This window comes from Phocoena sinus, chromosome 16, assembly GCF_008692025.1.
Source record: "Phocoena sinus isolate mPhoSin1 chromosome 16, mPhoSin1.pri, whole genome shotgun sequence".
Lineage (NCBI taxonomy): Eukaryota > Metazoa > Chordata > Mammalia > Artiodactyla > Phocoenidae > Phocoena > Phocoena sinus.
Window position 1 is genome coordinate 51,508,047 of NC_045778.1, and position 288,358 is coordinate 51,796,404.

At 44.3% G+C, this 288,358-nt stretch overlaps 5 protein-coding genes and 1 non-coding gene across 13 annotated transcripts; 4 read left to right on the forward strand and 2 right to left on the reverse strand.

Annotated features, from left to right (window-relative positions):
- Positions 1-31,275: 31,275 nt before the first annotated feature.
- On the reverse strand, positions 31,276-189,131 carry MYOF (myoferlin). Its single transcript, XM_032609332.1, is given in 56 exon segments — positions 31,276-31,838; positions 32,778-32,925; positions 33,299-33,408; positions 35,349-35,539; positions 38,932-39,031; positions 41,372-41,513; positions 46,408-46,503; positions 46,570-46,682; positions 48,742-48,881; positions 51,405-51,501; positions 51,503-51,529; positions 51,531-51,555; positions 52,282-52,452; positions 56,217-56,308; positions 56,742-56,897; positions 58,610-58,735; positions 60,154-60,252; positions 61,765-61,776; positions 65,321-65,397; positions 68,569-68,734; positions 70,899-71,060; positions 71,993-72,091; positions 72,217-72,375; positions 72,469-72,650; positions 75,007-75,084; positions 76,166-76,274; positions 77,336-77,509; positions 79,452-79,597; positions 81,125-81,230; positions 82,729-82,843; positions 85,164-85,327; positions 88,162-88,293; positions 91,611-91,766; positions 93,162-93,354; positions 95,992-96,098; positions 98,777-98,901; positions 100,104-100,281; positions 113,652-113,768; positions 114,853-114,977; positions 117,032-117,070; positions 119,174-119,256; positions 121,772-121,815; positions 121,913-121,981; positions 123,815-123,918; positions 125,784-125,910; positions 126,563-126,678; positions 127,152-127,182; positions 128,912-128,962; positions 129,048-129,110; positions 132,014-132,142; positions 132,786-132,952; positions 146,237-146,324; positions 151,048-151,156; positions 167,106-167,197; positions 169,765-169,820; positions 188,867-189,131. Coding segments are annotated over 56 exon segments (6,210 nt in total). The 5' UTR covers positions 188,955-189,131; the 3' UTR covers positions 31,276-31,799.
- Positions 159,613-159,989, forward strand: LOC116742044 (60S ribosomal protein L36a-like). Its single transcript, XM_032609331.1, has one exon. It carries the CDS (start codon positions 159,638-159,640, stop codon positions 159,956-159,958), a length of 321 nt encoding a protein of 106 aa, XP_032465222.1. The 5' UTR covers positions 159,613-159,637; the 3' UTR covers positions 159,959-159,989.
- Positions 189,132-203,793: 14,662 nt separating the features above from the next.
- On the forward strand, positions 203,794-235,446 carry CEP55 (centrosomal protein 55). 4 transcript variants are annotated; one of them, XM_032607263.1, is made up of 9 exons: positions 203,794-203,831; positions 205,599-205,793; positions 209,146-209,421; positions 211,587-211,655; positions 228,242-228,392; positions 229,789-230,102; positions 231,949-232,020; positions 232,692-232,817; positions 234,212-235,446. In XM_032607263.1, exons 2-9 carry the CDS (start codon positions 205,611-205,613, stop codon positions 234,410-234,412), a joined length of 1,392 nt encoding a protein of 463 aa, XP_032463154.1. In that variant the 5' UTR covers positions 203,794-203,831; positions 205,599-205,610; the 3' UTR covers positions 234,413-235,446. The 4 variants fall into 4 exon arrangements, with proteins under 4 accessions (XP_032463154.1, XP_032463155.1, XP_032463152.1 ...); XM_032607261.1 differs by having other exon boundaries at positions 203,830-203,915; XM_032607265.1 differs by lacking the exon at positions 203,794-203,831 and adding an exon at positions 203,834-204,241.
- Positions 215,517-215,623, forward strand: LOC116742092. The gene has a single exon (XR_004346363.1). It is a non-coding gene; the product is annotated as a U6 spliceosomal RNA (small nuclear RNA).
- A 22,119-nt stretch (positions 235,447-257,565) lies between the features above and the next one.
- FFAR4 (free fatty acid receptor 4) lies at positions 257,566-278,108 on the forward strand. 4 transcript variants are annotated; one of them, XM_032609242.1, is made up of 3 exons: positions 257,566-258,188; positions 265,902-266,030; positions 275,755-278,108. In XM_032609242.1, exons 1-3 carry the CDS (start codon positions 257,622-257,624, stop codon positions 276,142-276,144), a joined length of 1,086 nt encoding a protein of 361 aa, XP_032465133.1. In that variant the 5' UTR covers positions 257,566-257,621; the 3' UTR covers positions 276,145-278,108. The 4 variants fall into 4 exon arrangements, with proteins under 4 accessions (XP_032465133.1, XP_032465136.1, XP_032465134.1 ...); XM_032609245.1 differs by having other exon boundaries at positions 257,615-258,032; XM_032609241.1 differs by having other exon boundaries at positions 257,622-258,188; positions 265,902-266,047; positions 275,730-278,108.
- Positions 278,109-279,213: 1,105 nt separating this feature from the next.
- RBP4 (retinol binding protein 4) lies at positions 279,214-285,555 on the reverse strand. Of its 2 annotated transcripts, none has more exons than XM_032609246.1 (6): positions 284,983-285,555; positions 284,648-284,776; positions 284,419-284,552; positions 284,164-284,270; positions 281,004-281,216; positions 279,214-279,540 (listed from the first exon to the last, which is right to left on the reverse strand). In XM_032609246.1, exons 2-6 carry the CDS (start codon positions 284,756-284,758, stop codon positions 279,515-279,517), a joined length of 591 nt encoding a protein of 196 aa, XP_032465137.1. In that variant the 5' UTR covers positions 284,759-284,776; positions 284,983-285,555; the 3' UTR covers positions 279,214-279,514. The 2 variants fall into 2 exon arrangements, with proteins under 2 accessions (XP_032465137.1, XP_032465138.1); XM_032609247.1 differs by having other exon boundaries at positions 284,164-284,267; positions 284,983-285,073.
- Between the last annotated feature and the right edge of the window lie 2,803 nt (positions 285,556-288,358).

The following is a 288,358-nucleotide window of genomic DNA, read 5'->3' on the forward strand; positions in this document are numbered from 1 at the left end:
ACAATATACTCTATACCTTTAATAAAGTATTTATTTAAACTACTGATATTAACCATAGGTATCAAATATACTGATATGGAAAAAAAATCCACAGTATATTACTGAGTGAAGAAAAAGAGCAAGGAGGCAGCCACAGGACAAAACATCTAAAGTGATCTCATTATTGTAAAAAAAAAAAAAACCTACCTATGTATTTGATTACAAATGCATATAATACACACACACACACACACACACACACACACACACTTCTGGAAGAACCTATACTAAATTCCAGTGACAGGGGCGGGGAGTTTTACTTTCACATTCTTCTGTGATGTTTGAGTGTTTGCAGTAAGCATGCGTTAACTCCTGCCATTTTAAAGCCCTAAAATACATAGCTGTGAGGTATCATTTATTGTGTTTATCGCTCTGGGTACTGTGCTGGCATATTCCTTCTCACTTCTGGTGGCTTCTACTCAGTTGTCCTATTCTATGGGTACCAGGGAAGAGGATCTTTCAACTCGCTCAAGTCTGTGCCCACCCCACTCAGCATCTTGGGCTCCTTGGATCTGCCCTCCAGGGACGTGGGTCTACACCTTCTGCAGGTGTGGTTGGGCTTTGTGGAGCAGGAAAATGATGGGAGTGATTTTTCTGCCTCCTCTGTGGACCCCTTGGCCTGAAGAGATGGGGGATGGTGGCAGGGGAGTGGGGTGGGTGTCCTGCCCCGTGAGGAGGGAAGGGAGAAAGAAGGAGGATTAGGAAGGTGTCCCCCACCTCCCCCCTTGGCACCCACCTGGGGCTGACAGCCTCTGGGACCCCCAGCCTCTTTCTTCCTCTCACCCTGCTCAGCCCAGGAAGGAGGCTGAAATAATTAACACCTAAGTGGAAACTCTTTTAGGAGGGATTGTGAACTCCTCCATGACCTGCATTTTAAACCTTCTGTCGCTAATTGTGGAATGCAAGCTTTGTCTCCTCTGAAAGGAAGGCAGGCCAACGGAGATCAGGTGAAGAGGGCAGGGGGCCCCCCAAACATTCTACCTCCAAGCCTGGTGCGGATGCAAAACCCGAGCTGGGGGCGTGTCACCAGAGCGGTTGGTCCCCACCTCCACCCTCAAAGGTGTCTGGAAGTGAGCTCTGTAGCCCCGTCCGGGGTCTGTCGCCTGTCTGGGACCTGGGGCCCAGCCATCTCCTCCCTCAAGCAGGCGAGGCCCTGCCCTGGCATCCCAGCCCTCAGGACAAATGGCCTGTGTGTGCTGGCAGCTGAGGGCGCAGAAATAGGTCTGAACGTGCTTAAAGGGGTAGGGGACTCCAGAAAGGAGTGATGGCATGAGCTGGGAGAACTTTTCAAGGATTGATTAATTTTGTGCACGGGCAAAACATTTAAAAGGTTCAGAGGAGTAAAAGCAGGTGTCCCTCTTACCGCTAGCTCTCAAGCTGTGCTCGCTCTCTCTCTCTCTCTCTCTCTCTCCCTCTCTGAGTATATATCTGTATGTATGTGTGTGTTTACATTAATGACTCGCTACAGAATACACTCTCCTTCATCTTTTTTTTCACAGAACAATGCTTTCCAGGCCTTCTACTTGCCGTGAGACCTGTTAATGTCATTAATTCCCTTGTGCTCAGTCTCCTCCTCTGTAAAATGAGTGATAATAAGATTACTGACCTCGTGGGGCTGTGGTGAGAAATAAATGCGTGAATTCATGCAAAGTCATTAGACCAGTGCCAGCACACAGAGCGCACTGTCACGTGTTAGCTGTTACTATTATCATGGGCATTGAAAGCAAAATTTTAGCTTATGATCACCCCAAGAACGTGAATCTTTGTCTTTTAAGGTATGTAAGGGGTGTGTGTGTGTGTGTGTGTGTGTGAGAGAGAGAGAGAGAGAGGGAGAGAGAGAGAGGGAGAATAATGATTTAATATATTACAGGAAAAAAATAGTGGTTGATTCTGATTCTGGAAACTGAGAAATTAACGTGGAGAAAGTGCAACAACAATAACAACGAAAGCTTCTATTCATTACCTGTCTACCACGTGCCGGATGCTATCCAGGCCCTTGACATACCTTATTTAAGGCCTGCAACAGGCTTGGGGGCGGGTATTATCATTTCCAATGTACAGATGGGGACACTGAGACTTCGGTTAATTTGTAACAGGAAAACAAAGTCATGTAAAGCTGGTCCTTTGAGTTTCCTGTTTATGCCGACCACATAATACAATAGTTGTCACGCGTTCATGTTGCAGATCAGCGCTGGAAGTTTTATTTGATTCCACACTGTTCTCTTCGTGGCTCCTGTGACGTGGTCTTTGCTTAAACCCAATAAATTAGTAGGTAGATTCCTGACCTTGAGCCTCTTCAGTACCTCGTTTACTGATACTCTGTGGTACGTGACTTAAGGCAGTCATTGAAGCTGATCTTTTCCAGGGTAAAACATCTTCTTATTTTTCTCCTTAAACATGCCTGGAAACTGCATTTGGCCTTTCTTTCCATTTGTCCCTGAGGCATCACCTCGGTGTTGTCCTCCGCTTCCTGTGCCTTTGACCAGCCTTTTTCTGCCATCAGTCGGTTTTCTGTGGCAGAGCCCTGGTCTGGTCTTTAACATGCTGCCCTCTGAGAAAGCAGCAGACGACCAGTCTTGATGGGGTTGTGCAGAAAGCCAGGACTGACAAGGACCAAGGGAGAGTCAGTCCTATGGGGTAAAGAGTGGTAACTTTATCAGAGATTTTATGCCAACCTTCTGGGTTCTCTGCATTCTATCAATAGTTGGTTAGGGGCTTCCCTGGTGGCGCAGTGGTTGAGAGTCCGCCTGCCGATGCAGGGGATGCGGGTTCGTGCCCCGGTACGGGAAGATCCCACATGCCGCGGAGCGGCTGGGCCCGTGAGCCATGGCCACTCAGCCTGCGCGTCTGGAGCCTGTGCTCAGCAACGGGAGAGGCCACAACAGTGAGAGGCCCGCGTACCGCAAAAAAAAAAAAAAAAAAAAAGTTGGTTGGAGTTACAGAAGCCTAAACCCATGATGAGTGATAACAGTCGATACCACGTTTCTGGCTCTGATGGGAGCCAAGAACAGTGAGGGAGGAATTTAGCAGAAAGCAGCACCAGTGAATGTTTGGTGACATTTAAATGGTGTGGGTTTTGTCCCTTTCCTCAAGTTCAGTGGTCACCTCCTTCCCCACCCCGGCATGGAGCCCTGGTACCTGCGGGAGGGTTGGCAGGGGTCTCGGGGACTGGCAGGGGCAGGGAGGTGGCCCACTGTGTTGTCCTGGCTTCGCAGGCTGTGCTGGGACTCCTCCCCTTGAACAGCTGGCTCAGGAAGAACATAAATAACAGTGATAATCCTAAGCAGATACACAGCTGAAAATGCCACTGATGGAGTTTCTGGTGAAAATAAGTCACGGGAAAGATTGTTCAATGAGCTGAAGTGGTGCCATTGTAAGTTCTGCCCAGTAACCTTGGGTCTTTTGTTCTCTGAACTGCCTGTTCACCTCCTGTGACTGTTCTTTTATTGAGCTGCACTTACAGATCTTGCTGATTGGAGTGAACTCTTTGTAAAACAGAAAACTAACGTTTTATCAGTGGTCACAGGTTGCAAACAAATTTTCCCAGTGTTATCTGTCTTATTTTGTTTATGGCATTTATTTTTGCCATACAGTAATGGTACCTTTTTATGTAGTCAGATGCATCAGTCATTTCTTTTAGATTCAGGATTTCATGGTCTGCTTGGAAAGTTCCTCTCTACTCTTAGATTATACATTGCGTACTTTTTTTCCTGACATTTTATGGTTTCATTTTTAAAATTTAAATCTTTGCTCCATCTAGAACTTTGTTGGTTTTAAGGACTGAGGTAGGGGTCTAACGTCATGATTTTTCCCAACTGATTATCAGTGGTCCCCCCAAATCATTTACTGAATCATCTCTCTTTCCTCACTAAATTGAAATGCCACTTTTATCACAAACTAAATGTCCACGTGTATTTCAGTCTATTTATGGTCCCCTCCTATTCTGTTGCACTATTTTTTTTTCTCCACTATAAACTGTTTTAATTACTGTTAATTCATGATGCATTTTAAAATCTAGTAGGAGCTGTGCTAAGTCATCATTTTTCTTTGGATTTTTCCCCATCTGTTTTCACATGTTTACTTTTCCAGATAGATTTTAATATCATTTTACAGCCCTCTTCCATCCTCCTGATATTTTATTTGGAAATGCATGGAGTATATACATTACTTTAGGGAGAATGACATCCAAAAGAAGGACGTCTTCCCATTTACTTCAGTTTTCTTTTGTGAAACCTATTAGAACTTGACAATTTTTTTCTTATGGATCCTACAGAATCTTGGTTAAATTTATCCTTATGAATGTTATCTTTTCAGTCATTATAGCAAATGAAATATGTGCTTCTTATATTTTCTAACTGCTGTGACTTTAGGCAAATCACTCACCCTCTCTAAGCCCCAATTCCTTTGTCCATAGAGAAAGGAGTATGAGATCCCTGCATCTCAAGCTAGCCAAGGAGTTTGTTAAGTAGTCAAAGACTATGTGCAGGATGCTGGTATTTTCAGGGGCAGCTTTGCCCTCATTGCATTTTCATGAGAAAGACCCAGGGTCAGCTCAGTTTCTCTGGTCCCAGCTGTGCAAACAAATACCTGGGTCAACCCTAACTGAAGCCTCTGTGAGTCTCCTGCCCCCTCCAGTGATTCACCAAGACTCAACTGCACCTGACTCCACCTGCAGGCCGGACACCCCGCAGGATGGGCAGTGGCTTTATTCCACACCAGCCACTCTTTGGCATCTACCATGTGCCAGGCACAGTGCTAGCCTCTGGATGGGGCCCCTGGCTGTTTATCTGATCAGGGTGGGCAACCGCTTTGAAGAGTTCACACCTCCAAACACAACTTGCGTTTCAGGGTAGATTCTGAGTTTGTTCTGGCTTCCTGGCACCCTGAGCCAATGGACTAGTCAAGGGCCTTTTCTCCAGGGTGTGAAGAAGACCCAGCGGGCAGGCGTGGCACTGGAGGGAGAGGATGCTCAGAGAGAGAGCATTTCCTAGAGAGGCTGAGGAAGTTGGGCTGGCCGCCTGGAGAAGGCCAGCACAGCCTCCCATCCTGCGGAATCTCTTCCACACCTTCCAGCTGCCGTGCACCCCACTGTGCTGATGACTGGGTGACAGGCTCACACTCCCCGCTAATTCCAGGAGGGACCCGCGGATGCATTTACCATTTAACCTAATTGTTTCTTTAATTGAAAGTCAGCAGATAAGCACAGGTTTCTTTCCCATGCAAAAGAGGTTTGAACTAGAAGAAACAAGCCAAGGGCATAAAAAAACAAATGCCGGCTTTAGCCTGGCTCCGGGGAAGGAGGGCTTTGTGCCTCTGGTTCTTGCATCATAATATACACGAGTTAATTTGACTGGTGGGGGAGCTTAGTTAGCCAAACACTTTAATAGGATTGAAGCGGGGTTGAGGTGGGCTACTTTCAGGCCCTGCCTGGGTAAGAATGGATGGGCTTAAGCCCTCTTTTCTTTAAGGAAACAGCCCCCGTGCTTGTGCAGGCCAAAATAATTAAGTAATTAGCAAAGGCATTTGTCAAAATGCCCAGTGGGGCTGACGAAAATGACAGCTTTGAGAAGGATGAAGAGCTTGCAAATAGCATTTTCTCCAAGCTTGGGGCTGGGGTCAGGCCTGGAGCCTGCAAGGAAAACGCCTGCCTGGGACTCCAGGGTCCCAGCTCAACCTTTGGGGTTCAAGTTCACTTCCCTGTGGCAAAAGCCAAGCTCCTATTTCTAAGGAGGCTTTCTTGAAAGGCCTTTGGAACATCAAAGGGCTCTTAACACACAGCAAGTAAGTGAAAAATAAGGGAGTCATTTTCCTTTTCAAAGGATTGAGACCATTAAACAGCCAAGTCCATGGTGGAAAAAGCATTTGTGGTTTATTGAAATTAAAAGACTGGGGAAATAGCTGGAGATTATCAACCAGTCATCACTGTCAACAGTGAACTGATTCTGTACCTACTGCGTGCAGGGCAAATTCCTGGGTTTTCTTAGGGCCATAAGGATGTCTATCCTTAAGAGGTGTTCAGTGTTTGCTGTTGTAGGGACACTAATCGTAACAACTAATTAGGGGCCCCTTCAATATATCAGGCACATGGAACCTCATTCAACACCAGCGACAACCCTATGATATTGGCATTCGTTTTCCTCCTTCCTCCAAGGGCAGAAACATCCTTCCCTCGATGGGGAAACCTAGGCTCACAGAAGTTGGGTGACTTAGATCTCAGAGGCAATAGAAAGCAAGGGTTAGGAGCAATGGAGCCATAATGATCTGGTTTTGATCTTGGGTGGCCTCGGCCTGCAGCCGCTTGAAGCAGGGTTTCAGTTCCCAGCCAGAGATTGAGGTCAGGCTGCGTCAGTGAGAGCGCTGAATCCTAGCCACCAGACCAGTGGCCAGTGACAAGCCCCTTGGCCCTTCAGCTTTGCAGAAATGAATTCCCACAAAGACGGGAAGTATTGAAACAAAGTGTTTATTAGGAGGAAAAAGAGTACGTGTGAATAGGCACACACGGGCGGACTCAGAGAGAGAGAGCCGTGTGCTTGTGGTAGTTTAAATCACTTATATGGGGCATTTCCTCTGGATTTCCTTTGCCCAGTCATCTTGTTTTGCCTGGTTTCTGAGTCTGTATGTGGTATATCTCAGGATCCTCCCATGTGTGCACGCGCATCTCTTAGCCAAGATGGCTTCCAGCAAAGAGGCCTATGGGTAAGTTGGCATAACTCCCCTTTTGACCTCCGAGGAGCCCTTCTGCGCATGTATAGTCAGGAAGGTCTCCTTGACTTGGAGAAAGAGAAATATGTGGTCTCTATCTTTTATCTGGGCAGAGCTCAGCCTCTCCTGTTATTCCCCTGCTATCTTCATCTTGGAGTACCTGTCCACAGAGGACAAACTCCAGCTGCTCAGCCTGGGGCCCATCTATCTCCTGCCTCAGTTTGACAGCAGATTCTACTTTTATAGGTCAAAAGAAATAAGAGCTGAGAAACGATCATTAGATTTAGAAGCTAAGAGTTGGCGGTGGCAGGAGAGAGGCGTTTCACTGGAGTGAAAAGGGAGGTCAGATGTGGTGAGAGGAGGGTGTGAAGAGTGAGTCTTCCAAAACAGCCAAGGGCAGAAACACCACTATTGGTCCAGCTAGGGAGGTTTCCCAAGCCACGGGGAGATGCTCCAAGAGAGGGGGAGTTTGAAGATGCCAGAAGGGGAGGGAATATTTGAGAGAGATTGGTTCTTCTGGAGGACATGGCCCAGAGACTGACATGCAGCTTAGAGAGGAGGTAACTTGTGGTGGTGGGGATGGAGTGATGGGGAGAGGAGGGTTGACTCTTCCTGAGAAAGGGGAGAACATGAAAGAGAGATTGTGTAAAGTTCTTGTGGTATTTAAGGTTAGAAAGAAGACAGTTGATTCAGAGGTGCTTTGGGGGGCAGGGGAGGAGAGTAGAGAGGACTTAGGTGGAGAGGAAGTGGCTGACGTGGGTACTGTCTATGGAGGAAGTCAAGTTAGGCCAAGAACCAGTGAGGCTGGTGAGAGTGGTGGTGGGTGGAGGTTGTGGCTGGAGACAGGAGCTTGGGGCTCAAGATCTTGGATACAGAGCATTTCCACAGGTCTACGTGGTGGGGGATTGGAGGTGTCTAGAGTGGGGGCAAGACTGAAAGGATCTTAGAAGGCCAAAGGTCAGGGGGGTCATGGGTCTCTCCATGAATATTGAATGAGTGATGACAGGCAAGGGTGTGTCAGGTACCAAAATCCTCCAGGAACAATGCCAAGGAAGGTAGAAGAGGATGGTGACAAAGATGAGGTGAAAACTGTGTAGGTGGTTGTGAGGGCTTCTGGTAGGAAGAGTTGGGGCAGTGGTGGTGGCTTAATAACCTGGTTGACAAAGAGTAAACCTTTGCCTCTTCCTTTTAGAGGTGGTGAGAAATATTGAGGCTTTGGGGCTCAAGACCAACCTGGCTTCTAATCCTGGCTTCCAACTTACTAGTTGTGTGACCTTGGAGACATCACCCAGGATATTTCTGAGTATTAAAACTCATCTACGGAATGGAGGTGCCACACCCACTTGGGGGGGTGTGTGTAAGGATTAAGCAAGGTCTTGACCATAACCTGGAACAGCACCCGGCACACAGCCGGTGCTCAGTAAATGGCAGCTGTCGGAAATGTCTGAGCTGGAAGACATCCAGTTATTTGGGCTACCACGTGAGGAAAAGGAGGCCCAGAAAGGCCACAGATTAGGGAAGATGATGGCGTTCCCGTGAGGTCACGGAGTGCAGGACTCTGGTGGAAACCACATGAGGGAGGGGGTGCAGGACCGGAGAGGTTCTGGAATCTGCAAAATCCCCAGCCAGGTGCTGGCTTTGGGTACAGGCCAGGTTGTGTGTGTGTTGGGGGTTGGGGGACAGGTCGCAGCTCTTTCCAGGGTGAGGAGTGCGCACCGGGACGTAAAGCTTGCCTTCTAAGTGTTTGTGACAGTGTCTTCTAATCACCCAAGTAAGCATGTTGTCTACAAGGGAAGGGGCCTTGTCCATTTGCTCTTAATCTAAACTCTGGGCATTGACCTCCCTCTTCGGTTGAAGGGATATTCCAGATTTGTTTACACCTCTGGTCCCTGAGCTTGGACCTGTCGCAGCAGCAAGTTCTTTGCGTGAAGGTTACCTTAGCTTGCATTTGACAGCACTCGTCTTTGTATGCCCAGTGTCTGATGGGAGTGAATCAGGGAATGCATAACTTCTTCTTTGTCTTTGGTGATGACACAGCCCTCTATCCATCTCTGCAGTCGGTTGGCTGTGTGGAGGTGAAGGATCCAGGTTCAGGAGTTTGACAAATGAGAGTTTAAATCCGTCTTCATCATTTAATACTGGCGATTTTCTCTAAACCACTTAAATGACTTCACAGATCCTCAACTTCCTCATCTTTAAAGTGAAAGCAATAATACCTCTTTTATTTCTTTCGACGATTGATTGGGTGACACGTAGCTGTGACCTCAGCATCGTGTCTGCCTGGCACGCTCAATAACGGTGGCTGTTTTTTTATTGTCATCATAGCGCTAGGTGTGGCAGACACACAAATTACCTTCTCTTCATTTTGTAAAGCTGATTGCCTCTCCTGTCCCACATTCTAGAAAGTGCTATGAGGGACTGAAGACATATCCCTGTTTCCCATCTCCAGGCCCCACTTTATGCCCAGTGGGTTTGGTGCTTCAGTGAAAGAAGAACCAAGCAAACGATCCTCTGGATCCCCTGATTACAACCCCGAGGCACCTTCAACCTCAGGTGTGTTTGCCCTGATGGGGCGGCCAGGTAAAGGCTTGCCGCTAATAGCCCTGGCCTTTTTTTGGGGTGCTCACCGCCAGCAGGAGAAACCCTCTGCGTGGAAATTACTTTAATTTGCAGTTGACAAAAGGCAAATTGCTGGCATTTTTTTGCTTGGAGCCTGGAATGTAACCTTGCACGGCTGCCCTAGACATTCCAGGTGATGGCTTCCATTAGCCCGGCCCAGATTTCTAGCTTAAAGGAGGGGGTGGGGGGGGGTGGGGGAAGAACGTAAGTAATTTTACAGGGGGCAAAACCCCCAATCATGATCGCATTCTACTAACTTCTGTCCCTTCGAATTCCCTCCCGCTGCTGGCAACATACAAAGCGGAGTCAATGTGACTTCCGATCATGTGTGTGTTTTTCTTTGCTTAACCTTCAATTGTGTATTTCCAGAGTCCACAGGTTCGTAACTATAAGTTGGGTGGGAGACTCCTTCCTGTGATCTACCTGTGTTGGATTTGTGTGTAAGGTCATGAGAGAAGGGCCTTCTCTGCTTTGTTCCATTGCGTGATGCCTGGGATGCAGTAAGGTCTCCGTACGTATTTGATGAAGGAATGAATGAGTGAATGAATGAATGGGTGGTTTCCAATTTTTCCCAAGGCCAGAACATCTTTGTCTGTCTAGCCATAGACTTTTTTTTTTACATCTTTATTGGAGTATAATTACTTTACAATGGTGTGTTAGTTTCTGCTTTATAACAAAGTGAATCAGTTATACATATACATATGTTCCCATATCTCTTCCCTCTTGTGTCTCCCTCCCTCCCACCCTCCCTATCCCACCCCTCTAGGTGGTCACAGAGCACCGAGCTGATCTCCCTGTGCTATGCGGCTGCTTCCCACTAGCTATCTATTTTACGTTTGGTAGTGTATACATGTCCATGCCTCTCTCTCTCTCTCTCTCTCGCTTTGTCACAGCTTACCCTTCCCCCTCCCCACTAGCCATAGACTTCTATAGCATTCCAGAGGAAGGGCATCTTTTAGACGCGGTGCTGGTTGCCTTTCACTTAAAATATGTCCCAGAGATGCCTGTCTTGGGCGGGGTTCCTGGAATGCAGGCTGAACGGAATGCCTTGTAGACACAGGAGGAACCTGAGGCTGCTGCTGCCATCTTGTGGACAGAATTTAAAACATAGGCAAAGTGACAGCAGTAGCCCTTATACCCTTTCCGTTTCTCCAAAAGAAGTCTTGGCTGATTCTTTGATGGAAAAGTCTCCTTTGCAATACATTAGGCCATATTTCCAGATCCATGCTTAACCTACTTATATTCCTCTGTTGAAATCATCATCATTATAACAACAATAATAACTCACATTTATTGAGTTCTAGGCACTGTGCTAAGTGCTTTATATTAAAAAACAACAACAAAAAACCTTTAATGCCTATGCTATTATTACCATCTCTACTGTAGAGAAAGGAAATTGAAGCTGCACAGCTTGTACCTGGCTAGTAAGTGAGAAGGGAGAACGAGGATTTGACCTCAGCCTGACAGGCTCTGAGCCCAACTCTTGGCCATTATACCAAACTCTTTCCTACCTTTCCAACCCTCTATTTTGACAGTCCATCATACCTGCCATCATATCAGGTCTTAATAATTTATGTGTTTGATTCCGCAACAAGACAATGAGCTCTGTGGGAGTTGGTCAGCGCTGTTGAGAAAGGGTTTTATGTATCTCTGAGCACCAGCTATGCACCAGGACTGTGCTAGATTAAGAGAATATAAAGATCTGTTAAACTGGGGCAAAGGCCTTCCTCGTGTATGCCTACCAGGGTATTGCTAAGCCGTGGGAAAGATGTGAAGTATGTTCCCGGGATATAATTTGTAATGGAGATGACAAAGGTGGTGAACAGGGAGATTAGTCATTTAACTAGTTCTTTACAACCTTATTTTTATATGAACTGCCCACCCCCCACCCCCAGCACTGCTCAGGTGAATCTTAACTGTTCTGAAATCCATCCATACACGCGTTTCTTTGTTCCTTATGCTGTAGCACTTGGCAGAGTTGCCCTGGTGAGAAGCAGTTCTCTGCAGCTGGCGGGAGGGGAGGGAGAGTGACAACCTCTCTCTTTGAGGTTTTGTGGGATGGAAGGGGACCCAAAGGGAAGATCACGTATTCCATAGAGCCTGTATTTTGAGTTGGAGTACTCCAAACATGTTCTCTGTGTTTAGTGAAAATTTGTAGGCATTTTTCATTTGCTGCAGTACTAGACAGAATCAAAATCTGATTAAAATAAAAATTGTGAAATGAAAAGCAAAAATTAGAATAGATTTATAAATGAAAGCAAGACTTTGAACCTGCAGGTAAACCCTACAGGCTTGAAGTCCATTTCTCTGTGTATAAGGGTGTTTGGGGGTAAAAGTTCACAAAGTGCCCATGTGGTAATCCTTTATAGGGAGGCGGTATCACATGGAGTGACTAAACTCAGGACAGCTGTCTTTTCTGCTTTATTCAAGGTCCGAGGCAGGATAACCCATCGATGGCCAGGCACAAGGCCACTTGCTTCAGGGTCACGGAGATAGTAAGGCAGGGTCTCTGCTCCTGTTGGGAGCTGGCAGATTTCTCAGCCCTAAGTACCAATGTCCTGTGAGGTAACACCTGTACGGGCTAAAGACATACTTGGAGAGACAGCGGAGAGGAAAGGACAGCGTAAGAAAGAACTAGAAAAGGGAGAGGGGAGAAGCAAAGAGAAGACACAGACTCTAGAGGAGGTGATGGGGATGACCCCCAGAGCCTCGGAGGCCCCCTGAAATGTCCACCCCAGGGGCCTGGACTCAGCTCGAACAAGCAAGTGCTCTCTTTGGGCCCTTCCAAAATGTCTGGCGGCAACCCTCTTCCTGTGGCTACTGCAGAAACATCTTACAAGCTTCCTGGGTGTCCCCAGCACTGGTATTTTTGTTCTGAGGTCAAGGGTCTTGTGAAGGAAGTGTATCACCATTATTAGTACTTTTATACCATCCTGCTCTCTGAACGTGCCAGCCTTCTTGGGTAGCAGGAGCTGGTGTGCAGCCAGGTCTGGAGTGATAAGCTCACGGTGGCAGCTCCAAGTCAGAGAAAGCCTCCAAAACAAGGCAGTGGGAGCCTGGCAGAGCATGTGGCCAGGGCACTGGCTTAGACCCACTTCTGCAGAGGCGCTGTGGCTTCCATCCAGCTGAGCCTCCTGAATGTCACCCCATCTGCATGCGGGACACACAGGGACGTCACATCCCCAGGCAGCAGCAACGGGGCCTCCCCAGAGAGCACAGCTTTGATCTTTTTTCCATGTTCATAATCTAGTTTGGTATCAAAAGTTGGTGGAAAGGAAAAGTACTTGGGCAAGAATTGAAAAGCTGTACTCTTCATAATAGTTATATATGTCAGCCATAAGAAGGGTCCTTCAAAGGACTGTGCTTTCCTATCACACTCTGACTTGTATCAAAAGTCATTACAAGAGGCATTTCTGCACTTGACAAAGAGTAACAACGTCAGCTACCATACATTATGGACATAGCAAATGTTACAAATTGTACTAAGATCCTAGGGGGGCTTTTAAAAAATATTTTATTTTTTATTGACGTATAGTTGATTCACAATGATTCAGGTGTACAGCAAAGTGATTCAGTTATATATAGACATATATATCTCTTTGCTGATATATGTGTGTGTGTGTGTGTGTGTGTGTGTATTCTTTTTGAGATTCTTTTCCATTATAGGCTATTACAAGATATTGAATATAGTTCCCTGTGCTATACATTAGGTCCTTGTTTTCTCTCTACTTTATATAGTAGTGTGTATCTCTTAATCCCCAATTGCTAATTTATCCCTTTCCCCTACTTCCTCACTGGTAACTATAAGTATGTCTTCTGTGTCTGTGAGTCTGTTTCTGTTTTGTAAATAAGTTCATTTGTATCATTTTTTTAAGATTCCACATATAAGTGATATCATATGATATTTGTTTTTGTCTGACTTACTTCACTTAGTATGATAATCTCTAGGTCCATCCATGCTGCTGCAAATGGCATTATTGCATTCTTTTTTTATGGCTGAGTAGTATTCCATTGTACATATGTACCACATCTTCTTTATCCATTCATCTGTTGATGGACATTTAGGTTGCTTCCAGGTCTTGGCTATTGTAAATAGTGCTGCAATGAACATTGGAGTGCATGTATCTTTTCAAATTATGGTTTTCTCTGGATATATGCCCGGGAGGGGGATTGCTGGATCATATGATAACACTATTTTTCATTTTTTAAGGAACCTCCATAGGGGCTGCATCAATTTACATCCTGGGGAGATGTTTTTTTTTTTTTTTTTTTTTTTTTTTTTTTTTTTTTTTTTTGGGGAGATGTTTTTATCACCTTTTGGTATAAGAGATGCTTGTTTTCTTCTTTGGACCTGGTATGTTTTTATGAAATAGGTAAAAACAGCCATGTGATATTCTTTCCTCACCTTAGCATCCTGGACATTCCAAGCCACTTTTTATTTTTTTTTTGAATTTTATTTAACTTTATTTTATTCGGCAGGTTCTTATTAGTCATCCATTTTATACACATCAGTGTATACACGTCAATCCCAATTCATCACACCACCCCCCACCTCCCCACCGCTTTCCCCCCTTGGTGTCCATACGTTTGTTCTCTACATCTGTGTCTCAATTTCTGCCCTGCAAACTGGTTCGTCTGTACCATTTTTCTAGGTTCCACATATATGCGTTAATATACGATACTTGTTTTTGTCTTTCTGACTTACTTCACTCTGTATGACAGTCTCTAGATCCATCCACGTCTCTACAAATGACCCAATTTCATTCCTTTTAATGGCTGAGTAATATTCCATTGTGTATATGTGCCACATCTTCTTTATCCATTCATCTGTCAGTGGACACGTAGGTTGCTTCCATGTCCTGGCTATTGTAAATAGAGCTGCAATGAATGTTGTGGTACATGACTCCTTTTTTTTTTTTTTTTTTTTTTGTGGTACGTGGGCCTCTCAGTGTCATGGCCTCTCCCGTTGTGGAGCACAGGCTCCGGACGCGCAGGCTCAGCGGTCATGGCACACGGGCCCAGCCGCTCCGCAGCACGTGGGATCTTCCCGGACCAGGGCACGAACCTGCGTCCCCTACATCGGCAGGCGAACTCTCAACCACTGTGCCACCAGGGAAGCCCACGTGACTCTTTTTGAATTATGATTTTCTCAGGGTATATGCCCAGTAGTGGGATTGCTGGGTCATATGGTAGTTCTATTTTTAGTTTTTTAAGGAACCTCCATACTGTTTTCCATAGCGGTTGTATCAATTTACATTCCCACCAACAGTGCAGGAGGGTTCCCTTTCTACCGCACCCTTTCCAGCATTTACTGTTTCTAGATTTTTTGATAATGGCCATTCTGACTGGTGTGAGGTGATACCTAATTGTAGTTTTGATTTGCATTTCTCTAATAATTAATGATGTTGGGCATCTTTTCATGTGCCTCTTGGCCATCTGTATACCTTCCTTGGTGAAATGTCTATTTAGGTCTTCTGCCCTTCTTTTTAAAAAATAAATTTATTTACTTTTGGTATTTTTCTTGCTTTTGTATTTAATTTATTTTTTTATACAGCAGGTTCTTATTAGTTATCCATTTTATACACATTAGTGTATACATGTCAATCCCAATCTCCCAATTCACCACCCCACCCCACCCCTGGCACTTTCCCCCCTTGGTGTCCGTACGTTTGTTCTCTACATCTGTGTCTCAATTTCTGCCCTGCAAACTGGTTCATCTGTACCATTTTTCTAGGTTCCACATATATGCATTAATATACAATATTTGTTTTTCTCTTTCTGACTTACTTCACTCTGTATGACAGTGTCTAGATCCATCCACGTCTCTACAAATGACCCAATTTCGTTCTCTTTTATGGCTGAGTGATATTCCATTGTATATACGTACCACATCTTCTTTATCCATTTGTCTGTCGATGGGCATTTAGGTAGCTTCCATGTCCTGGCTCTTGTAAATAGTGCTGCAATGAACACTGGGGTGCATGTGTCTCCTTGGATTATGGTTTTCTCTGGGTATATGCCCAGTAGTGGCATGCTGGGTCATATGGTAATTCTATTTTTAGTTTTTTAAGGAACCTCCATACTGTTCTCCATAGTGGCTTTATCAATTTACATTCCCACCAACAGTGCAAGAGGGTTCCCTTTTCTTCACACGCTCTCCAGCATTTGTTGTTTGTAGATTTTCTGATGATGCCCATTCTAACTGGTGTGAGGTGATACCTCATTGTAGTTTTGGTTTGCATTTCTCTAAAAATTAGTGATGTTGAGCAGCTTTTCATGTGCTTCTTGGCCATCTGTATGTCTTCTTTGGAGAAATGTCTATTTAGGTCTTCTGCCCATTTTTGGATTGGGTTATTTGGTTTTTAATATTGAGCTGCATGAGCTGTTTATATATTTTGGAGATTAACCCTTTGTCCATTGATTCATTTGCAAATATTTTCTCCCATTCTGAGGGTTGTCTTTTCATTTTGTTTGTAGTTTCCTTTGCTTTGCAAAAGCTTTTACGTTTCATTAGGTCCCATTTGTTTATTTTTATTTCCATTACTCTAGGAGGTGGATCAAAAAAGATCTTGCTGTGATTTATGTCATAGAGTGTTCTGCCTATGTTTTCCTCTAAGAGTTTTATAGTGTCCGGTCTTACATTTAGGTCTGTAATCCATTTTGAGTTTCTTTTTGTGTATGGTGTTAGGGAGTGTTCTAACTTCATGCTTTTATATATAGTTTTTCAGTTTTCCCAGCACCACTTATTGAAGGGGCTGCCTTTTCTCCATTGTATATTCTTGCCTCCTTTATCAAAAATAAGGTGACCATATGTGCGTGCGTTTATCTCTGGGCTTTCTATCCTGTTCCATTGATCTATATTTCTGTTTTTGTGCCAGTACCATATTGTCTTGATTATGTAGCTTTGTAGTATAGTCTGAAGTCAGGGAGCCTGATTCCTCCAGCTCCTTCTTTTTCCCTGAAGACTGCTTTGGCTATTCAGGGTCTTTTGTGTCTCCATACAAATTTTAAGATTTTTTGTTCTAGTTCTGTAAAAAAAAAATGCCATTGGTTATTTGATAGGGATTGCATTGCATCTGTAAATTGCTTTGGGTAGTATAGTCATTTTCACAGTATTGATTCTTCCAGTCCAAGAACATGGTATATCTCTCCATCTTGTTTGAGGCATCTTTAATTTCTTTCATCCATGTCTTATAGTTTTCTGCATACAGGTCTTTTGTCTCCCTAGGTAAGTTTATTCCTAGGTATTTTATTCTTTTTGTTGCAGTGGTAAATGGGAGTGTTTCCTTAATTTCTCTTTCAGATTTTTCATCATTAGTGTATAGGAATGCAGGGATTTCTGTGCAGTCATTTTGTATCCTGCAACTTTACCAAATTCATTGATTAGCTCTAGTAGTTTTCTGGTGGCATCTTTAGGACTCTCTATGTACAGTATCATGTCATCTGAAAACAGTGATACTTTTACTTCTTCTTTTCCAGTTTGTATTCCTTTTATTTCTTTTTCTTTTCTGATTGCTGTGGCTAGGACTGCCAAAACTATGTTGAATAATAGTGGTGAGAGTGGACATCCTTGTCTTGTTCCTGATCTTAGAGGAAATGCTTTCAGTTTTTCACCATTGAGAATGTTGTTTGCTGTGGGTTTGTCATATATGACCTTTATTATGTTGAGGTACATTCCCTCTAAGCCCACTTTCTGGAGAGTTTTTATCATAAATGGGTGTTAAATTTTGTCAAAAGCTTTTTCTGCATCTATTGAGATGATCATATGGCTTTTACTCTTCAGTTTGTTAATATGATGTATCACGTTGATTGATTTGCATATATTGAAGAATTCTTGCAACATAGGATAAATCCCACTTGATCATGGTATATGATCCTTCTAATGTGTTGTTGGATTCTGTTTGCTAGTATTTTGTTGAAGATTTTGGCATGTATATTCATCAGTGTTATTCATCTGTAATTTTCTTTTTTTGTAGTACCTTTGTGTGGTTTTGTGATCACGGTGATGGGGGCCTCATAGAATGAGTTTGGGAGTGTTCCTTCCTCTGCAATTTTTTGGAAGAGTTTGAGAAGGATGGGTGTTAGCTCTTCTCTAAATGTTTGATAGAATTCACCTGTGAAGCCATCTGATCCTGGACTTTTGTTTGCTGGAAGATTTTTTATCACAGTTTCAATTTCATTACTTGTGATTGGTCTGTTCATATTTTCTATTTCTTCCTGGTTCAGTCTTGGAAGGTTATACCCTTCTAAGAATTTGTCCATTTCTTCCAGGTTGTCCATTTTATTGGCATAGAGTTGCTTGTAGTAGTCTCTTAGGTTGCTTTGTATTTCTGCAGTGTCTGTTGTAACTTCTCCTTTTTCATTTCTAATTTTATTGATTTGAATCCTCTCCCTCTTGATGAGTCTGGCTAGTGTTTTATCAATTTTGTTTATCTTCTCAAAGAGCCAGCTTTTGGTTTTATTGATCTTTGCTATTGTTTCCTTTGTTTCTATTGCATTTATTTCTGCTCTGATCTTTATGATTTCTTTCCTTCTGCTAACTTTGGGCTTTCCTTGTTCTTCTTTCTCTAGTTCCTTTAGGTGTAAGGTTAGATTGTTTATTTGAGATGTTTCTTATTTCTTGAGGTAGGCTTGTATTGCTATAAACTTCCCTCTTAGAACTGCTTTTGCTGCATCCCATAGGTTTTGGATTGTCATGTTTTCATTGTCATTTGTCTCTAGGTGTTTTTTGATTTCCTCTTTGATTTCTTCAGTGATCTCTTGGCTATTTAGTAACATATTGTTTAGCCTCCGTGTGTTTGTGTTTTTTACGTTTTTTTCCCTGTAATTCATTTCTAATCTCGTAGCGTTGTGGTCAGAAAAGATGCTTGATGTGATTTCAGTTCTCTTAAATTTACTGAGGCTTGATTTGTGACCCAAGATGTGATCTATCCTGGAGAATGTTCCATGCACACTTGAGAAGAAAGTGTAATCTGGTGTTTTTGGATGAAATGTCCTATAAATATCAATTAAATCTATCTGGTCTATTGTGTCATTTAAAGCTTCTGTTTCCTTATTTATTTTCATTTTGGATGATCTGTCCATTGGTGTAAGTGAGGTGTTAAAGTCTCCCACTATTATTGTGTTACTGTCAATTTCCTGTTTTATAGCTGTTAGCAGTTGCCTTATGTATTGAGGTGCTCCTGTGTTGGGTGCATATATATTTATAATTGTTATCTCTTCTTCTTGGATTGATCCCTTGATCATTATGTACTGTCCTTCCTTGTCTCTTGTAACATTCTTTATTTTAAAGTCTATTTTATCTGAGTATTGCAATTCCAGCTTTCTTTTGATTTCCATTTGCATGGAATATCTTTTTCCATCCCCTCACTTTCAGTCTGTATGTGTCCCTAGGTCTGAAATGGGTCTCTTGTAGACAGCCTATATATGGGTCTTGTTTTTGTATCCATTCAGTGAGCCTTTTTCTTTTGGTTGGAGCATTTAATCCATTCACATTTAAGGTAATTATCAATATGTATGTTCCTATTGCCATTTTCTTAATTGTTTTGGGTTTGTTTTTGTAGGTCCTTTTCTTCTCTTGTGTTTCCCACTTAGAGAAGTTCCTTTAGCATTTATTGTAGAGCTGGTTTGGTGGTGCTGAATTCTCTTAGCTTTTGCTTGTCCGTAAAGCTTTTGATTTCTCCATCGAATCTGAATGAGATGCTTGCCAGGTAGAGTAATCTTGGTTGTAGCCTTTTCCCTTTCATCGGTTTAACTATATCGTGCCAGTCCCTTCTGGCTTGTAGAGTTTCTGCTGAGAAATCAGCTGTTAACCTTATGGGAGTTCCCTTGTATGTTGTCGTTTTTCCCTTGCTGCTTTCAATAATTTTTCTTTGTCTTTAATTTTTGCCAATTTGATTACTGTGTGTCTCGGCATGTTTCTCCTTGGTTTATCCTGCATGGGACTGTCTGCGCTTCCTGGACTTGGGTGGCTATTTCCTTTCCCATGTTAGGGAAGTTTTCGACTATAATCTCTTCAAATATTTTCTCGGGTCCTTTCTCTCTCTCTTCTCCTTCTGGGACCCCTATAATGTGAATGTTGTTACGTTTAATGTTGTCCCAGAGGTCTCTTAGGCTGTCTTCATTTCTTTTCATTCTTTTTTCTTTATTCTGTTCCACAGCAGTGAATTCCACCATTCCCTCTTCCAGATCACTTATCCGTTCTTCTGCCTCAGTTATACTGCTATTGATTCCTTCTAGTGTAGTTTTCATTTCAGTTATTGTATTTTTCATCTCTGTTTGTTTGTTCTTTAATTCTTCTAGATTTTTGTTAAACATTTCTTGCATCTTCTCAATCTTTGCCTCCATTCTTTTTCCGAGGTCCTGGATCATCTTCACTATCATTATTCTGAATTCTTTTTCTGGAAGGTTGCCTATCTCTACTTCTTTAGTTGTTTTTCTGGGGTTTTATCTTGTTCCTTCATCTGGTACATGGTCCTCTGCCTTTTCATTTTGTCTGTCTTTCTGTGAACGTGGTTTTCATTCCACAGGCTGCAGGATTGTAGCTCTTCTTGCTTCTGCTGTCTACCCTCTGGTGGATAAGGCTATCTAAGAGGCTTGTGCAAACTACCTAATGGGAGGGACTGGTGGTGAGTAGAGCTGGGTGTTGCTCTGGTGGGCAGAGCTCAGTAAAACTTTAATCCTCTTGTCTGCTGGTGGGTGGGGCTGCGTTCCCTCCCTGTTGGTTATTTGGCCTGAGGCAACACAATACTGGAGCCTACCTGGGCTCTTTGGTGGGACTAATGGCGGACTCTGGGAGGGCTCATGCCAAGGAGTACTTCCCAGAACTTCTGCTGCCAGTGTCCTTGTCCCCACAGTGAGCCGTAGCCACCCCCTGCCTCTGCAGGAGACCCTCCAGTACTGGCAGGTAGGTCTGGTTCAGTCTCCTATGGGGTCACTGCTCCTTTCCCTGGGTCCTGATGCACACACTACTTTGTGTGTGCCCTCCAAGAGTGGAGGCTTTGTTTCCCCCAGTCCTGTCAAAGTCCTGTAATCAAAACCCACTAGCCTTCGATGTCTGATTCTCTACGAATTCTTCCTCCCGTTGCCAGACCCCCAGGTTGGGAAGCCTGACCTGGGGCTCAGAACCTTCACTCTAGTGGGTGGACTTCTGTGGTGTAAGTGTTCTCCAGTTTGTGAGTCACGCACCCAGAGTTATGGGATTTGATTTTAGTGTGATTGCGCCCCTCCTACCATCTCATAGTGGCTTCTCCTTTGTCTTTGGATGTGGGGTATCTTTTTTGGTAGTTTCGGTGTCTTCCTGTCATTGATTGTTCAGCAGTTGTGATTCCGGTGCTCTCGCAAGAGGGAGTGAGAGCAAGTCCTTCTACTCTGCCATCTTGAACCAATCTCCTCCAAGCCACTTTTTTTTTTTTTTTTTTTTTGTAGTATGCAGGCCTCTCACTGTTGTGGTCTCTCCCATTGCGGAGCACAGGCTCCGGACGCGCAGGCTCAGCGGCCATGGCTCACGGGCCCAGCTGCTCCATGGCATGTGGGATCCTCCCGGACCAGGGCACGAACTCTCAACCACTGCACCACCAGGGAAGCCCCAAGCCACTTTTTAAACCTAAATAAGAGCAACTATGCTGACTCTTAGAATTGATGTATTTGTTTTTCTTCTCTTACCCTTGTTTTAACCTCCTGAAAATTTTGTTTGATTCTTCTGCTTTTCTGTTTTTTGTGAGTTAACTTAAAGCCCTTTCTTCCTCTTTCTAAAAAGAACATGAAGAAGTTTAATTTAACACTTGGTGAGGTTTAAAGATGGACTTAGATCTCAGTTTACTGGTTGGGGACTCTTGCTCAGGTTATTTTAAGCACATTGAGAGTTCTTTAGCAGAATTTACATTTTCTAAGTGAAAAATTTCCAAGTACGTGCTTTTTCTGAAGGATGTTGGAGGATTTTTCTGCCTCTCCAGACACAGAGGGGAGAGTCTGTCCTCACAGGAGGTACTCAGAGAAGACTTATGGAAGCCTTATTATTAAGCCCCGACAGCAATCCCTTCTTCTCGCACTGCTCTGGGGGGTGTCCAGCAATCAGGGCTTGGGAAAGGCACCCCATAGAGATGGAGAGTAGCTAAGGAATGTCTGTCAGGTCTGGCTTGAACCCTCTCAGACTCTGCTGGGGGTGGGGTGGGGGGGTAAATTGGTACTACATTTCAGGAAAGCAGTTGGCATTTGTCTCAAGGGTCTTAAATATGCTCCTGCCTTTTTTTTTTTTTTGCGGTACGCGGGCCTCTCACTGTTGCGGCCTCTCCCGTTGTGGAGCACAGGCTCCGGACGCGCAGGCTCAGCAGCCATGGCTCACGGGCTCAGCCACTCCGCGGCATGTGGGATCTTCCCGGATTGGGGCACGAACCCGTGTCCCCTGCATCGGCAGGCAGACTCTCAACCGCTGCGCCACCAGGGAAGCCGTTCCTGCCTTTTTACTCAAGGATTTCCTCTCTAGAGATTTAACTTAAAAAAACTAATGAAAATGCATTCATTCATTCATTCATTCAACAATGGCTGCTCTGTGTCATATACTAGGTTGGCCGAATAAAAAACACTGTCCTGCCTTTATAATGTTAACAGCTTAGTAGATCTAGAGGCTGTGAAATGCAGGCAAACATCTTTGTCCACGGTTGTTTAAAGCGCCATTACTTAAAACAGCAAAGAATTAGAAACAGTATATGTCCAATGATAGGGGATTAGTTCAAGTATAGGAGGTACATATGATGGAATTTTAAATGGCTATTATAAATCAGTTTTTTCCATGATGTGGAAAAAGTTTTATGAAATACAATTTTAAGAGAGAGAAGAAAACAAGCTATAAAACTGGGGTTGCCGTGAAGGCAAGGCCAGGGTAGTTCTGGGGATGGGATCCCAATTATATATCTTTAAAAAAGAAAAGAATGGGCTTCCCTTGTGGCGCAGTGCTTGAGAATCTGCCTGCCAATGCAGGGGACACGGGTTCGAGCCCTGGTCTGGGAAGATCCCACATGCCGTGGAGCAACTAGCCCAGTGAGCCACAACTACTGAGCTTGCACATCCGGAGCCTGTGCTCCACAACAAGAGAGGCCACGACAGTGAGAGGCCCGCGCACCGCGATGAAGAGTGGCCCCTGCTCGCCGCAACTAGAGAAAGCCCTCACACAGAAACGAAGACCCAACACAGCCAAAAATAATAAATAAATAAATTTATTTATTTAAAAAAAAAGACTAGAAGGAAGTATTGCAAAATGTTAACAGTAGTTATCTCATGATTGTGAGATTTCAGATATTTTTATGCTTCTTCTGCATTTTCCAAAGTTTCTACAATGAATATAAATTAACTTAGAAATCTTAAAAGCAATAAAGAGAAAAAGAAAATTACTAGGAGATGTGTTCAGGCCTTCTATGCTGTAGGTGTAAGGAGAGAATTATCTCCCAGATTCTTCTATCTGCAACATTCATGCCAGGATCTCCCTCCAGGGCTGACATGAGCTCTTATCAGAAATCTTCACTACACTCACTGCATGAGCCGGTGGGAGCCTGGAGTGGAAACTCTCCAAGGACATATGTGGAACTGGTGTGACTGGGAAGGCCAATTGCTTTTACTCTGGAAGTCCCCCTCTCATTCACTGGGACAAATGTGGTGTAAGATTGATATAGGTAATGGAATGAAAATTACAGTAAAAATATAGCCCTTTGGGGAGAAAGAGACAGTCACTAAATAATTTAATTTAATCCTTAAGGTTTTGGTCCCCTAGTTTGATTTTGTTACTATTTCATCTGACCTGAATCATTAGTAGGATCTCAAGGAGTGGAAACAGCAGAGAGAATGGCTCTGGAGTCAGATTGTCCAGGTCTAAATCCTGGCTGCACCACTAACTTGCCAGTTACTTAACCTCTCTGAGCCTTCCTCATATGTAGAAGAGGAAAAACACATAAGCTACCCAACTGAGTTGGTGCAAAGATTAAATAAGACAGCCTGGACCCAGGAGCGGGTGCTGCAGCTTGTCTGCGTTGGGCTCGGGTCCCTTCTCCACCCTTCCCTGTGCTCTTCTGTACTGCAAGGGGTCACCTGTGCAAGCTCTGTTCCTTGGGCCAGGAGACTGGAGGCAGGAGGACGGAAAAGACAGGGCACCCTCCCTCTCTTGCTCTGCTTTGGGCAATGTTGCTGGCTGGCCTGCGATTTCATGGGAGGTCCCTGTTCCCACAGGGCAAGCTGCCTCCTCTCTGCTTCAGGGAGGGACCCTTTGTAATTATAGTTCCCTCTACTGAAATCCCTGATGTGGACTCAGTTTCCTGATTAGACCCTGACACTCTTCCAACCTTTGCTGAACCTGAGGTTTTGAATGGCCATGATAAACAACTTTTATACAACTTTGTTCACTGATCACCTTTGCAATGAGTTTGATTACATCAAAAAGAAGATCTCTGTGTTTAACCCCAGCACACTGTCCAAAGACCCAGTCATTTTGGGAGAGGAAACAAATGTTTTAAACAAATTATATATTGGATATAAAAGAATATCTCTATAGGATATATGCAATGTAAAGAATAATGATACAATGAACAGACACTCCTGTATCCAGCACCCAGTTTAAGAAAAACATCACCATTGTCTTTGGACCCTTCTGGGGATGTTTTCCTGATTCCGTCACCCCCTACTCATCCCTAAGATCTCCACCCTCTTGAGTCTGTCATCCCTTTGCTGTTTGTGGATTTCCCATGTCTCTACTCCCTAAACAATATATTTAGTTTAACATGTTTTTAAGTTGTATATGAGAAACAATGCTGCAGCTAATCTCTCTCGACTTGTTCTTCCACTCAGCACTGTTCCTAGGGTTTATTCGTGTTGTCCCGTGTGGCTGCGGTTCAAAATGCTTTATGGCTATTTATTCTAGAACCGCACGCACCTCAATGTGCTGTCCAATTAGTGTTCATGGCCACATGGATTCCTCCAGTGTTTTGGTATTTCAAACAATCTTAAATCCGTATCTAGGCACACGTGTGTGGAGGTTTCTCTAGGATCCAAACTGAGGAGCAGAGTGCCGGGTCACAGAGCAGGACAGTCACCCTTAGCAGATGCCACATTGTTTTCCACAGTGGTTTTACCAGTTGTACTCCCACCAGCTGTGTAAAAAATATACGCTGTTCACATCCCTCAAGGGTCCTTGATGTCAGACTTTTAAATCTTTTTGCCAATCTGGAGGTGGGAGAGGATATCTCCTTGTGGCTTTAATTTTTATTTTCCTCCCTATTAATGGGATGAGTTTCTTTGCATATTGGTCATTCAGATTTTCTTTCTGAGAGAAGCCTGTTTGAGGACAGCTGATCGTATTTCCCTGAACCTTGGGGTCGTGGCTGACTTGGGGCAGCTGGGGAGAGTAAGGAGGGCCTAGGAGGGAGGGAGTCCTGAAGTCCAGGGTGGAGCAGGGCAGGGGCTTGGCTGCAGTGGTGGAGACAGGCTGACAGATCTACCTACCCAGCCTGGGGCCTTGCAGTTTATTCCATGCCTTGCTTAAGGACCCCCTCCTCTAGCTACTTTGACAACAAAATGTATCTGAGTCCCACACTCGGCATTTCCGAGCAGGGCAGGAAATGTCCGAGAAGCGAGGGGGGCTTGGTAAGGGGGTCTATGGTGAACCCGCAGGCATGTGACTCCAGCCAGTTTTTGCACTGTGAAGTATTGAGAGACCTTACAGTCGGTTGAGAAAAGCTCAGAATATGACTTTTTCATGTGAATTTTTCCAATTTTTAAACACTGGCTGCTCATTATAAAAAGCCAGTTTGGGCCAAACTGTCTGTCGGCGCTGGATTTAGTTGTCAAAAGGCCCCTTTGTGACCTGTGTTTTGGTCACAAGACAGGATTCATGTCTTGGTCAGTCAGCAGTATTACCTGTTGCCTGGGACCGGGATCCACAGGGAACAGGCAAAAACTGACTTCCTGGAGGGGGCTGTCTGAAGGGGCCTTTCGTTCTCTCAGACTTTTTCTATGTGTTTGTGGTAAAAAATACGTAACATAGAACTGACCGTTTTTAGGTGTATGGCTCAGTGGCATTAAGTACTTTCACATTATTGTGTTATCCTAACCCTTCCCACAGAACTCCCTTCATCTTATAAAACTGAAACTCCGTACCCGTTAAAAACAACCTGCCCTCCCCCATCCCCTGGTCCCTGCAACCACCATTCTGTACCTCTGCCTCTATGATTCTGGCTACTCCGGGAACCTCATATAAGTGGAACCATATAGTATTGGTTCTTTTGTGTCTGGCTTATTTCACTTGGCAGGATGTCTTCAAGGTTCATCCATGTTGTAGTATGTGTCGGAATGTCCTTCCTTTTTAAGGCTGACTAATATTCCATTGTATGTATAGACCACATTTTGTTTATCCGTTCATCTGTTGATGGACACTTGAGTTGCTTATACCTTTTGGCTACTATAAATAATGCTGCTGCAAACCGGGGTGTACTAATATCTGTTTGGGTCCCTGCTTTTAATTCTTTGGGGTATATACCCAAAAGTGGAATTGCTAGATTATATGGTAATTCTATGTTCATTTTTCTGAGGAACTACCTTAGCATTTTTATCTGCTTTCTCTCATTAGGAATATGCAGTTAGAACTTGAAGGGGAAAATCAGTATCATTTTGGACAGTGGTGATTCACATCCTTTCAAAGGTGACATTTCAAAAGCAGAACACGTCTGTCACCTTCTGGCCCATATGTGTGTGGCTTTTCCTGTCCTACGATGATGATGATGATAACTAGAATATATTGAGTGCTTATTTTGTGCCAAGTTCTGTTCTAAACACTTTTGCATCTTCTAAATCATTTTATCTTTGCAAGCATTCTATGGAGATCATTGTCTCAACTTTATAGATGAGGAAACTGAGCCACGGATAAGCAGAACCATAATACAATGCAGGGATAGACAAGGTCATTTAATTCAGCGCTTACTTTCACAAATGAGGGAAAGGAGACTGGAGAGGAGATACCCAGAGTCACAGTGTTACATCGTGACCGAGCTAGGTGAGCTCACAGGCTTCCAGACGTCTGGAAGCCCCTGGCCCCATGCTCTTGCCGCCTCTAAGACAGGATTCCATCTATTCATTTTGTTTATCCCGTTGACCCAGGTGAAACCTCATCTGAGCGGCTGCCGTGCTGCACTGAAATCCAGCTGGATATTCCTGGTCCTCCTCTTGATAATTGCTGGGGCAGGACTTCACTGAAATATGTCGGGGGGAGGATTACGGGTTTGGCTCTAGGATTTTGTGAAAACACATGGAAGTAGCACATTAATATTAGTCAGGGACTGAATGGGCCTTTTTAAGAAGTTGAGATAAATTTTGGCAAAATCAGGTTGCCCTGAGAAGCATTCAATTTACTGTGAGGGAGTCACTCAAAAAAATTACAATTTTTCTTTCTTGTTAAGTTTATTTAAATAGTAAAAATCTAGAGTCTGCATCTCCTGCAAAGTTGCACCCCTGAGGTTCCGAGCTTGACCATGCGTATGGCGGGCCTGTGTTTTTCATTATGTTTCCTTACTTGTTAGGCTTTGCAGTTAGTCCGAGTTACACGTTTCTCTGGTGTTTTTCTTGAACTTCATGAACTCTGGCATTTCATTTTGGGGATGTATATCTAAGGGAAAAGCAGCCTTCCTTTGATCTTCCTTGGGACCCCATTATGTTTAACCTGAGAAAGATTAGGGAGTTGCCATTCAACGCTGAACACACACAAAACTCAGCTGCCAAGATGGTGGGTGCTTAATCTATTTACAACGTCGACTCCATCATGAACTAATTTCACATCAAGCTGACTTTGAAAGGCATTCTTTGGAATGGAATTCTCATCTGCCTTGGGAGGCTACATGCATATGGTCCAGAGTACTGAAGGCATTGACCTCACAAAGAAATCTGTTTAGCATGAAATATTTAAACTGTAGAGGGTTTTTAAACCTTGAAATCATTGTCAACGTTGGTTCCCCATCTGGTAGTCAAGTTGTACTTTCTCTGAACTGAACAGCCATTTCTGGAAAGCACCCTCACTTTCTAGCTGTGTTTGTAATAACATCTGCTCAACGGTGGTGAGACAAGTCAGTTCCAGTCTTTGGACAAACAATCCTCTGAGCCTGGGTGAACTCCGAGGGGCAAGGAGCTGCCACTCGGCCAGCAGCTGGAAAACCAGACCACTCCACTCCCCTCAGCTTCCTTTCCAAAATGGGTTTCAGAACTCTGCCCATAAATAGCTCTTTAAAGTAACATGCAGGGCTAATTGTGACTTTTCCCCCCCTCCCCGGCCTGAACATGAGAAAGGAAGAACAAAACAAAATCAAGCGTTAGCCTGTCAAGATTTTCAGTGCCCTGTCACTCTCAAGACATTGATGGAGATTTATTTTCCTAATGAAGGCTCCAGCGTTAATGGTGGCACTTGCTAGAATCAGTTAGGACTAAGTGTTATTTAATTCACAATGAAGCGACAATCTGACTGGGCTGTGATTAGTTCCAGCTTTTAGCTATCATTTATAGGTCACCAGGCGGCTAACAACCTCAAATGAGGGACCATTATCTTTTGACAAGATGAAGTGTTTTCTGGGGGGGATGGGAGGAGGGGGAGGGGTGCCACCCAGAAAACCCAGTTCAATATTCTCTCTGGGAATTACTCATTCCTAATAGGGCTTCGCCACCACTTACTCAAAGGAGCTACACTAGTGAATACCAGTTAGGTGTGCTGAAGGCAAAAGAGAAGACTTTCCTCAAAGCCATTCATGTATCTGCTCAGCAGCTACTTGAGTGAGGCACTGTGGGAGAACGTGTTGCGGGGGGTACCTGGAAGGAAGGCTGATATTCAGCCTGCACATTTTGGTATATGGCTGTTCTAGTTTTTTACAGCTGTTCTCCATTTTGATGGGGTGAAGCATCTGTTTGGATTGGTCGGTGCCAGTGCCATAATGATGGTTAAATATCCCGAATAACAATCTTGTCTGGAACCCTTTTTCACTTTGTTGATGGTTTGCCTCGCTGTGCACTTCTTAGCTTCTTTTAACCACAGTGCTGTACCACTAGTGGGAGGGCTGTCAAGAGGAGCATGGAGCTGAGATGGTCAGGTAACGAGTGACAGTAGCAACCCAGTGTGGCTCTATGCTGATACCAAGGACAGTGTGTATCTTCTAGAACATGTGAGAACATTGTCCTGTTAATATATGAGACCATGGTGAGATCAGCCAACAGTTCTATTCTAAGCAACACAGAATCGAGGGGAGCAAGAAATGGTTCGATAATGGCAATGCTTTTGGGCATTTAGACAATGTTATACTGCAGTGGGACTGTCTTGCCATTATTGCTGAGTTGTGCACTGTTGGTGAGACTGTAAATTGCTGTAGACGCTATGGAAAAAAGTATGGAGCTTCTTCAAAAAATTAAAAATAGAGCTAACCTATGAACCAACAATTCCACTTCTGGGTATTTTTCTGAAAACAAAAGCATTAATCGAAGAAGATATACACACTCCATGTTCACAGCAGCATTTTTCACAATAGCCAAGATATTGAAAGAATCTAAATGTCCATTGATGAATGAAGAAAATGTGGTATATATACACAATAGAATATTATTCAGCCATAAAAGAGTGGAATCTTGCCGTTTGTAACAACATGGAGGGACCTTGAGGGTATTATGCCAAGTGAAGTCAGGGAAAGACAAATACTGTAAGATCTCACTTATATGTGGAATCTGAAGGAAAAACAAAACAAAACACAAGCCCATAAGTACAGAGAATAGGTTAGTAGCTGCCAGAAGGGGGTGGAGGGGTGGGAGTGGGTAAAATGGGTGAAGGGAATCAAACAGTATGAACTTCCAGTTATAAAATAAATGCCATGGTAATACGTACAGCATGGTGAATATAGTTAATAATACAGCATTGCGTATTTGAAAGTTGCTAAGAGAATAGATCTTTAAAGGTCTCATCACAAGAAAAATAATTGTGTAACTATGGATGGTGTCATGTTAACTAGACTATGGTAATCATTTTGCAATATATACAAATTTGAATCATTGTGTTCTATACCTGAAACTAATGTCAGTTATTTCCCAATTTTAAAAAAAGCAAATAAATACAAATATTGAGGTGAAATTTCCAGACCCCCCAAAAAAAGTTAAGAGGAAAAGAACCCCTACTGCCTGGGTTCAAATTCCAGCTATACCATTTATTAGCTGTGTGACCTTGGACAAGTTACTTAACGTCTTTATACCTCAATTTCTTAAAAACAATTTTTTTTTCTTATTTTTTTAATTGAAGTATAGTTGATTTACAACATTGTGTTAATTACTGCTGTACAGCAAAGTGATTCAGTTATGTATATATTGTGTATATATAATATTTATATATTCTTTTTTAAAATATTCTTTTCCATTATGGTTTATCATAGGATACTGAATATAGTTCTCTGTGCTATACAGTAGGACCTTGTTTACCCATTCTACATACAAAAGCTTACATCTGCTAACCCCAATCTCCCACTTCATCCCTCCCCCAACCTCCTTCCCCTTGGCAACCACCAGTCTGTTCTCTATGTCCATGATTCTGTTTCTGTCTCATAGATAGGTTCATTTGTGCCATATTTTAGATTCCACATATAAGTGATATCATATGGTATTTGTCTTTCTCTTTCTGACTTACTTCACTTAGTATGATAACCTCTGGTTGCATCCATGTTGCATTATTCCATTCTTTTTTATGGCTGAGTAGTATTCCGTTGTAAATATGTACCACATCTCCTTTATCCGTTCATCTGTCGATGGACACTTAGGTTGTTTCCATGTCTTGGCTATTGTGAATAGTGCTGCTGTGAACATAGGGGTGCGTGTATCTTTTTCAATTAGAGTTTTGTCTGAATATATGCCCAGGAGTGGGATTGCTGGATTGTATGGTAATTCTATTTTTAGTTTTCTGTTTTCATACTGTTTTCCACAGTGGCTGCACCAACTTACATTCCCACCAACAGTGCAGGAGGGTTCCCTTTTCCCCACACCCTCTCCAGCATTTGTTATTTGTAGACTTTATAATGATGGTCATTCTGACTGGTGGGAGTTGGTGCCTCATTGTCGTTTTGATTTGCATTTCTCAAATAATTAGCGAAGTTGACCATCTTTTCATGTGCCTATTGGCCATTTGTATTTCTTCTTTGGAGAAATGTCTATTTAGGTCTTCTGCCCATTTTTGGATTGGGTTGGATTTTTTGTTGCTGTTGTTGAGTTGTATGAGCTGTTTGTATATTTTGGAAATTAAGCCCTTGTCAATCGCATCATTTGCGAATATTTTCTCCCATTGTGTGGCCTGTCTTTTCGTTTTGTTTATGGTTTCCTTTGCTGTGCAAAAGCTTTTAAATTTGATTAGGTCCCATTTGCTTATTTTTGTTTTTATTTCTATTGCCTTGGGAGACTGACCTAAGAAAACATTGGTACGATTTAAGTCAGAGAATGTTTTGCCTGTGTTCTCTTCTAGAAGTTTTACAGTGTCCTGTCTTATGTTTAAGTCTTTAAGCCATTTTGAGTATGTTTGTTTTTGTGTATGGTGAGAGGGTGTGTTCTAACTTCATTGATTTACATGCAGTATGCCTCAATTTCTTCAAGGGCAAAATGGGATTAATGTTACCTACTACCTTTATAGGATTACCTTGAGGACTACATTAGTTAATATGTATAAAGCATTTAAAACAATGGTGTGCATGGAGTAAGTACTTTAAATAAGTGTCCGTTTCTTATATTAGCCTCAGTTTGGCCCACTGGCCAAGCTTTGGCAGCACACTGATAAGGGGTTTATAGCCAAGTGGTATGCCCTGGCATGCCACCCACTGAGACCCAGACTAGAAATTGCCTCCTTCCCAGCTTGGCCCACAGCTACAACAAACAGGTATGTGTCAGAGGCAGAATGTTTTTATTAGGGTTCATCACAGAGGAGGAATAGTCTCATGACATTTATCCATACAAAATATAACCACGGTTGCAGGCATAAATAAAAATTCCTCCACCTATTCTAACTACTTGATAATGCAGAGTCCTTTTCTGTTGACTACAGATAAAGAAGTATATGCAGTCGAGATGTAGAAATTTTCAAATTTGATTTCAGCAATTTCCAAAAATTGAATTACAGAACTAGGACACAGACAAAAAAGATGATTTTTAAATGGAACCAGCCACCTTGCAAAATATTCTGAAAAAACATGGTTAAAACTTTTAATACTTCAAAAGATAAAAATGTTGCTTGTTGGCCTGACGTGGACTTAAAGCCTCTGGGAAGTGGTGGGCCTCGGTGAAGTAGTGTAACGTGCCCCTGGAATCTAGTCTCAGACACAAACAAAATCCCTCTCGGTTTTGATCTGTAAACAGAGACAGGATTCCCTCATTGCTGGATGACTCTGGAAAAGAAGCCCTTGCTCCCATTATGCATTTGGCCTCACAATCTTCATTGACAGATAGTTCTGAAAAGGAAACAGAAAGAGGGCCATGTATGTATATAAATTAGGGATTCTCAGTCTCGGTACTATTGACATTTAGGACCAGATGATTCTTGTTGGAGACTGTCCTGTGCATTGCAGGATGTTTAGCAGCATCCTTGGCCTCTACCCGCTAGATTCCAGTAGCCCTGCCAGTCATAAATGGGAGTCAAACGGGAGGTTCGTCAGTGTGCCTGGAAGTGCCTTCATTCCTCCGTTCGAGGAATTTGTTGAGATAAGAAGTATATGAAGTCGAGATGCAGAAATTTTCAAATTCGATTTCAGCAATGAAGGCACTTCTAGGCACACTGACAAACCTCCCCTTTGGACTCCCATTTATGACTGTGGAGATTAAGGGAGATTTGAGGGGGAGGTTATGTAATGTGGCCCTTAAAGAATGAGGGAGGTTTTAATAGACAAAACATGGGCAAAGGAACAGCCCTGGCAAAGGCATCTTGGCAGGTAAGGGCAATACTTGTCTGGGGAGGCCAGCTCTCTAGTCTGGGTGGAGTTCAAGGTTTGTGTAGGCCCATAATGGGCCCAGGATCTGTGAAAATGGCAGGAGTTAGGATGCAGGATGGTTTGGAACAAGAGAGTCTGGAGGCAGGAAGATCCGTCAGAAATGCTGGCTGTGGTTTAGACACACGTTCATAAAGGCCTAAGGGATTGCTCCTAGAATTCCTGAGAACAAAGTTTTTTTTTTTTTTTCAAACCGTGAGGTTCTGCCTGTAATTCATGAAACTGTGAGAATGTAATCCTTATCACAGGACACAGTACTCTAAATTTTCCAAAGGTTGATGGGTTGTAACACCACAACTGCTACATAGGTCATTTTACCCGATGGCAAAGAAGGCAAGTACCAAGTGAGATGACCAGCCATAATTCACACCCAAAGAGCCAAGACAAGAGGCCAGGGGCTCATACCGGTAAGGAGTAGAGGAGCACGGCCACGAAAAGCAGCACGATCAGCAGGACCAGCAGGCCGACGATGACCCACTTAAACCGCCGCCACACGATGAACCTCATGGTCTTGCATGGGTTGCTGAACCAGAGGAAGGAAGTTTCCGGCCGGCTGCATTGCAAAGAAATGGTTTTACCTACCCAACTCAGGAGGGACAGATATTTTATACCTCCGAGCATAATAGTTTAAAGAATGATTAACAACATTTTATAAAGTCAAGAAAAGATATTATTCCCCTTAGTTGGCTGAGAGAGCCTTTAACCTTTTATGGCTTTCTAAGATGCCGAAGACACACTGGACTCTGGTTTCATGGGAAGGAGAATGGTTAAAATGAAGCCAGATCACCAGCCTCTCCCTCCCCCATCTCCCTTGTTCAGTACAAAATTCAGACAACAGCTAATCCATTGCATTAAGGCAACTGGAAGGGGGGGGGGGGCTTTCAGACTGCAGGTGTTTGGGGATCAGAACAAAGAGGGTCTCTCACTTTGGTGGGTCCAGCTTGGGGTTCATGTTGGGTTCATCCCGTCCCTTCCCGGCTGGCCTCTCGTCAGCCTCCTTCTCATTGAGGACTTCCAACGTCATCTCCACTTTCCCCTTCAGTAAAGCAGAACAGGTTAAACACATGACATCACGTTTCACAAATATTTTCACTTCGACCCAAGGAGTATTCCCCGAGCAATGATTTTTATTCTTGTAAAACAATCCTTAGATTGCCTTAAATGTTCCTCAAGAGATTTCATCACATTTCCTCTTCCATGTGTTTCTGAACCGACTCCTTGTGGGAAACTGAGAGGACAAATTGCTTTCCCTCCTCCCTGCTTTTCAGTCTCTGGATCCCCATCATTCTTTTTTTTTTTTTTTTTTTTTTTTTTTTCCCATCATTCTAACTTTCCCACATCTGTCTCCTTGCCTGCTCACATACCTCCCTTTGTAACTTTACTTGGACCCGGAATAACCTGAAGATGGCTGATAACAATAGCTAACTTTTTTTTTTTAATTTATTTATTTTTGGCTGCATTGGGTCTTCATTGTTGGTTCTTCGTTGCTGCGCGTAGGCTTTCTCTAGTTGAGGCGAGCGGGGGCTACTCTTCGTTGTGGTTCGTGGGCATCTCATTGCGGTGGCTTCTCTTGTTGCAGGGCTCGGACTCTAGGCGCACGGGCTTCAGTAGTTGTGGTACGTGGGCTCAGTTGTTGTGGCTCACGGGCTTAGCTGCTCTGCAGCCTGTGGGATCTTCCTGGGCCAGGGCTCGAACCCGCGTCCCCTGTATTTGCAGGCGGATTCTCAACCACTGCGCCCCCAGGCAAGTCCCACAATAGCTAACATTGACTGAGCATTAAGTGTGGGCTCCAAGAGAGCCATCATGCTCCCTTTGGTACCCCCACTGCGTGGAGCAGTGTTGGCACTTAGTGGGCACTCGATGTACACTAGCTGAAGAAATGCATGAGTGAGTGAATGAATGAATGCTGCCTCCCTGTTCACAGGTTCCTGGCTGGTGCACTGGGCACCGCGTAAACCTTACAATTTGAGAGCTTCCGACCCTGACGCTCATTTAGGCGATGGAGCAGAGATGCCTCCTCTGTCGGTGAGTCAAAGGTGGGTGTCTGACTATGGCAAGGTGGTCCTTCTTTCTAAGCCTGTTCTTCGAATCTATAAAATGTAGGTAATGGCTGCTTTGTGGGTTTATCCGCAGAACTAAATGAGGTTATGTACAAACTACCCTCTAGCGGCAGGACGCTTATAAGTGTTTTCCTGTGCCAGGGGTAGAGGAAGTGATGGACTGCAAAGGGCACAACAGAACTTTTGGGGTAATGGGAATGTTCTGGATCTTGATTATGGTGGTGGTTTCATGAGCATATACATCTGTCAAAATTCATCAAATTGTGCACCTTAATTGTACTTTAAGTGGGTGCAGTTTATATAAATTATACCTCAAAGTTGTTTTAAAAAACAAGATTATGAACATAAGGCATTTAGTATATTGTCCGGTTTATAATAAGTGGTGTAAAATATGATTATTAATAATACATAATGAATTTGTGACAGGGCATGGTAACCCGCACTTTTGCTTCTACATCAAAATTATCTTCAGTTTTCCAAATGTGCTTGTAACTTATGGCCTTCATGTTCATTGGATGTCAACACTCCCTGTTTCCTCCATCTTTAAAAAAAAAAAATTTTTTTTAAAGATGAGGACAGCTCAAATTTGAAGTTTCTTTTTCTGTACTGAATTGGACTGGAAGCTCAGCATAAATTAGCATTCCTGGTGGAGGAGAGTCCTAAAGAAATACAGTGCAACCATTTGCGTTCCCGGTTTTTTGACAATTCCAATCCCTCTATCTTCCACTCAACCCCAAACATATGCTAACAGCGTCTGCCACCTTCTCCTATAATCCCAGGTACAAACCTTTCCCCAAACTTAAACTACCACCAATTTAACCTCCCTTATCTTATCCAGAGCAAATCTACTCATAAAGGGCAAAACTAAAGGAGAAAAGGAATAAAGGAGCCTCAACCAGGAAATACTCATACATACAGCCATCACACGGGAGCCATCTTTATCTGCATAGCACGGCCACCATCCTTTCATGGACTTCTGTTCAAAGAGAGAGGCGGTTTTCACTTTAAGGGGGTTCACGGCTTTGAGGTCAGGAATCATGTCCAAACTGCATTTCTCTGGTGATTTTGCTGGAATGATGCTGCGATGCAAATCGAGTTCCAGGAAACCTAGCCAAGGAAACATTAAACCCAAATAAATTTCAAGTGGATCAGACGTTGTTCACAAGTGAACAGAATGTACCTGTCAGAAGAGAGGTAGACCATGACTCTGAACAGGTGACAGGTGAGTTAGAGAAACGGACCCTGGTAGGCAGTTAAAATTCTTTCCAGATAGAATGAAAAGTGGCAGAAGTAGTATCTGTCCACTGCTCTGCATCTCACAGAGAACAACCCATTTAATTTCTCAGAGATAGGAGCATAAACAGAGTTCTTCTGCAAACACAAAAGAATTAAACATCTCCAGCCAAAATTTCCACTGAACTTGGAATTTGCTCTTATTGGTTCCAAACTTCCCCTAACATAGTCATTTGGCTTTGGGTAAAGAAAACTGGTACTTGGAACATGGGAAGCTCCATCGAACAGTCAAGTTCAAGTTTCTCCTAGCGTAACCTCAAAAACAAGAGCTTGGGAAGGAACATTGAATTCTCAACAGAAAGCTCTCCCCAGGAACTAGGAAGCCCAGCTCAGGGTGCCTGGAGAAGCACAAGTTTTCTTCCATGATGTGAGGCATTAACTCTTTTGTCGTTAATAACTGTCTTTAACTGACTGTCTTTGGGGCTTGGGAACTCGCAGGAAACCTCTCCTTCAGAAAAAGGTATGTGTGTGTTGGGCCATGTCTGTGGACTCCAGGGACCAGAGGTGGTCTTCAACAGTGGCCGCCGGGAGTAACAGGGAGGTTGTGGCAGATTCTCTATAAACTTTTAGGCTCAGACACTGCCCTTCCTCTTACAATGCATCCACGGCCCACAAGCCTTTCTGGAACTTACACCTGCTTTTATTTTGTCTCTCCTTTTGGTGATAACTGCAACCACTTGCCCACTAGCCATTTAGAAATAAAGTCATTCTCTTTATTTGTTATCAGACTATTTCATTTAAACTCCAAGGGAAGACCCTCTACTATTCTTTATGCTAAGTTAGCACACTACTGTGGACAGGGAATGTTGCCTGCCATGCCAGTAAACAAAGAATGTTGCCCATCATCCCAGTTCTACAAGGATCAAGACTGAGGCTGTGGGGTTCCCTGGCGGTGCAGTGGTTAAGAACCCACCTGCCAATGCAGGCGACATGGGTTAGAGCCCTGGTCCAGGAAGATCCCACATGCCACGGAGCAGCTCAGCCCGTGCGCCCCAACTACTGAGCCTGCGCTCTAGAGCCCGCGAGCCACAACTACTGAGCCCGTGTGCCACAACTACTGAACCCGCATGCCTAGAGCCCGTGCTCTGCAACAAGAGAAGCCACCGCAATGAGAAGGCCGCGCACCATAGCAAAGAGTAGCCCCTGCTCACCGCAACTAGAGACAGCCCACGTGTAGCAGCAAAGAAAGACCCAACACAGCCAAAAATAAATAAATAAATGGAAAAAAAAAAAAAAAAAAAGACTGAGGCTGTGCCCTGAGGGGAGTTCAGGATGGAGCAAGACAGGAAGCATTCTGACCTTTGGATCTGCCTCTAGATGGTTAAGATGCATACCTAAGGAATAATTTCCATGGGCCCAGGATCTTGTATCTCCACAAACACAGAAATGCACTAAAATCATTAACTTGAGATGTCTGCTCTTTGTGATTAGCAGTAATCTTTTGATGTTTGACTAACTTTTTTGTTTTTCCAGCAAAAACCTCTTGTGTCCTGGCTCCCCCCTTACCTCTTGGGAGACGTTCCTCAGAGCTGAGAGGCTGTCTCCTGCGCCGTAGTCCTCAGTAAGGTCCCCAAACTCACAACTTTTAGGCTGTACGTTTTTCTTCAGCCAACACTTTCACACTCATTTGTTTGTTCAACTCTTATTAAGAACCAGCTAAGTCAAAGGCACCGCACTCAGTGTCGTAAAGGGTAGAGGGATGAACAAGACACAGCCATTGGCCGCTGTGGGCTTTTCCTCTGCCAGGAAAGATGCTCTGGAAGCAGGGAGGTGAGCTAGGGGCTTCTGTAACAGCTGGCTACGAGAAAGTGAGGCCTGAACTGGCAAGTGGCAGAGATCATAAAAATAAGAAAATAAACGTGCATGATAAAGCAGGTTACATGGTTTAGGAAAGTGGTAGGAAAGGAGAGGAGGACCCACAGAGGACTCTGGGTGCTTCTGCCTAGGTGGCTGGGAGAGGCTGTGAACAGCAAAAGCGGTTCATGAGGTGAGCAGGTATGAGGTCAGGGAAGAAAGGCTGAGTTTGGTCCTAGTCACGATAAATTTGAGGTGCCAGCCGAACACAAAGGTAAAAGTTTCTGGTGGGAAATGGGGAATAATCATCGTGAGAGTTGCTTTTTTTCAAACTGAGATATAATTGACATAGAGCACTGTGTACGTTTAAGGTGTACAATGTGTTGATTTGATACATTGCATGTTGCAGTATGAGTCATCATATTTCTTGTTACTATGTGGCAGGCACGGTGGGCAGTCAGGCTACACCTCTAGGTCTAGGAGTTTTACCTCGTTGAAAGTGAGAGTTGAAGCTTTACCTTCAACAGAGGTGAGGGCTGGTAAGTCACTGAGGGAGCCTGGGGAAGAGCCGCAAAACCCCAGGGAGGGCAAAGGCCTGTATTTAAAGAGGAAGAGGAGGGCTTCCCTGGTGGTGCAGTGGTTTAGAATCCGCCTGCCAATGCAGGGAACTTGGGTTCGAGCCCTGGTCCGGGAAGATCCCACATATAGCGGAGCAACTAAGCGTGCGCCACAGCTACGGAGCCTGCGCTCTAGAGCTCACACATCACAACGAAGAGTAGCCCCCACTCACCGCAACTAGAGAAAGCCCGCGTGCAGCAACAAAGACCCAACGCAGCCAAAAATAAATATAATTTTTTTTAAAAAAAAGAGGAAGAAGAAGAAACAGAGCAGGCCAATGAGACACCCAAGGCCTGGGAGAGAGAAATAAGAAGACTGTGCTTTGGGGGGACCAGGGTGTATGCCAGGAAATGGAGGGGCTAGGCCGGGGTGTTTTAACAAGGGCCTTTTACCCCAGAGAAGGGCGGGGCATCAGGGGACTGCAGTGACCGCTGAGAGCATCGTGGAGGAGGAGGGAGCCAATTCTGAGGTGCTGAGAGCAGGGGGAGAGGTTTGGAAGTGGAGGTAAGGCTGTGGCATCCCTGAAAACAAAATCTGTGTCTTCCTAGCAAGATAGGAGCTGGTGCAAAGGCCCTGGGAGTGGCTGGGGCCCGCAGCGCCCAGTCACTGTGCCCACTTCTCAGAGGACCTGGGGCAGCGGATGGGCAGGCCACCCCGCTCCGAGGACATCCAGGCAGGGGGTGGGACCCCACCCCACAGTATTGGAGAGTTAAATAATTGATCCCAAGTTTTAATTGCTTTTACTAATATCAAGCACAATTTCTTAGAAAAAAGTATCCAAAGGTAGGCCTTACCCAAGTAGTCATCCAGAGAAAACTTGTCATTATCCCATATCTGAATGATCAGTTTGGGTGGGACCCGAAATTCAGTTTGGTCCTTACTCCAGAAATGCTCCTAAAATGCCAACAGGAACAGACAAACAAAATGACACTGATTACTGGATTCTTAACACCATCCCCTTGGGCCTCTTGAAAACTCAGCATCAAGGCATGGGGCCTCTTCTCTCCTTTGCATCCCCACCCGAAACCCCGCCCTTTGGCCTACCCCTCTACCCCAGGTGGACATAAGGCAATTGGGCTCCCCAGGAAATCTCAGGACTACCAGCTGGGTGACAAAAAGGTTGTCCCAGGCGATCCCCAAACAGAAGGCTTCCTGCCATGTTCCTATCAGTGTGACTTCCTGCTGCCACTCCTGCGGTTTGGAGAGTGATGACGTCTCGTGCCCTAAAGACTGCAGCCTGCCTACTTGATCCTCCCAAAGCCAAGCCATCCCAGGCCAGACCGAAATATCCCCTGCGGAGGAGTTACTTCCGCTCAGCGACCTCCCCGACCCCCCAAGGACGTCCGAGCACACTCATTTCACACGGAGGTGAGGAGATGGGGGCCCACATTTCACTCTTTTGTTCGTGCAGATTTAAAATGTCCTGGCGTTTCTGGCTTTTGAAAAATATTGCTGGGTTTTATATACCGTGGTCATCTAAGACCCTCAGATCCAGATCCCTCAGCCTAGACTCAGGTGGGGAGAGGATGGGATAAGTGTCCTCTAGGTTCTCACCTGGTGTCGCTGCTTCTGCCCAGACGGTATTAGCCCAGGATAATAATGACATCCCCACAGCCTGATTACACCTAAGTTCCTCTGGCCCCAAAAGAAAGGGAAATCCCCCAGTGCTTCATGAATTTGAAGGAAGGCTGTTGGATTGCTTTTCAGATGACATTCCAGGAATGGTCCCTTTCGCAGGACTCAGAGGGCCTGGCTTGGAGGGGCTGAGAAGCCCACTCTGCTGCTGTCTGGCCCTACTCGGCTGTCCTGTGTGGGGTCATGCTCCAAGGACTACTCAGGATGCTAAGAGGTCCAGCTCTAGATGTGAGTAAATAGGAAAGGTAACTTTATTACCTGAAGGTCAACCTGACCCCAAATCCCTCGCTTTCCCCCCGGTCTGTCTCATTATCTGAAAGTGTGCATGGTTCAACAGCAGGATGAGCCTGGATGTCTCTAGAAAGTGCCCTTTGAAGGCCTTCATCTCACCTGGACAGGGAAAGTGCTCACTAGAGCATCAGCACTGAGTAGGGCCAGCAGGAGGTGGGGCCTGGCCAGATGGGACGTGAGGCAGGTATATTCTGATCAGGTGTAGGATGAGGAGGTGACCAGGCAGAGCTAGGAAGAGTTTATAGAATATGGCAGGAGGGGGTGGGGAAGGGAGAAATGGGACAAGGGCCTGTAATAGACATCTGTTGTTATTACCTACCCAGGTTTTAGGCCCCCCTTTTTGGATGAAAGCACCAGATTTTCCTTAGAGATTCCCTTCCCCCAGTCCACGCAATCTGGGGAGAAGTGACTTTACCCCTAACTCCACAATCTTGCCAATCTGAGCGCTGCATCCCTGGGCGACCCTGGTTCAGAGATGGACACATGGCCTCAAACAGGCAGACACTGGGGCCCAATTCCAGAACTCTGGTTGGTGCCTTTGGGGATTCGTTCCCTTCTCTCTGCTGAGGTGGCCGAGAGGGCAAGATACAAGCTGGGGCTGCTGGCGGCCACCTTGTGCTCACCAGGGAGTGAGGCCCATGGAAGAAGGCAGGGCAGAGGGGTGGAGAAGGTGAGAGCAGTTTCGAAAGACATCAGTTCAACCCAGGCTCCAGGCGTTCCTTAAGCCAGCCAACCCTGGACTTTTTAGTAATGTGAACCAGTAAATCACTTTTCTTGGTTTCAGCCAGTTTGAGTCGGGTTCTGTAACTGAGAGTCTTATTAATTACCACCAGGAGGGCCCTGAACCCTCACGGAAGTGCTCCCGAAGGAGGGCAGGCAGATGCTTAAGTTTAATAAGGAAGGTAAGGGGGATATTTCGCCTACATTAATATTTTGCCTCTGGTTAATTAGTGCAACAGTTCTGCTTATCAGGGGAAGAAATCAGTCTCCCTGTGACATAAACATGTACTTAGGTTGTTGAATGTATTGACAGAAGATCCCCACTTACCAGATCCTTCCCCCTGCTGCCAACATGTTAGTGGAAGCAAAGTTGTGCTCCTTATACTTCCGTTATAACTACACAAATAACCACCACAGCTGTGTGACCCTGGGCAAGTGTCTACCCCACTGGGGTCTCAAAGTCCCCATCTGTAAAGAGGAGCCGGACCCATGACCTCCCGGACTCTGAACAGCCCCAACCTTTTCTGAGCATCTGCATTAAGGAAGACCCACGACATCCACTCCCCACTGGCCTATTTCAGAACTCACTTTTTTAGCAACGAGACAGAGCTGTTCAGCTGGAAGGTAGTCAAAAGGGAAGACAAATCTCCAGTTAAAATTCCCTTCACCATCCAAGGACCTGTAGTGGACATCTGTTTTCTGTTTGTTTTCTTCACTGCCAGGAATCCAACTGAAAAGCAGAAGCAAACAGACTTAGCTACATGTGACTGACAAGTAATCTAGCCGCAAAATTGTGCAGTGATTAGAGAGTGAAGGGCAGGAGAATTAATGCACTTCTCTTGGGCAGGTTCCAGTTATCTATGGAGCTGGGGGGGGTGATTTATGAAGGGGAGGCACTCTGTTGCATCCAACACACGTGGTAGCCAAATAAAATATAATTCCTCTCAAACCAAAGCAGGAAACCCTTTAGACTTCAGTTAACAGGGATAAGGTGAAATTTTCTGGAAAATATCAACAATTTAGCTTCTATTTTGAGACTGGTGAAGCTTGCTGGCTATGTTTTTAGTCTCCCTATAACTCATCAGTGTCTGTCATCACTGCTGATAGGCTCAATGAATATGGGTCAGTTGAAAATTTCAGCATCTTCTTTTCCATATTTTACTTAAGCAAACAAAACAGGCACGACTCAAGTAATCTTACCACTTCATTTGTAAATTATTCTTAAATTTACTATGATCACATTAATGAGACTAGCAAGGGAGATGTAGGCTGCTATATCCATACTCCTATCTATGAAAATTCATTTCCATCAACAATTGGACATCTTAACTTTTGACATTTGGAAAGTTCCCTTTGGCCTGTGCCTGGCACACCAGCAGACCAGTTGGAGGGAGGAATGAATGAACATGTCTGGGAGGAAGTGTTATCACATCTGCCAGCTATGGGGAAGACTCCTGGTTTGGAACCAGAGGAACATGAGATTTTAGACTGAAAAAGTAGTGGAATGCATGGATCTCAACACCCACTACCCACTGGAATCAACTGGGGAGCTTTTAAAAATATTGATGCCAGGGCTTCCGTGGCGGTGCTAATGGTTAAGAATCCGCCTGCCAATGCAGGGGACACGGGTTCGAGCTCTGGTCCGGGAAGATGCCACATGCCGCAGAGCAACTAAGCCCGTGTGCCACAACTACCGAAGCCCGTGTGCCTAGAGCCTGTGCTCCGCGACGAGAGAAGCCACCACAATGAGAAGGCCGCACGCAGCAATGAAGACCCAATGCAGCCTCCTCCAAATAAAGACTGTCAGTAGGAGACAGGCCTGGCTGTGAACTTGCTCTGTCATTAACCCTCTGAGCTTCATCTCCCATCTGTAAAATGAGGTTAATGATATGTGCTCCCTTCACATGGTCAACCTGAGGACAGAGTGAGAAGAGCCAGAGTGGGAAGGGGAAATCCTTAACTCATGTTAAGGATCAACTACTATGAACCAGGTATGTAGAATGCCTTATTTTATTCTTTCCAACTGTATAACTAGCTCCATCTCACAGATGAGGAAGCTGAGGTTCAGAGGGGATGTACATCTCATACATCCAGTAATGGACAGAATTAAGTATAACTCCCAGGCCTGTCTGACTCCAAAGTCCAGGACTATTACCTGCTTCAAAGGACCATGGAGACTAGAAATTCACAAGCTAATGTTAGGTCCTATTATTAGTAGTGGTATTTTTTTTTTTTTTTTTGGGTACGCAGGCCTCTCCCGTCGTGGAGCACAGGCCTCCAGACGCGCAGGCTCAGCGGCCATGGCTCACGGGCCCAGCCGCTCCACGGCATGTGGGATCTTCCCGGACTGGGGCACGAACCCGTGTCCCCTGCATCGGCAGGCGGACTCTCAACCACTGCGCCACCAGGGAAGCCTCTAATAGTGGTATTGATAGCAATCAACTATACTAGTTTTACTTTTTCTAGTCAATTGACTCACCAGGTAAGCTGAGTTGAAAGATTCCTTTTGACAGTTAACTTTTAAGCTTTTGAACTAATTCACTGAAGAGAGTCCACACTCTTTGGCTGTGACCTTGGTAGCTTCAGCTTCTAACCCATCCCTAAACAGCACCATCATCCTCCCCTAGACTGCTCACCCACTGTAGCTTTTCCCTCTTTTTCACGAATCTTTTCACATTTTAATTTGAAAACAAGTTAAACAACTGCTCTAAGTGTATGCATTTGTGTACTTGTCCGTATAACTCTGTATGTAACACCCATATGCTTGAGGTGCTAAGGGTGTTATTTGTACATTATCCATCTTTTCACATACAGTAATTAGATTTCCATTCCAAATATGACATGGTACTTTAGATCTTGCTTTATTCTTGGATTACTGGAGTTATCTCTCAGTCCAGTATTGAGTTTGTTTCCCTGATTGGAAAAAAAAATGCTTATGATAGTCAAATAAATTTGCATATATATAATTAGCTGGAATTATTTTCCTTGGGGAATGGTAATAAGATCCTGAAATAAGAATAATGAAGAACTTGATGAAACCTTCCCTGTTTCTAGTGAACCTAAATGACAGCAATTACGTCTTTAACAAAGGTTTGATTGAAGGCCACTTGGGATCATAAGTGAAACTTTGTTCTCACTTTATGAATATATTAAATTTCAACAAGTCTTATCTTTTACATATCAAGGAACCAAACTCAATCCCTGTGGACTAGTAATAATAATAGTATGATGGTTAATTTTATGTGTCAACGTGACTGGCCGTGGGGTGCCCAGATTAAACATTATTTCTGGGTGTGTCTATGAGAATGTTTCTGGATGAGACTAGAATTTGAATTGATGGACTCAGTAGATGGACCTCCCCAACGTGGGTGGCATTAGCTAGTCTATTGAAGGCCTGGAACAGAACAAAAGGCAGAAGAAGGAGGAATTCACCCCCTTTTTCTGCCTCATTGATTGAACCAGGACATCTCATGTCATCTCCTCCTGACCTCAGACTGGCATTTACACCACTTCGAACTCAGGCTGAATGATACCCCCAGCTCTCCTGGGTCTCCAGCCTGCAGATGGCCAATCGTGGGACTTCTTAGCCTCCGTTATCATGTGAGCCAATTCCTCATAATCTCTCTCTTTCTACACATATGCACATCCTACTTGTTCTGTTTCCTGGAGAACCCTGACTAATGCACATAGTGTTTACTATCTGCCAGGTGCTATCTTAAGTGCTTTGAGTAACTCAGTCTTCTGAATATTCCAGAGTGGTGGATACTATCATTATCTCCAATTTACAGATGAGGATCAGTAAGCTTACTAACTTGTCCAGCTAGTAGGGAAAGTACCGGATTTCAACCCAGGTAGTTTGATTCCAGAGTCTGACTTTTTTTTTTTTTTTTTTTTTTTTATGCGTTACGCGGGCCTCTCACTGTTGTGGCCTCTCCCGTTGCGGAGGACAGGCTCCGGACGCGCAGGCTCAGCGGCCATGGCTCACGGGCCCAGCCGCTCCGCGGCATGTGGGATCCTCCCAGACGGGGGCACGAACCCGTGTCCCCTGCATCGGCAGGCGGACTCTCAACCACTGCGCCACCAGGGAAGCCCCAGAGTCTGACTTCTTAATCACTGGGTTCTGTACTCACTATCAACGTATAACACAACGTGTGCCGCAACTAAGGAGCCTGGCTGCCACAACTAAGATCCGGCGCAACAAAATATATATGTATAAAACACAAAACTGACATCAACATGAATTATTTGGAATTGAACTATGCAAGTAACAGAGTAATGAACACCTATGACGCTTTGCACATTGGATGCAGGCACTCAGTAAATGTTGGTGGAATGAATGATTTCTTAAAATTATGCTAATGGGAGTGGTGGTGGTGGGATGAATTGGGAGATTGGGATTGACATATTAGTTATCTATTTTATACATATTAGTGTACATAAGAGCCTGCTGTATTAAAAAACGTAATCATAATTAAATCAAGGACAAGCAAGGAAACAGATTGGGAGAAGATCTATAAAATCTTCTATATGAATCCAACAGTTTAATGGGGAGAAATCTAACAATTGTAGCAGCTAATTACTAAAGGTTATCTTGACTAATGGTAACCTTTAATAAAAAAACTGGAAGAGCAACCAACCAGGTGTGTATGAATTTAATTAAAACTGTGGAATAAAAAGGAGGAGGAAAAGAAAGCGTCAGAGGGCTTCCCTGGTGGCGCAGTGGTTGAGAGTCCGCCTGCCGATGCAGGGGACGCGGGTTCGTGCCCCGGTCCGGGAAGATCCCACATGCCGTGGAGCGGCTGGGCCCGTGAGCCATGGCGGCTGAGCCTGTGCCCCGCAACGGGAGAGGCCACAACAGTGAGAGGCCCGCGTACCGCGCAAAAAAAAAAAAAAAAGAAAGCTTCAGAGATAGAGAAGCACAGCTAATTTACTGGCTCAATTTTTGGAAAGTGCATTCTCTTTTTAGAAAAAAAAGCAGTAAATGACAAGTGTAATTTTATCTGCAGACTGATCAAGATAGGAAACAAATACTTTTTCAGGATTTTATAATAATTTAACGTTTTGGTGCCAAAGGCATATCTTTACCAAGTTCTGTTTCAAGATTATGCTCTTGGTTTTGATCAAGGGTTAATACAAGAAACAAAGCATAATAAGGTTTTGTGGTTAAAAAAAATTATGCTAATGTTTCCTCTTTTCCATGGACATTAACTTCTGGTAATAAAATATATTTAAAAAGAAACTTTGGAAGCTCTACTTCTGTTTCTAAGGCTAGTTACTCAAGGTATTAAAAATGAGTAAAAATGAACTGCATGACTAAGTCTCATAACAAATCTGCTTAATAAACTGAACAAAACCCACTTTCTTAGAAAAGAAACACGTATCAGTTCTTACAGGCATCAGATGCCTCTGTTCATAAACAACATGCACACAGGTTTCTCTTCTCTTTCTGTTCTCTCTCCCTTTGTCTCCCTAGAGCTTCCTGAGCAGACTGCATTAATGAAATAGAATAGCTTCAAATAATCAAGGATCCTCTAGTGGACACTTTCAATACTGAACACTCATGAAGGAGAGAGTCTGCTTTGTTCACCGAGTTTGGCATGCTCTTCCATGCCAGTCTTTCTTACCCTTTAACGTAGATGTCGCTCATTTCCTCTCCTGTGATGCTTTTCTCATCCAGGATAACGTCCTTGGTGTTCCAGATGATCACACGCAGGTAGTATCTGAAAGGAGCACATTTTGAAAGTGCTTTTTTTTCCTGGTCCTGAACCAAGACCCCAGTAAGATACAGCAGGGTCTCAAGATTACTTACTTCTTGGCTTTTCCGGGGTGTGATATTGAAAGGAGGGCCTGGTGGCCCCAAACTCCTGGGGAAAACATCCACCCACATCTGAAGTTTTCCCTAAGCCATTCAAAAATGAAAAGAGAAATGAAGTTATACTATGGGTGGTAGAGACTACAATTTTCTTTCACACGTCTTAGGTGAAACTAGTTCTTCAGGCCTCCTAATTTATTAGTCCATATAGAAGGCAAACAAAAATGGAGTAAAAGAAGAAGAAACCAAGATGAATCTTATACCTTCAGTGTCACTTAGGCCATCCACCCCCCATTCTCTCCCAGGAGTCTCTGATGGCTGCATGTACCTACCTGTAGCAGTCTGAGTCTTCCCTGGTTAATAAAATGAGGGGCTTCCCAATGCTAACACAACCCCCAACACACACACGCCCTCTTACAATGCCTAAACGTTGGGCCCTTCACACTCAGAACAGATTTCCCACTGTCACTCTACATTGCCTACTTGAAATCAGTCCCAGTTTTTGTGGACACCCAAGGGTTTCTCCACTTACCTTAAGAGAGAAAATAAACATAATTTAAAACTATTTAATTTTGTAAAAGAAAAACTTACAGCATGGCACTTTCGAAGGAGAGACTCAAACAATGACAAGAACATGACTGCTCCCCCCAAATTGAGGACTCCCTGCATTGGCTTGCTAGTGTCTACCGCCTGAGAGGGAGCTTGCAGGAAGGGGGAGAGTGAGAGCCTGGACCGACACCTGTGGCCGCCATCTTGGTGAGGCCCCACTCAAGTCTTTGACGGCTACAGAACCAGGTCCGTATATCCTGACTGGAGTATTCTTCCAGACAGGCTAGGAATGCCACTAACCACACTGTATCAACGATACAAACCAATTTAAATTCCCCAAACTGTTTTTGGATGTTCTGTAGACTCTGCATTCATGACAAAAACAGACTGGTCTTTAAGAAGGTTGCCAAGGAAACCACTAGGCTGGTTTCCTAATGCACGGTGGTCAAAATGAATTAGCTGAAGCTCTTGAAAAGGGATATGTTTTACTGTGATCCTGACTCTCTTCCCACTAATCTCCAGGGCTCAAGGGTCTATTATACATCAAGCACACTGCAGAAATTAGGCGTCCAGGCGTCTCCTAAGACCTAGCCGGAGTCTGTCCAATGCAGTAGGCAGAGGTGATGGAAGTATTGGTAGCCCAGGGAGCAATCTTCCTCGCTTTGTAATGTCTTAAGACTTTATTCAGTTGAGGAGCAGGAGGGGAGAGAGAAGGAGAAATGGGCTGTTTGTGGGGAAAGAAGAATAATTAGAGAAGGAAGAAATCAAAATATGGAACAAAATAAGAGTGCGTGACAAAATCAGCTAGTAAGCCCAGGCTCCTTGTGGTCACTTTTTAAGAGACCACGGTTCGGCTATCAGTGTCAACGACATTTGCATCCATTAGATAAATACTTCTTAAAGCACGACTTCCTAACCATCTGCATCAGAACCTCTCCAGATACTTGTTACAAATTCAGATTCCCTGCCCCACCCCAGACTTATTAAATCTGAATCTCTGCAGGCATGGCCTGGAAATCTTCATTCTAACAAGCTTCTACATGGACTATTTTGTCATTTTCCATGTCTCTCCTTGCTTCTATGGGAACTGCTCCCCAGCTTCTGGGAATTGACCTTCCCCCATCACTATCAACATGGTCCCTGTGATGAGCCATCCTGTGTACCGTATCCCTGTCCTCCTGGCTAGAGCTGAGTGGTCCAGTGATGGACAAATGGGCCAAGTTGGGGCAACCAATCCTTTCCACATGTGGAAGTAGATGGGGCTACATTATATCAGAAACCATCCACAATGTTCTGACACATGGGAAGGTGATCACAGGAAGGAAAAGTGCAGGGTAAAGTAGACTCAGAAACAGACAAGAGACAGGGAGAGATCCTGGTCCAAGGTTGTTCTGAGTCACTGTCACTCTCCTGTCTGGATTTAGTGAGTTACCTGAAAATTCTTACAATAAATTCCCCTTGGGGATGAAGCTAACCTGAGTTTCATTTCTATTTCGTGTGTATCTAAAAGTATCCAAAAAAGATAAAAGAGGCGAGTCTGTGTCAGCTATCACCAGTGCCTTTGGAGTGTGGACGAGGGGTTCAGAGAGCCCTTTACCTGGGAGATGTTAGGCTGAAAGGTGCTATGCAAAGTCCTTGTTTCCACGTGTTCAGGGACCAGCCCCTGAGTCCTAAGGATGTGAAGGGCAAGGCGCTCCTCAGGGGCCCCGAGGTGTTGGTGCAGGGTTTTGTTGGCTTCTGCAATAAAGAAGGACAGTGAAACAGGGTGGGCATCTGGGAACAGTTCAGCCAGATCGCCTTGAGGGATTTGCAGTACTTCACCCCAGACTCTGCAAAGATGGTCAGGCAGTGCCAGTGTGCAAACCAGCTTGTGAAAGAGTTGTTGATAGAAATAGCTCCGGACTGAGCTTCCCTGGTGGCACAGTGGTTAAGAATCCGCCTGCCAATGCAGGGCACATGGGTTCAAGCCCTGGTCCGGGAAGATCCCACGTGCCATGGAGCAACTAAGCCCGTGCGCCACAACTACTGAGCCCACCTGCCACAACTACTGAGGCCTGGGCGCGTAAAGCCCATGCTCCGCAACAAGAGAAGCCACCGCGATGAGAAGCCCGCGCACCACAAGGAAGAGCAGTCCCTGCTCGCAACAACTAGAGAAAGCCTGCACACAGCATCAAAGACCCAACAGGGCCAAAACTTAATTAATTTAAAAAAAAAAAACTCCTGACCAAGAGCCCTGCCCCAACCAGGCTCATTTCTGACTTGTGGGCTGCCAATAGTGAAGAGACCAGAACGCTCCAGAATATGTAAGTGAGAGCAGCCCCTATTTACATTGGTGTCAGGGGCTCACTCCGTCTCCCAGACTCCCTTACAGTTAGGTGTGGCCATGCAAACAAGGTAGGCTAGAATATAACGTAGGTGGAAGTGACATGTGTGTCACTTCAAGACCTAGCCCATAAAACCCTCTCATGTAGGATCCTCTGTGTGTACTTTCTCTTCTGGACGCAGAAGAAAACAGTGACCTTAGACACCTGAGCTGAAGAAGGGCAGAGCTATAAGAAGGAACAGCCTAGTCCATGAAGCATTGTTTGGAAGAGGGCCACCCACCTGTAGGAGTACCTGTTGTGAATTTATGAGAAATAAACTTCTATTGTGTTAAGCCACTGAAATTTGTAAGTTTAACTATTACAGTAGCTAGGTAGCATCACTGTGGCATTTAAAAAACACAGTCCCCAAATTCTCTGTCACTCCTCCCATGGGGAGGTGGGGTCTATGTCCTCTCCCTTTGAATCTGCAGACATATTTGACCACTAAAGAAAGGATGCTGTGTGACTTCCGAGGCTAGCCATGAAAGGCCAGGCTGGTCTTCTTGGGGTGCTCGCTCTGGCGGAAGCTGCCAGCCGTGTAGGGAGTCTGGGTGCCCAGAGATCACCCTACGGGAAAGGCCTGGGTAGGTGCTCTGGTCATCAGTTCCACGTAAGCCCCCATCCAAGAGCCAGCAGCAAATACCAGCCATGTGCGTGAGCCATCCTGGACATCCAGCTCAGCCGAGCCTTCGGATGGCTGCAGCCCTGGCCAACATCCGAGAGCAATCGACTGCGTGAGCAACTCAAGTGAGAACTGCCCAGGTGAGCCCTTCCTGAACAGCTAACCCGCAAAACTATAGGCAAGACAAAATGGTTGTCATATGGGAAAAGAATCTAAAAAAGAGTAGATATATGTATAACTGATTCACTTTGCTGTACAGCAGAAACTAACACAACACTGTAAATCAACTATACTCCAATAAAAATTTAAAAAAAGTAAAACAATATGGTTGTTTTCAGCGGCTAACTTTTGGGGTGATTTGTTATGTGACAAAAGTAACTGGAACAATCCTGACCGATACAGCTTCCTGGGGGTACTGTTTAATTGTTGGGGGTAATCTTCTCCATGGGGCCATGCTGCTTGCCAATTTATTCCCAGTCCCTTTTGCAAGTTCTCCTGTTAACAGCAGCATCAACGTTTGTTAAACGTCTTATCATCCCTGATATCGACCAAGTCCTCTTAAGAGAGCCAGGCAAATATAGTTGCTTACAATGTCAAGAAAAAACAGCTGATGATCAGGAAGCACTTTCACTACCGTGTGCCCTCGGCTCAGCTTTCTCTGGCTCTCCCATGTGCCCTCAAAGCCACAGCCCACTGCCAGCCCCTCCAGGAAGCCCTCCTCCCTACGAAACACTGAATCATGCCACAGCTCTTATGCTCTAGTAAGCTTATTTCAGTCTCTGTCATGATGCAGTTAGCTGTTTATGTGTCGGGACAGATTGCATTATAAATTACCGCTGAGGAAAGAGCAAGACCCCAAGCTCGGATGTGAGCCAGATGTGAACTCAGCAGAGTCTTCAAACCAGCCCCCAGCATCCCTGAGCCTTCTCAGAGAAGGACTGGGAGAATGATGGAATAAAATTGGAGGAGAAATTCTTCCACTACCATCTGAGCGCTTTTGAGCTAATTATGCATTACATGGAAATAAGTTAATTATTAGAACTTTGTGTTCAAAGCTCAAATGGCTATGACCTAAAAAGGTCAAGTGAAACATAAGACAGACAAGAAAACGTGTCCATTTTGACACCTGACGTGACAGCAAAACTCTACCATAACGGGGCTTTTGTTAGACAGTCATGTGTACGGAATTCCCTATGGTATTAGGGTACTGCTCTGTCCACCCCCCTCCCCAACGCAAACTTGTAACCAGCTTGCCATCCATGGCAACGTGCTTACCAAATTCATCTAGGCTGTAGTCTTGTCCTCCATATCTGATTCTACTTCCGTCTTCAGAAAGGACAGGTGGTGGGAAGCCTTTGAATCTGGCTACATTTTTGAAGCAACTGTGTTGGTTTCAGTTGATTCTCGCCAGGTGTTGACTCCAGAACTGTGAATAATATCCCACACCCGGAGTTACCGCAGGGCACACAAGTTCTTCTTGGATTCATACACACACAAACTTATAGGTGCTCTCATGTTAACGGGGGAGCGGGGAATGTGCTCTACACGTTCGCTTTTGCCCAGAAATCTATTTAGGATTTAGAGACCTAAAATCCACAATCATTTTTGGCCTCAGCCAAATTGGTACTCCCCTCCGCCCCTCAGTTTCCTCCTCTGTAAAAAATGAGTTTGACTGAGATCCCTGTAATCACAATCGGGAAACTTATAAATTAGAAATCACAAGCTGTATCTCATTCAGTACTACAGAAAGGCACTGTTTAGCAGTCAGGGAAAGAGGGACATCACAGAATTGATCAGTTTGGAGGGAGGGGCAGGGAATTCCTGCCATCAGACATTGCCAGCTCTTTGTCCTGGGCATCAAGGAGGGAAGGGGCTCAAAGAATGGGAGAGTGGAGACTGGTTCCCCAGGGGCTGCTACCTGCGCCATCGGCACAGAGCACTGCACTGCTCCAGGGGCCAGCGTTGTACACAGACGCCAACGTGAATGGGCAATGCTATGGTCCTGATTCTCTCTAAGATGATTCTATTATCAACAACAGTATCTACCTGACTCAAACGAGCAGGGGCTCAGTTAAGACAGGCCCTGAGGTGGAGCGCCAGAGCTTCCCCAGGTATTAACGTTAGATGGAGCAAACTGTCAACAAACACTTACACACAGTACTGCTCAGGAATGCCGCAGTGGGACCCAAACCGGGAAAGGAATCGGTTTTCCAGGTCAATAATCGTTTCTCCTACTTTTTCATCACTGGTAAAGGTGTCGTAATCATAGACAGAAATTTTCAGGTCTTTCTCTTGAGGTAAGTAGCAGCTCAGTTCATACATTCTGAATAAACAAATGCAAGGTTAGAATCTCCATGATCCCACCCGGGCGTCTCACACAAACCAGGGGTTCTGCACAAAGACTCCCCGGGCCGGGGCCGGGGCTGCAGGAGGAGGACATCATGGCCGGGATAACCAGGTGGGGTGGCGGCGGGCAGGGGTGCTTGATTAAGTAGTGCTCCGTTAGTAATGAGAGCAACAGATTGTACACTTGCTCAGGAGAAGATCCGGGGCTTTAAATGCTAATGAGAACCCCAGCTTTGCTGCTTACCAGCTGCGGGGACCCTAGGCCAGCTACTTAACCTCTCTGTGCTCAGTTTTCTCATCTGTAAATGATGATAATATTCCCTACCATCCCATGTTGTTACAAGGGTCAAGGGAAGAAATGTTTAGAAAGCATTTGGTATGAGTGCATTACTCAAAACCCAATAGCTATAACAGTAATAATAATAAATTATTATAAGTTATATAATAATATAATTAGCATATATTGCCTATTATCTGGACACCCACTCATCTCCACCTCAGCTGGGAGATTAGTAAGGCACAAGCACCCTGATTTATAGCCCCCATATCTGTTGCCCCTACTATGTTACCTTCTCTGCCTCAACAGAGACCACCACCCCATGGAACACCCTGGACTCACCCCCACAGGAGCATGAGGGTCTGGAGGGGGAAGTAGAAGGCTGCCAAGAAGGCTCCCTCCCTCCTCCCAGGCTCTCTGGCTCTGCCACTGATTTGTGGAAGGCTTTTCTATAGTATCTGTATTAAAATGCAAACACTTCTGAGAGAACGATAAATGATCAAACAGTAATTTCTGTGGTAGGTGAGCAATATGGCGCCAGTTCTGAGATGGTGATAACTGTACAGCATAAGCTCCAGATGGGTGGGGTTCGGTTCTGTATCTGCACACAGAGGGCTGAGTCCCATAGTAGGTGCTCAATAAACTTTGTGGACAGAAAACTGTGAGAGGCCTCTTGCATCTCTCCTCTCTCACTGTGCCTCCACTTCTCCTCCTGTCACTCTGGTGTGTGGACTGGTTCTTGCCCAAAGAGCCAGGAGTATTCATCTCTTGAGCAGAAGGGTATGTGTCAGTGGGGCTCTGGAGACAAGCTTCTCGGGTGCCTCCTAGATACATCTCAGTGACTTCTCCAGACTGCTGCAGCCAGGTGGGGGCCTGCAGGAGGAAGGCGGCCCAGGATAGAAGGTGCTGGAGTCATGGCCACACCTGAAGCACCATATCCACACGAGCCCCCAAATTCCATTACTGGATTCCAAGGGACAGGTAACATGTGTCCCTTGAGAAAAAGAATTCTTTGCTCAAATAAGTTTGAGAACCACTTCTGGTGTTCCTCTGGGCAAATTGAAGGTTCTGAGAAGTCCTGCAGTTATCTTTTTAACCCAAGCATCTTGGTTTGATGACGGAATACGTCTTTCTTTAGAACACAATTAACATCTTCTGGCAGACTGACATCCTATTGAATGTTATGGGCTAACAATGCTGAACAGTGGCCGAGCACGTAGGAAAGGCTGCTCCTTCCTGAATTCCTTTCATGGAATCCCTGAGAGTCTCCGTTGAGAAGAACATCACCCTGGAGAAGACTGAGGCCAGGGACCGCAGCCGTGGGAGGGGCTGCAGAACCGCGTCTCCCTGGCTCCACCCTGCTGGGCGGGGTGATGTCTGCATGTTCACCAGATGGCGATTGGCCGTGCGGAGCCTGACGGCATCACTTCCTTCCGGGGTGGCTCCAAGCTAGACTTTTCCTGCCACTTAATTAAGCTTGTGCTTGGCTCCGAGATGAGCGATTCAGACAGGGCCGCCTTTCTCCCGTAAAAGCTGGCTTTCCCTGCTTCCCTGTGTCCCTCGCATGGAGCCCTCCTTCCTGCCCTGCGTGCCTTTTCCTGTCTAGACCTCAGGGCTGGATCAGGGGAAGAAAAGGAAAACAATCATATTGCCCTGCCAGAGGATTACTTCCACTGCCTGGCTCTAGCACGCGGCCCCGGGGTGTACAGCACAGAGGGTGTGTATGTGCGCGCGTGCACACGCATGTACACACAAGAGAGGGAAGGATTGCATAAGGGCACCCACCAACAAACGCGAGTAAAGAAGAAGCGGATGGGCAGGATAATAAAGCCAGAAATTAAAATACAGGCACACGTCAAATAAGAACAAAGTGTTCTCCTTCTCGGCAGGGTTCTGGGGAAAAATAACACTGTTTTTACAAATGTTTTGTGCAAAGAACATTTTTCTACAGGTGATGGCTTGGCCCGGAATATGAAACATTACCAATGGTGTTGGAAAAGCCTGGGGCTTGGTCAGGAATTTCTACCTAAGTCTTGGCTGCCCGGTGCGCCAGCTCTGTGGACACAGCTCTGGTGCCGTTTCTGTCACCTGTAAAGCGGGGCCGTTTCTCCCTGCCCTGTCAGCTGCCGGGTTTGACACTGAGGTGAAAACCAGATGGTGGCGGCCTTGCAGACGCTGCATTCAGGTGGCCTGGGCGTGAGTCCCGGCTCTGCCACTCAGCAGTGGGGTGAGGTGGTGCTGACTCCCTCCATGCCTCCGTTTCCTCTGTTGTCAGGTGAGGGTAGCCCTTCAGAGTTGTGAGATTTTTGAGATGTTTTCTATGAAGGGTTCGGCATAGTGTACATCCACAGTAAAAGCTCAGCAAATAGTAGCTATTATTAAATGTGGAAGTAGTTTATAGCTGAAAAAAGCCGGTCCTCTTTAGAGGTCACTTGGGTGCGCCTTACCCTTCAGAAGGTTCTGATGAGATCAGTGTAACAGTCCAGAACAGATGTAAAATGGCAATGATGAAGACGGTAATGCTATTTCAAGAACCTTTGGGGGACTTCCCCGGTGGCACAGTGGTTAAGAATCCGCCTGCCAATGCAGGGGACACGGGTTCAAGCCTTGGTCCAGGAAGATCCCACATGCCGTGGAGCAACTAAGCCCGTGCGCCACAACTACGGAGCCTGCGCCCTAGAGCCCGCGAGCCACAACTACTGAGCCTGCGCCCTACAGCCCGTGAGCCACAACTACTGAGCCCGTGTGCCACAACTACTGAAGCCCACGTGCCACAACTACTGAGCCTGCACTCTAGAGCCCATGAGCCACAATTACTGAAGCCCGCGTGCCTAGAACCCGTGCTCCGCAACGAGAAGCCACTGCAACGAGAAGCCCACCCACAACGAAGAGTAGCCCCCACTCGCCGCAGCTAGAGAAAGCCCACACGTAGCAACGAAGACCCAACACAGCCATAAATAAAATCTTCGAGAACAGAAGACAGGGAGCAGGACGTCTGACCCCATCACTTTCTGCCGCCTTCTCAGTTTTGGTAACAGAGTCAATAACACATACACTGGCTCAAAGTGGTGGAGTCAAAGCATCCCAGAAAAGAGAGCTCAGCAGGATCGGGGAGTGAGAACCACCTGTCACTACATGTAAGTCACTGCCTACCCTTCTTGTCTAGAGGCCACAAACCCTCCAGACTCCTGGGCCTCATTACCCGCCCCCCGCCCCTCCAGGTCTCACAGCAAATCTCTCAGACTTGGTTTAGTTTTCTTCATGGTACTTTTCGCGTCCACAAATTTCTTGTATTTGTGCATTTACGTATTTATTACCTGCCCCACCGATTTGGATATTTGAATAGTTCACAGACATAGTTTCACAGCTTCCGGGCCTAGAGCAGAGCCTAGCACTCATTGCATCCTTAGCACAGAGGCCAAGAAGAAAAGAACCACAGAAAAGCGTTAGGAAATGCCCGTTACCTGCCGAACACCGGGTTGAGAGTGTTGGGGATGTAGTGGTCTCGATCTTCCATTACTTTTTTGCCCAGTGTTATTTTTATGTAAGGGTCACACTGTGGGGACAAAACAGACAGCAGGTTATGTCACCACGGGGTGCCAGTTCAAGGCAGTTTCTGGGACAGACTCCACACCCGCTCCCACCCTGATGAGAAGAGGTAGCCTCAGACCAGGTCTGGGCAATGCTTCCTCTTGGCGCCATGCAGCCAGCACACCTCTGGAGGGGAGGCAGTGGCGGGGAGCAGTGACAAAGCAATTCTCCTCCGAGGTCACGTCTGTAAAATGAGAAGGGTGAACCAGAGGCTCCAAAGCCCCTTCAAGCTCTGAGATAAATCCCCACTGGGACAATCCTCCTGAACAGATTGTTTTGATAGAGTATCTTTCCCCTTGTGAGATAACAGAGCCCAGAAAGAAAGAACAGGACAATTACTGTGGCGGATGACTGTAATTACGTTGCTATAGGAGAAGGCTCCACGCCCAAACTCTTACCAGGCCATTGTTGTCCTGGGGCTGGAGCTCTAAGCCTCGAACAATGTAAATCCTAACCGTGCATTCCTGTGGGACACTGTCAGGTAGTTCCCGAAACTGCCGGGGAGGGGCCGGCACGCTGGGGTCATCCGACAGTGGGTAGATTCTGAAGGAACCCTAGGAGAGAGACACACAGATGTACTCGCAGGACCTTGGGCGATCAGGGCAGAGGGCTTGGGGCAGTGTCCTTTCCCCCAGGACACTGGGGGCAGCCACAGGGGCTGTGGGACTGGGGGATGAAGGGCTGCCTTTTGTGAAAGAAATAGTTATGGTGTGCTGTGCATGTTTCCAGTGGGGAAAGTGAGTGATGATAAAGTAATTACTTAATAGATCACAGGGGAGAAGAAAGGGCAGGGCAGAGGTAGGGAGGCCTGGCAAAAACCTAGGCAAGACATGGAGGTGGCCTGGACCAGTATGATGGCAAAGGAGGTGATAAGAAGTGAAATTCTGCACATTTTTTGAAGATAGGAATAAAAATGATTATTTTTTAAACCCAATAAAGTATACAGGGTGATTTCCCTTTTTTTCTGCATCACCCCTGTAAACCCCCTTCCATCCACTCCCAGGCAAACTCCCGTTCATCCCTCAGGTCTCAGCTGCAAAGTGTCTCTTCTTCCAGGAAACCTCCCTGATTGCCCCTGGGTTGGAGAGGTTTCCTAACACTCTCTTCTAACCCCGCACTCTCCCCTATTGCAGCACTGACCTCTGCGTCGTCACTGTCTATTTATTGTCTATATTCTTCACTAGACTGGGAGCTTCCTGAGGGAGGGAAATATTTCTTGTTTATCACTCTATCTCCAGGACCTAACACAGGGCTGGGCATGAAACAGGGACACAATAAGCAGTTTCTGAATGAGTGAGCCATCAGGCCAGCTTGAGAGGCCTTATATTTTATCTTGAAACCAGCTTACGTACAAGAGAAAGCACTGAAGTTGGATTCGGAACACGTGGGTCTTAGTTCCAGCTACTTTCACTCAGTAAAGCAGCATGGTACCATGTGCCAGGTACTGGAGGCCAAAAGACGAACTCTAGGAATCCAGTCTGGCACAGGGGGTTAAATAGGTTTCTCTCATGCTATCTCTGATGGCTTGGTGGAAAGCTATAATGAGAAGGATTCTGAAACCACATGTAGGGTAAAATGGTCTGATGAGCAATGTCTGCTATGCGAAAGGATTAGGAAGTAACAGCACATCTGCCACGGATTTGCCAGCTTAAAAGAATGAGTAGGAGTTTGTCAGACCACAGAGAGGGAAGAAAGGGCATCCAGGGAATGAAGAAGAAGTTGTCCCAAAGCTCCAAGTTGTGAGAGGACAGGGTGTGTTTGGGGGCTTGGAGAGGATGCAGTGGCAGGAGAGACAAGAAGCTTGTGAAAGGCCAGCCCAACCCTTGGAAGGAGTTGAGACTTGACCCGGTGGAAACTCAGGCGATGTCTTTAAGCGATCAGATTTGGTTGTGTGGAAGATGGACTAGAGTGTGGATGAGAAGGGTGGCAAGGACAATGGATTGGGAAAGTGCTGCACTGGTCCTGCTGAAAGGGAGGGGGCGGGGGACGTGTGTGTGTGTGTGTGTGTGTACGTGTACTAGAGCTTAGAGAGGCTGCCTCTACAGGATTCAAGGCTGGTTGGCATCAGCAGGGAGAAAGATAACGGAGAATGGCTTTGAGTGTTCTGCCCCCAACCCCACTGTCCTCTTCCTTGTTAGCATTTTCTAGCATCCTTCAGATGTCAGAGGATATGTCCCTGACCCAGAGATTGGTTGCCCTTTATCCTAGGTCTATAAAGAAAATAAAGATGGATTTTAAACAGGACATACACACACATTTTACTCACCTTAAACTCTCCTACCACAGAAGGATCTTCATTCTCATCTGATTTGCCTCGATACAGCTTGAAAGTATCTGAGAAGTCTGTCAGGCCCTCGAATTCCATTACATCCTCCAGTTCACAGTCATATATCTGCAAACCATCAACAGATTCTTAATTTCTCATTAAAGTACAGGTGGAATCTAAAATCAAAAAGACTGACAATACCAAATGGGCACGAGATGTGGATGGAGCCCCAGAACTCTCACGCTGCTGGCTGGAGTGCAGGATGATATGACCACTTTGGAAAAGTGTCTGGCAATTTCTTATGAAGTCAAATATCCAGCTACTCTATGATGCAGAAGTTTTATCCCTAGGTATTCATCCAAGAGACATGGAAACATGTCCACATGGTATTAGAATGTCCGTAGCAGCTTCATCATCGGGAGAATGGATAAACAAGTTGTGGTATATCCATACAATGGAATATGACTCAGCAATTAAAAGGGGCAAACTACTGATGCACAAGACAATATGACGGCTCTCCAAACTACTGTGTTGGGCTAAAGAAGCCACACACACACAAATACGTAGTGTATGAGTCCACTTATCTGAAGTATAAAGAAAGGCAAAACCGATCTACGATGATGAAATCAGATCAGTTGTCTCTAAGAGGGTTGGAAGGTTGTGAGAAATTGAAGGGAAAGGGGTACAGAGGAGTTTTCTGGGGTGATGGAAATGTTCCTTGCCTTGTTTTCGTAGTGGTTTATGTAGGCGTATATACAATTATCACAACTCACCGAATGGATTACTTTATTGTATGTAAATTATACCTCGATAAAAAGCTAGAAGAGGAGAAGGAGGAAAAAAGGAAGGAAAGAGGGAGGGATGGAGGATGGACTGTGGGGCTGATCTGCCAACCTAGTTTATTTCTCTAAATAAGCGGTTCTTTACATACTGGTGTTTCCCAAGCTGCACTGAGATGTTATGACAATCACATGAAAGAAAGTAGATTTTTCCACATTCTGAAATAATGAATAAAGAACTGGAAAACCCAAACCATTAACAGGAAGATCGTCCATAGCCAGACCGGCCTAGTCCAATAGCTTGTCTTCCTCCTGGACACACAGTTGTGACTGTACACTGCATGCACGTAAAAGAATCAACTTCTCAGCTAGTGAAACTGATGCTCGTTTAGAGGACAGAATAAAGCATGTTGACATGTCATGCTTTTTTGCAAGAGCACCATGACTTTGAAGGTCTCCCTTGGTCAAACTGGACAATTGTTGGCCTAAGTAGTGCAGTGCCAACCCATTCCCAACCCTCGGCCAGATGTCCCCAAGCCCTAAAGTGGCAGTCACATAACCATAAATCAACAGCTGTCCTCAAGCCCCAGGAATCTTGGCAAAGGCAAAATCCACCACAAGGGGGCTCCCCAGGAGGCCAGAGGTGCTCCTGGCCCCTCAGCCTCAGCACCCACCATTGGACCTTTCAGTCTTTCACTCAGCTCTGCCTGTGGCCAGTTTTAACGCATGTCAATCCCCCACCCACAGTAGCGTAGGCCCAGGTACCTGGAGTTTGGGATAGCCTTTCTGAATATATTGTCCACATTTTTCATGTTCCCCTGTGGAAGCATAATATTTACTCCACCAGTCAATAATTTCTTCCTCCTAAAGAAAGACACATGAAAATGGAAAAATCTTTAGTGATGCCCTGGATTTCCAATCATTGCAAGAAAACTCATAGGTAATAGACAAGAGAAACAGGTACTTCTGAACCTAAAAGAGGCGAGATCATATGACCCTTGTTTACATGCACCAAAGTATTCACGATTCTTCTACCCAGAAGCTGGAGGTGAAATGATGATCCTTGGCCAATGAAATGTGTTTGGCTTTAATGGCCGCAGCTACACTAGATGATTTTCTTACATTCTATGGATACAATCTATTCATTTGTCTGTTTTTACTCCTTTATCCTGTTGACTTGATATTTACATATGCAGATAAATTAAAAGAAAGCCTTCAGTATGTGTTTACTATTTCATCCTCCAGTATGTGTTTTCCACTGTTTCATTTCCTTAGCCCTTTTAGCCAGCAATGCGTTGCAAAACAGAGCTCACTAAGCTAAGAGTGGGTAAAACTGGTTCTAATTCAAGTTCCATCCTTTACGTTAGAAGCCATACCCTTATGTTACAAGCCATACCACATCAGGTACGTTGTTTAACATCTCTGAGCATCATTTTCTTCATCCACTGAATGGGATAATAACACTACCTGTCCCCATCCATCTCATAGGATTGTTTCGTTTTGTTCTTTGGCCACGCTGTGTGGCATGCGGGATGATCTGAGCTCCCCAAGATCCCCGACCAGGGATTGAACCCGTGCCCCCTGCACTGGGAGCACAGAGTCTTAACCAGTGGACCACCAGGGAAGTCTCTCATAGAGTTGTCTTGGACATCAAATAACATCATTAGGAGAAGGAGCTTTGAAAATTATAAAATGTGAAGCAAGAGTAGGGAGGCATCATGGTTTGTTTAGACCAGTGGCTCCCAACCTATTCTTGGAGATTCTAATTCAATCAGCCTGGGGTGAGACCTGGCATACAGGATGCTTTCAAAAGTTCCCCAGGTAACGTGCAGCCAGAGTTCAGAATCCGGCGGTTCTTTGATTGGGCAGAAGGGACAGCATTTAGAATCCCTCGTGCAACATTCTCAAACTGTAGAAGGCTGTAGTTTATCGAAGGCTACTATAAATTCCACTCAGATTTATAACAAGAATAGATCCCATCAGACCCACCCGTGGCTTAATCTACCTAGGAAGAGTGAGCTTGCCCAAAAGAGTGTGTCACCAGCAACATAGCCTCTTCTTCCATCTTGGGGGAAGGAAGAAGGAACACTCAAGGAAAGCTATTTCTTATTTGTATATTTGTATATTTGTATATATATATGTTTATACATACACCTACGGTTATTTCTTATTTGTATATGGTATATATATGTTTATACATACACCTACGGTTATTCCTTATTTGTATATGGTATATATATGTTTATACATACACCTACAGTTATTTCCCCTTTGTGGATCAGTAACCCAACCCTGGATTTAAACATTTATTTATTTATTTATTTATGTATTTAGGTATCAGCTACAGGCAGAAAATATATAATGTATAATAGTTACCTTTTCTGTTAGCTGCCCATCACGTATATATGGGCAGGAAGAGGACAAACCACGTACAGGTCACACAGAGATGGAGACCCCATGAGCATTAGGTTCAATGAGAAAGAGAAAAGGAGATGTTACTGTTCATCCATGCCTTATATTATCGACATTTTGATGGATTATTTATTCAAGATGATCCATAACTAAACACACCTTATTGGCTTCTTCTCTGAAATGTGCAGAAGAGTTACAAACAGTATTAAAATAAAAGGCTTGGAGGTAGCCACCCATGTCCCATGTTTTAATAGAGTTGGACAATCTGTCCACCAGCATAGTGATCACAAAGAAGGTGGGGTGGAGGTGGGGATGAATAGTTACTCAACTTCCTGCCCCAAACCTTTTATTCCATTTAGCTTCTAAAGTATATCCCCAACTTGGCCTAATCCTCATTCCTTCAAAAACTCCTGTCCCAAGATGTTTATGTCCAACATGACTGCAGCACCATCATTAAGTATCTTTTCTTGATTTTTCCCCATGCCGACGATAAAGCACCAAATACATATCCATCCATAAATGGATGTCAAGTCTCTCATTGGCCAAATCCTCCCATTTGAGTTTCTGCACGGAGAATCCACCAGGGGATGAGAGAATGGACAGCTAGGATGCTGGGGCTTGACTTTTCTCTTGGTACCTGCTGGAACATAAGCCAAGCTCACCCTTAGGGGCAGTGTGAAGAATTGCTACCTCCTAACTTCAAGTTCATTTCCACTGTGAGGGGACAGCGACTCGTCACTACAGGCACTTCCTGCAGGGAGTGCTGGGCGGCCACGGGGCTTCTTCTGCAAGTGCCCCTCGGCATTTTCCACATCGACTTTTGTTCGGCACACAGAAATGCCAAGAGAGGCAGAGAGACAGACAGATATAACAATTCTTTCTATTAGATTCATGTCAAAGCGAGATTAAAAGTTAAATCAGCACAGCTGAATTGAGATTTTGGAGAGAGAGACTTTATGCCAAAAGTGTTTTCACATTCCGAATGGTTCCTGAATTCATAGTTTTAGAGTCTGTTTATTCACATCTACTCTCAGCTATTGGAAATCATTTCAAAGAAATGAATAGTTCATGATTTAAAAAGCGTTATTCAGAACAGATGGCTGACGTTAAGATCCAGGATTAATATGGGAGAATTGATTCATGTCCGCTTGCTCATTAGCTCACGTGGCAAAGTAGCTGAAGCAGCTAGAGTAACTTGCTCCATTATATCCAAATGGCACAGAAGATTCTCCCCTGAAGCTTAAAATAATCACATTTGTTTAAAGATCGTCTTTCACTCCAAAATCTAGAAAGAATCTGAAAGGAGAGTTCAAGTCTTTAGGCCAAGGTCCCCGCAGCCCCAGGCAGCACCATGCATTTTCTTATCATACATACATGCACTGTCGCTGGAGAAGCCATTTTGCTGAGTGCTGTTGACATACTGCTTAAGCACTGGAATTGGAAGGTTAATTGTTGAAATGGCCACGTAGGAACGTCTCTGTTATCTGGCTGGCACTTAGCAATTTGTCCCCAGTGCTTATTTCCTGCTTTACTTGTGGTGGTGCTGAGCCCATCTGTTAAGAGCTCCCAGGGTCACCACAGGGTAGTGGTGTGAGTTTCTGCGAGCCCGAAACTGTCACCTGAAGCCACATTCTACAGCTCCCATCAACAGCACAGTGTTGACCCATTCCCTCAATTTACCAATAGAAGGCTTGACTTGAGTTAGTGGTAATAGGTATTCATTACACACACATCGCATGTACACGTACCACATGCATATCACCTGCATGCATATCTATTACATGCATGCACGTGTATTACACGTATGTGTAATCTGGGACATCAGCAAGCTTGTCGTTGGCTCTTCCAAAGCTCAACTTTGCTCATTTGACTTTGCACAGATGAGTGCTATATTCCCCAATGAATAGGTGGTATCAGATTTCTAGAGGCGATTCCAAATAGCCTTTCTTATCAACACAGTACACCTCCAGTAGCTGTCAGGAGAGCAGCTGAGTGAAAGTTATTTATAGTACGTGAGAATGACTGATACTACCTTCCTCAGCCCTGCTAAGCTGCAACTTAAAATATGACATAAACTCAACTTTCACAGTGTGTCGCTACAGTAGCCTCATCTGTCAACTACTGTTAAGAAATGAATGAGATCGGGGCATAGACTGGCTTTATTCTTCTTCTTGAGCCTCCATACCTGGGGCTACTGAGTCTACAGAAGGCCCAAAGAAGAGCTGATTAACAATGGGAGGCAGGAAAGCTGGAGGCTGATTATAGAGCAGGATCTTAAACCGGCTTTTTCCAGAGCTGTTGTGAAAATGTACGTAAAAGACCTTAAGCATATTATACTTAGCTTCGTCTTAGGCTACTACTGTTTTATTGGGAATATTTGGGGTTGTTTGTAAAGTGAACACAGTGGTTTTGCATATTTGCTATTGTCATTTCTGACTGGAGGATTCTCAGGGAATAGAATCAAACACACTGCTACACAGTGCTGGCTGTAGAGCCCACATTTAGTATGGTCCAATTGTTAGTGAGTTTAATGCAGTGGGAAGAAAGTGGATTTCTTTAAAGGCACTGTCTATGGACATAACACATTAAAGTGCAATCATGTGTACTTTTCGGCCAGTTTGCACATTAAAACATGCTGTGAAAGTCCATCGTGAATGCCAACAGAAACGGGGAGATAGCTGATGTTTTCTTTTTTCTGGGCTGGGAACTTTTTTTTTTCCCTCTCCTTCCTGTCGAACTGGCCGGAATGGTTTTAACATAGGGTCCTGAATGAGCATTTCCACCAGTTTCTTGATTTGGAAAACCACAGTGAATATAAAAGTCGGGGATATCCCATGCACTGACAAATAGGGTCATTAAAAACCCATGACAGGGCTTCCCTGGTGGCGCAGTGGTTGAGAGTCCGCCTGCCGATGCAGGGGACACGGGTTCGTGCCCCGGTCTGGGAGGATCCCACATGCCGCGGAGCGGCTGGGCCCGTGAGCCTTGGCCGCTGAGCCTGCGCGTCCGGAGCCTGTGCTCCACAACGGGAGAGGCCACAACAGTGAGAGGCCCGCGTACCACAAAAAAAAAAAAAAAAAAACCCATGACGCTTCTGTTTCATGTAGGGGAAAAAACTGGTGTGCTACATGTATCCCTCTTCTGAACGTTGTGGTGCTGTGTATTTGCTCCTGAAATTTCTCTTTCTTGCAAATGATATCATTCAGACCGTCCACACTAAAGGTCCTCAGACCTGCCTGCACATTAGAATCACTTGGGGAGATTTTTAAATTTACTGTTGTCTAGATCCCTCTCCCTCATGGAGAGTGGAGCACGGGTCTGAGTATATTTTAAGTACCCTGGGTGACTGAGGGTAGAGGTCACGAGTCCACACAGTGTAAGATTCAGGTTTTTTACCGTGATAAGCTGGTTTGTTATTTTATTTTAGTTGCACTGAATGGTTGTTTGACTGAATTCACCTAATGCTTAGATGCCTGGAAGATAAAACTGACATCATCCAATGATCAGTTCTGAAGCCTACCTTTGATGCCAGTAATGGTTTGGTGTCTTCTATTTCAATAACGACGTCCCGGCAGGGTGGGGTAGACAAAAAGGAGGCTGCAAGACAATTTCACAATCTAAGATGCTTACAAAAATACAGTGGTGAACATTCTACTCCAAGTTCAATTTCAACAGCCACACAGTGGAAGGTAGAGTTTGCTCCTGGATGAGACTTACTAAATGGTGAAGACCACGTCTGAATGCAGAAAAATAACCCAATTCATTGCTTTTCCCAAAATATGATACAGCTTTAGACATTTTTAAGGGGATTTTATGGCCCATTTTTTTCTTTTATCTTACACAATTAGCCCAATCCTGTACACAGGAAATGCTGAAAAAAGAATTGTGTCAACACATGTCTTTAGAGGATGTAGGAGTGAGGTCGGGGCAATGGGGGCTGGGGGGGGCTACACCAAAGGAGCTTCCTTTTAATGGAATCTGTTGTAAGACACAGAGAAGCAAAGCAGGGTGAATAGTTGCACATTTCAGGGCTGAAGTGGCAGTGGCTCATTCAGCTTGGCTCTCACAGTGTACACAGAGGGAAAAGGCACACATCTTGGCTTTAAATAATTCCCAGAATATTTGTGGCTCTGGATGGTGAGGTTAGAGCAAGGGCTCAGGAGCAGCCCCTGGGCTCACCAGGTTTGGTTCAGCTGAAGGGGGTGCTGAAGCCTCAGCCTGGGGCCGGGTGGGATGAGAGGTACAGCTACCCTTTATGGAAGAAGGCATCAGGCAGCCAGACATTCAACAGGAGGGCAGAACTCAGACAGAACAAACTCTGCCAAGCCAAAAGAACTTTGTGTTTAACCCAGCATTTGATGTATAGGACATGAAGGAGGGAAAACACATTTTTCAGGCGTCTACCATGTGCCAGGCAGTGGGCTAACCTGTTTACATACATGATCTCATTTCACCCCTCAAAAATCCTGTAGAATGTGTGCATATGTGGCATTATACCCATTATAGAGGTTAAAAAACAAACAAACTGAGGCTAAGAGAAAGCAAGTCATTTGCTTCCAGTTAAACAATCACAAGTGAAAGTGAGTAATCTGGGTCTGTCTGACCCCAAAGCTTGTGTTTTAGCCATCATACCAGAGTCCAGAGCAAAGTAGGCCCTTAGTAAATGTCAGAGAAATGATCAGGGGAACACCTGGGAAGCAGAGGAGACTGACATTTATTGAGCATCTATGATATGCCAGTTGCTATGCTGTTGCTAGGTGGCACCCCCCAGATCTATCAGAAGTCTCCAGGCTTCCAAGATAGCTCCCCTCCAACTCCCAACAACTGCAGCAACACAGAACAGGACAGCCAGGTGGGAAGGCATGCTGGAACAAAACTGCATGCAAGTTCCTTCCTATATTATCATTTCTCCACTTTACAATCCTCATGTAAACAAAGCCTCGGGGACAGGAGGAAAGTTATTCTGTGTGCTTCCAACATTAGGCCAACCAAGTACATTCCTCACCTCTTACCTCAGTTTGGTTTTAAGAAACTATCAGATTGATCTAAAATAACAGATTCTGGCCTTGGGAACACTGTGCTCCCCATACACCTTAGGGATTTTCCTCTTCAGGGGCTTTCTGAAGCCTTGACCTCACTTCACACTAACTACAAAGAACCATGAACCAGGAGACCTCTGCCTAACCCTGACCCATAGACACAAGTAGGTCTACGCAAGCGATTCTGGGGCCAGAGAAAATCTGCAGCATTTGTACCTTCCTCATGATTTCACATATTTGTGTCAAAGAACTTTCTCTCATGAAAGCAATAGGAAAAACACTAGGAAAACAGTTTCTCTCCATTAAGTAACCCCAGATAAAAGAATGCCTGCAGTTACATTAATCCTTGATGTTATAAAAATGTTGCTGTTTTAGGCACCATCAACTCAGCACAAAAATGCTTTCCATGGGAAATGTATGGATAAACACATGTAGGGTTCTGCTCAAGTGTGACTGTGAATTTTTTTCTCTCTTCTCTGAATCAGGGATACAGGATGCTCAGACCCACATAGCAGATGAGCTTCAGAGGCTCTGTAAAATCAACACCAAACCGTATGGAAGATGAAATAGAACTGGTTAGCAGAACAGCTCTCAAATAGAAGACATCTGTTTCAGTTTGGAGGCTACCAATGATCAGATGAATGGGTGTCAATTCTCCACTGGGCTTAATCTTATGAGCCTAGGGGCTCTGGGATCTTGTTCACGGATGGGACCCAGTCCCCAGCCCCTAACAGTCTCTGCCACGTGGTAAATTAAAAAACGAGTAATTCTTGAATAAACAAGAGCAAAATGCTATTCATTAGTTATTATTTAGTATAGAACCCAAAAGTAAGTATTATACTCTGCTCTATCACTTATTAATTATGTGACCCAAGGCCAGCAATTTAAACTCAAGCAGGTGTCATTTTTTCTTCGATAGATAACAATGAAATCATATTTTTCAAATTGTATCACAACAACGTTGTGATGCATTAATGAGGCAGGACAATAGATGGAAAGCAATTTAAAATAAAAATCCCCCACTCCTTCAGTGCTTACGGAGGGGCCGCTGTATTTCCCCATCAAAATATTTATCACAGGACTTCCCTGGTGGCGCAGTGGTTAAGGATCAGCCTGCCAATGCAGGGGACACGAATTCGATCCCTGGTCCGGGAAGATCCCACATGCCGCAGAGCAACTAAGCCCGTGTGCACAACTACTGAGCCTGCGCTCTAGAGCCCGCAAGCCACAACTACTGAGCCTGCGTGCCACAACTACTGAAGCCCACACACGCTTAGAGCCTGTGCTCTGCAACGAGAAGCCCGCGCACCGCAAGGAAGAGTAGCCCCCGCTCGCTGCAACTACAGACAGGCTGCGCGCAGCAATGAAGACCCAACGCAGCCAAAAATAAATAAATAAATTAAAAAAAAAACTTATCACAGCAAACTGCAATCACCCATTGTCTTGCCTTCTCTGCTGGATGATACAAAAAAGCATGTTCATCCAGGAGCAGGACAATTCAGAAAGTAATAGCTTGAGCATTGGGTCCCCTCAAACAAGGCCAGGATTCAAGGGTAGCTCTGCCACTTACTAACTATATTACCTTGGGAAAGTTACATAGCATGCTGTAAATCAAGCTGTTTCCTCATCTGCCAAATCTGGACAATGAGTAGTTACTTTGAGAGTTTGCAAAGATTAAATCAACTCAACATGAAAAGTCCCAAGATGCTATTTAGAGACTTGCATTTACCTTTTAGCTGTGGCACGATGTCCTCCTTTCCTGCGTAAGGGTCGCAGCGAAAGCGGTCCAGGCAGTCAATGGTGCACTGGCCCACAACGGGCTTGCGCCCAAACTGCCGGTGGTCGATGACCTTGATCACCAGCGGAGGCATGTACAGTTCCTCCTTGGGCAAGAACTGGGGGTCACAGAGGTAGGTGTCACTTTTCTGTTTAAGACCTGACAAGGGCAGCTTTGCCAATTAACTCCCCCAAAGGGACCAACCCAGGCTCTTTCTTCCCATTTGGTGTAGCCCCTGGGACCCACAGCGAGCAGTTCAGTAATGTGCATGCCAAGCAAGCAGCCTGAAGCTGAAGGGCCTGAGCTCCGAGCCAGGATCAAACCCTGGCTCTGCCACCAACAGCTGCAGGATCTTAGGGAACTCTTCTCTGTCCCAGTGATCTCCTTAATAAGAGTAGGGGTGCTGGATTAATATATGTGAAGTGCTTGGCACTGTACCTTAGCACCTGGCTCTGCTCTGTAACAGGATGTGAAGTCAGCATTTAGCTAGAATTAGTTAAAATTTAGATCGAGATAAAACTGAACCTTCACGGGAGATAACTGTGGCTTGAGAGTCTTTCAGCCCTGGAAGTTGAATGCCAAAATGGGATGCTCATTTTTCCTCCATGCCTCCTGGTTCCTCTATATGGAATTTGGTAACCTTGGTGACATTGTCTGATTGGGGAATCACGGGCTGGTCTCGGGTCTGCCTGGTGCGTGGTTCAGATGATTTCCACCTTCGTCTTCACACAGGAATAGAAGCTGGGATCAACTGAGTGGCTTTCCTCACCTCTGCTGACTGAGGCTAGATTCCAGGCTAGAGCTTGGGAGGTGGGGAAGGGGCTGGGGACGGAACAAGGATGGGTCGAGTGGCCCAGGGGATCGCTCTGGGATTCTGGCTCAGAGCTTCCAGGTGGCGCTCATCTGTAGCATCGCGAGGGGAAAAGTACTGGCTTTGAAGTTGGAGGGACCTTAAGTCCAAACTCTGGCCACCCACTTGCTAGCTGTGTCCCCTCGTGTAAATCACTTAACATCTCAGTTTCCTCCAAAGCACACATAAGAGGGGTGAAAATGCCTACCCTGCAGGGTTGAAGACTTAATGCAGGGAGTGTGAATGCAGCCAGCACCGAGCTCTGTGTAGCTACTGCTGCAAACTCGACAGAGTCACTGCAGCACAGCACGCGGGGCCTGGCACTCACTACAGAACTTGCATAAGGTGGCTCCCCTCTCCAGGCCTCAGCTGCCTCATCTGTGATTGGAGAAGTTAAGCTCCAAGACCCTACAGTTCAAGAGTGGTGTGCTGGAGACCCCAAGGGCAGAAAAATGACTGGGGTGGGGAAAGAAATGGGAAGGTTCTGGACCTTCCATCCCATTAAACTGAAGAAATGCCTTTATTTCTTAACGCTTTGTATAGTAGAGTAAAAAATAAAGTTTTTTTTTCTTTTTAAAAAGTTAAGGATTTAACTGCTTTAAAAACGGAAAGACGGGGCTTCCTCGGTGGCGCAGTGGTTGAGAGTCCGCCTGCCGATGCAGGGGATGTGGGTTCGTGCCCCGGTCCAGGAAGATCCCACATGCCGCGGAGCGGATAGGCCCGTGAGCCACGGCCGCTGAGCCTGCGCGTCCGGAGCCTGTGCTCCGCAATGGGAGGGGCCACGGCGCGTACCGCAAAAAAAAACAAAAAGAAACCAGAAAGACAGAGTAACCTCTTCTTGCTCCAATGTATTATAGGGTCTATGATGGAGGCCTGTGAACCAGATCTGAGGCTGGTGCCTTTCTAATAACCAGAGGGTAACTTTGATGGAACAAAGTGGCACCAACCCAGGGACACGTGGAGGCAGGGCACAGTCATGGGCTCTTAGGATACGGCCCCATCACCCCGCAGCTGCCCTTCCCCAGCCAGCCAGTCGCTATCCAGAGGGTTGTGGTCCATGTACACCTGCAGGGCCTGGGGGTTAATATTCCACTCTTGGGGGATTGACCAAGAGCCTGTTACAGAGAGCTGACTAGATGGACAGTTTACTGGAGAAATGTATTAGTATCGCTCGTAGATACTTCTGTGTCACTGGGGTTGTTTGAAGCTTTAAGAAACCATCACTACAGTGTGAGAATCTAAGGGGGAAAAGTCACTGACATGCTGTCTGCAAGGCAGGGTTTTTCTATTTGTTGTCAGACTGGAAATATATAAACTGCAGACTTTGGAAATATATATATATAAAATATGTGTGTGATTTGTATATATTCATTTTCAAGTACAAATCAGCTATTCAACAGACATGAACTATTATGGAGTCTCGATACAGTACCACTTTCATGAAGAGAACAGAACTTGGGAAGTTGGGCGTCTTCTTCAGGTTTTTGATCACCACTGATTCTACCCTTTCCCCTCCGCACTCCACAATGAGACTGGGGGAGGTGACAGAAGCCATCTGGTAGTTTTTCATATTTCTTAAGCCCCAAGCTAGAATCTAAGAAAACAATGTAAAGAGAAGGGAAGGAAACCCAACATATTAAAAATAATATTCGAAAGGAAAAATCCTGTCTTAATAACTGGTAAATTCTTTAAGATTGACTTGTACAGATTTGCCTCAAATCTCTGAGAATGTCACTCTAGAAAACCTGGAGGTCATACAGAGAAAGCGGTTTTGCCCATTTACCTCTCCTACCTTTACTGCTGAAAAGCAGAGGGATAAGAGTGCAGGGATCCAATCCTGGCTGCGCCATATCACAGCTCTGAGAACTCTGGCCAGTTAGTAACCTCTCTGTCTCATCTGCAGACGGGGCTGAGAGCATTTCCTATCATGGGTTATTCTGAGGATCAAGTGTAAACTTCTTAACACAGTGACTGACATGCAGGCACTAAGTAAAAAATAAGAGCTGTTGTTTAAAGTCATCTGCCTCAGTCTTAGCAAGACCCCAAGAATAGAAATCTCCAGGTAACAGGTGCTTGACTGGACAGAGGGAGAGCCCTCAATAGTAGGCAGGACGCTGTCCATCAGGCTCCTTCCGTCTATATCTGCTCTGACAGGTCAGCATTTCTCATTCCTCCCTTCCCTCCCTATACCTCCCTCTGAGGTCCCCTTTTCTCTGCACATAAAGACACACTGCTCTGAGTCTGTCTCCTCTCTCCCAGTTCTCCAGTTGACACAGGAAACTTAGAAATCCACTGGCTCCCAGTAAATGGGAATTCTAGATTCCCTCAGAAATGTTGGGATTGACTTGTTTTTATTGCTTTGACAAGCATTCTATTTCCATGAATATTTCAATTTTCTAGACAAATTCTATAGAAAATTGGAGACAGCAAGAGAAGATGCAGCAAGATTCCATTCCTAGACGAAAGATTCCATTTCTACAGCCACATCCATTTGAGTTGATCAGTAAAACAAAGTGAGCAGCATACCTCAACAGCAGTGAGCTGAACCACAGGCCTGATGCCCTGGGGGACCATGTACAGACTTGGTGCCCTTTGCGAGGGAAGAATGGGAAGGTTGGAGCCATCCTGTGAAACAAACATGGAAGTGTCAATGCCTCCCTTTAGTTCAAGTAAATAGTGCCTGGAGTTGTTAACAAGTGTTTTGATTGGCTACTCTGAAAAAAACAGATGAGTGAGAACTCAGTAAGTACCTTGTGCCTCAGGATCAGCTCTGCAGTTACAAGGACATCCCCACAGGTTTTGTCTCCATTCATTACTGGGTACCAGAGAAGTTTGGGTGTGATGTCCATTTCTGAGTTTAGTTTCACCAGAGGAGAGCACATGCTTCGTCCTAAAAACTCATCTTTGCCCTAGAGAAACAAGCAATCCTTAAATTCCCCAACAAACATCCCTATAAATCTCCATCATTCCCCTAGCCATCGTAGAAATTCTCAATTACCTACCACTTGGTCATTGTCAAAAAGTTCAATGACAACCTTGGGTGGGTTCTGTAGGACTGTTTGGGGTTCCCCATAAATTTCAATTTCATCAAATATAATTGTTTGGTCCCAAGTAGGATTCAGGGTTGAGTGGATGATCTCGGTGGTTTTACTTCGATGAAGGAAGGAGACATGAGCATATGGATCTAAAACAGAAAAAAAGAGTAACCATGGCTGAAGTCTGACATGGTAAAACCATGGCCATGGCTGAAGTCTCACATGGTGAAACCATGGCCATAGCTGAAGTCTGAAATGGTAAAACTCCTGGAAGAAAATATAGGGGGTAGGCTCCTTGACACTGGCTTGGCTCTGGTTTTTTGAATTTGACACCAAAAGCAAAGGCAGCAAAAGCAAAAACAAACAAGTGGAACAACATCAAACTAAAAAAGGTTCTGTGCAGCAAAGTAAACCACCGAAGAAATGAAAGCCAACCTACAGATGAATAAAGAAGAAAATATAGATAGATACACACTATGAAATATGATTCAGCTTTAAAAAGGAAATGTTGCCATTTGTGACAACATGGATGAACCTAGAGGGCATTATGCTAAGTGAAATAAGCCAGACAGAGAAATACTACATGGTATCACTTATACCTGAAACAAACAAAAAAAGTCGAACTCATAGAAACAGGCAGTAGAATGGTGCCCTCAGGGTGGCTGAGGGCAGGGGAAATGGAGAGAAGTTAGTGAAAGGGTGTAAATTTCACCTACAAGATGAATAAGGTCTGAGGATCTAATGTATAAAGTGGTGACTGCAGCTAACACTGTATTGTATAATTGAAATTTGCTAAGAAAGTAGAACTTAAGTGTTCTCACACTCACAAAACAGGTAAGTATGAGAGACGATGAATGTTGTGGAAATCCTTCCACAATGTGTACATGTATCAAATCACCACGTTGTACACTTTAAATATATTACAACTATATTGTCAACTATATCTCAATAAAGCTGAAAAAAGATAAGAAAAAAAAAAAAAGAAGTAATCCATTTCTCCTCCATGCTAAATAATTTCACCAAACCTTTTTGCAATTGCTCGGGAGCTGTCCTGTCCGAGCAATACCCTGCTGTCTAACTTGAAGCTTTTGCATAAGCTAAAAGGGTGCTTGGCTTTTAGCATTGCAGCATCTTATGAATGGGATTCCTTGCTTCTGTCCTGATGATGTATCTTTTACCTCAAACTGCAAGGAATGTGCTTAGAGTTTTATGCAACTTTAGTTGAGAAATTAACTTTGACTTTCAATGATTGAGTGCCCCCTGGTGGTGAATATTCAAAAATGTCTTCAAAAACCATTTTGGAGATGTGTATTACAGAGATAACCTTGAATCTGCTTTAATTTGTGAGAAAAGGAAACCATTCACGTATGTTGGTTAATATTAGTGCTCCGAACATACCTCACAATTGATGTAAGCATGCTGGAGTGTCAGGTAACTGCTCTTAGAGCTGTTTCCATAGAAGCCCCAGGGTAGCTCTGATGGCCTTCAGGTCCTGAAGTAGAATGCTCCCCCTATAGCCCAGGGAGCCCAGCAACTATTCATGGTCCCACTAGCAACAGCACAAATCCCCCAGCAGCAGGCGCCCAGAACCTTCCTCTTAGAACCAGTCCAAAGGCAACAAAAGCAGCTGGGGTGTCAGTGTGAGGGGTGATGAAGCCTCATGGTTTGATGGTGCTGGGAATTGGGGAGCAGGCAGCAGAGGAGATCAAGATGGACTCCAAAGTAGGGGAATGGGTGATCTGGTGATCTTTTTGTCAACTTAAGAGAGCTACAAAAAAATATATATATATATTGGGCTTCCCTGGTGACGCAGTGGTTGAGAATCTGCCTGCTAATGCAGGGGACACGGGTTTGAGCCCTGGTCTGGGAGGATCCCACATGCCGCGGAGCAACTGGGCCTGTGTGCCACAACTACTGAGCCTGTGCGTCTGGAGCCTGTGCTCCGCAACAAGAGAGGTCGCCATAGTGAGAGGCCCGTGCATCGCGATGAAGAGTGGTCCCCGCTTGCCACAACTAGAGAAAGCCCTCGCACAGAAACGAAGACGCAACATAGCAAAAATTAATTAATTAATTAATAAACTCCTACCCGCAACATCTAAAAAAAATATATATATATATATATATATATATATATATATATATATATATATATATATATATATAAAGGTGAGGACTTACCAATTAACCCAAGAGCCCAGGGGTAAAAACACAGCTATAAACAGAAAGCAGAAACTGCTTTTCTTAAGGTGTTTTTTTAATCACTTAATCAATTAATGATTAGTAGTATTAAAAGACCATGAATCTTCTCCAGCATTCATCAACCATGCTCGGCGTACTCAGCGAGTATCTAATGACTGAGCAACTGACTTCACGCATATCAAACTACTCTCAATACAGAAAGGCTTTTTGTTGTGAGAAATAACTCAAAGCATCCACTTGACGAAAAGTAGAATCAAGCTAGCCTGCTGTGTAATAACATGTGAGATGGAGACATTTTCCCTTTACCTGAAAAGCTATCCTTGTCTAGAGCCATGAGGTTTCTGGCTTGATAGATATAGCAACGCAGATGGTAAACGTAGACTCCTAAAAACAACAGGATGGAGGTTACTTACAAGAAACAGAACACTGTATTTCTATTTGGAGATAATATATGTTTCAGATAAATGGGTTACCCAAATCTATCTCCCCACGGTAAAGAACACATATACAGTGGTGATGACATGTCTTCCTAAAGTAATTCTGTCTCCTGCAAAATGAAACTTATTTAAAAAGTACTACAGGAAGCTCAATGCAAGTGTGTCAATCACGAGAACATACTCCTGGTGTAAACTACCTGGATTTAGGGTACTGCTTGTCATCGCCGACCTTTAAAATGACACTTGGTCTCTAGGAGTTACAGAAATAGGGCTTTCCAGACCATTTCAGCACCAGATCTAGGAAACAGTTATCTGCTAAACGTTTCTTTGATATTTCAAAGACTTTATACTCCTTATCATTATTATATGAATGCATATACGACCCTCCCCACTAAACTGCCACCCCTCCCTGCCCCTGCAAACACACATAACTTGAGAGGCAGGGGAGCATTTTGATTCATTACACAGATTCTGGGAACCAGACTACTTGAGTTCAAATCTTGTCGTAGTGCTTACAGGCTATAAGATCTTGGTCAAGTTATTTAATCTTTCTGCACTTGGCTTCCTCCTGTAAAACTAGGGCCAGTAATAGTACTTACCTTCTAGGGTAGCTATAAGAATTAAATGAGTTAATACATGTAGAGTGCCTGGCACATGCTAAGACTTATATGAGTATTTGCTATTATTATTACAGAGTAGGTCTGCTTCCCAAATTCCTGAAGGTTATCATTGAAACCAACCTTAACTTTTTGAACATTTTTTCCAATTAGAATAATCTTTTGCTGGAGCTTAATAGGTAGCATGAGTACACGTCAGACAGATTATGTTGAAATCAATGATTTGACCACCCTCTACCCCAAATATAATTTTGAAAACTGTATTTTAAAAAATCGTCTCCATCAAGTGATGAAAATGAAAGTCACATTTGCATAAAGGGATTTTTATCGATCATATTTGGTGAATTCAAAGAGTTTCCTTGAGATGAACGTCATAGAAGTGAAAAACACAAATACATGTTTAAAACTTACTGTCAAAATTACAGGAAACAATGGGAGTGTTTGCTCCAAACACAGCAGTGGCGCTGTGTTTCTGTTTTTCTACACTCTTTTCATCTCCATCCTCGGTAGTATCTGCACCCTAAAATAAGAGTCAGGAAAACCAATTAACAATGCCTAAAAACAAACAAAGAGGTAAGAATTACAAACAAATGGAATGGTCGCTTTTAAAAGAGATTTTCTTCATCCAATCACTCCATTTTTTTTTTTTTTTTGCGGTACGTGGGCCTCTCACTGTGGTGGCCTCTCCCGTTGCGGAGCACAGGCTCCGGATGCGCAGGCTCAGCGGCCATGGCTCACGGGCCCAGCCGCTCTGCAGTATGTGGGATCTTCCCGGACCAGGGCACGAACCCGTGTCCCCTGCATCAGCAGGCGGACTCTCAACCACTGCACCACCAGGGAAGCCCCAATCACTCCATTTTTAAACGATGAATAAAGCCCAGGACAGCGACTGAGCAGGAAGTCGAAGCCAGCCTTTCTATCCACCAAGGCCAGGTTTACCAAACCCTGCCCGTGAAAGAAAAAAAAAGGAGGAGCATAAAGGATACATAAGTGGATTAAGAGGAAGGGAGGAGGAAAAAGAGCAGTGGAAGAACAGAGAAGGGTCACTGTGTAGAAATATAAAAGTAGGTTGTGTCCAAACACAAATTTCTAAAAATGGTCCCTGACTACCACATTGTTTTAAATCAACCATGACCACTTTCTTATTCATTCCTTCCACCTTGGTGCTTTTTTCTTCTCTGCCTTTTTATTATGCTTCCATATGAATTGTTCCCCAATTTTGTAAGCATCCTTCTATTTTCCTTCCCCTCACATCTGCATATTTAACTTTCTTTGTTTGTTGAACAGTTGTAGTTTCCAAAGTATGATCCAAAGGGATGTTAACAGATGTCACCTGAAGCAAAGGTTTTGGAACAGATATACTCGGGAAAGGCTAGATGAAACAATATTAAACGTGCTTCTTAGAACCTTTCATATGTAAATGGTCTATTCATTCTACAAAAATTATTGAGCACCTAGGATGTGCAGCTTTCTCCCAAATTATAGGCAGTCTTACAGTACTGGAGTCGATGGTATTATATCCAACACTCATGTATTTTCCCTCTGCGAATATGATTTGAATTTTGGCTATTTATTACTTACAAGGGCACCTTCAAGTTTAAAGATGGCAGCTGCGCCATGCGTCTCCGAAGGAGCCATTTTTCTCCTCCAGCATCTGCGGCGAAAGGTATCTGAACTACGCTGTTTCCAGTGAAATTTCCAGCCAATTAAAGAAGCGTATTCCCAGCCCTCCTGGTCTTTTAATTCTTCCATGGCCTAAAATAGAAGTAAAACATTTAATGATAATAATCATAATAACAATATTCCTTATATTGATAAAGCAGATTATGTGACCAACAAATACGTATTGAAAATCTACTCCGTGCCAAAGTACTGGGCTAGGAGCCAGGGATACAACAAAGAACAAAATAGACAGGCTCTCTGCCGTTGCAGAGCTGATGGAATGTGGGGATAGAGAGAGATAAGCAGGCAAGTAAAGTGAAATGAGATGAAATGAAATGAGTGGTGGCTGTACCATCAGGAGGGGCACCTTATTCAGACTTGGTAGCAGGGGTTGGGAGCGGCATGAGGGAATGGGTAAAGCAAATGGATTCTTTTCCAAATTGCTTTCTATTTCCTCACTTCATTAGCTCATAAGAACATTGGCATTATGATATAGTTTGGAAAATATTATTATGTCCATTTTATATAGAGAGGGAAAAAAACGATACCACCCTCCCTAGGGTCTAAGTGTCTTGTCTAAGGTAATAGCTTCTATAGCTAATAAGTAAATCAGGGTATATTACTTCTGTAATAACTACTTTCTAACAACGATAGCACTTTTAATCGTAAAAACTATATATAATTATCTCCGCTTTCAGTGTCTTTTTTCAATTCATTCAGTAACTCTAAGTGCGGTATTGGGTTAAGAGCTGAGGAAGCAGTGAAGAAAAAGACAGGGTCCTTGCCCTCCTGTAGCTGACATTTCAGTGGTGGAAATTTTATGTAAATATCTTAAAAGTATGACTAGATTTAGTAGATGTAAAATAATACTGAATAATATTTATGATCTCAGAAATAAGAGTTCCACGTAGGGGTTATTTTTTTCAACTTTAAATAAACAGAAAACCCAGGTCAAGGACAATCTTATAATTGACCTTCTGGCAGTATTACTAGTGACACCAACATATTTTATGCAGCCAGGAGTGAGGCAGGTTAGGGAGCATGATCTAAGTCTCAACAATACTCTTTGGTAGAATAGAACTGGGCCATGTTTCTGGTCTTCTGACTGGTGGCTCAGTGTTCTTTCCACTTCACCTCGGTGCTCTCATGTGGAAGGAGGGAGTCAAGTGCCTCTAGAAACTTCTCACCCTATCAGGATAAGGATGATTACAAAACAAATACTCATTCATTAGCTCATTCATTCTACTCCATTATTTATTAGGAACAAGGTCCTGAGCTTTGGAACCTTAGAAGTACCGAAAAGCTCACTATCTAATAAAAAGACACTTCATGACATCTACTATGAGTCAGGCACATTTTGGAACAGAAAGAGGTCGTATTTGGAATGACCTCAGCCTGGGTTCAAACACTCTTATCACTTACTAGACACATGGCCTAAAGCAAATCCATTTAACCTCTGTGAACATGATCTGTAAGATGAGGATAAAAATGCAGATTTTGTGGATTGGAGGTGATGTATATTCAGGACCTACCATCACAAAAAGCACACAGAACATACCACTTATGACTGTTATGAGTATTATTTTTCCACTCAATTTATTACTATTCCATTTAAGACTATAATACCCTAATTAGATGCATATTATATCCATTTTGCAGATGAGAAAGGAAATGAAGCCAGGATTTGAATCCTCAGGTGTCTTGTTCCAGGTCCTGAGCTATTGCCACTACTACATTATGCTACCAAAATAATTTGTTTCTACTACTGCCTCTCGAGTGGCTCTCATTATTCAGCCTGCTTCAGAATCACCTGGAAGACTTACTGAAACACGGAACGCTGGGCTCCACCCCCAGAGTTCCTAAATCAGCAGGTTTGGGGCGGGGATACACTTTTATAACCCTTGAGCAGGGCATGAGGCCCTTGACCGGTAAATGGTTCCTGTAGAAGTCACCGAGTCAACCGTGGTTCAGTCAACCGTGGTTCTGCGTGGTCTGGAAGGCGGAGCCCCCAGCACCCTCCCATTGCTCCTCTTACCTTTGCAGTACTTGAAGTGGTTTGTGTTAAATCTTTCTTGCGTTTTCGGACCAGCCTTCGGCGTCTACGAGTATGATACATTTTTTCTGCTGCAACCCAGGATTTGGGCTTATTATCAGGAGGAATGATAATTCCATACTCCCAGCCTGGAACAGGGTTTGTGAATGGTTATCCAAAAGAGATGCACTTGCCAGATTGCCAAATAAAGTTCCAGGAATCATTTGGTCACTGTCTGCCCCCCAACATTCTCTACTGTCATGACTGAACGCCACTGCTCCTTTCACTTTGCTGCCATCAGCCAAACTGAATACAGCCCTATTTCCCTGGATCCCTCTTCAAGAAGCTTCCTTTGTGGCCCTGGGGTTCTCCTCCATGCTTCTACTTCCAGTCATTCATGGTAATTGAGTGCATCTAAGAGTAAAGCACAATGCAAGAGGCATTTGGGGACAGTGATGAAGGGCGTGGCCTGTGTAGTCAACAGCCTGGCTTCAAATCCCTGCATCACCACATGGGGGCTGTTTGCTTTTAAAGTTTCTTGCAAGTTAGTAAACCTGCTGATGGTCCAATTTCCCCAGCAGAAAGGTAAAATATACCTTTTTCAAAAGAATTAATCAAAATAATGCATGCAAAGCACTAGGACCATGATTAGCATATAGTTTGCACTCAAAAAACATTAACTATTATTAAAAGGCCTGGTGGGTGCATCAAGATCATCAAGAAATTTATAATCTATTTGAAACCTTCCTTATCAATGCTAGTTCTTTCATGTGTACTATTCCCTCTTGTAAGAAATTTAAAAGTCAAATTTTCTCTCTTGAAAATTCTAAATGTTCTAGTTCGTTTAACTTTAGATTACTATTTGTAGAAAAGGATAAATATCGGACTTCCCTGGTAGCACAGTGGTTAAGAATCTGCCTGCCAGTGCAGGGGACATGGGTTCGAGCCCCGGTCTGGGAAGATCCCACATGCCGCAGGGCAACTAAGTCCGTGCGCCACAACTACTGACTGGGCCTGCGCTCTAGAGCCTGCGGGCCACAACTACTGAGCCCGCATGCCACAACTACTGAAGCTCGTGAGCCTGGAGCCCGTGCTCCACAACAAGAGAAGCCACGGCAATGAGAAGCCCGCACACCACAACAAAGAGTAGCCCCCGCTCACAGCAACTAGAGAAAGCCCACGCGCAGCAATGAAGACCCAACGCAGCCAAAATAAATAAAGTTTAAAAAGAAAAGGATAAATACCATTACCAGAAGCTATGTCAATAATCTGCATTACTGCTGAGTAGGGTGACTTTTAAGGTATTTTGCAGTTCTTCTTTCTGAGCTAGGGGGCCCCTGAGTGTGATGTTCCCAGGGAGGGTATGTCAAGGTTAGACTAGAGAAGCTCCGAAATCCAGTCCCCTCCCAAATTCTCATTGGATCCCCGGCATCTCAAAGTCCAGCCACCCGGCATCCCGTTACCTTGTATCTTTCATTCTTGACAGCCCCCCACCCTGCACCTGTCCAAGTACTTGCTTGTCCTTCAGATTTTGCGTCTGAATAGTCACAGGAAACACCACCTGACCTGGTCATCTTAGGCGAAGGGGCGTGAGACTCCTCCCTCCCAAGGAAACTTGACTTTAACCAAGGCATTGCTGGAGAGCCCCTGGTCAGGTAATAGGTCTGAAATGTTACCTCTCTCATCCACTGCACGATTAATGTCATAGACCCATGCATCATCTTCCCATTCCCAACCTGGAGGGCAAGTGAGCTCGCTGGGTGATGCTGCTTTATCACCGTTCTTAAAAAAAAAAAAAAAAAAAAAAAGAAGAGAAAGAAGCCATAGTGTGTTAAATAAGATGCAAAGGTGAGATAGAATTCCTCACACTTAACTACAGACTCACTCATTTCAATACCATCATACACATCAATCTTTCTCAGAAAAAGCCGTAATCTTTATTAATACACAATTGCTAAACAATAACTAGATTTTTAAAGAATACTTTCTGCTTCCACTATTAGGGAATATGTTATGCTAAACCACGGGAAATTGTTTTTGTAGGTCAAAAATGATCAAATATAAGCTATTTCATATGGTCCAACTTAATATTATGAAATGACGCAACTCTATGAGGGGTTATACTGCAGAGAACCCATCAGAGATGGATAAAGCATGAAAAACACATGTCTTCAAGAATGGGGTAATGCCACAGGAGGTTGTAGATGCTAATCATGTAAGACTGAGCAAAGTTTACTTGAAATATTGACTTAAGTTCTGCATTAAAACTGATAGAGTTATGAAAAAAGTTCATAGTAAAGGAAATAAAGGAGGTCCGTAAACATAGAAAAATAGTCAGCTTCACTTTAAGAGTGTGAAAACTGAAATAACAACAGGATACCATCTATTCATGTACTGACAAAGATGTTAAAGTGGGAGGGTGAGTGTCTAGAAAAACAGCCCCCTATGCTATTGCTAAAAACATAAATTTGTACAACCTCTTTGAAAGTAGTTTGCCAATATTTGTCAAAATTTTATATGCATTGAAACCTTGACCAAGCCAACAGATGCCTCTCCTACGGACAAACTTTCATAAGTGAATAAGAATGTATGTATAAAGATGTTCATTGTCACATTGTTTATAAAAAACAAAGACTGGGGGGAAAACTCCTAAATATCCAAAAGGAGAGGATTAGTTAAATAAATTATAGAGGGGTACATATAATAAAACACTCTGTAGGAATTTTTTAAATGGCTCATAGATCTATATGTATTGATATCAAAAGATGTCCAAGATATATTACGTGAAAAATACAAGTTGCAGAACTGTGCATACAACACAGTTCTATTCAGGTGGGGGAAAAAAGAAGTTATATATTTGTATAGGAACAGAAAACTGCTATCAGTGGTTCAATAGTTATCTCTGGGGGTGGGGGTGGGATATGGATCAGGGAGAAGAATTACTTTTAATTTCCTTTTATGCTGTTTGACTATTCTAAAGACATGAGCATTCAATTTGTTATGATTTTAAAAACTAGTTTCCATAATAAATATAGTAAAAAAAATTTCACAACCCAGACTTTACCACGTACCAACATCTAGTTAAATAGGCCCCATGTCTTTCCTATAGAAATTAATTACAGATGCGCTTTGGAGGCTCCAGTTATAAAGGGAAGGCTTTAGGACATGAGATGGAGCAGAAGAGACCGGGCAGCCCCGTCTTGTGGTTGGTGATCCAGCGATGGCTTCTCCGAGCTCACACAGAGGAGGGCTTATCCCCCGGAGCTGGAGCTGCACTCACCGCATCCGTGTAGGTGTCCTCTGCTGGCTTCCACTCGCCCCGGGGGTAGCGACTCTCGTTCTGATACAATTCATCTGTGAACTCTGTGTGACCCGCATCCGCCTCGGTCAGCAAGCTGAGGGACAGGAGGCTCACGTTACCAAAGGAGAAACATTACCAAAGGTGGTCACCGACCACCCCATCTATTTCCAATGGTGGGGAGACATCTATACCCTGGGGGTGGCCCCGGTTCCCTCCTCACCCTACCCCTTTGGGTTCTCCACTCCAAACTCTTCTTTGCCCTAATAGCTTTTGACATTCCTTTGAAGAGGGGCCGCTGAAACAATGAGCCCTAAATTACAGACAACTTCTCAAATCAGCAGAGTTGCTCCTGCCCAGTAATTAGGGTGGGGACTGGGTAAACAGCATTGTGGGCAGCTTCTTCTAGGGACCAGGCTTCTGTTTCTGTGTCAGGTCAGGGCCATTCAGCATTTTCTCAGCAAGACTCTTGGCTAACGGTTCAAAAGAATAAAGAGTCATCTTCCCTCTTTCCACCTATTCTAAAAAATGGAATGGAGACGGTCTCCTGGGGCCTAGTGTGGAAACTTTTACTCATGGCTTGCTTGGTCTACGTAACACAAACTGAAGGGAGGAGTTTACATTTTCTGGAGAGTTCCTAGGTAGGGATGACAGCCAAACCAGGTCATTTAAGACTCCAAAGTCCATTTGGGCACTTGAGAAATCCATACTGACACCCTGCCATGCCAATTTTCCTCTTGGATTTGGAACTATTTTGACAACCCAGAGAAGAAAGTACAGAGGGTCCAACTTTGACTTAAGTCTTCTGCCAGGTATCCACTCAAGTGAGGTTTCTTTTTTCCTTTTACTGTCTCTACATCTTTCCCCTGCTGTATCCTCCCCTAGAATCAAGCACTGGAAAGAAATGAGAAAACAGAAAGTTCCCACCCTTTGTATCAATTGGGCTTGTCCATCACTTCTCTGGGCCCCAGAGAAGGAGAACAGAACTGGCTGCCACTTCTGGGGTCCCATCCAGTTCCGACAGGCTCTGACCCTGGCCTTTCCCTGTCCTCACTAACCTTCCTTCCTTCTTTCCAATTCAAATCCCATTTCCCTTCCCCTCACCAGCAACCCCAACTCCAACCAAAGCAAGCTGTCATGGGTTAAAAGCAATCATGCTCAGACACTGGGTCTTAACAGACCGGACCCAGCACACTTCTTTCCCTCCTTCCCTAATCCTGTGTCATTATGGGAAACAAATGTGGACAGAGAGAGCAAACTCCAGTTTGTCTTAAAATCCAACTTCACAAGCTTGTTTCCTCCAAACACAAGTACAGTGTCCCAAGCTGGAGAAAAGAAGGCATTCTGGTTCCAGTGCTTTTGGCAACACGTAGAAACCAGGCTTTGGTTTCCTCCAGACTCCAGGGGACACATGCTTGCCCCCTGTACTGTCTCTTTCTTCCTGTTTAATAATAGCCTTTGACATATAATTCACATACCATACAATTCATCCACTTAAATTATGCCCTCTACTGTTTCCTGCAGACTGTAGCATAACACTTGAGAGCTGGTTTTGGTGCCCAGGCTAGATTTGGGTTCTAGCCCTGTCTACACCACTCACCCACAGTCTGTGTGCCTTTGGACAAGTGACTGAATCCCTCTAAGGTCTCAGTTTCATCTGGAAAGTGGAGATACTGTTTTTTGTTGGGAGATAATTCTTTGTGAGTCTAAACACAGGCTCCATGACCTTTGTTACAGACTATCTTCTCAAGGATGTTTATATGAGGAACCTCAGAAGACATAGTGTTTCTCTCCAGAGCAAAGGGCCAGCATGCTCACTACCTACCCATTATAAAGGATTCAGGAGCCCTAAGCTCAGGGTTCCTTTCCTATTATACAATCCACTTCACGTGCAAGTGTCACCTGGCCCTCTTTGTGTCGCCCTGTGGGAACTGGGGCTTGGAGAACAGGAGCAAATGTTGATACTCTGGTACTACTATTTGCTGTGGGCAATAGAGTCCTTTGTCTCTGCTTTAGGAGTCTTGAGTCTCCTGCCAACATCCACGAAACTGTGGCAGGTGACCTTGCTAGCTTGCAAGTAGGATAAAAATCTCAGACTCTTCATGATTTTTGACACTACCTATCTTGCAGGACTGCAATCCAGATTCAGTAAGATAATGCATATGTTTAGCCCACTGCTTCACACATTCCCATGTAATAAGTTCTCAATAATGTTAGTACCAGGTGCTTGTTATACTTTTTTGTTTTATTATGGGACATTGACATCTCTCAAGTTTCTGTGAGTTTCTGTGGACTTACTTCTGCTCAGTGGGTGTTATGTAAATATGATCAAGAATGATGATGGCGAAGATTCACTTAGCAATCTCTAAGGAAAGACTTCATTACCATCCTTTTTTCTCAGAAAATGAAAAACGTACCTTTTCTCAGGATCAACTATCCAGTCTCCTTCCCATTCCCAGCCTTTTGGAGGCAAAAAGAATTCCCTCTTGAGTTTTATTTTTCCTGTGACATCAGAAAATTTATGACGACCCACTAATCCAGAAGTGCCCCATTTTCCAAACATAAGAGCTTGATTTTCATACTATTAAAAAGAAATTGGAGAAACATCATCAGGGAGCAAGAAATAAAGCCAACACATAAATTTTCAAGTCCATCTAGGACCTAGGCTAAACAATGAGGAAAGTGGAAAAGCTCTATATTCAGAAGGTAGGGGCCTAAGTTGCACTGTTGTTGATTATGCAACTTCGGTAAATCATTCATCTTTCTGAGACTCAGTGTTCTAATCTGTAAACTGAGGACGATACTACCTTTCTCGTAGGGTTGTCCTGAAGTTCAAATGTACAAATGATTGTGAAAGTGCTTTGTAAACATTGATATATCATGCTAGTTGTTTCTACCATTTTTTTCAATGGCTCCAAATAGTGCTCCGAACCTAATCTTTTAGATACCTACAAAAGTCCTCAATTTATGAACACGTAGTCTTCTAAAACTTTATTTATAAGTCTGCTGCTGAGAACTTGGGCACATTTCCCCACAGAAACAATAGTATAATTAATGGTACATTTCCTGGGCAGCACAAAGGACCCATCTGAAACATGAAGGTCCTTTAGCACCCAGCTTTCATGTGGCCTAAGAATTCTGAACCTTCATCCCCTCTGGAGTATGGTGAGTAGACCAAGACCTTTCTGGAAGCAGGTTTTGTGGCAATGGCAGACCCAGGTTTACAGGGCATTCCTTTCTAAAATAGGATTTATAAAATCTACAATGGTCTGTTTTTCACTATGTCAACCATAAAGAGGGTTGAGGTTTGCCAGTGGTGAGAGTCTCTGTTTGGGTCCAAGCTGATACCTTTGTTTGTCTGCTGGTGAGCTCACTGAGAAGACGATTTGCATAAGCAGCAGGGGAGTTTTGGGCTGAAGGATGATGGGAGAAGTTTGGGCAGGGGCCTGACGAGGAAACTGGAGGTCTCTGAGGTGCTTCACGAGTGCTAATGGTCCCGCCCCACAGCTGCTAGTTAAAGGCCTCAAAGCCACATGAGGCTCCCAACTCCACTGCTGCTGCTGCCCTCTTGTCCATGCCAAGGTCCTCACCTGGATGATACTACAGCCATGCTGGCTTCCAAGTAGAAGTGGCGGGAACTGCTCCTCCACTCTGTGTCCTTGTCACTTGGAAACCAAAGAAGCCATGCATGTGCCCCCAAGTCTCACAGCCCCTTGTGCCTAAAGCTCAGAGCAATATCTAAGACAGCACTAGTGAGACCTCCAGAAATTTGTGGGGGGGGGGGATTTTTGCAGAGAACTGAGGTCTGGTATTAGCCCAGGAAGGCAAGAACCAGTGAAATTTCCATTACTGTCATTAACGTGCCCCTTCTGGTACTCAGAGGCTGTTAGAATTTGGAGAAACTAGAGTCACGCAAAACAACTAAAATGGGTGGATCATTTTTACACCTGTTGAAACTAGAGTTCACTCTATGCAAGGAAGGATCTGGAAGTGGGAAACAGAGGAAGGGTTGTTCCTTGCTCAGTGCTAGCTTCTCTGGGCCCCAGCCACAGAGCTGTAGGGCAGGTGGATGCCAAGAAATCCCACAGGAGGGCAGGAGCAAGCCCCTCCCACATGTGCTCTGATGCCCCCTCCACAGCACCCAGATGACTGACCGTCAACATCTGTGACTCAGGGCCTCCCCTGAGGCCTCCAGCCCACCCTCTATTTCTCTCCAGTCTCACTTCAAAGCTTGCATCCTAAGGACTTTGTGTGTGTTTCCCATGGGTTTCACTGCTTCTCAAAGTGGACTGCAATGCCCCGTATCCACCCACATTGCAGGTGCTAATCCCTAACTCAGCTACAGAATCAAAGTCCTCGGCGTGGGATTCTTTTTAACAAGACACCCGGTTTTATTATTGTGATAGATTCCGAGATCCTTGAGGACCGGGCTTGGCTGCTCCATCATCTTCAGCCTCTGCCTCTGTGCCCGACATAAAGCCACCACTCCCTGAAAGCTTGGATGGGTGGAGGGGTGGATGGATGAATTCTGTCACCATTTATTTATTTAACAAATATTTATAGGAGCCTACTATGTGCCAGGCACTGTTAAATTAAAAAAAGCAAAACTAAAAGATGGCCATGGGTTTCCTTGCCCAGTAAGCACATCAGAACCACAATCCTAAACCAGTGGTCAGGCATCGTGGTGGGCAGCAGGAACACAATTACAAATTAGCTACAATGAAGAGAGTCTTCTCTGCAATTATTTGAGCATGAAGGCCTATCTGTAAAAGAATGGAGCTCACCTGAAAATTGTCAGAAGAGACCCACTGAATGTATCTAATAAATTTACAACAATAAGTACTTCCAGTAAAAAAAAATCCAACTAAGCCACTTTTAGCTGTAAAAGTTTGTGAAAATTATTTTCATTGGTTTAACTCTAATGAGATTTCTAATTAGCCAAATGGATTTTTAACTCAGTGAAGGATTTACAAATTATCTCTATTGTTTTTCAAGTATCTAGGCAGCATTTTCTTCACCCTTGGGCAAACCCCTCTGAGGTTTCCCCAACTGAGGATTGAGTCTTCTGTGGTTTAAAGACTCCAGACACTTTGCTATAGAGTAGAAATTAACACAAAAAATAACTATATTTTCAATTAAAAAAAAAAACCACTCCAGACCCCAAGCAGGCTTCTCAAGGTCGGCACCCCTCAAGCGTCCTCACTCCTGGGTTGCTTGTGTGTGACTCACTCTGGGGTGTCCCAATGTAGACCTCCAGTCAATCTTTCCCTACCCCCTTCGTTAAGGGCCCTTGAATGTGGGGTTTTAGGTAGCGATTATGGTGGTGGCTGGTTTGACCTCTGAATATTTTCCCTTAGGATGAAGAGTAAAGTACTCCCACACAAAGAGGAAAAGAGTGATGTCATTAAATGTTACCATTTCAGCAAAGACGGTGAATGTTCCTTCTGCGAAGCTATTGAACTTCTTCTCAACAGCACTTAAGCCCAGCCAGATGTTCACACGCAGCTCCACAGGCACCTTTGGTCCATTGTTTTTTTCCTGTGGGTACTGTGAGACGCACAATAACATGACCCGTTATGCTGGGCACAGTACAGGCTGTGCATTAAGCTCAAAACAAAAGTAGACTGAACATCTAATCATTGTTTCCAGCAGTCTTTGTTTGTACAGTTAAAATATTTCCAAATGACCCTTCTGCAAAGATTAAAATAACAAGTAAAGCAGGAACCCCTGGGTGTCCCTGAGACCTTTTCAGGAGGCTCACAAGGTCAAAACTATTTTCCTAATCATACTAGGATGTTACTTGCTTTTTTCACTGTACTGACATTTGCACTGATGTTGCAAAAGCAATGGTGGATAAAACTCCAAGCACTGTAGCAGGAATCAAGACAGTAACACCGAACTGCACTGGTAGTAACAGTTTTCTTCATCACTCTCAGTGAAGAAAACAAAAGGCCAGTTTTACTTATTAATTACTTTGATAAAGCAGTAAAAACGGCTAATCCTAAATCGTGATCCCTGAACACGTCTTTTTAATAGTTTGTGTGATGAAATTCTGCTGTATATTAGTGTATATTCTGAGAAAAAAAACTTATGCAATTGAGCTGTGAACTGAACTAGCCTTTTTTTTTTTTGCGGTACGCGGGCCTCTCACTGTTGTGGCCTCTCCCGTTGCGGAGCACAGGCTCCGGACGCGCAGGCTCAGCGGCCATGGCTCATAGGCCCTGCTGCTCCGCGGCATGTGGGATCCTCCCGGACCGGGGCACGAACCCGTGTCCCCTGCATCGGCAGGCGGACCCTCAACCACTACGCCACCAGGGAAGCCCTTTTTTTTTTTTAATAGAATACCTTTTCTTCCTGAAACAGTGATTGGCTGACAAGTATGGTTATTCGTACTTGGGTATATGAGGCAGACATTTTCTTGAAAATAAACAAAGTGAGCCTGTCATTTCAAGGATAATAGGTGACTGTATTTTGTTGCAATGATAAAATTCAAGGTTTCAAGTTAAAATTAGAATTTTGGAAAATTTGTTTCTGTCTCAGTGGGTGAGCTTGATAACATCCCAATACATAAGGGCTTTTCTTGTAAGTGATATCAGTGAATGGGATTTTTATTTATTTATTTATTTTTGGCTGCTTTGGGTCTTCATTGATGTGCACGGGTTCTTCTCTAGTTGCAGTGAGTGGGGGCTACTCTGTTGTGGTGCGTGGGCTTCTCATTGCGGTGGCTTCTCTTGTTGCGGAGCACAGGCTCTAGGCGTGCGGGCTTCAGTAGCTGTGGCATGCAGGCTCAGTAGTTGTGGCTCAAGGGCTTAGTTGCTCTGTGGCATGTGGGATCTTCCCGGACCAGGGCTTGAACCCATGTCCCCTGCATTGGCAGGCGGATTCTTAACCACTGCGCCACCAAGGAAGTCCCAATGAATGTGATTTTTAAAAATACTGTATGATGAAATGTGTCAACATTAGGAAGATTTGCATAACTCAGTGAATCAATATTTTCCAAATGAATGCTTAATGTTACAAAATCATGCATGGCTAAAAGAGCCATTCAAAGTACAAGATAGACAATTGGATTTTAAGGTAGCAGAGAATGAAAAGTTCACTGATACACATCAGATTCCACACTGCAATTAACCTTTTAAAAGCTACCACTTGAGTTTGGTATTGTATCAAAGATGAGTACCCATAATTATCTGAAAACGTTATTAAAATACTCCTCCCTTTTCCAAATACATATCTGTGTGAGGCCAGATTCTCTTCATATACTTCAACCAAGCAACTTAGTCCATCGGACGAAATGTAGAAGCAGTTTTGAGAATCCAGTTATATTTCTGTGAAGCCAGGTTTGCCAAAATGCAAAACAGTATCACTCTGCTCTCTGATTTTTAAAAGGAAATCATTACATTTCATAAAAATATATAGTTTATGTTAACCTGTAATGGATTTATTATTTTAAAATATATTAATAAATACTTTTTAATGTCAGTTTTAATTTCTATTACAGTAAATATTGATAGATGTAACCCACATACACAAATGCTTTCTGGGGTCTCCAATGGCTTTTTTAAGAGTGAAAGGGGCCCTAAGACCAACAAAAAACCCACTGAATTAAATAACTCCCTAAGCTGGATAATGAGTATTATTAACAAAATCAATAAATACATACAACATTCTCTTAAAAGCATTTTGCTGTTTTATCCACTGAGTTCGGAAACCTAATGCAGAGAATACCCCTGCAGGCTGGACCCTCAGGGCTGCATTTAGCAAAGAAACACTGTGGTTAGGGCTCCACCCAAATTCCTGACACATCTTCTAGGACCACAGCTTGCAGGGCTAGGAGGCAGCCTGTGACTGGCCAAAGGGAAAAGAGGGAAGCAGAAGGGGAGCTTCACCTGCCAAAGGCCCTCTCTACAGAGCTCTCCCACCCCCTGTGAAGTTTTATTTATTAATCAGTTTGCTTCCACGCACTGCTGAGGTCAATTATCATTGTGGTTCTATCTTAAGTAAAATTTATTCCACCAAGAGACACTTGAAAGAAGATGATCATTCTGGTTCTATTTTCACCCTCTTGATTAAAGAGCAAAGTATCTCCCTGTTTTAAGAGAACACCCTCCCCTGACTGCTTTTTCTCCTTTTGAATTTTTTTCCTCTCCCTGAAATTCCAAGGAACTCGGCTGGAGTCTGGCAGGGAGAGGGATGAAAAACCTGCACCTGGCAACTATCTGGATCTCTTTGTTTCCATCCCCAGGCCCTCCTCTGGTTCTCCTTAGGCACATAAGAGAAGTTCTTAATCCAGGGTCCTGGGATGGATTTATGGGTTCTACAAAGCCCCTGAATCGGATGCAAAATATTGGATGCATCGGAGATGTGCATTCTTTTGGAAGAGAGGGCCAGTAGCTTTCATCAGGCTCTTAAAGGAGTCTAGGACTCCATAAAATGTTCAGAACCCCGGCCCTAAGATAGTAATTCTCAAATTTTTTCAATTTGAGGACCCATTTGGTTAGGGAATAGATTCCATAGACTATCTATATTACCTTCCCTTTTTTTCTGCTTCCCAAACGCTCACTAGAAAGGAAGAGAGGCATTGCTTCACATTAGAAGTAGAAAATCATTCCAGAAAGCAAAGCGTTCACAATGCCATATTAATATTAGTGTCACAGAGACTTCTATGGAAGTGTCCTTGTTTGAAGCCAGCAGACCTCAGGCTACTTTGGGAATTACCACCCTAGAGGAAGTGCCAGAAAAGGCTGAAATGGATCACAATTGCCCTAGCCATTCAATGACTGGCAAATAATATAAATCAGCCCTTCTTGGGAATACGGGTTTTGCACTTAAGTATTTCACATTACACAGTGACGAAGCCATACCTTCAGAAAGATGGTTTGGGTTTTCCCACAGTATTTCCCAGATGCGTTGTCACCACTGGTGGAGTATAAAACCTGATGCGCGGGAATGCGTGCGTAGGCCAATCTTTTCTCTCCCCGGATCATCCAGATGATGATGTCAGGCATGCTGTTCTGAGGCTGGTCACGTGGGTGGATGGAAAGGAAAGCAAAGCTATAGTTAGTCTAAACGCAGAGACACCACAGACCCTGCAGGCTGGACCCTCAGGGCTCCATTTAGCAAAGAAACACTGTGGTTAGGGCTCTGCCCAAATTCCTGACTCTCACACCTTCCAGGACCACAGCTTGCAGGGCTGGCAGGCAGCCTGTGGCTGGCCAAAGGGAAAAGAGGGAAGCAGAAGGGGAGCTTCACCTGCCACAGGCCCTATCTACAGAGCTCTGAGAGGAATTTTGGAAAATACCCCCTTTTATCTCTCCCATCATTTGAAGAAAGCCATAGACAGCAGTCAAGGGGTTACAGGCTTCATATATTTCATGGGACATAGAGCATCTCTACCTCACAATTTGATATTTTCCAAATATGAAATATTAACTTAGTTTTTTTAAACTTCTTTTATTCTGATTATAAAGGTGATATAAGTTTACTATAAAAAAAAACTTTGGGGCTTCCCTGGTGGCGCAGTGGTTGAGAGTCCGCCTGCCGATGCAGGGGACGCGGGTTCGTGCCCCAGTCCGGGAAGATCCCACGTGCCGCGGAGCGGCTGGGCCCGTGAGCCATGGCCGCTGAGCCTGCGCGTCCGGAGCCTGTGCTCCGCAACGGGAGAGGCCACAACAGTGAGAGGCCCACGTACCGCAAAAAAAAAAAAAAAAAACTTTGAAAATACCAAAGCAGAAAGTAAAAAATAAAAATTTCCTGTAATCACATGTGTGTTTTTCAAATGTATTGCTATCCGCAAATATATTACTACCCACCCTCCACCCCCCGCCTTTGAAGGTCAGTAGGAAGGGTCTTCTACTCCCTTGTTCTTCCAACCCACAGAGGTCAATGGCAGCCAACATTTATCCAGCACTCACTGTGAGCCCCTCGCTGTGTGCCCCACACTGTGCTAAGGCCTTTACACTCTTCACCTTCTTTAATCTTCGTAAAGCAATGCTGTGTTTTATCTCCATTTAATATACGGGGAACTGAGGCTTAGAAAGGTTGAGTACCTTGCCCAAGGTTAAACATGGTAGATCTGGGAATCAAAGCCAGGTCTTCCCAATCCCAAACAAAAGTACTACACAGATCTGCTACTATATCACTCTAACTGAAATATTCTGATTGTACCATGACACTGGTAATGATTTGTCCACTATGAAGACTTTTCTAGGACAACCAACTCAAAATTCTTCTTCTGCCCTGACCTCAATGATGCATCCATTAGCACCTCAGCCCAGTAATGCCTTGATTTCACCATGCTTTAGATCTAGCTCAATATGCAAGATAATGCGCTAGACTGTCCTACTACCATCTCTATCCCTGGTGCCCTTCTACAGAATCCCTCCTCCACGTCAAGTGTAGTTTAAAAGCCTTACCTCTTCAGTCAGTTGCATTAATTTATCGAGCCAGTCCTCGATTTCTGCCAGTGTGGGCTTCACCTCTGTGGCCTCAGACCTCATCCTCACAGCCGCCTCGTGTATCTGGGAGAGAGCTCTGGATCGCAGCTTTTGGATGTGATTATCAAGAACTGTGACATTAGGTTTTCCTTCCATGAGAGGCAACGTGTATCTAAAAAAGGAAAAAGAACCAGAGAATATGCAGAAGAGCTTGCTAGGCTTCAGGGCTGTCAAGTTCATTTACGGTTGGTTTCCATCTCACAAACCACATCAATTTCCTAATAGACTTCACAAAGTGTGACCAGGTTTAAGCTGAGGGTGAGTGTATGTAGCTTTAAGAGCAGACCTGCCAGACAGACTCTCCTAATTCTCATGGGGAATGCAGGGGGATGAAAATTCCAAAGCAATTCCCTGGGTTGGACCCAAGGCCCATGGAGTCACTGGGAAGAAGATGGAAACAGTAGCAGCAGTTGGGAGGAACTGGCCTTCCCTTCTTTTGCTTCCTATGATCACTGTACAGACCCCCAAAATGAAGGAGAAGAATGGACATTAGAGATCATTTAGCGGAAGGCTTCTTAACCTAGGGCCCATGCACCCCTAGGCAGTCTGCGGGTGGGCCTCTGGAGGTCTGTGAATCCCTCGAACTTATAAAGAAAAGTGTCTGTGTTGACATGCAGTGTGACATCATGATGAAGAACACAGGCTTTGGAGCTGACTATCTGGGTAAAAATCCTGGCTCCACCATTTACTAGTTCTGTGATCTTGACCAATTACTTAACCTCTTGTTTTCCTATCTTCAAATGTGGGAAAATAATAACTACTTTTTAGGGTTGTGGTGAGAAGTAAATGAATTAATATATGGGGAGCCTTTAGAGCAATGCCTATCGCATAGTAAAGTCTCAATGATGTTGCCATCATCATTGTCATCATCTCATCAGGTACTCAGAGGGGTCCATTACCTCCCAAAAACGTTAAGAACCACTTGTGTAGGTCAAGCTCCCACTAGAAGAGCTGAGCTGGAGCCAGGATTAGACTTGTTCTGCCAGGGCCCCCCTCTCACAAGGGCTGCTGATGGGGTCACACGGTGAGGATGTCACCTATTCCAGGAAATTCTACTCACATTGTTTCTACCTAGAATTTTCATTGGTTAGAATTTTACCTGGCTTTTTAAAAATATTTATTTATTAACTTATTTGGCCACACCAGGTCATAGTTGTGGCACTTGGGATCTTCGCTGCAGCATGCAGGATCTTTTTAGTTGCAGCATGCGGACTTCTTAGTTGCGGCATGCAGACTCTTAGTGGCGCCATGCGGATTTCTTAGTTGCGGCATACGGACTTCTTAGTTGTGGCATGTGGACTCCTAGTTGTGGCATGCGGGCTTCTTAGTTGTGGCATGGGGACTCTTAGTTGCGGTATGCGTGTGGGATCTAGTTCCCCAACCAGGGATCGAACCCGGGCCCCTTGCATTGGGAGCAAGGAGTCTTACCCACTGGTCCACCCGGGAAGAACCTTACCCAGCTTCTTAAATGAAGGAAATCCTAAATGACTTCCCTTAAACACAAATTTCCTAAAATTAAAAAGTACCCAATTGGATTCTTCAAAAACCGATTATTCAAAAACAGTATAAATAGATATCTCTTAAAATTAACAGGCATTTTCTACATGAAAAGTATTACCAAATGTTTTTGTTTGGTTGCATTGGTAATTATGGCAATGCATTGGAAGGGTTAAGTCCCTGAAATGATTCTTTGAGGCAAAAATATAGACAGAAGGTGCTAGCTCAGAGGTCACACATAAGACCTTCAACAAATAGATGCTGATGGTGGGAAACATGTAGCAGGAAAAGAAGTTATGCTAATAAACCCAACTTTGGGCCTCAGATGGGTCATTTCACCTCCTTGGGCCTCTGTTTTCTCATCTATAAAATAAGGGGACTGGAAGAGATGACCTCTTGGGACCCAGATATAAATTCTCTGAATTTAAACAAGCACCCAGGAATACTTTGATCTCAGCTGCATGACAGTTACCTAGCTAAACCACTAGAGGGCACAAGAAGACTGGGAGACTTTGGGTTAGGAGCTTGGGGTTGGGGGTAGGGGGTGCTGGACAGCCCTGGTTCCTGCTGCTGGTTAGAAGTATTGAATATGGATGGTTTTCTTTTGGAACTTCCCTGACCACTGCTCTATTGGCCAACATTTAAAATGAGTTTAGAATTATCACTTCCCCCTTTGATTTACAAATACCCTGAGATCTGAGCAGTTACCCTAAGTCACAGGAAAGGTTCTCTGGCTTGGGTCGAATTTTTTGGCTTCACCTAAGGGAGGCTTGGCCAGAGTACTCATTACGCATCCAGTAAAAGAGCGAGTAAAAACGCTGTTGCTAAAATTGTGTTTATGAATTCGCAACACTGTTCTAAATGGTAATACCAATGCCCCACCCCCAGATCCCATTTCCTGTGGGGGCCAGGAGTCACCTTTCTTGGGGCAGTGGGCACACAAGGACCGCTGGGAGGCAGATCAGCTCCCTCCCCGCTTCCCCACCCCCTGCAGGAGGCTGCACAGGGACTATTTCCTGGAGTGGGACCTCAGCCTCCCTCAGCTGCTTTAGAATTGGCACCAGATCGGAAAGTGGAGCTTTTCCTGCTGGTGATTCAGAGACTCTTCCAGTGACAGCCTTTTGAGAAGCTTGACTGATTCAAATTCATTTTTCAGGCAAACACTAGAAAATTCTAGAGACTCCTCAGGCCTTATAGTTTAAGGGAGGTGAGCACGGCTGGGAATTCTAAAGTACGAACAAGATCACTATACCTTGTGTCTTCTATTACTTCATCGATCAGCTTCAACCACATTTCTGCCAACTGGTTTGCAGGAATTTTACCTTGTATCCCTGATTTTAGAGCCTCTATTTTTGATTGCTGAAGAATTCGGAAAGGGAGGAAATAATTGGTAATTGTGCATTATACCTGGTAAAACTTTCATTTTCAAGAAAAAATACACAAGAAGAATTAACAGAAAAATGAAAAGTTTTTTTCTTTTACATTTAATAATGCTCACCAGAGCTCAACACTATTTTTCTTCAAAATGCAATCAACACTGATACATATATTTAAGTAATAAGAAAGATTTTCATATAGCTTTGACCTTTGAAACCATGGAAATTTTAAGTATTCAAAAAGCAAATAAAAGAAAAACCAACAAGGATGGGGGAAGGAACTCTAAAATGGAATGTAAACCAGAAAAAAGTGAACCTAACTGTATTTCACATGAATAACGTAACTACACTGAGGTAACCCAAGTAACTTTTGAGCACAATGTTTTCACTACATTCCCTTAGTTTGAAGGAAAGAACCATAAACATATCAAACTCTAAATAGCTTTGTTTTTTTGCGGTACTTCACCTATGGATTTTAGGATTAAATTAATGAGTAAATATATCGAGGAAAAAGGAAGCCAGGTTTCTCACTGTTGGAGAAGGGATTTGTAAATACAGAAAGAGTGAAGACTAGAATAAACCCCATGATGTTAGAATGGAACTGGGGTTATCCTTGTAAACTCATTGCATTCAGTATTTTGAGAGATATAGAAATAAACATACATATGTATATACATGGGTGTTCTCATGCAAGTTTGTCTGCTGAGAAGGCCTAGACATCTCAGTAGTGGTGAGCACTCCAATACCCAGACCTTGTTCTTCACATTCCATTCCTACTAAAAGGAACCAGGGCTCCTTGGAGAAATGGTGATTCCAGGGTTGGGGTACTGAAAGTACAAGATAAGCTCAGGACAGATTATTGCATCACTTTGAACATCTGCCAACAGAGAGGCTGAGGGAGAGCCCACCATGATCCCCAAAAGTCTGATCATGGAAATCCACTGTCCTATCCAGATTAGTATGGAATTAGGACAGCTTGGTCAATGAAGAGAGCTGATGAGAAGAACAAAGATGAAAAATGCTGAAGAATACCCAAAACATAATTAGAATAGAGGTGTGACCAATTCTCTACCAAGTCCCTTGAGATGGAGATTGGAAATTAATACCACAACCACAATGCATATCAATTGTAGCTCTGTTATGTAAACAATTATGCTTAAGTTAAATGTATAACTCTCCTTCAATATTGTCTTTAAAACAAAAAACAATATTTTCAGATTTTGCCATGGGGTCTTAGAACAAGTAGATTCCAGGACCCCCAAATGTCATGGTCCAACCCTGACAGGTTGGATCTTAGAAAAATTAATATTCATGTAATGTGGAAATCAAAACACTAATACCAGATGGATTTTATCAGTACTTGATAGAAATAACTTAGTATCTTTGACTCAATTAGAAATATCCCAACCACACCATGATCCCCAAAAGTCCGATCATGGAAATCCACTGTCCTATCCAGATTAGTATGGAATTAGGACAGCTTGGTCAATGAAGAGAGCTGATGAGAAGAACAAAGATGAAAAATGCTGAAGAATACCCAAAACATAATTAGAATAGAGGTGTGACCAATTCTCTACCAAGTCCCTTGAGATGGAGATTGGAAATTAATACCACAACCACAATGCATATCAATTGTAGCTCTGTTATGTAAACAATTATGCTTAAGTTAAATGTATAACTCTCCTTCAATATTGTCTTTAAAACATAAAACAATATTTTCAGATTTTGCCATGGGGTCTTAGAACAAGTAGATTCCAGGACCCCCAAATGTCATGGTCCAACCCTGACAGGTTGGATCTTAGAAAAATTAATATTCATGTAATGTGGAAATCAAAACACTAATACCAGATGGATTTTATGAGTACCTGATAGAAATAACTTAGTATCTTTGACTTAATTAGAAATATCCCAACCACGTTCTTCTTCTCATCAATGTCAACTAGAAGGATAATCAAAGATACCACATCTATGCAAGTTCCCACCAGAGGGAACCCCCTTAACCTCCAAACAAGGAAGTCCACTGAGCCCACAGTAGAGATTCTTACTGCTTTGATAGCAAAGCTCTAAGGGTTGCATGTTTCTACTGTAATGAACCACTCTCCACACCATACTTCACATACAAATTGTGGCAGAAACTGTGAGTTGTCCCCCTACTTCAACATCCATCCTCTCTTTTCCACAGTGAGACAACTTGCACCTGGACATATGCCTGCCCAGGCATAAGACTGTATTTCCCAACTCCCTTGTAGTAAGAGGCGGTTGTATGACTGGATTCTGGCCAGTGGAAAATGAGTAGAAATCAAGCCTGTGACTTTTGAGTGTTTCCCTTGAAGGAAAAGGCCTGTGTCATCTTCTCCCCCTCCCCTCTTTTCCCCTTCCTTCAGGCTGAAGGGTCGGGGTAGTGGTGAGCTGCCTCTCCCATGCAGACTATGACAACTCCTTAGCGATAGCAGAGCAACAAGGGGGAAAAGGCCTGGGTCCCTAACACCACTGAACTTCCATACCAGCCTTGGATTACCTACCTCAACTGTTACTAAAGAAATAGCTTTCATCTTGCTTACCATTATTGAGGTCTTGTGGTACAGTGGCCTAACCTGCATTCTAAGTAACACATAATTCACTCTGTTCGATGAAAAGGAAGTGCAGAAAAGATAAACTCACCAGCCGTTCTGCCATGACTAGTAGCATGTTCACTGCATCCAGGCGATGACTAATATCCTCCCAGTATGAGGTCAGTGTGACAACTGGCTTTGTGTGGGCCCAAGGCAAGTAGTAATAGTAGTTCCCTGGTGTAGAACATTGAGGGTCAGTGAACACTGGACACTTAAACAACACGTTTACTGAAAAGATGTGCAAACTGGACTGCTTGGGTAATCATAGGCCTGGGGGTGTGGTTTGGGGTGGCCTGGTTCTTTCATTTTATTTAATTAAGCAACTGAGGAATAAATAGAAAGTTCTTATTCATTTAGCCTGCTTTGAAAATCTCTACAAGACCTTAGTGAAGCTAGCACAATGATCTCAGGATCTTTTGGTAATTCAGGACCATGTGTCTGAGCATCACTGATAATTACATAACACAGCAGAAGAAAATAGAGCATAGGAGATTAGACTATATGTGTTGTCCCTGAAAACTGTTATTCTAAATAAATATTTTTGTTGGAAGTGGGACAAGAAAAAAGAATTTTCTAGTTTTTTTAAAGCCTTAGCTAGATACACGGAATTTGATATTACTAAGAGCCTTACAGTAATTAAGAATTATTAGCCAACATTTTCTGGCACATTTTATATTTTAACACTACTTGTACAAAAATTAGGTAAAAACTATGGTGACAACCGTTGGGGCATTTGATCAGAATTTCTCTCTCCTTTCTCTATACTCTCCAACCATTTGTCGATATCTTTATAAGGGCACTCTCATACTCTGCCTTCTATTATGATTTATTTTATACACTACAATGTAAGCTCCTTAAAAGCAGGAACTGTTTCTCATTTATCTTTGTTCAAATACAGCTATTTAATCCTCATGGCAACTCTGGAGAAGATGAAGAAACTGAGGGTTAGAATGAAGTCATATGGCTAAGGTCATAGTGCTGGGAAGTAACTGAGCCAAGACCAGAAGCTTGATTTTCCATCCACTCCAACTACTCAATCTAAGCGATTTGGGGCCTGGCAGGGCAGAAGCTGCTTGGGGGGAGGCTCAGTGTTCAGCTAGTTGCCCTCTTGTGACTTTACAAACACAGCAACTGTTAAAGTTGGGCATGGGAGGGGGGCACTGGAGTACAACCAAGGGTCTGCAGCTTCTAGGGTCTGACCATTCTTGAAGGTGCCTGAACTCCAGCCACCTCTCCTCCCCATTCAACCTTTCCCGTTCCACTAAGCATATGCTGGGGATAATGGCTGCCAGAGGGAGAATACACTGCATGCTTCTCGTCCTGTGGTGTACCCACTGTAAATGTGTACAGGAGAGAACGGCCAGTGTCAGTCTTACCATCAAACACAGCACGGCTGTACTGAGTGCTTGATGCCAAAGGCTTACAGGTCGTGTCAAACTTGTTGCCATAGTTCCCAATGCTGACTTCAAACTGAATGGCCTCGCCAACATCTTGCAACATGGTGGCCGAATGGAACACAGCAGACAGGCTGTACTTCCGCCTTCGCTGATATTTCTACAAAGTATGAGCAGACAGACATAAGGCTCAGAGAAACTCCTTTTGCTCTTGTTTACATGTGGAATTCTAGCAGTTGTAATTCTAACCGTAATAATTAGTGTTGAGTTAAATGCCAGTGGAGAATGTTCTTGGATCTAGCAGTTCCCCCTGTACTCAAACAAGTGGGCAAAGACAGAAGTACCAGGATGTTCATTGCAGAGTTGATTGAAATAGAGAAAAAAATGAAAACAATACAAATGTATAACAACAGGCCACTGGTTAAGCAAATTATGTTACATCCATATAACGGAATGAAAGTTCATAAAAAGGCTTAGGCAGATTCATATGTACAAACATGGAAAAAAGGTGTATTTTTAACTGAACCCATTAAATATATATTTTAATACTGGCATATGCACAAAGAAAGTCTGGAAGAATATAAATCAAATTGTTAACAGTAGTTATGTTGGGGAAGGTAGAGAGATTATGGCTAACTTTACTGTCTAACATACATTTCTAGCAGTTTGAATTGTTTAAAGTATTAATTTTCTAATCAGAAACAATTAAGACTTTTAGGACTTCCCTGCTGGTGCAGTGGTTAAGAACCCACCTGTTAGTGTAGGGGACACGGGTTCGAGCCCTGGTCAGAGAAGATCCCATATGCCGCGGAGCAACTAAGCCTGTGTGCCACAACTACTGAGCCTGTACTCTAGAGCCTGTGAGCCACAACTACCGAGCCCGCGCACCACAACTACTGAAGCCCATGTGCCTAGAGCCCGTGCTCCGCAACGAGAGAAGCCACCACAAAGAGAAGCCCGTGCACCACAACGAAGAGTAGCCCCTGCTTGCCACAACTAGCGAAGAGCCCACGCACAGCAATGAAGACCCAACGCAGCCAAAAATAAATAAATTTATTAAGGAAATAAATGACTTTTACTGTCAGAGTCTCTTCAGCAAGTGGTGTTGGGAAAGCTGGACAGCCACATGTAAATCAATGAAGTTAGAACACATCCTTACACCATACACAAAAATAAACTCAAAATGGCTTAAAGACTTAAATATAAGAAATGACACCATAACACTTCTAGAAAAGAACATACGCAAAACATCCTCCGACATAAATCCTAGCAACATTTTCTTAGGTCAGTCTCCCAAGGCAATAGAAATAAAAGCAAAAATAAACAAATGAGACCTAATTAAACTTACAAGCTTACAGCAAAGGAAACCATAAACAAAACAAAAAGACAACCTATAGACTGGAGAAAATATCTGCAAGTAATGCAACTGAAAAGGGCTTAATTTCCAAACTATACAAACAGTTCATACAACCCAATCCAAAAATGGGCAGAAGACCTAAATAGACATTTCTCCAAAGAAGACGTACAGATGGCCAATAGGCACACGAAAAGATGCTCAAATTTCTAATTATTAGAGAAATGCAAATCAAAACTACCATGACATATCACCTCACACTGGTCAAAATGGCTATCATTAAAAACTCTACAAATAGTAAATGCCAAAGAGGGTATAGAGCAAAGGGAACCCTCCTACACTGTTGGAGGGAATGTAAATTGGTACGCCCATTATGGAAAACAGTATGGAGATTCCTCAAAAAACTAAAAAAAAAAAGCGTTGCCATATGATCCAGCAATCCCACTCTGTCATATATCCGGAGAAAACTCTAATTCAAAAAGATACACGCACACCAATGTTCACAGCAGCACCGTTTACAATAGCCAAGACATGAGCAACCTAAGTGTCCATCAACGGATGAATGGATAAAGATGTGGTACATATATACACCATAGCCATAAAATACTACTACTCAGCCATAAAAAAGAATGAAATAACGCCATTTGCAGCAACATGGATGCAACTAGAGATTAGCATACTAAGTGAAGCAAGTCAAAAAGAGAAAGACAAATATCATATAACACTTATATGTGGCATCTAAAATATGATACAAATGAACTTATTTACAAAGCAGAAACAGACTCACAGACATAGAAAACAAACTTATGGTTACCAAAGGGGAAAGGGGAGGGGGGATAAGTTAGGAGTTTGAGATAAGCATATACAAACTACTATATACAAAATAGATAAACAACAAGGTCCTACTGTATAGCACAGGGAACTATATTCAATATCCTATAATAAACCATAATGGAAAAGAATAAGAAAAAGATATGTATAACTGAATCACTTTGCTGTTCACCAGAAACTAACACAACACTGTAAATGAACTATATTTCAATTGAAAAAAAAATAAATAAAAGACTTTTACTGTCAGATTTAAAAATAAATGAAATTAGGTACACTTATTTTTCTGAAATAGAGATCAAACATTGTTCCTTTCTTTTTAAAATTTATTTTGTATTTAAAAATTTTTTTATTGAAGTATAATTAACTTACAATATTTTATTAGTTTCCAGTGTACAACCTAGTGATTTGATATTTTTATACCTTACAAAATGATCTAATTACCATAAAGTTATTACAATATTATTGACTATATTCCCTATGCTGTACATTACATCCCTGTGACATTTATTTTATAACTAGAAATTTGTAGCTCTTAATCTCCTTCACCTTTTCACCCATCCCCCCACACCCCTCCCCTCTGGCAACCAACCAGTTTGTTCTCTGTATCTGTGAGTCTGTTTCTGTTTCGTTATGTTTGTTCACTTGTTTTGTTTTTTAGATTCTAAGCACTTCCACTTAGATTCTAAGTGGAAGTGCTCTTTTTATAGAGTACAGCCAGAAGGAAGACAAGGAGATTATTTGACTGGCTATGGCTTAAGTGGTGGCATTATTTGGGAAAGTTCACTTGGCTATTTGTGATTTGTTGTCCTTTGCTTTTTTTTTTTGCGGTACACGGGCCTCTCACTGCTGCGGCCTCTCCCGCTGCGGAGTACAGGCCCCGGACGCGCAGGCCCAGCGGCCATGGCTCACGGGCCCAGCCACTCTGCGGCATGTGGGATCCTCCCGGACCGGGGCACGAACCCGCGTCCCCCGCATCGGCAGGCGGACTCTCAACCACTGCGCCACCAGGGAAGCCCTGTCCTTTGCTTTTGATTTCTTAATCTTGAGATATTGCCAGGCCTAGGTTTTGGTTGCTTACGTAGGCTGCCAAGACTTTAGAGCCACCACCATCTAATGGCCTCCTTGTTTAATTAACAGTGTGTATATACTACATTTTTGTTCATCCATTCAAAAGATCAGTGGATTCATGGTTGCTTCCACATTTTGGCTATTGTGAATGCTGCTGCTATGATCATGACTGTACAGATATCCATTTGAGTCCCCGCTTTAAATTCTCTTGGGTATATACCCAGCAGTGAATTGCTGGATCATCTGGTAATTCTATTTTAAACTTCCTGAGGACCATTTTAAGAACATCTGACAGTGACTGCAGTTTGCTGTCTTAAAGCAGTGGTCCCCAACCTTTTTGGTACCAGGGACCGGTTTTGTGGAAGACAATTTTTCCACGGACGGGGCGGGAGGGGGACACGGATGGTTCAGGTGGTAATGTGAGCAATGGGGAGCAGCAGATGAAGCTTTGCTCACCTGCCGCTCACCTCCTGCTGTGCGGCCCGGTACTGGTCCGTGGCCCGGGGGTTGGGGACCCCTGTCTCAAAGAACCTTGGGGAGAGAGATCAAGATGGTGGAGGAGTAGGACATGAAGCTCACTGCCTCCCACAAATGCATCAGAAATACATCTACATATGGAACAATTCTAACAGAATATCTACTGAATGCTGGCAGAAGACCTTAGACCTCTGAAAGGGCAAGAAAATCTCCATGTAACCAGGTAGGACAAAAGAAAAAAGAAAGAAAGTGAGAAAGGAATTGGGATGGGACCTGCACCCTTGGCAGGGAGCTGTGAAAGAGGCAATGTTCCTGCACCCTGGGAAGTCCCCTCACCAGTGAAGAGATCAGCTGGGACAGAGGAGGAGCTTTGGAGCCTCAGAGGGGAATGCAGCAACTGGTTTGCAGCAGCTAGAATGGAGAGAGACCTGCACAGGCAGTCAGTGCCATCACTCTGCACTCCCTAGCCTAAGATCCCTAAAACAGAGATTAAAATAACAATAGAAAAAAATCAATAAAACCAAGAGCTGATTCTTTGAAAGGGTAAACAAGATTGACATACCTCTGGCCAGGCTCACCAAGAAGAAAAGAGAGAGAACTCAAATAAAATAAGAAATGGAAAAGGAGACATAACAACCAATACTGCAGAAATACAAAAAACCATAAGGGAATACTATGAACAATTATATGCCAACAAATTCAACAACCCGGAAGAAACGGACAAGTTTCTAGAAACATACAGCCCACCAAAACTGTATCAAGAAGAAATAGATAATCTGAACAGATCACTAGAGGTGAAACAGAATCTGTAATTTAAAAATAACTCCCTACAAAGTGCGAAGTCCCTGTGAAGTCCAAGAGGGCTTCACAGGTGAATTCTACCAAACATACAAAGAAGAACTTATACCAATCCTTCTCAAACTCTTCCAAAAAACTGAAGAGGAGAGGATACCCCCAAAGACATTCTATGAAGCCAACACCACCCTGACACCAAAACCAGACAAAGATACCACCAAAAAAGAAAATTACAGGCCAATATCTTTGATGCATATAGATGCAAAAATTCTCAACAATGTATTAGCAAACCAAATCCAACAACACATAAAAAAGATCAAACACCACAACCAAATGGGATTCATCCTAAGTTCACATGGATGGTTCAACATATGCAAATCAATCAATGTGATATACCACATAAACAAAAGAAAAGACAAAAACCACATGATCATCTCAATAGATGAAGAAAAAGCATTTGACAAAATTCAACATCCATTCACGATAAAAAAAACTCTTGCCAAAGTGGGTATAGAGGGAACATATCTCACCATAATAAAAGCTATTTATGACAAACCCACAGCCAATATAATACTCAACAGTGAAATGCTGAAAGCCTTCCCACTAAAATCTGGAACAAGACAAGGATGCCCACTCTCACCTCTTCTATTCAACATAGTATTTGAAGTCCTAGCCATAGCAATCAGATAAGAAAAAGAAACAAAAGGTATCCAAATTGGAAGGGAAGAGGTAAAAGTGTTATTATATGCAGATGACATTATTCTATATATAGACAACCCTAAGGACTCCACATAAAAACTACCAGAACTGACAAACAAGTTCAGCAAGGTAGCAGGATATAAGATTAACATACAGAAATCGGTTGCATTTTTTTACACTGAGAATGACATCTCAGAAAGGGAATGTAAAAAACAATACTTTTCAAAATCGCACCCCCCCCAAAATAAAATGCTTAAGAATAAACCTGACCAAGGAGATGAAAGACTTATATGCTGAGAACTATTAAACATTAATAGGGACTTCCCTGGTGGTGCAGTGGTTAAGAATCCACCTGCCAACTCAGGGGACATGGGTTCAAGCCCGGGTCCAGGAAGATCTCACATGCCACGGAACAATTAAGCCCGTGTGCTGCAACTACTGAGCCTGCACTCTAGAGCCTGTGAGCCACAGCTACTGAGCCCACATGCCACAACTACCGAAGCCCACACTCCTAGAGCCTGTGCTCCACAGCAAGCCACCTCAATGAGAAGCCCGTGCACCGCAACGAAGAGTAGCCCCTGCTTGTTGCAACTAGAGAAAGCCCGCATGCATCAACGAAGACCCAACACAGCCAAAAATAAAAAATAATTTATTAAAAAAAACCCAACATTAATAAAGGAAATTGAAGATGATTCAAAGAAATGGAAAGATATCCCATGCTGTTGGGTTGGAAGAATTAATATTGTTAAAATGTCCATACTATGCAAAGCAACCTACAGATTTAATGCAATCCCTATCAAATTACCCAGGACAATTTTCACAGAACTAGAATAATCATAAAATTTATATGGAACCATAGAAGACTCAGAATTGCCAAAGCAATCCTGAAGAAAAAGAACAAAGCAGGAGGCATAACCCTCCCAGACTTCAGACAATACTACAAAGCTACAGTAATCAAAACAGCATGGTATTGGCACAAAAACAGACATGGATCAATGGAACAGAATAGAGAGCCCAGAAATAAACTCACATACCTTTGGTCAATTAATCTTTGACACAGGAGGCAAGAATATACAATGGGAAGAAGTCTCTTCAGCAAGTGGTGTTGGGAAAGTTGGACGGCCGCATGTAAATCAATGAAGTTAGAACACACCCTCTCACCATACACAAAAATAAACTCAAAATAGTTTAAAGACTTAAATATAAGACATGACACCATAAAACTCCTAGAAGAGATCCTAGGGAACTCCCTGGAATCCCAGTGGTTAGTACTCCACGCTTCCATTGCAAGGGGCATGGGTTTGATCCCTGGTCAGGGAACTAAGATCCTGCAAGCCACACAGCATGGGCAAAAGAAAAAGAGCAGATCCTAAACATTCTCTGACATAAGTCATACCAATGTTTTCTTAGGTCAGTCTCCCAAGGCAATAGAAATAAAAATGAAAATAAACAAATGGGACCTAATCAAAGCTTTACAAGCTTTTGCACACCAAAGGAAACCATAAAAAAAAAGAAAGAAAGAAAAAAGAAAAGACAACCTACAGAATGGGAGAAAAATATCTGTAAATGATGCAATTGACAAGGGCCTAATTTACAAAATATACAAACAGCTCATACAACTCAACAAAAAAGCAAACAACCCAATCGAAAAATGGGCAGAAGACCCAAATAGACATTTCCAAAGAAGAAATACAAATGGCCAATAGGCATATGAAAAGATGCTCAAATTTGCTAATTATCAGAGAAATGCAAATCAAAACTACAATGAAGCACCACCTCACACTGGTCAGAATGGCCATCATTAAAAACTCTACAAATAATAAATGCTGGAGAGGATGTGGAGAAAAGGGAACCCTCCTACACTGTTGGTGAGAAAGTAAGTTGGTAGAGGCACTATGGAAAACAGTATAGAGGTTCCTCAGAAAACTGAAAATAGAATTGCCATATGATCCAGCAATCCCACTCCTGGGCATATATCCAGAAAAAACTCTAATCCAAAAAGATACATGCTCCCCTATGTTCATAGCAGCACTATTCACAATAGCCAAGACGTGGAAACAGCCTAAATGTCCATCAACAGATGAATGGATAAAAAAGATGTGGTACATATATACAAAGGAATACTACTCAACCATAAAAAGACCCCGAAATAATGCCATTTGCAACAACATGGATGCAACTAGAGATTATCATACTAAGTGAAGTCAGAAAAAGAAAGACAAATACGATATGATATCACTTATATGCAGAATGTAAAATATGACGCAAATGAACCTATCTACGAAACAGGAACAGACTCATGGACATAGAGAACAGACTTGTGGTTGCCAAGGGGTAGGGGGTTGGGAGATGAAGGAGTGGGAGATTGGGTTTAGCAGATATAAACTATTATATATGGAATGGATAAATGACATAAATATATGTCCTACTGTATAGCACAGAGAAGTATATTCAGTACCCTATGATAAACCATAATGGAAAAGAATATTAAAATGAATATATATACATAACTAAATCACTTTGCTGTACAGCAAAAATTAACACAACACTGTAAATCAACTATACTTCGATAAAAAAAAATACCTTGGGATATCCCACTATTACAAAATCTCCATTTTAGTTAAAGAAATTCTTGACATAGTACAATTGAAACCTCCCATAGGATTTCATTAGAAACACCTGAGTGTCAATCTTTTTTGAAAGACTTTCTAAAATACTGATTTGCAACCTTAGCTGCAAATTGGATCACCCAAAGAGCTTTTATATATATTTATATATATATATTTATATATATATATTTATATATATATATATTTATATATATATATTTATATATATATATTTATATATATATTTATATATATATTTATATATATATATTTATATTTATATATTTATATTTATATATTTATATATATATTTATATATATATTTATATATATATATTTATATATATATATTTATATATATATATTTTTATATATATATTTATATATATATATTTATATATATATATTTATATCTGGGCCCCATCTTCCGGAGATTCTGCCTGGGCATTTCAATTTGAAAAACTTCCCTACCTTAGTCTGCTGTCACTTTGGTAGAGAGGGGCTTGAGGGACTTTTGTCACTTGTCAGGAGTCCCCTTAACTACCCACAACTAAGCCCCCTGAACTATCCATGGTTCAGAAATGCTGTGGAAATTTGAGGTTTGGTTTAAATTACTGCATGAAAATTACAAAGTAGGAAGTTATTTGTATTAATCAGACCTTATATATACAGCATAACTTCTTTGTAAACCATCTAGGATGATATCAGAGAAGGGAAGGAGCAAAAATATGAAACGTAATTTGGGGCCTAAGTCAGGGCCCAGAAAATACGAAGAGTATTTAAGCCAGAGCTGCCTGTTACTGCAGAAAAGAACGAAGGCACGTCAAGAGGTGCTGCAGAAAGGCGGGGATACCGCCTCTGGCCGGGCTGGCTCTGCCCTGCACACCTCCACATGGCCAGGGTTCCATTAGATCTCCCTGGATTTCCCCACGCAGAACTCACAGTCACCCGCAGAAGCCCTGACAGGACCCTCACCCTGGAGGGTCTGAGCTCTAAGATAATAAGTGGTGTTTCTGGCCAGCACAACTCCTAACAGAGTGGGCTCACACTGTGGGCAAGCCACTCAAGATGGAGCAGCTCCCTGGACCACTTTGTAGGTCAAAATCCACGGGGCGCCCCTACCATCTGCTCACCTGCCCCAGAGCCCCATGAACCTGGAGTAATAGTGAAGCTGAGAATTCTGCCCTTCCCCAGCCCTTTCCTACTTCCCCTGTGCCCTCAAGCACAAAGAGGTGGCGAGAAGTAACTTAGCAACACTGTTTAGAGCATTCTGCAGCCTCAGCTCCCACCCCCCACCCCCAACTTAGTAGCCTTGGGGCAAAACCGCGTACAACAGGGTAAGCTGAAGAATATAAATTATAGTCTACTGAACTATAATTCAACCCATCCATTGATGGATGTTTCTTTAACTTTGCAGGGCCTTGGGGCTCTCTTTCTGATCCTCAGTGACCAGTGCAAGTTGTAGGTGTAGGTGGTATAAGGGAGAGTTTCAGAAGTATCGATAAATTTGGGGAAGGGGGTGAGTTTTGTCAAGCAGAATACTGATAAGAGGTAGCAAGTAACAGCTTATAAAAGTGGCCGTGGGCCCAGGAGGCAGGGACATTAAGGGTCAATGACAAGGAAACTGTGCCAAGGAAAACTGCCCAACTTGCCACCTTTGGTCTAAAGGAGCTGACGGATGAATCTCAATGTGTTGTTTCAAGCAATATTTATTGACACTTAACGTGGGCCAGACCAATGGGAGCTCTAAGCCTGGGGTTGCAACAGCTGATCTTCTTCTACCTGCCTGATTCCTTAGCAAAGCACCCAGGCTGAACCCTGCTGTATCTCTCACGGGGTCTCTTAACCAAGCTCATCTGGAGCACCAGGTTGACTTCTGCTCTAGGGACATGGGGGAGCTTTGGGCTCTTTGGCAACTGAGTAGGGAAAAACTCACTCTTCCTCCTGTGTGTCTCCTTAACTCTCACACTACGATCACACTGTCAATACTTCTGATGCCAGATGTGGGGAGGATATTCCCACACTGAGCAATTCTGCCACACCAGCCAGGTATCCTACAATTTAACTCAGTTTTGACACTGTCCACCTGGAGATAATATCAGATCCCACAGGTTAAGGGCTCAGTCCCACAAAACTGCCCTACCCACTTCACCTGCCCTTTTGACCCATTAGCCATAAATTGGAGGTTCCCCCAATCCCCTCTTCAGGTTAATTTGCTAGAGCAGCTCATAAAACTCAGGAAAACAGTTTACTTACTGTTTATGGGTTAATATAAAAGGATATGATAAAGGATGCAGATGAACATCCAGATGGAAGAGATGCATAGGGCAAGGTTTGTGGGAAGAGGCGCAGAGCTTCCACGCTCTCTCCGCACACACCACTCTCCCAGTACTTCCATGAGTTCACCAACCCGGAAGCTCCCTGAAACCCATAACTTGGGGATTCTATGAGGCTTTTATCATGTAGGCATGATCAACCATTAACCCAATTTCCAGCCCCTCTCTGAAGAACAATGGGGGGTTGGGCTGAAAGTTCCAGCTTCTAATCATGGCTTGGTGACCTGCCCCCATCCCGGAGTCCACCAAGTCACCTCATTAGAACAAAAGACTTTCTTATCACCCAGGAAAGCTAAGGGACTTAGGAGCTCTGTGTCAGGAACCAGGGTCAAAGACCAAATATTAGAACAAAAGATGCTCACAAGTGCTCTTATCACTTAGGAAATTACAGGGGTTTTAGGAGCTCTGTGCCAGGAACCAGAGACAGAAATATATATTCTATTATTTCACAAGGACCAAGTTGCCCTTTTGTCGAAACCTCTTCAACTTTACCAGGAAGTTTCATTACTTGCATATGACCGGGTCACGGGATCTTTTTAAGTTGGGCAAGGGTCATGATCACCTTCTAGACTGGCCACTCTCACGAAATCCTCTCAGCAGCTGCACGAATCCGCTCATCTCACTCTCTTCCTGGACTCCTGGTTGCTTGAACTGTGGGTTTACCCTCGGCATCTCAGCTCCTTTCCTGCTTTTTAATTTTGTTGGGGTTTTGGTTTATATAATTCATTTCTGTTTTTATTATTACATTTGTGACACAAACCATTCTGGGTTTAATTATTTGGAGCAAAGAAAACTAATTCAGTTTTGTATTTCAGTTTTAAAAAGCTATTCTTTCATATTGTTGACATATACCGTGGGCAGTAAATATCATTGGTTCTTTGTTTCTGTATTTTGCTTTTATTTTAATTAACTTTACGACATAAGCTTCTTTACCTGTATGTGTTTAATTATTTGGAGTAAAGAAAACTAATTTGGTTTTGCATTCTAGTAGCCAAAGAGCTTTTCCTTTACACTTTGCGGGGCTTCTTCCTTTCCCTTCCCCTTCTCCACTCTATTATTAATGTTTAGAGCAAAGAGAAGGGTCGTGGACTTAAATTGTGTTCTGGTGATGGAACAAGGAGGCAATGCGATTGCTGAGAAACCACAACATTTCTGCCTAACCGCAATTCCAACTGAATCTTCAAGAGCCATCGGTAACTACTCAAGGCCAGAACGACCCATGCGTTTCCATGGAGGCCTTTGGGTGGTTTCTAGCCCTTCTCTGGCATGATCCTGGCAGTAAATAGTACATAAGCTACTCCACCTCTCCCCCTACCTGCTCCTCTTTTCCCTTTTTCTTAACTTGTCCTTCAGATCTATTATGATTCCTGGACTTCAGAGGTGATGGTGCTGTGGAGTGGATAGACTCAGGCCAGGACCCTGCTGACTGGACAAACCTGTTGCTTTTGACTCAGTGTCTCTTTAACAAGTAAAAAACAAACCAATATTCATTTACACTGCATGATCCCACAACATGAACCCTTCTTGGAGTGCAGGGTAAGTAAGGGGAGGGCAGCAGCCTGAGGAAGCCTTTTGGGCAGGGGAGAGGGGTAGGATGGGGTGGGGGAACCTGCAAGGAGAGGCCATAGGCAGGGGGGCATCAGTTAGCTGGCAAACAATTCAGATTTCTGGAACATGTAAGGACCAACCCAGGATTCTTAGAAATAGCTGGAGAAGAGGTGGTATGTATGTGTCTATATATAAAATAAGGGAGTGTTATTCAGCCACAAGAAAGAAGGAAATCCTCTATTTGCCCGACAACACGGATGGACCTGGAGGGCATTATGTTAAGTGAGATAAGTCAGACTGAGAAAGATAAATACTGTGTTATATCACATATATGTGGAATCTAAAAAAGCTGAATTCATAGAAGCAGAAAGTAGAATGGTCATTACTAGGGGTTGGGGGAATTGAGGAGATGCTGGTCAAAGGGTACAGACTTGCAATTAGAAGATGAGTAAGTTCTGGAAATCTAATGCACATCACTGCGGTCACAGTCCATAATACTGTATTATATATCAATACTTTAAAGTTGCTAAGAGACTAGATCTTAAAAGTTCTCACCACGAAACGTGATAGTTCTGTGACAGAAGTGTTAGCTAACAGTAGGGTGGTATTCGTACTGCAACATATAAATGCACCAAATCAACACACTGTACACCTTAAATTTACACAATGTTATATGTCACATGTCAATTTTTTTAAAGTTCAAAAGTAAAATAAACTATCATGATTTATCAAAAAGAAAAAACAACGGTCATAATAATGGTATAGGATGTGCCAGAAACAATTCAGTGCACAACAGAGACAAGGTTAATTTAATATCGGGCTATCCATCACACGCAACACACATGCTAACGAATCTGTACTGCAGATGTCAATTAACTGACAAGGGAAAAAAATTAAGCATTTAACTGTTTCATGATAAGAATATTCTTTTTTTTGTATTTATTGCCTTGAATTAATTACACTGACATTTGAATTTACTAGGAAAACACTACATCTGTGGCTCTTTGCCATAAGAATCATGGATGTTATGCATAAGTTGTCTCCATAGTGGGGAAAGAGCTGATTTTAAAAAAAGAAAAAGAAACAAGGACCCACTGTATAGCACAGGGAACTATACTCAATATTTTGTAATAACCTATAAGGGAAAAGAATCTGAAAAAGAATATATACATATATGTATGTGTATGTATATATATATAACTGAATAACTGTGCTGTACACCTGAAAACTAGCATGACATTGTAAATCAACCATACTTCAATAAAAATTTAAAAAAATAAATAAAGAACAAGGAGTAGTTGGTAAGGTGAACCTGGAAGACTTCCTGTCTTCGAGGAGGAGTGGCGTCTCAGAGCTGCTGTAACGTGGGCATTAATATAAACACGTCCTCACATGCTGGGAAGCCTGAGATATGGCCATTACTTCTGAAAATGGAAGTGACTAGTGGTGGCTGCTGTATCATTTGGAACGGCTCTTGTGGCCTCCTCCCCACGACACACCCAAGCCCAGTTAGCAAACAGGCCATTCAAAATTTGGGGGTATCACCGCTCTTGCTGGTTTTCAGTAGGGTAGTAACATCTCAAAGATAAAGCAAGTCTCATCACCCCCACAGGGCTGTGGTAGATAGACCAAGAGGGTGTGGAGCAACACTTGCTATGACTCCCGTCTCTCCACCTCTGCCACAGCCGACCCTTCAGTCCCTGGATGCCCCCTTCAGGCCTGCTGGCTCAGGCAGGCCAGCACTAACCATTCCACCTCCAACCCTCTGTAACACCCCTTCCATACCACACACGGCCCACACTCCAACGTTTACCTCAACAACCAGCAGGTCATCATTTGAAATGGGCTCAAGCTTCTTATCTGGGGGTGTCTTTTCAAGTAAAGTGCTTAATTCAACCAAGATTCTGCCTCTGTAGGCCACTCCTTCCCCCTGAAAGGCAACAGCACAGCATTAGTTTTCTAGGCACGAACAACAGTGAAAAGATCTGTCCCTCTATTTGGGCTCATCCAGCTACAACTTTAAGTTTCTCCTTCCCAAAATCAATCAGTCAGCAACTCTCTCAGCTGGTCTTTGGTATCTGAAAGAAGAGCCAACGACTTCAGGAAGGATCCCAAAGAGAGCCGGGGCCGAAAGGGATCTTAGTCATGGCTGGTGTCAGGGGCTTTCGAGTCATGCTCGGATCCAGAAAGGGTTCCCAGATGCTGGGGTGGGAGTGGAAGGGGCTCGAAGTCTCCCTCACCCAACTTCAGCTCTGCATTTATCTGCACTAACTTTGCTCCTTTCCTCAGAAAAGGGAGGCTGCCATGTTGGCAACCAGGGCAAGTCTCAGAGTAGCCAGGAAACAAAAGAGGAAGATGTTCTGGGTGTGGCTGAGTGTGAGTATTAATTGTGGCTACTCCTCCCAATATACCAAGCAGTGTTGGCAACAGAACACTCTGGAGAGGAAGTGAAAGCTTCCACTCCACCCCCACCCCCATCCCCAGGGCTTTCTCTCTACCCTCGCTCTTTCGGTGGGCTTTGGGAGCTAACTAACTGACAGTACTTGGGCTTCTAATGTGGTGGAACGACCACTTCCCATCTCTGGGTCTCCAGGTCCTTGTCTATAAAATGAAGAGGTTGGATCGGATCAGGGATAGCAATGTCAAGCATGTCACCTCCAGTCTTTTGGCAAATTCCTAGAACATGGCATTGAATGGAATTCTGAGGTAGCACATTTGCTTTTTGGAAAGAGCCAACATTGATTACTGACATCTGCCTTAAGTCTAGGATGGGGGAACGGCCAAGCTATGCATTTGCAATTGCCACATTAGATGATCTCCAGGATCCTTTCCTATTCTTGCATTCTAGGACTTGAGGGGCATGAGACTTCCATCCTTCAACACTTGATCAGTCATCTGGTGGGTCTCTGGGGGTGGGGGGCTGTCCCCTAAATGAGACTTGATTAATAACCATTAGAAGAAGGAATCGCATTAATCGGTGCTCATTAATAACAAACCTTAATTGAAGAACTAACCTTTCCAGTATTTAGCTCATCATAGGGATCTGGGAATCCCGTGTACTCTCTGGGGCTTCCATAAAGGTTCAGATAACAAGGTCCAAAAGTTGGAATAAAGCCCACCTCTGTTTCTCCTGTATTTGCTGAGAGATAACATCATCATTAGTATTTTAGGCTTTTAACACTTAATCTGTTGAAATAAATATTAGTTATTAGTTAGCTGGGTAAGACTGTTTTCCTCCATTTTGTGAGTTAGTTGTATTAGTGCAAATTGTAAACACTTGTGAGAACTGCCGTATTTCCCTTATCTTATTGCTATAAAACATTAAATAAAAAACATTTTCAGGGGGCAGTTCAGGTAAACTTATGTTATTCTTACAAAAAGATGATGCTATTCAAATGAAAGAATAAGAAGTTGATCTTCACATTTTTTGCAAGTTTATAATTGGCACTGTGGTGAACATGTCATTGGCAACTGGGGTAACGATTATAATGGTTTTGGGAAGTCATTTAAATGATGTATATCAGATTAATTTTATTTGTTCTCCAAAAACATCATTTAGTCTCAAGTAGTTAGTATAAATCTGGCAGATGATTTTTAAAATACAAGACATTTAAAATTTTTACATATAACAATGAACTGTCTGCCTACGGTTATGACCGTATGATATTCATAAGCAATGTGAAGTCTCCATTCATGACATTCTATCTCTGATGAGGGTCCAATATGCTCCGTATTTCTGCTACCTGGTCTTAGCAAGAGCTACTCCCCAAGGAGGGGCACTGCAGGCAATGTAAGCAAATAGCGGAGTCAAAGGGAGACTGCAGGTGAAGATGGGGATGTATAATAGGAGCTGCCTCCAGCCATCTGAATGGCTCCCATACGGAGGAGGGATGGACTTGCTTCCAAAAGCAGGGGAAGGACCGCTGTTGGGAGCTACAAAGAAGCCAGCTTTGGTTCACTCAAAGTAAGGAAGATCTTTCTGTGAATTAGTGGTGTCAAACAATGGGACAGACTGCACTGGGGACAGAGGAAATGTTAAGGCCAAGACTTCAGCCTATCTTTCAGGATATGGTCAAAACGATTCCTTTATGGATGAGAAGTTGACCAGATGACGTCTATGGCCCTTTTCCAGCTCTGTGCTTAAAACTAAGGCAGAAAGATAAATGTGAAGTAGCAGGTGAGCAGAATGCCGATTAATAAACAGTTGAGCAAACTATACACACGTGTAGTTTGCAATCTTTTCCACCTTTTTGAGGCTCCTTTGCATTTTGAACTTCTATTAAGTTATCATTTTATATTTTAATTTTTGACCCTTAAATAGTTGCTCATCTCTGTGACTACACTATAAATTCCTTTGGTAGGTGGGGTAATATTCAAGCATGTTTTATTCTGACTCCCTAAGCACCCAGTCCTCGTTCTGTCTTGGAGTACTACAACATAAATATTTTTTGATTGGTTAAACAAATGAATGAAGGAGTGAAGTGTGACCAAATCTGCCAAGTTTGTTACAAACCTAAGGACTACTTAATATTCACATAAAGTCTGATTATAAGATAATGAGATTGATTTTTAAAAACAAACAAGAATGAGTCATCGTGCCAATAACATAAAGGCACATGATAAAACCTTAATTTTGCACAGTTTGCAAACTTTCTTACATGCAGTATCTCTTTTCCCTCTCACTACGACCTTGGGTGGTTAGCATGGCAGGGATTATCACGTTTATTTATCTCTAAATCACAAAGTCTTCATCTATTAGGGTAACAACACCTGCCCTGACAGGGTTGTAAGGTCAAGCGTGAGAGCACTGAGCAAACTTGCAAAGAATGGCGAGTGCTGTGCAAACCCAAGGACATGTTATGATCCTAAAGAGTTGGAAGATGAAGACCATAAACAACAATAACAAAAAAGTGTTATACAATTATTTACAATGAAGCCAGGATGGTATGCATCTAGGTGAAAACACAGGCATGTAGCAGAGCCTGGTTAGCACATTTGTTTAAGCTTAGCTTTGCAGGACAACCATACAATACTAATACAAAAATTGTTACTGTAGCAAAACTACTTTTAAGACAGCAAAACGTAAGAAAAAAATAAAAAAGCTAAAAGCTAAAGGCAATCAATTGATAAGTTCTTCATAAGATAATAGTAAACAGAAAGATCTAGAAGATAGCAAAATTACAAAGCATAAACCTGTATATGATGCAGCCCCAGATCCCGAAGATGAGAAATCTACGTAGTAAAAATATGGTTGGTTAAACAAGAGAAACACGGACTTTATAAAAGAGACAGTGAAAAAGTTAATCAAATCCGATGCTAGGTAAGTGGTTTAGCAACACCAGAAAAATCCCAAATCCAGACTCAAATCACATCACCCTTTTGTAATGTACACAAATGTCACTGGTTAAAAACAAAATGGCTCAAGACTTCTGTGGCACCTGGCAGCACCATCACGCATGAAATAACCCAATCTCGTCAGCCCCAAGGCAGTGAAGCATCAGAGAAGTAGCTTCCCACCATCAAAGGAGGCCTGGGGAAGTTACCAACATTTCATGATTTTAATAAAACACTTACTTGTCCTGCGTCTAATTTAGTTGGGACTAAGACCAGATAATCCAAGTTAATTTAGCCTAAGGCTGTGTGAGCAAAGGTTTATAGTTTAAGGTACATTCTCTGTTTCTTCCAGGGTGGGGAGGTTGGCGGCTGCTCATTGTTAATTTGAGACCCCTTTACGGACTGTCCGCAAGGCCTGCATGAGAGAAGGCATCAGAGACAGGGGCTGACACTGTTCGTAACTATTCATCTTCACTTGTGCTGGATGTTAACCACCATGTCACTAAGAAAAATGCTTATTCCACTATTTCTTGAATAATTATTTTTAGGTAATTATTTAATGACTTTCTGCTAAATTAAATGAATTTAAGTAATTTTTACCCTCCCTCCCATATAGTTATAGCATGATTTTAATCACTCTATTGGTTGCCTTTAACCAATAAATTTAATCTAGTCTTTAACCAATTTTTTATCTAACCTATGATTTAATCTAACCTTTATATCTGCATCCCTCACTTGATAAAAAGAGGCTAATAGCATGTCTACCCTTCCCCACCTCTCCCCTTCCTTTTTTCACTTCTAAGCTCTATCTTCTGTACTTTTACATTGTAAGAGGCGATGACATTCACCTTCTGTTTAGAGCCCTGACTACAGGTTTAACAAAAAAATTTTTTAAACAATAGCGTTCACATTATAACAACACATTATAATAAGTATTGTTCTCTGCAGAGAAAAGGAGAGTTGTAATTCCATTCCTTTGTACAGGTCCAGCAGCATGGTCCCCTATGCCACTTAGCAGAGAATGTTTAGATGGAATCTCTTTCTCACCTTCTATCATTTGCTTAAAACAATGCTACACCTGACTTTATATTTGGACTATTATCTTCTTGGTTCAGCTCTTTATTTTTCTTGGATTTTCTAATGCCTTTTTTTTTTTTTTCCTTCTTCTTGAGAGAGGAAATCTATATCTTCTTCATCAAATCTCTAAGATGTTTCAGGTTCTTGGTCATACTATCTATTGCTTGGCTTACAGTATCTTTTTAAAAACGTATAAAGTCCTCTCTTAAACAAGATAAGGATGAGAGGACCCTTAGGTTTCCTAAAACAAAACTTTGTCTCAAATTCTCTCACTTTTACTCAATGTGTTTAATTTACTGGTATTTACAAGAATTTTATTTTGGTAACAAACAATAAGCTGCTCATATTATTAATGTGTTAACACTACATTTTTTCTTACCGTCTTAATTCCCTATTACAATTTCAGACCAAGTATAGGCAATTAGTTCTCAGTATGAAAAACAACAAAGGTATATTGGTTATCAATGCTTGTTAGCATAAAATGCATAAAAACAAAATGCACATTATCCGGAGTGGACAGTACATGGTTCAGTGCCATTTGACCTTGTTCCTGCCAAGGAAGTCAGTAAAGAAGGGAACATTATTTTATATTTGGGTGGACTGGTGTCAATGCCACTCTTAAAAACAAAAGGTACCCTCCGTATTGACGCTCAAAAATTTGTAAAACAGGTACTGGGAAAGAGTTTTTGGATTGAAGCATGAAAGCAAACATTTTTTTAACTCAGATAATTGATAGTTACCTCAATTATTAATTACTAATCAATTGTTTTGCTGGCCACCATCAAAACATCACTGAAATGGTTCACTAGGCTCATCACATTTGGCTTCTCAGAAACCAAGTCCATTGCCAGGTGGCTACCCCAGTTCATTCCTTCTCCAGAAGTTCTCCGCCCTGTCTCGTTCCTGCTCTGCTGTGTGACTCACCTTCCACTTCCCCACCAGAGGCAGCAATTTTAGAGAGGTGCAGATACGTTGTCCCAATGACATCATTTTTGGTAAGACGGTCCCTGCGTATAAAAGAACAGGTTAAGACCTCCACCTATGAAGACATATCTTCGTCTCAACAATAATAAGAGAGAGCTGGAAAAGACGCTAGACCTCAGAAATCTTCCTGTCCAGTGGGCCTCAAGCTTCACTGTACTTTAAAACCACTTGGAAACCACCACCGCTCCCCACCCCTGCATCCCATACCACCTCTCATCTCCTTGTCTCAAATTCTCTCACTTTACTCAATAAAGTGAGGCTTTATTGAGTCTTACTTTTGAGACCATTCTGATTCAAATGGCCCCCCAAGTACCCTGAGAAAAACTGATCTAGTCGGACAACTCATTTCAGTTACGGAAACTGAGATTTTTACAGAGGTCAAGGGATTTGCCTATGGCCACACTCAGTACCATTGTCATAAAGTGAATAGATCAGTTGCAGGCACACAGCATGATGAGGGTAATAAAAATCTCATTACATAGAATAAGTGCATGTATCTTATTTTATCATGTTCATACTGACTACTATGATGGTTTAACAACAACAGTGGGCTATTTCTAAGGGTCCTTCATAGGGGAAAAAGTTCCCTTTCAATTCAAACATTTCTTGAACATCTACTGTGTGATAGATGCTATTTTTCTGACTTCATTTGCTTGCCTATAACCTAAATCTTATCTATATGGTTGGGATAAGTTTGCCCACTACAAGTACCTACAACTGTGTATATTTCTGTGAGTATCTTAGAGAGTCTGTGAGCCTAACATGAAATGGTCTATAGCTGGGCACATAGTACATGTAACACACAAGGTTTATATTGATAACATCCTCTGTTTAACTTCTTCTCTTCTCTATTCCATCTAGTGTCACACCCACTCTAAAGTTTAGGATCCCGTGGGGGGGAAGAAAGTTTCATTCAGTATTTTGAGGAAAGCTTATACTATAGTATATTATTATGTATATTATAGTAATATTATATGTTATATATAATATTATACATTATATAGTATAATATTAGGTTATAGAAAGTGACTAATTAAACACAGTATACAGGAGAAAAAATTATTTTTAGGTAGTAAGCCACATGCGTGGGCCTTGCATCCTGTCTGTCCGTCCAGAAGAGTCTGGACTACATTTAAAGAATCCTTAGCTTTCCCTCAGTTGTGTAAATACCCTACAGGGTATGTAACCAAAGATCTGGATCCAAGGATTCCCCCAGATAAACAGGGTCTCTCTGCACACCCTAGTCTACTATTGCTCTGGAGAGGGCAGACTAGGTCAGGGAAAAACCCCACCATTTGTTGTGACCACGGGCAACTCTGGGATGGCTCAGCTAGCAATCAGCCCACTGCAGAGTCTGTAGGCCAGAGTGGTTACCTGATCTATGTAGGGTCCAAGCCCACACTCCTGACAGTTCCTGAGGCCCCTGGAGCACCTTCAGAGTGTCGACTAGGGGTCCCAAGTAACTTAAAATGAGCTCACGCTCATCGGAAGGGGCATTTTGGCCTCAGGCCTCTTCACGACCCTCAATGAACCGTGCTGTAGTTACTGAATAAAGAAAGCCTTCTCCCCTCTTCCCAAAGTGCCTTGTTGCCATAGTGCCAAGAGGCTACGAACATGAAAGTCAAATACATTTAGCCAAAGGAAAAACCAGGGCCAGACAGGATGGGGACCCAACTGGGTCTCTAACTATCTGTGTGACTGTGGGTAAGTCACCTGACTTCTCTGAGCCTCAGTCTTTGTCTGTAAAATGAATTAATCATAGTCTCTATTCCATAGGGTTACTCTAAAGACTAAATGGAATAATGTAGGGAAGGCAAGAGGCACAGCACCTGGCACTTAGCAGTGCTCAAAACACAGCAGCTAACATCATAATAAACATTGATGATGATGATGGTGGTGGTGGTGGTGGTGGTGGTAATGATGCCAGTGCCAACGATGATGCTATTTACCATTTCCACTCTCAGGGAGCTAAGGCCTGTCGATTGAATGCCTCATCCAACTAGAACATACCCAAGAATGGCCTCATTATGGCCAGTCATTGCTGGGATGCTGGTCTAGTACAAAGTCCATCAAAAAATTTCAATGAAAAAAAAAAATTTCAATGAATTTTCTTTGCATTCAGATAGGGAGCTCTGTCTACTTTCCTTTCTAACAATAACAAAGAATAGCTCTCAGAATGTTTTGGTGATTCTTCCCAAGAAATAGTTTACTCCATTTCTGAAGCCTATTTTGGACAGCCTAATGGTATGTAAAGCCTTGACTTCTTATCTCGATTTCTTGTCTTATATTCAGATCATTTTTCCTTCCTTTTGTTTGTGAGCAGTTGAACCAAGATATCCAAAGCTTTTCTGTAACAGCCACTATTATTATTTTTAAAGAAAACACCCAATTCCAGGAGCAGTGTACCCCTTCCCTCTGAAAGAAAGAAAAAGCAAATGTCCCTAAAAATAAGAGTTAGACCATCTGAAGTAATGTTTCTCAATATCCAAATATTTAATTCTTTAATTTTGAATTAGACACAAGTCCTTTTTAACTCACCAGTCATATATTGTTAGTTTTATTTTTTCACACACTGAAGGAAACTGTTAAAGAGAAACAGAAAAAAAAAAAGTAGTTAGTTCTCAACTTACTCAGTAACAAAGTATTCTTACTTTTTTCTAAAAGAAAAGAAAGTCAAACCTTGATCTGAAGATTGACGACTTGATTCCACTCAGGGTTTGCATTTTTCTCAATTATATTTGTGCAAACCTGTAAAATTATCAAAACAAAACAGTAGGTATTCAAGTTTCTAATTTCGAAAAGTTTACAATATATGCATAGTGGATTATGACTCTAGCAGTTTACTTGTAAGTTATAGACCTGGTATCCTCGTTAAAGTTTATTTTTCTTGATACGAATTTGGTAAAATACGACACGGGTTTAACATTGATCTTTGCTTCTTCTATGCATAAAAAGCTAGTCTTCAATCGCCAGGTTACTAACATTGGATTCGTGCAATGATGCAAGAGTTAACATTTAGTGAGCACTTGTTACATGCTGTCTAATAAGCATCTCTACACTAACACGTCCGAACAGATCTTTTGATCCTGCCCACCAGCCCTTCTCCCTGCTCCCCAAACTGGCTGCTCTTTCCACTGCTGTTCACAAGGGTGTTCAGGCTTGAACCAGAGTCAGCCACAACCCCTCTCCTCCCTTCACATGCCTCATCCAATCCATTAGTAAATGCTGACACGCCTATTGTCATCCCATCTTCCCCCGGATGCCTGCGGCTGGTTCCCATCTGGATCCGCACTGCCTCTCCTGCCTCCTCACTTTCACGTCACTCCTCTGTAGCATCTTCCATCAGCTCCCCAGGTATACTTGCAGTCCTGATTCATATTCTGCCTGCCCCCCTCACCCCACCTCTTTGAGCTCATCTCAGTTTCGTCCCTTGCTCGCTCCACTCCAGTCATGTTGGCATTCTTTTGCTGCAAATGTGTATCCTCCTTGGGGCCTTTACATCTGCTCTTCCTTCTGCCTGGAAGCCCCCCCTCCCCCCCCATATGTCTGCATTATCCAGGCCTCTGCTCAAATGTCACGTCCTCCAAGGTGTCCCACTTGATAACCTAGCTGGATACGCCTCCAACACCCCACCCATCACTTCTTGTCCACTGCGTTATTTTCTGCAAAGACTGTCTCGCTCAACTGTCTCGCTCACTTCTTTATCCCCAGCTCGTGGGACAGCATCTGATACTTAGTAGGCTTACACTGTTTAATTCCCCAATTAATTAACTCAACAATCCTATGAGATTATCATCATCCTCACATATAGCTCAGGAAACTGAGACTCAGAGGTTAAGGAATTTGCCTTCACTCCCTATGGACAGGGGTCAAGGCTGAATTTAAATCTGGCCTCATTTAGCTCCAGAACTGAGAACTTTTCTGCCATCTCCCACTGACTCTCCTAGGACATAACCCAGTCTGTGTGTGTAGTTTGCCAAATCTCACTTTCACATGGCTCTAATTAGAAGATGCTACTTCCTCATGCCCAGAACTATCCATGGTACATCATTATTCTAAATACTATGGAATCCCACTCTCCAATCTTAGACCATCTCTGTAGGTAAAAATGGTAGTTACAGGTGTTCCTACACCAAGAGTCCCCCAGGTTTTTCAGAGGACTAGGATGGGGTTCCCCTGCCTGTCTAGTTTCTGCAGCTCAGTGGAACGTGGGTGGTGAGAAACACGACAGGAGTGGGCAGCTGGGTACTGGGGGCTGTCCTCTACCACATTTACCAGGGATCATTACTGTTGGCTAGGGACTTCGCCTAGTAGTAAGATAATGCTCAGACCTGGGAAATCACTTCCACTATTCTAATCTTCCAAAAGACCGAATACTTTGAGTCCTGTATACTTTCCACTCCGAAATAAACCTCTGGAGAAGTCTGGCATGTTCAGACTCAGATAATCTGTGTTTCTGCACAGTGCCCAGCTCATCAGGGGGCTAATTTAACAAAGAATAAGCAAGAAATCACTGCAAGGAAAGCACGGCGTTTTAAAAATGTGTTTCTAGAGGCATCTGTATTTAGATCACATACAAACCTTTTTTCCAGCAAAAGAAACTTCTACAAAAGGATCCACTAGGTTTTTCTTATCTGCACTGCCTCCAAATATTTCCTTTACTGTCTGTGAGAAGGCATCATCCACTGGAAAGCAACATGTCACACAGCAGAAATTAAATTTGATTCTCTTAAAAGAACAGAAATCACTCAGCAAAATTAAAAATTTTCTCCTGTACAGAAAAACAGTTGCAACAAGAATCATTCTCAAAAGTAGCAAGTACCAGTGGCACTGGATTGCAGAAATCCTTTTTGTCTTAGCTGAGAGAAAGAGAAAATCAACAGGAGCACCTTGAAAAAGAAATCAGTAAATTATTATGTTGAGAATCAATCATTTATTGAGGAAAACAGTAGAATAAAGAAAGTCCATCCAAGTGGGATAAGAGGCAATTCAAAAACTCAGGCCTAGTTTCAATTTGGAAAAGGTTCCTTAGGTCAGCATATAGGCCTCATCTGACTTTTTCTGAGAAATTCAAGGAAATTTGGCATAATCATAAATATTCTGTTTAATCAGCTACAAACAGCAGGCCTCTGTTTTAACAAACTTAAAAGTGAACAGAGTTCAGCTGAATAGGCCCAAGTAGGCCATATAATGTGAGGTTTAATTTAGTCACTTCATTTAAGATATTTCTGAGGGAAAGACGGTCTGGGGAGGCAGTACAGGGTGTTAAACAAGGTGGGGGGGGGGTGTTCCCCAGGAAAGTAGCAAAACCTGAAGTGCTCCATGGCCTGTACAGTGGGTGCTGCCTCCTGGGGACTGGGAGAGGGGTCCTACGTCCCAGGGCCCAGCAGGAAGCAGACAGGCCGGGTTAGGCAGAGAGGATGCTTGGTCCTCAGCAAGGACAAAGGAGTAATCGGGCTAGCCTCTGTGAATAGAATCACTCTAAGCAATTCTCTTAAATGCATCCAGTCTCTTAATATAACAGTGACAGACTTCTAGTTACTGGCACTTAACCACCTTTTGCTCAGCCATTTTTAATAATCAGATAGCAAACACATTTATTTGTTTATAAAATTTCAGTTTCACTCGGGATGAAAGGAGTTGGCAGTGCTGACTGCTGACCTCTGTTTGGTATTCTCTAGAATAAGGGGAAGATGGGGAACCCTGAAGAGAAAAGGGATGGAGATGAATGGGCCAGAGGCTCCATAATGGCTGTGGGTCATGACCAATAGGCTGCCCCATGAACCTGTTTGGGTAGCTTTCAGTGGGACCAAAATGAATGAAAATAACTCCATGCAGGCCTTTTAAAAGAAAGACAGGGACTTCCCTGGTGGCACAGTGGTTAAGAATCCGCCTGCTCAGGTGCTTTGTGACCACTTAGAGGGGTGGGATAGGGAGGGAGACGCAAGAGGGAGGAGATGTGGGGATATATGTATATGTATAGCTGATTCACTTTGTTATAAAGAAGGAACTAACACACCATTGTAAAGCAATTATACTCCAATAAAGATGTTAAAAAAAAAAAAAAAATCCACCTGCTAATGCAGGGCACACAGGTTCCATCCCTGGTCCGGGAAGATCCCACATGCTGCGGAGCAACTAAGCCCGTGCACCACAACTACTGAGCCCACGCACCTAGAGCCCATGCTCCGCGACAAGAGAAGCCACTGCAACAAGAAGCCCGCGCACCGCAACGAAGAGTAGCCCCCGCTCGCCACAACTAGAGAAAGCCCACGCGCAGCAATGAAGACACAACACAGCCAAAAATATATAAAAATTAAAAAAAAAAAGAACGGAGGCCTACTGTAGTCAGGAAGTTATTACCCTAAACTACTGCTAAGGAAGGCAATTAGCATATGCTTCAGTTAATGTCTCCTTCAAGAAAATCTTTAAAAAAAAAAAGAAGGAAGACATACAGCGGGAGCACCGATCACTATTCAAAGTATGATTTTAACACATCTAATCACGCAGATAACTGACAATCCTGGGGCAGGATTAAATCGATACGTACTCTGGGGGATGTCCTCTGCTCTGTAGATCTTCAGCAGGAAGGTCACCCATCGGAGGGCGATGCCAGCAGGGAGTAACAAGTTACTCTCCACGTCATCACTGTCATTACCACGATCTTGTATCTCAGGCTATTGGGGACACAAGATGACAAATTATACACAAAGGAAAGCAGAACTTGAAGAAGCCAAATTGGTGCTTATAAAATAAAACCAATCAGAACTGTTTTCATTAGGATTTCCTGTGTTTTGGGCTTAAGAGTTCAGCACCAATTCAACCTCAAAACTGCTCTACAAAATCAATGCTCATGTTTCTTTGATCAATACACTACAAGAAAATAATGTGTCCTTTTGTAATCTTCTGAGCACTAAATAGTAGAGAAAGAGAGAAAGAGCGATAGCTCCTGAAGTTCTTCTCATTTCTCTCTGGCCATTGGCTTGCTGCCCAATTTTCTAGAATAACAACTGTCCCCTTAGGTAGCGATGCCTGATTGTGCAAGGGAGCCATGCTCTGTAGATGCAGTGATGCGGGGAAGTCTTAAAAACACACGTATCTTTACTGAATGAAAAACTGACTCAGACACCAGGAAGGAGCCTAAGTGAGCTGGAATAATACTTCTGTCATGAAGAAAAGAACAACTTCTGGAAAATTGGAGGAACTGGAGGGTTGGAGTTACTCATTGAAAGCTGGGCTCCATTTCACAACTACTGGTGCCCACTGGCTTAACTCCTAGCCCTCTTTTTTAGTGGAAAAAATGTAGAGGGTAGAGAATTTGGGGCTCACGGGAGGCTCATCTCCGGTTCCCAGGACCAACATGCTGACTTTCACGTAGCCTTTAGCACCCGAGCTGGTATCTTCAGGGTCATTGAGGAGAAGCCATTTTCTCATGACAGCATGACCTAAAATAAAGAAGGTGTAAAATGACTGGGATACTCTAAAGAGAAGCTGACAGGTCTGTGATTTCTTCTGTGGTAAGATAAACAAGCATGTCCTCCAATGTGTCTTCATGATATGCCAAATTCCCCAGCTGAGACTCTATATTAATGTCCTCTGCTTTGCCCTAACTCCCCACCCACGTCCTGCCCTGGTGTGACTTAAACAAGACTCTAAGCTCTATTCACTGGTTTTATAAGTTGATTTTGAAAAGGTTAAAATACCCTCAACAAAAGAGAGAAATTATCTATTCGTTACTATTTGGATGATTACCACTAAAAAAAACCAAAAGCCATCCGTGCTAAACTGCTACTACCATAATTCCCACTAAGTATCCTTTCCTCTTCTCAATCAAGAAAAACATTTTTTTGATTCTCCTTGATCCCTCAAGTTTTCTAGATTCTCAGAGTCTTCAAGTTCATGGGAGAACATTACTTACCAGGTTCATCATAAATGAATCCGACATCAATCTGGGGAAAAAGTAATTTAAAGTAGTTCAAACAGATTTTAAAATCAGTTTTGTCACTTCTAGAAACCATCGTTATTATTACACTTAAAAATAAGGCTTTTGACTAGACAAATTTCTTTGAGATCCAACATTTCCATCTTACCCTCTCTGTATACCCAATGCCTGGCCTGACGTGTGACACATAGAAGGCTCTCAATCCATCATTTTGAATGAATGAGCTAGTCTTACAGCTGGAAGAGACATGGTGGCCAATGTGTCCTGGTTTGCTTGAGACTTTTCCAGTAGCAAAGAAAGTCTCACATTCTGTGGAACCTCTCAGTCTCAGGCAAACCTGGACTTTGGTCACCCTACGGGAAATCACCTATCCAGTATTCCTCCTCCTTTTTCTCCAAGTGATTAATGCTAATACTAATATACCCACTGATTGGGCACTTCAGTATGCCAAGTGCTGTGTTAGGTGCTTTATATATCCTATCTCACATAGTCTTCACAATGATCCCATTTTACAGATGAAGAAACTAAGGATCACAGAGGTTGACATGTGGCTAGTTGGTGGCAGACAGTGTATGAACACAGTCTGCCAGACCCAGATCATCTTCTAGGACTTCTAATGACTGGGAGCTCCTTCCTTCAAGAAGCAGCCCAGGGCTTCCCTGGTGGCGCAGTGGTTAAGAATCCGCCTGTGGGCTTCCCTGGTGGCGCAGTGGTTGAGAGTCCGCCTGCCGGTGCAGGGGACACGGGTTCGTGCCCCGGTCTGGGAAGATCCCACATGCCGCGGAGCGGCTGGGCCCGTGAGCCATGGCCGCTGAGCCTGCGCGTCCGCAGCCTGTGCTCCGCAACGGGAGAGGCCACAACAGTGAGAGGCCCGCGTACCGCAAAAAAAAAAAAAAAAAAAAAAAAAAGAATCCGCCTGCCAATGCAGGGGACACAGGTTCAAGCCCTGGGCCGGGAAGATCCTACGTGCCACGGAGCAACTAAGCTTGTGCGCCACAACTACTGAGCCCATGCGCTTAGAGCCCGTCCTCTGCAACAAGAGAAGCCACCGCAATAAGAAGACCGTGTACCGCAATGAAGAGTAGCCCCCGCTTGCCACAACTAGAGGAAGCCTGCACACAGCAACGAAGACCCAATGCAGCCAAAAATAAATAAATAAAATAAATTAAAATAAATTAAAAAAAAAAAAAAGAAGCAGCCCATTCCACGTAGAATTGCTGAGAAGGCACCAACCAAGTCTTTGTCGTTAACTGCAGTGTGAGTTACGTGGAAAAGCATCTTGATTCTCCTCCCTGGTTTGACTTGCCTTTCATACTCCAGGTTTACAGTAACTGGCTTTGTAGATAGAGCTCTGGGCCACTGGCAAGTGGAGCTGGGTAATGGGCTTCTTGCCACAGTCAAGCACCCTTCCTTTTGTAGCAGTTCACTGGCTTCCATCCACAGCAGGAACTCTGTGAAGGGCCCTGGTGTGCCAGTTTCTGGGCATCTTGCTTTAGGACACTGGTAAGTGCTGTACTTTGGAAGTTGACTAGACCCAGGTCAGGGGACACTCAACTGGCTCCTAGCGCCCAAGGCATTCATGTCCAGCCCTCAACAATCATAGCATCAATGCCTTACACATAACCTTAAGATGTCACCAAGATGGGCATCTTGAGACCTGGCTGGGAATCAGATTCCTCATTATGAAAGTGCCCATCTCTGATGTAAGTTGAATGAAACAGAGAGTTGACACCCACCTTAAATTCCCCCATCAGACAATCTGCCCGCAGAGAATGGGAGTTATAAACCTGGAAGAAAGGAGAGCAGTGGAAAGATTATCGGCTTCATCCGGCAGTTAGTGAGCGCTACCCTCCTACTCCGTGGCCCCCTTACCCGAATGCTGATGACCTCATCCATCAATTCAGAAGGAGTCAGGTGGACATTGTAGAAAAATAACTGTCGAAACGAGAGAAAAATGTTTCAATGTCAGCAGGGGTAGTCTAAGGTTTAGTGGGATCTGATGCTACAATTTGGGGGGGGGGCCTTCCTAAAAAACTACAAGACACAACCCCAAATTAGGTGTGACCACGTGAACCCACTGAAGGACCTTGGAAAAGGCCCTCAGGTTAAGTGTCATGAGCTTCACCTTAAACTCTGCATGTCAGAAAAAGGAAAAAAAGTAACAACTGTAGTGTTTTTTTAACTAAATAAAGTTGTTCATTTGGGACCAGACATCTACTAGGTAACTAAAGATCTAAGGCAGGGACTTCCTGGTGGCGCAGTGGTTAAGAATCTGCCTGCCAATGTAGGGGACACGGGTTCGAGCCCTGGTCCAGGAAGATCCCACATGTCATGGAGCAGCTAAGCCCGAGCGCCACAACTACTGAACCTGTGCTGTACAGCCCACGAGCCACAACTACTGAGCCCGCGTGCCACAACTATTGAAGCCCACGTGCCTAGAGTCCGTGCCCCGCGAGCCCGTGCCCCACAACAAGAGAAGCCACCGCAATGAAGAGTAGCCCCTGCTCGCTGCAACTAGAGAAAGCCTGAGCAGCAACAAAGACCCAACGCAGCCAAAAAATTAATTAATTAAGGGGAAAAAAGAGATCTAAGGTTATTTCATGTGCTTAAGGCTTGCATGTCTGGAAAGTTGAGGTTAATTCTCTTCCATTTTTAGCGCTATTGTTTCTATCCAGTGACTCCAATTTTGTTCTTTCTAACAAAACACCTTTAAAGCCAACTCTGCCCATTAGATAATGTTAGGGCCTCAGTAGAGTCGGTAGAGACCACATTTTAACTCATTGTTACAGTTAAGTTTAAGGTTGATTCCTGGGAAACGAAAATTGGGTATAAAAAGGTTGTACCGTAAAGCCAAAGTTTATGTGCCAATAAACTTTCGTCCTAAGAGAGAAAGACTGAGCATTTACTTAAACTGAGACTTATTTCTACTTTTCACTCAGAAATATTTCAAATTCACAGAAAAAAATGAAAATTGTAAATAAACACCATCTTTCACCTATGTTCACCAATTGTCATTGTTTTGGGACACTAGCTTTTGGCTTTGTCACTTTTTTTTATTAACTGAACTATCTGGAAGGAGGTTCTAGATAACATAACACTTCACTCCTTAAAAATACATTTGCATGCATCTCCTAAGAGCAAGGATATCTTTTCATAAAACCATAATATAATTATCACACCCAAGAAATTTAACATGTAACATAGTCAATTTTCAAATTTCTACAATTTTCCTGAAAAAAGTTCTTTTTAGCCTTTTAAAAATCTAGAATAAAATAAATAAGTAAATAAATAAATCTAGGATTCACTCAAGGGTCTTACATTGTATGTGGTTATTGTATCTTTTTAGTTTCCTTTTATCTAGAACAATACTCCTGGCTTATTTTTGTTGTTTATTTCTATCAAGACCAGTTGCTTTGCAGAATATCTCACAATCTGGATTTCTGTCAATTTTTCCTCATTGTTAGATTCAAGTTGACCATTGGACAAGAAATGACACAGATGACGCTGATTACTTACATTGTATCACATCAGGACACACATGTCCATTTGTCCCATTATTGGTGATACCAAGTTTAATCACTTGGTTAAGAATATGTGTGTAAACTAGGGATTTTTTAGTAAAATCCTTTTATTGATTTATGAATTGGTCTGAGAATCAGTTATTTGATTCTTCCCTTTTACCAAGAGATCTACTCTCAAAAGAATTCATTAAAATGGAAAATTCTGAGCTGGAGATTCCTGCAGAATGAGATTGAGTAAATATTTGTCCTGCATTATAAACACTCGGATGGGTCCTACGCTCTAGGCATCAAGTCGTCCCATATCTCATCCTCCCTGCAATCTTGTCTTGTCCTCCGACGTGACTCTCTCCCAGCCTTTCCCGAAGTCCACTTCCAGTGCCCCATCTCCATATGCACCCACCTCTGTGTTAGCTTTGACACTACCTAGCTGCCTGCTGTTGCCTGCAATTCATCGAAGAAGTTAGAGGTGAGAATAAGACGGGGCCTTTGAAAAGCTGGGGTCCAGGTTGAACAAAGGGAAAGAAACAGGAGCACCACATGGAAGAAACCGGTTCCTTTTGTGAATAGAGGTCAGAAAAAACCCAACACCAGAGCCAGGGCTGGGATTACAAGCTGTAGGGAACTAAGAGGACCTGTGGTACCAAGGGCCTGGCCTCAGAGACCAGAGCATGAGACCCAAGGAACCTCAGAAATGCATCTCCTCAGCAGAGTAAGGCTGGACTCCGAAAAATTCCCCAAACTTATCATTTCTCTTCAGAGCCCTAAACGTGGAGTTTTGTGGCATTGAAGACAACTGTCAAGGTATTCAGTATTTTTGAGGAGTGTTGCAGAAGAGGTCAACAGAACAGGCTACAACTTCAGTATGGAGGAAAAAACCCTTTTTGCTCATAATTGCTTTTTTTAACCTATATTATTTTTATAGTCAAGTAGGTTTTGACACCTTTGAAAATCGGGTTACTTAGTTACATGGAGTCACCCCTCAGAGACATCTGCTAATTAAAAAGAGCAAAGGCAGGTGTAAGTGCTTTGTGTGCTCCATCGTAAGGGTTGCAAGGACCCATTAGAAAGGTCTCCCTCCAGAAGTTGTTGCAAAACCAGCGGAAAGACACTGGCAGCTCTGAGAACCAGCGACAAAGCAGGCCACTTGATTTCAAGACCCAGTGGTTCTTAGAGCAGAACGTTTAACACCGGAACTTGGTACTGTGCGTGCACAGGTGTTCCCCTCCCACAGGGAACTGGGGAGAGGTGGGTGGAAGCCGGGAAGGTGCATATAAATAAAACAGACTCACAGAGCAGGACATGCATTCACCTGTTTACCTCATCAAAAAACGGATTGTTCCCTCTCTTGATTCTTGTTCGGTGGGTCTGGCCACAGATGTGGACTTTGACCACAGGCTTGATGTTGTTGCCACTTAACTGCCGGCCCTCGATCACCCAGACACGGATCTACAAGCACAGGAGAGGAGTCGTCACTGAGCCTTTCCCAGCACGGCATGTAAGAGAATCCTCAGGTGTGGCCTCAGCTCGTTCAACTGTCAGGACCGCTGAAACCAGGCCAGCGCAGCCTTGCAATGTCCTGTGCTTGCAGACTGGGGGCAGCCACCTGCGCTCATTCTCATGATGGGAACTGGGGTTGGGTTGCAAAAACCAGGATCAGTAGTGGGGTTGCAATAGTCCAGAGCTGGCCCAGGAAAGCACAGGACACGACGGAGGCTGCTGCTCAGACCCCAGCCTCCTACTTGGTCTTCCTGAGCCCTGAGAGGTACCAACTCAATCCATGGCTGTCTCCCAAGGAAGTCGCCAGAGCTGTGAAAAACACAATACCTGTGACTCTATTCTTTGATTAGCTCTTTCCTACCACCGAAGGGGATTTTATTTCTCTGAAGAGCCTCATGTGGATTGACTACATCTACTGCTGCTTGCAGAAGAAAGACGGGGAGCTCTTCTTATTGGGTTTGTGCCCTGACATCTCTTTTTATTAGTTGAGCCACTGCCCACAGGCAGAAGCTCTTCCGGCAACACCACAATTGCCAGAAGCTGGACAACAGTGTCGGTACAATGGGAATACGGCCCCTCGGGCTGTTCCTACCTGGAAGTCCTGTGGCTTGTTGGACAGCATCCACCGGCTGTTCTTCCCTTTTGTGAGCCTCCGGGCAAGGTGAGCTTCCGACACCATCCGTCCCGGCCCCCTGGGCCCTGGGCCCCTGACCGTACTGTCCAACCCGTCTTCATCACCGCCACCCTCCTCTTCTTCTCCTAAAACACCAAAAAGGGATCAGTCAGAGATGGCCCTCACCCTGCATGCATCGGAACACTCTGGTTTCCTGGACCCAAGAGGGTTTTCCGTGTTCCTGAGGCAGCAGGTGAAGGAGACACTTCCTGGTGACACTGACTTGGGATGAGTTGTGACTCAGATACTGCTTCTTTAGGAAAATGTGTTCACATGCATCAGAGCACTCATTCAGGCTGTCTTCAGGGTGACGGGGGAACGTCAGAGGCCATGGGGAGAGCGAGGAGATGGTGCGAATGGACCCAGCCAGGAATCACTCAGTTCTAACCTGGGAACCCTGCCTGAGGTCAGGGGCCTTCCTGCAGTAGGACGGCAAGGTGGGGAAAGGCCGGGGAAAATTGAAGCCTTGCAGGGGATACTTCAACTCCACCCTTCCCACTACAGATCTTTTCTCTAGATCTTTACTCATGAGGTTTTGTACGGTCTCCTTTCTGCCTGAGCCTCCTGATTCGCAAATGCCCTCTCCACCCTCATGGCAGATGAGAAACTCACCCCCAGGTTCTTGCCATGGAGACCAAGCTGGTCATCATGCACTCCCTTCATCCTCCTGGTCTGTCACTTCCATACACATCTGTCCCCTAGCTTCTCTTCACACTCAGGGGGAAAATGTGTTTCAAGTGAACCCCCTCCCCATGCCTGAGATCCCACTCCCTGCTGATTCTTTGGGGACCCCTTAAATGTCCCCCCTTTCAAGTACCTCCAGTGGCTCCTGCCCCATAGGGACCGCCCCTCTGCCTTCAGATATACACAGATCTTTCTCTCCTAAAATAACAAAAATCAACTCTGCCTTCTATATCTCCCCTTTTCATTATTCACAAACTCTTTAAAACTCAATGACAAACGTCAGTTATTTTTTTCTTAATAGACAAAAAGTTTGAACTCCTGGTAATCTGTACAATATAATTTAAGAGAGACTAGAAGACCAACTAACTACCTTGTCTAAAAAATACCAGCATCTGCACTCCCTACCTTTGGATCTTGAACCTCCTCCTTTACAATGCAAGATCACGTAGGAGACAATTTCAATATGGAGTCATCAGCCGGTCACTCACATCATAGTATGAATTAGTTCCATGAAATCGCCGTGTAGCATGGCTCTTAAAGCTTGGGCTTTGGAGTCATGCTGTTGGGGTTGGAATCCCAGTTTTGAGCTATGTGAGTCTGAGTAAGTCTCTTAATTTCTGTTTCAGTTTCCTCATTTGTAAAAAGGGGGAAATAATAGTATTTACCACTAGATTATTGTAAAAATAAAATTAATCTATGTGCAAGGCCTTTAATACCGTGCCTGGCACAAAGCACAACCCAGCAAATTAATCTTTTCTTCCTTTTTCTTCTTTTTTTTTTAGTTTTGTTGAGAAGTCAGTTTTGTTGGAGCACTTCCTAGCGAGCAGTTAAGGGGCGGGGGTGGGGGGCAGCGAGTGAGCAGCACAGGGGACAGGGCCTAGAGTAAGAAAGGGGCGACCACAAGGAAGTAAAAGGTCCCCCCAGTGTACTGCCTCAGAGTTTAGTCCAGGAGGAAACTTTCCCCTCACCACCCCTCCATTCATTCTCGTCCCATCTAAGCCCGGCACTTGTTCTGCAAAGGTCAACCGTGAACCTCTTGTTGCCAAGCTCAGGGCCCTTTTCTGAATCCACATGCTTCACCTTCCATGGCATTGGACACTAGGGTCGGTCCACGCATACTTCTCTGAATTGTGCAGCTCTCCTGCTGGCACTCTGACTAAATATTTTCAGGGTCTTTCGAGGCCCCCCTCTTTGTCTCCAATTCATCAAGTGTGCGTTCCCGCTCTGTTCCTCAGCCCTCTGGTTCTTTTGACCCAACATTCTCTGGAGCCACACTTCAGTCTTTCAAGGAGTCACAGACCCGCTGAATTTAGACTAGAAGGGACCTTAAAGATCCTCATCTAACCTGCCCCTCACCCCATTTTATAGGTAGAAAAACTGAGGTCCAGAAAGCTGAAGCAACTTGTTAGGTTATTAGGAGCTGAGCTAAAACCAAGACCACATCTTTGCCCTCCCTCACTGGTTTAAGACTGGATCTAGAACCAGGCTGAAGGTGAAGGTGATGCTGTGCTCCTAGTTCCTCAACATCTTTGTCACGACACCAGGAAACCCCACAGAAGCCACAAGCGGAGAATAGCTACCTCTGCGTGATAACCTGGGCCTCCTCTTCCCTATTCTTTAAGAGGCTTCAAAAGAAGGGTTTGCCTGGGGCCCGGATTCAAGCTCTCAGAATGTCCTTCCTCTTCTCTACCAGGCAGGTTCCTCACCTCCCTCAAGTTCCAGATGAAATACTGTCTTGGTCTGTCCCCACCACCCCCACCGGATAGAGTGAGTCCCCCCTCTCGTGTCTACCACACATTGTTCTATCCAGTCCTCCCCAGTCTTGTACCTGTTATTAACCTGTGCGCCTCCCCACTACCATCCACTCTTCAGAAGCTGGGGGCTTGCCCTTTCCTTCTTTGTACCTGCCCTGTGCCTGACACGCACCCTTCTAGTACATAGCAGGGGCTTGATGAATGTGGATTGGGGAAACAAACGAATGAGGACATCCTGACCCCTGCCTGAGCCTTCTAGAGTTCTCCAGCAGTTTGGCAAAGCTCCCACAAGGCTCGCGGGAGAGGGCACCCAGATGCTGGAGGGGGGAGGGCACTCTTCCCAACCCTGGCACCAGCCTCGGGGAAGCACGGACAGTCAGGCTCCCCTGTGCAAACCTGTTCCAGACTGGGCAATGGCTGGGCCACATGACTTTAAGGCTCCTCCAACAACTAACATGAACTTTCTCGGACCACCTTGGGCCCAAGTGAGATTTCCTCCCTGCTGTGGACTGTTCCACTTGGGGTTGGCGGTTGTTTATGGCAAAAGAAGGGGTAAATCGTAGCCCTTTGTGGTGCTGGACTCTGAACAAATCCTCTTTAAGCTCTTGATGGATGTTCCAGAAACAGACTGCAGGTAGCAAAGGCCAATTTCTTCTGGAAACTTCTACTGTCAGACTTTAGGCTGAAGGGATGGATCAGAGGGAAACCACACCAAGTCCTGTCTACCACCTGCATCTCTACGTAGCAGCAAAAGGCTGTCTGAGCAGGAAATCGCCCCTTTATGTGGCAGGAAGCTGCACAGAAATTAAACAATGCTAACACCCTAAGTGTTCCACAAAGAATGACCAGGGCCCTTACGGCACTGCCAAACACACCCTTCTGCACAAGCTGTGAAATTACCCAACACTAGCCACTGAACTGGCATGCCCTGCCCCATACTGAGACCCAGGCATGCCGTGGAACACAGCCAAGAGGATCTACAAAGTATGAGTGTTTCATGACCACAAAAGGCAAAAGTTAGGAACTGCTGACTGAATAGGAAGTTGCTGGTTGTATTCGCTTCCTAGGGCTGTTGTAACAAAGTAGCACAAACTGGGTGACTTAAAACAACCAAAATTTGGGCTTCCCTGGTGGTGCAGTGGTTGAGAGTCTGCCTGCTGATGCAGGGGATGCGGGTTCGAACTCCAGTCCGGGAGGATCCCACATGCCGCGGAGCGGCTGGGCCCGTGAGCCATGGCCGCTGAGCCTGCGCGTCCAGACCCTCTGCTCCGCAACGGGAGAGGCCACAGCAGTGAGAGGCCCGTGTACCACAAAAAAAAAAAAAAAAAAAAAAAAAACAACCAAAATTTCTCTGACAGTTCCAAAACCCAGAATTCCAAAATCAAGATGTTGGCAGGGCCATGCTCCCTTAGAAGTCTCTAGAGAAAAAGACTTCCTTGCCTCTTAGTAGCTGGTGGCTCCTGGCAATCCTTGGTGTTCCTTGGCTCATGGCTGCATCACTCTAACCTCTGCCTCTGTTGTCACATGGCCTTCTCCCCTGTGTGTCTGTGGGTTCTCACCTACTCTCATAAGGACACCGGTCATTGGATTTAGGGCCTGCCCTAATCCAGTATGACCTCATTTAACAGATTACATCTGCAAAGACCCTATTCTCAAAAAGATCACATCCTGAGTTTCTCTGTAGACAGGACTCCAGTGGCCATCTTTTGTATCTTTCCAGTTTGTTCTTTCTATGACTCCAGTCCACAGTGTGCAGTCACACAGGCTGCCCCAATCTATGGACCACATCACATCCCCTGCCCCCCACTTCATGTCCTTTTCTCCTAACCTGTTAGATTCTGGGATCTAACACTGCAATCACTCCTCTAAGTGCCCCTCAATCCCTCCCTTCCCCTCACTTCATCGTACTCACCTGGTTCATTTGACTCTCCACTTACTATACTCATTCATAAAGGTAACTGAACTTGAACACACACCTTACTGACTAGTGTCACTTTAATTGCATGATCTCAAACCTTCAGTGGACTCGCAGGATTGCCCAGCTATCCTACCATGTTTCCAAAGTACCTATGTCCAAGTTCTCCTAAATCCTGGTTTGATATGGCCATTGATTAGCCAACAAGGTCAAATCCCTTCACCGTTCTGAACTCCCACCTGTTTTGCACCTTGAAAGCTTCCAACATTCTCTCTATCCTTCTCACCATCAGCTAGCGACCTTCCTCCTTATTTCACAGAGAAAATAGGCAATCAGGGTGGCTAGGACTACCCTAGCCAGCAGGCTTCTTTATCCAAACACTTCCCATGCCTCTCATCTCTTCCACCTAAGCACCAATTGGGCCACGATCCCACCTAATCCTCTTCCATTCCTTGATGGAGACGCCTTTCTTTATGAATATTTTTGCTTTATTTGTTTTGTCAATATTTACTATTTCCCCACAGCAACCCTGTTTTTCCAGAGTCCTAGAATGCCAATCTCTTCCTGTGATATTAATTTTGCTTCTCATGACGAGGTCTTGTTAAATGGTCATACTGGTTAAGGCAGAATTTAATTACCTTGGGCCAAAGGTCATTGCAAAATCAGGAGAAGGCTGGTATGGTATCATCAGTGGAAGTTAAAAAGTACAAAGCAGAACACGAGAGAGTAAGTTTCTAAGCATGAAGACATTTTGGAGATAATATGCCGATTTAGCTGGAATGTTGAATAATAACTTTGCTGGGTTTCTCACATGCTAAAAGTCATATAAATAAATATCTGCATTCAACCATAAGCAATTCATTACCTTTCACTCTGATTTTTGGGTAAATGGCACTATATGGGCCCTGAGAATCTTCTGGAACAGTTCCAATACATTGACCAAAGCAAAGGTACCGTAAAAGTGCCTGTAACCAAACAGTGATGCAAACACAGGCTGGCAGGGAAATTCTGGCAGCATCTACCTTTGACTGATGGAGGCTGTGAGCCAAGCTTGGAAATGCTGCCCAAAGAGCTCTGCCTGGATCAGGACAAGATAATGTTAACCAGATAAAATGCTCAACTCCATGGCTTCTCAAAGTGAGCTCCATAATCAGCCTTCATGAGGATCTCCTGGAAGCTCGTGTTAACCATACAGATTGGGGGGTTCCCCTTCAGATCAGCTAAATTAGACCCTCTGGAGATAGGTGCTGGAAATCTGCACATTTAAAGATTTCCCCCGATGATTTTACTATGTCTCTAAAATTAAAGAGCCACTTGTTTATTATCATCACTTCAACTTTCCTAAATAACCTGCGGGGGTTGGGGGGGGAATGGCCTAATACAATCAGTTTGCTGGACAAAGCCAATTAGAGACCTAATCGTGCAAACAGTGCCTGCAATGATGTTCTAACACATTGATCACGTTCCAGGGCAGCTCTGAACAAGACAGTGCCTTGTTCAGAAAACTTCCCATGGATCCTCAAGGTCTGTTCATCAAGGACAAATGTCTCAGTCTGGCACTCCCAGCCCTCAAGAACATGCTTCCCTTTTATTACTCCTCTGAATGAATCAGTCACTTTGGCCTATACACTAGTGTTCACCAAAATGCGCCTCTTGAACAAAAATTTAAACCATATCTATTGCTCATCCATCATTCACTCATTCATTCACTCAATCAACCATGCATTCATTGGACACTGTGGTTTTCCAAGTGCTGTACTAGGCGGTAAGGATACACAGTTGAAATACACAGCTGAAAAAGCACTTTCTCTAAGAAATTGTTTCCCACATAATAATTAGCTTAGTCTTCCCTTGAGGAATTTATTAGATTCAGCTCTGACCTATAGTTATTCATGTTTATATCTTACCTTTCTACTGAAACACAAGCTCCTGGTGGCAAACAATACCTTTCTCATCTCTGTATGCTCTATAGACAGGTATCAGTAAACGTTTTCTGAACCAGATTGAATTTAACTTCAAGCAAAGTGACTCTGGTGTTCATGGAATGAAATGAATTTGAAGTGGCCAACTCTAGCTATGAATGTTTTTCTTTTCTTTTTTTTTTTTTTGCACTTCTAGCATTGAACAATGTATACTTTTAACAGATTGTTCTTCAAAAATAGATGTGAGATTTTAAAAGTAGTTTATTCTGGTCATGGGGATGTAGGCTCCAGTCAAGTTAAATGACATCTGGCAAATCAAGTTGGCAAAGTAACAGGTTTTCAGAAGGTCAAGCCAGTGGCCTGAGTCAGCCCACCCCTCTGTCATGGGGAAAGTCTCAGAGGCAGGCAATGAAAAGCAGACCTTCTGACACCACACACTTTCAGTTAAGCCACCTATGCCCCAGGCTCTTCAACCTTTGTCATTTTGAAATAAGAGCTTCAGGAAAGCATTCCTTAAAAGGGAACCCCTTAGATACAAACCAAAGACCTGATCCATGAAAGCAATCATTGATAAGCTGGCCTTCATTAAAATTAAAAACTTCTGCTCTGTGAAATACAATATCAAGAGAATTAGAAAACGAGCCAAGAAGTGGAGGAAACATTTGCAAAAGACACATGTGATAAAGGACTGTTATCCAAAATATACAAACAACTCTTAATCTTAAAACTCAACAATAGGGACTTCCCTGGTGGTGCAGTGGTTAAGAATCCACCTTCCAATGCAGGGGATACAGGTTCGAGCCCTGGTCTGGGAAGATCCCACATGCCGCAGAGCAACTAAGCCCATGTGCCACAACTACCGAGCCTGCACTCTAGAGCCCATGAGCCACAACTACTGAGCCTGCGTACCACAACTACTGAAGCCCATGAGCCTAGAGCCCATGCTCCGCAACAAGAGAAGCCACTGCAAATGAGAAGCCTGCACACCGCAAAGAGTAGCCCCCGCTTGCCACAACTAGATAAAGCCCACACGCAGCAACCAAGACCCAACGCAGCCAAAAAATAAGTTAATTAAAAAAAAAATCAACAATAAGAAAACAAACAACCTGTAAAAAATGGGCCAAAGACCTTAACAGAAACCTCACCAAAGATATGCAGTTAGCAAATAAGCATAGGAAAAGATGTTCCACATCATATGTCATCATGGAAATGCAAATTAAAACAATGAGATACCACTACACAGCTATTAGAACGGTCAACACCAAATGTTGGTGCAACAGGAACTCTCATCCATTGCTGGTGGGAATGTAAACTGGTACAGCCACTTCAGAAGGCAGTTTGGTGGTTTCTTACAAACTACACATACTCTTACCCTATCACCCAGCAACCATGCTCCTTGGCATTTATCCAAAGGAGTTGAAAACTTAGGTCCATACAAAAACCTGCACATGGAAACTTATAGCAGCTTTACTCATAATTGCCAAACTTGGAAGCAACCAAGATATCCTTCAGTAGGTGAACGGATAACTAAACTGCAGTACATCCAGACAATGGAGTATTATACAGCACTGAAAAAAGAGCTATCAAGTCATGAAAAGACATGGAGGAACCTTAAATGCACATTACTAAGTGAAAGAAGCCAATCTGAAAAGACTGCATACTGTATAATTCCAACTCTGTGATACTCTGGAAAAGGCAAAACTATGGAGATAAAAGATCAGTGGTTACCAAAGGTTGGGGGTGTGTGCAGGAAGATGACGAATATGCAGAGCACAGATGATTTTTAGGGCAGTTAAAATATTCTGTATGATATTATGATGATAGATATAGACTATTATACATTTGTCCACACCTGTAGAATGTAAAACACCAAACGTGAACTCTAAGGTAAACGATGGACTTTGGGTGATTACGATGCGTCCATGCAGGTTCATCCTTTGTTAAAAAAAAATGCACCATTCTGGTGAGAGACATTGATAATGGGGAAGGCAATGCATACGTGGGGGCAGAGGGCATTCGGGAAATCTCTGTATATTCTTCTCAATTCTGTGGTAAACCTAAAACTTCTCTTAAAAAAGAGTCTTAAAAAACCAAAAAGCAAAACCCAAGAACCTCTGAAGTATTCAATTCCCGTGGTCTACGGTCATAATTAGTTTCTTCAACTTGCAGAGGTGAATTTTCCTGAAAATCTTCACTTTTGTGTTCTATCATTAACATTTCAAATTTCTTCTTTGCAGATCCCACTATGTAGATGGTAACCTTTAAAATCAATATCAGTCGTGGTGAATAGTGGTTATCGTAGGTTGGGACTACGAGAGATTTGTATGTTCCTGTGTCTTATATTCCCTGTGATGTTTATATTTTTATAAGCAGATAAGCTTTTGAACTCAAAAAACACCCCCAATGAGTTCATGATTTAAAATTTGAAAAGATCTATTGATATTTAAATTAGAGGGAGTGGACTCGTTACTTTTATACAAAATGGTAAAGATTTTTAAAGAGTCAATTTAAGGAAAGTGAAAAAAACCAGCTTCTTGGCCAGATGTTCTGTTTATGTTAAGGTCTGTGATGGCAGGAGGTGTGGCTGCCTTGCTGTTATTTCTGTCTCATGTTTATTGCTCTTATTTCCCCCAAGACTGTAAGGTGTTGGGTTTTTTTCCTTAGTGTCTTCCTTAACATGGAGTTGTACTAAGTACTCAAAGATATCTTTGCTTAGTTGAATTTCATATTAAGACAAAAAAAGTTTTATCTTAAAACATCCAGATAGGAACTTCCCTGGTGGTCCGGTGGTTAAGAATCCACCTTGAATGCAGGGGACGCAGGTTAGATCCCTGGTCGGGGAACTAAGATCCCACTTGCTGCGGGACAACTAGAGAGCCCGCATGCCACAACTACTCAGCCCATGAGCTCTGGAGCCCACGCACTGCAACGAAAGATCTCACGTGCTGTAACTAAGACCCTATGCAGCCAAATAAAAAAAAGTTTTAAAAAAATCCAGATAATCCAGAACATTAAATGATTTTTTTAAGTTTCTTTTAGCCAGATTATGAAATCATTATTCACCACGCCACCAGCTGTGGTGAATGTTAATCTCATAGAACAAAGATGGCACTTCCAGATCAAAGAAACCTGTTCATTTTTCAAATAAATAAATTTCACTCTGTCATTTCACACTTAAACATAAAATTGCCCTGCGGACACAGCTCATTTGCAGGCCAGCATTTGCTAATGTTCTCTGAAATCCAAATAAAAGGAACCCAAGTTCTGGCTTATTTCCTATCTCCGTCCAGCAGTATCAGGTATTAAAAAGAACTTCTGAGGCAGACCTTGGCCACCTGCCATTGGAACCCGCTGGAAACCAGCTAGCTTCCTAAGAGGATGGGGGACTCGGTCCACAAGCACTGCTGGAGCTTGACGTGTGCTGCCAAGACAACCCAAGAGGTGAGGAGAGGAGCCTTGGGCAAAGGGAGCCTGGATGGCAAGGGTTTTCTCCCCAGTGGGTTTAAAATTTCAAGAGTTAGTGCTTTTCTCATTTCTAAGGAAGCAGTCTTTGCTCTGGGGAAATGGCGTGTTTTCCGAGCTTGGGCTTACAAGGGTCCATCTCAGGAGATGGGACCTCCCCCTACACTCCCAACCGCTTGATAACTGGCTTATTCTCAAAGTCTTCCTGGTCCATTAGGACACAACCCACCCCCCTTTTTTAAGATATTTAACAAAAAAACATTTAGTCATCTCAACATGACTCTGAGCCAAAGCAGATCATTCTTTTCTAATAACTCTGCTTTTTAGAGGAAACAATTTGAATGTTCATACAGACTGTGGCACTCAACTGAGCTCATAACTACAGCTACCCAGAATTGTTTTTGTGATAATAATAATAATAAAGACCACATTAAGGTAGAACTTACTCTGTGCCAGGCACTGGGCTAAGTGCTTTCTACGCATTATCTCATTTAATCCTTGCGACCACTTCATGATGTGCTACTGTTCTCCCCCACCTTACAGTAGAGTAACTGAGATTCAGACAAGTTTAGTGACTTACCCAAGGTCACACAGCTAATTAACAATAGACATAGCATCTAACCTAGGCTAGTGTGACCCCAAAGCCCTTGCTCTTATCCATAACGTTACACTTTCAGAAAAAAAAAAGTCTTGTCTCCAAACCTGGACTGCAAGTTCCTGGAGGGGAGGAGCTGTATTTTAAAGAATTACCACCCTCACTGCAGCACTGAGCAATGGGTAAGGAAACCCAGCAACCAATTTCTGTACCCCATAAATACTAAGAAGTTGTGTGATGCCAGTTCACTGTAAACTATAAGTTTACTCTTTCTACTTGAATGAACCTCAGTGCTATTTTTTTCCTAAAGGCCCGGCTCAAGGGGTACCTCAAAAGGGCCCATTTAACATTTTGGCTCTTGAAATGGAATAAACATAATGAAACTGTCTTTTATCTACCAGTATACAGGGCTGAATAGTGTCCTCTCAAAAGTCTTGCCCATCTGTAACCTCAGAATGTGATCTTATTTGGAAATAGGGTCTTTGTAGATGTAATCAAGTTAACCTGAGAGGACACTGGATTAGGGTGGGCCGAATCCAATGACTAGTGTCCATATAAGACGTGAGAAATTTGGACACTGACACACAGAGAGAGCTCCATGTGAAGACAGAGACACACAGGGAGAACATTGTGTGATGACAGACGCAGGGACTGGAGTGATGGGTCTACAAGCCAAGGGACACCGAGGATTGGCAGCAACCACCAGAAGCTAGGACACAGGCATGGAACAGAATTTCCCTTAGAGTCCTTGATTTCAGACCTCTAGAACCCAGAACTGCGAGAGGATACATTTCTATAGTTTGAGCCACCCAGTTTGTGGTACTTTATTACAGCAGCCTTAGGAAACTAATAAATAGGATCTGGCTTAGGAAAAATATCAGTGTAAGAAAAGGCACCCTGGTCCTCCCAATTCAGAGGCTACACCAGAGAGCCCACCAGTTGGTGCTGCCTTTTTGGGCCCGTAAGTTCCTACTGTCCTTCCGAGGCCGAAGCAAACGCTGGTGACAGCGGGCATCGGCGGAGGAGAAAGAAATTGGTCGGACCACTTGGTTCAGCCCCTGCTGGCGTGCTGCTCAGGACTGTGCTGTTTCCTCTGTGGTGTATCTGTCATCACTGCTCCGGCAGCAAAGGGAGCCACAGATGTGCTCAAGCCACCCACAGGGCCCTTGCGGGGCCGAGAGTGTCCAAGGACAGAGCAGCGCGCCCGTGGCGCCGGTGGGCAGAGGGTGGAGGCAGAGCACGTTGCTGATGTGCTGGTACCCTTATAAGAGGTAAGGGGCTATGTCAGGCCCAAATGTCCCCAAGGAAGAAGGGGCCAGGTGACCCATGCTGGACACACAACTACATGGTCAATTAATGGGCCCAAACCTTAATATCGGGTCATCTGTGGGCTGGGCAAGCAGGGGCAATGGCTGGGATGGGGCTGAGGCAGACAAGACGTCACACAGGAAGGGGGCAGAGACATCACAGGGCAGAAAGGGAGGTGCTGCCACAGGTGCCAAGGAGACCCCTCAGGTGACCAGAGAGCTGAGTTCAGAACCAAGAAAAACTCAGAGAAGCCAGGACCGGAAGAGCCAGGCCTGGCAGGAACCAGGGCCAGGGTGCCCACCCTGGCTGAGGGATTTCAAGGCGGGGCGAGTGGGCCCTCCCTCCCTGGGGTGCACGCCAAGGCTGGGAAGACGGGGGCGTCTGGTGAGACCCCTCCGCACAGAGGAAGCTACAGAGACACGTCTAGCATCCCGTCACCCTGGAAAGACGCTAAGAGGAGGTCGGACTCAGCTGTGTGAAAGGCCTGACTGTCTTGTAGACTGCCCTCCACCTGAGGCCCAAACCCCCCCCCCGGAGTCCCACACCCCAACCCCATCCAAAGCAGCATCTGATGACCCTGAATGACCCACAACCCACATCCGCGAACAAAGAGCACAAGGTGGGTTGTGCGGCAGGAAGCACCTGGTTAAAGGACCGAGGGGCTGTTCGGAGGCGGGAGGGGGTCAGGGCCAAGGGAGAGAGAGGCTCCAATCCAAGGGCTGCGACCACGAGACTGGTGGCTGAGAGCGCAGCCTGGTGATGGTACATTTGGGAGGTGAAGACACGTGAAGAGAGTACAGGCCACTCCTGAGACTCAGAACCAGGCAACGGTGTATGGGGTGCAAGCTACGAACCCAAAGCAAAGCCCTGCCTGGGACCTTCTGCTGGATGGGCTCACGTGAGGCTGCTCAGTCATGTAACCAAGCAGGACCCTATGAGGCCTTCCCAGAACAGACCCCGCCCGTGTCCTCCGCCTGCCTTTTGTCTGTAGAAAAACTTCAGTCACAGAACAAATTTAATCAGAGAAGTGAGAAAATGCAGAAAGAAAGAACAGTCAAGCAAGACAAAATAATACTACTTCAGCCGTTAAACAAAGTCCGGGACCTTTACTTCTTCCTCAAGGACTACAGATACTATTCTGAGCCGTGTCCTTTGAGCTGCTTTGCAGATACTGAAACCCCCCACCAGGTGGGAGAAGTTAACTGTATGCTGTCCACAAGCACGCAGACCCCAGACCCATTGGAAACAGGAGGTTGATGATGCTGACTCCCAACTACCTCACCATCAACCCATCAGAAGAATGCCCACGAGCTGATCACGCCCTGCTCCTTGAACATTGTAAGATTCCTCACTACCCCCTCCAGGGTGGGACACACAATCTTGAGCGCGTGAGCCCCCTGTGGCCCCCTTTGCCTGGCAAAGCAATAAAGCTATTTCTTTCTACTTCACCCAAAACTCTGCCTCCAAGATTTAATCTGGCACCAGTATTCTGTCACCGAATTTTGGCAACAGTAAAGGACTGCCTTGCTGTCCCCTCTCCTTTGAAGGGCATTTGGTAAACTCTTGTAATGTCCAGTTCAGGGCAGCTCCACCTGCCTCATGGGGCCCTGTCTAGGTGGGCAGGGAGCTACAGATAGTATAGTGACAAGGAGAGCTTCCTTGGAGAGTCCTTGTGTGCCATTAGTAGATCCTCCCTGGTGTAGGCTGGGCCTTCAGGAGGGTCAGCTTACCTCCCAAGCCTGGCACGCTGGTCCCACTGGGGTCATCCGGATGTGGAGCTGAAGGTGGATCATAGCCAATCACCAGGTCAATGGTGGCCTGGGTAGAAAAAATTCGTGGCAGACAGAATCAGTACAGGGCATCAGAATGCTATAGACTCAACACAAACCAATTCAGCAGGAGTAAAATTTCGAGCAGGGGTGAGCAGTGGGATGGGAAAGTGAGAAGAGAGAGAAGGACGACATACCCTCCACTGTTCATATCTTCCCACCGTGTGGGCCCAGGTGGAGTGGACGCACCTGGGAAAGCAGTTACCTGGTACAGGTTGCCAAGTGTATCATTGCTAAGGGGCAGCCTCATAACTGGAGGAAAGTTTTGCGACAAGGAAGCTTGAACTCGTAACAAACCTCCTTCCTAGGGTGGAGATGGCCTCCAATCACAGAATTACAGTCACAGAGAATCATTCTAAGTGTTTAAGTTTTTTTGTTTGCTCATTGACGTCTTTGTTAATTGCTGAAATTTATTTTCACACTTCTCTCCAAAAAGAATTTTAAGTGACTAACAAAAAGTTATAAAGCGATGTGATTCATAAAATGGGGTTCAAAAAAAAGGGAAACAAGTCTGATTAAAGAGGAAACAAAGATGCAAAACGTGAAGATGAAGGTAAGTGCCATCCCTCTTGCATTAAATATGACCCCAGGGCTTCCCTGGTGGCGCAGTGGTTGCGAGTCCGCCTGCCGATGCAGGGGACGCGGGTTCGTGCCCCGGTCGGGGAGGATCCCACATGCCGCGGAGCGGCTGGGCCCGTGAGCCATGGCCGCTGAGCCTGCGCGTCCGGAGCCTGTGCTCCGCAACGGGAGAGGCCACAACAGTGAGAGGCCCGCGTACAGCATAAAAAAAAAAAAAAAAAAAAATATGACCCCAAGTTGGCTAGAAGCCAAGGCAAGAAGGAGAACATAAAATGTTATACATAACCTTTCATTATCAGAAAGGAAGAAACATACTAACTCGTTACAGGAGATAAAATTATTCCTATTTTTAAAATCTGAGTTAAATTTCTCACGTGGGGCATTATTTTAGGGCAGAGTTTCCTATACTTTCATATTTTGTGAACCGATAAAATTTCAAAAAAGTTTGCGAGGGGACTCAACATAGGGTCGCTAATTTTTATTTTGCCAAACACATGCCCTCAACTACCATCTACTACTATAATCATTTCACAAAATAAAGGACTTTTAACAGCAAAAGTGAGGAAAGATAAACCTCAAAATAAAAGAAGTCCTTTGAAAATAAGAATGGTACACACACACACACACGTTATCAGATAAAATACAGGACATAAAATTTGGGACATATTTATAGTACAAAATTGTTCACTGTTTATCTGAAATTCAAATTTAAATGGGCATCCCACACTTCCATTTGCTACTTTTGCTACATCTGGTAAACTCTCTCTCTCACTCACACACACACACACACACACACACATTGCCCTGTTTTTTCCCATCTGTCTGCTCATTAGTAAATACTCCCTCATGGATCAGCACATTCTTTGCCAACTTAAGAACTATGACCTGGGAGACACTGAACAGGATAATAAATGATGCCTCTGACAGCAGTTTCTTGGCAAATATAGAATCATAAGAGCAGCGTCTCACGGTTACAACCAGGCCACAATAGGAACACCGAATGCAATGAGGGGCTCAATTGCCAAACTTGAAGAATCCACCTTTCAAACCCAGAAGAGTCCATGAATGGCTCGACCTCTGTATCAATGGCTTCCCAATAACTTCAGGATCCACCGAGGTGCTCCAGGCCCTCTTACAGGGGTAAGGGGATACCAGGGGGCCAGGCCTGAGGCCCTCACTCTTCCTTACTCCATTCAATGACTACAATTCTGCCATTTCAGGGTTCTACATATGCTTTCTTCTCTGCTTTAAAGAGGAAAAAAACAGCCAGAAAAATCACTGACTTGTACCATCTTCCCTTAGTATCATTTCTCTCAGCCAGTTTTGGGTAGACAGACAATAGCTGACATTCTGAATTTACATTTTATGATTAGAATGCTAATTCACAGCAAACCTATAAGTTTTGGAGACTAGACCAGCAAAACTGACATTCCTAATGGGCATTAATGCATTCTTGCCTTTAGGGATGGCCTCTTTTAAATTTTCTCCCTTTGCCCAGGCTCCTAAGCAAAATATTGACAAATTGTTTGGAAAACGAAGGGGTCAGAGGTTAACAGGGCAAGCATATTAGCTTTATGAGTGCTTGTTAGCAATCTTAAGAAATCTGAGAGCAGTGATACTAGAATCCATTTTTTTAAAGTGCACTTGAAAAAGAGTCTCTCTCTTCTGGTCTCATATCAGACAATATCAGTGTGTACTTGTTTAGAGAGGCTGTGATCAGAAAACGTTCAGCTGCCAGTGGAATCATAAAGACCATGGGGACCTCCTTGGTGGCTCAGTGGTTAAGAATCCTCCTGCCAATGCAGGGAACACGGGTTCGAGCCCTGGTCTGGGAAGATCCCACATGCTGCGGAACAGCTAAGCCCGTGCGCCACAACTACTGAGCCTGCGCTCTAGAGTCCGTGAGCCACAACTACTGAGCCCACGCGCTGCAACTACTGAAGCCCAGGAACCTAAAGCCTGTGCTCCGCAACAAGAGAAGCCACTGCAATGAGAAGCCTGTGCACCACAACGAAGAGTAGCCCCTGCTCTCCGCAACTAGAGAAGCCCCGTGCACAGCAATGAAGACCCAACGCAGCCAAAAATCAATAAATTTAATTTTTTAAAAATCATGACATTAACATCTTGGTATTCTGGTCTAATATTAATGAACTACCTTCTATAGAATGCTTCAAAGAGTATCTGATACACAGAGCTACACTCACCATACAAATGTTAACAACCAAGTGAATATGCCCAGAGCTGTACCAAGAGAGGGTCCCACTCACGCTACAGTATTCTGAAATAGAAAATCAAGTTTATCTACTTTGTAGTTCTGTCAATATGAGTACAGGATGAGGCCATATCATTTGTAAATGCACCTATTTACCTCAAAACCAGTAGGGAGAGAATGAAAAAAGGAGCTGGAGGAATCAGGCTCCCTGACTTCAGACTATATTACAAAGCAACAGTAATCAAGACAGTATGGTACTGGCATAAAAACAGAAAGATAGATCAGTGGAACAGGATAGAAAGCCCAGAGATAAACCCACGCACATATGGACACCTTATCTTTGATAAAGGAGGCAGGAATGTACAGTGGAGAAAGGACAGCCTCTTCAATAAATGGTGCTGGGAAAACTGGACAGGTACATGTAAAAGTATGAGATTAGATCACTCCCTAACACCATACACAAAAATAAGCTCAAAATGGATTAAAGACCTAAATGTAAGGCCAGAAACTATCCAACTCTTAGAAGAAAACATAGGAAGAACACTCTATGACATAAATCACAGCAAGATCCTTTCTGACCCACCTCCTAGAGTAATGGAAATAAAAACAAAAATAAACAAATGGGACCTAATGAAACTTCAAAGCTTTTGCACAGCAAAGGAAGCCATAACCAAGACCAAAAGACAACCCTCAGAATGGGAGAAAACATTTGCAAATGAAGCAACTGACAAAGGATTAATCTCCAAAATTTACAAGCAGCTCATGCAGCTCAATAACAAAAAAACAAACAACCCCATCCAAAAATGGGCAGAAGACCTAAATAGACATTTCTCCAAAGAAGATATACAGAATGCCAACAAACACATGAAAGAATGCTCAACATCATTAATCATTAGAGAAATGCAAATCAAAACTACAATGAGATATCATCTCACACCAGTCAGAATGGCCATCATCAAAAAATCTAGAAACAATAAATGCTGGAGAGGGTGTGGAGAAAAGGGGACACTCTTGCACTGCTGGTGGGAATGTGAAATGGTTCAGCCACTATGGAGAACAGTATGGAGGTTCCTTAAAAAACTACAAATAGAATTACCATATGACCCAGCAATCCCACTACTAGGCATATACCCTGAGAAAACCAAAATTCAAAAAGAGTCATGTACCAAAATGTTCATTGCAGCTCTATTTACAATAGCCCGGAGATGGAAACAACCTAAGCGCCCATCATCGGATGAATGGATAAAGAAGATGTGGCACATATACACAATGGAATATTACTCAGCCTTAAAAAGAAATGAAATTGAGCTATTTGTAATGAGATGGATAGACCTAGAGTCTGTCATACAGAGTGAAGTAAGTCAGAAAGAAAAAGACAAATACCGTATGCTAACACATATATATGGAATTTAAGGGAAAAAAATGTCATGAAGAACCTAGGGGTAAGACAGGAATAAAGATGCAGACCTACTGGAGAACGGACTTGAGGATATGGGGAGGGGGAAGGGTGAGTTTTGACAGGGCGAGAGAGAGTCATGGACATATACACACTAACAAACGTAGTAAGGTAGATAGCTGGGGGGAAGCAGCCGCAAGGCACAGGGATATTAGCTCGGTGCTTTGTGACAGCCTGGAAGGGTGGGATGGGGAGAGTGGGAGGGAGGGAGACGCAAGAGGGAAGACATATGGGAACATATGTATATGTATAGCTGATTCACTTTGTTATAAAGCAGAAACTAACACACCATTGTAAAGCAATTATACCCCAATAAAGATGTTTAAAAAAAAAAAAACCAGTAGGGAGAGTGTGTGTGTGTGTGTGTGTGTGTAGTGAGCTACTTATAATTTCACACTCTTGTCTCAATGAACCTTTGCAAAGCCATCTCCCTTCAAAGCCATTCAACAAGAGGGAAATGCTCACCCCAGTCTCTTGCCCCCTTTCGTTTAGCAGGGAGATCAGTTTGTAGGGCAGCGATCGGCTCTGGTTGCCAATCAGGTCTTTCAGGGCTACGGTGGCCGTGCCAATTAACCTGCAGGGGAAAGGAAAAAGCACACAGTTACCCACATAAGAGGCATGTTTCCATTTCCACACTGGACCTCCCAATCCTCTTCCTATTCATCTGCGAGCATCAAAATCACTCAAAATGAAGCGTGGGCCATTTTGTGCTCTCCCTAGCAGGGTATTTTGGCGGTAACCATCACACAGCAGCCACCATGTCTCCATAACAAGCAGTCATTTCAAGAGTCAAACTATGGTGCCTGGGAAATTTCAAGTCACAAATGAGATCGATGGGTGAGAGACAAAGACTGAATATAACCTCGAAGAATACAGGAAGAGAGAAAAGTAGGACAAAGTTTAGGCATTCTTCTGTAATGGACATTTAAAAGGATTCATAAAACATTGTCCACTGTAACGTGTTAATATGTTGTGATACAAAACAAAAGGGAGTTTAAGGTAGCAGAGGGAATTAAGGTTGCTAATCAGCTGACCTTAATATGATTAGACTGGGCCTACCCAGATAATCCAGGATTGAAAGCAGAAGAGGGTGACGGGGAAGAGGCAAGAGACTTGCAAGAAACACTCAACAAGCTGTCACTAGTTTGAAGGGACCACAAGCCAAGGAATGCAGGCGGACTCTAGAAGCTGGAAAAGGCAAGAAAATGGATTCTCCCCTAGAGCCTCCAGAAGGAATACAGCCCAGCTGACACCTTCATTTTGCAGGTAAGCCCACTGGACTTCAGACCAGTAGAGCTGTAAGGTGGTAAAATTGTGACGTTTTAAGCCACTAAGTTTGTAGTAATTTAAAGCAACAACAGAAAATTAATACAGGTCTCATGCAGAAGTTTTTCTCACTTTCACCTTATTTCCTAAAATTTTTTGATTTTTGTTTGTTTCTTTGTTTTGTTTCCATCATCCTTCATGTAGGTAGTAGCAGTAGTAAACTTCATCTCACGTAGGCCATGGTCTTCAGAGACTGGCTAATTGATGTAGTAATGGGCTGAGGAAACCACACAAGAACATAGAAAATCTAAGCTTCCACCTGGGCCAGATAACACATGGTTCAGAAGCTGCTTTGGTGTAACAGATATCTGACCGAATGTGAAAGTCCGAGTCCAGGTTAATGGAAGAGCGTTAGGAATTCACTGACTCAGGCCTGGGCACTGATGCTGTCTGATGTGTACAGCCTCAACGTAGAAGAAATGACTTAAAAGTGCATAATTTGTAAGTTTGCTGATTGCTTTTCATTTGAATAGTATCATATAGTAAAAGTGGTATAGGAAATAATTTTAATGGAAATAGTTTTGTGAAATAAAGGCCACCTGGGAACATTCGAGCAATAAAAAAAACCAACATTGTCCACTGTAAAAACATCCCCCCAAGTAAACCTTCTTGCAGTGTAAATAGGTTGCTAGTTTACTGATGGGGTAACTTGGTAACTCACATGCTGTGGAGCATCATTCAGAAGTTGGATGTATGCACTTCTTTCTCTTCCTGGACCCCAGGGGATTATAGTCAGCCTCTACCGCTTACCCATCCACCTCTTATTTTTTTGTTGTTATATTCTTTCATTTGTTTTATTTTTTAGATTCCACACGTAAGTGATAACATACAGAATTTTCTTTCTCTGTCTTACTTCAGTCACTAAGCATAATACCCTCCAGGTCCATCCACGTTGTTGCAAACAAGAAAATTTCATTCTTTTTTATGGCTGAGTAATATTCCATTGTGTGTATGTGCCACATCTTTTTTATCCATTCATCTGTCAATGGACACTTAGCTTGCTTCCGTATCTTGGCTATTGTAAATAATGCTGCTATGAACATTGAGGTGCAGATATGTTTTTGAAATCGTGTTTTCATTTTCTTTGAATATATACCCAAGTAGAATTGCTGGGTCCTATGGTAACTCTATTTTTAGTTTTTTGAGGAACCTCCATACTGTTTTGTTTTGTTTTGTTTTTACAGTGGCTGCACCAATTCACATTCCCACGAACAGTATAAAAGGGTTCCCTTTTCTCCACATCCTTGCCAACATTTGTTGCTTGTGGTCTTTTTGATGACAGCCATGTTGACAGGTGTGATGTGATATCTTACTGTAGTTTTGACCATCTACCTCTTAGCGCACATAACATACCGGTACAGAAGTACACCTGTGTCCCTCCTTACTATAGTGAAGCTCCTGAAAGGCAGAGGTTTTTCCTGTTCTGTTCATTCCTCTAACCCCAGTGCTTGGAACATAGTTTGCTTATTAATAGATATTTACTGAATGAAGGAAAGAAACATTTTTGTAGTTAGGGCACATGATCAAAAAATTTACAGAACACACATCCCCAGGGAGTTGGTCAATATAAAAGTGTAACCTGTGGAATATAGTCTGTAAATTGGGGTTATAACACACAACATGGTATGAGAGTGGGTGAATTGAAAGAGTTCCCTTTGTGAAATGCAATAAAAAAGCAAAGAGAGTCCAGGGGTGTGCTCTCAGTATAGATACTGAAAAAGGAAAAGAGAAATAGTAAGAATTTTTAAATGCTATTTACTTATATCTTGTCTATATTTGCAGCGACTTATACTAACAATAGCAGATATGATAGCCTGGATTATCGTTAGCATAAAGTTAGAAAGCTAAATATCAAGTCCTCAAAATGACAGGAGAGATTACTTATACCAAAAACCCCATGGTGAAGAAACCGTAGTTGAGAATAAAAATAGCTCTGGGCTTTCAGGCAAAAACAATAATCAGGAAAGATCCCCCTGTGGAGAAGTATTCATTTCATTGAAAAATGTTGTCCATTTTGTTTTAAAATCAGGAAGTGAGAGTTGATGTCAACATAGACACATTATTTTTAACCTGACATATATCTGTATTCTCATCCCCGACTCGGACCTCAGAAATAGGACCAGATTGTAGATTCAGCGTCTGTCATCCAACCACGTACGTCCAGTGACTCAGAATAAGTGACTTCACTTTCTGAGAATAGGTATATTATATCACACATGACCAAACATTGCTATGGCACCCTGTTTCACACAACTTACCCCACGATGTGAGCCACTGGCACAGGGCTTCTTGGAAGAGTGCACTGACTTGAAACGAACACACCCAAGACATTCAACAACCATGATGGATTCTGCTCTCTTTCTAATATCACAAGTAGAGTCAGAAAAGAAAAATTTTGCCTCCAGAGGATTAAGAGTACACTTTTCAGCCCTTTTAGGTCAATATAGAAATTAGGTCTCTCTGTCGATGCTGAGAATTGATGGGACCTTTACAGAGTAATTTTTCAGATGAGTATGTTCACTCTGTATGTTAGTATCTTGTTTGTTTTTGTTTTTTTAACATCCGTATGTTTTCTTCTCACTTGGGTTTTTATTCTCCTGATATATTGAGGACAAGAGACTACCCATGACTCCATGTCCACCTGATGAAACAGAGAAACCTCCCACACAAGGTAAGAACCCCTGGCAAAATCTCTTCCACGTCTCTCTCAGCCCCACAGGATGTGAGCTTCTCTCCATGGACTTTTCTCCATGTTTTAAGACAGGAGGCCACAGGGTTGGTTAATTCAGTTTTTTCAATAAGAACAAAATCTGAAAAGGTTTAAAAGTTATCTGACTGGTACTCACCTTGGAAAGACATGGAAACACAGTGGATTTTACTCTTCACAGTTCCATGATTCATAACCTAACTTTATGATTAAAATCATAACATTATACACTTGAACATGTACTGATCTGCTTTTGCTAAAGCCAAGATGACCTGAATCTCTATCAACAATAAATAATCCCCGGAACAAAACAAAAACTACAGCATGCAGGGATGATACTGAAGTGGAAAGAGGGCTGACCTGGGTTGGACCAGCATTTATCAACAGCGGCCCTACTGATACTTTGAACTGGATAATTATTTGTTTTAGGGGGCTGTCCTGTGCCTTGTCAGATGCTCAGCAGCTTCCCTGACCTCTACCCACTAGAGCATCTCTACACATTGCCAGTTGTCCCCATAGGCAAAATCAGCACAGGCTGAGAACCACTGGGTTAGACAATTCCTGTTCTACCCCTAACTCTGTGTCCCAACTTCCTTTGAGGACTTGGCTAAGTCACCCAAATCTCTGAGCCCCCTTCATTATCTGCAAATGAGTAGATTGAAAGAATTCCTCAGATCCTTTTTAGCCCTGAAAGTCTGCTACTGGCTTATATATGTGATGTTCCTATGTATGTCTATTCAGAAAACTCTCTCATGTTATACATTTCTTTTCTCTTAAAGCCTTTGTTCATTGATTTAGGGGGGGAAAAAATATCCTAGAAAATGCCCATAATGAACAATCCAGAATACTAGGCAAGTTTTCTGCCTTCAAAGGTATTGGCTCATAACATCAGGAGTCAAACAAATTTCCACAGGGTGTCAGGAGGAAAGTTTAGCCAATAACAGAAATGTGGAATACAGTGAGTATTAGGTGAGACAATAGGGAGTGGTGGGACTTGTGGCTAACTGGGGAGAACAGCTTTGCCTAAAACACAAAACCCATCTGCTGGCCCTTTATGGCCCTGAATGGGTTTTACAACCTCCATTCTGACTCATCCAGTATCTGCTGCTTTCCCCTCCCCATGAGAGGGTGTGAGAGGATGTAACAAATAACACACCAGGAATGGAGTGAAATAAAAGAAGCCAATCGTGAAGTCTGATCTCAATTCCTTCTTTCAGAAACCTTTAGTCCCATTTCTTAAGATTTGCTTTTTCATCATAAAATTCTTATGCTTGTGGGGGTGGGGTGGGGGAGGGGAGGGAGACGTCAAAGAAAACTTAAATTTCTTTTTTCTGAAGCTAGTGCTTGTTTAGATGAAAGCCTAGAAAGACTTTAATCCACAAAATATTCTTAATGGCTCAGTGAATTGAAGAAAAATATAAACAGTTACAACATCTAAGATCTTTCACTGTAAGTTGAAGAAAACATCCCCTTTGGGTGTCTGAACTCTATACAGCTTTGAAGGCAAGCCTGGCCTGGCCTATTTTCTATGATGTTGCTTGGATACAAAATACAGTGAGAGACTGGGAAATGATGACTTGGCCTCCTACACAGGGAATAAGAAGAGTCCAGTCGGACCACAAGCCAATTTCCTTTAAAGAAGGTGATACTAAACCAAGACCCTTTTTCTTTCATATTACTAATGCTATAAATATGTTAAAATATTATGGTGTGAAAGTAATGGGGAAACGTTTGCCCTGTGTTTTCATGGAAAAATAAGAGTCTCCCCATGGGCTCCACCCAACACTAAAATGGATGGACCACACCTCTAAAAGAAACTTATGGTGCAAGAATAATAAACAGCAGATGTATTCTGAAATGAAGAAAGAGCCAGTCCTTCTCCTATTCCTTTCAGTCCACGAACGCCCATATAGTTTGTTGTTGGTTCTCTCTGTGATGTCAAACTAATTCTAAGCAATGGAAGCAACTACTTGAAAATTGGACGTTAGGTTTGGGGGAACTAAAGAGTTTAACTGTCAACTAGTCAACTCGGTCATGCAAGTGTTGGTTAAGAACTTTTGTGTCTTGTTAAAACAGAGTCTAGTGTGTTTAAAAGAGAAATGGAAAATGTTTTCCCCGTTGGCCTGGACGCAAATGTTAACAGTCGCATGCCACTGTGGTGAGTAAGGGCTTTGCTGGCTGAGTTCTTAATCAGGGGAACTCACATCTAGCGAGTTGTTCTTCTGTGCAGCAGGGACACAGCCCACATGGATTACTGGGGAAGGGTTTACTGGAAATTCCCTCATGAAGGAAAGGAAAAATAAGTTGGAGGCTGGAAAGTAAATCACACGTTGCTCTGTTTCTGCTCCCAAGGACTGCAGAACTACCAACTTCCCATCCTCCGAGGGGCAATAACAATCCCCAACGGGGCTGGAGAACAAATGCTTTTCTGAGTGGCTCCCAGGTCTCCTGCAGGACCATGACTCGCCCACACTTTGAAGCACTGGGCTCTCAGCCAGCTGGGCCTTGTCGTCTGCGCCAGGCCCAGAAGGCCAGTGGGGATGCTCGGCTGGGTCCCATCCCCTCCGCAGACTTCTCCCTCCCCCAGGCCAGTATCAGTGGAGCTCCTCCCTTGGCTCTGAGCCAAAAGGAGGGAGCGCCAAGCCCTGCACCTTGCTTTCTACCAGATGGGGCGAGAGGCAGGGGCAGCCATGGCAGTGAATCCTATCACAGGGAACCCCGGAAAGCACCTCCCCGGGTCTCCCATCCACCTCCCCTGTGGGGAACCCTCCGAGTCTCCCAACCCGCCCACCCTTGCGCTCTGGATTAGCTGCTAAAACTGTTTCTCAGAATGTGGTTCCCCAGACTTCTCTGCAGCAGAATCAACAGGGCGGGTACAGATCCCCAGGACCCTGAGTCAGACTTCTTCTTTAGTTAATTCTTATACCCAGGAAGTTTGAGAAACAATGGTCTAGAACAGGTGGAGGGGTGGATGGAGGAAGGGGGGTAGGGAAGGCAGCTGGCAAAGCCAGTCCTGGGGAACAGGGAACACGTGCAGTTTTCTAAAAGTACATTCAATGTGATGATAGAGGTTCACGTTTGAGAAATGGGCGTAGCAATCAATTATTTAATAGAACAAAGGAGAAAGCAAAACTCCATCAAAGTCTACTCGGCAGGCCTAGTTACCTGCGCCCTCCCGTGGCTTCCCCTCCTTACTCCACACCAGGATTGTCAGAGGACCTTGAGGCCTTTGTCCCGTTCATCACAAGGGAGCAGGGGTTTTACAAAACCTAGAAACTCCTAGTCCGCACAGTGGTTCCCCAACCTAGCAGTGCACAAGCCCCCTGAGGTGGAGGTGTAACAAACGCCATGCCCAAATTTTGGAATCACTGAACTAGCCTGGAGGCTGTGGCAGTATCTGCAGGATTCAGGGCCAGCCTTTGCTGCAGACGGCATCACTTTAACAGGGAAAGGAGATGAATGGAAGCCCAGGTCTCTTCCCCAAAGCCCTCCTGGGCAGCGAGGCTACAAGGCCAGGGGTGGGTTAACTAGCCTAATGCCTGGCATGTAGAAGATGTCTTAAGAGTCAATTTCTTGAATAAATGACTGTAACTTGCTATTTTTCTATTTGCTCTTGACCAATTCTCCTGTTCATTCAGTCCTCAAAGTTCTGGCTCTACGCTTGCCCGTTCTGGACAGTTCAACAGAACTCCTAGGCTCCGTCTCTGTCTAATGCCCTCATCCTTTAGACTCAAGGCAGTAGCATTCACTCATTCATTCATCAAGCACTTGGACCTTATAAAGTAAGGGGGGCAGCATAACATAGTGACTAAGAACTTGGCGCTAGACAGCGCTGCCTGATTCACTTATCCTTGTACCACAGATCGTGTAACTTCTCTGAGCCTCAGTGTCCTCATCTGCAAAGTGGGGATAATGACAGCTCCTACCTAACAGTATCGTTGTAAGGATTAAAAGGATGATCTGGTAAGTGCTTAACATCACTTTTCATTATTATTTCAGACACTATTCTGGAAAAAGGGATCCTAAAAACAATATGACTCCAAGTCAGTACTTGCAGGGAAAGCTGGTCTGAACTCATGTACAGCCTAAATCACAGGAAGGGGGGTTTATCTATGCGGAGTGTGGGCAGGTGGGCATGAATGAACAGATAAGAACCCTTTGTAACTACCCACAGCCATTTCTATACAATCACTGTGCAGAGTTCTTAAAACCAATCCTTTCTCTTATGTACATCAAATAGCTCCCTCCCCACCATCAATGCTATATATACACCGTGAATCTGTTTGGAAAACAATTTTTATTTTCAGGATTAGACCAGAAGTAAACTTCAGCTGTAGCTGAATTCTCATAAAATCCAATTAGTCGAATCTGAATGCATTTTTAAAGCCATAGGTCTCATAAAACGTTTCATTATAAAAGAGACCCCAGAGCAAATCCTTATATGAAAAACCTTTCTAAACCAGCGCACGTATACATGCACGCACACACACACACACCCTTTACCCTGTCTTTTTCTCCCCTTTTCCCCTGCTTCATTCTTCATATTTATCACCATCTGATAAACTATATGTGGATTTACTTGTTTATTGTCTGTTGCCTCCACTCAGATGTGAGCCCCATGAAAGGCATGGAGTACCCCCCGCGCTTAGAGCAGTGTCTGACACACAGCAGCCATAAGCAAATATCTGTTGAAAGAATAAATTAATTGATACATCACTGAAGATAGTCCAATGACCTTGCAAATGATTTATAGGTTATGAAGCTTCCTCTCCTAAGAGATGTCCCTCCAAGTACAATCAGGAGATAATTACAGCTCTTATTATGAAATGTCTTTCTCTTTCAGTCTCTCTGGGTGTTTCTCACCAGGGCTGTGATCTCCCCAAACAGCGGGGTTCAGCCTCTCCAGCACCCAGAGCCAACCAGCCCAAACCAGCTTTGATCTTTGCATAGCTTTGCTGCTCTGTTGAAAAAGCAGAACTAAAAAGAAATCAGCTTTTCCGTGCTGATAGCGCTCTCGCAAACATGGTGAACGTTCCTAAAACCCGCCGGACTTTCTGTAAGAAGTGTGGCAAGCACCAACCCCACAAAGTGACACAGTACAAGAAGGACAAGGATTCTCTGTATGCCCAGGGAAAGCGGCGGTATGACAGGAAGCAGAGTGGCTACGGTGGGCAGACTAAGCCGATTTTCCGGAAAAAGGCTAAAACTACAAAGAAGATTGTGCTGAGGCTTGGATGTGTTGAGCCGAACTGCAGATCTAAGAGAATGCTGGCTATTAAGAGATGCAAGCATTTTGAGCTGGGAGGAGATAAGAAGAGAAATGGCCAAGTGATCCAGTTCTGAGCTTCATATTTTGTTTTGTTATGAAGATAATAAACATTTGAGATTGTTTACTTCAAAAAAAAAAAAAGAAATCAGAACTGGGAGTTTTGTTCCAAGTACCATCTGCCTCTGGCTTAGATTTTCTCACAGCCCGAGAAGCTACTCCAGGTAGAAAACCTGCCTCGACCCTTCTCACCAACCACACTGGGGAAAAGGAGAGGTCATGGGGACCGCCTCAATTAATCCCACTGCTATGTTTACACATGGCAGTGGCAGAAGCGAGTCTCACCACTAGGGGAAATAAAAGTATTAAAAGCTTGAACACAAGGTCTTTTGTACACCAGTAAACAAAAATTTCTCATAAGCAATACCACACCGTCCCATCAAATTAATTTCATTCCAAACCACAGTCTTTCTGTTTTCTCTAAGCAAAAACAAAACAAAAACAAAAAACCCTTGCCCAGGGAGTTAGTATATTCCATAACCCAGGCTTGTCCTTTTGCTTTTTCTAATTCTACAGTCCCCAGTACCATCCTGTGTGTAAGTGTGTGTTAGTTATGCTGTGCTCTCACTTTCACATCCTGGCACTCTGGCCCTCAACCCACACTCACACACACACACACACACAGGAAATAAACATTGGAAGGTCTGAGGTTAAACTCTGGATTTACGAAGTTAAATCCACGTGCTTCCAATCAAAGAGCTGGGTGACTTTAAGCAATTTGGTGAACCTCTCTGAGCCACATTTTTCTCTAAGACGTCACTAAGCCTGTCTGACTCAAAGACATTATAAAGATGAAAACCGATTGCGTGTGGAGCAGTTTTAGCACAATTCCCGGCCCATGGTAAGCCCACAATAGATATTAGCTATTATGTTGTTCATCAGGAAATTTAAGTGATTTTTTTCCTTAACTATATTAAATTTGCCCTTATGTCTATCACTTACTGAGGAAGTATTCCAGCCACCATCATGAAGATGAAGAAACCTGCCAAAAGCCACCCAACCAGTAAGTAGCAGAGCCAAGACCCAAACTAATGTCCTGATCATGCAGCTGACCGCTTGCCCACACCACCTCTTATGCAAGAACTCGGGTAAATTTCCTCCTGGGTATATTGTGAGGTCTTCGGTTATCTTCTTACATTACAGCCAAGCAGACAATTTACGTTCAGAGGATGTCTCTAACTTTGCCGTGCATTTGTGTGGGGTATATGTGATGGTTTCAAATGCACAAGTACACACACATGGAGGGGAAAAATAAGAGTACTAGGAAGGCAAACTCTTAGACAGGTACAGTCATTTTATATCAGACATTGTAACGTGCATTCCTACACGTTCAATTTGGATCTTTTTTAATACCTTCCACGTCTCTACTTCACTTGCTCAAGCTTTCCTCTACCTTCCTTAACCTGTGGGATACGATTATAACACCTGTTTCATTGTCCATACCTACTCATAATATCATCTAATAGTGCATCTGTTGAATAATGATGTATCTATTTTTTTTCTTCACAATCCTGAGGTAAAATCCTTCTGAGTACTCTACCTGATGCTCATGAATTTGAAGGTTTTCCCACTCTGGATGGGGGGAGCATTAACTATTCTCAGCCCTCAGGTAGTTTCCTCACTGACCAGTCCACACGCGAGGAGTCAAGCAGAACCCTCTGCAAATCTCTGGAGCACTCTGCATGGGTGGTGGGTGTGTGTGTGCACGCGCGCCTAGCTCTAGGCTCCCACCTGCACCTCCCCAACTCTGGGAGACAACCAAGATCTGCCTGTCCTGCAATGCAGCCTGGAAATGCTCTCTAGGCGTGAAGCTGGGCACTCAGAGGGCTCAGCTCATTTATCCCCCTCTCTTGGGGATCAGTGTCCTGTCTGCTAGTGCCCAGTATCTGAAACCACTGGGGCATGTATTTCATCTACTTTTCTGGTTGTGTCAGGTGAGAGGGTAAATCTGGTCCCTGTGACATCACCTTAGCATGAGCAGAACACATACACACACCCACAAATCTGAAAACTTGTAAAAATCTTTCATTCCTGTATTTCCAGGCTCCTGAAGATACTTCTTCTTTAGGAACTCAAGCAGAGTGACAGCAGGGCCAGGATGCCAAGAGATCAGGGTCCCAGCCTCAACCCCTCTGAGCCTCAAGTCTCATCTCCACTTCTCGAGGTCATTGTGAAGATCACATGAGATGAGATATATTCTCTGAACTCACCTTGTTCATTGCAGGGAATGAGCTTAAGTGACTTATTAATAGTATAAAATGCCTGCTTAAAACTTTTACCTAAGAAGGAGGAACCAATACTCTGACAATGAGTGGGGGGGGGGTTTGTTTGTTTTGTTTGTTTTCTGGCAAAATTAGAAAAAAAAATTTAAGCTAGGGAGCTCCCTGGTGGTCTAGTGGTTGGGATTCAGTGCTTTCACTGCAGTGGCCCGGGTCGGAGAACTGAGATCCTCCCACAAGCAGTGTGGCATGGCAAAAAAAAAAAAAAAAAAAGCTAAAAGATAATCATTCCACCTACATTTTGGTCTCTATACGTGGTCAGAGGTTTTCAGTGTAATGGAAAAGTCAAGAGCACAGGTCTGAATATAAATGCTGACTCTGATACATACCTGCTGTGTGACCCTGAGCAGGTGACTAAACCTCTCTGAGAAAAAAAACTGGGTATCTGTGAGGATTAGGTGGGATAATGCATTCAAAGGGCTCATTAAGGGACGGCCACATTGCCTGTCTGGAAAGGGAAATCTCATTCTTCAGCCACTGGGAAAATCCTTCCACTCTGACATTTCAGCTAAAAATACCATTTCATGTTCATCATGTGACCAAGAGGCTCCTCTAGCTCTTCCCTCACCCTCTTTCAGTGCACATGGCTGGTTGGATGACTGTAAAATGAGGATGAACAGAGTGTGTGCAGAACAGCCCCACCAGCTCGCAGCGCCTAGGGAGGGACGTTGCTGATGCACCAGCACTGTGCGTGCTCAGACTGCCCAGTCCAGTCCCTATGGGTGTGGGCACCATGCTCAGGCAAACCCAGGCAGCCTGGTACTGTTTGCTTACATGCCCTGGGGCTGCAGACTCTGGAGTGAGGGCCCTATTTACACAGCCAGTCTCCATGGCAACAGCAAAGTTCACAAGCAAGACATTCCTTAAGCCGGTAGAAAAAAAAATTTTTTTTTTTTTTTTTTTTGGCGGTACGCGGGCCTCTCACTGTTGTGGCGCACAGGTTCCGGACGCGCAGGCTCAGCGGCCATGGCTCACGGGCCCAGCCGCTCCGCGGCATGGGGGATCCTCCCAGACCAGGGCACGAACCCTGTCCCCTGCATCGGCAGGCGGACTCTCAACCACTGCGCCACCAGGGAAGCCCAAGGCCAAATCTTTAATAGAAAAGCCAAGAAGAAAATACGAGACCAAAGTACACAAATATTTTGGACAAACATACCTAAAATATTGCCCTGCTGTCATCCAAGGGCCCCACTGTGTTTTCAACAGTTATAAAATAAATATGTAATGCTCTCCCAGTAGTTTCCCCTGCTTCCTAACTGGTTCCTACATCCAAACTCCACACAGAAAGCCCAAGCGATACATTAAAAATGTAAATAAGATCATAATCACTACCCTTCAGCGAACTTCCATCCTACTAGGAATGAAATCCAAAGCTTGCATCGTGGCTCACAAAGCCATGCACGTTGTGGCTTTGCTGATCTCATCTCCATCCCCCACCCCAGCCCTCTGGCCTCTTCGATCTTTCTCCAATACAGATCTTTCTCCAACACCAAGGTGTACTCCTGCTTCAGGGCCTTTGCACTTGCTGTTCTCTCCGCCAAGAATATTCTTTCCCCCCAGAAAGCTGTATGGCTCATTCTTTCACTTTATTTAGGTCTCTGCTCAATTGTCACCTTATCACCACCTCAAACAACGTTCCCCCACCCTCAGTAACCATCCTCTTACTCTGCTTTAGTTTTCTTCATGGGCTATGACAGTTTCCTCCTTAGATTACAGCACTTCAGAGTACCTGATCTATTACATATTTCTTCATGTATTTGTTTGTTTTGACTCTCGAGGATGTAACATTCAAGAAAACAACAACTTTGTTTGAAACACAGATGAGAGCTCCCAGGCCAGCCTGCCAGGCTTTACTGCCATGTTCAAATAGATGAGGCACAAAGTGATGAGGCCTGAACCAGGCTGCTGGCTGTGGCCACAAGTAAGAAGCACATGGCACAAACAGTGGAAAGAAAGAGAAGTAAGATTTGGCAACAGATTGGAGAGGATGTAAAAGGGAGAAGATCCACAGAGACCTGAGGTTTTGAGCTCAGTGGTCTGGAGCTGCGCTCTCCATTGTGATGGCCACCGGCCACACGTGGTGAGGGAGCACTTGAAATATGGCTGGTCTAGACAGAGATGTGCTGTTAATGTGAAATACTACGTCTTTGAAATCCGGTGTGTAAGAAAAAAATGCATGTAAAATGTCTCAGTGATTCTTAAAATATTGATTAACATAGTATAATATTATCATTTCTATGTGTAAATAAAACATATTATTAAAATTCATTTCATCTGTTTCTTTTTGTTTTATAACATGGCTACTAGAAAAATTTTAATTACATATGCAGCCTGCACTATATTTCTTTCAGAGAGGGCTGGTCTACAATATAAACAGTGGTACCACTTGCAGAAAGAGGAGAGGAAAGAAGAGAAAAAACTATTATTAGTAACAGATAGGAGGCTACAGTGAGGCTTAATCACCCGCTTCCCCAGAACTTTGAAATCTGGTAAATAAAACTGCCCTCTGGAAGTTGGGGTGGGGGATAGAAAATCATATAATTGCTTCAAAGCTGAGATGTAGAGCATAACCTTAAAAAGCTAGAATGGTTTTTCGATGCAAGAGAGTAGGGCCAGAATCTACCAGAATGTATGTATATAGCTTAAGAAAAAAATGCATCGGTCACAAGGGGCATTGGTCAGCAATGAAACATGGAAGAAAGGATCTCATGAAAGGTGACATGGGCAGTAGCTCTCAAAGCCTGTGCAGGCTCTTAGTCTGACGCCATTAAGCAGAAGACCCCAAGGCCCAAGATGACCATCTAATTTACTGTCCAAATCAAGCCACTGTTGACAGCAAAAGCGACATCATAAATCATTGTGCTGGGACAACAAACCAGGACTACCCAAAGAAATCAGAGCATATGGCCACCATATCTCAACTAATTCATTCTAATTTACTGCTCTCATTGCAGCCTTCTGATCATACCAAATGTACCTGAGACTAAGACATACATTTTAAAATAAATTCACATTACTAAAACCTGAGATGCTTCTTACAATTGATGTGGACATTTAATATCAGGCTTCTTCCTCCCCGCCCCCCACCGCCCACCCCAAACATGTTACTAATTTAATAGTACATCTTACAGTCAATGATATCTTACAATCAAAGGTAGAGAGTAATTTGGCTTCCCATGTGAAATGACATGAAGGAAAACAGACATTTCTCCAAAGAAGACATACTGATGGCCAAAAAGCACATAAAAAGATGTTCAACATCGCTAATTATTAGACAAATGCAAGTCAAAACTACAATGAGGTATCACCTCATACCAGCCTGAATGGCCATCATCAAAGAGTCTACAAACAAATGCGGGAGAGGGTGTGAAGAAAAGGGAACCCTCCTACACTGTTGGTGGGAATGTACAATAAATTGGTGCAGCCACTGTGGAAACCAGTATGGAGGTTCCTCAGAAAACTAAAAATAGAGCTACCGTATGATCCAGCAATCCCACTCTTGGGCATATATCCAGAGAAAACCATAATTCGAAAAGGTACATACACCCCAATGTTCATTGCAGCACTATTTACAAGAGCCAGGACATGGAAGCAACCTAAATGGCCATCGACAGAGGAGTAGATAAAGGCGATGTGGTACATATACACAATGGAATATTACTCAGCCATTAAAAAGAACAAAATAATGCCATTTGCAGCAACATGGATGCACCTAGAGATTATCATACTAAATGAAGTTAAATCAGACAGAGAAAGACAAATATCATATGATATCACTTATATGTGGCATCTAAAAAAATAATACAAATGAACTTATTCACAAAACAGAAACAGACTCACACACTTAATAGAAAACTTATGGTTACCAAAGGGGAAAGGTGGGGGGGAGGGATAAATTAGGAGGTTGGGATTAACATATACACACTACTATATATAAAATAATCAACAAGGACCTACTGTATAGCACAGGGAACTCTACTCAGTACTCTGTAATAAACTATATGTGAAAAGAATCTGAAAAATAGATACATGTATATGTATAACTAAATCACTTTGCTGTACACCTGAACCTAACACAATACTGTAAATCAACTATACTCCAATATAAAATAAAATTTTTTTTAAATTCATTTTAAAAAGAATTCATTAGAGAGTAGGAATTTATTTCCAACCAGGCAATTTATTTCCATCAGAAAATAACAAGTATTATGGTTTTAAGAATTGTTCTCTTGTGAGTTTAGTTAGTTTGAATTGATAACATAAGACTGCGTTCCAAGTCTAAAGCCAAAGTCTAGATCAAGGACTGGGGTGAATTTACTGAGGTCATTCTGTCCCATGGGAACCTCAACTTTACCCAGGGGACAACTCTGTGTGCCATCATTGGGCACCACCGTGACTCTTCCCCATCTGAAACTGGCAGGGGCAGTAAGAGTAGGAATCTGGTTTGGATCTGTTGGGTCTAAAAAACCACCGAGACGTTAAAATGGAAGCAGGGCTGGAAAGAGAACTTGAATGAGACATACATGGGTTATACATAATCAGAAGAAGAAATGATTTTGTTTGTTTGGATAAATCATCAGTGCCTATACCTAGTTAACCAAGAAACTGCAGGAGCATAAAAAGGTTTCACTGTTAAGTACCAAATTGGCTAGACTAGTGGTGGCTTAGTGTTTGCAACCTCCTATGAATAGAGCAGTCATTGGGAAAGTGCACTGTGATTGATTAGCCACATCTGATATTGGCTCATAAGGGGTGGAGGAGGGCACAGAATTAAAGCACAATTATATTGGAAATATTATAATGTTATTAAAGATATGTTCCTTCAACAAAACGAACAATAGTAAGACAATATGTAACGTGAGAAAAACAATTGAAATCAACTTACTTATTTTGTCCAATTGTCTCAAAATCTTTCACAACAATCCCAAGGGACGATGAAAAGTCCAGTGGTATACCCCTCAAGTCGAACTCCAAAATCTGTCCACAGGTAGGTTATGAAAACAAAGAGACTGTTAAAAGGATCCGGGAATATCATAAGATGCACTGATACTAAATATCGGATCATCTCCACCAATGACAATCTTTTGACGTACTCAGTTCTATAGTTAGACAAAAGTGCTCAAATTCTGAACCTGGAGGCTGCTGAGGCTCCTGGGAAAGAAAACCAGACTCCTAGCTTCCCGTTTTCTAGACTCTATGGCTTTGGACAAGTCACCAAATCCGTCTCATAGGCAGAGAACTAGACTTAATGCCTACCACAGCTGTAGCACAAATAGAATAAAATATGTATGTGAAAATGCTTTCTTCAATGGTTATTTTTAAATTGTTTGCTTTTCTTAACCATATTATCGAAGAAAGTGGTAAATAATCTAAGAAAACATTTTCTGAAATGCATCAGCCCCTTATTTTAAGTCCCACCATGGTCAGTGCTGTAGTCAGCTGAGTCTTTCATCTTAAGGCAGTAAATTGCTTTCTAATGGCAAATGTTAAAAAAAAAAAAAAAAAGATTAACTTAGTACCACTGATGTCTTTGATTATGTAATAAATTAATTAAATAAAGCACTGCGTGATGATGATCTGATGCTCCTTGTAATGGGTTTGGAATGGATGGAGAAGGAGTCTCACAGCTCATATTAAAACATACCCACCAATCCACATGGGTTTGGGTTGGCATTTCGTTTAGGTTTGGTTTCAGTTATAAAGCTGCAATTGGGAAGTTTACTTGATAAATACATATGCACTATGAGAAAAAAATTCATTGGAAACAAAATGGGGTAAGATGGATGACGCCCTCGGGAAAACACGCCTACTCATGTGACCATATACCTCTCTGCCATCGGCCACATGGATTGAGCTCAAATATAAAGAAGCGTGTTGGGACTTCCCTGGTGACACAGTGGTTAAGAATGCGCCTGCCAATGCAGGGGACACGGGTTCAAGCCCTGGTCCGGGAAGATCCCACATGCCACAGAGTAACTAAGCCCGTGCGCCTCAACTACTGAGCCTGCGTTCTACAGCCCGAGAGCCACACCTACTGAGCCCACACGCCTACAGCCCGTGCTCCAGCAACAAGAGAAGCCTGCGCACCGCAAGGATGAGTAGCCCTCCACCCCCGCCACAATTGGAGAAAGCCCACGTGCAGCAACGAAGACCCAACACAGCCAAGAATAAATAAACTAATTTAAAAAATAAAGAGGCATGTTATCACTAAATGCACACATACACGTACTTTTTATTTATTTTAGTCTTGGAGCTCTGTGTGAGGTGCTAGGAACCCACAGTTTCCACAGGGACCAACCAGACAGCCTCTGGCTCTCATGGAGCTGGCAGTCCAGCTGGCTGTGCTCTGGGTTCCAGTGAAATTGCAGAGGAGTGGAATTCCCTCTCAACCTGCATGAAACCAGCAGGGCATTTCAGATAGGCATTAAGAAGCTTTTAGTCTTGGCCTCATCCAGTGAGAACGAGTAGTCTTTATTTTATAGGGATACTGAAACGCGTTGGGAGGGGAAGGGGAGAGGGGATTTGCAGTTGGTGGAAGGAAGCCGTCACAGCCTGGTGACTTAGCAAAATAACAAAGACATTTATCACTGCACTTATCCAGAAAGGTTTGACCTGGTTTTTAGAACAACAACAGGGCAGATGATCAACTTTTCAAAAATTAGTCAGCGTAGGAAAATCCTACTCAGTGGAAAGAATTAAAAATTTCACATATCTGTAAATCTATTAAACACTGAAACAATCTATAAAATAGATATAAAGTCATCAGTGGGGGGGAGGTCTATAAATTATATCGATTCAATACAATATTACATAGTCAATAAAAATATTTTTTAATGGAATTATAGGGGTATATGTTCAGGAATATAATAGTAGGAAAAAATAGGCTAGGAAACTATATTCACTGTATGATACTAACTGGCTAATTCTAAGACACCCTATTTTATTAAATGTTTTCATTCAATAAATATTTGTTGATACCTCCAAGATGTTAACGGTAGTTGCTTCTGGATAGTAGGACCAAAAGTAATTTTTTTAAGCTAATCTGAAGTTTTCAAAATTTCTACATTAAGTATATATTACTTTTACCAACATAAAAAACAATAAATGACACTCTTCCAGATACACAAAGTATCATGTCATACCATTTTGATTAGTCACATACAGATATGTTTTTTAATTACAGAGCTTTCTCTCTGGGACTCCAGAGGTGATCTAATCCCACCCCTCGCTCTACAGATGTGCCCCAATTTGCAGCATAACTGGACAAGGTCACACAGCAAGCGCATGGCTGCACCAGGCTAGAACCCCACCCTCCTTAACCCATCCAGGCTCCACTTGCCACACCACTACTGCAGAGGAGATGTCACTGTGCAGTAGTGTCCTTCAGCTGCTCTGCTGTCTCTGTGGCCACAGAGGGAGGTGGAGGGGGTAGGGGTGAAATGCAGAGATTGTCCTTCCAAATGGAAGAGTTAACCTCTGACCAAAGATGGGACAATCAGAGGTAGCTTATCCAGTGAAACAAAATTGAAAAATAACGAAGTCACCTCATTCCACACTGGGTTGAGTTCATTATCGACTTTCTTTGTTTTCTTTTTCTCATCTGCAAATTAAAAATAAGAGATATCAATTAGAAACATTTACAGAGCCTGTACTGTTCATTCAAAGAACCTTTCCCTGAGGGCAAACGGTGTGCCTACATTTTACCTTCATCTGACTAGGGTGAGGGCTGCCTGAACGAGTTTTCCAAACTGAACAGCATTTTTGGCCTAAAAACATTTTTCCCATCCCCAGACCGACAAGGAGCTGAGGGATGGGAGACTCAAAATCACAGAAATGCTGTGATCCTCTGTCTCTCCCTCAACAAATCCTGCAGACCAAAGTCACCCAGGGCCTGTGCATCTCCCCAGCTTGTTGCAGAAAGAAGCCAATGAAGGTAACCTTTGACCCACAGGTATCCCATTTTATCAGTGAGGATACTGAGACTCAGAGGAGTTGAGGAATGTGTCTGACCTCATATGCAGCAGTGGTGCCCTGATATAAACCTGGAATTTCAGCTCTGAAGCCCATGCTGCCTTTGCATGTGATAAGACCCCAACACAGTTTAAAGATTATGCTGGATTCCCTCTCACAGCCTTAATACAAGATAATTCGTAGATGAACACTTTCTAGGACCAGCAGAGCATTGGGCATTTCCTTTACTCCTGGCTCATTGTTTCTGAAGACACAAGGTCTTCTTTCTCTGCACCTGAGACTGGACAGTACACCTACCCAGATGAGTAAATGTTTATCCAGCTAGTGCTCAAAGCTTCCTTGAAGCAAAGTCCAAAGAGCAGGGGCTTCTACTGAATCCCTGAGTCCCCAGACACTTAACAAAATAAAAGCTAAGTTTCAGTACAAAAGGCTTTGTAAACCTTAGCTCACCTGTTTTCAGGGGGAAAAAAAAGTTTTTCTTCCTGTGTGTCTCTTCTACTATCACACAGAACACTCACAACACTGACACCAGATGTATTGGGCAGGGCATGTTCCCCAAACGAAGCAATTTTCTGCAACATCACCTGGGTGTTCTACAATTTAACTCAATCCTGACACTGTCTACCTTGAGTTAGCATCAGATCCCAGGGGTTAAGGGCTCGGTCCCACAAGACTGCCCCCACCCCCAGACACCAACAGCAAGTCCAGGTTGTCACCTGGGCTTCTAACCAATTGACGATAAACCTGAGGTTCCTATGACCCCATCCTTGGGTTCAATTAATTTGCTAGAGCAGCTCACAGAACTCAGGAAAACTGTTACTTACATTTACCAGTTTATTATAGGACTGATAAACGGTATAGATGAACAGCCAGCTGAACAGATACATGGGGTGAGGTCTGAGAGGGTCCCAAGCACAGGACCTTCTGTCACCATGGAGGTGGGGGTGCGTTGCCCTCCTGGTACATGGATGTGTTCACCCACCTGGAAGGTCTCTGAACCCCACACTTCTGGGATTTTTATGGAGGCTTCACATAGCCATGATTAATTATTAACTCCATTTCCAGCCCTTCTCCCCACTCTAGAGAAGTGGAGCTGGGGCTGAAAATCCCCAGCTTCTAGTCATGGCTTCATCTTTCTGGTGACTAGCCCCCATCCAGGGGCCCACCCAGAGTGGCTTCACTGAACAAAAAATACTCCTAGTACTCTTATCCCTTAGGAAGTTACAAGGGTTTTAGGAGCTCTGTGCCAGGAAAAATGAGCGAGGGCGTGGGGTTGGGGGGAAGACACAGACCAACATATATTTTTTCTATTATCTCACATCACCTAATCTCCTTCAAACCCTAGGAGGTATGTATAATCATTTTCATCCCCCTTTCACAGCTAAGGAAACTGAGAAGTCAAGTAACGAATTCAACATCACCGAGTTAGTAAGTGAGGCAGAGCTAGGTTTTGGACCCAGGCAGTCTCACGTTGGTGGCCAAGCTTTGAACCACTCCTCAGCTTCCCCTGTACTGCTGTGGAATGGAGAAGGTAGTGGGTTTCGTTCAGCTGAATGTCACGTTGCTAAGGCTCCCAGCACACGGCCAGCTGTGGGACTAGCCACCCCATTCTTCCACAACCTCAGCATAGCAAAGCTATGAGTCATCACCCTCACTCTGCTAAGCATTAACTCCTCCACTTGAGTGGGCTCCCATCGCCCAGCTGGCTTCCCTTTTTAAACTTCGGCAGGACTTGACTCAACAGCTCATGCCTGGACCTATCCTGACTCCGACTGTGGTCTTTCTATGCAGCCTCCAGAGCCCCTCACTGGATCAGATTCTGACGTCACCTAGAAGTGGTCCTGATTTCCCCTCTCACACTTCCATATTGACCCCACTCACTCTTCCCCTCGTCTGACAGAAACCTCTCAATCTTCCTCTCTGGTACAGTACCAGAAAGTGTGGGAGAAAAAGAGAAGCCCTGCAAAGGATGTTGAAATCGATGGAACTGGTCAAAATGGCTTCTATCCACAGTTGTAGCTACTCCCTCTAAATAACGATCTACAGGTGTCAGGTTGTGCATTCTACTGCGGGGACTCTAAATCCTTACAATAAACCTGCAACGTAAACATTCTCATCCTTATTTTACAGACAAGGTGGTTAACTGAGAAAAGCCGGTTAACTTGTCCAAGGTCACACAGCTAATAAAGAAACAGAGCCAGAATCTGTACCTACGTCTCCCTGGCTCCAAAACCTGAGTGTGTGTTTGCTACCACACCAATGCCTCACTAGAAGCTGTCAGAAACGCTGAATAAAGAAGATGCATAGGGACTTCCCTGGTGGTGCAGTGGTTAAGAATCCACTGCCAATGCATGGGACGGGGGTTCGAGCCCTGGTCCGGGAAGACCCCAGATGCCGCGGAGCAACTAAGCCTGTGCACCACAACTGCTGAGCCCGTGTGCCACAACTACTGAAGCCCGCACGCCTAGAGCCCGTGTTCCCCAAGAGAAGCCACCACAATGAGAAGCCCGCGCACCGCAACAAAGAGTAGCCCCTGCTCAACGCAACTAGAGAAAGTCCGCGTGCAGCAAGGAAGACCCAACGCAGCCAAAAATAAATTAATTTTTAAAAAATGTGCACACATTACATTTTATTGCCTTTTCTCACATGTCAGCCAAAAAAAAGTACATAAATTCCTGTCTTATCAGCAGCCACAATGTCACACATTTATTCAATTATTCCACATCTTTTTTTAAAAAAGGCCTCAGTTGCAGGCACTAAACATCAGATTAAACTACAGGAAACTCTTTCCCCTTCTCCACCTCCCCCAGTTCCCACCTCTGAAGTTATGAAGAGAACTGTTTCTGTCTACAGTAAGGAATTAAATAGTTTCAACCCAGAACATAACAATTGATTCAAATTCAGAATACACTCTGGACCATGATTCAAGGCATTCTTTGAGACATTTCCTGTTTTTTGATTAGCTACACTGGCTTCCCTCTCAGTTCTGTGAAGGTCACCATTGCAGTAATTAACTCGCTTGCCAACCTCCCAATAACATTTCCTAAGAACTGAACAAGCACTCCTTGCCAAGCCACCATGCCCTCGTGCACAGAACCATTTCCTTTGCTGTTCACCTACAGTGTGAACTCTTATTGAAACAGTGAGAGAAACACCATGACTCCTAAGACCGGATTGGTACATCTGTGCCGAGAGGACCAGGGTGAATGTTAATCCTATGTCAACTTGGCTAGTCTATGGTACCAGTTGTTTGGTCCAACAGTAGTCTAGATGTTGCTGCGGAGGTATTTTATACATGTGACTAACATTTGCAATCAACTGTCTTTAAGTAAAGCAGATTACTCTCTATAAGGTGGGTGGGCCTCATCCAAACAGCTGAAGGCCTTAAGAGGAATAACTGAGGTTTCCTAGAGAAGAAAGAATTCTGCCTCAAGACTGTATCAGAAGATCCTGCCCAAGTTTCCAGCCTGCTTGCCTGCCCTTTAGATTTCAGTCTCAAGACTACATCAACTCTTACCTGAATTTCCAGCCTACTTGTCTGCTGTTGGGCTGCACCCTGCAAGCCTACAAGGCCTGTGCTTGCCCAGCTTCAAAACCAAAGAGCGAGCCCGGAGTAAGCAACAGAGACATCAATGGTTTAATGGAGGGGGGGAGCTCACACCTCTGAAGCAAGGTCCTGGAGCGACACCCCACCATGTGCTGCAGACAGCAGGCAGGACGCAGCAGCAGTCTTCAGTCCCGGGAAGAAGGGGAGGTTACCACTTATAAAGGAATTGATGTCAGATGCGCTCATTAGTTACCAGGGAAACCAGCAGAGGGGCATGTCCTTCACAGCCCCTTTGATAAGAACAATCACCAGCTGGGGCCTGGGACAAGTAAGTAGGAAGGTGAGTCAGGTGAGTAAGATACAGGTAAAGCAGGCACTGGTCGGGCAGGGGATGTAGAGAGAGCAAGAGAACAGCCATCTTGAGTGGCCTGACCATATACCTGCCCTAGAAATTTCAGTCTTGCCAGCCCCTACAATTGCATGAGCCCTCTCCCCCTCTGTCTCTGTCTCTCTCTCCCTGTCTCTGTCTCTCTCCATTTATATGTACATATATACTATTGGTTCCAGAGAAACAACCAACTGGTAATACCAGGTGCCCATGGAAGTAATAACATCTACGATGGTAACACATTTTACATACTTCCAAATACATACACACCATCTCACTGATCCTAACAATCCTGCAAGGAGAAGACAGGTATTTGTCCAGCTCTTCTCACTGGACTTTCAAATCAGGGAACTCTCCATTTCCCTGAGCTGTTACCTCAGGGAGACATAAGGCTCAACCACCAAGCTCAGAGTCCCTCTTGTGTGAACTGGTGAATTTAGACTAGATGATCTCTAAGTTTTCCTCCAGGTCCAATATGAAGTGCCCCCAAGTCCTGACTGGTTAGATTGCTGCGTCTTACTGAGATGGCCCCAGGAGAAATGGGGGTGCTACTTACAAAGCTTTCTTAAGTAACTCAGCTCTTTGGTACGCAAGGTAGATCAGCCATGCATCTAAACTTGACCTCCCATTCAGAAATACTTCTGCATCTTCTCTGGGTCCTGGATTATGCCCCCTTTGTTTTGAGAAACATTCACAGACATACACAAAGGCATCCACTATCTGGCTTAAAATTTCACAGAGCCCCCTGAAGCCCTTCCACACATGGCTAACAGTTATTAAGTGCTCTGACCTAGTCACTGTTCCCAGCGCTTCCCATGACTGTCTCACTTAATCTTCACACCAACCCTAAGAGGTAAATTCTATTATGATCATCTCCAGTTACAGAGGAAGAACCCAAGACACAGAGAGGGTAAGCAACTTATCAGGAGTCACACAGCAAGTGAGTGGTAGAGCAAGGATTGAAACTCTAGAAGATACAGACACAGAGCAATTTCCCAAATTGGAGGATTAAGACCAGAGAGTGACTTCTTAAAGGCTGGGACTGCATTATTAACATTGTTATCCCCCCCAGAGTCATTTCTCCATGATTTGAATGAAATGGACTTGATAAGCTCATAAGTATTATGACTAAAGTTGCTTCAATGATTAAGAAAATGAATACAAAGTGCTCAGCATAGGGCCCAGCATGTCGTAAGCACTAAACCAGCAGGAGCTAGTACATCATTTCTTCTTACAGCACCTGAGCAGCATCCAGTGTGGACTCCAGGAGGTTTCCCAGGCTATGGAGCCCTCTCTGGAGGGCAGGGCCCCAGTGCCTAAAGGAAGTGCCCAGGGGCCTGGGCACAGCCCTGGTGGAGCAATTCTGCCACGTGGCTCCATTCCAGGCCTCTGAGGCTCGCCAGAGGCAGCTGGCATGTGGGTAGTGCCTGCTCCTCCCTGGCAGTGAGCCTGGCAGCTACCAGCATCTAGAAGAACGTCCACAAGAACCAGGAAGCAGGGAAGGCTCCAGGAAGGGCCAGCAGGACACTACTCCACCCTCAGGTGTTAGAGGGACTCATGAAGACAGGTGGCCCATCCAGGTCAATCTGGCTGAAGGAGTATCTCTATTTGCTTCCCAACCGGCTGCACTAATGCTCCAGGAGATGCTGCCAAACCGGTTCTAAGAATAAGGCATTTTGGCCAAATGGCAACTGTGACACAAAGCGAGGCTGTTTTGTAAATTTCTGAAACAGTCACTGACGTTGCTGATTAAAGGAACGCCCAGACAAAAAGGCAGGCTGGGTTACCGCTCAGCTTTCTGTTCCCAGTGCCCCAGTGGCCTCTGGAGCCACCCCTTCAGGCACACACACTCTTGAATCAAAACCAAATCCTCAGGGGAGCTGCGGTGAAGCCCAGTCAATCTGAACAACCCATACAGCATCTACTTCCTAAAAGCTGACCCTGGGGTGTGGTCACGTTCCAGCCCTGCCAACTGCCTGGGCTGCAGATGAAAGGAGCCCAGGTCGGGCAGGCACCTGGATCGGCTCTCTCGGTGGAGAACTGAATACGAGCATCCATTCTGTGCCAGACACTTTAAACACATTCACATCAAATCCTTATGCGGGAGCGTTGGGCTGCACCCCGCAGGCCTACAAGGCCTGCACTTGACCAGCTTCAAGACCAAAGAAAGAGCCGGGAGTCAGCAACAGAGACATCAATGATTTAATGGAGGAGGGAGCTTACATGTCTGAAGCAAGGTCCTGGAGCGACAACTCACCATGTGCAGCGAACGATGGGCAGGACGCCGCGGCAGTCTTCGCTCCCGGGGAGGGGGCCCCGTGTGGTGGAGGAGAGATTACCAGTTATAGGGAATTGACATCAGGTGGGCTCATTAGTTACCAGGGAAACCAGCAGAGAGGCACGTCCCTCATGCCCCTTTGATGAGAACAGTCACCAGCTGGGGCCTGGGGCAAGTACCTAGGAAGGTGAGTCAGGTGAGTAAGATACAGGAGAAGCAGGCATTGGTCAGGCAGGGGATGTACAGAGAGCAAGAGAACAGCCATCTTGAGTGGCCTGACCACACACTTGGGGGTGGCTCTGGGTTTGTGAAAACCAGGGGTGGCCTGTCTGTATTGTATCTGTGGTATCTGGTTGCAGTGCCCCTCTACGTACCTGACCCCAGGGATATCTCGGAAGAGAGGCGGACCAAGATTGTAAGGGTTATACAGGGTATGTAGGGGTGAAGTATACGGTCAGGCAACTCAAGAAGGCTGTTCTCTTGTTCTCTGTACATCCCCTGCCCGACCAGTGCCTGCTTCTCCTATATCTTACTCACCTGACTCGCCTTCCTATGTACTTGCCCCAGGCCCCAGCTGGTGATTGTTCTTATCAAAGGGGCTGTGAGGGGCGTGCCCCTCTGCTGGTTTGCCTGGTGACTAATGAACCCACCTGACGTCATTTCCCCTATAATTGGTAATCTCCACCCCCTGCCCCCCACCCCAGTGAAGACTGCCACCATGTCCTGCCCACCATCCACCACACATGGTGGGGTGTTGCTCTAGGACCTTGCTTCAGACATGTAAGCTCCCCCCTCCATTAAACCATTGATGTCTCTGTTGCTGACTCCCGGCTCTTTCTTTGGTCTTGAAGCTGGGCAAGCAGAGTCCTTTTAGGCCTGCAGGGTGCAGCCCAACAGGGAGGTACTAATATTCCCATTTTGCAGATGAGGAAACTGAGGTTCAGGGGTGTTAACTGACTTGCCCAAGATCACAAAGCTACTAATTGGCAGAGCTGAGCTTCAGCCCCATGCCTGCCTCATTTCCAAACCTGTGCTCTTCACCAGCACCTCAGGCTGAGGGTGCCAGGCAACCTGCCACATTTTCACCACTTACCAGGTGGGTGACCTTGGGCACTGGCTCCAACTCTCCATACCTAGATTTCGTCATTAATAAACATGGCAACCTAATGCCCAGGAGTAATAGGTACCAAAGTTTGGGCTCATGCCAGGCACTCTTCAAAGGGCTTTGTATGTTACCTGTTGCTATTATTATCCTTATTTAAGCCCAATAGCACAATAAAATTAAGTAGTTTGTCCAGGCTCACCTGCTAGTAAGAAACAAAGCCAGAATCTCGATGCAGGTGTTCTGGCTCCTAAGACTTAACCTCTGGTCACTCTGGCTAACACGTTCCTGAGACATAATCTGCTAGAGACTGAATGAAGACTGGTGCTCTGCAGATTCACTTTGGGCCCTGCTTGAGGAGATGACTGCCTGTTGTTTCAAGAGAGCCCCTCAAGGCCTCAGTGTTCTGGAAAAGGGGATGAAAAAGGTCACCTCGTAGGGTTGCATTGAGGATCAAAGGAGAGAGCGTGAAAGTGCCAGGACACAAGGGACACGCCTCTGTGTAGGATTCACATCAGAATCATAAACGGCCTCCATTAGACAACACGAAGAGGATCCAGTTCCTCTGCCCTCCCTGACTCCAAGAGATCGTATCAAGAGGAAATAGTCACAGAAAAGAACTTTGAAAATAAACACAAAGCACTGAGTCAAAAGCTTGATGACTCCATCCTAACCCTCCTAGGCAACAATCTTAGCTGAGTTACGACTCAGCCTCAGATCCTGATATCCCATAATTAATCATCTCTTTTCATGGGATTTTTGCCCTTGCCAGCAGTTTTGATCCACTACACTCAGCCCTCCTTCCTATGCTGAGAAGAGCTTTGGCCTTGGGGCTCTTGAGCAGAGCTGGGCTGGGTCAGTTGCTGCAGGTATGAGGGAAAACTGGAGATCAGTAGTATCTGTGGATGGCGGCTCGTTAGTGGGAGAGGATGGAGGGTAGACTTAATGCAAGGGAGATGCCAAGCACTGGGAAAGCCAGACACGCACGACGCAGTGGGAAAGTGCATGAGACAAAGAGTCTTGGTCTGGGGTTCGAGTCCTTGCCTCTTGCTGGTCACCCAGCTTTGGTCACTCTTGTCCTCTCTGAGACTCAAGGTGCTCATGTGTGAAATGAGTATAAACAACACATGTCCTGGACACCTGCTAGAGTTGTTGTGAAGAACAAACATGATCAAGCCCAGGAAAGGGCTTTCTGTACTGTAAGTGCCCTGGGAAGAAGCTCCTTCCTCAGGCCATGTCTGTCACACATGGGAGGCCACCATAATGTGTCCAGCATACTGGGACAAACTGAAGGGCATTTGGAGCCCCAGACAAGACCCCTGAAGCCAGAGGTATCTGCCTTCAAGGCACCAGAGCCCCAGGCCCTGGCACTGGTCTGATCAGATGCCTTCAGGGCTGAATTTGGCCAGGGAAACAGAGGCTGGATTGTCAGGCTTAGGGAGCTAAGCCCTGAGCCCAGGTGCACTAATTACCCCAGGGTGGGTCAAATGCAGCCTCACCACACAGGGGTGGGTGTTACAGCCTCAAGGTGGGCCTGTGTATCCCAGCTCCAACTGGAACATAGAGTGGGGTCTTGAACAAAGCAACTCACTCTCCCCAAGACGTGGTCTCTTCAGCTGTAAAATGAGGGACTTCATTTTTTTGGTGAGAAATAAATGAATGCATATATGTGAAGCTTTAGTGCAACGCTTCATAGCTAGAAAGTGCTCGTCGTCAATATAATCTGCAAAATGTATGCCTCCTTTCCAGGAGTTTAAACTCATTGAACTCTGCATTCACTGAACTCTCGCTGGATCTACAGCTAGACCACAAGCTGCATGCAGGCAGCGGCCATGTCTGGCTTGTTTCCTGTCCAGCTTGCGGCGCTGAGCCCAAGGCCTGGCAAAGTACACTCTCGACCAAGATTTGTTAAATGAGTTTATGCCTGAGAGGAGCAGTAGGAAGAAACAGCAGCAAAAAAGAGGATAGAAAGAGACAGGGACTGCCCAGGCAGTGAATTCCAACAATGAGGAGAGATAAGCAAAAAGAATGGGGTTTTTTTTTCCTGTCTTTTTTTAAATAATGAAAGAGGGATAAGGGAAGGGATTTTTTTTTAATTGATAAGTTATGCTATTGGGATGAAAAGATGATGAAAGTAATAAACCAGAAAACTAAGGTAAGGGGAAGTGGAAACTCACCCTGCCATTCAAATATTAGGATGTTAATACTTTACATGTAATAAGAGTTGTAGTCTCCACTAATAAAATGGCTCCCACTTGACTCTCCAGGAACTGATTCACTGCTAAGCTATGTCAGCTCAGAGCTTCTGAGTCACAGTGCATCCTAAAGGCTTTCATACCCTGGGGAAACTCACCCCAGGAGGGCTGGGTTTTGTTTTTTCTTCTTTTTTTAAAGTTCTTTTGTTCTTGGTACACAGTCTTCCTCTTTCAGACTGGGTCCAGATGCCCCTAGCACACGGAACAATTCAATCTGTTCAGAGCGGGGAGGAAGGGATCATAATTTGACTTGGTTGTTTTAGGCACATTTTTTTTTTTCTCTGTAACCATGGTGACCTCCAGGAAGACACACGGAGGCTCTGGAATCAAGAGTCCAGAGATGAATCCTCACCTGTCTCTGTCTCAGTTTCCTCATGCGTAAAGCCAGACTTCAAGAGGTGAGGTGGGAATAAACATCTATTTTTAGTCCAGGTACCTTAAAGACATCATCTCATTTGACTTTTACAATCTTCATGAGTAGGCCTTATACCCACTTCACAGCTAGGAAAACTGAGATTCAGAGAGGTTTCTTGTCGTTAATTAGACCAAAGCCCTAATGTCAAGGTCAGAGGTAGGCTAGGGCTCCCCTGCCTTCCAGCTTCCTTTGAGATGCAGCTTAATGGATCCCAAACAGCATGTGGAAACCCTGAAGTCCTAAATACTCAAGATCAGTTTTGTAGTTTGTGGTCACAGGGATCTGGTCTCATTTGGTCCTACATGGTCCCCCTGGCCTCTGAGATTCTAAACTGAATGACTGAAGGGAGGAGCCAGAATCATTCATTCAACATTATTTATTGGTCATCTACTATTTGCCAGGCACTGAGCTAGGTGCTGGAGAAAGAGACATGGTCCCTGCCCTCATGAAGCTTCCAGTATGATTGAAGAGGCACACAGAAATCAAATAAGCCAGCAAATACATAACTACGTGTTCCAATAGACGCCACAAAGGAGTATAGGATGTTAGGGGACAGAACTACAGGGCACCTGATCTAGGGCTACTCTGATCTCCCAGGATGTGCTGCTGGGAGAAGCAGGGTGACCTCTGGTTCCAGCCTTGGCCTGGGGAGCCCAGACCAACCGGAAGACCTGGTACTGCAGGGAACCAAGGCTATTTCCCACTTGCCTTCTGCTCTGCTATGACTCTCAGCACAACCTTGGCTGCACAGACCTCACAAGGCCAGGGCCCCACTGGTCAAGAGGCCACCAGGCTCTCAAGCCTGCTGCTGGGCCCCTGACAGGCAGGCTTCCGGTCACAGGAGGGCTGCTTCATTGCTGGCCACTGAGGCTGCAGAATCACTGCAGGGATTCTCACTTTGAGTTAATGAGGCAAATGTGAGCCGAAAATCCAAGTCAACAGAGAGTTGCTAAGAATCTACGTTTATATCCCTTAGGATGACTATTATCCCCAAACAAACAAACAAAAACCACAGAAAAAAACAAGTGGTGGTGAAGAAATTGGAACCCTTTTGCACTGTTGGTGGGAATGTAAAATAGTGCAGTCACGATGGAAAACAGTATGGTGGTATCTCAAGAAATTAAACATAGATTTACCAAATGATCCAACAATTCTACGTCTAGGTATAAACCTCAAAGAACTGAAAGCTGGGACTCAAACGATATTCGTACGCCCACGTTCACAGCATGACTCACAATAGCTAAAAGGTGGAAGCAACTCAGGTCCATCAGTGGACGAATGTATAAACAAAATGTGGTATAGACATACTACGGAATATTATTTAGCCTTAAAAAAGGAAGGGAATTCTGACACATGCCACAACATGGATAAAACTTGAAGACAGTCTGCCAAGTGAAATAAGCCTGTCACAAAAGGACCAACATTGCCTGATTCCACTTGTACCAGGTACTTAAGGGTCATCAAACAGAGAGACAGAAAGTAGAACTGTACATTTAAAAATGATTTAAAAGGTAAATTTTATGCTATGTACATTACAGCACCATTAAAAAAGAAAACCTGCTATATGCCTAGCTGAGAGGCTATCACGTGCTCTCACAGATGAATCAAACATGGGCTCTGCCTTCAAGCCGCCTGTGCGCCACAGCTGAAGGGCATCCCATTTATTCATGCAAGCCTGGGCCACCCCTCAGACGTCCCCCAGGGTTCTGTATGTACCCCCAGCAGTGGGGAAGGAGTCAGGCATAAAAGGGGGAGGAAGTGAGCATTTGCCATATAACTCCTACGCGCCAGGCACTGTGATAGTGTTTTTATCACCGTTGATCCTTAAGAGTACCCTTGTGAGGTACATGTAATTCTCCCCATTTTATAGGCAAGGAAAGAAAAGCTCAGGAACATAGTTGCCCCAAAGATTTAGCTCCTAGTGATAAAGTCAGGAGTGAAACTCTGCTCAGTCCAAACTTCATCCCCTTTCACGTAACATGTTGATTACAAAGAAAGGGGGCTCCTTAAAGGAGGGGTAGGGGTGGGGTCAGATTACAGTTGAAAGATGGGAAGAAGCAGGTCTAATCCCCAAACTGGAGGGAGATAAACTGGATGGTTCGTGTTCTCGGCCCTCAGAAGCGTTCCTTGTGTAGGATCCACCTTGTCTGTCCCGGGATCCTGTATTCCTCGTCACAGCTGATTGGACCAGGGGTGAGACCAAAACTGAACCAACTGGAGTCTTGGTCTCAAGCATCTCAGTTAAGAGACACAGATGCTGTAGCAGATGTGGAGTCAGGACCAAGTCATCTCCGTGGTAACCCAGAGCCCCATGCAAGCTGCTAACTGCAAGGGAGCAGCGGTAGGAGTCCCCACTAAAGCAGCCAATGTGCAGAGAGGAGACGGATGCAGTGCAGGGAGGGGCGGAGGCCTGAGGCACACAGTCCCCTGGGGAGCCAGAGCAAAGGCTTCCCTGCCCGACAGGTGAGGCCCATGATTGTATTCTGGGAAATTTCTCTCTGACTTTAGGGGAAAAACTTGAGCAAACCTGAGTTCCTTGCAATTCAACAACTGCTGACATGCCACTTTATCCCTCCGGTGGGACAACTGGGTTGGGAGAGAAGGACCTTGTGCGAGTGAGACCACAGCTCAGCTTGGTTGAGGAAATGCTCCCCATTTGACTTTTGGGAGAATAGCAAAATGTGTCTTTGGTATCACTTTCTATTTCTGTGCCTCTCTTCTACCTCTTCGGGGTGCCTCCCTCTCCAGTCTCAGGTAGCTAATGCCCTCAGGCTGGCCTCTGGCAGAGACACCCCACCCAGCCCTGCAGGCATGCACAGGCTAGACACTCCCTAACCCTAACCCTCATGTCCTATTTTACAGAGGAGAGTGAGGAAGGATGGCCCAACTGGCCTGCCCAGCAAGGTTTTCTTATTCATTTAATTCGATTGGGCTGCTTCCTTAGTATCTTTCACATTAGCTCCTGCCTTCTCATTCTAGCCCTGGAATGAGCTCCCTCTGCCGTGGAAAGCATTTGCCTCAACTAGTAAACCATCTAATTAGTCTACCTGACTAGAACTAATCTGTCCACAACGCAGCCTAGTGGCCCCCCAGTGATTTATGAGTAAAGCGCAATCCCAATCACACCAGATTACTCTGTCAACCTCACCCCACGGGCCCGTGGCTCCCTGGCCTTTTTTTGGTGCTGTTCCAAACCTAGAATGTCTGTCTTTCTTTTCATTACTTCTGTCAAATTTCCACTCATCCTTTAAGACCAACTCAAGGACACTTTGTCCATGGAGCTTTTCACGCTTCCATCTGCTTTTGCATTATAATTTTTGCATGTCTATTCTGGTTTGTAACTCATTCTTGTGTTCCAACCAGCTGCTTCCCTAGAAGCCCAACCCATGTTATACGTATTTTTCTAGACTTGATTTCTGATATACTGTCTGGCACATTTTAGGGCTCCATAAAAGGAAACGTTATCGAATAGGGAAGGAAGTTTAGGAATTCCCATGTGCAATTTCACATGTGTATTCATTTAATCCTCAAACACCTCTGCAAGGTAAGAGGTGTTATTAAGAACTCTGAAGCTGAAGGTTTTAATTCATTAGCTCACGAGCACTTAGGAAGTTAAGAGGTGAGAACTGGGATCCTCATTCCTAGGGCTCCCTGGCTCCAAAGCCCAGGGCTCAACAGGCTGTGTATCCTAATGCCTAAGGCCAAGTTAGCTGATATGGCTTAAGGTGTCGGATGTCTAAGCAGCTGTTTCTGAGTGAAAACTCTGCTCAGACCCACTGGAAGCACACCCCTATTCAACAGGACAGCTGTTCAATAGAAATTACAAAGTAGGTAAGGTCACCGCTGCCATATCACAGCAGATGCATTATGCCTTACAGACCACTGAACGTTTCATGTATGAATTTTCAACATAAAACTGGCAGCTTCACATTTTTCTTGTCAGGATCAAGAAAGCAAAAAGTAGCACGACACCGATTTGCCCCTGGGTAGCAGGTGTTAGGCACTCAGCGTTAGAAATGTGTGAAGTGGCCCTTTGCCAAGCCTCATCCACAAAGCATCTGAGAGAATATTAAGTGTAATTCTTCCTGAAAGAAGGGAGAATGGCGGACTTCTGATGGTCCCTTTCAGGACCAAGAATCAATGACTTTATTGCGCTAAGATGTCTCAAATCTCTTGCCAGGGCATTGTTTCTAGGGTCAACCTTTAAAAGGTATATTCAACATCAGTGACATGTTAGATGTGGCGGAGGATATAAAAACCCCATCCCTTCCTGGCTGAGCCAGAGACTCACCAGTAAACCCAACCCAGACAAAGACCAGAGCCCCTGAACACGCCTTGAGGGCATGCAGTCAAGATCTGTCCTGGAGGAGGAAAACAAGTCATACGGATTGACTTTTAAAAGGCAACTGTGGATAATAAAAAAAAAAAAAAAAAAAAAAAGGCAACTGTGGGAGTTCCCTGGTGGAGCAGTGGTTAAGAATCCGCCTGCCAATGCAGGGGACACAGGTTCGAGCCCTGGTCCGGGAAGATCCCACATGCCGCGGAGCTGCTAAGCCCATGCGCCACAACTACTGAGCCCACGTGCCACAACTACCAAAGCCTGCGCGCCTAGAGCCCGTGCCACCGCAATGAGAAGCCCATGCACCACAACGAAGAGTAGCCCCCACTCACCGCAACTAGAGAAAGCCCGCATGCAGCAACAAAGACCCAACGCAGCCCAAGATAAATAAATTAATTAATTAAAACAAAGCAAAGTCTTCACGTTGGGAGAGGCCTCAGAAGTCTGTCTAATCTAATCTCAGCTAGATTCAGTCTCACAACCTGGCTGTCTGCGTGAAACTCAAGGGAAAATGGCCACCTCTGGCTGGCAGGCACTCTAATCTTAAGGTTCAGAGCTGGCTCTCGGAACCTGGTGAACCCAAAGAACATGAAAAATCAAGTGGGTTTTGTGGTTTCCATAATCTCCTTCTGCACTGCTAAGTGTCAATGACATCCACACCACAGGGACTCCAGTAACCCCCAAATCCTCCTGGTTCATACTAGGTCCTAAGAAGTTCAGTCTCAAAAGGGGACTGTACACGAGAGACTGAGGTCAACTCTAAACCAGTTGGTTGTCAGTACAGCACATTACCAACTACAGTCTAACAGGGGGCCTCACTGTCTATACAGGTATCACCATTAACACTCCCATCACTTGGCCATTCTTCCCACCATCCTACAGCTTGAGAAGTGTTGCTTACTGCCTGACCTTGCTGTTTTATGTACTCAAGAGGCAAAATTGTACACATTTCAGTAAATTCAGGGGCTTTCTTCGGTGCTGCCTTGATCCTCTGTTAGGGCTTTTTACATCCTACTCTCCCCACTCTCCCCCACGCCACCCTGTGAAGTGCATCCAGCTTTGCTCCATTCCCACTGATGGATACATGGCGGTATCAGTATCCTCAGTTCCGTCAGAACTTAATGTTAGCGAATTCCCTGGTGGCGCAGTGGTTAAGAATCCGCCTTCCAATGCAGGGTACACGTGTTTGAGCCCTGGCCCGGGAAGATCCCACATGCCGTGGAGCAACTAAGCCCATGCACCACAACTACTGAGCCCGCGAGCCACAACTACTGAAGCCAGCACGCCTAGAGCCCATGCTCCGCAACAAAGAGAAGCCACTGCAGTGAGAAGCCCGCGCGCAATGAAGAGTAGCCCCCGCTCACCACAACTAGAGAAAAGCCCACATGCAACAACAAAGACACAACGCAGCCAAAAATAAAAAAACAGTAAAAGAAAAAAAAAAGAACAATGTTACTTAATCTTACCCAGTGCTCAAAATTGGAAGGCACTCCTGGAAAGGGTTTGCCATCACCAGTGTTTTAAACCATTGGAATAGATTGAAAGCAAGAAAAATGCTGTATTCATCACTATATCTGCTCTCATGCCTAAGGCAATGCCTTCCATACCTTGCTGAGAGCAGTTATTCAGTACATGGAACTGTAAAATTATAAAACCTTAAAGCTGGAAGAAATCTCAAGATCAGTTCCCATGATTCCACAGCTGAGAAATTTGAGACTTGGGTGATTAAATCTGGGTCATCAGCTACTTTGTCAACATTAGCCAGAGTCCAGATGTTCCTACTCTAAGTTGAGTTGTTTCTTCCATCGGGTTGCTTATCAGATGAATGAATGAATGAATGACTTTACTGCTCAACTGATACTATGAAAGGAGACTGGAAAACAGACTGAAGTTAAATAACCTAGCAAAAGTAATGGTTTAGATAGCCTATATTTGCCCACCTTAACTGAAGTTTTTCACTTTCAGTTGAGTGTTTATGTCCATAGCTAAGGCAGACATACTTTTAGTCATTTAAGTTTGACCAATGCATATACACTCCAGACAAATAACAAGTCAAATTTCAATATAGTGTTAACTTTTAATTTCATTATAATCTATATGACTTGCCCCATGACATCACCAGATTGAATCCAACATATGTTTACGTGTCTTTACATGTCAATGGTGAAGGAAACAAACTTTTCATGTTATGTCTCTATTACGTAGCTGCTTCAAGAAAAAAAAAAAATTATAAAACCACAGTGAGATATCACCTCACACCTGTCAGAATGGCTATTATCAAAAAGGCAAGAAATAACAAGTGTTGGTGAGGATGTAAAGAAAAGGGAACCCTCATACATTGTTGGTGGGGATGTGAATAAATGCAGCCACTATGAAAAACAGTATAGAGATTCCTCAAAAAATTAAGAATAGAACTACCATATGATTCAGCTATCCCACTTCTGGCATTTATCTAAAGAACACAAAAGCACTAATTTGAAAAGATATGTGCACCCCTATGTTCACTGCAGCATTATTTACAATAGCCAAGATATGGAAATAACCTAAGTGCCCATCAATGGATGAATGGATAAAAAAATATGGTATATATATGCAATGGAAATACTACTCCGAAATAAAAAAAGGTGAAATCTTGCCATTGCAACAACATGGATAGACCTTGAGGGTATTATGCTAAATGAAATAAGTCAGATAGAGAAAGACAAATGCCATATGATTTCTCTCATATGTGGAATATAAAGAACAAACAAACAAAAAACAAATGAACAAACCAAAACGAAACAAAAACAAACCTGCAGATACAGAGAACAGAGTAGTGGTAACCAGATGGGAAAGAATGGGGAGGAAGGCAAAATGTGTAAAGGGGATGGACTGTGTGGTGAAGAATGGAAACTAAGTCTTTGGTGATGAGCACGTTGTAGTGTATACACAAGTCGAAATATAATGTTGTACACGTGCAACTTATAAAATGTTATAAGCCAATGTTACTGCAATAAAAACATTAATTTTAAAATAAAATTAAAAAGAGAAAAGTATTTTTAAAAGAATACATGCAAATGAACTCTGACATAACATGACTACATGATATTCACTAACCAGATTCTCAAACTACATTGTCCTTTAAGAATCCAACTTCTGTCCCCCAGATCTTTTTTTTTTTTTAACTAAACAATCATTTGGCAGCTTTGGGTTTCACTTCTGGCATTTTCCTGCTCATCTCAGAGGGAGACGTTTAAGGAAAGAAACAGATAAAATGGACAAAAGAAAAGAGAAAGGCACAGATTACTCAGAAACCGTAAGGGAGAAGTAGTCAGGTTCCTGGAGGAAGAGAGAATGCGCTGAGCTGTGGTCAGGAACCACATACCCATCAAGGCTCCCACTTTTTCTGCCCTCCCCTCTCACTCCCTCTCATCCCTCCTGCCAAGGAGTGAGCTGGCGATCTTACCAATGACCTTGGACAAACAGAAAATGATAAAGCTCCTAAAGTCAGCTTTAGCCACACCACTCCAGCCAAAACTAGAAACACCTACAATGGCTGGGAGCGTGCCATCACTCCAACCGCTCCTGTCCCCCTCCACTGCAATCGAATGTCAGGAAAAATAACCTGTTGGAATTACAATAAGCCTTGTAAAGATGGTCTAGTCTAAACCCCCCTCACCTGTTTTGCACAAAAGAAAACTGACATCCAGAGAAATGAGGTCACATGCCCAAGGTCATTGAGCAAGTCCAAACTAGATGCCCAAAACTTCAGACTTGCATTGTTCTGAGTTCATTTAAAGCAATTTAAAAGCTACCAAACATGCAATGAACAAACAAAAAAACAAAACAGTCCAACTTTGGAGAGATGAAGAACAATTACAAAAAGGCACAAATTAACATGAAAACAAACCAAAATAATAACTTTACTCCACCTCCCAGAAACCCAGTGACGATAAAAGCAGCAGGGGTCTGTTTTACGGAGTAATGATACCTGGAACAACTTAATTGTGCTTTTTCCTCCTTTACCCATTTCTCACAGGCAGAGGAAATAAAAAGTGCATACAAGACTGCTGAAACTCTTAACCTGAACCAACATAGACCTTTTTGATACTTGAAATTTGGTACATCCTTCCCTCCAGGGGCTTATAGAAATCACATTATTAGAGTTAAAACATCAGGTCATTCAATGGGTCTCAAAGCCCTGGGGAAAATGCCTTCCACAGAAATCCATCCTCTCCCCTGACCTGCACAGGCAACAAACTCCAGCTAAAGCCGCAGAGGATTTGATCATTCGCAGACTTTCAAAGAATGGGACCCAGGAAACTAACATTCCAAAACAGGACTGGAGAAAAAGAAGAAAACTTGTCCTTACCCTTAAAAATAACAGAAACAATAGGATCCGGTTTCCCAAATTTCGTTTTAGGGATATTGCTGGCAGATTCTACAATCACCCGAAGCATGGCTCTCAATGGGCAGAAAGCAAATTTCAGCAACGAAGTTAAGAAGACACGGGCTCTGGAGCTTGCGGCCGCGCCGCCCGGTAGAGAAGGCGGGGAAGACTTCTCCAGAGAAGAGGGAAGGAGGAGAGGCGATGGGTGGGTCCCTGACGGATTACTGTATTTACTGAAGGTTACGTGTAAACTGATACCCAAATGCCCGAGTCTCCGCAGCGCCGCAGGCACCCACTTAAGAATTCGGGAAATGTGGGAGTGAAAAGGACAAAACCTCAGCTAAAAATAATTATGGGCAACAAATGAAACTGAAAAGGATTTGTAGCTAATAAATGTGGACAGGTTAAGAGACCACTAAGACGCTGCCGCTAAGAGCAACAAATTTGTGAAGCCCAATTAATTGGATTTCTGTTACCCCTTCCATTCTTTGTAGAGCTTCGTGGAGTTTTAAAACTTTACTGCGTCATTTAAAATTTTCTTTTTACTTTTGCCATTTCTTCTCTCCTGCTGTTGAACTCACCCACGCAGCAACAAGTTAGAGAACAATTTGTTTTTAATCAGTTAAAGGGTGCCCCCTATTGTATGGTAGAGAAATAAATGAGTTTATTTCAAGCAAGCCCAATCCGGAGGTGGTGATCGCGGTTTACAAAATCAGTGTCCTGGGGGCTGATCCTTTTCAGTCACAAAAGGATTCGCCATAGGACTTCTTTAAAAATCCTTAGGAGGTGACAGCTGGTGACCGAAGTTTTCCTGGTCCATCAAAAAGCTGCTAGCCGTCTTTAGTGAAAATGGAGTTCTCCACTCTTTCAGGATCTAGACCCCAGCAGTGTCTTCCTTTCCTTTGTTAAAGAAAAAGGTATTCGATGACACTTGTTAAAGTGGGTAAGGAAGACTTTATTCAAGGGGAAGGAATCTTTCAGTGTAGGAGGGAATTTGGACTCAACTCTGAATAGGGCATGGACAAGGGAGAATTTATAGCCAGGGAGCAGGTTGGGGGTCAGTGAATGGAAATCACCAGAAGAAAGTATCAGGGGGGAAAAGGGGATTCTGGCTCAACCGACCTAACAGGATTCTTACTGAACATAGGTCAGGGTGACGAGACATTACCTGGGTGATGGTGGAGAACGAGGCACCCCGCAAGATACAGAGTGATCAGATATGGAGGGAGGGGAGTTCTGGTTAAACTGACTCAGCAAGGTTCTCGCTAAAACTAAATTTTACAAGGAAATACACAGATGGGCCTAGGAGAAAGTTCAGAAGCTTAACTAAAATTTGGCCAAGGAAAAGGTCTTTATGGCCTAGAGGGTGTGTTAGGTGGTGTAACCTGGTGATCAAGATCACTAGAAGAGGCCTGGGGATAGTAGTCAGCCAGACCTGCGTGTGGGTCCCTGATTCATCACTCTTGAGCTATGTCACCTTACAAGTTGGTAAATCCCTCTCTTCTGCAGTTATCTCATCTGTAAAATGAAGGTGAAGATTGTCATAAGATCAAGGTCTAAGTGCGGGGAGCCTGGCAAAAAGCACATAGTAAATTCCACACATCTAGAACCAGAAGTTCATCCTTATTCACAGCATTTCATAGCATTTCCGTTAATGCAAATTGGGTTTACATTAGGATCTCATTGTGTTTCAGAAGAAAAGGCTGAAACTAAGAATGAAAAAATGTAGGACTTCCTTTTGCTTCTGAACACACAACCAACCGAGAAGACCCATCTGTAAGCAAACACTTGAAGTGCACTGAAAAAGTACGGTTTACCTGCAAGAATTCTTCTGTCTCAGTGAATTTCTCAATGGCTTATATAAAGAACCAATAAACCCAATGTCATATACATTATTGTATTTAGTGGACATGTAGACTAAATACAGTATATATTTTAATGGAATATAGACAGCATTATGTTTGTTTGTATTTTGGAGCTGGTTTTTATTTCTCCCTTTCATTGTTAAGTATATTTACAGAAAAATGCATACAACATAAATGTGACAGTTTATTGAGCAAACATCAAGGTCAAGGCAGAGACCATTGCCAGCACTCCAGAAGTCCCTCACATGTCCCATCACAGCCACCTCCTTCCCCCCATAGGTAACCATTTTCCTGATTTTTATAGTAATAATTTCTGTGCTTTTTTTCATAGTTTTTAATCCCCCAAATAGTTTGATTTGCTTGATTATGATCATATGAATTATTTTATACATTATGAACATTATCTACATATATTTGTACCTATGTGTATACACATATTCACATAGTATGAATTCTTTGACATATTATGACCTTTATAGACATGGAATATAAGTGTGAATTCTTTTGTGTTTGGCTTCTTTTTTTTTCAACATTATATTGTGAGATTCATCCATATAACTCTACTTTGTTTACTCTCATTTCTCTATGGCATTCTGTTGTATGAGTGTACCACATTTTACTAATTACTCCACTGTTGATACACATTTGGATTATTCAGAGTTTGGGGCTATTACAAAAAGGGCTACTCTGAACATGCTTGTACATGTTCCCTGGTACAAATGTGCGTGAGCGCATTTTGGGTCTAACCTGTGACTGCAATTGCTGGATCAAAGGGTATATGCATATTTTCAAAATTACTAGGTAATTCAAAATTGTTTTCCACGGTGATTGTACCGTTTACACTCCCACCAACAGTGTATGAGACTTCCCGTTCATACATTTGGCAACCCGTATGGTGAGTATGTAATATTTCATTGGAGTTTTAATTTGCATTTTTCAGATTACGAATGAGGTTTCATACCTTTTTATATTTACATTTCCTAATTTATGACATGCCTATTCAAATATTTTGTGGATTTTTCTATTGGGTACTCCGTGTTTTCCTTACTCATTTGCAGGAGCTGTTTATGTGCTCTGAATACTGGTGCTTTGTGGCTTGTAATTTTAATATTATTGAATTTATCAATATTTCCTTTATTGGACTTCCTGGTGGCGCAGTGGTTAAGAATCCTCCTGCCAACGCAGGGGACATGGGTTCAAGCTCTGGTCCGGGAAGATTCCACGTGCCGCGGAGCAAATAACCCCATGCGCCACAACTACTGAGCCTGTGCTCTAGAGCCCGCAAGCCACAACTACTGAGCCCACGAGCCACAACCACTGAAGCCCACATGCCTAGAGCCTGTGCTCCGCAACAAGAGAAGCCACTGCAATGAGAAGCCCGCACATCACAACGAAGAGTAGCCCCTGCTCACCGCAACTAGAGAAAGCCCGCGAGCAGCAACAAAGACCCAATGCAGCCAAAAATAAATTAATTAATTAATTAAAAACAATATTTACTTTATGGTTAGTATATTTTTCTTTCTTTCTTTCTTTTTTGGCTGCACCACAAGGCTTGCAGGATCTTAGTTCCCCAACTAGGGATTGAACCAACCTTGGGCCATGGCAGTGAAAGCACTGAGTCCTAATCACTGGACAACCACGGAACTCCCAGTACATTTTTCACATTAAGAAATGCTTTCTACTCTGAGATTGTGAAGATACTCTTGAGTATTATCTTCCAGAAGCATTTTGTTTCATCTTGCACGCTAAGATTTATACTCCACCTGTAATTGATTATGTGTCATGTATGGTTAGAGGCCACATTTCATTTTTTCCCACATGGATATTCAATTGACCCAGTACCATTTATTGAAAAGTTTGTCCTTTTCCCAAACCTAGGTCATGTATCAGGTTTGTAGATGTGTGTGCGTCTGTTTCTGTGCTCTCTCTTCTCTTTCATTGTCCTATTTGCCAGTCTCTGCACCAACACCACTGTGTCTTAATATAGCCTTATAAAAATTTCATAATAAGATTTTATCCTCCCATCTTGTTCTTTTCCTTCAAATATCTTGGCTCTTCTTGCATTTTTTTTGTTGTTTTTGTTGCAGTATGCGGGCCTCTCACTGTTGTGGCCTCTCCCGTTGCGGAGCAACAGGCTCCGGACGCGCAGGGTCAGCGGCCATGGCTCACGGGCCCAGCAGCTCCGCGGCATGTGAGATCTTCCCGGACCGGGGCATGAACCCATGTCCCCTGCATCGGCAGGCGGACTCTCAACCACTGCGCCACCAGGGAAGCCCTCTTCTTGCATTTTAATAGACATATTAGGATCAGCTTATCAAGTTTCAAATACTTTAAAAAATCTGTTGGAATTCTGTCTTAAATTGCATTAAATTTGTAGATCAATTTTGGGGGGAACTGATGTCATTGTAAGTATTTCAATTCAATAATAGACTATATCACTTAATCTACTTAGACTTTCTAAACATCTCTCAGTAAAATTTTATAATTTATAAAGGCCTTGAACATTTTTCTTTTAGATATGTTGGAACTTATTTCTTTCAGCTTTCAAATATATAAAAAATGAAAAATATAGTACAATTTACACCTCTATGTCCATTATCTAGATTTGACAACTATTAACATTTTGCCATGATCATGTTATCTATCTATCTAGATTTTTAAATTATTTTAAAGTAATTATAGACATCATGAAATTTCACCCTTAAATGCTAAAGACTGCACCTTGTAAGAGTGACATTCGCCTACAATATTACAATCACATGACCACATCTGTGTGTATTCAGATCATCTAATTATGTTAATAACAAATTATACTAAATATCATTTTTTGTACATTTTTAAATTAGGACCCAATCAAGATTCATGCATTGCCTCTGTGCATTTAGCTGGAGAAATCTGACCAATAAGGTAACTGACTTACAGTTCCCAGGTTCTACAGGTTTTCAGAGGCCTGATAAAATATATGAAGCCAAAAATACAATAAATTGATACAAAATATAATGAAATTAATGCATTGAGAAGTGATACCATATCATTTCTATGGTATTCTTCCCAAACATCCATAACCCCAGTCTAAAAATGCAAAAACAGGGAATTCCCTGGTGGTCCAGTGGTTAGGACTTGGCGCTTTCAGTTCGGGGGCTTGGGTTCGATCCCTGGTTGAGGAACTAAGATCTCACAAGCCGTGCAGTGTGGCTGAAAAAAAAAAAAATGAGAAAGTAGACAAAACCAGGTTGAGAGACATTCTACAAAATACCTGATAAGTACTCTTCAAAAGTGTCAAGGTCATAAAAATAAGGAAAGATTGAGAAACTGTCACAGATTGAAAGAGACAAAGGAGTCATGGGAACTAAATGCAAGATTGTATCCTGGATCAACTGCTGGAACAGAGAAAGGACGTTCGTTAGTGGAAAAATACCAAAATCTGCACTTTAGTTAATAGTATTGTGCCTATATTAATTTCTTAGTTTTGATAGATGTACCATGAGTATGTAAGATGTTAATATGAGGGGAACCTGAATGAAGGGCACAAGGGAACTCTGTATGCTTTGCAACTTTTCTGTAAATCTAAAATTATTTCAAAATAAAATGTTAAGAAATAAAATCAAATAAATTTGTAAATACTGGCTTAGAAGTGTAAAAAAGAAGCCTTCAAAATTGAAACAATAAATATTTCATTAAAAGTGTATGGACAGGGCTTCCCTGGTGGCGCAGTGGTTGAGAATCTGCCTGCTAATGCAGGGGACACGGGTTCGAGCCCTGGTCTGGGAAGATCCCACATGCCGCGGAGCAACTAGGCCTGTGAGCCACAACTACTGAGCCTGCACGTCTGGAGCCTGTGCTCCTTAATAAGAGAGGCCGCGACAGTGAGAGGCCCGCGCAGCGCGATGAAGAGTGGCCCCCGCTTGCCGCAACTGGAGAAAGCCCTCGCACAGAAACGAAGACCCAGCACAGCCAAAAATAAATTAATTAATTAAAATACAACAACAAAAAGTGTATGGACAGGACTTCTCTGCTGGTGCAGTGGTTAAGAATCTGCCTGCCAATTCAGGGGACACGGGTTTGAGCCCTGGTCCAGGACAATCCCACATGCTGCAGAGCAACTAAGCCCATGTGCCACAACTACTGAGCCTGCGCTCTAGAGCCTGTGAGCCACAACTACTGAGCTCGCATGCTACAACTACTGAAGCCCGCGCACTGAGAGCCTGTGCTCCGCAACAAGAGAAGCCACCACAGTGAGAAGCCCGCGCACCGCAACAGAGAGTAGCCCCCACTCGCCGCAACTAGAGAAAGCCTGAGCACGGCAACAAAGACCCAACGCGGCCAGAAATAAATAAAAAATAAATAAATAATTTTTAAAAAAGTGTATGGGCAAAACAAAATGCCTGTTTCATTAATTGGTAAGTTTTTAGTATTCATAAAATTTTCATCTCTGTTGAAAAGAACTTGTAGTTAGATTTTCACACTATAAAAGAATTTCTGAGGATGCAAAATAACCACCAAGAAATCACAACCTATCATAAGTTCATTAATCATAACCCCAAATTTTCAACAATGTAATTATTAAAAATTCTTTCAAGGTTTTTACAGCAATATATATATATATTTTTTAATGCAGCATAAGGTATCTTTGAGTATGTTTGATGTAATATATCCAAAAGCAGGATTCTGTTAAATTGTTAAGTAAGCCCTGAAACAGATTAACTTTCCAATTCCTAGCATTTCTTGGAGTCTTCTATTTGGCACTGATTTATATAACTTTGAATAAACACAGGCAGGAGAGAATGAGCTAACCAGTAAAAGTAGAACCTAGTAAGAGGACCAGTCCTCCTCCTAACAAGCTTGCAATGGCTTTGCAGTGGAAGGAAACACTATTTTATTTATTTATTTATTTATTTATTTATTTGGTTGCGCCGAGTCTTAGTTGCGGCATGCAGGACCTTTTAGTCGCAGCATGTGGAATCTTTAGTTGTGGCATGCAGCGTCTTTTCTTAGTTGCGGCACACGGGATCTTTAGTTGCGGCATGCGAACTCTTAGTTGGGGCATGTGGGATCTAGTTCCCTGACTGAACCTGGGCCCCCTGCATTGGGAGCGTGGAGCCTTAGCCTCTGGACCACCAGGGAAGCCCTGGAAGGAAACAGTATTATCCTCATCTTCAGAAATAAATATTTGAGGAGAAGGAGGTTAGGATACTTGGAAAGTAGTAACTTAAAGTTAAGGGGTAGAAAAGTTGGTGGCCAAGGGGCGTGGCCTAGCCTCAGAGCTTCTCTCCTGACACCAGGAAATGCTGCGGAGCAAGGTCATGAGCATTGAGGCTCAGATTCCAGGGAGAGCCAGGAGCTGTGTTTCCCTGGATAGTAAGAGGGAAGGAGGAGCTTTAAGACCTGAGCCCAGTGGGAGACAGTGGCAGAAGTAAGGTGGCTGGTGTTTGGAGAAGGGAGGAGGTGCTCAGAGGCTGCCAGTCAGACTGACTTTACACCAACCTGTCTGTAGAGCGTATGTGCGTGCACGTGTGTGTGTGTGTGTGTGTGTGTGTGTGTGTGTGTGTGTGTGTTGGGAGTTGGGTGGAGAAGATTCAGTGGTGGGAACATGAACTTGTTCTTCAGAGACTGCAGAGCTGCACACAAACATAATGCATGTATGCTCACACACCATCACAACCAGCCCCTGCACCATCCAGCCTTACACTCCTCCTGCCACCTCTGGTGCAACAGAGCCCTGGAGCCCAGTTCAGCAGGCTGCTCCTGTCTCAAGGGCTTTATTTTTATCAACTGCATTGGTCCTAACAACAACCCTATGATGTAGGCCCTATAATAACCTCCACTTTATGAGCGTAGGAAACTGAGACACAAAAAGATTAGGTAAATTGTTCAGGTTATAGCTAATAAATGGAAGAGCTGGGATCCAAACCAGGTAGTTTGGTTGTGAATTTTCCTGCTACACTCTATTGGAATGTATCCCTTACAACATGCTTTGCAGCCTCCACACACCCTGGAGACAAATACACCAGCCTGGGTGTGTCATAACCAGAGCCCTGGTTACCATCTGTCTCAAGGACTTTGAGCTCTCCAGCTTCCTGTGCCAAGAATGTAACAGTGTCAGTCTCTGGTGGCTACTGGAGTTATCTCTATACCCTGTGAGCCTGGGAAGGGGCAAACCCCTCAGTTTCTCCATCCCAGTGCCCTCTGTTTCTTTTTCTTTTTTTTTTTTGGCTGCACCGGCGCAGCATGCAGGGTCTTAGTTCCCCGACGAGGGATCAAACCCATGCCCCCTGCAGTGGAAGAGTGGGGTCTTAACCACTGGACCTCCAGGGAAGTCCCTGGTGGCCTCTCTTTGGACAGTCCTTATTTTTTTCCTGGATACACACTCACTAGTGTTATAGTTGAAGACAGGGAAGGAGAAGAAAAGGATGGGAGATCTCCCTTCAGCTTTGTTCAAATATAAAAAGCTAACAGGGCCTGTTTTCCTCATACAATCAGTTTTTAGATATAAATGTGTAAGATTCCAATCAACACTGTAAGAAAAACACTTAAGGAAAAATATTTCCTCCTGGAAAAATCAAGGAAGAGTAAGAGAGTTAAGAGTAAATTCACACAGAATGATCAAACATTTATTCATTAATAATATGTCCATTTGTTCAACAAATATTTGAGAGTCTACAAGTATCATGTGTCAGCTGCTGGGGCTTCAGCCAAGAATAAGCCAAAGTTCAGACCTGATGGAGCTCCCAGCTAGTGGAGACCACATGCCGGGTCTCACATGTCTATCATCCACTGCTTTCCACTGCTTTCCACTGCTTTCCTGGGAGCTAGGACTCCTGGGCTCATTTTACAGCTGATGAAATTGAGGCTCAGAAGAGTTAAAAACTTGAGCCAAGATTCAAACCCAATGTCTTCTGAGCCCTACTCCTTTTCCAACTGGCCCTCAGATGAGAGCACACATTCTGCTCTTTCATTATCCTCACCTTTTTCATCAAGTAAACTCATGCATTGATCTAGGTGAGTGGCCTTGCACCTACACTGAGGCAAAAGGGATAGAGACAGAGGAATATTTAAGGAAGAGGAGAGACTTAGCAAAAAATCTAGACATGAGGAACAAAGTAAGCGGGGTGGCCAAGAGGATTTAGTGGAAGAGAAATGAAGACAGATTCATAATATCTTATTCCAATTCCAGTTTCACAGAATCCTAGATATTACCTAACAGCAATTTTCAAATTGGCACACACAGAGGGTCCATTGTTAAGATCTTTTTGCTGAAACACTTCTTTAAGAATTATTTCAGTTGATAACTAAAGTGCTTTTTAGAGCTAAAATACTATTTTTTAGTAGTTTAATTATAGGGTTTTGCATAATGGCGGACGCTATTTTAAAATAACTTAATATATAGTATATTTAAATTTCATTATTTTAAAAAGTGCCTGACAGTGACTAAGTCTACAGGGGGGGAAAGGAGGGGATAAAATATTTCATAACATTTGGCATCATTATATTATCATTATTCAAGGCCATTGGAGGAGCTAAATATAAGACAGGAATGAATCTGACCTTCTCCAAGTAAGTGTTAACTTACTTGAGCATATTTTCTAAAATAAACCTAGAAAAAATGGAATGGAGAAAAGTGGGATCCTCTTAAGCCTGGTATTCACTTTTATGGAAACAACAATTCCTATCAAAATGTTTGATAAACAAATGTTTCCCAGTCATTCTTCTGTAAGAATCTTGATTCATTCAGGCTCACGCGCATTTATTCAGCAAACACTTACACGCGCATTTATTCAGCAAACACTTACTGAAAGTCTACGTGGTGCCAGGTATGATGCTAACTACAAGACAAATAAGGCACATTTCCTCTCTGCAAGAAGCTCACAGGAAATCGCAGTACAATGGAGTGAGCACCATGCTAGAGGAGCAGGTGTTAACAGGGCAGGGTGGGCAAGCAGGGTAGGCTCCTGGAGGAGGTGACAGCTGGACTGAGAATTAGTGGTTGGACTGATGTCTGTGTGTATGTGTGTGTGTGTGTGTGTGTGTGTGTGTGTGTGTATGTGTGTGTGAGAGAGAGAGAGAGATCTGAAACACAGATGAATAAACATGGTGAGCAATGGGAACCTCAAGCCATTTGATGTGGGTGGGAGATCATGTGCGAGGGTAAACAGTCAAGCAGTGAGCCTGGGCAGGCAGGCAGGCCCCAGCTCAGAGAGTCTCGTCTGCTCTGTTAATAGCAACTAACATCTACCACGTGCTTACTACATGCCAGATGCTATTCTAAGCATTTTATTTTGTCTCATTTAATCCTTCCACTGCCCTGTGCTGTGAAGTAAGCACTATTTCACCATCCCCATTTTACAGATGAGAAAACTGAGGCCTAATTTGGTTAAGTAGTTTGCCCAGTTCTCACAGCAAGCGGAGCTGGGATCTGAACACAGGCAGTCTTCCTCTAGAGTCCACGCTCTTTTTTTTTGGCCAGGCCTCACAGCTTGTGGGATCTTAGTTTCCCGACCAGGGATCGAACTCATCTCCCCCTGCAGTGGAAGTGTGGAGTCCTAAACACTGGACCACTGCCAGGGAAGTCCCTAGAACCTCTTCTCTCAACTCCTTAAGCCAGGCCTCGCTGGCAGTGGGGACTTATTAGAGATGCATTTTCCAGCAGGGGAGCAAAATGACTGAATTGCATACCAATTCTCTGAATACAAATGAAACATTTTAATAACCCCATAGACTTAAAATTAAATTTTAAAAGAAGCTAAAACAGGCAGAGCAGTCAATTTCTGGAGAGCTGCCCTTTCCAAATAGGATATACCTTGAATGGAGAACCAAGTCAGGAAGCATCACTGACTGGCTAATGAGAATTCTCCTATATGACATTAGCCAGTTAGAGAAAATCTGCTCAACCTGCCCCTGAAATGGCTTTCAAATATGTCACTAATAGGGCTGCTATAATCTCAGTTAGATATTGAGGGGGTCTTCCTATTTACCGATTTAAAACGCAGCCCTTCCTGGTTGGAGAGGAACTCTAACCCAGGAATGAGTAGTGGGTCTACCCCGAGAAGGAGCTGGGCTGTAAACCGATGCTTTTGGTGCCTGTTAAGGAATATCGATAACAAAAAGGAGGAGAGTAAACAAATCGTTTCTCCACAGTAGTCTAGGGCAGAAGAGACCCCCATCAATTCATTCATTCATTGAACAAATATTTATTTATCATTTTAAAAATTATTATTATTTTTTGGCTGCACTGAGTGGCTTGCAGGATCTTAGTTCCCCCATCAGGGATTGAACCCGTGCCCCCTGCAGTGAAAGCGCCGAGTCCCAACCACTGGACCACCAGGGAATTCCCTGAACAAATATTTATTAATTACCTAATTTGTTCAAGCCCTGTGATGGTAGGTACTGTGGATATGGGGGTGAGCAAAATCAGACAGACTCCTCAAGCAATTTACAGTGGAATGAGGGAAAGGGACACCAGTCAAAGAATCACTCATGATTCAATGTGCAATTATAGCTGGAATGAAGCCTTTGAAGAAATCTGTGGTAAAGAGAGGAAGTCCTTTACTCAGGAGGCAGGGAAGCCTTCCCTTAGGCAGGGAGGATGGAGCTGAGATCTGGGAGATAGGAAAGGAGGCAACAGCTAGAGCATTCCAGACAGGGGGAACCTCCTGTGAAAAGGCCCTGAGGCAGGAAGGAAACTTCCTGGTTCAAGGAATGAAGGGTGTCTAATGTGGGGCTTTGACACCAGGTTGGGGAGGTCAGTCTAGGCTTGCTAGGCCTGAGAGGACACAATGGGGATTTGGTTAGATGATCAGATCTGCATTATTTCAAAAAATCCCTGCGGAGTGGATTGGAGGGAGGCAAGAGTTTACCAGTTTCTTCTCAGCCTGCATTTAGAGAACATTTACTGTGTGCATACCAGTGCTATTCAATAAAAACATAACAGCAGCTGCATTTATATTTTGAATTTTCTAATAGTCGCAGTAAAGAAAGTAAAAAACAATAGTAAGATTGATTTTAATATATTTATTTTACTTAATATATCTAAAATATTATTGTCTCAACATGTAATAATATTAAAAAGCTTAGTCATTGAAATCAGCTGTGTATTTCATACATCTCAATTGGGACACAAAATATTCATCAGAAATACTTCATCTGTATTTAGCTTTCATAAAATTTACAGTTGATAAAGTAGGCTTGCACCCCGATGTTCACTGCAGCACTGTTTACAGTAGCCAAGAAATGGAAGCAACCTAAATGTCCATCAACAGATGAGTGGGTAAAGAAGATGTGGTATATGTATACAATGGAATATTACTTAGCCATAAAAAAGAATGAAATTATGTCATTTGTAGCAACATGGATGGACCTAGAGATTATCATACTAAGTGAAGTAAGTCAGACAAAGAAAGATAAATATCATATGATATCACTTATATGTGGAATCTAAAAAAGTAATGGAGGTGAACTTGTTTACAGAACAGAAACAGACCCACAGACTTGGAGGGCAGGCTTGTGGTTGCCAAGGGGGTAAGAAGGAGGGGAGGGATGAATTGGGAGGTTGGGACTGTCATATGTACACTACTATATGTAAAGTGGATAATCACCAGGGATGTACTATGTAGCACAGGGAACTATGCTCAATACTCCGTAATAAACCTGTATAGGAAAAGAATCGGAAAGGGAATGGATGTATGAATATGTATGGCTAAATCATTTTGTTGTACGCCTGAAACTAGCACAACATTGTGAATCAATTATACTCCAATATAAAACAAAAAATTAAAAAACCCAAAACTTCAAAAAGAAGAAAAAAAATAGGCTTACATACCTAAGTTGTTCCAAACATAAAAGTTTTTTTGATAACTGAATCAACCATCAGTTTTTTAATTTAAATTAAGTAAAATTAAAAATTCAGTTCCTCAATCACTGTAGCCACATTTCAAGCACTCAACAACCATATGTGGCCAGTGCTACCATAATGGATTGAGTAGAAAGAACCTTTCCATGATTGCAGGAAGTTGTATAAGAAAGCACAGATGTATCTGCTGGAGAAGCTCTGGGTAGTCATTAGCTTTCCTTTGGAAGACATAACCTTTCAGGGGTGAAGAGTACATTCATCTACAACAGCCTCACTATTTCTTTTTATAAAGCCTAAATCCATTCAGCCTCTTTTTGGTACTGTTTTGGTTTCCCAAGATTTTCCTACTGGGAAGAAAATACCTAATATTTATTGAGATAAATATCCAGTCTACTTGGCCATTATATTTCTCTTTGTTAATGAATAAAGATGAATTTTGAATCCCTGTCCTAGGATTTCTCCTAGTGAACTGTCAGTATCAAATTACTATCATCTCTTCAGACCTTTTGCAAACTACTAGCTTCTCACACTTCACGCCTAGCCCCACCTACCTGCGAAGAGCAAACATTGATTTTCGGGTCTAACAATGACAATTACAAAATTAAATGAGCCACCAGGCCAATGAGCCTCCTGCCCACTCCTTTTCCTCAGGGGTCCCCAGTCACAGGGGGAGCTCCTGCCAGAAGAGAGGGACCTGGGGAGCAGATATGTAATTGGGCAGCCTGGCCCAGCAGGCCTAGGTACCAGGTCCTCTGTCTACCAGGTGCCATCCCTCTTCACACCGTTCCTCCCACTTCCTGTCTTTTCTCTCCCCATTTGGCTCAAAGCTGAGCAGAGAACTCTCTCTTTCTCTCTCATCCAAGAATCTCTGTAGATTTCTATGGAGACTAATTTTGCCCTTGCTCTCAACTCTGGGCATTGAATAGCATTCACACCTTCACTAATCTTTTGCCTTGACTTCCTCCCACCCTAATCCCATCTGATAGGTTAATACAACAGATAGGAAACAGCCCAGTTCTCCTCACTTTTCCATCAGAAATGTGAGTTACTTGGCAGCAAGGACCAAACGTTATCTTCTTGCCTTTCCTTTTATTCTTTAAAATTCTCTACATGGTTTCTCATCCAATCCATTTAGAAACAAAGGGTTTTTGTTGCTTTTTATGTAATAAGGGCTAACATCAGTTGAGCATTTACTAAACACTATGCACTTTACATGGGTTCTCTCATTTAATGCTTATAATCACCCTATGAGGTAGATATTACTTGTATCATTTTACAGATCAGGAAATTGAGGCTCAGAGAGGTTAAATAACTTATTCAAGAACACACAGCTAGTAAGAGGCAGTCAGGAGCTAAAGTCATTCCTAATCCAGAGTTTAACCCCTGTGTGACGCTGCTTTCCTAGGATGTTTTCTACTGTATCCTTTTTATTGTGTTAAGCCTCTGGTGAGTCTATGCTCACCTGAGAAGGGCAGGCCCTGCCAAACGCTTTCTGTGCCTCTCGCTTTTAGCAAGAGAAAGTCCTCAAAGCGGGTAACCAGGACCCGTATTTAACCAATAGACACCGAGCCGGAGGGCAATCTGGAGCAAACGCCTGCCTAGCTTGCTTCATCTAGGGCTCATAATCTCAGTGTCCAATCTGGGCGTGCCTATCAATCCTCCCACAGGCTACACTCCCCATTGCTCCACCCTGATTTTTGGGAGGAGGAAGGCTCACCCCAAGAGGAAAACAGGGAGGCTGTGCCCCCTTGTGGAATCCAATTCTCCCATTTTATAAAGGTCGAAACTGGTACTCAGAAGGGCGAATCATGCTCAAGGACGCGGATCTGGTTGGTCCCCGCTCGCAGTCACTGGGGTTATCTCGCTCAGCATAGTAATTTGCTTCAGCCCCAAAGCAGATAAACACAAATCAGTTCCTTACAAAGAAACACCGAGCTTGAGGTCTGAAACCTCAGAAAAGCATTGAGGAAACTCCCAGAACTCGGTAACGGGTTCGGCGAAACCCTTCCCGCCTTCGGCCCCTCCTCTCGGCCTCAGCCCCACCCTTCGACCCCGGCTCTGCGGGTCTCCAGCCCGCACTCCGTCGGCCCTCGGGTTCCAGGCCCCGCCCCTCGGAGGCCGCAGCCAATCGGAGAGCCGCGATCCCGTCGCGCGTGCCTCACCCCTGCCGGCAGTGACGTGCCCCACCCCACAGCCGCGGGATTCAAACTCCCGGAAGCGGCTCCCGCGCCGGAGGGTGAGACTGGGCCGACCGCGGAGTGTGGCGGGGGCGGCCAGGGCCCGCAGCCCCGGGGCCGGGCGAGACCGCGAGGGAGGCGTGGTCAGTGGGAGATCGCGTTAGCTGGGGCTCAATCTCTGCCCTCCCGGGTGCCCGTCGCGTTTCCCTGGCTCTCACTTGGTTCCTGGCCCTGGCTGGGTGCCTCACGGCGGTCGCCGATTCGATCCCTCCTTTCAGCCCTGCGGCGGATATTATCCTCCTCTTTTAGACGAGCGCTGGGAGTTCGAGTGACTTGGCCAAGGTCTTTCGTTAGTACAGCCTTTTGCGGATTAGCAGGCACTTCCATGTCTGTTCTACAAACATCTTAAAAGTGGGGGTGAGGAAAAAAGGTGCCCGTTTTTGCAGTGTTTCTTTGCCTGTCTTCCCAGGTGAGATCTTCTGTGAGGGTTTTCGTAAGATTTGCCTCCACTTGCAGACGACGTGGGCTGTAATAGAGGCGTCGTGCCCTTTGCTGGTTATCTTAGTCTTTCACCTTAGAATGGGCAAAACTCCAGGGCTGTCCTTGTGATGGATGGTCTCTTCAACTCAGTTTACCCACTTCTGGTATTTTCAGGCTCTCTGAGTCCACACAGGATGACCCTTAAGGTCCCTTCCGTACAAAAACCTTCTCCACCGAGGTGTCTAAGTAGGTCTCCTCAACTGTTACTGGTATCATTTATCATTGTACTTTTCATTTCCTGGATAACATGTATTTTACAACTTGAGAATCTATATTTGTTTCCTTGTTGCTGCCTGCCGCGTCTGCTAGATCGAAAGTTCCGTTATGTAAGGGACATGTCTCTCTTTCATTTCTTTCTTTCTTTTTTCTTTTTTTTGCCAGTGTATACCCAGCACCTAATATGCTGTCTGGTAAATTAAATTCTCCAGTATTTTTTGAATGCATGAATAGTATCATATTCCTCTAGATTCCCTAGTCACATTACCATTATTTTATCTTGGGATCCATAGGTGGAAAAATGCTTTTTAACCTCCCTAATTAAAACTACTTTTATTATATACACAGTAATTTTTGCTATGTATTTTGCTCCTAGAGTTTATATTATACCGTTGCTTCTTAAATGTCAACTAATACTATTAGCAAATATGCTAAACTTCTCCTTACTCCTTATTCTTAATTCCTGTCATTCCTGAATTCTGTGAATATTGTCTCTTTTTCCTATAAATGCCTCATATTGGTTTCTTCTCACTTCTGCCCACTGTGCTCTCTCAGCTGACTATTATCATTAAGATAGATCTGAACTAGGCCTAGCTTATAAAACAGAATACGCACCATTATATCAGGTAATGACGTTTCAATGTCCAGATATTCAGAATTACATTATTTGTCATTAGCTTTTTATTTTTGGGTAAAATTTGTCTTTGATTGTGATCTACTTCTTTCAGACTTCATTTAATGGTTTAATAATTGGTTAGCCCTCCGTTTTTTTTAATGAAATTTTTCTACTGAAGTATGACACACATACAGAATCCTGCACAAACACAAGAGTACAAGTTGACATATTGAATACTCCCCATGTATCTACCACCCAGACTTTAAAAATATATAGTGTTACTAGCACGCTAGAAGCCTTCCCCAGTCCCTGTTCCATACCCTACTGGTTTGGCTATATCACTTCTATTTAGATAGAAAGGTTCTTCTGTTTAGCAAATTAGTTATTAGACCTTTTCAAACCTGAGATTTGACCTTGTAAACTCAGACTTATAACTGTATTTTTATTTTTACAGACATTTTCAGAGATGTCTTCCAGAAGTCCCAAAGATTTAATTAAAAGTAAATGGGGACCAAAACCTAGTAACTCCAAATCAGAAGCTGCGTTAGAAAAATTTAGGGGAGAAACTGCAGCCTTAAAAACATCGGTGGATGAAATGGCAAGCGGAAAAGGAAAGCTGAATGATAAAGACAGACACAGACTTTTGGAGGTAAGACCCTTTAAACTGTAGTAAGCTTTGCTGTAGTAGATGAGAAAGTATAATGATATAATGTAGTTTTTATGTTCACTAAATGTAAAAAACAAATCTAATGTCAACTTTGGGATTTAGCTTTTAATGTGAATGTTTAAAAACCCATTTAATCATGTATATTGGCTGCTTTACAAGTAATCTTTGTTTACAGTCTTTTTTAAGGTAAAATCATTACAGATATTAGCATTTTGTGTTCTGTTAAACTATATTTCCCTAATTTGCAATTTGGTATGATATAGTCTGTAAAGCAGTTAGGAATTTGCTAGAACTGGAAGGATTTAAAATTTAATCGTTAATTTGATTGTAATTTATTTTGCAAAAGTACTTTTATTGTTCATAGAAAATAAATGATCTGTACTAAATAATATCATTGGATTTCTTTAAATTTTACTTTATAGGCACATCATAAAACCAAATGATTTATTAACACATATTTATTATTATTTTTTAATACATAATATGTGTTAACATATTTTAACACTTTTTTTTTAACACATATCACCAATTCTTAGACATAAAGATTATTTTGTAATCTGGTGAAGGAATCTAATAGCTTTCCTGGGAGATCTCTTTCCAGTTCATTCCACTTCTGACGAGTACTGGCTATCAAAACCCCTTTATAATCAATTGAAATTAACTTCCTGTAACTTCTACCTGTTTGTTCTAGTTATGTCAATTAAAGCTACACAGAACAAGTCTATTTTTTTTTTTTATCCAATTGACAATTTTTCAGATATCCAAGGAAATCTTGCTTCCTCTTACTTTTCTGTAGACCAGCCCCATATTCTTCAGCTTTACTGGCTTTTTCTCCTCCTGGTCACTTTCCTGAACACTCTGTGGTGTGTTCATGTCCCTCTTGAATTATGTACCTAGTATTGCATACAGTGGCAAACACAGGTTGAAGCAGTACTATTATTTCCCGTAATCTGGATGATATACTCTATGAAAGCTTAAAATTGAATTCGGTTTGGGCTTCCATGGTGGCACAGTGGTTGAGAGTCCGCCTGCCGATGGAGGGGACACGGGTTCGTGCCCCGGTCCGGGAAGATCCCACATGTCGCAGAGCAGCTGGGCCCTTGAGCCATGGCCTCGGAGCCTGTGCATCCGGAGCCTGTGCTCCGCAACGGGAGAGGCCACAACAGTGAGAGGCCCGCGTACCGCCAAAAAAAAAAAAAAAAATTGCAAACACATGAAAGAATGCTCAACATCATTAATCATTAGAGAAATGCAAATCAAAACTACAATGAGATATCATCTCACACCAGTCAGAATGGCCATCATCAAAAAATCAAGAAACAATAAATGCTGGAGAGGGTGTGGAGAAAAGGGGACACTCTTGCACTGCTGGTGGGAATGTGAATTGGTTCAGCCACTGTGGAGAACAGTATGGAGGTTCCTTAAAAAACTACAAATAGAATTACCATATGACCCAGCAATCCCACTACTTGGCATATACCCTGAGAAAACCAAAATTCAAAGAGAGTCATGTACCAAAATGTTCATTGCAGCTCTATTTACAATAGCCAGGACATGGAAACAACCTAAGCGCCCATCATCGGATGAATGGATAAAGAAGATGTGGCACATATACACAATGGAATATTACTCAGCCTTAAAAAGAAATGAAATTGAGCTATTTGTAATGAGATGGATAGACCTAGAATCTGTCATACAGAGTGAAGTAAGTCAGAAAGACAAAGACAAATACCGTATGCTAACACATATATATGGAATTTAAGGGAAAAAAATGTCATGAAGAACCTAGGGGTAAGATAGGAATAAAGACGCAGACCTACTGGAGAACGGACTTAAGGATATGGGGAGGGGGAAGGGTGAGTTTTGACAGGGCGAGAGAGAGTCATGGACATATACACACTAACAAACGTAGTAAGGTAGATAGCTGGGGGGGAAGCAGCCGCAAGGCACAGGGATATTAGCTCGGTGCTTTGTGACAGCCTGGAAGGGTGGGATGGGGAGAGTGGGAGGGAGGGAGACGCAAGAGGGAAGACATATGGGAACATATGTATATGTATAGCTGATTCACTTTGTTGTAAAGCAGAAACTAACACACCATTGTAAAGCAATTATACCCCAATAAAGATGTTTAAAAAAAAAAAAAAAAATTGAATTCAGTTTTTTGATAACTGTATCATACTACTGTCTTGTCTTAAGCTTGTAGGCAACTGAAAATTCCCTCATCGTTTTCATACAACTGTCCCACTCAATTTCCCCATCTTTTTTTTTTTGCTGTACGCGGGCCTCTCACTGTTGTGGCCTCTCCCGTTGCGGAGCACAGGCTCCGGACGCGCAGGCTCAGCGGCCATGGCTCACGGGCCCAGCCGCTCCGCGGCATGTGGCATCTTCCCGGACCGGGGCACGAACCCGTGTCCCCTCCATCAGCAGGCGGACTCTCAACCACTGCGCCACCAGGGAAGCCCAATTTCCCCATCTTTATTTGAACAACTGCTTCTCTCCCCCACCCTCAAATGCAAGTTTTTAGTTTTATGTTGTTTTTCCTTTGTTAGCATGTAAAGCCATTCTGCTAACTTTTTCTATCATCTCTCTATTGATGCGTTCTCCCTTATGCCAGCAGGAGTTTAGCAAACATGTCTTCTTTATCTTTCAAATCCTTGAAAATGTTGAACACTCCTTTGAAGATCACCTTCTAGATTTGACACCAAATCATTTATTAACAAAAAGCAAGTTTATGAATGCACTTTTATCCAGGTAGAACATTTTGTTATTTTTAAATTCTGTTGCTTCAAGTTCATCAGTGAGCATGTATCTCTTTGTGTGACTCACTTTTAGCCTTTAAGATTATTAGATCTGGCATGATGGGGGAATGACTAGCAGATACTCAGGTGAGAGCCAGCTTTTCTTCAGCTTTCTCTAACCACTGTTGACAGAGTTGATCTCTCCTTTCTGTGTCCATGTCCCATTCATTTTCTGTATATCTTAACCACAGCACTTACCATATTGCATTAATATATTGGCTTACCTCTCTGATTTCTCTGAGCGTAAGACCTTGGCTTCATCTTTTTTTTTTAACTTTTTATGTTATATTGGAGTATAGCTGATTAACAATACTGTGATAGTTTCAGGTGCACAGCAAAGCAACTCAGCCATGCATATACATGTATCCATTCTCTCCCAGACTCCCCTCCCAGGCTTCATCTTCTTTTTTGCCCTGTATCTGGTATAATGCTGACTTGATATATAATAAACACTTCACAAACGCTTGTTGTAATATACTGTTTATTTTTGTGTTTGACCTGGCGTTTTTCTAAGATTCTTCTTGGTTTATATCTAGAAAATTCGAGTCCTTGAAGCTGAGAGAGAGAAGAATGCTTATCGCCTCACAGAGAAGGACAAAGAAATACAGCAACTCAGAGACGAGCTGAAAGCCAAACACAGCACTACTGCATTGCTTGAACAGCTGGAAGAGAAAACAAAGGAAGGTGAAAGGAGGGAACAGCTGTTGAAATCCTTGTCTGAAGAGACAGATGCATTAAAAAAACAGTTGTCTGCTACAACTGCAAGACTTGCTGAATTTGAAGGCAAAGCTGATACACTTCGTTTATCACAGGTACTAATATCTTTAAACCCAGATTTTTAAAATCTTTTCTGATACAGTTTGTAATTCTTATGGAGAATGAGTTTGTTAAAACATGCTTGGCAAATGGTGAAACAGTATAGTATACTAACAGGTTCCTTTTTTTTTTTATAGCCTGGTACTTCTCCGTAAGCAAAAATAGGTAATATGGCTCCCTCCACTCCCCACACCATTGTGTTATGCAAGGGAGTATTCAGAATACTGAATCCGCTGTGTATCTACAACAGCCAGGAAGATTTTGTTGAGTTCTTTTTTCTATAGTTTGTATTGTGAAAACAATAGGCTTCATTTTTTGGTTGTTTTTCTTATTTGAGATACCCAGTTAAAATATCAAGTATGCTTTTTTCCTAACTGTACATGCTTTTTCTCTCTCTCTTTTGTTTTAGCATCACTAGTGTAGCAAAAAGAGCAAGGATTTGTGGGTAGGCAGATCCGAGTTCAGATCTTTGTTCTTCCACTTGCTAGCTGTGTGACTCTGAACAAATTCCTTAACCTCTCTAGCCTTGGAGACAATGCTAGAATTCACCAGACCCCTCTCCTAAACCTCAATTTCCACATCAGTAAAATCAGGGTAAGAATACTGGAGATTAAATGTTACAATATATGTAAATAGCCTAGCAGAGTGCCTGGCATGTAGTAAGTGCTAAATAAGTGGTTTCTTATTGATCAGACCTTTGATTCTTTTGGAAATTTGGACATTTGAATAATACTAATACTACAACTATTAATACCACCTACAGAAGAAAATCTACGGCTTTCAGATACAATATGTCAACGATGTTAAGGGTCTTTCTACTTTATCTCCCCTTTAGAGCACCTATAATTTATGTGTACTCTCATAGATGGGCAATTGAGTGTTTCTACAGATGAGCTTTTCTAGAGAATTTCCATAGAACTGAAACTCATGAAACATTATAGTCAGGTCCTACGTGGTTGACTAAACCTTTACTTAAAGCTCAAGAATTAGTTTCTTTTGAAGGTGGAAATGTTAATCTTGGTAGAAATGATAATTTTTAAAATGTATTCTTATAATAATTGTTGAATACCCACTACTCATTTCTGTATTAGTCAGCATGTCTAATTGCCTAACAACCGACCTCCAGATCTCAGAGTCTTATATGAAAAATGATTATTTTTCCCTCATGTCACAGCCTAGTGCAGGTTGGAGTGGAGGAGGCTTTGCTCCACATAGGCATTCAGAGATCCACGTTCCTTCCTTCTAGTGGCTCCCCCATCCCTCAGGGTGCAGTCCTCCACCAGATCCGCTATACACAGCTGTGGGCTAGACAGCATGTGGAGAATTGGGGGAGCGTGTGAGGTCTAGGCCTGGGAATGGCATATCTCACTTTTGCTCACGTTCCATTGGACAGAATTCAGTCTCATGACCTCACTAACCACAGGGAAGTCTGGGAAATGTAGTCCACAATGTGCCCAGGGAGAAAGGAAAGGGATTTGATGAACTATATCATAGTTTCTACCTAAAGGACTAAATTGAGAGGGAGAAAGGGCTACATACTAGGGTGGCTAGAGCATCTTTGGAGAAAAAAATATTTTGAGCTTCTTTGCCATCCTTCATATACATCTCTTTCCTTATAGCTGTTAAAAAACTGAAATACAGCTTTTTATGAGTTTTGTTGACTAGCCTGGGTACCTTACCACCTACTTCCCCTCTTTTTTTTTCCTTTATGAGAAAATGAAGAAAAAAGAGGGGACAGATTATGTTTTGAGTTCTATATGAATGAATACTAATTAATACTATTGCTAATACAAATATAATTCTAGAAAACAACTTTTGTCTTTTATTTGCCAATTTAATATTTTCCAGATTTCATTTAAATAGCCCAGCTGTTTTGTCTCCTTCTGGTGAAAATCAGTGGGCTGTTCATATGCACTGAGGGCTATACTGGGGTCCAGGTGACCTCAGAGGTCAAATTAGGTATGAAATCTCAGGGTTTCCAATCTGCTTAGAAAGCTTCCAGGACATCTAAATTCTTCTCTGCTACCTATCACCTGGCATATACCAGATCTGGATTTCGGGATGCCCCTGTGAAGTATACTGTATTATTATGAAACTAAATATAATGAGGAAACTTCTGTTGTTAAATTTATGATGTTAACTAATATTGATTTACTTGTAGACTGTGGCTACAAGTTGCTTCAATTCATCAATGAGTAATATTCATGAAATGGAAATACAGCTGAAAGATGTAAGTTCATTTTTCTTTTATTAAGTTATGACTAAAGAGGACTACTTCATTTATTATCAAATTTCATGGAAATTGACAGCAGTAATGCTCTGGTTTGAAAAAAATCTTTTGAGGACATGGAGAAATGAATGGTTTGAGATCATCTCTCTAGGTTACTACTACCTTTAAGTCTCTTTCCAGGCATTCAAGAGGGCTAGTTCCTCTAAGTATGGACTCTTTAGGATAGAAAGCCCTAGAAATCACCCATTTTTACCAAATACCTCAACAGTATCCCTTCTTCACCTAAATCTAATTTGCTCAACTATTTTATTATTATAATGTAATTTAACTTGTAGGTTTTTTTTTTCTTTTTGTTTATCCATGCAAAATGTACTCTTTAGTTTGAAATTATTCCCTTGGAACCAGGGTTTGCTTTCATAGTTTGAAAAGGAAACACATTCTTTGTGTATTCAATGTTTCTTTTTCCTAGAATTTGATATGAGGTTATTTTAGATATATGGTAAAGCTGTATTACAAACTTATGTCTTAAATGGATTGGTGAGTTTCATTGGAAATTAAATAAATTGGGGACACAGGACTACTATTCACATTGTACTTTTTCAAGTTTTAAGATTAGATATGCAAAGTATGAAATTCTTGATTTAATTATTGGGTCAGTAGGTAGATATTGTGATTCCAGAAATATTACTATCCTGTCTATCCTGATCTAGGTATGCTCTTAAGATTCCTGTTTTATCTTATCTAGCAGGTGTACCTTGAGGTCTATTTAATCTTCAAAAGAAGAATTTAAATCTGTTGAGTGTCTGTATAACTGGGTACCACATACCCTTATCAAAGTAATTTACCTAGAGGTAACAGAAATACAGAAGAAACATAATTCTTAAAATACTATCAAAATAAGTTTTTTGTATGTCATATACTATCCCCAGCATCTACAAAATTGGAAAGAATGACTAAAGGGAATCTTGCGAAGTTTCTTGAATTTCACTAGTGTCTCGTTTAGCAAAGTACCTGAAAATAGATGCTGTTTTCTTACACTCGGGTAATTTTTAGGCTTCTCAGTGCTAACTGCTTCAAAGAGCAACTAAAGTTATTTTTGTGTAATGACGATTGGTCTGGGGTAGAACCTGAGATTCTCCATTTCCAGTAAGCTTCAGGTGCTGCTGCTACTGTTAGTGGTCTGAAGACCACCCTTTAAGAACCATTAAATTACATTTGGGGAGCAGGAGGTGGTTTAACTCTGGTTACCCCTTTGGAGTCTCAGCAGATCTCTTAGAGCAGGAGGAGAATTATAGTTGGAGGGTTTAGGAGCAGGGAGAGAGAAATCTCACTCTTTAGAGTCTGCAGTGTCACAGCATTGGTTTTGGGGAGCTCAGCAATGCTAATCCTACACCCTCTGCAAAGCTCCCACAAAACTTCCTTTAGAAGTTTGCTCACCTATTTTAAGAATCAGTATTTGTTATGCTAAAATAATCTTAAGGCCGAGCTGTATCATTCCTCAGCTACCATTTAGGTCTGGCTGATATTTTGAAATAATTACACGGAGTTAATGCTGTAAACATTCTTCAGTGTCAGTAACTTTGACACCGAATAGCTAAAAATCCGTTTTTTTTGGCGGTACGCGGGCCTCTCACTGTTGTGGCCTCTCCGGTTGTGGACCACAGACTCCAGACACGCAGGCTCAGCGGCCATGGCTCACGGGCCCAGCCGCTCCGTGGCATGTGGGATCTTCCTGGACCGGGGCACGAACCCTTGTCCCCTGCATCGGCAGGCGGACTCTCAACTACTGCGCCACCAGGGAAGCCCTAAAAGTCAGTTTTAATAGGCATTTCTTGCTCTTGATTTTAAAAATCTGATTTTTAGGGAATTCCCTGGTGGTCCAGTGGTTAGGACTGTCAGCTTCCACTGCAGGGGACACAGGTTCAATCCCTGGTTGGAGAGCTAAGATCCCAAAAGCTGTGCAGTGAGGCCAAAAAAAAAAAAGGAAAATCTGATTTTTTTAAAATGAAAGCTGCTTTATTTTTGGTTGCATTGAGTCTTCGTTTCTGTTCGAGGGCTTTCTCTAGTTGCGGCGAGTGGGGGCCACTCTTCATCGCGGTGCGCGGGCCTTTCACTGTCGTGGCCTCTCTTGTTGTGGAACACAGGCTCCAGACGCGCAGGATCAGCGGCCATGGCTCACAGGCCCAGCCGCGCCGCGGCATGTGGGATCTTCCCAGACCGGGGCACGAACCCGTGTCCCCTGCATCGGCAGGCAGACTCTCAACCACTGCGTCACCAGGGAAGCCCGGAAAATCTGATTTTTAAACATAGAATTATGGAAGATAAATAATAATTATTTAAAATTTTTTATTTGGAAAAAATTCAAATTTACAGAAAAGTTACAAGAATGGAAAATGGTACATAGAACCCCACATACTCTTTACCAAAATTGAACTATTTTTGGGACTCCCCTGGTGGCGAAGTGGTTAAGAATCCACCTGCTAATGCAGGGGACACGGGTTCAATCCCTGGTCCGGGAAGATTCCCACATGCCGTGGAGCAGCTAAGCCTGTGCACCACAGCTACTGAGCCTGCTCTCTGGAGCCCGTGAGCCACAACTGCTGAGCCCATGTGCGGCAATTACTGAAGCCCACGCGCCTAGAGCCCGTGCTCGGCAACAAGAGAAGGCACTGAAATGAGAGGCCCGCGCACTGCAGTGAAGAGTAGCCCCCGCTCGCCGCAATTGGAGAAAGCCCGTGTGCAGCAACATAGACCCAACGCAGGCAAAAATAAATATATAAAATAAATTTTTAAAAAATTGAACTATTGTTAACATTTTACCCCATTTGATATTTTCTCTTTCAATCCCCACCCCCATCCACACACACACAGATATAATTTTTTTTTTTTTTTAATTTGGCTGCATTGGGTCCTCGTTGCTATGCGTGGGCTTTTCTCTAGTTGCGGAGAGTGGGGGCTACTCTTTGATGTGGTGCACGGTTTCTCACTGCGGTGGCTTCTCCTGCTGTGGAGCACGGGCTCTAGGCACATGGGCTTCAGTAGTTGTGGCACACGGGCTCAGTAGTTGTGGTTCGAGGGCTCTAGAGCACAGGCTCAGTAGTTGTGGCACATGGGCTTAGTTGCTCCATGGCATGTGGAATCTTCCCAGACCAGGGCTCAAACCCGTGTCCCCTGCATTGGCAGGTGGATTCTTAACTGCTGCACCACGAGGGAAGTCCAGTATTTTTTTCTGAACCATAAAATAGTTGCATATATCTACAGCCCTTTAAGCCTATATACTTTAATGTATTTTCCTAAGAATGAGGATACTCTTTTTTTTTTTTGAGGATACTCTCTTACATGACTCCAGTACGGATAGCAACTTTAATAAATTTAACATGGACACAATACTTGTATGTAATCTACCATCCATATTCCGGTTTTGTCAATTGATGCACATTTTTTCTTCCTCCAATACAGGCTCACATTTCAATCTATATTAGAGTTTTTGCCCAAAGAATATTTAATGGATCCCTGCCAAAGCAGGAGGAAGAGCTTTAGTAGCATTCCATACAGCTTCACTTTTGCCCACTCCTGTTCTGTATTTTTACTGATAACTTGGATGGAAATGGTAAATGCATGTCTAACAAATGTGTAGATGACACAAAGCTGGAAGAGATAACTAATGCGAGGAGGACTCTAAGGATACAAAACTCATAATGTCAGCATTCACTGATAGCTATCAAATCCATTTATTATTGATTCTATAAAGAAATGAAAGAGTAGATGCAAAGAGTCAGTGAGGTCAGAAGTAAGGAAGTGTTTACTACTTTATTGAAGTAACATCGCCATCACGTGGCCCTTTAGAATATTGTCTCTCTCGTGCTCGCTTTGGCAGCACGTATACTGAAATTGGAACGATACAGAGAAGATTAGCACGGCCCCTGTGCAAAGATGACATGCAAATTCGTGAAGCAGTCCATATTTTAAAAAAAAAAGAATATTGTCTCTCATATCTTAAACCAATATAGTTTTGTTTCTCCTACTTAAGTAATGTATAGACAGATTCATTTAAAAGAAGAAAATTTTCATGACCATCCAACATTGACTTAAATTATTTATATTAAAATATTGCTTAAATACGGACATATTTTAAATTCGGTATAAAGTTAGGTATCTTTAGCATCTAACAATGATTTATAAGTATTAGGATATATGCATGCTTTTTGAGTGGTACAATGCTACATCTCTTATAAATTAAATTTGAGTGTATAAAACAGAGTGGCTCTACAGTATCTCTGCTTGATAAATGAACTCTTCAGCTATATGAGGAAAACTAATGTTACAACTGCCTGACGGGTGCAGAGAGAAGAGTGGCTGTGGGGAGGGCCCTGGACTAAGTCATTGATTCCAGAGGCTGCCTCTGTCTTCCTAATCCATTTCCTAATTTTATAGAGAACAGACACTGAAAATCCTTTAAGCCCCATACCTGGAAGCTTTGCTCATGAGTTTGTAGGATACTTGTGGAAGCAGCCTAGCAAAGGTTGGAGGAACTCTCTAGACTTAGAGTTTCCCTATATAGAGATCTTTTTGGACATAGAGCTCAACTGCCTGTATCTTTTTTTTTTTTTTCATTTTAACATCTTTATTGGAGTATAATTGCTTTACAATGGTATGTTAGTTTCAGCTTCACAACAAAATGAATCAGTTATATATATACATATGTTCCCATGTCTCTTCCCGCTTGCGTCTCCCTCCCTCCCACCCTCCCTATCCCACCCCTCAAGGCGGTCACAAAGCACCGAGCTGATCTCCCTGTGCTATGCGGCTGCTTCCCACTAGCTATCTACCTTACGTTTGGTAGTGTATATATGTCCGTACCTCTCTCTTGCTTTGTCACAGTTTACCCTTCCCCCTCCCCATAGCCTCAAGTCCATTCTCTAGTAAGTCTGTGTCTTTATTCCTGTTTCACCCCTAGGTTTTTCATGACATTTTTTTCCCCCTTATATTCCATATATATGTGTTAGCATACGGTATTTGTCTTTCTCTTTCTGACTTATTTCACTCTGTATGACAGACTCTAGGTCTATCCACCTCATTACAAATAGCTCAATTTCGTTTCTTTTTATGGCTGAGTAATATTCCATTGTATATATGTGTCACATCTTCTTTATCCATTCATCTGATGATGGACACTTAGGTTGTTTCCATCTGTGCGCTATTGTAAATAGAGCTGCAATGAACATTTTGGTACATGACTCTTTTTGAATTATGGTTTTCTCAGGGTATGTGCCCAGTAGTGGGATTGCTGGGTCATATGGTGGTTCTATTTGTAGTTTTTTAAGGAACCTCCATACTGTTCTCCATAGTGGCTGTATCAATTTACATTCCCACCAACAGTGTAAGAGGGTTCCCTTTCTCCACACCCTCTCCAGCATTTATTGTTTCTAGATTTTTTGATGATGGCCATTCTGACTGGTGTGAGATGATATCTCATTGTAGTTTTGATTTGCATTTCTCTAATGATTAGTGATGTTGAGCATTCTTTTATGTGTTTGTTGGCAGTCTGTAAATCTTCTTTGGAGAAATGTCTATTTAGGTCTTCTGCCCATTTTTGGATTGGGTTGTTTGCTTTTTTGTTATTAAGCTGCATGAGCTGCTTATAAATTTTGGAGATTAATCCTTTGTCAGTTGCTTCATTTGCAAATATTTTCTCCCACTCTGAGGGTTGTCTTTTGGTCTTGATTATGGTTTCCTTTGCTGCACAAAAGCTTTTAACTTTCATTAGGTCCCACTTGTTTATTTTTGTTTTCATTTCCATTTCTCTAGGAGGTGGATCAAAAAGGACCTTGCTGTGATTTATGTCATAGAGTGTCCTACCTATGTTTTCCTCTAAGAGTTTGATAGTTTCTGGCCTTACATTTAGGTCTTTAATCCATTTTGAGCTTATTTTTGTGTATGGTGTTAGGGAGTGATCTAATCTCATACTTTTACATGTAGCTGTCCAGTTTTCCCAGCACCACTTATTGAAGAGGCTGTCCTTTCTCCACTGTACATTCCTGCCTCCTTTATCAAAGATAAGGTGACCATATGTGCGTGGGTTTATCTCTGGGCTTTCTATCCTGTTCCATTGATCTATATTTCTATTTTTGTGCCAGTACCATACTGTCTTGATTACTGTAGCTTTGTAGTATAGTCTGAAGTCAGGAATCCTGATTCCTCGAGCTCCGTTTTTTGTTCTCAAGATTGCTTTGGCTATTCGCGGTCTTTTGTGTTTCCATACAAATTGTGAAATTTTTTGTTCTAGTTCTGTGAAAAATGCCAGTGGTAGTTTGATAGGGATTGCATTGAATCTGTAGATTGCTTTGGGTAGTAGAGTCATTTTCACAATGTTGATTCTTCCAATCCAAGAACATGGTATATCTCTCCATCTATTTGTATCATCTTTAATTTCTTTCATCAGTGTCTTATAGTTTTCTGCAAACAGGTCTTTTGTCTCCTTAGGTAGGTTTATTCCTAGATATTTTATTCTTTTTGTTGCAATGGTAAATGGGAGTGTTTTCTTGATTTCACTTTCAGATTTTTCATCCTTAGTGTATAGGAATGCTATAGATTTCTGTGCATTAATTTTGTATCCTGCTACTTTACCAAATTCATTGATTAGCTCTAGTAGTTTTCTGGTAGCATCTTTAGGATTCTCTATGTATAGTATCATGTCATCTGCAAAGAGTGACAGCTTTACTTCGTCTTTTCCGATTTGGATTCCTTTTATTTCCTTTTCTTCTCTGATTGCTGTGGCTAAAACTTCCAAAACTATGTTGAATAAGAGTGGTGAGAGTGAGCAACCTTGTCTTGTTCCTGATCTTAGTGGAAATGCTTTCAGTTTTTCACCATTGAGGACGATGTTGGCTGTGGGTTTGTCATATATGGCCTTCATTATGTTGAGGAAAGTTCCCTCTATGCCTACTTTCTGCAGGGTTTTTATCATAAATGGGTGTTGAATTTTGTCAAAAGCTTTCTCTGCATGTATTGAGATGATCATATGGTTTTTCTCCTTCAATTTGTTAATATGATGTATCACGTTGATTGATTTGCATATATTGAAGAATCCTTGCATTCCTGGAATAAACCCCACTTGATCATGGTGTATGATCCGTTTAATGTGCTGTTGGATTCTGTTTGCTAGTATTTTGTTGAGGATTTTTGCATCTATGTTCATCAGTGATATTGGCCTGTAGTTTTCTTTCTTTGTGACATCCTTGTCTGGTTTTGGTATCAGGGTGATGGTGGCCTCGTAGAATGAGTTTGGTAGTGTTCCTCCCTCTGCTATATTTTGGAAGAGTTTGAGAAGGATAGGTGATAGCTCTTCTCTAAATGTTTGATAGAATTCGCCTGGGAATCCATCTGGTCCTGGGCTTTTGCTTGTTGGAAGATTTTTAATCACAGTTTCAATTTCAGTGCTTGTGATTGGTCTGTTCATATTTTCTATTTCTTCCTGATTCAGTCTTGGCAGGTTGTGCCTTTCTAAGAATTTGTCCATTTCTTCCAGGTTGTCCATTTTATTGGCATAGAGTTGCTTGTAGTAATCTCTCATGATCTTTTGTATTTCTGCTGTGTCAGTTGTTACTTCTTTTTCATTTCTAATTCTATTGATTTCAGTCTTTCCCTTTTTTTCTTGATGAGTCTGGCTAATGGTTTATCAATTTTGTTTATCCTTTCAAAGAACCAGCTTTTAGTTTTATTGATCTTTGCTATCATTTCCTTCATTTCTTTTTCATTTATTTCTGATCTGATTTTTATGATTTCTTTCCTTCTGCTAACTTTAGGGTTTTTTTGTTCTTCTTTCTCTAATTGCTTTAGGTGCCAGGTTAGGTTGTTTATTCGAGATGTTTCCTATTTCTTAAGGTAGGGTTGTATTGCTATAAACTTCCCTCTTAGAACTGCTTTTGCTGCATCCCATAGATTTTGAGTCGTCGTGTCTCCATTGTCATTTATTTCTAGGTATTTTTTGATTTCCTCTTTGATTTCTTCAGTGATCACTCCGTTATTAAGTAGTGTATTGTTTAGCCTCCATGTGTTTGTATTTTTTACAGATCTTTTCCTGTAATTGATATCTAGTCTCATAGCGTTGCAGTCAGAAAAGATACTTGATACAATTTCAGTTTTCTTAAATTTACCAAGGCTTGATTTGTGACCCCAAGATATGATCTATCCTGGAGAACGTTCCATGAGCACTTGAGAAAAATGTGTATTCTGTTGTTTTTGGATGGAATGTCCTATAAATATCAATTAAGTCCATCTTGTTTAATGTATCATTTAAAGCTTGTGTTTCCTTATTTATTTTCATTTTGGATGATCTGTCCATTGGTGAAAGTGGGGTGTTAAAGTCCCCTAATATGAATGTGTTACTGTCGATTTCCCCTTTTATGGCTGTTAGTATTTGCCTTATGTATTGAGGTGCTCCTATGTTGGGTGCATAAATATTTACAATTGTTATATCTTCTTCTTGGATCGATCCCTTGATCATTATGTAGTGTCCTTCTTTGTCTCTTCTAATAGTCTTTATTTTAAAGTCTATTTTGTCTGATATGAGAATTGCTACTCCAGCTTTCTTTTGGTTTCCATTTGCATGAAATACCTTTTTCCATCCCCTTACTTTCAGTCTGTATGTGTCTCTAGGTCTGAAGTGGGTCTCTTGTAGACAGCAAATATATGCATCTTGTTTTTGTATCCATTTAGCCAATCTGTGTCTTTTGGTGGGAGCATTTAGTCCATTTACATTTAAGGTAATTATCGATATGTATGTTCCCATTCCCATTTTCTTAATTGTTTTGGGTTCGTTATTGTAGGTCTTTTCCTTCTTTTGTGTTTCTTGCCTAGAGAAGTTCCTTTAGCAGTTGTTGTAGAGCTGGTTTGGTGGTGCTGAACTCTCTCAGCTTTTGCTTGTCTGTAAAGGTTTTTTTTGTTTGTTTGTTTTTTTTTTTTTTTTTTTTTGCGGTATGTGGGCCTCTCACTGTTGTGGCCTCCCCCGTTACGGAGCACAGGCTCCAGACGCGCAGGCTCAGCGGCCATGGCTCATGGTCCCAGCCGCTCCACGGCATGTGGGATCTTCCCGGATCGGGGCACGAACCCGTGTCCCCCGCATCGGCAGGCGGACTCTCAACCACTGTGCCACCAGGGAAGCCCTGTAAAGGTTTTAATTTCTCCATCAAATCTGAATGAGATCCTTGCTGGGTAGAGTAATCTTGGTTGCAGGTTTTTCCTCCTTCATCACTTTCAATATGTCCTGCCACTCCCTTCTGGCTTGCAGAGTTTCTGCTGAAAGATCAGCTGTTAACCTTATGGGGATTCCCTTGTGTGTTATTTGTTGTTTTTCCCTTGCTGCTTTTAATATGCTTTCTTTGTATTTAATTTTTGACAGTTTGATTAATATGTGTCTTGGTGTATTTCTCCTTGGATTTTTCCTGTATGGGACTCTCTGTGCTTCCTGGACTTGATTAACTATTTCCTTTCCCATATTAGGGAAGTTTTCAACTATAATCTCTTCAAATATTTTCTCAGTCCCTTTCTTTTTCTCTTCTTCTTCTGGAACCCCTATAATTCGAATGTTCGTGCACTTAATGTTGTCCCAGAGGTCTCTGAGACTGTCCTCAGTTCTTTTCATTCTTTTTTCTGCTCTGCATTAGTTATTTCCACTATTTTATCTTCCAGGTCACTTATCCGTTCTTCTGCCTCAGTTATTCTGCTATTGATCCCATCTAGAGTATTTTTCATTTCATTTATTGTGTTGTTCGTCATTGTTTGTTTCATCTTTAGTTCTTCTAGGTCCTTGTTAACTGTTTCTTGTATTTTGTCTATTCTATTTCCAAGATTTTGGATCATCTTTGCTATCATTATTCTGAATTCTTTTTCAGGTAGACTGCCTATTTCCTCTTCATTTGTTAGGTCTGGTGGGTTTTTATCTTGCTCCTTCATCTGCTGTGTGTTTTTCTGTCTTTTCATTTTGCTTATCTTACTGTGTTTGGGGTCTCCTTTTTGCAGGCTGCAGGTTCGTAGTTCCCGTTGTTTTTGGTGTCTGTCCCCAGTGGCTAAGGTTGGTTCAGTGGGTTGTGTAGGCTTCCTGGTGGAGGGTACTAGTGCCTGTGTTCTGGTGGATGAGGCTGGATCTTGTCTTTCTGGTGGGCAGGTCCACGTCTGGTGGTGTGTTTCGGGGTGTCTGTAGACTTATTATGATTTTGGGCAGCCTCTCTGCTAATGGGTGGGGTTGTGTTCCTGTCTTGCTAGTTGTTTGGCATAGGATGTCCAGCACTGTAGCTTGCTGGTCGTTGAGTGAAGCTGGGTGCTGGCGTTAAGATGGAGATCTCTGGGAGATTTTCGCCGTTTGATATTATGTGCAGCTGGGAGGCCTCTTGCGGACCAGTGTCCTGAAGGTGGCTCTCCCACCTCAGAGGCACAGCACTAACTCCTGGCTGCAGCACCAAGAGCCTTTCATCCACACGGCTCCTTAATTTGGGATGATTCATTGTCTATTCATGTATTCCACAGATGCAGGTTACATCAAGTTGATTGTGGAGCTTTAATCCGCTGCTTCTGAGGCTGCTGGGAGAGATTTCCCTTTCTCTTCTTTGTTCTCACAGCTCCCAGGGCCTCAGCTTTGGATTTGGCCCCGCCTGTGCGTGTAGGGCGCCGGAGGGCGTCTGTTCTTTGCTCAGACAGGACGGGGTTAAAGGAGCCGCTGATTTGGAGGCTCTGGCTCACTCAGGCCGGGGCGGGGGGCGGGGGGGGGGGTAGGGAGGGGCACGGAGTGCGGGGCGGGCCTGCGGCAGCAGAGGCCAGGGTGACTTTGCCAGCCTGAGTTGCGCCGTGCGTTCTCCCGGGGGAGTTGTCCCTGGATCCCGGGACCCTGGCAGTGGCAGGCTGCCCAGGCTCCCCAGAAGGGGGCTGTGGATAGTGACCTGTGTTCGCACACAGGCTTCTTGGTGGCGGCAGCAGCGGCCTTAGCGTCTCATGTCTGTCTGTGGGGTCCGCACTTTTAGCCGCGGCTCGTGCCCGTCTCTGGAGCTCCTTTAAGCAGCGTTCTTAATCCCCTCTCCTCGCGCACCAGGAAATAAAGAGGGAAGAAAAAGTCTCTTGCCTCTTCGGCAGGTCCAGACTTTTCCCCTGCCTGTATATTTTAAAAAGTATTATTATTTATTTATTTACTTATGGCTGCGTTGGGTCCTCATTGCTGCACACGGGCTTTCTCTAGTTGTGGTGAGCGGGGGCTACTCTTCATTGCGGTGGCTTCTCTTGTTGCGGAGCACGGGCTCTAGGTGTGTGGGCTTCAGTAGTTGTGGCTCGCGGGCTCTAGAGTGCAGGCTCAGTAGTTGTGGTTTATGGGCTTAGTTGCTCTGCGGCATGTGGGATCTTCCTGGTCCAGGGCTTGAACCCGTGTCCCTGCATTGGCAGGTGGATTTTTTTTTTTTAATATGTGATTACTTGTTGGGGTGTAATCTTTTTTTTTTTTAATTTTATTTATGTTTTGGCTGTGTTGGGTCTTCGTTGCTGCACGCGGGCTCTCTCTAGTTGTGGCGAGTGGGGACTACTCTTCGTTGCGGTGTGTGGGCTTCTCATTGTGGTGCCTTCTCTTTGTTGCAGAGCACGGACTCTAGGTGCACAGGCCTCAGTAGTTGTGGCTCGCGGACTCTAGAGTGCAGGCTCAGTAGTTGTGACACATAGTTGCTCTGCGGCATGTGGGATCTTCCCAGACCAGGGATCGAACCTGCATCCCCTGCATTGGCACGCAGATTCTTAACCACTGCACCACCATGGAAGTCCCTGCCTGTGTCTTTGTTTTTTTTTTTTTCCTGCGGTACGCGGGCCTCTCACTGTTGTGGCCTCTCCCGTTGCGGAGCACAGACTCCGGATGCGCAGGCTCAGCGGCCATGGCTCACGGGCCCAGGCGCTCCGTGGCATGTGGGATCTTCCCAGACCAGGGCACGAACCCTTGTCCCCTGCATCGGCAGGCGGACTCTCAACCACTGGGCCACCAGGGAAGCCCCCTGCCTGTATCTTTAAAGGATGAAAATTCCTACCTGAAAGAAGATGCCCTGATATGCAACCAAAAACTTCCAGTATGTTCTTACCACTTATCCCTTCTCACCCTTATAGAGTGAGATTGCGGGGCAGGGCGCAGGAGCCCCTCCTTTTACAGTGTACCTATAACAAATGCAGGATGATTCATAAAGAATTGAACACTTCTGAAAATGTATTCCAGTATGTATATGTTACTTCAGTAGAGTTACACCATGCAACTTTTTAAAGAACTTTGTGTTTTTGCCATCTCTTTCTGGCAGCCCTGAAGGTTAAGAAGTTACACATCCTGGCTGCCACACTTTTATCACTGATAATAGTAAATTCTAACAGGTCTGAGATGAATTATGTCACAAAGGATACATATTATACACTTGTAAGATTATAGAAATAGTTGTGATAGTTCCATTACGCATTACTTAATGAGTAATCGATTTTTGAAAATGTTTTATTCTTTTTGAATCACTCTAAATGTATTGTTGTACTGTGTGTAAGGAACTGCTAGATTCTTTCCTGCCCTCTCCTCTTCCCTGAACACTCACAAACTCTGGTTTGGGGCTACAAGGCTTGCTGGTTCTTGCAGCCATTGTTTCCCCACCCCATGTTGTCAACATCATTCACAAACATTTATCAGGCAGCCACTGGCTACGGAAACAGTGAACACAAACAAGGAACTGTGAAAGAAAATATCTAAACAAGCCTGTGCTCAGCTGTCCAGAGGGCTCAAGATGTAGTTACGATAAGAAGTATCATCAAGAAGCAATCAAGGGCTTCCCTGGTGGCGCAGTGGTTGAGAGTCCGCCTGCCGATGCAGGGGACGCAGGTTCGTGCCCCGGTCTGGGAGGATCCCATGTGCCGCGGAGCAGCTGGGCCCGTGGGCCATGGCCGCTGGGCTTGCGCATCTGGACCCTGTGCTCCGGCAACGGGAGAGGCCGCAACAGTGAGAGGCCCACGTACTGCAAAGAAACAAACAAACAAACAGCAATCAAGGTCATGAGTATAAGATGCCAAATAGATTGAGTGGACATGAAAATCGCTATTGGCTTAGGAAGGAGAGGAAGCTTAATGAGGACAGTTATGGTGAGAAGCCTTGAAAGACAAGCTGGATTCATCAGAACTTGATGAAAATGTAGTATTTAAGTGGGCAGGTAACATAAGAAGGGGTTCTAGGACACTCTGTACAGAGGGAAGAGGCACAGAGGGTGTGCACAGTTGTGTAGACAACAAGGCAACAGTGGAGGAGAGGAAAGGCCAGGCTGCGACCTGAAGAGATGGGGGCAGCGGATGGTGTACAATTTTAATGTCAGCCTAAGGGAACATAGCTACGCTTCAGCAAGTGGTGTCCTGAAACTTTAAAATATTCTCAGTTATTTAATATAATTAGAACAACCTAGCACTTTGGGAGACTGAGGAAGAGATTGAACTGAACTTATTAGCAGTAACTATTTTAACTCAGAATACTGAGTTATCGTTGTATTAACTGACTTAAAGCTTTTGGTCATGGCCCCCATCTTCTCTCATTCTTCTCAATGGGAAAATCACCTTCCAACTGAGGATTTCTAAATCTCCAAATGATCAGGGTTTACCAAGACCCAGCAGTGAATCATTGCTCAAGTAGGTATTACTGTGGGGATAGACAGGTGATAGCATGGGCAGCAGGGACAGAGGGCTCAGTACCGATGAGCTTGGCCATTGTGAAAGGGTGTTAGCATCACTGTGTGCACCTCCTCCTGGGGCCCTTCATCCATAACATTTTATGCATGTGACATCAGGTTTAGCTGTGCATGCTCTCTTTACACAAAGAGTAATTGAGACATTTCCCCAGCCTCCCGGTAACATGGAACGAAAGGGAGGCGGTCCCATCCTCTGGGACTGAAGACCTAGATTGGAAAGGAGAGAGGAGTTATAATCTCATTGTATGTTGGTGCTACAGTATAAGAATTTCAAGACTTTTTTTCCTCTAGTACCCACAAGTGAATTGTCTTCTTTGCTAGCTTTCAACCTGAGTCTACGCCCTGCTTTCAGTAACAACAATGAAAGCTGTTACTGGCAAAACAGGAGGTATGGATGAGGGGAGGAGGTATGTACAGTTGCTGGGGATGCCCCAGCAGGCTCCTTTGGCTTTACCTTTGACTGAATTTGCAAGGATCCAGTGGTTAAGAGAAGTGAGAGTTAGAATCAGAAGATATATGAACTTGTCCTAGTTAATAATCAAAATATCAATAGATTTTTTTTTTTTTTGCGGTACGTGGGCCTCTCACTGTTGTGGCCTCTCCCGTTGCGGAGCACGGGCTCCGGACACACAGGCTCAGCGGCCATGGCTCACGGACCCAGCCACTCCGCGGCATGTGAGATCTTCCCAGACTGGGACACGAACCCGTGTCCCCTGCATCGGCAGGCGGACTCTCAATCACTGCGCCACCAGGGAAGCCCTCAATAGAATTTTTCATTAAGAAATTTTATAAATCTATACACCTCTGTCCATATCTTCTACCTTGTTGTATCCACTAAAGTTAATGTAGCTTCTTTTTTTTAAATATGAAACTTCATTCAATTTTTTAAAATGTATTTTATATTATTTTATTTATTTATATATATTTTTTTGCGGTACACAGGCCTCTCACTGTTGTGGCCTCTCCCGTTGCGGAGCACAGGCTCCGGACATGCAGGCTCAGCAGCCATGGCTCACGGGCCCAGCCACTCCACAGCATGTGGGATCTTCCCGGACCGGGGCACGAACCCGCGTCCCCTGCATCGGCAGGCGGACTCTCAACCACTGCGCCAACAGGGAAGCCCTATGTATTTTATTTATTTATTTAGGCTGCGTTGGGTCTTCGTTGCTGTGCGTGGGCTTTCTTTAGTTGAGGCGAGTGGGGGGCTACTCTCCGTTGTGGTGCGAGGGCTTCTCATTGCCGTGGCTTCTCTTGTTGCGGAGCACAGGCTCTAGGCGTGCGGGCTTCAGTAGTTGTGGCATGCGGGCTCAGTGGTTGTGGCTCGCAGGCTCTGGAGCACAGGCTCAGTAGTTGTGGCACACGGGCTTAGTTGCTCCACAGCATGTGGGATCTTCCCGGACCAGGGCTCAAACCCGTGTCCCCTGCATTGGCAGGCGGATTCTTAACCACTACGCCACCAGGGAAGCCCTTAATGTAGCTTCTTATGTGAATATTTTGCTAATGTCTTGCCACAGATCAGGTGGTATGATCCACAGAAAATGTAGATGTGATTTTATAAAATTTTCCACCTTGTGCTAGGTGGCTGGTAAGGCATCATCTAGTTTCTTGCAGGAAAGATGTAACTGAAATGAAAAACTAATATTAGCAGTAACAGTAAAGTGAATCACTTTCCCTCTTACCAGCTAACTTAAACAGACACTGCTTATTTTATTAATATTATCCCATCATTCAAATAATTTCTTGACTACACATTGTATGCAAAAGCTGTAAATCTCTTGGAAAAGCATGGTCTGCCACTTCAAGGAGCTTACTATTTGAGAGAAACAGCAAACACAGAAAAAAGCTGAAGATGGTTGGTAAAATAATTTTTTAAAATATGTAGACATATGTATATATATATAACAACTGAGTTCATAAGCCCCTATACAAACCAGATGAATGGTCCCAATTTGGGATTTTTGAGTTCTAAAAGATGTAAAAGATGAAAATTGGTGATAAGGAGAGAGGGTGGTATTTAAGTTTGAGATGGAGTTAGCAGTGCAAACAGTTTATTGGGGAGCGACATCTGTGAAAGGAAAAGGAAGGCAGCAGGACTGGACAGGGACACCGTCAGGCCAGGATGCAAACCTGACAGAGCCTCTGTCCACCCTGTGGAGAGCTCCCAGGCAGAGCCCTATGGTGGGTGGAAACAGCTCATTTTCTTTTTTTTTAAATTTATTTATTTAATTTATTTATTTTTGGCTGTGTTGGGTCTTTGTTGCTGCACGCGGGCTTTCTCTAGTTGTGGTGAGGGGGACCTACTCTTTGTTGCAGTGCCCGGGCTTCTCATTGCGGTGGCTTCTCTTGTTGCAGAACATGAACTCTAGGCACGTGGGCTCAGTAATTGTGGCTCACGGGCTTAGTTGCTCTGCAGCATGTGGGATCTTCCCGGACCAGGGCTCGAACCCATGTCCCCTGCATTGGCAGGCAGATTCTTAACCACTGCGCCAAAGGGAAGCCCCAAGAAACAGCTCTTTCTTAAAAGAGTATCTGAGCAGTGCATCTCCACCTCTACCACAAAGACATTCTGTTTACAGAGAATGACATGGACACAGACACAAAGCAAATTGTGTATAGGAAATAGCAGACAAATGAACTTAACCCCATGTAGATGTGACTTTGCCATGTTATTAGGTATTCTGAAGGTGTGTGGCCTTAGAATGTGTCTCTGTGTCAGGAGGTTTACAGTGGTTGCCTAGAATCATACTATGATGTGAGCTGTAGAGTTTTTGTGTGCTGGAAAAGACTGCATCCCTTGGGCTCCCTTGTCCATTTTAAGAGTTTGAGTTTTTATTATTGATTTGCTTTCATTTTCACTTTGAGGCTCTGGAGAAAAATCAGCAATGGCTTGTGTATGATGAGCAGCGAGAGGTCTATGTAAAAGGACTTTTAACGAAGATCTTTGAGTTGGAACAGAAATTGGAAACAGCTGTTCATGCATTCCCACAGGAGACAAAAAAGACTGAATCAGAAGGTACTGGTATAAAAATGTTCTTTAGGGTTGGCCTGCCTGACATTTTTCAAAAGGAGAGATTCATCAAATTTAGATTCTTATAGACATGTGTTATAAAGTAAAGTAAGAGCAGGTCTGCTAGCCCTGAAGTAAGAAATACCATTTTAGCCAGTCTGTTTCATTTCCCATTGTTTTCTGATACCAAAGGGCATAAGTCACAGGGTAAAGGGATCTTGCAGCCCTGAAGGCACATTAAGTTTTCTCCACCTTACATATCCTTCCCCTCCTTCAAAGTCCTTCTCCCAACTTTATTTCCCCCAGTGCTGACCTTATCTTTTTACTCAGCTTCCCTTTAGCAGTTATTCATATCAATCCCAGGAGAAAGATTACATTTTTATACATTATTCTTCAATCATTTGAATCTCACCCTAGAATTGAGGTGAAGTTTCTTCTGATTGATGCTGTCTTTTTTGCCAAGTGGTCTGCAGCTTCTCTGACACTGATCTATCTCCATTGCGTTTCACAAGAAGCCTAAGAGGTGGGGCAGGAAGGATCATTATTCTCATTTTACAAATAGATTCAGCAGTTCCAGCTGATGAGCCAGGAAAAGAAAAACCCCTGTGCAAAGCACTCATTTAGAATGACTGACAGCCTTAGTGGGACTGGAGCCTTGAATTATAGAAAGAGAAAGCTAATGAAAGGCCAGCAAGGCTCATAATCTTAGAGCTTCACATGTGAATATTTAAAATGAAACTAATGCTAAAAAAGTATAAAAGGAATGTCTCTAGAGATAATTTAAAGCTTTTTATTCCTAAGGGGACAAAGTTACTACTGTAATGCCTTTATAAGTTTACTACACATAAAAGGATTTTAATTATGGGTGAAGTCTAGTCTTTTTCTCGGGTAATATAGTTTTCCTTTTCTGTCTCCCTCTCTCTCTCTCTGTTTTATCAAAGAAATATAAACACTTGTTAAAATAACTTAATAATAGTACAGAAGACCCTGTTCTACCTTTCCCATCCCATCCTAATGCCTATTTCTTCCTCCCATCAGGGCAGCTGCTTTTAAACATTTCTGATTTTGGTTTTGGTAATTACCTCCATATCTATAAATAATGACTTAATGGCCCTATATGTTGATTGGTTTTCTTTAGACATTAGTGACTTTCCCTCCCTCAGAATAATTATATTACTGTTTCTAGTTCTTCTATTTATTCATTTTGTGACTTCAAGTAGTATACCTGAACTTCTGTTTCTTGTTCTGTCAAATATCAGCCATGTTCCCTCTCTCTTGACTCTTCGTTTTTGAAGGTGAGGAAATAAATGTGATCTTGTTTATAGAAACGTATTTACATTTATTTCTTCAGGAAAATTCTCTCTTTTATAAAGTGAGTTGTGCCCTGATGTGTTTGTTATAGGTTGTCTTCAAGAAGAAAAGCAAAAATATTACAACCATCTCTTGGCAAATGCAAAAAACGATCTTGAGGTGGAACGACAAACAATAACTCAGTTGAATTTTGAACTTAGTGAATTTAGAAGAAAATATGAAGAAACCCAAAAAGAAGTGCAAGATTTAAATCAGCTGTTGTGTTCACAAAGAAAGGCAGATGTACAACATCTGGAATACGATAGGCATAAAACAGAGAAAATACAAAGGCTCAAGGAAGAGAATGGTCTTGCCAGGGAAAAACTTGAAGAAGAGAAGAAGAGATCTGAAGAGCTCTTATCTCAGGTGAGTCTAACTAGCAAGGTTTTCCACAGTTTATAATTCAGAATTCTCATGGTACTTACTAAGTGTCAGGGACTATTTTAACTACTTGGGAACCAGCAAGGAGCAACACAAGTTCCTGCCCCCTCCTAGGAGTTCATACTTAGAAGGGAGACAGACCATAAACAAGTACCTAAATAAACAAGTAAACTAAAGAAAATAAAACAGGGTAATATGACCAAGAGAAATCGGGGGCCAGCAGAAGCGTCGCTGAGGAGATAGTATTTGGACAAAGCTGATGGTGAGAAGGAACCGGCGAGGTGGGTGACTGTGGGAATTCCCTCCTAGCGGGAGGAAATCACAGACACAAAAGCTGAGTGAGGAGGAGTTAGGTATGTGTGAGAAGCTGAAAGAGGGGAAGTTAAGGGGGGATCAAGGCTGATTGCTAGGCTGGCACTGAGATTGTGATGACACTGGCTCAAGTTAATTACTAGATGCCTTCCATGTTCTCACTATGCTCACAGCCGGATCCAGGATGTCCGTCTCAGTAATGTTGGCATTACTGAGGATTATTAGAATTGAATACTACTTCAACAGAAACTCATTAATTTAAATTTTGCCTGGCAGCATGAAATAATGGAAAAAACATAATTTGAGGTCCATACCAGGTCTCTAATTGTGTGGCCTGAGGAAAATCAGCTAACTTCTCTGACTTGCAGGTTATTTGTGTCAAATTAATAATAGTAAATATAACAACCTCTTCTCGCCTCAGAGGACTTTTATGAAGGTCAACTGAGAGAATGTAAAAGTGCTTTGTAAATTAAAGGGCTAGGTAAATGTTAGTTATTGCTACTATTAGAATAGTAATTTGGGGGACTTCCATGGTGGCACAGTGGTTAAGAATCCGTCTGCTAATGCAGGGGACACGGGTTCAAGCCCTGGTCTGGGAAGATCCCACATGCCGTGGAGCAGCTGAGCTTGTGAGCCACAACTACTGAAGCCCGTGTGCCTAGAGCCTGTGCTCTGCAATAAGAGAAGCCACTGCAATGAGAAGCCTGCACACCGCAATGAAGAGCAGCCCCCGCTCACCGCAATTAGAAAAAGCCCACATGCAGCAATGAAGACCCAATGCAGTCAAAAATTAAATAAATTTAAGAAAAAAAAAAGAATAGTAATTTTTAAAATCCTCCAAAAGTTGAGAGAGAGGGAAAAAAATAGTCTGTAACATTTGCCTTCTTAGTCTTTACCACCCTTACTTCTGCCTGCAGGTGCAAACAGTGATATTTATGAAAGATTATGCAGAAGTGACTAAGAAGTTTGCTCCTACTCTGGCTGAGGTGGCCAGGCTCTTCCAGCTTTGTTATCCTACTCAGAAATATTAGTGGATGTCAGGACCTAAAGGAAAGTGGGTGTGTCCACTGCGGTTTAGTGCTTTTTTTGTTTTTTTTTTGCGGTACGCGGGCCTCTCACTGTTGTGGCCTCTCCCGTTGCGGAGCACAGGCTCTGGACGCGCAGGCTCCGCGGCCATGGCTCACGGGCCCAGCCACTCCATGGCTTGTGGGATCCCCCCAGACCAGGGCACGATCCCGCGTCCCCTGCATCAGCAGGCGGACCCCCAACCACTGTGCCAACGGGGAAGCCCCGGTTTAGTGCTTTTTATCAACGTTCAGCCTGTGCCTCAGGGAACTCTTGGCCTGGGCAGTACTGCTCAGCTGCTTATGTAGATAGGTTGCCCAACCACAGCTGGAAGGACTCGCCCAGAAGAGCAGGTGTTGCCCTGGTTAGAAATGTGAGCCTGTCATGCATCCCAGGTCAAGGTCAAACCATAAAATGTCAATGTGACAGTGTTGGTTCTATTTACATCCTACAGGTCCAGTTTCTTTACACGACTCTGTTGAAGCAGCAAGAGGAACAGAAAAGGGTAGCTCTGTTGGAACAACAGGTATTCATTGGGGTTGCTTCTAAATTCAATTTAACCCTTTAGAAAATGGAATTTTTCCTCATGTTTACACTATTCTGTGAAGAAACAGTTGAAAGTTGTAGAAAATGTTTTTTAAAAACTTTAACAAAATATTTAAAGTGACTATCTGTGCCAGCCATATGTTCCCGTTACTATCTTTAGGCTAAACCAGATTCTCTAAGGTGACATGGCAATTTTCTTGACAGGTAGATGTTTGTCTTAGCAAATTTTATTCTTCCCTGAATGGCTGCTAGTCTGACCGGATGTCCCTAATAGGGCTGCTTGATAACTTCAAGTGGAACTCAAAGAGACACCAGTTATTCTCAGAATAGACACCAGAGATTTTTAGTATATTCCAAACCAGGGAATAGCCATCTCTTTCCCTTCCCCACAAAAAGCAGGATGGGGAGGACAGATTCTAACCAGCAACTTCTTAAGCTGCTCCTCACTCACTTATACCTCAAGCTTTGGTTTTGCTCCTTGGACATAGCTTTTTCATTTATCAACATCTCACTGTGCTCAGAGGAATTCTTGCTCTAATGGTACAATACATGTTTGCTTCTTGTGCTAATAAAAAAAATGCAAGCATCCAGTCAAGAAAACTAGACAGTATATACTAGCTGTCATTGTCTTGTCTTGGGCATTTTTTCTAGATGCAGGCATGTACTGTAGACTTTGAAAATGAAAAACTTGACCGTCAAAATATGCAGCATCAATTGCATGTAATTCTTAAGGAGCTCCGAAAAGCAAGAAATCAAATAACACAGTTGGAATCCTTGGTGAGATCGGAATGGTTAAACTAAAACTTATTTTCATCTTTCTCTTTCTGCCATCTTTCTATTTACATGTAAAGCCATTTCCTGAAGTAGGAGGATACAGCTTAAAGAATGGCTGTTTCTCAAATCAAATCCCCTGCCTCTTTTGAAGCAACTGCCCTTTGAGCATCAGTTCAGAGGACTAGACAGAGGGACATTATGGGCCTCTTGGTAATGATAACATTACTGGTGCCTGGGATCATTCCCCACCCACCCTGGGCTCTGTGATTCTAAAGGCACTAAACAGTGCCTGGCCTGGGGTATACAGGGGGCAAGGCAGGGCAGTTGTAGATCCTGAATTGAAATTATTCTTTTCTATTTAAAAAGAAAGAAAGAAAAAAATGCTGGTTTTAGGACTAATGGACTATTACTGTTAATACTCTCTTTTAGGCATATTGAGTTGAGTACTTTCTGGGGGTTACCCTGAACACATAATCTTTTTAAACATTAACCTTTTAAATAACATGCTTCTATGAGGAAATGGTTTTTGATTTACCTATTTTCATCCTATTAATAAGTTTTGGACCAAATCTGTTAGGGTCTGTGTGTGTTATGTCCCATTAGCACACATTTCATATATCATCCTAGTACTGCAGAATATTTGCAGATGGTGAAATGTTACGAACAGAATTCCTCAGTTTTCAAAAGAGAAAATAGCAGTTGTTAAAATCATTTGTTATTTCTTTATGAATAAAAGACAGAAAATAACTTTTTGGCTCTATTTATGTCATTGATATTGACCATTTATAATATTTGAAATTGAAATGTATAATTCATTTCTGTTGATGACTGTTTTTCAAAGTATAGGAAGCCAAAGGTATACAGAAGAATCCATAATTTTTCTGTATTTTTCTTTGTGTTCCTACCATCCATCATCTTCATATTATGTTGTAAAGTACTCATTTTTAAGCTTTACTGACTATTCTAAATTCCTCAGGGAAAAAAATCATGAAATAGGGAAGCCACAAAGGAACTATACAACATCTTAGTCATTTCTGTGTATAACCTGTTTGACCTGCTAAAATTCTTTGCTGCTCTTAATTCCATGCAGTTCTTTATTATTGAAGTTACCCCTCTTTTACAAACCTAGCAAACTCTGTCAGCACTGTCCACCCGCCCACCTTTTTGGCTCTGAGCATTTTAATAAAACCTATCTATGTAAACACCCAACCCTAGAACTTCCTGGGTAATTTGGGTGATTTATAACCGCCTTGTATGTTACCACCATAATACCAGTGACCAGAGATATTCAGAAGAAAATCTGTCTACAGGGCTGAAGCAACTGGAGTACCTATGGAGCAGTTACTGGATGGTAGGCCATCTATACAAACCATGTTCGTTTGACATTTATTTTTCAGAAGCAGCTTCAAGAGTTTGCCTTCACAGAGCCATTAGTCACTTTGCAAGGAGAGACTGAAAACAGAGGAAAAGTTGCCTCACCAAAAAGTCCTACTGCTGCACTAAATGAAAGCCTGGTGGAATGTCCCAAGTGCAATATCCAGTATCCAGCCACCGAACATCGAGATCTACTTGTCCATGTTGAATACTGTTCTAAGTAACAATATAATTATTCTTTGTTTTTGTGTCAAAAGATTCAGTACTGTATTTTACATTAGCTTATGGACATTTTGAATTACTTATTTCACCTCAGATCAGAAAGTGCCTATATACTTTTCAGACTCTGGTATAGGAGTGAATCATTATATTATTATTATTTTTTGCCAGCTTTGCATTTCCTTGGCAGTGATACCTCCCTGCAATGGTTCATCTTGAGGCTTTAGTGACAGAATGGGCGGAATATTGAATGCTGAGATGACTAACATTTTGCACTGTTAAAGTACTTGCTGGAGAAAAGATAGTTCAGATTATTGCTTGTGCGTCAAATTTGTTACACCAACAAGCAACTATTTTTGTGGATTTTTAAAAATCAGAAGTAATTAACCAGGGATCTTACTGTGTTAGTATTTTTTAATCCAAACACTTATTAAGCCTACAGTTCTGATTTTGATGTCCATTGTGAAAAGATGGTGATACTTTTTTCATTTTTTTTTTTCCTTTCTATGTTAGAGCGGTTATTAGAAAAGTTGGGGATTTTCCTGATTTTTATTGCTGCTTCCTGTTGAAACTGTAAACCTACCTGTGTTCTAAGCACAAAGCAGATTCTGTTTAAGGAATACTCCTTAGTAGCCACACACAATGTTTTCTGTAATGTTAACTGGCTATAACTTTAACTTGAATTTCATTAGCACATGTTGGTTAGCTAAAATTGTTAAAAGGAATTTTGATAAAACCACCTAGCCCTCTCTTTTGATTTGCAGGTGTTTTATTTATTTATTTTTGGCACTCTTAAAAGCTGAGCGATGTAATGAGCAGATATTTGCTTATCTGAATATATATTTTTATACATGCGTGTGTAAACCAAGAAATTTTTTATTTCTTCAGGTTTTCTAAAATGTTTAACACTGGGCTACTGTTAGTAATGTAGAGGAGAAAAGAATAAAATTATATAATAAGTTTTGCTCTGAGGAGTGTATATGTATATAGACAGGTATTGTGAGATTTCTGCCCTGAGAGGGGTGCCAGCGAGTTACAGTTAAACATACAGTGTAAGATGATAAATAAGGTGGTTAAGGACACCTTGGAACCAAAAACTGCATGAAGCTCGGAAAGTTTAAGCAAAATGCCCATAATCATAAAAAAAAGACATTCTTGGATTTCAGACTCCAGGTCGACTCCAAAGCCCGTCTTCTCTCCACCAGAAAACCCTTATGAATTCTCCAAACTCAGTATCCTTAACTGGAGTAATGGGATGTTCCTTGAGTTACAGAAATGGCAGAACACACCTGGTCTCTTTCATCCCTCTGGTCTGGGAAGTTCTGCCTTGTCAAACCCCTCCACCTGTTCCATGGATCCGTGCTGTGCCAATTCGGCAAACATCTTTACGTTCATTCTCCAAACGTTTATTAAATGGCAACTACACGCAAAGCTCTGGGCTAGGTGTTAGTGACACAGTGATAGTAAAATGCAGCTCCATCTTCACAGTCTGGTAGAAGAGACCAACAGCTAAACATATAAGTATAATATGTTGTAGGAAGTGCTATAATCAAGGTATATGTTGAGTAGAGGAATTCATTTATTTAAACCCTGCTTTATTCTAATAAAGATTGGAGGTCTGACTCTTCAAAGATATGTCTTATACTAAGATAAAATTTAAAAGAAGTAGGAAAAAGCAATGTAAAACAAGACTAAGAAGTGAAATGGAGCCACTCACAAGGGTAGCCCCAATGCAGGCCATGGAGCACTTCTGAGAGGTGAGCCCTGTGTTTGAGCACAGAGAAGCAATCCTGTACCCCATTCACAGCTGATCTTCAAGAGAAACACCACTGTAGTGATCCTGGTACTGAGATTGTAAAGAGATGCCTCCAGTGTGCCTTTGCAGAGAAGAAAACATGTAACTAGAGGTCCATGGCCTCAACACCCTCGCCTTAAATAGCAGTGAATTCTACTCTGCTGATTTCTTAATGATAGGGGTGAAAAACGTTGTGTCCAGAGGCAATTCCATAACCAGCAGCGGCAGGCAGTACTATCCTCTCCCAGTGTGTAGCTTTCTGCTGCTCTGGCTTATCCCAGAGTAAATTTTAGTCAGAGGAGCAAACTCAAAATCCCCTTTGATGGGCCAGATGGGAACTCCGATGAGCCAGCCCGCCAGCCGGACCGTGGAGGCTGGAAAATGCCTGTCTTCACCCAAAGGGGGCGCAGCTGCCCAGCTCCAGCCAACGTCGTATGTGAATGCAAGCCCAGTGTGGCTGATCTTTCAGATTTTCCAAGAAAAATCTCGTATTTCTTTTTTTAAATAAATTTATTTATTTATTTTTTATTTGTTTATTCTTGGCTGCATTGGGTCTTCGTTGCTGCGCATGGGCTTTCTCTAGTTGCCGTGAGCTGGGTCTCTGTTGCGGTGCGCAGGCTTCTCATTGCAGTGGTGTGGCCTTCAGTAGTTGCGGCGCGCGGCCTCAGTAGTTGTGGCTTGTGGGCTCTAGGGCGCAGGCTCAGTAGCTGTGGCGTACGGGTTTAATTGCTCTGTGGCATGTGGGAACTTCACGGAACAGGGCTCAAACCCCTGTCCCCTGCATTGGCAGGTGGATTCTTAACCACTGTGCCACCAGGGAAGTCCCGAAATCTCGTATTTTTAAGTGTGAAATCTTCCAATTTTTAAATGTTGGAAAAATTTTTTTAATTTAGCACTGGGTCAGACGTATTTTCAGTATGTAACATTTGTTTAGAGCATCTGAATGGGGCAAAAGGAAGAGTGACTAGCTCAGTCTGAGATGGGCAGGAAGCTAAGGGAGGCTCTCAATTTTGCCTCCTGTGTGAGAGCTGAGGTCTCCCCAAGTCCAGTTCAATCCAAGAGGCCATGAGGTGCACAGTGAACATGGCCCTCCCTGACCAGTCCCTTCCACCTGCCATGTGATATTCTTTTGTGGCTACATTTCCCAAACAGAACTTTTGGGCTGCCAACATTTTCTCACTACCCCCTCGTCCCCAAATCTGACAATTGAGGGAATGTCAGGGCTGGAAGAGAACTATGAGGTCATCTACTTCACTGTTTTTGGTCCAGGAAATCACCTCAGCCTTGGAGTGTGTTGAAAATGTTGATTCCTTGGCCTTCCCCAAATCTCCTAAATCAGGGTGTCTGGGGGTGGGAAGCACGGAATATGCATTATTAACGAGTTCTCTAGGGCATTCAGGTGTATCACTGAAGACAGAATGACTGAGCTAATCCAAACTTGACTCCCTGATGAAACAGTCCCAGAAACAGGCGTGACTTATCCCAGATCACTTAGCAAGTTTGCAGGAAAATGAGGGAGGCCCAGACTCCCAATGGCAGTGGTTGTTAGAGCCCCTACCATTTTGGCTTGTGTGACATGATTCCTGCAAAATTACTCTTTCCAAGATCCCCAGTGCTCTGTCGTCTAGGGCAAATCCAGTGTTTGTTGGTCTGGTTCTCTTTATTTTTCCTTATCATCTGTGCTGTGCTCTCTGCTTTGAATCTAATGATATTTTTAGCTTTGGATGGTTGAGTGGGAAACACGAGTAAGATACCGAAGAGCCCAGTCTAGTAGTGACACCCAAACAAAGGCGAAAGGCAAGATCAAGCTAGGGTTTTGCCCAGAATCTGGAGAGATAATGGAGAAAGGGGCAGAGAAGGCTGATTCCTGGGGCGCATCTTGTGGTCCACGAGTAGAGAGGAGAACTCAGAATCAGATTAAAATTGTGTCTCCCAAACCAAGCAACCAAAAAAAGAAGGAATGGCATGCACCTGTGGGAGAATGAGTTAGCATCTGATAATAACCTTCACCTTCTTGCCTGCCAGACTCACTCTATTGATTTAAGCCCAGGACCAGCACATCTTCCACTACAATGGTGGAACAAGTATTACAGGTAAGTCTCCTGAAGGAATCTCACCCATTTTAGGGGATGCACCAAGCACTGATCTCCTCACTTGATTCAGCAAATATTTAACCCATCTGCAACGGGCAAGGTGCGGTGCAAGGCACTAGTGGTGGAGAGGAGGGTACAGCAGAGACCACCTTTAGCAGAGCCAAGGCAAGGTGGACATCAAGGCAGACCAATGACAACACAGTGAGGTTAAGTGCCTCATTAGAGGTCACCCCACGGAGAGGCTTTATGAAGGAGGTGATGACTAAGCTAAGTTTAAGGAAACAAACAATATTCAAGTTTGATCAGTGTTTGTTCCTGGACTTATGCTGCAAGTGAATCATTAAACATTGCTTAAAGGAAAATATGGCCTGTGTTATATCAGTTACTGTCTGATGACAAAGGATGTGGGTGTAGAGCAAGGGCAGAGGTGTAGATCCAGATTGTGGTACAAGTCATGTCCTATTAACTTGATGTTGAGATGCATGTTGCCACAAAGACACAGAAAGTAAACTGTTTTGAATGTTAAATATCAAACTGGATAATACAGGTTTTAATGAAGGAGAAAAAAAAAGAGAAAAAGGTCAGCTTTGCTGTTTGATTTATAGATTTTGTAGAATGGCACCTATGCCACCTTGAATAGATTAGGAAGACGTGTGTTTTCACTTGATTTTTATAAGGTGGAAGTAAGAGGTGGTGGTGATGGGATGGAGCTGATACTAGAGGATTAAGAAAAACTTGCAGAGTATATTATTTTCAGTACAAATTTAACAATTTCTCACATTTGCACATACGCTACAGTAATAATTCCCTTCTAAAGGAAATGATTCTATTTATTGGAGATCAAAAAGGAAGCATCTCGGGCTTCCCTGGTGATGCAGTGGTTGAGAGTCCACCTGCCAATGCGGGGGACACGGGTTCGTGCCCCTGTCCGGGAAGGTCCCACATGCCACGGAGTGGCTGTGCCCGTGAGCCATGGCCGCTGAGCCTGCACGTCCGGAGCCTGTGCTCCGCAACAGGAGAGGCCACAACAGTGAGAGGCCCGCGTACCGCAAAAAAAAAAAAAAAAAAAAGGAAGCATCTCAGAACTTAAATTTTATTTTGTATTGCTTCTTTGGGAATTTCAAGGAAGCATATTACTGTGGAAAGAGCCTTGAAATGGGAACCACTGGACCTGGGATGAAAATCTGTTTCTGACCTTGAGCAAGTCACCTCAACTCCCTAAGACGCAGCTTCCTCCACTCTAAAATAGGAATGTTCATGCCTGCCCCAGCGATTTTCCCAGGCTGTCATGAAAATCAAAATCCAACTTATTTTAGGGAATACTGTATATTAAGTGTTTTTAGTGTCCCACACAATATGGGTAAAAACTCCCTATGTGTCATGTCATTTTATCCTCACAGCGACGCTAATGGGAGTTTCTATAACTGTTCCATTATATAGATGAGGAAACTATGGTTTAGGGGGTTTAAGTCACTAGTCCAAGGTAACACAGCAAAGAGAGTGACAGAGCTAGTGTATGAAACTGAGTGTGTCTGCCTCTAGTGACAGAGCTGATGCCTCCTACATATGCTGCCACTTGCCTATCACCTTAGAGCCAGAAAATATACGTGAAAGCACACTGCAGACGGGGAAATACTGCCCAGGGTTATTTTTATTTTTCAGCAATGATTATAGTGTGGATGAGGATGAAGACAAGAGATGACAATGACATCACCTCCCCCAAAGGACAGCTGTTCATTTTACTCATCTATTATAACCACACTCCTCATTCTCTTTGCAGCTAGTATCAGTGCAGGTGCATTCAGATGCAATTAATAGAAAAGGCTGACACCATCAGGGCATTTATTGTTTGTTACAAAAGAAGTTTGGAATCGGGGGGCTTCCCTGGTGGTGCAGTGGTTGGGAATCTGCCTGCCAATGAGGGGGGTCATGGTTCAACCCCTGGTCTGGGAAGATCCCACATGCCACGGAGCAACTAGCCCGTGTACCACAACTACTGAGCCTGTGCTCTAGAGCCCGTGTGCCGCAACTACTGAAGCCCACGTGCCTAGAGCCGGTGCTCCGCAACAAAAGAAGCCACCACAATGAGAAGCCCGTGCAGCGCAACGAAGAGCAGCTGCCCCTGTGCTCACCACAACTAGAGAAAGCCTGTGTGCAGCAACGAAGACCCAACACAGCCAAATAAATAAATAAAATTTAAAAGTCTGGAATCAAAGAATCCTAGCTTAGATCAGCAATTTCACAATGTTAAGGCTCTGGGCTGTTATCTCTATAATTCTCTGGGTCCCTACTCCTGCTCACATAATGGCCGCTGCGGTTCTCAGTATCACAATTTAATGAGACTTTTTTTTCAAAACCAAGAAGCCGACAGCTAGCCAGGGTAATGAATGAGCACTACTTATATGTCTCTCTCCTTGTATCCAATAAAAGGAAATTTATTGGAAGTGGAAGTATCCATCCAGAAACTCCACAGTATACTTGCCTTGGATTTCATTGACTAGAACTGGATTACAGTGCATTAGAATGAGCCAGGCTAGGCTCTGGTACCAAGTAGCCCTGAAATCTCAGTGGCTTAACACAATGTTGGTTTCTCTCTTGCTCATCTCACAATTTTGGGGATCTGGGGGCCCTCCTTTTTTTTGGCCGTGCAGCATGTTGTATCTTAATTCCCCAACCAGGGATCGAACCTGGGCCACGGCAGTGAAAGCGCCGAGTCCTAACCACTGGACCTCCAGGGAACTCCCACTCCTTCATTTTATAGTTACACCACCTGGAACAGGAGGCCTCCAAGGTCAAGGCAGCAGGGCAAGAGACGAAAGGGTCGGCACCGTCTAATAGCTGCCCAGACCGGAAGTGACGTATTCTGCTCACATTCCTATTGGTCAGATCTTGGTTCCGTTGCTGCACTTCCTGCAAGGCGGCTGGGAAGGACAATCGTCCCAGCAAAACAAACAGTGTGAAGGACGCTTAGAATTGTGTGCCGTTCATGGTGAAACCAAACACCTCACATGCGACCTGAGCCCACAATCTTCTAAGCGAAACTGCACAACTCGTCTCAGGACTTACCAAAGCTCAGATTCTTTATGTCTCGGCGCAGAAGGAATTCAGCTGAGGCAAAGTGATAGGTAAGAAGTAGATTTATTAATATCCTCTGTGAAGAGGTTGCAGGAAAATGGGGAGCGAGAGGATGGTCATGTCTCAGGTCTCGGGTGAGTTCCTGGGATGGGCACCGAGTGAGGGTCCTTGGCTTGGCGCAGGAAACAATTCACGAGTGAGCCATAGCAAAGGGAAAGCAGGATTATTGAGAGAGATACACATTCCCACAGGCAGAGTGCGGTCTGTCTCAGGAGGGGAGAGTGGCCCTGGGAGGAACACACTCCACAGAGAGAGTGTGGACTGTCTCGGGAGGTGAGAGCAGCCAGGGGCATGGGGTGGTTCGTTTTTATGGGCTGGGTAATTTCACAGGCTAACAAGAAGCAGGATTATTACAACTATCTTGGAGAAGGGGCGGGAATTTCCAGGAATTGGGCCACTGCCCACTTTTTGGCCTTTTCCGGTTGGCATGGGACCTGTCGGACCTGTAGAGGCACCTGTGGGTGTGTCATTTAGTATGCTAATGTATTACAGTGAGCGTATAATGAGGCTCAAGGGCTACTGGAAGTCGAATCTTCCACCCTCTTGGGTCTAATCGGTTCTAACCAGTTTATTCGTGTCCTCATTGGCTGTGTCATTTTTTTTAAAGGTTGTGCCCTACCCCTTTCCCTCCTGTCTCAATTGCCACCCCTAGATGTCAGAGAAGAAGGGGCTTGGGAATGGCTCCTGGGCAGGAGTCTACCACTCCCATCTGCTCCCTCACCAGGCCAGGAAGCCTGGTTAAAGATACGGCAGGGCATGTTCTTCTGTGAGATTCCATGATTTCTTACACCTCCCTCTTCCACAGCCTTTTTCTCTCAGTAGGATAATAATTTTTCCCTTGCCTGTCACTCTGTCCCCCAATCCACGCCACCCCCAACAGACTGTAAGATTCTGAAGGCCAGAGGTTGTCTTCCCTTTCCATCTCTCTTGCCTAGCCAGGGTCTGTCACATAGGTGCTCAATAGATGTTTTTAGAGCAAGTGAATGAGCATCTGTTAGAAACAATGATTTCAGCCATATGACTGTCTTTAAGAAATACCTGGCTCTTACCTTCAGAATTTTTAGTATAGAGACATTGAGGAATAAGAAGTATGATTCAACCTTTAAATAAACATGGGTGCAAGAGAGACCATACAGAAAACTTCAAGAATGTGGCCATAAATCAAGTAAATATTTGATCAGTGACATCAACATATGTAAAACATTTCTTTAAGGAAACTCACTTTTGGAAACCCACTTAGAATATCTTAAGTCTGGCCTTGGAATTTTAACCAGTACTACATCTCCGAGGCTGGAAGTGTTGAGAGTCCCTTGCATGCCCAGAGGAGGTGTCACAGTGATGGTGGCCGAGGCAGGGGGTAAAAAATTTAGGGTAGTTTGATATACACTTTTTAAGAAATTTAATTAAAGGAGGCAAATAAATGAGGCACTTTATCAGCAGGGATTATCACCACCATTACAGCTGAAATGCATTGAGGACTACATGCTAAGGGCCTTATGTGCATTGTCTAATTTGGTCCTCTCAGCAGTGCCATGAGGCAGGTACTATTATCATGCCCATTTTACCGATTGGTATAGTAAGGCTCAGAGAGTTTAATAATTTACCTAATATCATAGAGGGTGGTGGCAAAAAATTGTATGGTTCCCAAGATGACAACTTTTAACCATTAAGCTTTCTTTTTTCTTATTTAAAAATTTTATTTATTTATTTTTTGGCTGCGTTGGGTCTTCGTTGCTTTCTCTAGTTGCGGCGAGCGGGGGTTACTCTTCGTTGCGGTGCACATGCTTCTCATTGCGGTGGCTTCTCTTGTTGTGGAGCACGGACTCTAGGCACACGGGCTTCAGTAGTTGCAGCACGCGAGCTCTGTAGTTGTGGCTCGTGGGCCCTAGAGCGCAGGCTCAGTAGTTGTGGCACATGGGCTTAGTTGCTCCACAGCATGTGGGATCTTCCAGGACCAGAGATCAAACCCGTGTCCCCTGCATTGGCAGGAGGACTCTCAACCACTGCGCCACCAGGGAAGTCCTAACCATTAAGCTTCAGACCTGCTCCCGGATTCAGGGTACTAGAAGAAAATTCGGCAGGTGTTTGCTCATCCATTACAGTGTAACAATACAGCCCCAAACCTAGTGCCTTAAAACAAAAACATATTACTACCTATCATGGTTTTGTGGATTGATGGGACCAGTAAGGTTGTTCTCTGTTGGAGTCTCTCCTACAGCTTCAGTCAGATGGTCCAGCTTTGGAAGTCACACAGTATCACTTCCTTTGCATTCTGCTAGTTAAAAATGGGACACAGGACCAGCATAGATTCAAGGAGAGGGGACTGCATGCCAGGTGCATTCATGCAAGGGAATGAATACCAGGAAGCATCCTTCCTTGGGGCCATTTGGGAGACCGATTATCACGGTGGACAAAGCTAAGTGAGCAAATGCAAAGTGTCCCTGGCGTGTGTGTGGGTGCTAATCTCTTAGAAAGGATTTTCACATCCACCTCTCATGCTTTTTCGTAGCCTGGCAGGCAGGCAGACCGGGGCAGGACTAGATCTCTATTTAACAGACATAGACACTGTCACTCAGTGAAATTAAGTGACTTACCAAAAGTCACACAGCTTCTAAATGTGGGCGTGGAGCGTGGACTTCGGTCTTCTGACTCCTAGCCTTGCACACTTTATAGATTTTTCCTAAACTGCTGATGCTCAGAACTCTTTGGCACTTTGAGGCAGGAAAGAGAAGACAGAGGCTCCACCAGCAGAAAGTAATCAGGAGGAAAGAATCATGGGTCTAAATTTAAAAGGAAAAAGGATATCAAAGTTGTTAGAGTTTTTTTTTTTTGGTCTTTTAATTAATTAATTAATTAATTTGTTTTTGGCTGCATTGGGTCTTTGTTGCTGCGCGCGGGCTTTCTCTAGTTGTGGCGAGTGGGGGCTACTCTTTGTTGCGGTGCGTGGGCTTCTTAGTGAGATGGCTCCTCTGTTGCAGAGCACGGGCTCTAGGCACGTGGGCTCAGTAGTTGTGGCTTGTGGGCTCTAGAGTGCAGGCTCAGTAGTTGTGGAACTGGGGCTTAGTTGCTGTGCAGCATGTGGGATCTTCCCAGACCAGGGCTCAAACCCGTGTCCCCTGCATTGGCAGGTGGCTTCTTAACCACCACACCACCAGGAAAGTCCCTGTTAGAGTTTTAAAAACACCAACTAAAATAGCTGATGCAGGAATGGGCATGTATCTACCGCTTATGGGAGTATAATTTGGTGCAAAATTTCTGGGTATGCAATAGATGCCAAAAACTTTAGAGTTTTTTTTTTTTTTTTTTTTTTTTTTTATTGCGGTACGCGGGCCTCTCACTGTTGTGGCCTCTCCCGTGGCGGAGCACAGGCTCCGGACACGCAGGCTCAGCGGCCATGGCTCAAGGGCCTAGCCGCTCCGTGGCATGTGGGATCTTCCCAGACCTGGGCACGAACCCGTGTCCCCTGCATCAGCAGGCGGACTCTCAACCACTGCACCACCAGGGAAGCCCTAGAATTTTGCAAAGTATTTGACCCAGAAATTCCATATCTAGAAAATTTCCTAAGGACATAGTCATGAATGTGGGGAAATAGTTATTAGGGTGTGTCCTGTAGTATTTTTGCTAACAGGGAAAGATTAGAGACAATCCAAATGTCTAACAAGAGGTGTTTTGTTAAACTATGAAAGACCATTCTGCCATTAAATTGATGTTATAGAAAACTATTTAATGTCATGTAAAATGTTCACAACATGATTTATAGGAAAAAGCAGATTTTAAAACTGTATTATATATGCCATCTATATTACAGAAAACCATACATGTATCCATACACACAGAAAAAGAGACAAGAAAGGAATAATACCAAAATGTTAATAATAGTTATTTAAGGATGGGGAGGATTATAGGTTATTTTTCCTTTATTTTATTTTTTTCTTCCTTATATTTTAAAATAGGTTATAGTATGTATTACTTTTGTAATGAATTTTTAAAAAGGAAAATCAGAAATGGAATTAGGAAAATATAGAGGATTTTAAGCTAGTTTCAACAAACCAAGCGGAAGGTATACGTAGGAATAATATAATACCTTATATTTGACTCTTCAAAGTGCTTTTTAATTCAAGGTCTAATTTGATTTCTACAACAATTCAATGAAGGAGATTGGACAGGAATTATTATTTCTGTTTTGTAAAAGAGAAAATGAGGGTCTAAGTGATAAGTCTGCAAGGTCAACACAGCTAGTTAGTGATGAAACCAGCACTAGAGCCCAGATCTCCTGGGCCATTCGTGGACCTCAGATAAAGTCACAGCAGATGCTGAAGTCACACCGGACTTTGAACTGGCACATCCACTTTTCATGTTGTGGACCCCCGACCCCTGTGGCTTTAGCCTACCCAGAATCCCTTCTCCATCTCTCTGGTCTCAGCATTTTGACTTTTCTCTGCAGAACCTACCCTTTCCCAGACTTGGTCCAGATCCAGGGATGGGCATGTAACCCCAACCCAGCCAATGAGAGCCATCGTTGGGAATTCTGCCAAAAGTGTTAGAAAAGAGTTTTTTGAGTTTGTAGGAAGTGGGCAAGAGCTACTGTGGCCTCTGTGCTCCCACTAGGGGATGAGCTGCCTGAAACAGGCCAGTTGAGAGAAGAGAGTCAGGAGGCTGACAGAAGCTCAGACAAGTTGTTTGTGTTCCTGGATCCTGTGTGTCTAAAAGCCAGATCCACCTACTGGCCTTTCTGCTTACCTGAGCCAGAACATGGCTTTTCCCCTTTCTTTTCCCCCTTCCTCTTCCCCTCCTCTTCCTCTTTCTTCTTTTTTGTTTGTTTGTTTAATTTTTTTTAGAGAGTATGCAGACAATTTTTTTTTTTTTTTTTGCAGTATGCGGGCCTCTCACTGCTGTGGCCTCTCCCGTTGCGGAGCACAGGCTCCGGACGCGCAGGCCCAGCGGCCAAGGCACACAAGCCCAGCCGCTCCGCGGCATGCGGGATCCTCCCGGACTGGGGCATGGACCCGCATCCCCTGCATCAGCAGGCGGACTCCCAACCACTGCACCACCAGGGAAGCCCTGCAGACAATTTTTAAAAATATTTATTTAATTTGTTTATTTTTTGGCTGTGTCGGATCTTAGTTGTAGCACGTCGGATCTTTTGTTGTGGCATGTGGGCTTCTCTCTAGTTGTGGTGCGTGGGGTCCAGAGCACGTGGGCTCTGTAGTTTGCGGCATGCAGCCTCTCTTGTTTAGGCACGTGAGCTCAGTAGTTGTGGCGCAGGGGCTTAGTTGCCCCACGGCATGTCGGATCTTAGTTTCCCGAACAGGGATCAAACCCACGTCCCCTGCGTTGTAAGGCAGATTCTTTACCACTGGACCACCAGGGAAGTCCCAGTTTGTTTAATTTTGAGTGGGGTTCCCAACCAAGATTTCTGACAATATACTCTTGGGTCTCAGTTTTCTTAGCTGTAAGATGGGGACATTAATAGTAAAGGGCTGCTCACCTCCCACACGGGGTTTTCTGAGATTTACAGAGTCAATCACGTCAAGTGCTTGTCCCATAGGAGGGCAGTAAATGTCACCTATTATTTTTAACAAGTTAGGAAAGACTGAATTCAGAAAAATCTCATCCCCCTCAGTCCCCCTCCCCTGCAAAAGAAAGAAGAAAACTGCTCCATGCATAAAAATATAGAGAATAGATTCCTAAGTTATGAGAAAAGAGAAAGCGCTGTCAGCCACTTCAACCTGGAGTTGCTCTTTCTTACTTTACGGTCTGACAGCAGGTCCCGCCTCCCCCTCCCTTCTCACACCCTCACACCCTCAGGGTCCCCACTCAATGCCAGGTGATGCTGGGCCCTGGAAAAACGTTCAGTTGGCAAATTGTTAGAAACAGCAGGAGCTTCGAGAGAGGAGGAGAAAGGGGAGGTGAAGTGGCTGGCAAGACAGAAGGGGCTGATTTTGCAATGCAGCTTGGAGAGAGGGAAAGTAAACTAGGAGAAAGTTAGCCAGGCCTCACAGCCTGTTCCTGCAGTGGTTAGAGAAAGGAAGGACCTGGTGCCTGCCCTCAAACAATGCTCAGTTAAGGCTGCTGTTTTCCCAGGGAGTTGGGACTCTGATGACACCAGGTCAGAGGGCTCTGAGGTTAAGAAAAATGTTAGCACAGAAGGAGCAAAATTCATATAAAAACCCGCCCTGCTGCATTAAACAGAAAAGGCGTTATGTAACCTGCAGGATCTCCGAGGTGGGGGTAGGAGGGCAGAGAATTGGTTTTGGAGACTTCCCAGTCTGGGGGCTGGACCTCAGGGCACAGACTTCATGCTCTGCTCACACTGTTGGTGCTGGCCACCGGGTGCCGGAAACCCCTCACCCCAGATGGATTCTGTGCAGCGCCAGCTCCCTCATGTCCTCTCCTGGAGGCCAAGTCTGTCATGGGGTGTCTGATTGGCTAAGCCTAGGATACATGCCTTGCTGCAACGGAGCTGAGAAAACCAGCATCAGCCTGTGACCTTGGGGAGGCAGGACCCACAATGTGGGATATCTTCCAGTTACGGGATGGGGTTCAAAAGGGCATCCATAAAGTATGTATACATCCCCCAGCAGTATTTTGTATTATGTGTGTGTGCATACACGTGTGTGAAATAGGCGTGTGATCTATGTCTCAAGGTCTCTTTTCCACCGTGTCCTCATACTTAAAAATCCAAAGACCCATCATTCAAGCCCCCACCGGCAGCAGGAGCCCAGTCTCCTCATTTGGCTGCGTTCAGCCCGCAGCTCCGAGTACCACCTGGTCCTCACTTCTCCTCGCGGCTCTGCTCCTTCAGGTCGTTATTGCCTCCCAGCCCCCACTCCAGATGTGCACCCAGGGCTCTTTCTCCCCCCAGCCTCTGAAACGAAGAGCTGATACACTCCTCAGAGATACACCAAGCCCCTGGGGATGACGCTTTCTCTTAATGCAACAGAGCACTCGGCTCTGATTTGTCACATCCTCTCCCCTTAGGACTCAGCTCTGGTTTTCCCTCTGCAGAAGCAAAGGCCCGTTAAAGCAGCCTCAGAGATGAATTCAGCTCCCAAAACTAGGTTGCAAAGACAGAAGTCATTTTTTTTTAAGCATTGATTCTTATCCCAGATGGAACCCCATCTGCGGGGAGAGAGTTGAAAAACTGCTCTAATGGGTTTCTCCCTTAGAAAAGCCCAGAAAGCAGATTAAGGGCAATGCCCCGGATCAGTCCCTGCCCCACACTCCAGGTGACCGTGTCTGTTAAGAACCCACAAGTCTGGACAAGGCGAGGTGAAACCCTGGGTAGGGACTGACTCGCTTGTTCCTTGGCTTTTCCACGTATGCCCTCCCCCTTCTAGAGATGTTCATGCACTTGCCTCACCCCTACCCCAATTCATTTCTGTACGTCACTCAGTGCTTGTCTGTTGAATGACCGATCAGCTCCTCTCTGCATCCTGCTTGAGTCCTCCAGGAGGGTCAGCTACTAGTCCCACCTATCTCCATGACATTTCATCCAAGACCCTATCGCAATATCCACTCAGTGGTCCCATATTTATCTATGTTTTGTGAGTTTCCCTTTAGGACAGGGACTATATATCATTTGCTATGGTGTCCTCAACAACTGGCAGAGTGCCTGTGTGGTTTTTTTTAAATTAATTAATTAATTAATTTTTATTTTTGGCTGCGTTGGGTCTTCGTTGCTACGGGCAGGCTTTCTCTAGTTGCAGTGAGCAGGGGCTACTCTTCGTTGCGGTGTGCAGGCTTCTCATTGTGGCTTTTCTTGTTGCAGAGCACGGACTCTAGGTATGCGGGCTTCAGTAGTTGTGGCGTGCGAGCTCAGTAGTTGTGGCTCACGGGCTGTAGAGCACAGGCTCGGTAGTTGTGGTGCACAGGCTTAGTTGCTCCACGGCATATGGGATCTTCCTGGACCAGGGCTCGAACCCGTGTTCCCTGCATTGGCAGGCGGATTCTTAACCACTGCGCTACCAGGGAAGTCCCCCTGTTAGTGTTTTTGAATGGAGAGAAGAAAAGATGGATGAATAGATGGATGGATGGACACCTGAGCTTTGAGGGACAATGGTCACTGTAGCCAGATGCCACGAGGGGGCAGTGTGGAGCAGCTTTTCAAGGCCTCCCCAGACTGCCACAAGACCCTGGCTGGCAAGGTTTCTAGAGCTTATTTTGTTTAGCATCTTCAGTTGTGAGAGAAGGAGCTGAGGTCCCAGAGGGCGATGGCTATGCGAAGGAGCACACCGCTTCTGAACGGGGTGCTTACTCTCTCTGTTGTGTATGGCCATAGACCCAGCTCACTAGCCTCTGAGGGCCCTGATGTGCCAAGACCCTTTCATTACCCCATGAAGCTCTTCCTGAGAGGCTGTCCGTCAGCCTCTGGCAGGTGAACAGAGCACAGAGGGAACAGACCGCTGAGTGCACCACGCAGGGCCTGTGTGTCTTCCCAGCACCTCCGCGGGGTCTCAGCTTTGGTGACTCGGCCCTCACTGGACTCCCCCTCTCCCTGACATGAGTCTTCTCTCCTTTGGGGACCTATATCACCTGGGCCCACATTTCCCAGCAAAGGAAGAACCCTATGCTCAGAACATGTCCTACATCAATGATCCTTCTCTCAAAATTTCCTTCTCTTTTCTGTCTTCTCCTCTAGCCCTGCTTGTTAATTTCCTCTCTGTCTCCTTTTTTGGCGGGTGGGGTAGGTGGTTGGAGAGAACACTGATATGGTGATGGATCACTCCCTCCCCTCCTAGCTGTCCACACATTTCACACTCCCAAGGACCAAGCCTTAGACAGCAGAGAGGTATCTGGACGACACACAAAAGCTCAAAATTTCATTTTCGTTCATTCATTTATTCATTCATCTATTTAATTACTCCATTATCAGAAATATATATATATATATTTTTTTTTTTTTCAGTACGCGGACCTCTCAGTGTTGTGGCCTCTCCCGTTGCGGAGCACAGGCTCCGGATGCGCAGGCTCAGCGGCCATGCCTCACGGGACGGGCCCAGCCGCTCCGTGGCATGTGGGATCTTCCCAGACCGGGGCACGAACCCGTGTCCCCTGCATCGGCAGGTGGACTCTCAACCACTGCGCCACTAGGGAAGCCCAGAAATATTTTTAAGCATCCACTATGTGTCAGGTGCTGAAAACAATAACACAGTTGTACAATTATGAAGTCCTTACTCTGTGCTAGGCCCTGTGCTAAAGACCTGACAGTCATTATCTTTACATGGGCCTGTGATTCTTATTTTATAGATGAGGAAACAGAGCTATAGAGGCATGATGTCACTCGTCCCAGTATGCTACAGAAACAATCACCCAACCTTGGAGGCTGCCGCCCATATGATCAGGCATTTGCTGCCAAAGTTCATCGCTGGGCTTGTGGCTGCATCTCTGCAGGAGCAGCAGGAGCAGCAGAAACTCCCAGGCCTGGGTTTCTGGCCACTTAAGTGCATTGTAACTTTGTGTCTCCTGAAGAGGAATTCCAGAATGTTCCAACAAGTTCAATTCTGCAACTGCACATCTCTACTCTGAGTGGGAGCCAGCGTCACCTCAAAGCTGTGGCTCCGAGAAGATCCCATCCAAGGTCACTGGGATGGGAGTCAGGAACTTGGGTCTACTCCATTGGGCCTAACCAGCCATGTGAGCTGGACCCTCTCCCTTTGCCCTGCTGAGCCCTTCTGCTGCCTCATCTGTAGAATGAGAGACTACACTACCTGCCCTGGATAGCAGTCCTCAGGAGGAGATAAGAGCATGAACATGAAAGGTTTTTTTGAATTTGGAGGTCTTTTCTTGTATAAATCCATGCATCCTTATTATAGTCATGGTCTGGGCTTGTGTGCCTGGACTGAGTTCTCCTGGAGTCCTGGAGCAGAAGTTCCTGGCTTTTAGGACCTCACAGGTCGGGATAATTTTTTTCTATTATAAATCTCGATAAGTCTCATAGGGTTTTTACATAGGTCAACCTTTTTACATGGGGTTGTTTCTTTTTATTTTTTAAAAATTAATTTATTTTATTTTATTTTTGGCTGCATTGGGTCTTCGTTGCTGCACGCGGGCTTTTCTCTGGTTGTGGCGAGTGGGGGCTACTCTTTGTTTTGGTGCGTGGGCTTCTCATTGTGGTGGCTTCTCTTGTTGGGAGCACGGGCTCTAGGTGTATGGGCTTCGGTAGTTGTGGCACATGGGCTCAGTAGTTGTGGCTCGTGGGCTCTAGAGCACAGGCTCAGTAGTTGTGGTGCACAGGCTTAGTTGTTCCACGGCATGTGGGATCTTCCCGGACCAGGGCTCAAACCCGTGTCTCCTGCATTGGCAGGCATATTCTTAACCACTATGCCACCAGGGAAGCCCCTTAGGGTTTTTTCTTTTTTAAAAATACTCTGTCCTAAAAAAAAAAGAAGTTTAGCATAAAAGTCAGCAGAACACAACCTTACAATTAAAAGTGGATGTACTTAGCCCCATAAAAAACTATGTAGTCTATATTTTTCTTGTTTCACTTTAGACCAGTGGAAAGTGAAGCAAGGACGGGCTTCTGGGAGCCATTGTTGGAGACTGTGTGGTTGGGTGTGTCCCCCACCTGCAGCCAAGCTCTGGGCAGTAAGAGGTGTATCATGGGGCAGCCATGTGCATTGGGGGAACGGAAGGACAGAACAGAAAAATAATGTTTCAGGAAATTTTTAAAATCCATATTATAAAATAGTGGGTGCGCCCTGACCCCCAGTTTGTAAAGTACCTGTATGCCTACAGACAGCCTCAGATGCACAGAAAAAACACTGGAAGTCTACACGACAAAACTGCATGGCGTTATCACTGCTTGGAAGAATGATGGTTATGTTTATTTTCTCTGAGTTATTTCTTGCATTTTCCAAATCTTCCTGTTTTATAATCAGAAACATAGAAGGAATAAAGAAGTAAAAAAAAAAAAAAGTGATGCAAGAGAAATCTTGCAATATACTGTTTAAGACCTTGGCCAATGGTCTTCTTGGGAAATGCAGAATTTCAGTGAAATCACATCTTGGATTGCAGAAGGCTCCTTTGGGACTGTGCTGACATCACCCACCCTGTCTTCACATTTCTAGGGCCTGGCCTGGTGCCAGGCGTGTGGTAAGGATGGAGCCATCAGTGTGCGTCGTGTGGGCCACTTTTCCTCCTAGACTGGCCATTGTGGCTCCTCACTGAGAGGGGCCCACGGAGAAAAGCTGCCACTTCCGTAGAAATGGACCTTCTCTGAATTGCTTTCCTTTCTGAGTACAAAAATTTGTATTTGCAGCTTCTTTTTGGAAGAGTGGAGCAAGATGCAGGAATTCTCTGGTGGTCCAGTGGTTAGGACTCTGCGCTTCCACTACAGTGGGCCCGGGTTTGAACTCTGGTTGGGGAACTAAGATCCTACAAGCCATGTGGTGCGGCCAAAAAAAAAAAAAAAATGGAGCAGGGTGATCACCAAATCCCTTTTAGAGGCAGTCTGGTTGCCATTAAAATAAAGACCATCTTTAAAGCAACAAGCCTTGGGGAGGCGAATCTTCCAAGATTAGGCATCTTGGTGACAAGCGACAGGAGTTAATTCTAGCCAATTCAAGCAGGAAAGAAATGCATTGGAAAGGCTCCCTCTTTGTATGCCTCAGGAAACCAAGTGTCGTCACACTAGGACTCCAACCATCAGGCCCGGCGCCAGCCCCTCTTTGTACATCTCAGTCCTCGCAGTTGCTATAAGGCTGACCCCTACATCTCCTCAGGCGAGATTCCCACAACAGTGAACTTGAGGACAGTCCCCACGCAAATGGTTGGCTTGATCGCACACAGTTTTATCCAGTCAGCAACCCCTATGTGATAGGTATGAGGGGGGATCTGAGGGCTGGAGCAGAGACCACCACCAAGTGGCAGGACGAGCTTGCGGCACAAGCCTGCAAACCCTGCCAAGGACACCCACCTGAGGGGTGCACGAGGAGGCCGAAACCCAGCGAGGCCCTGCTCCCCAGGCTCAGAGCCTCGGCTGCATCCACCTTGCCTTTTCCTAAGTGTCTGCTCACTTTTCCAATTTTTATAAAGCATGGCATGTGTTAGGTATGGCTGGGCCACCAGATCTCATTGACAGATACCTGCCCTGGCTCTCATGCCCTCCACTTTGCATGTGCCCGAAGGCCACTCAGTGCCCTTGGGCCTCCTTGGAGTAGAAGCAAGAGATGGCCCTCCCTGTGCCCTGCTGGCCTGGCTGAGGTGGTCACTCAGCTGTGAACACTCAGGGCAGCTTGGCCTGAGGTCTTGTGGGAGCCCGCTTTGATAGGATGGGAGGAGCGGAGGCAGGAGGGAGACTTTAAGTGTTTAAGTGTTTACGCAGGGATAAGCGCCCTTTGCACTCTGCTCCAGAATAGATCCTAATTTTGCAAGGAGATACTCTGACCTCTGCAGGGACTTATGTCTCAGACCCGATAGATGTAGATATATAGGTAAATAGATGATCCATAGACTACCCACAGAGAAGTTTGGAGAGGAAACTGCAGGCTGGAAAGCATTTTCATACAAACTTTATGAAAGTTTTTCCAGAGGGAAATTAAGAAAACCACACACAGAAAAAGTCCCCTCTTCTTTAGCTCGGAAACTAGACTGTCCATTTTTATATTTGGTGGATCCTCGTCTCCATTTTTACCATTTTATCTTAGAGTGGAAGAGGCAAGGGAGCATGATACTAACACTAACAGTAATTAATGGCCATAAGCAGTGAATACAACTCTCACAACAAGGGCTCAGTCTGTGGTTTCCTATTGTCTTGTCTCCAAGGGACATGTGATGTCAATCCACCCTGGTGACTCTGTACCTGGCCCCATGGACTAAGGGGATTTCGCAGCCTTGGCCACCTAGGGCCACAGCACAAAGCTGAGCTTCACCAGTGAGTTGGTTAAAGGGTTTATAGAGTTTGCAGTGAAACTCCTACCAGGAAAATAATTACATTTCTGGCTTTTGCCACAAGGTGGGACTTCACAACAGAAATCAATAGTAAGCAGTAAAGTCTGCTGAGGCCTCAAGAGGACAGGGTTTCTCAGTCTCAGCACCATTGGTATGTGGGGCTGGACAATTCTTTGTTGTCGGTCTGTGCTGTGCATTGCACGATGTTCGGCCACACCCCTAGCCTCTCCCCTACCCACTGGACGCCAGTAGCAATCCCCTAGTATGACAACCAAAAATGTCTCCAGATACTACCAAATGTCTCTGTGGTGGAGGGTGTGTGTGTCTAAAATCTCCCCCCAGGTAAGAAGCACTGCTCTAGTGGCTAATAGCAGGGGCCCTGGAATCAGACTGCTCAGATTCAAATCTTAGTGCCTGCAACCTGGAGGAGCACTGAATGAGTTACAAAACATAAAGGTAGGGCTTCCCTGGTGGCGCAGTGGTTGAGAGTCCGCCTGCCAATGATGCAGGGGACACGGGTTCGTGCCCCGGTCCGGGAAGATCCCACATGTGGCAGAGCGGTTGGGCCCGTGAGCCATGGCCGCTGAGCCTGCGCGTCCGGAGCCTTTGCTCCACAACAGGAGAGGCCACAACAGTGAGAGGCCCGTGTACCGCAAAAAAACCAAAACCCAAAAAACATAAAGGTAGGCTACCACATGATTTATCTTCCAAACCAGAGCAATTTGAGAGCGAAAGAGGGTTCTAATAATAATCTCATAACCTGAGACTGTCTCAGCAACAGGGATGTGTGGTCAGCCATTAAGTCCACACACAGTGCTGAGCACGGAGCCTGACCCAGTGTCCCCTGGATGACAACTGTGCTAAGTGTGTTACAGGTAGGAACGTCATTTAATCCCCCTAAACCCTGTGAGGTGGTACTGTTATTATACCCTTTTTTTTTTTTTTTTTTTTTTTTGCTGTACAGGGGCCTCTCACTGTTGTGGCCTCTCCCATTGCGGAGCACAGGCTCCGGATGTGCAGGCTCAGTGGCGGCCATGGCTCATGGGCCCAGCTGCTCCGCGGCATGTGTGATCTTCCCAGACCGGGGCACGAACCCGCGTCCCCTGCATCGGCAGGCGGACTCTCAACCACTGCGCCACCAGGGAAGCTCTATTACACCCTTTTGATACACGGGAAGATTGAAACACTTAAAGCTAAAATAACTTGCCCAAGGTCACACACTGAGTAGCACAGTCAGGATTCGGGTCCTGGCAGGCGAGTGTCCATGCCTGTGTTCTAACCACTGTCCATGTGTGCTTGGGGGTCCCAGGAAACACAGTGCTGCTGAACGTTCACCGAACCCCACATGGACTTCTAGCTCTGGGTTTTTCACAGTTTCAACATTAAACCCATTGACAAATCTGGGTTTTCAGGGGTTACTGTGATGGAAAGCGAATACATGGAGATCAGTGTGGAGCAGGAGATGAGAGTGGCAGTGTCCCTCCAATTCCCAGCTTTGTGGAGCTCAACAGGGACACCCGTCCCTTTAGGAAGTCATTATTTAAGAAAGATGAAAATTTTTATTTTAAAAATTCATTCATTTATTGTTTTCCCAGATGGCTACTAAGTTGTTAGGACATAACGTCAAGTTATTTGGACCCAGCTGCTTAATAAATGGAACTGTTGGGTATTTCTTTTGGCCTACAGGTGCCATGAAGGTGATGTGAAAGGAGAAAGTTTGGGAACATCTGTACTCACCATTTTGCCATTGGGAGAACTCTGGAGGGTAATGATGAAGAAGGCTTTCTAGCACAGAGACCCCACTCTGGTTGTCCACTCTGGGGAAACCTCTTCCTGTCTCCATGGCACTTGCATGCACATGTGTTACCAAATCCCACTTGAGTTACCTTTATTTCAATCTCTTGCCCTTTATCAACTGTGTTGGGAAGAAAACTGCTTCTCTTTTACTACCTGAATTTAGTCAAGGTTCAAGTTGAACATCTCTCACTGACATGCAGTCTGCCCTTCAGGTCAGAGGTCACATTGCCAACTCAGACCCCAAATGCCACAGTGATAAGCAAACACAAATGCACCCCACCCCCGTGCCAGAGAGCACCTCAAGGCTGGTACACCAAATTTTTAATAAATACACAGAGATGATTACAAGACAGATGACCTGGTAGCATGGCAAAGGGGAAGACGGTGAGGGTGTGCATGGTGGGACGGTGTCTGGCCAGGGATGTGGTCACTGGGTTTAGGGCCACAAGCATACTTTCATTCTCTGTCTAATTTACCATAACAGAAAACTAGACAGCAGGGGTGTGGTGGAAACATCTGGGTCAGGGCCTTTTATTACTAACCAGGGGCCACCCTGGACAAGTCACTTCTTGCTGTGCCTCAGTTTCCTCATCTGTAAGGGGACTGGATTGTCCATTGCTTTTTAAATTGGGGTGCCAGAGGCGCATTCACCACCTGTGTGTGCATTTGGAGTGTCTGTCTTTCCGGGGTGCTAAGTTTATTCAAGATTTTGGGGGGGCCCACTCTTTTTACATTAAAGCATTTTATATTTTGTTCAGAACACTGAATTTACATGGATTTTAATTATGGTAATTAATAATTGATGAAGTTTCATGAGCAATTACTGTGTGCCAAGTGTGAATCCCTTTATATGATCCTCACAATTACCCAATGAGATATTATGTCCATTTATAGATTTTAAAAAAACAAGGGCACAGAGAGATGAACCAGTCTACCCAGTCACATGTTACTAAGCAATGATAAACAACTGGTTCCCTTGCCCCCCAAAAAGATCTGGGCCCATTGCAAGGATTTATCCGCAGACCTGTGAGACTTCTCTGGCGAAGCCTGAAAAGCACAGGCCAAAATGATCTCACATTTTGCGATCACAGGTCCAACTCCGGCACTCCTAAATCAGTTTTAGCTAAATCAGTGGATTACGGTCATCCTCCGGGTGCCCCTGGAGGATGAAGGGGGCTGGGGAGGCCTTGGGGGGTTTCTGGGGGTTCGCTAGGTGGGGTTTCCGGGCCGCTCGGGCGCTCCTAATCGGCCCGAGAGCGGCCTTTGCCTGGGCTGCCGCCTCCCTCCCAGCCTGGGTGTTTCCAGCCGGCGTTGCCGGTACTTCCTCGTTCCCGCGCGCGCCCCAGGCTTAGCTCGCAACGCCCAGCGCCGGCGCTGCTCAGGCGGGAGGGGGCCAGAGGGGAGATGTCGCAACCGTCTCCCTCCCTCTTTCCCCGCCTTCGCACTCAGCCACCTCCCAGATGAGACCGCTCGCAGACGGCTGCGGGCCGCGGTGTGCCCGGCATGTCCTCTCAGTGCGCGCAGGCGGCGGGCATTGGGCCCGCGCGCAGCCTGGAGCGGACCAACCGCACCCGCTTCCCGTTCTTCTCCGATGTCAAGGGCGACCACCGGTTGGTGCTGAGCGCCGTGGAGACTGTGGTGCTGGCACTCATCTTCGCGGTGTCGCTGCTGGGCAACGTGTGCGCCTTGGTGCTGGTAGCGCGCCGACGACGCCGCGGCACCACAGCCAGCCTGGTGCTCAACCTTTTCTGCGCGGACCTGCTCTTCACCAGCGCCATCCCGCCCGTGCTGGCCGTGCGCTGGACAGAGGCCTGGGTGCTGGGCCCGGGTGCCTGCCACCTGCTCTTCTACGTGATGACCCTTAGCGGCAGCGTCACCATCCTGACGCTGGCGGCAGTCAGCTTGGAGCGCATGGTGTGCATCGTGCGCCTGCAGCGCGGCGTGCGGCGCCCGGGGCGGCGGGCGCGGGCCGCGCTGCTCGCGCTTATCTGGGGCTACTCGGCGTTCGCCGCGCTGCCCCTCTGCATCTTCTTCCGCGTCGTCCAGCAGCGGTTCTCTGGCGCCGACGAGGTGAGCGCCGGGGTGTGCACGCGGATCAGGTGTCCGGGAAAGGCTGCCAGGCGGGTTGTGCCGGAAACGGTGATCTGGGATAGTCATTAACAAAAACAATAAAACAATAATAGGCCGTTTGCTGCATTTAATCGTTGTGTCACCGTGCGCGGCACTAAGTTTTATCTGTGAAATTTCACTGTGACCCTACGATGTAGATCTCGTAAACGCCCTCCAAAACGTTGTAAGTGGAGCCCCCATAGTGCCTGTAAAGTGCACTGACTATTGAGAGATTAATGGAGTAAGGGGCTTAGCGGCCAGACAGACCGAACTAGGGGACCCGGAATGACTGATCACATTATAGTAAATTCTGCTTTCTCTTAGTACTCTTATTATCACACCTATTTACAGGTGAGGAAGCTAAGGTACACAGAGAGTAACTTGCTCAGCGTGTCTCAGCCTTAGCGCGAGGAGGAGCTAAGATCGCGCTCAGCAGATTCAGTGCGGGCCGGATGAGGGTCCTGCTTTGAGAATCGCGGGCAGGTGTGTGTGAATGGGCCGGGGAGAAAGGGCTTTGTTGACCCAGAGACCCCGGACCTAGTGCTGCCTCTAGCGGGGCTGTGACTTCCCCTCCGGAGCCTCAGTTTTTCCAACTGCAAGACGGAAAGATTAGACTAGACCATGGGATCTTACCCTGGGAGCTTTGAATGAAGAGTGGCTTCAGAGTATCTTGGGCGCCCCAAATGTTCCGAAGATTCCAGAGGCTGAGCCCATAAGCGTTATTCTGGGCAGCGCACCCAGAGTTGTCATTAGGATCATTACGGGGGTCCAGGATCTAAAAAAGATTCTGCGCACAGTTCATGACATTGGCTCGAGGCTATTCCTATCCCGCGGTACAGAATTGCGGGCGCAGGTTTGTTCTCTTTGCTGCCCTGTGGCGCCGCTGCAGGGTTTGCGCGCGGAGATTCACCTGGGACACCTGACCTCGACAGTGGCCGGCGGTTCTGGCTGTTATCGCGGTGTTAGGTTCTGTGGGCCTCGCGGGGAGGGCCGGGGACAGAGGTACGTACGCCCCACGGGAAGGCGCGAGTCTCGAGGCTCAGCCTCCTGGAGTGTCTGCCCGAGGCTGGGTTCTCCGCCCCGTTCCTTTTCCCTATGACAGCAGTCGCTGGTTTTCTGGCCGTGGGACACTTCCTTGGCCCTAGGAAGGAGTGTGGGCCCTCCCAGCAGAAATCACAGTCCCAAAGAGAGCCCTAAGCAGTGACCAGAAGGGGTGGGAGGGCCGGGAGGGAGGGGGGAAGGCTTCTAGCTATGAAGGTGAACGTAGGCTGACGTGAATGCAGAAGTGGGCTTCTCTGGACGTTTCCCAGACTGGTCTCTCACACAGGCCTTTCACTGGGGAGAGAAGTCTGCATCCTGTGTGATATATATATATATATATATATATATATATATATATATATATATATATATAGTTTTTAACACAAATCAAACCGAAAAGCCTCTGGGGGGCTGGGATTCTGCCATCTGTCTTTTGACTTTTTTAAGTTATTCTGTCACGGAGTTACAGTGTTTCTGTATTTTTCACAGACTTGAGGGATTTCACAGAACTCAGGGAATTAAAACACACAGAACATACCTTAAGGATATCTTATGTTTCCAGACAGGTATCTTTGTGCCTCCCCCTTTTACAACTGTTTTAGGTACACTCTTACTTAACTGGAAAATAACACTAAAAAATGAGGCTATTGTTACCTCCCAGCCAAAAACCCAGACTAAAACTTCTTGCTGACGTGGACACGGGGGTTGTTAGAGTGAGAAGGCCTTCGCACAGATGCAGGACCTTCCGTGCCTTGCCACTCTGTATTTTACCTCAGGTAGGGCATCTGTGGAGGTTGGAGCCCTACACAGCACTTCCAGAATGACTACAGTTTTACCGTAAGGTGCTTCCGTGGAGGTCTGTGTTGTGGTAGTCTTCCCTCAGTCCCCCTTGGGGCTGGGCTCACAGACCCCTCTTGTTTCAATGCAGAAACACCTCCTTGGTCTTAAGAGCTTTTGGAGAGGGATATGGGGAAAGCCACTGGGAGAGAATGGGTCCGCACAGCATCTCAGAAGATGAGGGGCCAGGTGAGCTGGCTGCAGGACCCCTGTTCCCTGAAATTAGTAGAGGTGGGGCCGGGGAGCTTGTAAGGAAAAACTGGGACAGTCCTTTCCAGCTCTCCATCCTCTGTCTTTTCCCCTACCTGCCCCTCAGCCCCCAACACACACATATCCACACCTGCCAGTAAGCCAACAAACAGAAAACTCCTGGTTCCTCAAGGGCCATGACCTGAATATGTAGGAAACATCTTACTTTATAGGTGGGCCAAGTGAGGCTCTGCAGTTAAAGAAATAAGTTGAAAAGACTGAGAAATAGCAGGGGGGAGGGGGTGGGGTCACTGAAAGAAAAGAGACAGAGAAGGATCTAGTCTAGACTGAATTGAGACTCACATTTAAAATTAGCAAATGCTTGTTTTCTCAATCCTCTACTCCCAGCTTCCTGGCTGTAGATTCTGCCTGCCCGCTCCTACTTGGACACTAAATATGGAGGTTTTGGATGGGGGGACATTTTCCTACCCAAACCACCAGCTGAGAGAACTAACTAAACCCAGGCGCATGCTGGCTCCCTCCCCTCAAGGAGCACCGGCCCGGGGAAACAGTGCCTCTCAGAGTTTTCTGTTTATCTGAGCTCCCCCCACAAAAAACCCCCAAGAACATGATTACCTTTGTCCATTTGGGCAGTGAGTTCCAAGCAGTCAAGGTGACTAGACTCTTTCAAACTTAGATGAAATGATAGACAGACTAGAAAATGCTAAATAATTTGGTATTAGGAATGCAGGCTTTGGAGTCAGACGTTCTGAGTGAATCCCATCTCTGCCATTTAGGAGCTGTGAGCCAGAGGCAAGTGGTCTCACCTCTCTATACCTCACTTTCCTCATTTGCCAAATGGGCACAATAACAGTATTAACCTTATAGGATTACTGTGGGGACGGAAGTTCAGTGAATGAGCTAACACCTGGCACACACACAGTTAAGCGCTCAAGAGTTGCCAGCTATTATTAGTTTCCTTATCTTTGGTTATAAATATTTTAAACATTTTTCAAACAGTACAATTCTTCTGATTGCGGTAAAATAAAAGACTGCCATTTTAAGAGGGTGGACACATCCTAGCAACTTAGACATCTCAGCCGGGTCAGCTCAGCCTTTGCCAGTGGGATTCCTGCCTGTGTATGCTGTGGCCCTGGTGGGGCGTGACCCTCATTGGCAGGTGGGGAGGACTGTCCACCCCGGTCAGAGTGTGCTGCCCATTGATTCTGCAAACACTTACTGAGCACCCCTCCCTCCTGCCCCCGCCGTGAGCCACACGACCAAGACACCGTCCTTCTCTTCAAGGAGGGGCCTGTGGATCACGCAGATTCTGGTCCCAGACCCTGCACAGTTCGGTAACCCCACAGTAACCCCACGAGTTGGTGTTCTCTTGTTTATTTTCTGAAGGAGAAGATGCCTGTAGTTACAGAATGGGCAAAGGATGGAAGCAGAAGTTAGCTGGGGTCTGTCTGTTCCTCCTGGTGCCTCTCCCATGAGTTCACACTTCCGGAGGAGCGCTTGGTCCCACTGCTCTGCCCTGCCCCAGTTTAATACCAGGCCAATAATGCCGTCATGTCCCTACTGAATGTGGATTGGCTGAGGAGACAGACAAATTTCCTCACATTTGTTAATATTAGAGGATACTTTTAAGATATAGGAAAGTCCATCTCTTGCCATGGGAATGTTCTTTCTTCTCTGCTGGGAAGCTGATAGGAGAGGAGATATATAACTAGGATTCCTAGTTCCTTAAAATGACTTTGAAGTCTTCCATTTTGTTTGAAGAGGTGGGGCGGGGAGAACTATTTACAAAGGTGTTCCCAAGGGTATTCCAGGAAGAGTCATTAGAGAAGCTGACCAGAAACAGCTGGAATCAGGTGGCATTTGCAAATGAGTTAGCCAGTGCGGGGAGGGGTCAGCACTTGAGCAGTGCCTGTAGATAGATGTCCCCCATCCACAGGAAAGTCTTCCTGGAAAAGAATGAGTGACGTGGGGGACTGGAGGGACATCACAGGCAGAGGAGATAGCCCACAATGTTGGCAAGAGATGGTGCTGGAAGGGTTGGTGGGGGTCAACTAGAGAAGGGCCAGTTACACACCCTTTAGGGCGTTGGGACTTAGGAGGTGAGAGATGGCCCGGTCTGTGGTCTGTGGGGGGAGGGGGAGCAGTGAGAACGAGCTTGTGGTGGGTTGGATAGCTATTAAGGCAGAACCTAGGAGTTCCCTCTGAGTGGAGAGGGAAGAAGAAGGTGGAAGGCCAGCACTCAGGTATCTGACAGCTTGGAAAATGGCGGCTCCGTGCCCGGAGTTGATGATGCAGGAGGTGGAATCTTTGGGGTGGGACACTGGAGGCTAGAAGTGCCTGTGAGGCATCCTATAGAGATGCACTCAGGGCAGTGGGGCCAGTCTGGGGTTCAGGAGAAGACTGGGCTGGAAAGAGGAGATTGCAACAGCATTTGCAAAAAGCCGCCATGGAAATGGCTGAGACTGCTGGGGAGAGGTGGAGCTCGGGATGGGAACACCAGTCACGGTCCACCACACTTCACACCACTGTACGTGGCCTCCCGTCTACATCCTTTCTGGTCCAGACACTGAGCTCCAGCTTCCCCATTCCCTTGACTGAAGCCCCATCCTTCCACGCACAGCTGACGCAACCCCTCCTGGATGCCGCTTTCCCAGTGACTCCACGATCCCATCACCTATAGCTCTCTGGGCTTGCCGCTCTGTACTGAAGTTTCCTAGTGCTTTTTTCCCTCCCTGACTGTAGCATAGCCTCCTTGCGCATCCTCACTGTAGCCTCACAGTGGCTTAGTCACCGTGGCTTGAGTCAGCGAGTGGTTGGACAAATAGATTAAAGGACACTGTTATCGGCTCAGCCAGCTCTGCTTCTGTAGCTCAGTAACAAAGCAGGCCCAGCACTTTTGGTTTTCAAATTTCCTTTTTATTTTTTTTTATAAATTTATTTATTTTTATTTATTTATTTTTGGCTGTGTTGGGTCTTCGTTGCTGCGCGCAGGCTTTCTCTAGTTGCGGTGAGCGGGGGCTACACTTTGTCGCGGTGCGCAGGCTTCTCATTGCAGTGGCTTCTCTTGTTGCAGAGCACGGGCTCTAGGCGCATGGGCTTCAGTAGTTGTGGCGCATGGGCTTCAGTAGTTGTGGCTCGCGGGCTCTAGAGTGCAGGCTCGGTAGTTGTGGTGCACGGGCTTAGTTGCTCCTCGGCATGTGGGATCTTCCCGGACCAGGGCTTGAACCTGTGTCCCCTGCATTGGCAGGTGGATTTTAATCACTGCTCCACCAGGGAAGCCCGACACTTAATTTTCTGGAGTGTATCTTTCCAGTCTTTTCTATGCCTGTGTGTGTGAGTGTGTGGATAGATACCTTTTCATTCACACCTACACATTTTCTTCAACAATACGAGGCTAATGCAGGCAGATTATTTAAGGATCTATATTTTTGTCTCTAATATAGAGAGAACACCTTGCTCTATCATTACACAGTCTTCTACAAAATCTTGTTAAGCCTGGAGAGGGCTAGGCAGACATTCTGGAGAGGGTTTTCAGAAAGAGTTGGGAGTTCTTGGGGGTTTTAAGAAATGCTTCTGGGGTCATCTGTTTCTCTGCCCTCCCTCCCTGTACATTTTTCCCATCACAAGCATAAGAATTAGAGACTGGGCTTCCCTGGTGCCGCAGTGGTTGAGAGTCCGCCTGCCGATGCAGAGGACGCGGGTTCGTGCCCCGGTCCAGGAAGATCCCACATGCCGCGGAGCGGCTGGGCACGTGAGCCATGGCCGCTGAGCCTGTGCGTCCGGAGCCTCTGCTCCGCAGTGGGAGAGGCCACAACAGTGAGAGGCCTGCATACCGCAAAAAAAAAAAAAGAATTAGAGACTAAGTCACACTCAGGGCTGGAGTCTGTTTCTTCTGTTTGCTGCTTCAACATTTCTGCTGATCTGTGTTGCCCACCCAATGCACTGGAATAAGGGGTCTCTGGTGGGTGGAGGTCTGAGTACAAGCATAGGCTACCTGGATTTCCCAAAGAGCTGTGGTCACTGCACTGTCAATATTCAGAAGATCCTTGAGAGACACAAATTTCTTTCTAATCACCAAAATGTAGAAAGCTCTAATAAACTTTATTCCATCCGGTGTGCACAGTGGGGGTGGGGATGAAGGAACAAGTTTTTAGAATGTCCAGTGCATTTGTAAACTGTCTAAACAAAACAGGAAAAGGAAGCAACATTCTCACCCCCAGCTCCCTCTCAGGGTACAAATATAACTAAAGCATTCTTCCCTGCCTGACTTGCCTTAGCGGTTATGGTAGGTTCTGGGATACCCTCTATAACCACTCATCTCTTTGGAGATGACTAAAAAGGACTACATCTTTAGGGTTTTAGACTATTATTTTAGGAGGAAATTTCCAAGCTTTAGCTTCCTCCTCTGTGTAATGGGAAAAATAACTATGCATTTCAATAAGGTTGTGATGAACATTCCATGAGATAATGTATGTAAAGTGCTTCCTGGCAAAGAATAAATGCTCAGAGAATTTTAGATACTGAACAGGAAAAGGAGTGATTATTTGACTCTATTTTGAGTTTGACCATGCAATTATGATACACGTTGGGAAATGATAAAAATTCTTTGCCTTTGCTTAGTATAGCATTCAATAAATATTGGTTCAATGAATGAATGAATGAATGATGCTATGAATAATGATACTGCTTATGGACTGTGGTTAAGATGCCTTGTCCACCAGAAATCAGTAATGTGGTCTTTTTACACAGAATATGCTCTTAAAAAATCTGTTCTATGTGTCCAGAAGTGTGTAGGGCTCTTGTTTTCCAAAGAGTTTTGTCCAATAGTCAAGCAGGCGCTGGAGATTTGTGTTTGGGAGGATAAATAGATCTCTTGTCATTGACCTGTTTGTTCATTGGAAAAAATTGTTGCAGCAGCTTAGTAACTATCCAATGAGGTCTGGGGACATGTTTCGGGGTTTGTAGTTAGTGTCAAACATTCGAATTCAACGCAACGTAGTGACAGCAGCAAGGTCACAAACCTGCGTGCTCTTCTGCCCCATCCAGTGGTTTTACATCTTGATGACCGTGGCTGCACCTTCACTCTGGGGCTGTTGCATTCTCCCCTGGAGGAGAGGCACACCTCACTCCAGGTTTTATATGTTTGCGTGTAGCACATCACTTCCAATCTATGTAAACTTTCAGGGGTCAGATTTTTCCCCTGTAAAATGAAGGTCTTGGAAGAGAAGGCTCAAGGGCTCTTTGCAGCTCAGCCCAGGGAAGTGGAAAGAGCACTGGACCTGGAGCCATGCCTGGGAACTGACTCTGGGTCTTTCCAGCCCGGGACCCTGAGGCCCACGTGCCTCCCTTGGAGAATGGGAATAATAATTATGGTGATTCTGAGGGTCAGAGGGGAATGACTCGTAAGTGGGGTTGTGTGGGCAATGGAAGGGAGTCGGGGGTTTCTTGTCATACCAGTTGTGTAACAGCAAAACACAACAGGGTAACACAACATTGTAACAGTGCCAGGTAACCCCACCTGGGGCTGAGCTAAAGGCCAAATAAAAAGCCAGCATTAAATGACCTTCTCTTCCTTTTTGTAACTAGGAAATTCCGATTTGCACACTGGTTTGGCCCAGCATTGCCGGAGAAATCTCCTGGGATGTGTCATTTGTTACTTTGAACTTCTTGGTACCAGGACTGCTTATTGTGATCAGTTACTCCAAAATTTTACAGGTATGTTTGCTTCAAGCGCCGTGGCTGAACTTCACTCAGGCTTGGGGTATTTCAGATGAACCTTAGCATTTCCAGGTCAAAATTTACCTTAGAATTTGCACCAGCCCAATCCTGGTTCACTGCCCAGATCCATCCCTCTGCAACGCTGAGGGACAAAAGTTTGGTCTTTTTTAAAAAGTTATATCTATGTGACTTTTATTATTATCATTTGTTTTTGCTGATCACTAAAGTAATACAAGCTCATTATAAAAAATTAAAGACATAGAAATGTGTAACACAGATACTAAAAATCTGGTTTACCCCCACTGTTGACAATTTAAAGTACATTTTTTCAGGTTATTTTTCTTATAAATTTATATATATATACATATTTCTATGCAATGTGAGTATGTGTATGTATATCTGTGTACATATAAACACATATACGTATATATATATGTGTGTGTGTATATATATATAATGAACCGTATAAAATGGTCAACTATAAAATATCAACTATTACCGTGGTTCAACCCAATGTTTTTTTATTTAGATTTGAGATAATGCTATCTGCTTTGTAAATTCCTTTTTTTGATTAGCACTGTATCATAACGTCCTTCTAGATCGGTTCCTATATCTCTGCCTCATTATTTCTAATGGCTTCATGGTTCTCCATCATATAGTTGTGACGTAATTTATTTTATGGGCTTTTGGGTTGTGTCCATTGTTTCCCCATCACAAACAGCAGTGTGGTGATAAAGAATGTACACTTTTAAAAACTTTTATTGAAGTACAATATAAATACAGAAAAGCACACCCAGCATACACGCACAGCTCACAAATTGACCACACTCCCAGAAACAGCTCCCAGAAACAGAACGAGAAACAGAGCATACGAGAAGCCCCTCCTCTATCCCTCTAATTGCTACCCCCCGCTTCCAGGGCATGTGCCTTGTAAAAGTGCACTGAAACAGGAAATGATCTCTATCTTCAATGTGACTATGTACAGGGACATAAAAAAGACTTGCCAGCCTCTTTCTTACCCCTTGAGGCAGCATATTTGCATGCGAGGTGCTGGCCCAGGTAGATGGCATCTACATGTGTTCATGCTCATTTCAGAAGGTTCAATGCGAAACGCTTGAGTCCTCTCCGAGGTTCACCGTTGTTAAATCTTGGTTTTATAGCATATAATGCGTCATATGGCGAACAAGCAGGTTGAAGTGGGGCCCTTAGGTCCTGCTTGCTGTCTGGCCACTGTTATGGCCCTTTTGTTGTAGCTAAAGATCTGTGACCTTCTTAGATGCTTTAGAACCCAAAGCCAGGCCAACCTCCATCCGAGTCTTCTAATCTCTGGATCCTGTGTGAGACGGTCCCCCCATGTTAGTCCTTAGACTCTTCCCCACCAGTTGACTTGTGACCTGTTTAAGTGACGTCCCACCTGGGGCTTGTTCAAGGGTATGAGGCAGATTCGGGCCTGGAGCTGAGGTCTGTAAAGTGCTTGCAGTGGGAGCCTGGCATGTGTAAATGCTGTGTAAGCGTTAGTTACTATCATTATGTTAAAAGAAAAGAAGGGAGGGAAAAAGGAAGAGAAATGGAGAATGAATTTTTTAAAAATTATTTTAAAAATATTTATATGGTGTTTACAATGTGTCAGGAATTCATTTAATCCTAACCAGAATTACAGATGAGGAAACCAAGGCACAGAGAGGTTAAGTAACTTATGAAAGGGCACACAGCTCATAAGCAGCAGTATCAGGACTTAAACCCAGGCAGTCTGGTTCCAGAGTCCCAACACTTTAATTCCTCAGACATTTGTTAAGAATTTGCTCTGTGCAAAGTGTTGTTGGGGAGTAGAGATTGGTCAAGAGTAAGCAAGTCACATTCTCTATCTAGAAGGAGCTTTAACACAAGAAAGGGAAGGGGGAGACAGACAAAGGTGCTGCTATTCAATGCAGTGAAACCCTGAAACACATTAAGGAGTGATACTGAGGCTTAGTTTGAAAACACTTTGCAAATTGTTAAAAGAGGAAAAGGAGGGAAAAGGGAGAAAAAGCAAAGGGCCATAAAAAACACGGAGACCAGAAGGGGTTATTTTAATAACCTGCCTTTGAGTCCTGAATCTGCCCCTTACTTGCTGTGTGGCCTTGGCAACTTACTTACCTTCTCTGAACCTCTGTTCCCTCATCTGCAAAATAATGATCAAAAGTCCAACGGTTTAAGATTTTTGTGAGATACATAGGAGATACTCCTGGTGGGACTATGGTGAGTGTCATGCCTGCCTGTAGCAGGGGATGAATAAATTACAGCTGTTGTTAATTGTTAGGCGAGACTGTTCCTCTAATCCTCTCACAGCATGCTGGGAAGACGTACTGCTGAGATTTTTGAGAGAATAAACAGCAGGGCCCAGATTTGGAGCACCGCAAGAACATGGGACTGGCCCTAGAGCAGAGCTGGCTGGCTAGATGAGGGCTGGGCAGAAGCTGGCTGTGGCATCCGACCTCTCCTGCTTGGGCAGTCCCACTCCTGAGTCCATTAGAGGCAAGAGGGTTCTGATCTGTCCCTTTTCACTCGTGCCTCATGGTTCTCAGCCACCTTCTGAGGAAGGACTGACTTATTCTATGGAAAGGATATTCTTTTCCTCGGGCCAGGGCCCACCTGGAAACATCCTAGGAATCCTCGAGCCCTGATGTGTCCTCTTATCCATCTGCCTCTAACTGCAGTTCCAGACACTTTGCCTATAAACTCACGGCCAGCCTTCCGTTCTTCCCATCCCAGACCTCAGGACAGCTCCTGGATGAATCGAGTGTCTATCGTGACTCACAGTTATGAAATGGTGCTCTGAGCAGTGAGTCAATGATATAATTTAGATCCCATCACTTCCATCACAGATGGAGGAAAAGCTAAAACCCTCACCTTAAGGCCCTGTGTGATCTGTCCCCTGCCTTCCCCTCTTGCCTCATCTTCTCCCCCTCCCTCGTGTCCTTGGGGCTCTTTCTCACACACGCCAACACACTGCTGCCTCAGGGCCTTTGCACCTGCCATTTCCTCTCCTGGATCTCTCCCCCCCAGACTTCTGCATGGGCCACTCCCCCACTTCATTTAGGTCTCTGCTCAAAAGGCTCTTCTCCAGAGAGATTCCCCATCATTCTCTAGTCCCTGATCCTGATTTATTTCTCTTCAAAGTACTTCCAACCCCTGTCATATTCCATTTGTGTGTATTTACTTGCATATCATCTGTCTTGCCCACTAGAATGCAAGCTCCCTGAAGGCAGAGACTTTGTTTTGTTTACTGCCATAGTCCTGTGCCTAGAACAGAGCCTGGCTTATTCATTGTAGGGGCTTAATAAACACTCATTGAATGAGTAAGACACAAACTTTGATCACACTGAAAGGGCCAACAGCACCTTCTCCTTTGGGACAGTGGGAAAACCACTGGACAAAGAGTCACGAGCCCCAGATTCTAGTCCAAGCATTATTACTGTGTGACCTTAGGCAAGTCGCTTAATGAATGTGGGCCTCAGTTCCCTCTGGAGCCAAATGGGCCTCAGTGAATCATTTAACACAATAAAATGAGAATTGCAGATATGATAATGCTTTGAACAAACTGTTAGACTTTAATATGAAAGAGATCTAATGTGATTTTGAAAATTGCAACATTAATGCAAGTATAAGACTTTCAGAAGATTACTTTCCACCCCACTGGCAAAACTGACTATTGACCATATCCCAGGAGGACTATTACATTTGTTCTCACTTTGCTCCTGTTTGTAACTTGGAAGCTGGTAAGCTGCCAGGTGGAGAGCCTGGGTGGGGCCGCCTAGCTTGCGTCTCTCTTCCTCTGAAGATACTCATAACTCAGAGACCCTGAATCAGCCTTTCTGCTGAGCTTTTTCTATCAAGAGCAAAACTCTGTAAAATCAATTGAACATCAATATTAATTAGCTATAATCATAGAGACACATTTAGCAAATCATTTGAAACCATAGGACAGATAACTACACCACCGACCCTTTCCCCACCAGCCCTACCTCTCACCTGTCACTGCTGCCTCTAACTCAGGTACCATCTCTAGGCCTGAGAAATGTCTCTTTCAAATCACCCTGACTTTTATTCCTCACAAGCAGAGTGTCCCCTAAAGCGTTCTCTAGAACTCCATGGGATGTTAGATGTTAGAAAGTGTTCTATGATCAAAGGAGTTTGGAAAATGCTGGGTTAATCAAAGTTAAATGGGTTTCTTTGCTGCAGGCCTTCTCAGAGCCTTTATTATGCTCATGAACTTTGAGAATCTCCATCTCTGGAATAGAGTAGGCAGCATTGCTAAACCTGACTGCAGACCGCCTTTTCCCCACAGAGCTCTCTCTGGGCTGGTGCTCCACAGACTCTCCTTTGGGAACCGCCATTCTCAAGCCGCTACCCTGGTTGCTGGCTCTGCCCTGGGTGAGCACTGAGAGGAGGCTTCACCGGGGCTCTTTCTTTCTGGGGCTGCTTCAGTTGCTCATGGCAATGGCCTTTTCCACCCTCTGCCTTCCCTGCTTCCTCTTTCCTCCTGACTCAGGCGTGCTCTACATCTCCAGTGGCTTTTTCCTATCAACAGTTTCCCAGGGTAAGTCTCCAGGCCACTCCTCAGTGCCTTTGATCAGGCTGACCATGCTTGCTGGTGGGGCTTGGTTTATATTGTCACCCAGTAACCAGCACCATGGCAGGCTTTGTGACAGCTTATAGGTTTCTTGGTCCCCCTCTCCCTTCACCCCCAGGCCCCTCACCTCCCAAACACTAGAATGGAAGTGCGGGGTGGGCAGTGCTACCTTGTTTCTTGCTGTGCATCCGGCACCTGTAGGAGTGTTGGCCACATAGTAGGGGCTCAATAAATATATGTTGAATGACAGAGTGAGTGTCTGGCCTGAAGCTGGAAAACCTTCACCTATCTCAGGGCTTAACTGGGAAGTGAAATCCCTTTCGACTAAATGTGAAGGCCTTAGGTAGTGAACACGTGGCCCTTCCTTTCTCCATGCCTGGATCTCATTCCCCAGCTTTGGGGCCTGCTTGCCGGTGATGGAAGGGGAGGTTGGTCCTCTGGAAGGATGGAGTCTGTTGTCTGATGATTCTAATAGGGAGGTTGTGGATTGACCAAGCAGCCCTCAGAGGAGACCCAACCCCAGGGGCTGGAGCTGGGTCAGTAGGAGCGACCTCTCCCCACATCCACCTGTCCGCGGCTGTGGTCTGGTGGCGTGGGGTGACAGAGGGATGTGGGGTGGGGAGAAGCTTTGCTCGTAGCCTTCAGATGCTCGTGTGAATGTGAAGGCAGAGAGTCTCAGGCAATTTAAAAGTGACTTTTCAAAGGACTGGGGGAGAAACTCCAAGCCTGTTGTCCTAGATGAGTAGTTCTCATACTTTAGTGATTGAGAGTAACCTGGGGAGTTTATAAAAAGTGCGGATTCCTAGGCCCACTCAGACCCACAGAATCAGAGTGTCTGAAGGTGGGCCAAAGCATTTACATTTTATGGAGTGCCAGTGACCCTGATGGTGGTGGCCGTGGGCCACGTTCCCGGGAGCTCTGTCCTCTGTCCTGGTAGTGGCAGTGGTGTGACTGGCGGTGAAGAGCGTACCCCCTGAGGTACCCTTCCCCCACTTGACCATGAGGCCTTGAGCAAGTCACTTCACCTCTCAGGGCCTCCGTCTCTTGTCCCCAAAATGAGAGCATACCCCACAGGCTTGTTTTAAGGATTAAAGTTAATCCTCAAAAGTTTATCGAGCTTTTAATTTGATCTAAAAGCACACCAAGCATTCAGTGTAATGCCAGGGACACTTTAAACCCTGAACAAAAGTCGACTAGTCTTGTCATCTAATGTGGGGAAGGGAGCAGGGAGGAGCTGCATTTTATTATAATGGGCCCATTTTCCTTCTCACTCCCTCAGAGCTGTGGGAACTGCGGATGGAAGGAAATAGGGTAGCATCAGTCAGTGCTAAAAAAAGAGCCAAGCACATGTTCACTTGGCCCGTGAGTCAGTTGTTTTGCTGTCTGCTCACGGTCATTGTCAGACACTTGCCAGAGCCCTGGACCACAGCAGCCACAGGGCTGCCCAGCCCCAGGGAGCTGCAGTCTGGTGGGACTCAGAGGTAAGAATGATGCTTCAACATCTACCATAGAATATGTGGCAAGTGCCATGTGAATACCTGAAACAAAGCGCTGCAGGATGCCAACGGCAGATGAACCAGGATGCCCTCCCGGAGTCCCTGGCATTAGAGCTTGGAGTTACAGGCTGGATGGAAGGATTTCCACTGACAGAGATATTAGAGGGTGGGAAGGAATTAGTTTAAGTTTAAGCATGGACTGGAGTCAGACTGCCAAGGTTTGAAGCCCAGCTCTGCGACTGCTTAGCTGGGTACTGTTGGGCAATTTCCTTAACCTCTTTGAGCCTCAGTTTCCTCCTCTGTAAAATGGGGATCATCACTTATCTACAAAACAGAAATAGAGTTACAGATGTAGAAAACAAAATTATGGTTACCAGGGGGTAAGTGGAAAGAGGGATAAATTGGAAGATTGGGATTGACATTTACACACTACTATATATAAAGTAGATAACTAATAAGGACCTACTGTATAGCACTGGGAACTCTACTCAATACTCTGCAATGGCCTAGATGGGAAAAGAATCTAAAAAAGAGTGGATATATGTATATGTATAACTGATTCGCTTTGCTACACACCTGAAACTAACACAACATTGTAAATCAACTATACTCCAATAAAAATTAAATTAAAATAAAGCAAAATAAAATGGAGATCATCAAAGTACATATGTCACAGAATCCTTGGGAGAATTTAAAGAGATAAACCAAGTGATATGTACAAGGATTTGGCACATAGTAAGTGCTCAATAAGTATGAACTTCCATCCACATCATTCATTCAAAAAATATCTAGAGAACTCCCTGGTGATCCAGCGGTTGACTCCCGACTTTCACCGCCAAGGCCCCAGGGTTCAAGCCCTGGTCGGGGAATTAAGATCCCGCAAGCTGCACGGTGAGGCCAGAAAACCCCCTAAAGAACCCCCAAAACCATAAAAAAATATCTAAAAGACACTGTACCAGGGACTCCATGCTTCTTGGAAGAGCAGTGTGGACAGCACTAGCAATGAGGCTGCTGTTGGAATCGTCCTCGTGTGCCCACCAGGCTGCACTTAGCCTACTCAGAAGTGGTGCCATTTCCCCTGCAGCCTACCCACCTGCCCCTGGGCAGCTGTTACCCTCCCAGGTCAATCATCCAAGGCCTCAGGTTCACCAGCTTTCACCTGAACACATATTCTAACTTGGATTCTACACAGCACCTTCCAGCTTAGATGTGCCAGTGTGGCTTTTAGCCTATGGGTCTGAGCAGTCACCCCGCTGCAGAGCAGGGGGGCGGAAGTGGAAGGCAACTCCAGGAAGAGGGCTGGAGCCTTTTATGATATCGCTCATCTTCAGCTCACCTGAGCTGGAGTTTCACAGATGGGGGCTTTGACCATTCATCATTAGTAGAGTGACCTTCAACAAGCTACTCACATTTCCCGAGATTCAATTTCCTCATCTCTGGAGTGAAGATAATAATAGCACGAATCCAACGAGCAGTTCTGAAGGTTAAATGTGGCAATTTATAAAACAGATGCATTGTACAGTGGCTGGCACGCAGGGAGCCTTTCGTGAAGCTCGGTGATCCTGATTCCTGTTGTTCTTGGCGGGGAGTGGGTGGGAAGGAAGGGGTTCTGTTCATTCAGCGTCTGTTGCCTGGGTCCCCGTCACCTAGAAGTGGACCAAAACTACTACACAGAAGCAGCTGTATTTAATCACAGGAAAATTAAATGGCTACCCTTTAATTAGCTAATTAGAAGTATTCTAAAGAGAATATTTTAAGCCATTCGGGTCTTGGAGTTAATCTTGCCCCAAATTTGAACGATTCTGATTACTTTCTAATTGCTTCATCTCTCGAGATTCAATAATTTTAGGGGAATGGTCCTAGGAAGGCCCGGGCAGAGCTAACGAACAATAAGAGTTTTGGGGCTTCCCTGGTGGCGCAGTGGTTGAGAGTCCGCCTGCCGATGCAGGGGACACGGGTTTGTGCCCCGGTCCGGGAAGATCCCACATACCGCGGAGCGGCTGGGCCCGTGAGCCATGGGCGCTGAGCCTGCAAGTCCGGAGCCTGTGCTCCGCAACGGGAGAGGCCACAACAGTGAGAGGCTCGCGTACTGCAAAAAAACAAACAAACAAACAAAAAAAGGGTTTTGGCTATTAAAGTCTCCAGGCATGTAAGCACTCACTGTGTGCCCAGCAGCCCGCTCCTGCAGGAGAAGCAGGACACAGGGCCAGACAAAGCAAAGGCAAGTAAGCAAGCACCACGAATGTGGCAAGACATTCGGAATTGGATCTCTTACCTGGGACAGAGGTCACAGGCTGGAACAAAGCATGTCAGGCTAGTGGGTGCAGGGCCCCATTTTAGAGGAAAATTAGAATTAGGCGTAAGCGCGGGACTCTGTATGTATCCCCGGGGCAGTGTGAGCCTAAGCACTGGGGTCTTTAGAGCCTCTGGGGAAGCCCCACCTTCTCTCTCACGGACTCAGCTTCTGTGGGGCTTTTGCTCTCTGATGTGAACAGTTCTAAGGCTCCTGTTTTCAAAGTACTTTGGCTAAACCCTCTCTCTGGAGGGCCTGTTTCTTCACCTGTAGAATGAAGGTGTGGAGTAGGCCTTGACTACTCAAAGTGCAGTCCTCGGGGCATGCAAAATCAGAATCTACACTTAAATAAAATAGTGCTGAATGCCTCACAGGCAGAGTGAAGTCTGAGAAGTGCTGCTCCAACCATGCACGGGCCCATCTAGCTCCAACACTCTGGTTCTGAGATGTTATGAAGCATTTGTCTGTTCCAAAAGTACTGTTTTTACGTGGGACAGTGGGGTGAGAGGACATGCAGGGCTTTATTTTAATCTGGTTAGCCTGCCTCAGTTGATGGGCCATATGTCCAAGGCTGCCCACAGCCAATTAGTAGCCAGCTTCTCTGATGGATGCAGAAGCAAGACCCTCTAACTGACCAGAAGAGACTGGGCAGAAGGTTCGGAGAGCAGTGCCTGCAAGGGCTCCTGAAAGAAGAGTCCAGAACACCCTTCTGAACCCATGTCACCTTGCCAGGTTGCCTCCTTGCCCACAATCCCTCTGGTCTAATGCTGACCCTGCTCATTAGTACAAAATATTAGAGGTCCTTTCAGTTCCACTGTTGCGAATTTATTCTACTGATATGCTCATCTAGGTGTGCAAAGATAGGCACGAGGATGTTTATCCTACCAGCTGTCACCTCTCTCCTGGGGGCGTAAATGGGAAACGGTTTCAGTTTTTCAACACGTGTCACTAGCAGTGCTCTGGCCAGCTCCTCTTTCTTCCTGGGAAAGGGAGTCTTGAATGACACCTGAATCTGTGTTCACACATCTCTCTTCTAGACCATTGCATTCTGGCTTTGCACTTCCCCTCGTCAACACTATTTATAACACGGATGATCTGCCTTATTTCTCAGGAGGCCAGCTGACCAGCGCATCCTAAGCGCGGGCAGCGAGCCAGGCCTCTGAGAAGGGAGCTCTCTCCGCACAAAGCCCAAAGCCAAGTAGTCCCAGTGCAGTGAGAACGGCAGATTCCAACTCCTGGGCCTCCTCTGCCCCTCCAGGATCAACACCGCCGATGTCCTGCCGTAAACTGTGGCGCCCGCTCTGTTTTGTGTTCCTGCAGATCACGAAGGCGTCAAGGAGAAGGCTCACGATGACCCTGGCTTCCTCGGAGAGCCACCAGCTCCGTGTGTCCCAGCAGGACGTCCGGCTCTTCCGCACCCTGTTCCTGCTCATGATCTCCTTCTTCGTCATGTGGAGCCCCATCATCGTCACCATCCTCCTCATTCTGATCCAGAACTTCGAGCAAAACCTGGTCATCTGGCCGTCCCTCTTCTTCTGGGTGGTGGCCTTCACCTTTGCCAACTCGGCCGTCAACCCCATTCTCTACAACATGTCACTGTTTAGGAACGAATGGAGGAAATTTTTTCACTGCTTCTTCTTCTCAGAAAAGGGAGCCATGTTTACAGACACATCTGTCAGAAGAAATGATCTGTCTGTTATTTCCAGCTAGTTAATTTTTCTCTGTAGGCGTCTATTTGTCACTCTCTGGCAAGCCATGGTGTGTTTTCAAAGGGAGTTCATTTCCAGGACGGTCGCACCAGGGTACCTGCTTTAAGAAAATGTAACCTATGCAAATGTACATTTACAGCACCAGTAGATTGAGGGGTGATCATTCAGTATAACAATCCTATCCTTTATAAAAGTATTTGCTGTGGGTTCCTTTTCAATATGAACTTTTTCAGTGTGTAATACGATTAAGTTTAATAATTTTTACTTGTAACTGTTCAGCAATCTCATCTCCTACACGTAAAGCCACGCCTTGCCGGTTTCCTGAAGTGAGTCTTGGAACAGGTCCAGGACCCAGATCTTTGCTCTGAAGAGTCATGGCCACTCTAGCTCCCCACCCTGGATTTGCAAGGCTGCAGGATCATTCATTAACGTCAAGAGCGCTTGAGGAATTTCCAAGGAACAAGGATTTAATTTCCAAGGAGTTAAAGGTGACTTTATTTTTCATTTATAAAGGGATGCCATGGACCCCTTTAGGAGAAGCTTTGTCATGAAGTCAGAGAGGAGGTCGGATGACTGCAAACATTTGACAGTGAGAACAGGAGTGATTCCCTTCGTTGATCCACCTGTCAGATGCCTCTTAAGCACATGCTGTGGCCGGTGTTCTTGGTGGTGGGAATACAGCAGTGAACCAGACAGCCATGGCCCCTGCCCTCGTGGAGCTTACTTATCTTCTAGGTGGGGGCAGCGACAAACCAAACATAAGTCAACAGACAATATAGTGTTATGGAGTGAATTAGCGTCGTGAAGAAAATGGGACAGTGATGGCAGTTTAGATGGGGTGTTGAGGGGTCTGCGAAGACCGTTCTAAGGGGTATATTTGAGCCAAAATGTAAACCACAAGAAGGAACCAGCCATGTGAATCCAAGGGAGTGGGGCTTTGCAGATGGAGCAGATGCTGATGCTGGTGCAAAGAGGCTTGTGTACTTGTGGGACAGAAAGAAGATAGGTGTAAACAAAGCAAACTATTGGCTGAGCCTCCTGTATGCCGGGCAATGTCCTTGATGCCAAGACAGGGATGCTGTGCTGGAGACCATCAGTTGTGACCAGAGAGGTCACAGGGCTGGATTACACAGGGTCTGGGAGGCTACCATAGAGAGTTTATTCTGTGTTCAGTGCACAGCCCCTGGAGGTTTGCAAGTGGATGCTGATGTGACCTGCTCTACTGGTTGCTGTGCAGGGAATGAACTTCGTGGAGCAGGAATAAAGATGGAGACCAGTTAGGTGGCTGTTGAAGCAGAGAAAGAAGATGGGGAAGTTGGAGGTGGGTGGCATCCGTGGGGGATTGTGAGAAATGATCTTGGGACATACTTTGGGAAGGCAGAGCAAACATGATTTATTGATGGACAGGATGCAGATTAGGAGGGAAAGAAAGGATTCAGGGGTGACTCCTGACAGTGATTGGATGGAGAGCAGGCAACAAAAATGGGGAAGACTAGGAGAATGGGAAATAGAAGGACCAAGAGTTTCATTGAGGGCATTTACACGTGAAACCCCAGTGAGATCCAAATGGAGAGCAGGCAGTGGGGTGCAGGGATGTGGGGTGGGGGCCTGAACATACAACGCTGGGAGTCACCAGATAGTGTTTGCAGATTTATGGCTTTATGAAATGTCCCTGGGAAGAGAGAGAGAGAAGAAACCAGAGCCAGCGAGAACCCAGGGCTATGCCAGCACTTGGAGGTTAGGCCAGTGGCTGGAACAGTAGCTCAGGGCCTGGCACATAGGACATGCTCAACCAATCTTTGTCACCAAGTAAATCAGAGCCAGTAGTTGTCTTTGCTGGTGGAGTTTCTTGAGCAGCTTGCTTTTGAAGTAAGGTTTATTACAAGCTTGAGGACTAGAGGACAGGGATCTTTTGTTCATCTTTCGTTAATAAATTTGGTAAATTAAAGCTGCTTTTTGAAGTGATGTGTGGCTGTCTTCTGGGTCTCTGGGGTGACACCTGAAGGGCCAGGCTCTGATGGCCCCTGTTCCGTGTGAATGACAGGTAGAGCTTTCCTGTGCACGGTCCCCTGCCTTCCCCCTTTCTGGTGGGAGAACAAAGCACATTGATTTGGGGCCCCCAGGAGCCTCTGTGGCCCCCTGATATGCCAGCACCCACGCAGAGCTCTCCTCACACACGGGAGAGAGCTGCCCTTCCCTGCTTCCGACACATCTCAGAAATGTCAGCCTGGCATCCTAAGTGCTCTAACTGAACCCTCACTGCAGCCCATCAGGCAGACACTGTTTCCCCACATTTCACAGGAGGAGAGTGAGGCTCAGAGAAACTACACAACCAGCCCCAAATCATACAGCTAATTATATCTGAGCAGAATTTTGAAGTAAAACCAAGACACTGGTACCAAAGCCTTGATGCCTTTTTAAGATGATAAACTGAGGCTCCTAGGAGCTCCTGGGAAACTGAGGCACGTGGCTTTGTATGCAGCTATACGTTAGTGTTCACAAGTGCTGCTAATGGTGTGGGACACTGGTGTCCTGCCCCGGACCCAGCTACTTCCCCTTTCCCGCACACTGTAGGTAGGGGCGCCATGATCCGTCTCCTGATTCCTCCCAGGAAACCCATGACCTCTTCTGCAACCTTTTCCCACCCCTGAAATAAGAAGTGAATTAGGTGCCAGAGACAATGAAGGGCTGGGGTTGCGTTTCTTAGAGCTCACCCCAACCCATGCCTCTCGGCGTCTCAGACCAGCTCGGGGTAAGCCCACCCCCCTGCCCGCCTCCAGGGCCTGGGGCTGCCTGAGGCTGGGGTCACTGGCCTGGCCTAACCTACACTCACCTCTTTTGGCCTCAGTAGTTAAGGCCTTCCTGGGTTAATGGGGAAATCCCTTTTTCAGGAAGTTAAGAGAAGCCACATTCATTAATAATGGAGGTTAGGCACTAGAACAGGCCAAAGGTCATAAAGAGCCGGGAGAGAAGAACCCCTCCGGGTATATAAAAAGTGCATCCTACCCAGCCACCTGCAGAACTCACTTCAACACAGACGCGAACACAAATAAAAACCCAAATCACAGGAAACAGGTGACTATACATATTTTAATAAATCAAAGTCTGGAATCCTAATCCTCAAATGATTCCTTAGAAAACTCCAGGGAACACAGACACTTGAGTGCAAAGAGATTCACTTATCCCCACACATACTTTTACATGTACTGAATGTTTTATGTTTACGTGGGGGAGGGGAGGGGAAGGGAGGGGAGGGGAAGGGAGGGGAGGGGAGGAGAGCGGTGCAAACTAAACTCTAAGAGTTGAAGGCTGAGTGAGTTAATAGGAAGTTTCCTAATGAAACGACACCCTCCATGTTGCTACAAAATATTTCATTCTGATTCGCCATCACAGTAACCTGAAATGTAGAAAACAAAGATATTAATGACAGAAATATGGAGCTGGTGTTAAATGTAGAGTGAATATTCGATGACCTTAGGGCTCGGCTTTGTTCAAATGCTTCTTGTAAGGTTATAGCTAGATGTGGCTCTAATTCATAAACATCTTCAAGGCTTTCTGAAACCCTCTGAATTTCTCTGGGGGTGATGGGGTGGGCCCCAGAGCATAGGATCTCCTGTATCAAAGTGCTGTTTTTTACTTGTCTTAAATTTGCCTCACTGCATTTCACAGGGATGTGGGTATGTCCTCCTGTTTCAGGAAGTGAGGGCCAAGTCAGCCTGACCTCAGCTACTCTGTTAGCAGTTTTATAGCGTGTTCACCATATCCTGTGTCATATGTCACCAGGTGGTGCCACAAGGGGCTTCACAGTCACAAAACCACTTTGGTTTGCATCCAAGTCAGCTATCTATTGAAGATCTCGGGCAACCTTCGTAATCTTTCTCAGCCTCTATTTTCTCATCTTGTAGAACATGGATAATGAGAATACCTACTTCATGATGTGTCTCTAGGATTAAGTGAGATAAGGCAGGCAAAGGGCTTGGTGTGGAGCCTGGCTGGGGTGAAATCCTGCCCTACACTTAGGCTGCCCCTGGGTGAAACATCAAAATCTTATTTATTTACTTGTTTGGTCTGCGTTCATATCTGTTTGGTGTAGTGTGGGTTAGCTAGCTAGATGACCAACAGAGAAGTTCAGTTTTGTTCTCTTTTTCCCCCCACAATTTAGCATTACCCTATTTGGATTTTGAAACCCAGTTTCCCATGGGAGTGAGTGTCTATTCAAAATAAAATGTGCACTTTCTTCCAGAATATTACTGGCTTTTAAATCAGGATCAGACAAGAGTAATATCCATAAAAAGATTCAATGGGTGTTCCAGGGGATCTCAAAAAAACGTAAGTGAGGAAAACCAGCTAGTTAACTTACTGGATATTTAGTTCCATATTAGAAAAAGAGCATTTGTTGAAATCACTCTCTTTCGAACTTGCTATGGTGATGTCTCTCTTTAAGTTGTTTTTACACCAATGGCCACATTCAATGCCCAGTTCTTCACTGGGGCCACTCAATTCCCCAGACAATATTAATCTAGTCAAAATGGTTTTTTGGGTAGTGCAGCCAGGAGCAAAATCATGTGACCACAGACTGAGCCTAAGGTGGCAGATAAAAAGGAAGAGTCTGTCCCCTGCAGTTTTACTTAAAATTAAGTGCCAAGGTTTTGGAAAAAGGCTTTTGCCCACTCCTTCTGCATCAGCCCCATGATAAGGCCAGTGAAAGATCTGGTCAGGAGGGATGAAGACTTGGGCTCAGAGGGGGCTCCCAAGACTCCCTGTTTTCTCTTGCATGCAGATGAAATGCATCTCAGGGCATGCAGACCCAGGGACCCTTAAGGGCGAGCAGCCGGTGCCCTGTTCCCACACACCACTCACCATTGTGAGCGATCAGCCGGTACTGCCTGGCCAGGCACAGCTCCTCCTGCCTCTGCCTCACGATTCTCTGCACCTCCGGGGAAAAGCCGTTCAGGTCACGGGCGAACACGAAGGAGTAGCTGTCAGCGCAGGTGCCATCGAGGTTCAGGAGGCGGCAGGAGTACTGCACAGCATAGGTGTCGTAGTCCGTGTCAATGATCCAGTGGTCATCGTCTGCAAGGCAGAAAGCCACGGGGCCACTGCATCTCCCTCCGCCACTCGGATGTCAAGGAAACTTACTGCCTGGCCCCGGAAGCCAGCCACTTCCCAAAACTGGATTCAGGAGTTAGGAAGCAGGAGACTACAGAGAATTCTGACAGCTCTTAGAAAATTGGGACCATGAGAAAGGATCTTGTCCTTTACAGGAAAAAATACTGGAGTCAGTGGTGGGGGGAACCTCGTTCACTTTAATAATTCTTTCTCTCCCTGATAATAAATGTGATCGTATCTTTCCAAAGAGCAACCGAGAATGTGGACCCATCAAAGCCGCAGACTAGACCTTTCTACTGTTGTCTCCTCCATCTACCCTCTGACAATATCTTGTGCCTTTGTGGTGTGGCCACCAACGTATGTCACCCCCACAGCAGGATGAATCTTTGGCACTGATCCGCATCAGCTAGTTCCCGGCCCTCTCACTATCCACATTGCTCTCCTGCCTCTCAGTCCACTGGATGATCCGGTTCATGGCTTTTCTGGCTCCACCCTAATTCTGGTTAGTAACCTGACTCACTTCTCCAAGCTGGCAAAAGAGGGTAGGTTCTGCCTTGAGGGCACAAGGTGCCTACCCTCTGACCTCAGATATTCTTTCTTAGAGCTCATACTCTTCAGAGGCAGAGCTGAGCCCTTGAAGAATTTAGACTATATTTCTTCCTAAGACTGGGATGTAAGCCATGAAGCATAAGTGTAAACAAAGGTGGTACTAACGTCAATAAAGACAGGATGGGGAAACCACGTTAGTAAGAATGTATGTGAGAGGTTTGCCATGGAGAAACAACAATGTGGATATCCAAACACCTCACATTTGGTAAAATGTGTCACATCTCTGCTTAACGTTCTTGTTGATGTATAACCATGACCAAGACTTTCTGAGCACTTAGTTATGTCAGTCACTGCATGGACACTTTCTGTGCTTTCTCAAATATTTTTCACGACGACCTGAAAGTGCACACTATCATCCCCATTTTCCAGATAAGGAAACTGAGGCACAGAGAAATTAAGTAATTCACCCAGGATCACAAAGAGCAGGACACAACTGAGTTTCAGTCTGACTCTGGAGCCCCCATACCTAACCTCTACACCACGCTGTCTCCAGGCGATAAATAAACTGGGGGCAACAGGGGATAAGAAACAAGAAACGCAAAGCCTCCGTGTCTCCATTTCACACCCAGGTCATGAGGCAAGTGATGGTCTCTGCTCTATGTCATGTTCTGTGCTGCAGTAACGCAGGGGAACCTGGATCCCCCAGCATTAAGGATGTAAGGGAGATCGCTAATTCTTGCCTAAGTCACCTCTGGGTGTGCCTCTTGGCTCTGAGAACCCTGGGAGTCCCTGCCTAGAAGGGGCTCAGCCCGAACCCATGCCCTGTAGGAGAGCTGCACAGAGGTGGGTGGTGAGGCCCCTCTTCAGACCACTGCAGGCCCGCCAGGAGGAAGACTGAGCCACCCCTGAACCTCCCAGGCTTTCCCATGGGGAATGTGTCCGACACGGGGATGTGGGGGTCAGGGGAAGCCATACGACTGCTCGGCGGTGGCCATGCTCATCTGTTTGATAAGATGCAGATTCTAAAAATTAGTAACCTTGTGCCCCGTGGTACTGATTTTTGTAATCCATTATCAGAAAAGTTTATCTTTTACTCTAAATGGATCACTTTTGGAAGTTTTGCTGCGTTATTTGAAAAAATCTTTATTACCTCTAAGGATAAAAGCTTTTTTCCCCTCGTTGAGTAGCAACTCCATATGTACAGTGTAAATCAATACTGAAGATGCAATTCGATAAAAAAAAAAGTAAAAACTCATCTAACACAACTGTAGAGGAAGTCAAGGAGTGCGTGCCCCGTGTAGATGGGCTGCATGAAAGGACACTTCTGCCCTGGCTCACCAAGCTAAGAGTCCCCCTGAACAGCCCTCTGGGGCCTATCTCCCAGGAGAGTTCCAACAGTATTCTGTAAAACTGTAAAAGCTGGTTTGTATTAGGAGTCCCTGCTGTTCAGGGCCACCTAATCCTGACCTGGGAGCTGGAACCCCTGGCTTCTGACACTGGCTCTCACAAACTTGTTGCATGACCTTGGACAAAGCCCTACCTTCTCTTGACCTCAGTTTATTCATCTGCATGTTGAACCCCCTTCACAGGGTTAACTCTCCATCTCTGTGGTTCCATGATATGTCCCCCGTGGCCTGCATTACTCTCTAGGTACCAAGGAGACTGCAGATTTGAAACTTAGGAGAAATGAGGAAAAAGTAGATAGAGCATGTACATGTATGCTCTCAAACATCTACATCAGGCTGAATTTCGGGACGCTCTTCTGAGAGTCCTTAACACCCTGCTCCCCGTGTGAGTTTCAGGGCTTGGGAGAAAGGGAAGAGGTCACTGTCACCCAGAGCACTGTGCCTGGCTCAGAATCTCAGCAGCGGCAGGTAGGGCACCTTGGAGTGAGTCAACCCTGTGCATAAATGCTCCCTGCGTCCTTGGATGAGAGCCTCTGAGCCTCTGCTGGGCCCCTAGTAGTCAAGCTGTCTCAGGGATCCAGCCTAAAGAAATGGAGGAAATGCAAAACCAGGTTGGGTGGTGATGTGAGTTGGGTCTTGAGGAGGTGGGTGGTCTAATCATGGAGAAGGCCACACCCCCTGGCACACTGGCAGTATGGGTAAATGGCAGGAGGAGGTCACGTGACAAGCCCAAGAGCCTTTTGAGCTTGGGCCAGGTTTTTGAGCTGGGGGGTGGGGTGGGCGCAGTGAAGGGGCCGGGCTACTTGCAGTTTCACCCCTCTAGCTTTAAGCCCTGCTGAGAGTTCTGGTTGCTTACAGACCGTTCTTCCCAAGGGTGCCACTGGAGGAGAAACCCAGCCTTTTGGCTAGGTATGTCTCCCATCCTCCAAGACAGTCCCACTAAGCCGACTACTTACTTCCTTTCTGGAGAAAGGACGCTACGCCCCAGTACTTCATCTTGAACTTGGCAGGGTCCTCGGTGTCTGTGAAGGTGCCCAGCATGTCTGCGCACAGGTCCCAGCTACTGCAGAAGCCAAGGGGATCATGAGCCAGGCTGGGCGAAGGGCTCCCTGCATCCCACCCCGGGTGCTCCCGTCCCTCCCCAAACAGGGTTTGGCGCTCAGCCCGGGGGACCCTGCAGCGCAGAGCGCAGCCCCCTATAGGTCACTGACTTAAAGAGACGGACTCGGCCCTTGGCCGTGGCTGTCATGTGGCCATTCTCGTTCATGAACTGGGCGACGATGTTGTCCTGCAGAAAGAGGCCCTTGGGGTCCTTCTTGGCCATGGCATACCAGGTGCCGGAGAACTGGGGAAGGGAGTAGAGCAGCGTTTGGTGTCCGGGAGCGCATGGCCGGCCGCCGGTAAAGGGGAACGGGGCGCATCCGGGACGCAGATACCTACGCGATCCTTGTCGAAGTTCTCTTTGACTCGGAAGCTGCTCACCCGGCAGTCGCGCTCCGCCCGGGCGCTGCCCAGCGCTGCCAGTAGCACCAGCGCCCACACCCACTGCATCTTGCTCAGGAGTCCGCCCTGAGGGAACCGCGCGCCGTGAGCGCCTGGCGGCCGGACCAGCCGACCCGCCACTGCCAGTCCCTAGACCCCATCCCGCCCGCGCCGAGCCCTCATCCCGCCGGCCCCCGTCCCCCATCCCTCCTGCCCCCGTACCCCCATCCCGTTCATCCCGGCCCCCCGTCCCTCCCGCGCCTGCCCCCCGGTCCCGCCGGGCCGCCGCTCACGGTCGGGAGCTGCGCTCAAGCCTGGTCGCGGGTCCGGGCGCGCGTGGAGCTAGGGAGGCGAGCTGGGGCCGCCCGGCCGCGTTATATAAAGCTCCGGGGGGAGGGGGTCGCGCTTTCGTAACTGCGCGGGATGAAAGACCGAGGGGGAGGCGCGGGGGCCGGCGGGCCAGGACTTGCATAACGCGCCCTGACTCACCGCCGCCCGGGCGCGGGGAGGGTGCCTTTGGGCGAGAGCCTCACCTCCAGCGCCGCCCGGGGCTTGTGGAGCTGCCGCGCGGGGTGGCCTCGGCGGAGCCCAACTCTCCGGCGGCGGCGAGCCGCGAGAACCAGCCCTGGCCTAGTTACCCAACACGGGTGCCAGCGGCCGCCAGCTGCGGCCTGGGGTGGCCTCGGGGCCCAATTGCTCTGGCTGGAGGCTCAGGTCGGTCTGGCGGGAAGACCGTGGCCTCCCAGAGCGAGGGGCATCTGCGGTGCTGCCCGGTGCGTTAGTGCCTGGGCCATGCCGTGCGCAACTGGCCCCTCGGCCCTCTGAGGGCTACTTGTGCAGCGGTCTGGGACTGTTTCCGCCAAGTAGTTTTTCATTTTATAAAGGATGTCTTTTACTCTCTTTCAGGGGAGTTGTGGTGCTCTCTGGATCAATATTTGTTCTTTAGTTTCAACATCTTTAGAAGCATTAAAACCCTCCCTGTTAAATATTCTCCAGAAACGCAACCCTGGTCAGGAAAGGAAATATTTTAGCAACCTCGGTGGTCGCCTACTTACTCTGTGACACTTCACTCAAGCCACTTGGAAACACACCTACCAATTGTTTATGCTGCAATTTTATTTCAAAGCCAGAATGGAATTTTGTTTTGTTTTCAAAACAGCTAAGGTGAATTGACTGAGGAGAGGAGAAGAGGGGGAGGTGAACAAACTCTATAACGTCAATGGACAATTAAGTCGAAGTGCTGTGACTAGCTATGTGATTTTGTGCAGTCATGGCACAATTCACTGACCGTGTTTTTCCCTTTCTATTCAGAGTTAAGAGTTCCTCTACTCTGATCAAAGCAGTCAGAAGATGCAGCTTTGGACTGAATGAGAATTAGAGATACGGCAAAGAGCTATTTTTTTGGTAAAGATGCCTGCTGTACACTATCAGCTGTGTCTCCGTGGCCCAAACTGGAAAGGACCGAGATGAATGTGGCCCATTTTGCTACCGCCAGACCTGAAATAAGAGCGGGTGGAGGTACAGGAGGGTGGCTGCCAAACAGAGACATAAAGACTTGATGGTCTTTACGGGGCATTGGGGTTACTTCTGAGCCTCCTGAAAAAAAACACCTGTGGCTCCTGCCACTTTCCTGTGACTCTCGGGCTGTCGCGGGAGTGCCAACGATGATGCAATTAACTCCTTACTGCCTCCTTCTTCCTGCTAAGAAAGCCCTGTTTCAGGCCTACCAGCTAACTAGGAGGTCTTCTGGTGAGGTTAATTTTATCACAAGATGTATAATCCCAAACAGCTCAAATAAGGTCTGCTCCAGAGCTGCTCCTGCAGGGACCCCGCGTGTGGCCACACATGTGGTAGTACCTATGCTCCCTAGGTGGGAAAGGACTTTAGGGTACCTCTCTATCTCGTGTCCAATGCGTGGATCCCCTCTTTGACATTCCAAAGTAGAGATCTATCAGCCTGTCCTCCAGCACCTCCAGTGAAGGAGAGCTCCTGGCTGAGCCCAATTGCCTTTGGACCGTTATGACTGCCAGAAAAGTTCTCCTCATTCACCCAGCCCTTGTCAACTGTTTCTTCCAGAGCGTATTCTTGGGGTCCTTGCTCGTGCCATATGTTAAATGAATATAGGGGATTTCAATGCATTTTTATGGTGCTTGTTTTTGAAGCAATACGTTTTTATTTATTTGTTAGATGCTTAAAAGTTGATGTAACTGTTCTTCCTCCCCCACCCCCCTCTCTCTCTCTTTTAATGATAAATCATGAACCTTGGTGTCCCAGACACCAGCAAAGAAAAACAGTTTGTTGGCATGCTCACTCGAATTTCTTCATGATTATAAACACGTGAGTACAGGTCAACTGGTGTTTTTAAATTCGGTGCTTTGAAATTTATCTTCATAAAATAATTTTTAAAATATGCAGATGTGGGTATAATATCAACAGGAAAAGTGTTCACAGTGATTACCTGTGTGATAGGATTAGGGACATTTAAAGGTTTATTACTGATTTGTACCTTTTTGGTAATTTCCAAATTTTCCAACAGTGAAAATATTTAATCAGAAAATAAAACAAATATTCTCTTTGCAAACGTTTTCCTTTTTTTCTTCTAGAAGTAAAATTATGGTCTAAATTACATCTCATGGACTGTATATAATATACACAAAAGTTCATTGCCTCGTCATACTTTGTGGAGAGACAGACCATGTTTCCTTCATCTTGGTATCCACCCCCCCAACTTTTCCACAGGATTTCTCAAGAGACTTACACATAGTAGGTGCTTGCTCAATAGATATTGATTTAATTTGTTTTACTGAAATCAGTCACTTTAGGTAAGCTTTATAAAATACTTACCTAAAAAGACCTGGTCAGAGGTCACTCTTTCTAAAATATAATTTCCCAGGATTTAACAACTGTAGCAGAGATGGCTAGCTGTCCTTTCACCAAAAGAGTTTTCACTTCCCTTCCATGGTGTAGAGTTGTTGGAAAGAAGCCACCCTGCCAGAGGGCACCTCCTCACTTCCTGCAGCTCTGTAAGATCACATGCCTATGTTCTGGTCAGTGGAATGTGGACAAAAGTGATGTGTGTCATTCCCAGACGGGGCTTATAAAAGCTACCCGTCTAATTGTCCTTGCTGTCTGTCTTTCCTCATCTGCTGGCTGGTGAAGCCTTCATCAGCCTGGGACCCCACCAGTGATTATCTTTATGTGAATGAGAAATAAACTTCCATTCGATTAAGTTGCTGGGATTTAGGGGTTACCTGTAACAGAAGCTAGCGTTACCTTAACTAATACAGCAGCAAGCAAGTCACTAATTCCTAGGAAATATTGAAAAGTGTTTTACCCTAATTGAAAAAAAGAACTAATGCAAGAAATTTATGTCCTTAGCGTCATAAAAATTAAGCATGTCCAACTAGCTCCATTTTGTACAAACTGATATTTACATCCACATCCTGACAGAGAGGCCAAGAAAAATTAATAACAAGGAAATTGGGTAGCATTTGTCTTCTGACTGCATTTAAAAGATGTCAAAATAATTGGTGGGGGCTTCCCTGGTGGCGCAGTGGTTGAGAGTCCGCCTGCCGATGCAGGGGACACGGGTTCGTGCCCCGGTCCGGGAGGATCCCACATGCCGCGGAGCGGCTGGGCCTGTGGGCCATGGCCGCTGAGCCTGTGCGT

Excerpts from the sequence above, each read along its gene's own strand:
- LOC116742044 (XM_032609331.1), top strand. The coding sequence starts at position 159,638 with ATGGTGAACGTTCCTAAAACCCGCCGGACTTTCTGTAAGAAGTGTGGC.
- CEP55 (XM_032607263.1), top strand. The coding sequence starts at position 205,611 with ATGTCTTCCAGAAGTCCCAAAGATTTAATTAAAAGTAAATGGGGACCA. Across the intron at positions 205,794-209,145 it reads ACAGACACAGACTTTTGGAG|AAAATTCGAGTCCTTGAAGC; the intron begins GTAAGACCCTTT and ends GTTTATATCTAG. Across the intron at positions 230,103-231,948 it reads CTGAAGAGCTCTTATCTCAG|GTCCAGTTTCTTTACACGAC; the intron begins GTGAGTCTAACT and ends TACATCCTACAG.
- FFAR4 (XM_032609241.1), top strand. The coding sequence starts at position 257,622 with ATGTCCTCTCAGTGCGCGCAGGCGGCGGGCATTGGGCCCGCGCGCAGC. Across the intron at positions 258,189-265,901 it reads GGTTCTCTGGCGCCGACGAG|GAAATTCCGATTTGCACACT; the intron begins GTGAGCGCCGGG and ends TTTTGTAACTAG. Across the intron at positions 266,048-275,729 it reads CAGGTATGTTTGCTTCAAGC|CCCGCTCTGTTTTGTGTTCC; the intron begins GCCGTGGCTGAA and ends TAAACTGTGGCG.
- RBP4 (XM_032609246.1), bottom strand. The coding sequence starts at position 284,758 with ATGCAGTGGGTGTGGGCGCTGGTGCTACTGGCAGCGCTGGGCAGCGCC. Across the intron at positions 284,553-284,647 it reads AGAACTTCGACAAGGATCGC|TTCTCCGGCACCTGGTATGC; the intron begins GTAGGTATCTGC and ends TCCCTTCCCCAG. Across the intron at positions 284,271-284,418 it reads GGCCGAGTCCGTCTCTTTAA|TAGCTGGGACCTGTGCGCAG; the intron begins GTCAGTGACCTA and ends TGGCTTCTGCAG.